The 287098-nt window shown below is 45.7% G+C and overlaps 6 protein-coding genes and 1 long non-coding RNA gene across 9 annotated transcripts; 3 read left to right on the forward strand and 4 right to left on the reverse strand.

The window, feature by feature from the left end:
• The first annotated feature begins 9498 nt into the window (after positions 1–9498).
• Positions 9499–51547, forward strand: Chst3 (carbohydrate sulfotransferase 3). Its single transcript, XM_070020520.1, has 3 exons — positions 9499–9827; positions 43725–43966; positions 45713–51547. Exons 2-3 carry the CDS (start codon positions 43809–43811, stop codon positions 47019–47021), a joined length of 1467 nt encoding a protein of 488 aa, XP_069876621.1. The 5' UTR covers positions 9499–9827; positions 43725–43808; the 3' UTR covers positions 47022–51547.
• Positions 51548–74860: 23313 nt separating this feature from the next.
• Positions 74861–102162, reverse strand: Spock2 (SPARC (osteonectin), cwcv and kazal like domains proteoglycan 2). Its single transcript, XM_070020521.1, has 11 exons — positions 101752–102162; positions 88991–88999; positions 88680–88725; positions 88332–88446; positions 85586–85700; positions 83089–83203; positions 82607–82723; positions 81113–81331; positions 80444–80506; positions 78469–78606; positions 74861–78363 (listed from the first exon to the last, which is right to left on the reverse strand). Exons 1-11 carry the CDS (start codon positions 101938–101940, stop codon positions 78218–78220), a joined length of 1272 nt encoding a protein of 423 aa, XP_069876622.1. The 5' UTR covers positions 101941–102162; the 3' UTR covers positions 74861–78217.
• An 8227-nt stretch (positions 102163–110389) lies between these two features.
• On the reverse strand, positions 110390–206127 carry Ascc1 (activating signal cointegrator 1 complex subunit 1). Of its 3 annotated transcripts, none has more exons than XM_070020522.1 (11): positions 206057–206127; positions 203385–203526; positions 202235–202334; positions 197810–197907; positions 192347–192525; positions 174629–174765; positions 161431–161550; positions 146041–146165; positions 143294–143379; positions 112595–112746; positions 110390–110942 (listed from the first exon to the last, which is right to left on the reverse strand). In XM_070020522.1, exons 2-10 carry the CDS (start codon positions 203491–203493, stop codon positions 112630–112632), a joined length of 1071 nt encoding a protein of 356 aa, XP_069876623.1. In that variant the 5' UTR covers positions 203494–203526; positions 206057–206127; the 3' UTR covers positions 110390–110942; positions 112595–112629. The 3 variants fall into 3 exon arrangements, 2 of the variants coding, with proteins under 2 accessions (XP_069876623.1, XP_069876624.1); XM_070020523.1 differs by lacking the exon at positions 206057–206127 and adding an exon at positions 205791–205883; XR_011371523.1 differs by lacking the exon at positions 110390–110942 and adding an exon at positions 143019–143112 and having other exon boundaries at positions 112674–112746.
• Positions 114469–115182, reverse strand: LOC138825679 (small ribosomal subunit protein eS27-like). The gene has a single exon (XM_070020360.1). It carries the CDS (start codon positions 114787–114789, stop codon positions 114652–114654), a length of 138 nt encoding a protein of 45 aa, XP_069876461.1. The 5' UTR covers positions 114790–115182; the 3' UTR covers positions 114469–114651.
• Anapc16 (anaphase promoting complex subunit 16) lies at positions 205895–221391 on the forward strand. The gene is made up of 4 exons (XM_070020524.1): positions 205895–205987; positions 210637–210803; positions 219008–219082; positions 220760–221391. The coding sequence occupies exons 2-4, from the start codon at positions 210662–210664 to the stop codon at positions 220873–220875; spliced, it is 333 nt and encodes a 110-aa protein (XP_069876625.1). The 5' UTR covers positions 205895–205987; positions 210637–210661; the 3' UTR covers positions 220876–221391.
• A 44060-nt stretch (positions 221392–265451) lies between these two features.
• LOC138825884 (uncharacterized) lies at positions 265452–269966 on the reverse strand. Its single transcript, XR_011371524.1, has 3 exons — positions 269354–269966; positions 268872–269167; positions 265452–267415 (listed from the first exon to the last, which is right to left on the reverse strand). It is a non-coding gene; the product is annotated as an uncharacterized lncRNA (long non-coding RNA).
• Positions 269967–270522: 556 nt separating this feature from the next.
• Positions 270523–272716, forward strand: Ddit4 (DNA damage inducible transcript 4). The gene is made up of 3 exons (XM_070020525.1): positions 270523–270666; positions 270800–271059; positions 271378–272716. Exons 2-3 carry the CDS (start codon positions 270861–270863, stop codon positions 271866–271868), a joined length of 690 nt encoding a protein of 229 aa, XP_069876626.1. The 5' UTR covers positions 270523–270666; positions 270800–270860; the 3' UTR covers positions 271869–272716.
• Positions 272717–287098: the final 14382 nt, after the last annotated feature.

Here is a 287098-nt window from a genome sequence, read left to right on the forward strand (position 1 = left end):
GGCGCAGGGGACCTGGGATATTGGGTGGTCTAATGTCCTTGTTGTCCAGATTGGGGGACTGAGGTCCAGACAGGAAGCCACTGCCCAGGTGACACAGGCATGTCAGGACAGAAAGGGTCTCCAGTAAATGTAGACTTAATCAGCATTATTCACCCCAGCCAGGGAGAGGGAGGCTTTGCAGGGAAGACCTCAAGTCCCCTAGGAGTGAGGAGCTCAGCTGTAGATCCAGCAGGTCACAGCTCAGAGCTGGACCAACCCCAGGATGCTGGAGATTTCATACCCAACCCACACTGAAGGACAGCCTTGGAGGATATGAACCTCAGGCTCTGGCTGGGCCTGATAGAGAACATCCAGTAAGCCATAGCAGTCCTATGACAAAGTACCATGTGTACTGGGACTGGGAATTAGAGCACATTGGACAGGGTCCTCCTCAACCCAGGACCCTGTACCATTGCACATGTTGTACACCTATGAAGCCACAAGTGATGACTTTCTCCCATAGGACCAAATGGGGGAGGAGGAATAACCATCATAGTCTCATATACTCCAGCGCTATCCACTTCCATCCTCTCACTGTGGGGAGAAAAAGCTGATGCTCAGAGAGGGCAAGTGATCTTCTTAAGGCCACACAGCTAGTAAATAGCAGGGCCAGGCTGGAGATGGATTCCTCAGGCATCAAGTCCAGTGGATTTGTGTTTTAATGGGCTGTGTCTCACTGGGCTCTGCTTGGCATTTCAAAAACAAGGTACCCAGGCTGGGAAGGTAGCTCAGTGGTAGAGCGCTCGCCTTGCATGCATGAGGCCCTGGGCTCGATTCCTCAGCACCACATAAGCAAAAAAGAAAAAAGCCAGAAGTGGCGCTGTGTTCCAACTTGTAGAGTGCTAGCCTTGAGCTGAAGAGCTGAGGGATAGTGCTCAGGCCCAGAGTTCAGGCCCTACAACCGGACCCAAAAAAAAAAAAGGTACCCAATCAGGAAAGTGGGAGGAGGTCTCAGCTGCCTGTATGGCTCCAACTACTGGACAAGCCAGTCCATGGGGAATGTTGGAGGGAAGGTTCTAGAACTGCCTGGAGAAACTGGGCAGATGTAGGTTTCTTCCAAATGCAGCCATCCGCACGTTTGAGATGTCAGAAGGATGCTGGAGCAGCACCAGAGCTGGAGCAGTCAGCTTGGCTCCAGGTTTGGGCTGTGGTGCCTACTTATTGACCTGTAGAAAGAGAAACTGGGGCCTAGAGGGTTAATGATCACCCAAGGCTCACACAGATCAGAGGGCGAACCAGAGCCAGGTCTGCAAAGTTCCATGTAGCTACTTTTCCCTTTGGTCTCCAGTCCTGACATGTAGCTGGCCATTTGTCAACTTAAGTAACAGGTGTCCTCTCCTTTATCTGCCTGGCCCTGCCCAGGCTCCAGCCTACATCTTTCTAGAAAGCCATCAAAGAGCCCTGAGGGCCTCCTTGTCCCTAATCCTGCCATCTCCAATCTAGGCACCTCCTGTCCCTCTGTTCCTGACACACTTTAACAGCCTCCTTTAGTGTCCTGTGCTTGGCACATGGGAGAAAGCCATCACTATTAACTTAGTAAGTGTGCAACCTGTGCAATGGTACAGGCCCTGGGGTGAGAAGAGCTCCACTCTTAGATTTTATACTCTGCTGTTGTCTTGAAGCTCTTAATCATTTGTGAGTAAGCATACTCATATTATTATTATTTTTACACAGCCTTACTAAATGATGTTGCCAGCCCCAAATGATGAATGAATAAACAAATACCTCTGTCTTCGCACCTACGGTTCCTCCTGTCCAAAGGTCTTATCCTCTCTTCAACAGAGACATCTCTTCACAGCTTATGCAGCCAGGGTCAGAGGTGCTGGTGAAGTCAGGGACTTGTGGACAGGCATGGGGGGAGGGAGGGATTGGGGGCAGCAGGGAGCACAGAACAGCACAGAACACTCAGAACTGACAAACTGGAATTTCCCATCGTTTGTTTGGGCCCTTGGGATGGACTGAAGATAAGGGGTTCTCCCAATCTAGGGAAAACTAGTTTTTTGAAGAACAAGATAAGGCAGATTTGCTTGAGCTTTAATCAGCAGCACAAAAATGAAACTGAACACTTTTCGTTCCTGGGCAGGGCAGGGAACAACAAAGTCTGTCCAGAAAGTTACAGCAATAAAACAAAGAAAGAATCCACTGGGGGAAAAGATTTTTTTTTTTTGAGTCTTAAACTTGGAGAAGATCTCCCTAGAAACAGATCATGAGTTACTTTTTGTCTAGCAACTGACAAGTTAGTCCTATATAAGGATAAAAGAAACCAACCACATGGCCTTCTGAAGTAGCAAAATGGACCAGAAAAGAACTAGGTATCATCTAGAATGTCCCGAATAAGCCAAACGTACATATGAAGACAACATAAAGGACAAGCAGAATCTCTATATTTACTTTTGTTTTTGTGCTGGTCCTGAGGCTTGAACTCAGGGCCTGAGCAAAGTTCCTGAGCTTTTGTGCTCAAGGATTGCACTCTTCCACTTGTACCACAGCTTCAGTTCCAGCTTTTTTGGGTGGTTAATTGGAAATAAGAGCCTCTTGGGTTTTCCTGCCAGGGCTGGCTTCACAATGCAATCCTTAGATCCCAGCCTCCAGAGGAGCTTGGATTACAGGAGTGAGTCACTTTTAAACAAACATAAGTCATCAAAGAGCAAAATGGTGTTTTTTCTTTTTCTTTTTTCGTCAATCATGGGCTTGAACTCTGGGCCTGGGTGCTGTCTCTCAGCTCTTCAGCTCAATGTTAGCTCTCTACCACTAGATTCACATCACCACTTCCAATTTTCTAGTGGTTTATAGAAGATAAGAGTCTCACAGACTTTCCTGCTTGGGCTGGCTTTGAACCATAATCCTCAGATCTCAGCCTCCTGAGTAGCTAGGATTACAAGTGTGAGCCACCAGGACCCAGTTAGAGCAAATTTTTTTTTTTGGGGGGTGGTCCGGTCGTGGGGTCTGAACTCTGGGCCTGGGTGCTGTCCCTCAGCTCTTCAGCTCAAGGCTAGCGCTCTACCACTTGAGCCACAGCGCCACTTCCGGCTTTTTTCTTTTTGCTTATGTGGTGCTGAGGAATAGAACCCAGGGCCTCATGCATGCAAGGCAAGCACTCTACCACTGAGCCACCTTCCCAGCCCTAGAGCAAAATATTTTTAAACCAACCTTGATAGAGAACTCAGCTTAACATTAGTATATTAAATTGACCTTTGAACTCTGTCTCTCTGTGAGTCTTAAACTACTTCAAATCTGCAAGAAGAATGGGTGGTCTACTCTAATCAGATTCCTGTCAAGACCCAGGCTTTGCTCTCTTGGTGGGGGAAGTGAAGAATACCAGCCTTTAAGCTCTGACCTACCTGTTGGGGAGGGGAGAGGTTAAGGCAAAGAAGGCCTGTGTATTCCAGACCACTGACCATGTGGTTGATTCTCTTCTCTCTGATCGCCTCCATGCTCCATCTCTGAGTTGGCACTCCAGCCATGCTTAAGTGCAGAGAAACCTCAGCATTTTCTTTTTAAGGGACTGAGTTGTCAAGTGTACATCACCCACAGTATATTCCCCATCTTTTTTTTTTTTTTTTTTTTTTTTTTTTTGTCGGTCATGGGGCTTGAACTCTGGGCCTGGGCGCTGTCCCTCAGCTCTTCAGCTCAAGTCGAGCGCTCTACCACTTGAGCTACAGCGCCACTTCCGGTTTTCTGGTGGTTTATTGGAGATAGGAGTCTCACGGTCTCTCCTGCCCGGGCTGGCTTTGAACCGCGATCCTCAGATCTCAGCCTCCTGAGTAGCTAGGATTACAGGCGTGAGCCACCAGCGCCCGGCTATATTCCCCATCTTTAAGGCAAGCCCCCCCCCACCCTTGGTTGGTTTGATTGTTCCAGTTCTGCTGCTTGAACTCAGAGCCTGGGCTCTGTCCCTTAAGTGTTTTTTGTTTGTTTGTTTGTTTTTGTTTTTTGTCAGTCCTGGGGCCTGAACTCTGGGCTTGGGCGCTGTCCCTCAGCTCTTCAGCTCAAGACTAGCACTCTACCACTTGAGCCACAGTGCCACTTCCAACTTTTTCTGCTTATGTGGTACTGAGGAATCGAACCCAGGACCTCATGCATGCAAGGCAAGCACTCTATCATTGAGCCACCTTCCCAGTCCTATTCCTTAGTTTTTAATCACTCAAGCCTAGCGATCTACCATTTGAGCCATAGCTCCACTTCTGGCTTTTTGGTAGTTAATTGGAGATTGGAGTCTCTCAGATTTTTCTTCCCAGACTGGCTTCAAACCATGATTCTCAGATCTCAGCCACATGAGTAGCTAGGATTACAAACATGAACCACCAGCACCTAACTAAGGAGGGTTTCTTTGAGTGTCCCCCTTAAAAGATGCTTTGGCTTCTGTGAATTCACTAAAATCCCCCAACTGTGAAATCTGTGCCCTTTAATCTTAGTTCTTCTCTGCAGTAGACAATTTTGCAATCACCTTGGGCTCAAAAAAAAAAAAAAAAAAAAAAAAAAAGGACCTTCAGATAGGCAATCTTTTGTGGAAGGCAAACTGCCCCCAGACAAGTAATATCTTATTATTATCTTGAAACAAACAGCCCCAAATTCAGGAGACCACCTGTTCTTGTTCTGTTCCAGGAATAAAGTGATAACAACCTCTCCAGAATTCCTTCTAGGACAAAGACTGAGCTAATGCTCAACCAGGGCCACACCTGTGACGTGGGATTATTTTAACTATGCATTCTTTAATCACCCTCTGCCCTCCACCCCCACCCCGCCAATTCGTCCTATTTAACCTGTGTATTTCTGAAGATGGTTGAAGATGTATGGAAATGCTGTCTCCCCATGGCTGCTGTATAATAAAGCTTTCTCTGCAATTCACTGTGCCTCTTTATTTGGCATATGGGGACAAATGCCAGACTTAAATTGGGATGCCTGTATATGGGGCCTGGGGTCTAAAACCTCGTTCACACAGATCTCTCTTTTATCCTCCAGGGCCAGAATGAATGCCTCTCATCTCTTGAGCTTTCCACTTCTTTCCTGGCTTGAAGGGTTTGGTCTTCCTGGGCCTAAGGTATGACCATAAACCTGTGCCCTCTTTGTCCCACTGTGCATGGACTCACCTGATGCTGCTGATTCATTTCTACACAGCCCACCATGCCTTCCACGGGCTCCTTTTTATTTATTTATTTATTTTTTTGGTCGGTTGTGCTCAAGGCGAGCGCTCTACCACTTGAGCTACAGCTCCACTTCCGGTTTTCTGGTGGTTTATTGGAGATAGGAGTCTCATGGTCTCTCCTGCCCGGGCTGGCTTTGAACCGCGATCCTCAGATCTCAGCCTCCTGAGTAGCTAGGATTACAGGCATGAGCCACCATTGCCCGGCCACGGGCTCCTTTTTTATTTTTTTATTTTATTTTATTTTATTATTTTTTTGGGGGGGGTCCGGTTGTGGGGCCTGAACTCTAGGCCTGGGTGCTGTCCCTCAGCTCTTCAGCTCAAGGCTAGCACTCTACCACTTGAGCCACAGCGCCACTTCTGGCTTTTTTCTTTTTGCTTATGTGGTGCTGAGGAATAGAACCCAGGGCCTCATGCATGCAAGGCAAGCGCTCTACCACTGAGCTACCTTCCCACGGGCTCCTTTTTAAAAAAAAAATGTTTTTAATTGTAAAAATACTGTTTAGAGGGGTTACAGTTACATGAATAAGGTACTGAGTACATTTCCTATTGGGCATTGTTACCTCCTCCTTTGTTTTTCCCCTACCGCGGACTCTTTAATATTAGCTACAATGCTTCATTTTTTTTCTCCTGTGCTATCAAGTATAACATCTGACCTCTTTTGACTCCAAGGAAGTCAAAATTTGGTCCCAGCCTAGGGGACTCATAGTGCTTGGTCTGCCTGATCTCAGGGCTTGGGCTCAAGGCTGGTATTCGACCACTTGAGCCATACCTCCACTTCTAGTTTTTTTTGCTGGAGATAAGAGTCTCATGGACTTTTCTGCCTGGGCTTTGAACTGTGTGTGATCTTCAGCTCTCAGCTTCCTGAGTAGCTAAGATTACAAACATAAGTTACTAGTGCCAGCCTTTTGTGGGGTCTTAAGGGTCATTCTAATCTAGGTGTGACTGGCCTAACTCCATTTTGTACTCCTGCTGCTTTAACTTATTTTAACTCAGAGTTAGCCCTTTCCCCCACACCTCCCAGTCAGTCACCTTGAGACTCCAGGAAAGACAGATCAATGGATTTCTTTTTTCTTTTTTTGCCAGTCCTGGGGCTTGAACTCAGGGCCTGAGCACTGTCCCTGAGCTTTTTTTGCTCAAGGCTAGCACTCTATCACTTGAGCTACAGTGCTACTTCCAGCCTTTTCTGTGTATGTGGTACTGAGGAATCAAACCCAGAGCTTCATGGATGCTATGCAAGCACTCTACCACTAAGACACATTCCTAGTCCCATTGGATAATTTTTGTGATCAAGATAAACAGGATCATGAGTTTATCACATAGTCATGCAGGCCTTTGGCCCTGTCCCCAACTTCTTTCTTATATAAACCTAAGAACATGTTAGCCTCACTGGCTCCCTTCACCTGACTTTCTGGCCTTCCTGAACCTCCTTCCTCCACCTTTGCCAGTACTGCCTGTTTAACTGTTTAACTGACATCTACAGATGGGTGGCTAAGTCTGATCCAGGTGTGACTCACTGGAAGAGGAGGAAGAAGATGAGGAGAAGGAGGAGGAGGAGAAGAAAGAAGAAGAGGAGGAAGAGGAGGAGGAGGAGGGAGAGGAGGAGGAGGGAAAGAGAAGAAGAAGAAATCAGAGACATTGTTAAAAAAACACCACAGAAGGACATAATCCAGACTGTGGACAAATCTACAGACAAAAAACGCAAATTTTCAATGTCAACCATATAAAAATTGCAAAGGAAAAAAAAGAATAGAACTAAAAATATATAGCTTTTAAAAGATTGAGGAAAAAGAAAGGAAACTTAAGAGACATCATACTGTAAACGTTTTAAACTTCATTCCTTTGTGCCAGTCCTAAAGGCTTGAACCCAGGGCCTGAGTGCTGTTCCTGGCTTTTGTGCTCAAGGCTAGCACCACTTGAGCCACAACTCTACTTCTGGCTTTCTGGTGGTTAATTGGAGATAAGAGTCTCACAAACTTTCTTGCTTAGGCTGGCTTTGAACTGTAATCCTTAGATCTCAGCTTCCTGAGTAGCTAGCGTTACAGGTGTGAGCAATTGATGCTTTTTATTTTTTTTAAAAAAATCAGCCCAGTTCCTTTTGGCTGAGCATTGTAGTAAAAGGTGAATCTGAAGACTCTCTTAGGATGAACATTTCCAATGTCCTCCTAGCTTAAACTTTTATCATCTACCTCTCATTGGCACACAAAATGCCCTTATCATAGACCCAAGGACAGACTATCCTGATGGTCCACAGCCTGAGAGTGAATGCCTTCTCATACCTCTGCTACCTATCCACCTCTAGACACCAGCTCAGCTGCCAAGCCCAGGCTAGAGTCTTCAGCTCAAAGAAGAGGGCTGTAGCATGGTGCAGTTCGAAAATTACGTCACAATCTGTGTGTCTGGCACCCCCTGGAGTTGAGCAGTCTATGAGATACCTTTCAAAACCTCACTTTACACCTCATGCTGTCTCATTAGTATTTCTCTAGATAGACATCTATCTTCTCCAAACAGAAGGTAGGGCTAAAGCTTCGCTTCTTCTCTGGGCCATAAGATCCAATATGTGCTCACCAAGGGATTCTCAGCACAGCTCTGACTCTCTACCCCCAATAGCAGCCGAGCCCCAGGAGCTACTGATGAGGCCATTCTAGCTTGTCTGTATCCCCTGCAATACATCACAAACTGCCTGTTTCCTTTCTGGGAAAGACTCCTGGCTGAGGCCAGCAGGTGCAGTTCAGTGGTGTTTTCTGACAGATCTGTGAGCTGACAGGGCAACCTTCCATTAAAGAAGAAATGGTGGAGCTAGAGGAACCACTGTGCCAAGCTGTGCTCACTGCACACTTGCTAGAAAGCTTGCAGATGGACTCCAAGGAAGAAGAATGAGGTGGTGATGCAGAGAGACTCAAGGGGTGCTTGTCCAAGCTGATGATCTGTGATCTGCCTGGCCCCTAGAACAGGCCCCAGAACTGTTAACAATGCCAGGTTTGGTTGGCTTTACCAAACCTGCATCTCCTACCTGAACACTTTGGTTGACTCTTTTCTCTTTGTAAATGTTGAAATGGCAGAGGAGCTGGGTGCCTGTAATCCTAGCTACTCAGGAGTCTGAGGGTTGAATTTAGAAGCCAGCTGATGCAGGAAAGTCTCTGAGATAATTTAATTAATCACCAAAACAGGAAAAGAAAAAAAAAAGCTAGAAATGGAGCTATGACTCATTTGGTAGAGCACTAGCCTTGAGTAAAGAAGTTCAAGGACAATGCTCAGGCTATGAGTTCAAGTCCCAGGACTGGCACCACAAAAAAAAAGTAGAGAATCCCAAATACAGATGTCTAACTTTCCCCCTTTGATGATTTTCTTACTTCCCCTTTAAAGGGAAAGAAGTCATGTCTAACCCCTATAGATGTCATTCAGTGAAATATCAGGACTAGTTTCAGTGAGACCTGAATTGGCTCAGGAAGACCAAATGGTGAAAGCCCAGGGAGAGCCCCACCAACCAGAATCAGAGACAGTCTCCCCCTAAATAGGATTCAACAGCATTCCAACAAGCAGCAGAGGTCCCGCTTTGCGATCCAACTTTGTACCATGCTGCTCATCAAACTGACCTTTGTGCCCAAGACCCGGCACTACCCAAGATTTAGCTACTGTCGCCAGGTGCAGGAGGCCACAGGGGTCCCACCTGGCATCCTCTAGAGAGGGGCACCCGCTGTCCTGGAGGGTCTGGAGATAATGCCAAGAGGCCTGGCATTCGGAGAACACTGGACTGGCTGCCAATTGAAGAAAAGGCAGGGGGGGCGGTGGCCGGTTTTGTCCAGTAAGGGGGTGCGGTGGCGGGGTGGGAGGAGATGTCCCACAAGCAGAAACCCCACGAAGATCCCGGGGAGCGGGGGATGGTGAACGACATGGGGGTGGGGTGGGGACTCAGGGGTCTCCACGCAGCCTCCTCGCCTCCCCCCCCCCCCATGCACCCAGGGGCTGGAGATCCTTCGAGGCTCGGTGGGGATCCGAGAACCCAGAGAAGTGCAACTGGGGGTGCAGTCCCCGGAACAAAGGCCCACAGAGGGGTCCCAGAGAGCGTGGCTCCCAGGGGGCGGGCCCCCTCCTCCCGCTCTGCAGCTCCTCCCCTCGTCCCCATCCTCCCCGCCAGAGGCCAAGCAGACGCGCAACTTCGCCTACGGTTCCCAAGTTGCTGGGCGCGCAAGGGTGGGATCTGGGTGGGGGGGAGGGGGAAGAGGAAAGAAAGAGGGGGAGGGGGAGGAGGAGGGAGGGGGAGAAGAACAGGAGGAGACGAGGGCTCCCCGGGCGCCTTGGCTGCGTTTCAGGAATCCGCTGCCGCTGCGGGCCTCTCTCGCCGGCTCGGCGGGATCGAAGAGGGAGCGGGCCGCCAGGACCACTCCATCGCCCGCCCGCTGCGCCGCACGGCGCCCGCCTGGCGCCGCTTTCTGCCGGGGAAGCGGACGGTGGGGCCGCGCCCCCCTCCCTCGCTCCCGCCGCTCTGCGCCGCCCGCGGGAGGGCGTCGAGCCCGGCAGCGCCCGGCCGCTTCTACCGAGATTTGCCGGGAGGAGGGTGAAGTTGCGAACGGATGCTGCCCTGGCGGGACCCCAGGAGGGAGGAGTCGCATCTGCCGGCGCTGGAGGAGCCTCGGTGGCCAGGGTAAGTGGGGCGCCGGCCGGGGTCCGGAGCCGCCTCCCGGGCCGGGCCGGGCCGGGCTGCGTGCGCCCCCCTCTGCCGCTTTCCACGTCCAGGCGCGCGCCAAACTTTTGCAAGTAGAAGGGGGCGAGCGAGGGCGGGAGAGGGAGCCCCACGCGCTCCGGTACACACGTGCAGGTATGCACACCCCTCACCGCCGCGCCAGCCACGCACCGCGCGGCCCGATGTCACCGCGTGCCACGGGTGACAAGCCACGAGCCCAACGCGCATTCCCAGCAGCTCTGGGCTTTAAAACCGGGCTGGTTTTTGTGCTGCTCAGTTAAATCCACGTCTTTGTCTGCAGTCTTCTAAAGGAAAACCCCAAAGTTCCAGGGCAGGGGACAAGCTGCCCGGACTCCGGAAAGGGGTGACAAGGATCCCCGAGCCCCGGGAGTGGGAAAGCAAGCGGGCATGCAGCGGGCTCTCCAGGTCCGGCAGGAACGGATTTGCTGTGGAAATTCGGTGTCTGGTTGTGTGCAGATCTTCCTGAGGCGAGGCCTGGAAACGGGGAGTGATTCATAAACTCCTCAAACTGACTTGCTGGGTCTCCGGGCACGCCGAGGGAGGCTCGGGGCCGGGGCTGCGCTGGACAGCTGGGTGGTGGCGGCGTGGGCTTTGGAAGGAAGCAGAGACCCTTCCCCCCAGCGGATGTGTTTCCTCGGTGGGACTTCAAAGGGGACAGAGATCCCAGCCCTCCTTGTGTATGTGTCCAAATGGGTCTAGATGGGGTGGTGGATTATTTAAGACTCATAGGGTTGGGAGAAGCCAGGGCTGTCAGGACTTCATTTCCTCGCACCTAAAGTTTTGTTTGGTTTCTGGTGTGTGGTTTCCTGAGCTTGAGGATGATCTAAGAATGTTCCTGAACCTCACTGGGTCCCCATATAATGCATACTCCGGTGGGTGTTGCTTAGTGATAGATGCTGTGCACCAACCATTGAGATGTACCCGGGTCTCACAGACAGCTCAGGCCCCTGGGCCCCAGCTGGCTTGGAGTTGGTCTTCCTGAAGAGGAATTGGTGCTGATGGACTGCTGGGGGCTCTGCACCCTGTGTTTGGGGAAGCAAGTGGCCCGAGCAAAAAGTAGCAAGCACGTTTTTCTGGTATTGGAGCCTTGAACCTTCTCTTTGCCCCACCCTCTCCTTCAGGGCATGTTCTGTTTCTGCTGGCTAGGCTGGGGATGAAGATGATGCACTGTGTAGCCAATTCATTTGACCTCTCAGAATAACCAGATCTGCAGCAGAGAGTATGAGTGGGTCCCATCAGCCCTTCCCTGACCTGGCTGTAGGAGAGTGGGTGGGAGGAAAAAACCATTGGCTGGACTGGTGGACATGTGCTGGTGCAGAGACCATGGGCGGTCTGTGTGTTTTTGTGTGTGTATGAAATGTGTTCTTTCCACTGGCTCCTACTGGCCTGGCCGGATGATGGTTCTCACAGGAGGTCTAGGAGCTGTGTTCTCTAGCACAGGCTTGTTTTCTTGGTAGAAAGCAGGTGGAGGGGCAGTCCCTTTACAAGTATTAGTGTCAGTTTCTCTGTACCAACTAGTGGGATTTCCAAAGGAGCAGAAACATTCTGTGTTCTTGGAACTGGGATTGTTGGTATTTGGGAGGGGGAGGGGGAGGGGAATAGGGGAGTTGAACAAGTGCAAAGATGTGGAGGCAGCCAGGGTGTGTCATGGGGGGAAAATGTGTCAGTCTCCACTCTTGTTCCTGACGAACTGACTAGCAGTATACAATCCACTCAAACTTTTGTTTGTGTGTGTGCCAGTCCTGGGGCTTGAACTCAGGGCAGGAGTGCTGTCTATAAGCTTTTGTGCTTTAAGACTAGCACTCTACCACTTGAGCCACAGCTCCACTTCTGGTTATTTGGTGGTTAATCGGAGATAAGAGTCTTATGAACTTTCCTGCCTGGGCTGGCTTTGAACTGTGATCCTCAGATCTCAGATTCATAAGTAGGTAGAATTACAGGAGTAAGCCACTGGAACTGGGCTCTCCCAAACTTTTTTTTTTTTTTTTTTTTTTGCTAGTCCTAGGTCTTTAACTGAGGGCCTAGGTACTGTCCCTGAGCCTCTTTGTGCTCAAGGCTAGTGCTCTACCACTTTGAGCCACAGTACCACTTCCAGTTTTCTCTTAGTTTGTTAGAGATACGAGTCTCAGGCTGGAAATGTGGCTTAGTGGTAGAGTGCTTGCCTAGCATGCATGAAGCCCTGGGTTCAGTTCCTCAGTATCACATAAACAGAAAAAGCCAGAAGTGCTAGCCTTGAGCAAAAAGGCTCAGGGAGCCAAGTGCCAGTGGCTCACACCCGTAATCCTAGCTACTGAGGAGGCTGAGATCTGAGGATCACAGTTCAAAGCAAGCCTGGGCAGAAAAGTCTGTGAGACTTTTATCTCCAATTAACCACTAGAAAACCAGAAGTGATGCTGTGGCTCAAGCGGTAGAGCACTTGCCTTGAGCGCAGGGATAGCACCCAAGCCCAGAGTTCAAGCCCCACAACCAACAACAACAACAAAAAAGCTCAGGGACAGGACCCAGGTGTTGAGGTCAAGTCCAAGGACTGGCAAAAAAAAAAAAAAAAACACAGACTGGCTTTCAACTGTGGTCCTCAGATCTATCTTAGCCTCCTGAGTAGCTAGGATTACTGGTCTGAGCCACTGGCTCAGACCCACCCAAACTTTTAAATACTGGAATTAGCAGAGAATTGGGCATTGCCTAGGACTGTGGCACCAGCAGAGAGGGTGGGTGGTCTAGGCTTGGCAATCAGTCTGATTTTCAGGTGGAACACTTGCAGTCAGTCCCTTCTGGCATCACCTTTCCATTTCTTTATAACTTCTGGGAATCAGGAACTCTCTAGACAATCTCACTGAACAATTATATCCCTGTGACGTTTACTTTTATCTCATGTTCTTTTACAGATTAGAAGTAACTTTTTAGAATCACATAGCCTATGAGAGACAAAGCCACTATTGGTACTTGGAAAGTCTGACTCCAGATCCTACTTTCTCCACCATCCAGTCTGTCTGTTAAGCTCCCTACTAGGTCTCCATGGGAACAAGGAAACAACACCTGGTGCTATTTTCTAACCAGGTGCAGGGGCCTCTGACTACATCTCTCTTTTTTCACACACTCCACCCAGCCTTGGTTATACTGTACTATGGGAATCAAAGGCCTGGTTGCTGCCAGACTTCTGGAGCATTCTGTGTGGACCTGAAATTAGGGAACAGCTGAAATTTGGGGGTGAATGCAGATAGATGTCACAAGGATTCCAGTGAGAGTTGATTTATCATCTGAAGAATAGAGACAAAGCTACCACTTATAACTTACTTTGGGCAGGGAAGATGGACTCGCCGGGCTCCAGTGGCTCACGCCTGTAATCCTAGCTACTCAGGAGGCTGAGATCTGAGGATTACATTTCGAAGCCAGCCTGGGCAGGAAAAATCTGTGACTCTTATCTCCAATAAACCGCTCAGAAAACTGGAAGTGGGGCTGGGAAGGTGGCTCAGTGGTAGAGCGCTTGCCTTGCATGCCTGAGGCCCTGGATTCGATTCCTCAGCGCCACATAAGCAAAAAGAAAAAAAAAAGCCAGAAGTGGTGCTGTGGCTCAAGTGGTAGAGCACTAGCCTTGAGCTGAAGAGCTGAGGGACAGCGCCCAGGCCCAGAGTTCAGGCCCCATGACTGGACCCAAACAAACAAACTAACAAACAACTGGAAGTGGCACTGTGGCTCAAGTGGTAGAGTGCTAGCCTTGAGCTAGCGCCTAGTCCCAGAGTTCAAGCCCCACTCACAACTGACAAAAAAAAAAAAAAATCAAAGAAGATGGATTCAGTCCTTAAGTGGATCAGGATGGATGCAGGATGCATTTTGGCACTTACCATGTAATCTGTTACCTAGGAAATCAGCCCTTACCTGTCACTTCTTGTTGTCACTTCCTTGGTGAATATAAAGAGACATATTACAGCTGCTCTCTACCCCACCGTATCTCCTACAGAGCTGGACTCCTTGGCCATATATGTTCTGGGCAGAGCCAGGGTGGCCAAGGGAGGGAACCACAGCTCACCAGGTTCCCAGTGTGCTTCTGCACACACACCTCAGAAGGCCTATCATTAATGTACTCAGGAAAGAAGGACACTCCAGAGGGGTGGTGGGTGCCCAGATCAGAAAGCTGGGAGCTTCCCCTTTAGGCTCCATGCTTTCAGTCTTGCTGGTATCTAACCTCCAAGGGCTGTGAACTGTAACCTGCTAGGGCAGGTCCTCCAGACCCATTCCAGTACACCTCATCTGCTGCAGAGCCTCTGATGTGTCTATAGTACAAGAAAACCTTGCACCCTTTAAGGGAAACAAGATGCCAGGCCCTCACAGCTACCCAGCAGGCTGACACCTGAGGATCACAGTTCAAAGCCAGTCTGGACAGATAAATCTGTGAGGCTCTTATCTCCAATTAACCAGCAAAAAGCTGGCAATGGAACTGTAGCTCAAGTAGTAGAGCACTAGTACTAGTTTTGAGCAAAAAAGCTAAGGAAAAATGACTTGGTCCTGAGTTCAAGCCCCTGTACCAACACATACACACACACACACACACACACACACACACACACACACACGCGCGCGCGCGCACGCATGCACGTGTGCACACACACTCAAGTGAGGAACTTGAATAAGTCCTCTGGGGTGAGTTCTTCAATGTTAAGCTGCAGAGATCCTAGGGTCTCAGTGGGCTCTTTTGGATAAAAGTCGGGAGATTGGGTGCAGGGAGAAGCTGCCCCACCAGAGCGAGAGGCAGAGGCTGTTCCTCTTGGGACCCCTGGCACCTGAGAGGGACTAGGCAATGTTGTCAGGTGCAGGGCAAAGCCTAGGAGGGGCTGTGAGCACCTTTGCTAAGAAGTCACATTGTGGAGAAGCTAAGGGTCATCTTGGATGATAGAGATCCAGAGACAGAGGTTTCTGGCTTCATTAAGGAGGAAAAGAAAGCAGTGCACCTCTTCATTCATTAGGCAGAAATGATACTGATCACTTCTTTCCTCCAACCATCTAAAGAGATGATAGGAGCTGCCTGTTGTGCTCTAAGCACATACATTCCACAGCTGGGTGTGGGGCAGCTCCTGGCAGGCCCAGATAGTTTGTTCCCTTCTGTCTCCATCACTTCAAATCTGGCTGCTTGCTCCTGATCCCTGGCCAGTGTGGAAGGAGGGACCAGGTCATTGGAGCCCTAGAGCCAGGTAACTTCTTGTGTGCAACTCCATCGTGTATTTCCACTCTCCCATCTCCAAACAAAGATGCCTGTGTATTGGGGGACCATTGGTTTCTCTGGGCCCTGGGAAATTTATCACTGGGGCCAGAGAGGACTCTATGAAAAGGATTTGAAGGAAATGTGGAAAATCAACAAGCCAGTTCCCAACTCAGCCTCTCCTGAATGCCACTGGTAAACACCCACCTTTTCCAGCCAGTCTGTGATGACTGTCCTATTTTATACCTGCCCCCTCCCTCCCAGGCCCCGCCCCTTTGACTCTGGGGAGATTCAAAAGTCAGAGCACATCCTCCACTGGTCTAGCTGGTGGCTTGAGTTGGGAAGACCATGTAATGTGGAGAAACAGGGCCCCAGGGCTCCTCAGCTTCATCTGTGTGAATCCTCGCTCCGGGAAGACAGTTGTTTGGTAAGTTTGACTTGGATGGTGGAGCATGGTGGGGCTTCTCTCCAGTTTATAACATCTTAAGTATTGCTTTGGAGCCCATGGACCAATGTTAATGTGGTCATGTCCCAGAAATGGGTACACCTTCCCCCCCCCCCCCCCCCCCCCCCGTGAAGAAACCCTCAGGACCTAAGTATCTTCTTTCTAGCTTCCCAGACTAACAAAACATTAAGCTTTCTTGCTTTGGGCTGGAGTCCTAGCCATATAGGCCAGGGTGGTGAGGTGTGAGGTCACACCCATGGTGTCTACCATGAACTCTAACACTGCTTGTCTTTGAAACAAATTCTATCACTTTGTAACTGCAATTTATTTGGTGGCTGAAAGTTAAGCTCATGATGAAAAAGGAAAGACGGCTCCCCAGTGGGTTCAGCATCTCAGGAATCCCACTTCACAGCCAGCGAGTGGCCCAGGGGTCATCTTGTGTGTGGCTCTGCTGGGCTGGGTCTGCAAGAGCTTGCTGCTGGAGGGCTCTGAGTCCTTTCCACATTGTCTTGCTGCTACCAGACTGCTGGAGAAAAGAATTGTGGGAGAGTTCCCTACACCTTTCCTCACTTCCCATGCTGCAAGAAGCTAAGCAACTCTCTCACATCCCACATCCCACATCCCCAGCCTCATCCTGCATCTTTGGCTTACCATCACAGGCAAAACACACACACGTGCGTGCACACACACATTACACACACACATGCACAATCATATAGTCCTCTCCACACAAATATGGAACAGTCAGACATAGATATACACTGAGACATTCACAGGCATGAACACAAGCATTTACACACACATCCAGATTCACAAATACAAGGACACATGCATGTAAAGGGCAATTGCAGAGGTTAAAGCATCGATTCAATAACCAGAATACCTACTTAGGGGCTTGTGGTCTCTGGTGAGGTGCTTAGCTCCCTAGACCTTTGCTTCCCAGCCTGTAAGAGCCATGGGGACAGTAGCTACCTATGGTAAGTGAAAATAGGAAAGGAGTTTAGAAGTACACATAGTAGTAGAGTGTGTGTGTATGTATGTGTGTGTGAGAGAGAGAGAGCATGCGTGAGAGAGAGTGCATGTGTGTGTGTGAGAGAGAGAGTGTGTGCATGCGCGTGTGAATGAGAGTGCATACACTTGCATGCCAGTTCCAGGGCCTGAATTAATGACCAGCTTTTCACTCAAGGCTGCCACTCCTCCACCTGAGCCACACATCTACTTTGAGCTTTTTTTGATAGTTTAGTGTAAATAAGAGTCTCATGGACTTTCCTGCCAGGGCTGACTTCAAACCACAATCTTCAGAGCTCAGCCTTCTGCGTAGCTAAGATTACAGGCATAAGCCTGACTTCACTACAGTTTTTGAGCTTCAGTATTCCAGAACCTGTGACGTGGCGTAGCATTCTTGATGCTGGACCCTAATTGGATAATTCTGAAGACAATCTTATCTTTCCTCAGGAAGCTCATTATTTTGAAACAATTTGGTAGCCTCCCAAGAATTACAAGAACTCCACCAGCAACAGGGTTTTCAAAGCTGGGAGAACCTTCAGAGGAGATCAGGGAGGCTTAGACCCCTTCCCATGTATCTGTTCTGCTCTGTGGACTTCTGAGGGGAGGTCTGGCTTATAAGAACCCCAGAGTATAGATGTTTACCCAGAACACCTTCAGGTCGATGGGCTTCTGTCTCTCGTGTGCCCATCCCTGTTCACACATGCCATACCAACGGTGCCTGTGCCAGCCCACTCTCTACCTGAGAGGGGTTGAGATCCCTCTTGTCCTCCTCCCCACTCCCTGTCCTCTCCCTTCTCCAGCTGCCTCACCATCTGCAGGATTCTGGAAAGTGCTAACATGTTGGAACCAAAGCATTGTTATCTGAAGAAATGGGGTTGTCCCCTGGCTATCACTGCACTGTTTCTGCAAAGAATTTCCCAAGTCTGACCACAAGAGTGGTGGGTGTGGGCGGGCAGGGTTGTGGGTGTCCTGCTATCCTCTGGGGATAGCTAGGGGCTGGTCAGGGCAACGGAAAAGCCCAAGTACCTGGCCTTCAGGGTTAAGGACAGATGCAACTGTCTGAAGAGGCCCCAGATCAGAACTTAGAACCTGTGTGTTAGAAGAAGTCTTCCTCCTCCTCCTTCTCCAAAGACAGAACAGAAACTCCTCTGGCTAACAAGGTCAGGAAGCCTGGCTTGTTTTTATTCTGAGAGATACTGCTTCTATTTTCTTTTTCTTCTCTTCTTTTTTCTTTCTTTTCTTTTGTTTTCCTTTTCTTTCTTTCTTTTTTTGTCAGTCCTGGAACTCAGGGCCTGGTTACTGTCCCTGAGCTTCTTTTGCTGAAGACATGTGGTACTGAGGAATCAAACCCAGGGCTTCATGCATGCTAGACAAGCACTCTACAACTAAGCCACATTCCCAGCCCCTTTCTTCTTTTTTTCTTATCTATCTATCTATCTATCTATCTATCTATCTATCTATCTATCTATCTATCTATCTATCTTTTTTTTTGTCGATCACAGGACTTGAATTCTGGGCCTGGGTGCTATCCCTGAACTCGTCAGCTCAAGGCAAGCACTCTACAACTTGAGCCACAGCGCCACTTCCTGTTTTCTGGTGACTTATTGCAGATAAGAGTCTCATAGACTTTCCTGCCTGGGCTGGCTTTGAACCGTGATCCTCAGATCTCAGCCTCCTGAGTAGCTAGGATTACAGGCATGAGCCACCAGCACCTGGCCTATCTTATCTTTCTTTCTCTCTTTCCTTCCTTCCTTCCTTTTTCCTTCTTTCTTTCTCTCCTTCCTTCCTTTCTCTTTCTTTCCTCTGTGTGTGTGTGTATGTGCGTGTGTGCGCACATGTGCACACACGCACCAATACTGGGACTTGAACTCAGGGCAAGGGTGCTGTCCTTTTTTTCAATCAAGGCCAACACTCTGACACTTGAGCCATACCTCTGCTTTGGGCTTTTTGCTGGTTGATTGGAGGTAAGAATCTCACAGATTTCAAGCTGGCTTCAAACCATGATCTTCAGATCTCAGCATGCTGAGTAGCTAAGATTACAGGCGTGATCTTTCCATTTATTCCTCCTTTTACACCTGGTTCAGGCATCTGGGAGGGTGCCATGGAAACCTTAAAACTGTTAGCATCTGGGCTGGGAAGGTGGCTCAGTGGTAGAGCGCTTGCCTTGCATGCCTGAGGCCCTGGGTTCGATTCCTCAGCACCACATAAGCAAAAAGAAAAAAGCCGGAAGTGGCGCTGTGGCTCAAGTGGTAGAGCGCTCGCCTTGAGCTGAAGAGCTGAGGGACAGCGCCCAGGCCCAGAGTTCAGGCCCCACTACCGGACCCAAAAAAACCCCAAAAAACAAAAAAAAACTGTTAGCATCTGCCAAGTATGCCCCTCACTTGCTTTTCCCGGGAAAATCCAGAGATGGTCACAGCCATTACTACCATTTAATGGGTGAAGCTGCCCACATCTGTGGCTAGTGAGCAGCAGAATTGGGCCTGGGCTCTCACCCCTGCCATGACACAGGTGGCACACATGTGCCTGTCTATGTCCTGCTGAGGCTTTGCCAAGAAGAGAAATGGACCAGGGACACCCACAGGTCCAGTCCTGACCCTTAGTCAATGCTGGCCTTCCCAGGTGAGTTGTCTCTCTGAGCAGGGAGGAGATAGCTCCCCTGCAGCTGCCACCCCATGGTGGGCAGAGTCACTCAAATTCCAGAAGCAGCCCTCAGTCTGTCTTCTCAAAGGTGTGGACCCTATGGGCCAGATTCCTGGGCATCCCCTGTACCAGGTACTATATGCCTGCCCAACACGGTACAGAGTTGGGCTGGGGATAACAAGGGGTCCTTTTCTGCTAGAAAGGAGATGGGCTCCGGTGACCAGCCTTAAATCCAGCTGTGATGCTGCACAGTGGTGGACATGGGGAACGCTGGCCAAAGGCACAGAGATGGGTAAGTTCAGCTCAAACACAGGGGACCAGTTGGATAGAATTGTAGCCTTTGTTGAGTTCATGAAAAAGGGAGAGTTGAAGCATGATGGAGTTTTACCTGCAGTCTCTGGAGTTGCTCTGCCTGCATAGGAAACTCTATTTCCCTTCACTGGCTGAGTTACCATGTCCAAGATGTTACACCTCTCTGTGCCTATTTTCTCCCTACTGGTACTCAACATGCAAGATCATGAAGGTGATGTGAGAATAAGATGTTTCTGTGTGTGAGTACTTGGGGCAGTGCCTAGACACTGTAACCAGAAGGGTATGCTGTTTTTAAGTTTTCATATGTACATGATTTGGAACTGGGAATAAAAGTATATATACATTTGGTGGTATTGGGGCTTGAACTCAGGACTTTGAGCTTTCTAGACAGGTACTCTACCACTTGAACATGGCTCCCTCCCTTTTTCCTTTATTTTTCAAGAAGGGCTTTTGTCTGGGGCCAGCCTTGGATAGTGATCCTCTTACCTCCCCTTCTGACATAGCTGGGATTATAGATGTGTACCACTGGCCAGTGAATTGTCAATCAGTTACAGCATAGAAATCCACTCCCTGCATATACCGTACTTTACCCATTTTGATTATGTAGATATGCATAAAGACCCTGTATATGGTGGGTGTATGCAGGTATGTACGTGAGTGCACGCATGCACACACACGTGCCCGCTTCTCCTGGGAGCTTGATCTCAGGGCCTGGGTGCTGTCCCTGAGCTTTTGTGCTCAAGGCTAGCGCTCTTCCACTTGAGAACCACCGCTCTACTTCCAGCTTTTTGGTGGTTAATTGGAGATAAGAATCTCACCAACTTTCCTGCCCCAGCTGGCTTCAAACCGTGATCCTCAGATCTTAGCCTCCTGAGTAGCTAGGATTACAGGCGTGAGCCACCCACTAATGCCCAGCACTGTATGTGCTGAAGCCTAAAAAGGCAGAATAGGCTGCCAAAGACCCCTCTGCTCTGCTAGGGGCACTCAGAGCAGACATCACGGTCAGGTCTGTCTGCACATGATGTCTGTACTTGGGTCTCCCTCACAGTGGCCAACAGAGTGGTGGCAGAGGCAACATGAGCTGTGCCTAGAATTGGGGCTACTGCCAAGAACAGGGCATGGATGCTATAGCAGTGGATTCCTGGGAAAGGAAAATGAGAGATGATACAGGAGAGATGCCAGGCTACCCTGAAGGGCAAGACTGCCTGGAGGCCGCAGCACACAGCTTGCCATTCATAGCCAGGGTGAGCCATTGAGTCATTTGGGGAAAATATGAAATAACGGAGTCTCTCTGTCTGCCACCCACCTGCCAGTCTGAACTCTGGTCTCCTGGTGACCTCAGTGCTCACTTCCTGCCTTGGGTTCCCCTCCCCAGCTGCTTCCCACCTTCCCGGCACTTCTCTCAGTGCTGCTCCTACTGCTGGAGCCAAAACAGCTGCAAGCAGTAATAGGCAGACAGGCTGCCAGAAAAGATCTCCATGTCAGGCCCAGGATTGGAATTCTGGGCCCAGATGGGGAAGCTCAGGGCCTGGTTGAGATTTTGGAGTTACTTTTTCTTTGAGAATAGTGCCTGTGTTCCTGTTGGAACTGGATAAGGTGAATCTAGTGTGCATGGGGAGGAAAGGAGGTGGACAAAGAGCTCATGCCTGTAATCCTAGCTTCCAGGAAGCTGAGAGATGAGGATCAAGGCTCAAGGTTCAGACAGAAAAGTTCATGAGATTCTTATCTCCAAGTAACTACCAAAAAGCCAGAAGTGAAGGTGTGGCTGAAGTGGTAAAAGACTAGCCTTAAGCACAAAAGCTCAGGGGCAGCCTTTGCCCCTGAGTTCAAGCCCCAGGACTGGACAAAAAAAGGGAGGGTAGGAGGAGTAAGATTGAGACATGTGCCCAGAAGTTTGCATGTCCTAGAGGAGATTCAGAAACTAGGAAAAAGGCCTTCCTCTCCTGTATTCCTGGGTCAAGTGCTCTGTTTGCATCAATCGGACACATAAATTAATCCTATTTTACAGATCTCAGTAATGAGGCCCAGAGAAGTTAATGATGTTCATGATCCCACAGCCAGAATTCAGGCCCATCACCCTCTAGATTCAGATGTCCATTATTTCCTGTCGAGTCCCAAATGAAGCCACCAGAGATATTTTCGACCTATGCCCAGTACATGGGGCATTGCAGACAGGAAGTGCCACTGTAGTTTCCATTTTGGGTGGGTCCCTGCCCAGAGCTTCCTGGAGACTGTGTAGGTGGTGGCACCAAACGCCTGGCTTTCTTGGCCATATAAACTCTGCGGATATGGCTGTGTGGGCTGACAAGTTTTTTTAAACCCCTGCTGACCCTCCTTTCTGGAAGGAGCTTGAGGACTCAGAGGGGACGTTTGTCCCTGGAATAGGTGGACCAGACCTAAAAAAAGAGTATGAGTCAAGCTGGGGCCAAATGCCAATTTCCTCGGCCCAGTCTGCAGGCACAAGATGCCAGGCTGCTGCAGCTGCTGCCACCACTCACAACTCAGCTCCTGCACCCCCAGCCAGCAGCAGGGAGGAGGGGCCCATGGTGCCCCCCCCCCAGCAGAATGGCAACTTCACACCTTCCACAGCCTCACAGAATGTGTCCAATTCACCCCAGTTTCCAGATGACACTGGAGGCTGAACTACCTCAGCTGAATAGAGGAGGAGGGACCTGAAGGTCTTTTTTCTACAGAGAGAGGGCCAGAGAGTCCTTCCTGCCTCCCTCCCTCCCTCCCTCCCTCCCTCCCTCCCTTCCTTCCTTCCTTCCTAACTTCCTCCCTCCCTCCCTCCCTCCATCCATCCCTCCCTCCCTCCCTCCCTTCCTTCCTTCCTTCCTTCCTTCCCTTCCTTCCTCCCTCCCTCCCTCCCTCCCTCCCTCTCTCCTTCCTTCCTTCCTTCCTTCCTTCCTTCCTTCCTTCCTTCCCTAACTCTCCCTCTGTCCCTCCTTCCCCCCCCCCCCCCCGCCTTCTGTCAGTACTGGGGCTTGAACTCAAGACCAGGACCCCTGCCTTAGCTTTTTCTGTTCAAAGCTGGTGTTCTTCCTCTTGAACTTCCATTTCTGGATTCTACCGGAGATAAAGTCTTAAAGACTTTCCTGACCAGGCTGGTTTTGAACTACAAATCTCATGTCTCAGCCTCCTGAGTAGCTCGGGTTATAGTCTGAGCATGGAGGGCATTTCTTTCTAGGGGAAAGTAAGGTGCCAAGACCATTCTACCTTATCTACTCTTGTATTTCTGATTCATTCTGCAGTCACTGGGTGCCTGTATTTGAGGCAAATAACATTCTGGAGTAAGAGAAAAGTTCTCATTTCTCTTGGGCCATGAGTCACCAATTTTTCCTGGAGCACTTTGGAACCTTAGGGGACCTCTCCAAGCTTCAAGGGGGCAACACACCCCCCACCCACTTCCTGCCCCCCGTGGTGTACCACCTTGGCCATGCCTTACTTCTGCAGTAGGGCCTGGAAGCAAACAGCCTGGCAGTTGATTACTCAGCATGCAGCACCTGCCCTTGCATCTAAGGAATAGATGTTTGCTCACTGAGAGGTATGCAGGTCTAGTTGAGGATTTTTCCCTTTACTTAAATTCCAAGGCCTATTCAATTGACTTTTCCTAATATAGTTCTCAAACGAACTTTGTTTGCCATCTTCTGGATAGATAGAAACTGGTACCTGCTTTAGTCTTATTCTTCATTTGATTAAGTCTTTGTTTTTTGTTGGTTTTTTTTTTTTGGGGGGGGTCCGGTCCTGGGGCCTGAACTCTGGGCCTGGGCGCTGTCCCTCAGCTCTTCAACTCAAGGCTAGCGCTCTACCACTTGAGCCACAATGCCACTTCCGGCTTTTTTTTCTTTTTGCTTATGTGGTTCTGAGGAATCGAACCCAGGGCCTCATGCATGAAAGGCAAGTGCTCTACCACTGAGCCACCTTCCCAGCTCTGATTAAGTCTTATAACAAATAACATATGCCCAATGAACAAAGTTGAAAAGGTACCCCAAAAATACACAGGGAAGCCTCTTTCCAGTACCTGGCTTAGACATTCAGAACCTTCCACATAAGCAAACAGCAATGCCAGTGTGGTATGTTAAAATGGTATGTTTTTGTCTTTAAATGGTATACTGATCATTACACCTGTTCCCATCACCATCTGCCTATGATAGGTAATGGTGGGCATTATCTTCAAAATACTGAAATTTCAAATTTTCCATCCTGCAGATAAATAATTCCATCTTTATGTTTCATTTCCTTGATTACTAATAGTTGTATATTTGATAGGTTTATTATCTACTTTTATGTTTATAGTGTTAATAAAACATTTGTATCATTGGCCTAAAAATTGTATGCTCTTAAATTGTCCAGTTTTATATATATATATATAAATTTTGGGGGGGGGTCCGGTCGTGGGGCCTGAACTCTGGGCCTGGGCGCTGTCCCTCAGCTCTTCAGCTCAAGGCTAGGGCTCTACCACTTGAGCCATAGCGCCACTTCTGGCTTTTTTCTTATGTGGTGCTGAGGAATTGAACCCAGGGCCTCAGGCATGCAAGGCAAGCGCTCTACCACTGAGCCACCTTTCCAGCCCCATCCAGTTATATTTTTATTGTATGTTTATTTTATTTTTTGCAATGTTGGAGGGGGTGGTCAAATCCAGGACCTTATTAACGCATGGTAGGCAAGCACTCCTGACCAGTCCATCGGAAGGCAACTAAAATCTTATTCTGTTGGACTTCCTGTTCTACTATTAGGGAAACTGAGACACCACCTGAAAAACAGCAGGCCTGGAAATAGCAGGGGAGAGGGGGCAGAGACCTTCAAAGTCTAGCACTACCCAGGACTGAGATTAGGATAATTGCCCATGATCATTGCTAAATGGGCCACCCAGGGCCCTCAGAAATCACCTTTGACTCCACCCACACCTCCAAGCATAGCTGTGCCTTGGAGAGCTATGCTAAGCATAGCTGTAGCTGTCCAGGCTTCTGGTCAGCTCTGTGCTCCCAGCTGCCTCTGAGCTGACGTGCAGGCCAGGGGCCCTGAGTTCCCTAAGTAAAAGTCCACAGACTAGTCTCAAGCTACTTATTGAAAAGGGAAGTCCACACAGCATCTCAAAATCAAACTCCTTCTCTCCTAGTCAGGAAAGCTGCCTCTAGCCAGCTGTCCCTACTTGATGAAGGAGAAAGGAAGCAGGGAAGTCACCCAGGTGTCTGGCTATAGATTAGAAAGTGGCCCCAGCCAGAGGGAAATTCCACACACTTCAGCTTCAACCACAAGATGGGAGCCCAAAACTGCCAAGTTTCCCCACAAGGTGCCTGGGGCTCAGCCTAACCATCAGCTCGCTTCCTCCTTGGAGTGACCACTCTGTGCCCACAGCTCCTCTAATAACAAGACTGGTACACAGAACAGCCACAGTGGTAGAGCACTAGCCTTGAGCTGAAGAGCTGAGGGACAGTGCCCAGACCCAGAGTTCAGGCCCCACGACCGTACCCAAAACAAACAAACAAACAAACAAACACAGAACAGCCACACCTTTTATCCCTGAGCTCACACACAGCCATCTTAAGTCCTGGGTGCAAGGCTTGCCTAATACCTTCCTTGACCTCACACACTAGGTTTGAACTCAGGGTCTTGCAGTCTCACTTGGCTTTCCTTGCTTGACTGGCACTCTGCCACTGAAGCCATGTCTCCAACCTTCAACTTGGCTTTTTGCTAGTTAATTGGAACTGGAGTTTCATAGGTCACCCCTCTCCCAAGCTGACTTTGAACCTTGAACCTCCAGATCTCAGCCTTCTGAGTAGCTAGGATTTCAAGCATAGGATATGGATGCCCAGGAGCAGTCCGTAGGGCTTTTCCAATATCAGTGGACAGCTGTCCTCCATTTCTGTGTCCTCTGAGAGCCCTCTGCCTAGCACAGCTTGGACCAAAATCAAGAGAATTCAAGGCATAGAATAATGTATGGGCCCTTCTGAAGGCTGCAAGCTGCCTCTCCATGTCTGACCTTGGGGCTCAGTGTCAAGGCACAAATTCTCTTCCATCCTTTTCCTCCTGGCCTCTATACGTCTTTCCTTCCTCCTTTTCACCCTTTCTTACTCAGTAATGAGTTCGAGTTACATCTAAGATGAGGTAAAATTGGTAGGAATGGTGTCACTAGAATGGTGACCCAAGTCAAGAAAGGCATAGCATAATCAGGAGGCTCTGTCCTTTGTAGTTTGGCCTTGAATCTCCAGATGGGTGACCTTGTGCATGCACTTAGCTTATCTGAACCTGTTCCTTTTTTCTTTCCTTCCTCCCTTTCTTCCTTCCTTTCTTTCTTTCTTTCTTTCTTTCTTTCTTTTTTTTTTTTGCCAGTCCTGGGGCTTGAACTCAGGGCCTGGGCTTATTTTGCTCAAGGCTAGCACTTATCACTTAAGCCACAAGGCCACTTCTGGCTTTTTCTGTGTATGCGGAATCAACAGGGCTTCATGTAGGCTAAACAAGCACTCTACCACTAAACCACATTTCCAGCCCCTCTGAATCTGTTTGTCATCCACATAATTCAGGGGAGAGCTATGAGAATGACCTGGCCAGCTTAAATGCTGATATGGAATGGTGTGTCTCACCAGGTGACAGCTGTGGGGGAGAGGGATTAGCTTTAGTCCTCTGGGAGTGGAATGTGGCCATGGGGTGGGATCAAGGTTGGACATGTGGGCTTTGGGCTCAGCCTTAAGGGCTGGGTAGAAATTGGGTAGCACTCACCCTGGGCTAATGGCTGCCTGCCCTGTTTGGGGGAACACTCTTCCTTGGTCTGCAACTCTATGCCCACATGGACCCTCAACTTTGAATGTTGTTAAAGCAGTGATTTATTGTTTCAAAGTAATGATAGTTACAAAATTCAAATACAATGGTTAGAGACAACAGATTCCCCCGAATCTCCCCTGTAGATGGAACTGGATTTTTATTTTGTTTGCCTGTTTGTGAACACCTGACTAGACACATATACACAGGGTATGTGGTGGAATAGACAGAAAGTTGCCTCATAATCCCCCTTAGCTTTTTCACGTCAGGCTGGTACTCTACCACTTGAACCACACATCCATTTCCAGCTTTGTGTTGGTTAATTGGCCATAAGAGTTTCACCAACTGGGCTGGGAAGGTGGCTCAGTGGTAGAGCGCTTGCCTTGCATGCTCGAGGCCCTGGGTTCGATTCCTCAGCACCACATAAGCAAAAAGAAAAAAGCCGGAAGTGGCGCTGTGGCTCATAGTGGTAGAGCGCTAGCCTTGAGCTGAAGAGCTGAGGGACAGCGCCCAGGCCCAGAGTTCAGGCCCCACGACCGGACCCAAAAAAAAAAAAAAAAAGAGTTTCACCAACTTTTCCACCTGAGCTGGCTTTAAGTAGCTAGGATTACAGACATGAAAGGTTTGTGCATGTGGGGAAAGTGCAGGGTTTTTTGTTTGTTTTATTTATTATGTATTCAGAGTCTTGCTGTGGAGCTGAAACTGTCCTAGAACTTGCTATATAGTTCAGGCTGGTCTCAAAGTCACCATCCTGCTGCCTCAGTTTCCCAAGTGCTGCTATTACAGGCCTGTGCAGCTGAACACACACAATTTAACTTTAGGCCAGTCTGGTAAAGAGCTGTCTATCCTGAAAGCCAGCCTTCTCTAGTATATACTATGAGGATGCATGGTGCCAGTGGGCTGTGCAGAACCATTCAGAGGCCCAATCTCAATGAGTACATTGAGCTCAAAAACACTGGTTTTGACCAGAACCATAGATACACATACAACTGAAACCAGTTTTATGAACACCACATTTATCCTTATTACACATGAGGCACTGTAATATTTTCTAGTCTACACAATGCTGTTCTATTGCCTGACCTATCGAATTGGTTGCAAAACATTTCAGCGGGGGAGGGAAAGGGTGCAGGAGGAAGTCTCTTGATCACAGTGGTTTTCAATCTTTAGTGCTCATCAGACTATAGAGCTCACCAAAGCAGCTTGTTGGGTCCCTGCCCACAGGTGGCATGAGAATGTGTGTGTTGGATCTGGGGTGGCCTGAGGATTTACATGTTTACCAAGTTCCCAGGTGAAGCTGGTGTTGCTTCCCTGGGGACCCCACTTAGGGATTGTGGTTGTTTGGTTTTATGCTGGTACTGGAGCTTGAACTCAGGGCCTGGCATACTCAACTTGGCTTTTTCACTTAAGGCTGACACTCTACCACTTCAGCCACATCTCTGTCTGGCTTTTTTTGCTAGTTAATTGGAGATAAAAGTCTCTCAGACTTTCCTACCTGACCTGACTTTGAACCACAACTCTCAGATCTCAGTCTCCCAAGTAGCTAGGATTGCAGGCATGAGCTACCAGTCTAAGCCCAGCTTAGACTCATTTTTAAGGAAGCATGCCCTCCTTGCAAAGTCCATCAAGGCATTTGCTTTGCCAAACAGATGAGAATGGGCGACAACTAGCACAAGAATGGGAGAACTCAGAGAATTTTGAGACTGCTGGCCAAGTACTGTTCTGAGACCTTTAACACCACTCTCCTAAAATCTGGCTCACAGTATTCATGCGAAGTGCTGCATGCAGAAAAGGCCTGCTAAGCAAAAGGACATTTATGCCTAGCCCTGGTTGAATTGAATTACCTGCCTCTCAAATCCCAAACCCACAGAACATAAAACCCTCCCAAGCCGCTGCAAACACTGTTCTAACGCAATGAAAGGTGCCATTTACCAAGCTACTTCACCTTGCTGTTTTTCTAAGGGGGAGAATGGAGGTCAGGCATGCCTGCCCCATGGGGAAGACAGTCTTTCTGGCTCTGGCTGGAGTCTGGTGGGGTTCACTAGCTGTAGCTCCCAGAAGCCCCTTTTCCTGCATTGCTGCCTGTGGATCTCAGAGACTGGCCTGTATCAACTGCCTCTGCTTCCCCATCCTGGGGGCTCTCAGCCCCCACCTCTAATCCTCCTTGGCCCCTCACTAGCCTGCAGCTCTCCAGAAGTCTGCTCAGCTGGGAGCAGGGAGGAGGGCGTTGATGGGCACAGAGCCCCTCTGTTCCAGTAACAATGGCCCCTTGATGAGTAGATTCTAGGCCCCTCCATTGGACTGTGAGGAGGAGAAAAGAGTTCAGCCCCCTGCAGCCGTTTCTGGTTTCTGGGTGTGAGGTTAACTTGGAGGCCTCAGCCTCTGTCAGCCCACAGAACCTCTTTCTTCCTCATTCTTGAGGTGCTGATACTGCAGCCCCCACTCCTCTCAGCCCTTCCACCCATCCCAGGGGCCAGTTCAGCTCAACTCAACAAGTGTACATTGAACAAACGCTCGGGCATGAGGTTTGCAGCTAAATAGCTATGGGAAATAATGAGAGTAACTGCTAATATGAATTCAGTGCTTCCTCCCCACCCACCCCCGGTCGTGGAGCTTGAACTCTCAGCCTGGGCGCTGTCCCTCAGCTCTTCAGCTCAAGGCTAGCACTCTACCACTTGAGCTACAGTGCCCACTTCCAGCTATTTTTGTGTATGTGGCGCTGAGGAATCGAACCCAGGGCCTCAGGCATGTGAGGCAAGCACTCTACCACTGAGCCACCTTCCCAGCCCCACAGTGCTTTTTTTTTCTTTTTTTTACACAACATCCCACACACCCCACCATGGCACGGAAAAGTTCCCATGTGTGGGCCTCTCTGTAGCATGAATCTCTAGGACACAAAGTAAATCTTAGCACTAGCTGGGATTAAATACGTACCCCTGACCTCCTAACAGACACTGTGCTAAATTTTCATTTATACCCACCAAGTAATGAAGCAAGAGCTTGTGGGAGGCTAAGATGTAGCCCCTAAAGATGTCCATATGTTTATGCCCATTTATCTCAGGGACACGTCACCTTACATGGCAGAGGGGACTTTGAAGATGCAATTTAGGATTTAGAGATGAGAGACTATTCCTGATTATCTGGGCAATCCTAAGTAGAATCACAAGTGACTATTTGTAAGATGGCGGTGAAGGCAATTTTAGTTAGTTTTCTAGGTAGCTGAGATTACAAGGATGACCCACCAGGCCTACCAACCTTAATGTCTCTTCTATATTGCTGAGTACTTCATGGTACAGGATAGCTTATTTCATTTATTGTTATTTATTTATATTTGTTTTGAGGCAGGGTCCCACTAGGTTGCCCGTGCTGGCATCCAACTCCAGGGATTGGGTGATCTTTCTTCCCCAGCTTTCTGAATAGTTGGAACTATGCACCACTATACTCAGCTAGGGAGCTGGTTTTAAGTGGATTGATCTCAAGCTCTTTGAACACTTGTATCCTGATTCAAGCAAGGACCCCATTTTCCTGGCATCCATGCCTGGACAACAGGAGATCTGGCGCCCTCTGTCAGCTTGGCCTTGCTGATGTGTTGATGTGCCAAATGCTGAGATGCCCTGGGGTAATGAGGTTGAGTGCTTCAAATAGCAGCTCTCAATCTATGCTATCTAGGTGAGCTTGGGCTTGAACTCAGGGCCTGTCACTGTGCCTGAACTTCTGCTCAAGATTATACTACCACTTGAGCCACAGAGCCCCTTCTGGCTTTTTCTGTTTATGTGGTACTGAGGAATGGAACCCAGGGCTTCATGCATGCGAGGCACTAAGCCACCTTCCCCATCCTGATGCCCCAACTATGCCCACACCAATACAGTAATCATCTTCGGAGGGAGGATCCAGGCCTCAGGGATGTTTAAGGTTCCCTGGTTAATGCTTACATGCTATCAAGATTGAAAACTGCAGATTCAGAACAGACCCTGGAACTACACAACTGCAGTGCTACTTTCCTTCCCACCTGTGGCAGGTATTAGTAATCTGAGCACCCTTTTCCCAGTGGGATCCACCAAATATAGCACTTTAGGCCTTCCAATGAATCAACCTTGGCTGGGAGTTGAAATTGACTTTCCCTCTTACAATAGAAGCTTTAAGTTGCTTGGCTAGGGGTGTGCATATGTCTAGTTGTGTATGGGCTTAAGGCCTTGCATGTTGGGTGATGTGTTCTAGGGCTAGAATAGTAGTCTTTTACCAGAAGCAGTGCCAGGGCAGTCGAGGGTTGATCAGTCTGGTTCTGTAGAAAACCAAGAATCAGCTAGTATCCTTTCCCTGAAACAGCTTGCTGGCCAGCTGGGAGAGATGCCTAATGGTGCCCATGGCATGAATAGGCCTTGGCTGGCATCTGTTCACACCAACAATAATGACTCACTAGTTTGCAGTCTTCTCTTTTCTCAGAGCCTCAAATACTTTAGCCATGATCTTGGTAACCCTGTGGGGCCAAGTAAGGCTCAGAGAAGCTCCATGCCTTGTTCAGTGTCACCAGAGAATAAGCGGAAGGTCTGGGGGATCCAGTCGAAGTCTGATTCCAAGTCCAAGATCCTCTGTCCAGTGCTGAGAGCAATTAGACTTGTGACCACCAGGACTGCCATCTCCACCCTCAGACACCATACCGCTAACTGGGTATAGATAGATCACTGTGTGACTATTGATCAGGCCCAATGACTGACAGCAGTAGACCTCTGAAGCTCCTCCCTCTTATTCCCCCACAGATCCTGGGTGGGGGATGGGATGGTAGGTAGAACTTGAGTAAGAAGAAAAAGAGGCTGGGATAGGATTCCTCTTTGTATAACAGCAGTTATACCCTATCTGGCCATCAGCTGGACTCTTACCTGGGGCTTCAGGGGAAGCTTTGGGATGCAGGCCCCTCCAAAAGGTACAGTATGTGCTCACCATTACAGATAGAAAACACTTCAAAGCAAAATTGGAAGAAAACAGGGAGCACAGAAAATTCTCCTCTCTATCCTGCAGCTTACTTGGCCATCATCTACGAGCAGGAAGGCCTCAAATCTCCGAAGGAAGATCAGTAATTAGCGTAAGCAGGAATACTAGGCTTTGGTGTTGGGAATTTTCTTTCCTACCTAGTTTCCTCAGAAATCCTGTAATGGAGGGTTTTTGTTTGTTTGTTTGTTTGTTTTGCAAGCGAGATCACAAAAGAGGGGGAAAAAAGAAAAAAACTGTACGTGTACCCTTTTGAAAGCCAGACATCTTCCGCTCCAGTTTTCAGGGCTTCCATTAGGCACCCCTACATTTATACATAAATGCACTCCTTTCTGATTAAGTGGTTGTTAATCAATAAACTTAACAAGAGCTCCAAAATTCACAAAAGAGTACAAAATTTTGCAGTAATGAACATGACCCAGACAGAAATACAAGGGTACCTCAGGGGTGTGTGCAACACAATGGACTAGGAAACAACTCTGTGCATTATTAATTTTTTTTGCTTTATAGCCACTTCCTTTTATGTTGAAAGAGGTAATAAGGAAACACACTAATATGCTGAAACAATAGAAGATGCTAAATTAGAATGGGTTCCAGTTCTCAGCCCCCCTCCCCTCCCCAGTTCACCCAACGGTTTTTGCCAACTTGTGATACCTTAAGTTTGAGCCAATATCTGTGGGTCATTCATTTTTCATACAGTTGGTGGTGAGCCACCAAGGCTCTGACCCTGGCCAATTTCACCATTGGTATCTTGAAGGGCATCTCCTATCTACCCGTACAGCCTCTTTCTTTTTAATCATTACAAAGTATTGTAATGATAAAAGAATCTACCATTGATCTAATTTTTTTTGGTGAGCCTATTTACATGTGTCAAGATTATGATCAATCTTGCAGTTATATACTGTTTCCTGTTGTGTGTCTTGTTCATTATCTGTGCAAGTACATCTACAAGATTAATACCTAGATGTGGCATTGCTAGATAAAGGGTATCTTAGTTTGTTGGGGCTGTTGGCACACACTACTATAGACTGGGAGATTTAGAAATGATAGGCACTTATTGTGCACTGTTCTGGAAGCTATAGAGTCTCAAATCAAGGTGCCAGCAGATTCAGTGGTGGGGAAGGCCATTCTCTGCGAAGGATGCCTTCATGCCACATCTTCACAAGATGGAAGGCCTGAGCAAGCTGCCCCAGGCATCCTCTACAAATAATCTTTCACGAGGGCTTCACCCTCACGACCTAGTCGCTTCTCCAGGACTTTTCATTTTCTTCAGTGCTAGGCATTAAACCCAGGGTCTCATACTTGTTATGGAAGTGCTCTGTCACTTGAGCTATGCCTCCAACCCTTCTGTTTTGAAGCTAAGACCTCACTAGCTTTGCTCAGGCTGACCTTGAATTTGTGATCCTTTTCTTCTGCCTGCCAAGTAGCAGTGACCACAGGTTTGTGCCTCCCTACCCAGATAGGGCCCTGCCTCTTAGTACCAGCACATTAAGGACTTAAAATTTTGAAGGGACACAAACTTCAGACTACAGTAAAGTATGTATGTTTAAAATTATGGAGTTTGAGACAAGCCTGAGCTATATAGTGAGACCTTGACTCAAAATGTAAAGTAGCAATAATAGTCATTGTAGTAGGAAAATCGTGATGCCAAATTGTCCTTCAAAAAAGGAAACCCTCCATCAGCTTATAGGAGAGTCTTATGTACCAGTCAGAACATGACAGGCTCTGCTGCAGAAACAATTAGACCCCAAATCTCAATGGCTTAACATAGCCAAGCCTAACATTTCTCTTGCATCACATCTGGTGTCGATTGGGTGACTCTCCCAGCAGCATCCTGTATTCAACTCCTCCCATATTGAACTCAGCAGTTGGAACATGTGCTCAGCAAGGAAGAAAGCCTCAGAAGAATGTCTGGAATCATTTTAAGGACTAGGCTTTGAAGTGGCTTACACCCATCACTTTCACCCACATCCCACTGACCAGAGCTAGTCACATGGCCTCAACTCAACCACAAAAGAGACAGGGCCATGTTAGAGGAACACAAGGGCATCTGATGAGCTCTACCACTTGGTCCCCCAGAACTTCACCAGCACTGTATCATTCTAGAATAGCTTGTTCTTTGCCAGTTGAATCCATGGGTAAATGGCCTCACGTCCAGCTCCCATCTGCATGCCTGTGCTGTCCTCAGTAATGGCTGCACACTGTTCTCTGCTGTAATACCCACAGCAGGTTATGTTCACACTCAAGGCACATCCCAGTGACCTGACCCAAATTTCCCCCCAAGCCCCAAAACCTTTTGTAGGGAAGCCCACAAATTTTATAAAAATGTTGGCTGTTATTTATGATAACATATAAAGGCACGTGAGTAATAATATAAAATTAGCTGTGTCAAGATCTTTGCCAACTGTGGTATGGAATGGATTGGTAGCAGTTTTTTCTGCCAGTTCCTAGGCTCACTGGTCTCCACCTCCTCTCCTGCTCAGAAAAGCACAAGGCAAGCAAGAGACCAAGGTGGAGAAGGGATGAAGAGAGCCTGGTGTCCATTGTTATTCTTTTTTTTTCCTTCCTCCCTTCTTTCCTTTCTTACTTTCTTTCTTTCTTTCTTTCTTTCTTTCTTTCTTTCTTTTTTGTCAGTCATGAGACTTGAACTCTGGGCCTGGGCACTGTCCTTGAGCACTTCAGCTCAAGGCTAGCACACTACCACTTGAGCCACAGCACCACTTCCTGCTGTTCTTTTCTAAAAGCAAAATGTTTGCAAACTGAAAAGCCTTAACTATCTTTAATATCAATGTGACCATGGTGTTTGTTTTTATAAAAGGACTTATTGGCTGAGGACTTGAAGGCAAGATGCCTTGTACCTTCAAGGTATGTGTGATTGGTGGGCAGTTTATGGAAGGAAATAAGAGAAGTCGGAATTGGGGCTGGCATTGTGGCACGATGTCACATGGTGGAATTCTGAAGAAAAAAAAAAGATGGTGAGGTATTTGTATTTTGTTATCTACAGAGGAGATCCGTCATGGCAGGAAGGGCAAATGGGTTTTGTTTCCCATGCCTATTCTAATGGAGAAGGCTTGTGTGGTCTGATACAGTCTCAGCTGAAAGGAGGATGGAGATTGATTAGTGATGTCTGTTCCAGGCACAGGAATGCTCAGTGGTTGAATGTGTACTTTGGATTTTTCATCTCTTTCTGGCTGAAGCATAAGAGTCAGGGTGATACATTGGTCAGGGATATCACTAAGGGGGTAAGAGAGTTAGGTTGTAGTTCAGGTTTTGTTACCATCCAGTCTAAACTTGGAGCAAGCACTTCCCCTCTCTAAGCCTGAATTTGTAAAAATGAAAATGAAGGAAAGTAGACAGGTAGAAATTCCAAGCCCTTCCCAGTCCTGACATTCTTCAGCCTTAGGCTAACAGCCTGTTTTCTCATGATGGATGGGATGGTGTATAAGACAGGTTTTTCTTGAATCGTCTAGAAAGAAACATTCCTCTCTCCAGACTTGTATATTGAAGGAAGATACAAATGAATCATCCCTGATCCCCAAACCTGAAATCTGAAATGCTCCAAAAATCTGAAGCTTTTGGAATACCACTCTAGCACAAGTAGAAAATTCCACACCATGAAAATTTGTTCCACACACAGAGTTGTTTAAAAGTATATATTGCATATTGGACTAGGAGTATAATTGAGGGAGCACTTCCTAACTTTGTTTTTAGATGTGGGTCCTATCTCTAAGATCTCTCACTATGTATATAGACAAAATATTCCAAAACACCTCTGGTCTCAAGCATTCAGCTGAGCGCCACTAGCCCTGGCACAAGGAAGCCTGGGACAGCTGAGCTGTGTTGGGTGAGGTCTGAGTCACCATTAACACCATGATTGTGTAGTGGGGAACAAACCACTGGCATTTAGTTTGTTCTCAGCTTGACAGCTCAGAGTCTGACTGAATCAGGACCTCCTACCTAGGACCCACAGGCTGCTGTTCAGAACAGTTCAGGGCCATTGCAGTGCAGTGTCAAGATGAGGGGCAGGGGCTGGGAAGTTGGTTCAGTGGTAGAGTGCTTGCCTCACAGGCATAAGGCCCTGGGTTCTATTCCTCAGCACCACATAAGCAGAAAAAAACTGGAAGTGGCACTGTGGCTCAAGTAGTAGGGCGCTAACCTTGAGCTGAAGAGTTGAGGGACATTGCCCAGGCCCAGAGTTCAGGCCCCACAACCAAAAAAAAGAAAAAAAAAAGATGAGGGGCAGGATGAGATGTCCATAGCCCAGTGCCATCCAGTAGATGACCAGGCGGGGGCTCTATGTGAGGGATATTTGCAGCTGAAGGTCAGGCCAGTTTCTATCATTTGCACTTTTTTGGTGTTTTAAGGGGAATTAACATCCTCACCCCCATCCAACACTCACCATCACTGTGCAAATCACTGTCCACTGCTTCTGTAAAAGCAGGTCTATGCAGGGCACTGGTGGCTCACATCTGTAATGAGGAAGCTGAGATCTGAGCATCCTAGTTCAAAGCCAGGCTAATGTGACTGGCAGATGATTCTTATTTCCCATGAACCAGCAAAAGGCCAGAAATAGAGGTGTGGCTCAAGTAATAGAGTGCCAGCCTTGAGTAAAAAAAGCTAAGCAAGAGTGTTAGGCTCTGGCACCAATACACACACACACACACACACACACACACATCTGGCACCAATACACACACACACACACATCTGGCACCAATACACACACACACGCGCGCGCGCGCACGCGCGCACACACACACACACACACACACACAAGAAAGCAGGACCAGGAACTCCTACTGGGGGCCACTTCCCACATGCATGGACTGCACTATAGCTACTGTTATGTCCTGTTTGCCTGTTGCCGTGTAGCATCTTAACATGAGCATTTGGGGGGGCAGTGACATTACACTGACATTCTTCTGTCAGCATCTTACCTGTGCTCAATCCTGTGCTGGCATCAACCAACCTACAAAAGCAGCCACTGACCCTTCAGGACAGCACATAAGTCTACTCATTCAGCTACTTATTGAACCCTACCATGTGTTTACCCCTATGCCAAGGACTGTGGGGGCAGAGAATAAGACCACCATTTGAGGCAAGAATCAGAGACCCTTCCATTTTAAGTGGAACATTGGTGGTTCATGCCTATAATCCTAGCTACTGGGAAGCTGAGACTGTGAGAATCAGGGTTCAAAACCAGCCTAGACAGAAAAAAAATTTGAAACCTCCTACTTCACCAAGAGCTTGACAAAATGGGACATACCTGATATCCTAGTTATGGTGAGAAGCCTCAAATAGACAGGTTGTGTGATAAAGGCATGCATGTGGGCAGGAGGGAAGATCCTATTTCAAAATAACCATTGCAAAAAAAAGAATTAGAAGCCAGGTGCTCGTGGCTCACACCTGTCATCCTAGTTACTCAGGAGGCTGAGATCTGAGGATCACAGTTCAAAGCCAGCCCGGAAGTGGTACTGTGGCTCAAGAGATAGAGCGCTCACCTTGAACTCAAGAGTGCAGAGACAGTGCCCAGGCCCAGAGTTCAAGTCCCACGACCTACAAAAAAAAGGGTTGGAGGCATGGCTCAGTGGTTGAGTGCTTGTGTAGTAAGCATAGGCCCTGAGTTACCAAGGCCCTAATACTGTAAAAAAAAAATCCTTTTTTCTGGTCCTGGAACTTGAACTCAGGACCTGGGCACTGTCCCTGAACCTCTTTGTACCCAAGCTAGCACTCTACCACTTTAAAAAAGCATTTTAAGTAGGCTTAGTTCAGTGGTATTAAATACATTCATGTTGTTGTGCAGCCATTACCACCTTCCAGAACTTTCTTTTTTTTTTTTTGTCGGTTGTGGGGCTTGAACTCTGGGCCTGGGCGCTGTCCCTCAGCTCTTCAGCTCAAGGCGAGCGCTCTACCACTTGAGCTACAGCACCACTTCCAGTTTTCTGGTGGTTTATTGGAGATAGGAGTCTCACGGTCTCTCCTGCCCGGGCTGGCTTTGAACCGAGATCCTCAGATCTCAGCCTCCTGAGTAGCTAGGATTACAGGCGTGAGCCACCAGCGCCCGGCATACCTTCCAGAACTTTCATCTTTCATCTCACAGAACTGAAACTCAGCCTTTCATCTTTCATCTAACCAAACTGAAACTTAGCCACCTGAGTAGCTGAGAGTACAGGCATGCACCACTGCTCTCAGTTATATCATCTCTTTTTTTTTTGTCTGTTAGGGGCTGCTGGGTTGGTCTTGGGGCTGAAACTCAGGGCCTGGGCACTGTCCCTGAGCTTTTTTGCTCAAGGCTAGTGCTCTACCACTTTGAGCTACAGCGCCATATCCAGTTTTCTAGTGGTTAATTGGTGATGAGTCAAATAAAGTTTGAAACCAGTTTAAAACTGGTTTAAGTGCATAGTTATCAAAAATTCAAACAACACAAAAGGGTATAAAATAAACAGAATTGTCACTTTTTTTGTGGCTCTAGGTCAGCTTTTTGAACCCCTTTGTGGTAGCCCATTACCTCTTGTGAGACAACGTTGCTTTTCATAGATTGGCTTTCCAGAGCTGAGTCCTGAATCATGACTGTGTCAACATCAAAGTTTTCCAAATATATCTTTATTGAGATTAAGTGACTACATAAATTTCACAATACTGTGGCATAGTTATCTTAGCTAAAGTCACAAATACCTGTTAATCTTCACAATCAACATCAATTCTTTTTTTTTGGGGGGGGGGTCGGGTCGTGGGGCCTGAACTCTGGGCCTGGGCACTGTCCCTCAGCTCTTCAGCTCAAGGCTACCACTCTACCACTTGAACCAAGCCCCACTTCTGGCTTTTTTTTTCTGTTTATGTGGTGCTAAGGAATGGAGTCCAGGGCCTCAAGCATGCAAGGCAAGCACTCTACCACTGAGCCACCTTCCCAGCCCTCAACATCAATTCTTATTGACAGCAGATTCCTCACTAAGCCCCCTGTTGATGAATATGAATCCTGCACATTACCTCCATGCAGCCCGTGGCTGGGCAAGGACAGGAAGCCGGGCCTCAGGTGGAGTGTGAGAGGTATAGGAAGTGCTCTCTGTTCTCTGTGGCCTGAGGGATAGCCAAGGCACATCCTGGCCAGGGCTGTCTCAGCCCTTCTGTGGCAGTCACTCTGTCCCCTTCCTGCTGGCTGTCAGCCCCACCATCCACCTGTGGCTCTGGTCTTCTTTCCTCATGGATATACGGGCATCTACTGTCACTCAGGCGGTGACGCTGGCTGCTTCTACTGTGTCTGTTTTAGCTGAGGTTAAATAAGTTAGAGATCTGTTCATTCTTGGGAGAGAAAGCTAGAACCCCAGGATGCTAGGATGCTCGGATGTTGGAGCAGCATCAGCCAGGCCTCCCTTAACTTCCTGTTCCTTTGTTCCTTCTCTTCTTCCTGTTACTCAATGGGCCACTCTCTCACATCAGCCAAGATGTCAGCAGCAGAAACAAAAGCAAAGATGTGTGTCACCTGAGTGTCAGTGGATGTCCATAGACCCATGAGGGGTGAAGTCCAGAGCAACAAATGGATTATGGGACTGAGCTACAGTCTGGTGGGGCAAAACTAGCTTGCCATGGTGCTCCCAGTGAGCCAGCCTCGGCCAGGTTACCTCTACTTCTCAATCCTATCAGAAGTGAGGGGGAGGGGCAGGGGCATGTCCTTCCCCAGCATCTCTCCGCACCCTTGGGCCTACCCTGAGCAGGCCACTGGATGGACAGGCCCTTCTCATTTGAAACAGGCCACTCACTCACTTTCTTCACTCGATTGCTTTCCTGGTCCACAATTGAGGGATTCACACCAAAAAACAAAAACACAAACCAAAAAAACCCTCCCAAGTGCTGGGGCCGTGGGTCTCCAGCCTCCATGGATGGGCTCAGAACTTTCTGGGGTGGGTATGATGTTGTCACTTCTGCCCACAGATCCTTCTCTCCCCTTTCTCTTGCCCTCCGTCCCTCTTTCTGTGCAGCCTTCCCTCCCCCGCCTGGGAAAGTCTGTGTGCACCAACCTGCAACAGCTGCGCCCTGGCCCCTCTGAGCACTCAGCCCGTGCAGAGAGGAGTGGAGTTTTGTTGCCTGATGCAATGTTTGGCAAGGCGCAGTCTCTTATCAGAGGTCCCTTCCCAGCTGCCTTGCTGGGACCCCACTTTCCCAAGGGGGAGGCAGGGCCTGGCTGCAGTCTATTTGGGGCCTCATTGGAAGGGCCTGGCTGGACCCCATCCAAGTAGAAAGCCTTCTCAACTGTGGTCCCTTGCCAAGTCATGGAGGGAGGCCTGAGCAGAAAGACCCCCTCAGGGAGAGGGAGAGGGGAGGAAGGGAAGCTGAGCCCTGCTCGGTAGAACTCCCAGTGTACCTCCTTCCTACTGCCTCTGCCTCGGGCAGTTTTCCATCCTCTCTTGGTGTGTAGCTGTGAAGCTTGAACTGCAGTCACCAGATGAATGTGTGAATTCCAGAGACTAAAGTATGTGAATTTTGCCCTTAGTATTCACTCACTGTATGCATCCACAGCAATGCTCTTTTGTTTTATTTTATTTTTGTGGGTTGTGGGGCCTGAACTCTGGGCCTGGGCACTCTCCCTCAGCGCTTCAGCTCAAGGCTAGTGCTCTACCACTTGAGCCCACAGTGCCGCTTCCAGCTTTTTCTGCTTATGTGGTACTGAGGAATCGAACCCAGGGCCTGATACATGCAAGGCAAGCACTCTACCACTGAGCCATCTTCCCAGCCCACTTTTTCTTCTTTTTTTGGGTCCGGTTGTGGGGCTTGAACTCTGGGCCTGGGCACTGTCCCTCAGCTCTTCAGCTCAAAGCTAGCGCTCTACCACTATGAGCCACAGCACCACTTCCGGCTTTTTTCTTTTTGCTTATGTGGTGCTGAGGAATTGAACCCAGGGCCTCATGCATGCAAGGCAAGCACTCTACCACTGAGCCACCTTCCCAGCCCCCAGCCCACTTTTTTTTTCTTTGCTAGTCCTGAAACTTGAACTCAGGGCCTGGGCACTTTCCCTGAGCCTCTTTGTGTTCTAGTCTAGCCCTCTACCACTGGAGCCACAGAGCCACCTCCAGCTTTTTCTAAGTAGTTGATTGGAGATAAGAGTCCCAAGAACCTTTCTGCCCAGCCTGGCTTCTAACTATGATCCTCAGATCTCAGACTCCTGAGTAGCTAGGATTACAGGTATGAGCCACTGGCACTGGCAGCAATGCTCTTAATATATGCCTACAGCATACACCAGCATGTAGGCTCACCAAGTTTACACACAATTCATTCGCCTATGGGAATGACTGTTTTATCAACCTAGAGTGATTGGATGTCTACTACAGGGCTGTACAAGTACTACAGGAACAGCATCACTTATCCATTTATTCACCATGTTTATTCATTCACTCATTCATTTACTCATCCATCCATTCATTCACTTATTCATTTGTTCACCCATTCCTTCATTCACTCACATTCCCTCATTCATTAAATAAGAACTTATAGATATGTATTCTGTGTGTGGGAAGCATTCAGGTCACTAGGAAGAGCAGGCAGTCATGCTCTCGGTACAGAAAGTTCATTTCATTGAATGAAGAGGCCAGTACGAAAGTTTCCATCCAGAAATAAAGCAGAAGGGAGAGCGAGGGAACCTGATGGGTGGGGTCAATATTAGACCCATGGTCAGGGAAGAATCTGGAGGAAGGGATACAAGCTGAGTCCTGCATGTTAGAAGCCAGTCATAGAAGTTTTAGAGATTCCTGTTGAGGGACTGGCTGCGTAGAACCCCCAGATGGAGAGTAACTGGTTGGCCCAAGCTATAATAAGTGAACAGGGCTAAGGGTGAGCAAGGGGCTGGTGTGGAGACAAAGAGGGAGAGGTAACAGGCTCCAATCCTGAGGGCCTTGCAGGGTTTGGGTTCTGCTCTGAGACATGCTCTAGGGGGTCTCATCAGTAAGAGCTGCACTATAGATACAGGCTATGCATTCCAGAAGCTTCCATATGGCTGAGGAGCTGGCTGCCAGTAAGTTGTGATCAGGTGCTTGTAGGTGATGTGTGTTGAGGTAGGAAGAGTGGAGAGAGGAAGGTAGGTGGAGATTGAATGGAAGGATGAAACTGGACCGACACAGGGCAAGGAAAGCTGTGTGAGATGGCATGGGGAGGGGTGGGGTAAGGGCTGCCACTTGCCTAGGGAACAGACTGACAGAAGAGGGACTCACACAAGATCCCAAATGGAAGGGAGCAAGTGGGTAATATGGCCTCAAGTGATGACATTACACAGCAGAGGGAGGGCCGAGCTACATGGAGAGCCATGCCAGGCAGGAGGCACTAGAAAATGAAGAGAAGACAGTGCCTTTAACCATATGAGAAGCCTGGCACCGGACGCTCAACCCTGTAATCCTAGCTACTGTGATTCTCGGCCGCTGAGAATCACAGTTTAAAGCCAGCCAATGGAAGAAAGCCTGTGAGCCTCTTATCTCTAATGAACCAGCAAAAAGGCAGAAGTGGAGCTGTGGCTGAAGTGGTAGAACACCAGCCTTCAGAGAAAAAGCTAAGGGATAGTGCCCTGGCACTGAGTTCAAGCCCCAATTCCAGCATGAGAAGGGAGAAGGGAGAAACACATGAGAGTTCTAGGTGGTGAGTGAGAACGTGTCAGAGCCTTGCTGGCCCCTAGAGGGCTGGGCTGGGCACTGCTCCCTGAATGACTGCCAGCATCTGCCAGGGCCTGGCTCACAGCAACACACTCCAGATGGCCGCTGCTGTGGAAGAACTTAGCCCTCAACACTTGCCTTCTCTTCTGCCGCTGGTGTTTTCTCCCATCATGCACCTCGCTGGCCCAGCTGGGCCAAGGGAACTGCCTCACTTGCCATTGCACCAGCAGGCATGTAGTCTGGCAGTCTTCACCACTGGCTTAGGCACCCTGCAAGTATAACCTCCACAGGCACTCGGGCAGAGGGACTGTCATATAGCTTCTGGGAGCCCTAGGGGGTGAAAGCCATCAAGTATGAGGGTCTGGGTGGGGCCTTGGTCTTTTCAAACCAGGAGAGAGAGGCAGGACTAGCTGGGCACTGGGGAAGGGGTGCAGAGGTTCAGTGCCAGATGCGACCATCCACTTCCTACAGAAGGCCTCCTGCAGGCCTATAACCCCAATCTGGCCCTGCCTCCCTCATGGCCCTGTGGAAGAACTCAGCACTGTGTCCCTTTCCCACCTCCTGGCTCTGGGGTTTGCATGCGTCCTCCTGGAACAATCAAACTTTCCTCTGCTGTGTGGCTACCTGCTCCTTGAGCACCCCAAGCAAAACAGCAGGCCGGCCAGCCTGCCTCATGCTTGGCTTCTCTTCCTTTTAGGGCAATACTGGGAAGGAGCGTAGGAAACCTGCATTGTTCTAGGGTGAGGAGACTGTATAGCAACTCAAAAATAGAAAGGCCCTCTAGAAGAGAGGGGAAGAGAAGTTTCCAGAGCTTGTCACTGAAGCAATGAACATTCAGATCTTAGCAAAATGCTAGTCAGAAGGAAAAAGGTAGCTGGGCCACTCTCCCAAACCCATTACTGCCTTGTCCCCACTCTGCTACTTAATGAGCACTTACTAAGCACGATATGAGCTCCTTCACAACAACCTCACGCAGTAGGGGGCTGACCTTTTCATACTCCATGGGAAGAAGCTGAGGTCCAGACAGGGTAACCCACTTATATAAGGATGACACAGCATGGTAGACACTCAAGGAAGAAATGGAACTCAACATTTATTTAATTTAATTAATTAATTTTTTTGTGTGCCAGTACCAGGACTTGAACTTGGGGCCTGAGTGCTGTCTCTTAGCATTTCCACTCAAGACTAACATTCTACAACTTGAGTCACAGCTCCACTTTCCAGATTTTTTGTAGTTAATTGGAGATAAGAGTCTCATGGACTTTCTTGCCGGGGCTGGCTTTAAACTGACCTCCTCAGATCTCAGAGTCCCAAGTAGCTAGGATTATAGGCATGAGCCATCAGTGCCCAACCTCCCATCAATTTTTACTGAGGCAGTTGTAGTCTTTCGTTATTTATAGATAAGTGCTTCAAGGAACATTCTTTCCCACATGCACCCAGGACCTGGTGCGTGCTAGGGGATGTAGCAGCCATGCCCCCAGCGCCATTATAATTCCACCATGACTTATAGTCAATCTCTCACCTAAATAACCTGTGTGGTACATGACTGAGATAGGGAAGAGACTAAGGGAAATGAGTGGATGAACAGGTGTATTGACATATTAAGGAGACTTCCAGGGCTGGCGGTGTTACTCAAGTAGTAGAGCACCTGCATAGTTTCAAGTTCTGAGTTCCAACCCCAGTACTAGAGAGAGACAGACAGATAGACAGACTGACTGGCCTCAAGTTTCTGGAGGCACAGTCTGTCTTGAGATCTGTGAATCTGACTACTATGAGTTGGCTTGGATCTTCAGAAGTCTAGGGGGCATCTCAGTGTTCTCTATCCACAGACAAGGGTGCCCTGACTGCCTGTCTCTCCACAGGACGAGGGTGTCTCCCACCTGAAGACCACAAGCAAGATCCTGAGTGATGCCCCTAAGCTGAGTGCCTGTGGCCCAAAGAGCCCCATGACTCCCTCTTTCCCCATGGAGAAAAGTTTCGCTTTGCCCCAGGACTGCCGGGACTTCCTGCACGGGCTGAGGATGAGGAGCAAATATGCTCTGTTTTTGGCATTTGTGGTGATAGTTTTTGTCTTCATTGAAAAGGAAAATAAAATCATATCGAGGTGAGTCTCCCTCAGGGGGAACAGATGAGACTGCAAGCTGGATGCTGGTGATGCACACCTGTAATCCTCGCTACTCTGGAGGCTGAGATGTGAGGATCATGGTTCAAAGCCAGCCTGGGAAGGAAAGTCCATGAGACTCTTACCTCCAATTAACTACCAGAAAATCAGAAGTGATGTGTGACTCAAAGTGGTAGAGTGCTAGTCTTAAGCAAAAGAGCTCAAGGACAGCACCCAGGCCCCGAGTTCAAGCCCCATGACTGACACCTCCCACCCCCCCAAAAAAGACAAGTGACTGCAGACATCTCTGTCGACTAGCAAGTACATCCCTTCAACACTTGGATACCACGTCCCTCCTGTGTCTCAAGCCAGTGTTCCTGTACACCTCTCATGTCTCCAGTAGTGAGACTCTAGCTCCAGTCTCAGGCAGTCTCAGTGGCACCTCCCTGCTAGGAAAACTTAGGCAAGAGACATCACTTTCCTGAGTCTTTGGTTCCTCTTCTGTAACATGTGACAGATGTCTGGGACCAGCCTTGTTGGAATGATTAAATGAGAAAATAATTATATAAAAATAAAACCAAAACATTTAGCCCAGAGCCTAGTCCTTAGTTGATGACTAGTATTTGCTGACTGTGACTGTGAATCATTTCATTACTTTCTGGCTTTATGACAGCTCCCATCACATATCTGGATGTCATGAATGAGGGGGAGCCCTAGGGAAGGGAAGGCCATGGAAGAGAGTCTCTGGTGAGTGAGGCTGCCAGGGGCAGCTACTCAGGTTGTGTATTGCTCAGCTTAGGGAATATCCCTCGGGCTACTCTAGGAATGTCCACACACCTTTTGAGTTGGCAACATACATCATGTAGTGAGCCTGCTAGATACAGTGTTTTGTTTTGTTTCCTCCTTTTCTGTTTCTTCTCAGGGTCTCCCACTCTGTTTCCCCCCACCCCCCTGAAAGGCTGATTCTCTTTTACTTGAGCCACATCTCCACTTCCAACTTTTTGCTGGTTAACTGAAGATTAAGAGTCTCTTAGATTTGTCTGCCCAGGTTGGCCTTTTTTTTTTTTTTTTTGTCAATCATGGGGCTTGAACTCAGGGCCTAAGTGCTGTCCCTGAGCTTTTTCACTCAAGGGTAGAGCCCTACCACTTTGAGCCACAGCTCTACTTTTAGTTTTCTGGTGAGTAACTGGAGATAAGAGTCTTATGGACTTTCCTGCCTAGGCTGGCTTTGAACTGTAATTCTCAGATCTTAGCCTCTTGACTAGCTAGGATTACAGGCATGAGCCAACAGTGCCTGGCACAGAAAGTTTTCTTACACTTGTCTTCCCAGGCACAAACCCTGCCTGAAAGCCTCAACCAAGGTTGGTAGGTTAAGGCCCCAGCTGAGGAGTAGGCCTGTTGGTATTCCATATCTGCTACAAAGGCTCATCTCACATCTGTACACTGGCAAGCCAGAAGTATCAGGGAGCATGTGTCTCTGGGTCTCCTAGTGAGCCTGAGCCTCTTGTGACCACAGAGGTGACCTGCTCCTTAATAGCTGCCCTTATGGATTACTTTTCCTCCCCTGCCTACCTCCCTACCCCATCCTTCCTGCTATCAGGGTCCCAAATCAACTGCTTGCACTCAAACGCCAGCCTCACCGTCAGCTTCCAGGGAGAACCAGCTAGGGCAGCCTCTGAGTGATCGGCCCGGAAGACTTTGCTTTGATGGTCCTCCAATCAGTACTGGTCTCTTTTTGGTCCTCCACAGGGTTGCGAACACACTGAAGCAGATCCCCCAAGCCCTGGCAGATGCCAACAGCACCGACCCAGCCCTGACCTTGGCTGAGAACGCATCCCTGCTGTCACTGAGCGAGCTGGATTCCGCCTTCGCCCAGCTGCGGAGCCGCCTGCACAACCTCAGCCTGCAGCTGGGTGTGGAGCCAGCCGAAGAGGAGGCCACAGGGGAGAAAGAAGAGGAAGAGGAGGAGGAGGAGGAGGAGGAGCGGTCCCCATCTGCCAGGGCTGGGAATCGGCGCCACGTGCTCCTCATGGCCTCCACCCGCACGGGCTCCTCATTCGTGGGCGAGTTCTTTAATCAGCAGGGCAACATTTTCTACCTCTTCGAGCCGCTGTGGCACATCGAACGCACCGTGTCCTTCGAGCCGGGCGGTGCCAGCGCGGCGGGCTCGGCGCTGGTGTACCGCGATGTGCTCAAACAGCTGTTCCTGTGCGACCTGTACGTGCTGGAGCACTTCATCAGCCCCCTGCCCGAGGACCACCTGACCCAGTTTATGTTCCGCCGGGGCTCCAGCCGGTCCCTGTGTGAGGACCCCGTGTGCACACCCTTCGTCAAGAAGGTCTTCGAGAAGTATCACTGCAAGAACCGGCGCTGCGGGCCCCTGAATGTCACGCTGGCCGCCGAGGCGTGTCGCCGCAAGGAGCACATGGCCCTCAAGGCCGTGCGCATCCGACAGCTGGAATTCCTGCAGCCTCTGGCCGAGGATCCCAGGCTGGACCTGCGCATCATCCAGCTGGTGCGTGACCCCCGGGCCGTGCTGGCCTCACGCATAGTGGCCTTTGCAGGCAAGTATGAGACCTGGAAGAAGTGGCTCACCGACGGGCAGGATGATCGGCTGCGAGAAGACGAGGTGCAACGGCTGCGGGGCAACTGTGAGAGCATCCGGCTGTCCGCCGAGCTGGGACTGCAGCAACCCGCCTGGCTGCGCGGCCGCTACATGCTGGTGCGCTACGAGGATGTGGCGCGCCGGCCTCTGCAGAAGGCGCGGGAGATGTACCGCTTCGCAGGCATCCCCCTGACCCCGCAGGTGGAGGACTGGATCCAGAAGAACACCCAGGCGGCCCGCGACAGCAGCGACGTCTATTCCACGCAGAAGAACTCCTCGGAGCAATTCGAGAAGTGGCGCTTCAGCATGCCCTTCAAGCTGGCCCAGGTGGTGCAGGCCGCCTGCAGCCCCGCCATGCGCCTCTTTGGCTACAAACTGGCCAAGGACGCCGCCTCCCTCACCAACCGCTCCATCAGCCTTCTGGAGGAGCGGGGCACCTTCTGGGTCACGTAGAGGGCCTGGGTCACCATGGACACCCCCTCCCACACACCCCCCGAATGGAAGGCCTGGCCTGCCTTTCTCACACCCAGGCTGCTGGTGAGATGCAGCTTTGGCATTGAGCAATGGGAAGCTGTGCCATGCCTGTAGTCATAGGCCCCCAGCCAGCCAGCCAGCTTCCCCAGCGCTGCTGTGGCCCTGGGACTCCTCTGAAATCAGGAGAGTGCCCAATCCCCTAGAGGAGCTACAGTTTCCTAAGCAGGCCCCAGCAAACCAAGGCCTATTGGCAATCCTCCTGCCCTCCCCCCACCTCCCCTCTGTCTCCTTCTCCCTTTCCCTCTCTCTCTCTGTCTCTCTCTCCCTCCTTTCCTCCCTTCCTCCCTCCTCCCCCATCTCTCTCCTTCCTTCCCTCTTCCTCTCTCTTTTTCTCTATCTCTCCCTCCCTCCCTCTCTCTTCTCTCCCCTCTCAGGAATACACATGAAATACACAGGAAGGAGGTCTGAAGGCTAACTGGGCCAGAGTCCAAGTATTTAACAGCCCGAAGGGGTGGAGGCCCAGACCAGACATGCAGACCTCCTGCCAGATTCAGTGTTAACCTTTTCATTTCCTCCCTGTAATATAGAGGCCCCTGCAATCTGGGAGGGTCCTTGGGGAGAGAATAGGGCAGCTCAGAGTGAGGAGGTGGCATTTGATACCCAGTGGGTAGGTGACAATGGCTGTTTTCCAACCAGCACAAAATGATTCATGTTTTAATAAATTGACAGTGCACTGGTGGCTGAGAAATATTGCCAGTGTAGAACAGAGCACACGTGTGTAGAAAGATATACAGATGTGGCTTAGTAGTAGAGCTCTTGCCTAGCATGCTCAAGACCCGGGTTTTTATCCCCAGCACCACAAAACAAAACCATATCTGTGCCAGGTGCCTGTGGCTCTTCTCTGTAATCCTAGCTACTCTGGAGGCTGAGATCTGAGGATCGCACATTGGGCAGAAAAGTCTGACTTATCTCCAATTAACCACCAAAAAGCCAGAAGTGGAGCTGTGGCTCAAGTGGTAGAACACTAGCCTTGAGTGAAAAAGCTAAGGGACAGGGCCAAGGCTCTTGAGTTCAAGCCCCAGGATCTGCATAAAACAAAACATACAACAACCAACAACAGCAACAAAAATTCATGCCCCACAGATAGAAAAGCACATTGAAAACACAAATCACAACTCCACAATCATTTCCACAGAATAGTTCCCCATGACTGTATGCCCATGAGGCTTTTCCATATCACATATCTAAAAAGAAGAGCCTTTATTTACATTTTCAGGGTTCTTCAGAGAAGCAGGGACATATTCTAAAACAGTGCCTTCCCTGGCTGGAGTTGGGATTCTCATGGCTACCTTCTTTGACCAGCTTCATCCTAGAGCTGGCAGGCAGGATATTTTGAGATGATGTGTCCAACCCTCACATATCTCCAGCCCAAAGGGAGCTGCAATCTGATAGTTCAGTACCCTACTCTGCCTCCCAGGGAGCTTGTCTGTATTTAAAAGCACATAGGGACACACCCCTCTCCTAGCAGCCTTGCCTCCTCCCTCCTGATGGACAGAGGTCAGCCACTGTGGTAACTATGGTTACTAGGATGTAGAGTTTAGGGTTCTAGAAAGTACTGCTCAACCCCGGATGGGCAGGCTGTTTTATTTAGGAGTTTGGAAATTGTTTATGGCCTGGTGATGTTCTTGTTTGGTGGCTGTGTTTTAGGTATAATGACTACAGGAACTCACCTCAGAAAAACCAGGGCTTGAGGGCCTGGAGTAAGGTGAGGGTGCTAGGGAGGCCAGCAGGGAGCCTTTCTCAAGAGGATTAGGGCCTAGTTGGCCATACCACTGGGCTTTGCTTTCTGTCCAGTGTGAAATCCATGTACAGTGACTCCCAGAGACCACCAGCATTCTTGCTGAGCAGTCCACACCAGTCCCACAGAAGAGGTTAGAACATATAGTCTGGGGAGCTAGGGACCTTGTGACCAAGCATCAAGTGAGCCCAGAGTGGAAGCCCTTTCCCACTCCCACCCCACAAGCTCAACAATAGAACTTGGTCCAGAGTTTGCTGGAAGCTGTGGCAGATGGCTGGATGGCCCTACTTTGTTTCTGTTCTCCTGGCCTCTGCTACTGTAGGCGCTGTTGGTGCTGTAGGGCTGAATTGTCATCTCAGCCATAAGCAACCATAAGCATACCTGGGAGTGCAGCCTGGGAGGGCAATGGGGCTGTGGGGGAGGGTGGTGTGTTGGCAGGAAGCTGCTGTCTAGAAAGATGAAGATGCTAACCAGCAGTCTTCCTGCTGATCTGCCTGCTTAAGCTACTGGGTCCCCAGCACTGGGACTACAGCCACTCCAGCAGGCCTCTGCTCTAAGTTTGGCATTCTGAGAACAGGTTGGGCAGGGAGCTGGTGTCCAAATGGACTCCATGTCTGGAAACTTAACTGGGGCGACAATGTTTCAGGTAGGCTTAGGAGTGCTAGCCCCTCTCAACCCCCACCTTGCCTTCTGCTCTCTTTCCCATGTGGGGTGAGGAGGGGCTGGGTTGGGGACAACCACCTTTATGCCATTCCATGGGGTGCCCCCTAGGGAGACAGCGCTTTTTCCTTCCTCCCTGCCTCTGGGGCAGTGGCCTCCATCTCTCAGCTCTCTAAGGACAATATCAAGCATGGGCCTTTGGGACTTCTCAGGACAACGTGTACACTGCAGGTTGACTTTATTTATTTATTCTGTGAGAAGAGGAGATAGAGAGTATTGTTTTCAGGGATTCAAAATTATACCTAGAATCAAGACATTTGATTCAATAATACAAGGGAACCATTCATATGCCTTCTGTTCCAGACACCAGAAGAGGACTGATCCCGAAGCAAGAAGGGGACAAGCAGCCCCAGCCCACAGCAGCCCCAGGGTTGTTCTGTGTAAGGAGGGTCCCCAGCTTCTCTCTTGTTGACCTGAAGATGCTATACAAAGTTTGCTCTGGGTCACCAGTGTGTGCTACAGGGCAGATTCAGTGAGTGACTTTGAACCATATCCGCCTGGCACTGGGCGGTACCTCAGCAGTCTGTGGGTTTGAGGAGGGACAGTATGGGAGTGATGGCTGGCTTTCCACTTTGTGGGTATGGTTAGGATCATGCGTTTGGGGTTTTCAGCATGGAGCTAGGATAAAGATGGTCCCAGTTTCTGGAACAGGGCAGCTGCTGACTGAACCCCAAAGAGTCAAGAGTGCCCACCAGTCCATCGCAATGGCATTCTTTCCTACCATCTCTACTGTCAGTCCAGCAGTGGAAGGAGCCCCAAGAGGATGTCCTAGGCTCATCCCAGAGGAGGGACCTGGCCTGGTGGTAGCAAGAAGAGAAGCATCAGGTTTGATCCCAATTCAGTCCTCTCCCATACAAGAGCTTGTTATAGTTGGCTATAGGACCTGTCCCTTAGAGGCCTTAGACTTCGGAGGAGGAGAAAGCCTAACGAGCCTGTGTCCCCAAGGCCAGTCCCCTCCCACCCCCAAAGGCTGACAATGAGGGCAGGTCTCCAAGGGGAAGAGGTATCTGTGAAAGTTAAATGGGTCTTGCTGATCAGTAAAACCAGGGGAAGAAACATGGCTTAAAATCAAGATCCCAAGCCAGTAGGTTTGTTTGTGATGATCAGGGGACATGGTCCAGCTGGATGGGAGGAAATAAGCCAGGGTTTCCTGAATGCAGCTATACTGCCTGCAGTTACTCAGAAACTTGAAGCAGAACTTCCAATGTCCCAAGAGCTCCAGGTCCTGTAACCTTGTGTCCTTTAGCACCCATTACCTTATATGTTTCCCATAATATAGGCATGGCACCATCCTCACAGCCCAGGGTGGGGAACATTTGATCTGTGAGCCATATAAGGTCCAAGAAATCATTTGGTACCTGAAAGAAAAGGCAAATATGCTTCTCTGGTGCTTCTTATTGGCTGCTGGCAGCTCTCTGCCTAAACTGATCATCTTATATGATCTTTGAGTGACATTATCAATATCCAAATGTCCTTTGGCAGGAAGAAGCTTCCCCACTTCCTTCTAGCTTGGATATGAACTAGACCCTCTGTACCATATATTCTAGACTCGTTTGGCCTTGCTCCCTCCTGCTTCCTACAGATGTTCTTTTTACCAACACCTGGTTCCTACATCATGCCTTATGGCCACAGGCACAGGACATGCCTTCCACAGTCCTACTATGTGTACCTGTCATCACAGTGTGCGTTGGGCGCTCTGCACTGCCTCTGGTGCTGCCCTGCATTCCTCCCTGCCCTTGCCCTTGCTGTCCCAGATGCCCTAACCATGGCCACAGACAATCCTCTGTCCATCTCCTAGAAATGCCAGGACCGCCCTTTCAGAGAGCTGGTGGCCCCTCAGCTCTTGGGGTCTACTTTGTGGAATAGAATGTGAAACCCATGCCTAGTGGCCTTACTTGACTTATTTAAATAAAAATGAAAATATGCAATGAGCAAATTCAGCATTTCTTTTGTATTTGTTTTCTGCAATCATTGAGCCATAAAAATTAATGGGCTGAGGGTGAAGGTAGTTTAGTGGTAGAGTGCTTGCCTAGCATGCATGAAGCCCTAGGTTCAATTCCTCAGTACCACATACACAGGAAAAGCCAGAAGTGGTACTGTGGCTCAAGTGGTAGGTGCAATGCAACAAAAGAAACTCAGGGACAGTGCCCAGGACTGGCAAAAAAAAAAAAAAACTAAGATGATAGATAGATAGATAGATAGATAGATAGATAGATAGACAGATAACAGGAAAAGGCATTGGAAGTGGTAGGAAAGATGTGACTTGCAGCAGGAAAAGCTTCCCTGCCCATTCCAGAGGGAGACAGACAGGGGAGTATGGGTAAATGTGGGGACATAGAAAAATGTTCTTTATGGTCCAGGATGGCAGAGCTGGTAGTGACTGTGCTTGGAGGAGCCAGCTACAAGAAAGAGATGTAAGGGAGACAGATACCAGGTGTCATAGAGCAGGATGCCTAATACTAGGCATCCTGGGTTCTGGGGACAAGTCCCAACTCTACCACTATCTGGTCTTGTGACTTTGGAGAAGTCTCTCTCTCTCTCTCTCTCTCTCTCTCTCTCTCTCTCTCTCTCTCTCTCTCTCTCTCTCTCTCTCTCTCTCTCTCTTCTTTCTTTCTTTTTTTGGTTGTGGGGCTTGAACTCTGGGCCTGGACACTGTCCCTGAGCTCTTCAGCTCAAGGAGAGCACGCTACTTGAGCCACAGAACCACTTCCGGTTTTCTGGTGGTTCACTGGAGATGAGTCTCACAGAGAGCTGGGAAGGTGGCTCAGTGGTAGAGTGATTGCCTTGCATGTATGAGGCCCTGGGTTCGATCCCTCAGCACCACATAAGCAGAAAAAGCTAGAAGTGGCCCTATGGCTCAAGTGGCAGAATGCTTGCCTTGAGCTAAAGAGCTGAGGGATAGCGCCCTGGCCCAAAGTTCAAGCCCCGCAACTGGGAAAAAACAAACAAACAAAAAACTCATGAGCTGCCTGAGCTGGCTTTGAACTGCGATCCTCAGATCTCAGCCTCCTGGGTAGCTAGACTTATAGGCATGAGCCACCGGTGCCCAGCTCACTTCTCTTATCTGGGCCTCACTTTGTTTTAGAATCATATAAGTAGTTGATAACCACTATCTCAAAAGGGTCTCTTAGAGATTCAAGACTCCGCTGAAAGAGTAAACATCCCTCTGTCAAACAACACCTGTGTGTGTGTGTGTGTGTGTGTGTGTGTGTGTGTGTGTGTGTGTGTGTGTGTGTGTGTGTGTGTGTGTGTGTGTGTGTGTTGATCTGCTTCTCATACTGAAATACTCAAGATTTCACTCAGCCTTCAGCAGACCCTCAGAAACCACCTATAAAGATTGCTCCAATGGTGCTATTAGCACCCTTTCAGCTAAGAAAACAATTATGATGTTCTATCAGATATAACTTTAGTGTGAATTAGGATTGTAGTCCTGTGTTAGCTTTTTGTTGTAACAAATACCAACTTGAAAAGGGTTTATCCAGGAGCCAATAATCCTAGCTATTCCAGTGGCTGAGATATGACAATTGAGCTTCAAAGCCAACCTGGGCCGGGAAATCCATGAGATTCTTATCTCCAATTAATTAGCAAAAAACTGGAACTAGAGGTGCAGCTCAAGTGGTAGAGCACCAGTTGTACATGGGAAAAGCCAAGTGAGAGCATGAGGCCCTGAGTTCAAGTCTCAGCAGCACAAAACAAAAAGATAAAGCATTTCTTTTCTTCCTTTCTTTCTTCCTTTCTTTCTTCCTTTATTCATTCCTTCCTTTCTTTCTTTCTTTCTTTCTTTCTTTCTTTCTTTCTTTCTTTCTTTCTTTCTTTCTTTCTTTCTTTCTTTCTTTCTTTCTTTCTTTCTTTCTTTCTTTCTTTCTTTCTTTCTTCTTGCCAGTCCTGGGCACTGTCCCTGAACTTCTTTTGCTCAAGAATAGCACTCTACCACTTGAGCCACAGCACCACTTCTAGCATTTTTCTGTATATGTGGTACTGAGGAATCGAACCCAGGGCTTCATGCATGCTAGGCAAGCACTCTACCACTAAGCTCCATTCCCAGTCCCGATAAAGCATTTCTTTTTTATTTTTTTTATTTTTTTTTTATTTTTTGGGTCTGGTTGTGGGGCCTGAACTCTGGGCCTAGGCGCTGTTCCTCAGCAGTTCAGCTCGAGGCTAGCACTCTACCACTTGAGCCACAGCGCCACTTCCAGCTTTTTTCTTATGTGGTGCTGAGGAATCGAACCCAGAGCCTCATGCATACAAGACAAGCGCTCTACCACTGAGCCATCTTCCCAGCCCCTGATAAAGCATTTCTTTTGGCTCAGTTTCAGAGGTTTCAGTCATGATTGGATAGAACTTTTAGTCCTTCAGTGGTAGGGAGTATGGTGGAGGGGACAGCCCATCGTCTTAGGAGTATGTGGTGACTCCAAACCATTCACTTCATGGCTAGGATATAGGGTAGAGGAAAGGGCTGTGTCCCCACCATTCCCCTTCAAGGGCATTCTCCCAGTGACCTGAAGACCTCCCGCTAAGCCCCGCCTCTTTAAGGTTCTACAAATGGGGGAATAAGCCTTCAACACATGGACCTTTGTAGACCATCTAGGTCCAAACTATATAGCACTCCCTGGAGGGAATGAGTATTTCCCAGAGGTGAAGTGGAAGAGTGCATATTGAAATACAGGAAGACACCTGCTGGAGCCTGTGAGTCTGGAGGCTCCTGGGTGGCCGCACTGTGGAGAGGCAGAGGAGAGCTGAGCCCTGGATGCAGTGGTTCCCCAAGAGAGGAAGGATGGCACAGTGAGGTACGATGCGAGGGGTGGGCTTCCCCTCCCAAAGCTCAATCGTGAATCTGCCATCTTACCACTCCCCATCTTGGAAAGTCAAACCCTCCACATTTAAATCTGTGCAGTAACATCCAGACTGAGCCTCCTGTCCCAGTTAATGTCTGTCTCTGTTTCCCCTGATCTAAGAACTGAGTCATGGTTAGGTTCCCCCCCCCTGCCCCCCGTCCTTTGTCGGTCATGGAGCTTGAACTCTGGGTTTGGGTGCTGTCCCTGCACTCTTCAGCTCAAGGCAAAGCACTCTACCACTTGAGCCACAGTGCCACTTCCAGTTTTCTGGTGGTTTACTGGAGATAAGAGTCTTACGGACTTTCCTGCCTGGGCTGGCTTTGAACAGCGATCCTCAGATCTCAGCCCCCCTGAGTAGCTAAGATTACAGGTGTTAGCCGTCAGCACCCCACTTTCCTCTCTTATACTCCAACTTACCCTACCCTGGCTGAAATCAAGGGCACCATGGGAAATGGAGTCACTTGGAACCCATAGAGGAAGCAGCTTGAGCAATCATGCCCTGGGACCTGGAAGGCCAGCCCAGGCCCAGCCTGGAGCCAGCTGCAGTAGATCCCCATGTAGTTTGAGGAGCTGAGGTCACAGCCACTCTTGGAAAGTCACTGTGCTCACTTACTAAAGGCTTTGAAACGGCTTGCCTGCCTCCCCTCCTCCTCCTCTTCCTCCTCCTCCTCCTCTCTTCCTCCTCCTCCTCTCTTCCTCCTCCCTTCCTCCTCCTCCTCCTCCTCCTCCTCCTCCTCCTCCTCCTCCTCCTCCTCCTCCTCCTCCTCCTCCTCCTCCTCCTCCTCCTCCTCCTCCAACTCCTCCTCCTCCTCCTCCTCCTCCTCCTCCTCCTCCTCCTCCTCCTCCTCCTCCTTCTTCTTCTTCTTCTTCTTCTTCTTCTTCTTCTTCTTCTTTCTTCTGCCAGTCCTCAGACTTGAACTCAGCTCCTGGGCACTGTCCCTGAGCTTCTTTGCTCAAGGCTAGCACTCTACCACTTGAGCCACAGGACCACTTCTGACTTTTTTTGTTTATGTGGTACCGAGGAATTGCTAAGCAGACACTCTACCACCAAGCCACATTCCCAGTCCCCTGACTTTCTTTTGACTTCATTAAAGATTCCTTCACAGAAAGAATCATTTTTATGGGTGAAATCCTTGTAGCAGTATTTTCAAAACTCCAGCATCCTTCAGAATAGTTTATAGCTACTGGAAGCTTGTGAATAGGAGCATTTAAGACCAAGAGCTATAATCAGCAGAGCAGAAAGCAGGTGAGGTGCAGGGGAAAAAAAGTCCAAGTGAATTTAAGGATCCCCATTCACCTTCATGCCATTCTTCCCCCCAGGTGCAGTCCAGGAGGCAAGAGGAGGCTGTGACCCACTGTAGCAACTCTGAGTTAGGTCAGGCTCACAAATCCATACTGCCACTAAACCTCCTGAAACCTGCATTCTTGGCTCATCATCTCAACATGTATTGTGGTGACTGCTACAGAGAGAGAACTCTGTGAACCAGGCAGGTGTAACTATCCAATAAGCAGGGTACTATTTTTCAGAGAAACTGGAATGGAAGACCATCCTCAATAAGCCTTCTCTAGCAGCTTCGTACCAACAACAAATAGGTCCCCTGCAGGGGTGGGGTACTTGCCACTGAGCCCTGTGCTGCCTGCTGCGGTGGGATTTGTGGGAAGAATGAATAAGCAGGAGAGGCCTGCCCAAGAAAGGCAGGAGGGGAAAAAGGAAGGGAAGGAAGAAGAATGGAAAGAAGGGAGGGAGAGAGGAAGGAAGGAAGCAAGGAAGCAAGGAAGGAAAGAAGGAGTCTTTAAAGGGTACAGTGTATTTATTCCCATGTGAAAGCATACAAGAAAGATGGCCAAGTTGCTGTGAGGAGCTCCAGTGAGGACAGCCACAGCCAATATGCACCTGACTTTGGGCACTCTCAGGGCAATCCCATGTCCAGGTATACACACAACCCTGCACACCACTAATCACAAGGCTAAATCTATCCTCCATGTATGGGCCACACTATCTGCTTTTGTTTTCAGCCATCAGCATTAGAAACCAACACTTATAAATTAATGGATTTTTTAATATAAAATCAGATTTCTGTTTCAAAATGGACATGGGACATCCTCATTTGAATCATACCAGAAGCAACACTAGGAGTAGAGGCGAGGATTTCTTTGGGACTTTAGACAAGGGAAGAGAAAAGAAGACAGGGAAGGAAGTGTGTGCTGCTAAGCCAGATGGGAAACTGAAGAATTCTCCAGAAAGAATCTGAAGTCCATGTCCTAGGATGACTCCATCCTAAGGACAAAGCAAGGGAGAATACAGTACTGCCAACACTACTCCTGGCAGACTTGGCTGAAGGTGGCTCTTAGGGAATGTAAATTCCCTAGCACTGCTCCCAGCAGAACAGCATTCCACAATTCTGGAAGTGCCATCAGACCCAGGAGCAAAGATACAAGCTGTGGAAGCTTCCAGAGCACAAGGATCGGGCAGAGGCCTGACAGTAACTGCACTGTGGTGACATGGCTGAATCAATGCCCAGCAGCTCCTATAAAAGGAGAAGGGAGGGTCCCCTCTGTGAGTCGAGGGCTATCTAACGTGAGAAAGCCACAGCTGCCACTCGGTTTGTGGAACCACTGGCTTAGAGTCCTGGTTTGGGGGGGGCCGGTGCTCACGTGTGGACTGCTTTTCTGACAATACCCACAGACTCTTAATGCTTATCTCAGGTGGAGTTGGTCCATTTGGAGCCTACCTATTCCATCTGAGTAACTTTTCCCAATACCAAAGAACTCAAGCAGCCCATTGCTGTGCCTAGATACAGATGCTTGGATTCTGTGAGGCTTGGATGCAACTCCTCACACTCTCACTTGGCTTTTTTACTCAAGGCTACACCTCCATACCTCCACTTTTGGCTTTTTGCTGGTTAGATAGAGATAAGAATCTCTCAGAGGGCTGGGAAGGTGGCTCAGTGGTAGAGCGCTTGCCTTGCATGCCTGAGGCCCTGGGTTCGATTCCCCAGCACCACATAAGCAAAAAGAAAAAAAGCCAGAAGTGGCGCTGTGGCTCAAGTGGTAGAGCGCTAGCCTTGAGCTGAAGAGCTGAGGGACAGCGCCCAGGCCCAAAGTTCAGGCCCCACGACCGGACCCCCCCCCCAAAAAAAAAGAATCTCTCAGATATATATCAGGAGAAACAGAGTTTTAGCCCTCTCTGTTGGTGTAGTGTACTACTTGTGCTCATTTGTGTGTGTGTGTGTGTGTGTGTGTGTGTGTGTGTGTGTGTGTGTGTGTGTTCATACTGGTCCTGGGCTTAATCTCAGGGACGTTGTCCCTGAGACTTTTTTTTTTTTTTTTTTGGCTAAAGACTAGTACTCTACCACTTGAGCCAGAGATCTTCTGGGTTTTCAAAGGTAGTTTATTGGAGATGAGTCTCATGGACTTTCTTGCCTGAGCTAGCTTGGAACTGTAATCCTCAGATCTCAGCGTCCTGAGTAGCTAGGATTACTGGTGTGAACCACTAATACCTGGCAATTTTCTTTTTCTTTTTCTTTTCTTTTTTTGTCAGTCCTGGGGCTTGAACTCAGGGCCTGGGTACTGTCTCTGAGTTTCTTTTTGCTCACGGCTAGTATTCTAGCCACAGTGCCACTTCTAGCTTTTTCTGTGTATGTGATACTGAGGAATTGAACCCAGGGCTTTATGCATGCTAGGCAAGCACTCTACCACTAAGCCACATTCCCAGCCCCTATTTTTTATTATGATATAATACACATGCATGAAATTACAATTTAATGATGTTTAATCCATTCACAATGTACAATCATCTGTTCTTTCTGGTTTCAGAGCTTGTTTCATTCCCTTACAGCAAGCCCTCTCTCCCCTAAGATACTAAGGTACTAAGCTAGAAGCAGCAAGAAGCTCCACAAATGTTGGTCGCAAAGACAGAGACAGGAAGGACGCGGTCCCTGGCTTCTGAAGCTCCCAGGGGGCCTCTGCCTGGTGACAGACCACCCATGTCAGATTGCTCCAGACAGACTCAAAACGACATACTTTCACACTTTCCAATAAGGAAATTCATCCACAGTGTCAATGTAACTTTTTTTTTTATCATCATCTGTACAAACAGATTCCCAAACAGGGAAGAATAAAGCTCCCTGTCAGACCCCAGACCGGTTTCTGTGGGCCCCTCCCCTTGCATGATTGACAGGCTTTGTGGTGTGGCATGAAATGCATCTTGCTAGGTCAAGTGCACTCACCAGCTCCATCCTGTCCTTGGCTTTGCAGTCATTCCCATCCCTATCTTCAGCAACAGCCCCTTAAGGCAGCTTTATCAGTCAGTCACCTTGAAGAGGCCCAGGAATGCTACACAGTGACTTTTATCTCAGACATGGATGCTGTGAAATTGCTTGTGCATCTGGGACAGTGCTGTGTGACCTCCCAGAGGGCAAATTGGGGCAAAATGGGAAAGACAGTGGACATTTTCCCTACATAGCATAGACAAGCCAGCATCTTTCCAAATGCTGCATTTGTGGTGCATGGAAGATGCAAGAGATACCTGCAGCTATCTTCCTGCTTGTAGCTCCTGGCCCTGCCCAGCTCCTTATGGTGTGACCTTGGGTCATGTGCCACAGCCTGTCTTTGCCACAGTTTCCTCATCTGCAAATGGGGGTGAGAATGGTGTCAACTTTCCAGGTTCACCGTAAGGATGAGGTACAGGCAACGTGGAATTGACCACACAGTAAAGGCTGACATTGTATACCAGCCTGGCCAGAAGTGAATTAGAGGGGTGGATGAGGGATGTTCATAGTTTTTCTCCCCAGAAGTACAAGATCAATGCATATGCATGTGCACTCCAAAAAAGCAGACATTTATAATATAGCTCCCCCCCCCACTCCAATATGCTTTCTCCAATCCTCTCCACATTGCCGGCCTTCAATGTCTCATGTCTGCAATCCTTGCTACTTAGGAAGATGAGATACAAGATCTCGGTTCTAGCCAAACAGTTCAAGAGACTCTAATCTCCAATTAATCACCAAAAAGCTGTAACTGAAGCTGTATCTCAAGTGGTAAAACACCAGCTTTGGACAAAAAAGCTAAGGGACAGCATACAAACGCTGAGTTCAAGCTCCAGTACTGGCACAAAAAATAATGTAATCATAATAATAATAAATAATGAATAACAAGTATCCAATAGATAATAAGCATAAATAATAATAACAACAAGTTCCCACTTCATAGTAGTTCAGAGCATAGTTTCCAGAGCCAGGCTATTTGGGTTCAAAGCCCAACTCCTTATTTGGTGGAGCCAAGGCCTCCCCACAAGACTTTACACACAAATTTCCTGGCACAATGCCTCACACCATAATTGATCTTTCCCCTTATTTTTATTACTCTAATTATTGTTGTGATTATTAGTTTCACATTTAAATAAGAAAGGAGAAAAACCTGCATCCTTGCCCACATCCCCTGCCCATGCAGAAAGCAGTGCCTGCAAGCCCTGTTCTGCAAGGTTGGCATTGCCCCTCCCTTCCCACAATGCTCAGCCCACACTTGCCTGAACCCCATGTACATCGTCCTCATCTCTGTCTGCAGAGGTTTGGAAGAAACAGCCCAGCAAAACAGGTCTGTTGACCCCAGAATGAGACACAAGCACAAGCAAATGCTTGATTTGAGGGGAGAGGCAGAGCAGAGGTTGTCCCAAGAACAAAATGAGGACAAAAAGGGCATTTTTTTGGAAGACCTAAGAAACTGTGAATTGCCTCCTTCTTTTCCCAGTTTGTTTCTACTCTTCCATCCTGACCACCTCATGTGTTGGGGGAACATCTGCCTCTAATGCAGGGCTGATTTTCATAAATCCAAGACATCTCCTGAAACCAGCAGAATTGGATGAAGCCAAGGACTTTCTCCCATGGCATTGCCAGTAGGAATGCAGACAGCAAAGAGCTGATGGGAAAGGGAGGAAAGCTCATCCCCAAGGGAAGACCAGGGACCATAGGGGAGATGAGAGGAGACCAGTGTAACCAAGAGTAGTGGTGGATGGCCCAAGAGGGGACGCCTTGTGATGTTGTCAGCCTCTGCATGTTTTCACTTGCTCTTAGATTCCATCCTTCCCAGGGCCCTCTCTTGACAAGTCTGTGTACACTAGAGATTTTTCTAGACATGGGAGAAGGGTAAGATTGAGGGGCATAGCCAGGCACTGGTAGCTCACACCTGTATTCCTGGCTACTCAGGAGGCTGAGATCTGAGGATCACAGTTCAAAGCCAGCTTGGGCAGGAAAGTCTCTGAGACTCATCTCCATTTAACCACCAGAAAACTGGAAGTGGTGCTGTGGCTCAAGTGGTAGAGTGCTAGCTTGAGCTGAAGAGCTGAGGGACAGCACTTAGGTACTGCATTCAAGCCTCATAACTGATGAAAAAAAAATTGAGGGATATGTTGTATCTGTTCACACACACACACACACACACACACACACACACACACACACACACACACACACACACACAGAGCAGGGTAATGGTGTACAGGCCAGTCTCCATCCTCCTGTTTGTTTGATCTAAAGAGGCTGCAGCCCCTCTGCTTGGGAACACCCAGATGGGTGTTTTGTTCTGACCATCCCAGACAAAGAAGAGGAGCTATTGCTGGCTGGAGCCCCAGGAAGGGTGGAGAGAAACCTTAGATTGCAAAGCTTAGAAAGAAGTGAATGAGAAGGAAACTGCAGTGCCTGAATTCCCACTCCACCCACTTCCCACAACTATTCTATTACTCCAAATGAGCAATCCCTCCTCCAGAATTAGAATTGGGAAGAAGGCGCCAAGCCCCCGTATGCTCCCCCCCAACCAAAAAGTTTTATGTGTGCAAGAAGGGAGGGTATGAAAGGGTGTGAATGGGGCTGAGCTGGGCTGAAGCCCCCGCCTGGCAGGAGGCCTGCACAGGTGTGGGGCTGTGGCCTCCTCTGGAGGCAGGGTGTTCGTGGGACAGAAGTGAAGTCCTGGTCTCATTTAAGTGTGTAGAATCTGTCCACAGCCCTCCTCAGTCTGGGCACTGGGCTCTGTTGGGCAGAGGTCTGTCAATGACTGAAGAAAACACTAGTCAATGTTCTTTCTCTAACTGCTTGTAAAGCAACCACCAGAAAGCCTTCCAAAACTTCCCCAATGCTTGTCTACCCTGAATGCATTCAGTTTTCCCACTGGCTATCCCACTTCCCTGTATTCCCTGTATGCTGGCCTTTATTGAAATATAAAGGCTGGTCTGGTCTGGCTGGTCAGGCGGGGAGACCCTTATCTCTGATCAACTAGCAAAAAGTTGGACTGGAGGCATAACTCAGGTGGTAAAACATCAGTCATGAGTTTATAGCCGCACGGATCACTGGATACCTAAGTTATTTGCAAAATTGTACTGTGTGTGTGTGTGTGTGTGTGTGTGTGTGTGTGTGTGTGTGTGTGTGTGTGTGTGTGTGTGAGCTTTCTGAGCTCAAGGTAAACATTCTACCACTTGAGCCACAGCTCCACTACTGGCTCTTTTTGATTGGAGACAAGAGTCTCATGTACTTTTCAGCCTGGGCTGGCTTTGACCTATGATCCTCCGATCTCAGTCTTATAAGTGGCTAGGATTACAGGCATGAGCCAGCAATAATAAAGTTGTTACCACAACAGGTAGCTCAGCTTAGCATCTCATACTCACCGTGGCAAGGTTCAAGTTCGACTTAACAATCCAATAATGAGAGGACTGGGAGGGCACCTTGTTTACAGCTAGAACACTACCTGGAGGGAGGCTGGCAGAAGGTTTTTGGCCAACTTGTCGCCTTACTCTGGAGAGAAACTGCCTTTATTATTCCCAAGAAGGTCTTCTGCTCTCTTCCCTGGAGGGAGAGCTCTCTCTCTCTCTTCCAAGGCCATTTGCTGCTATTCAAGTATCCTTGAAAAGATAACCCAAGGGAAAACTGTCACTAGATGAGAAGAGGTGCCAGCCCTGGGGGAGTGGCCTCCGGAGTGGATAGCTGTCAGTCACCTCCCACCCAGCTAGGACAAAAGCAGACTCCAAAAACCCCTTTTCCTCCCGCTAGTCTAGCCTGGGAGCCTATGGCTTCAGAGTTGTCAGCAGTGACCTTGGAGAGAGGTGAGGCTCAGAGCCGTCCATGGCCGCCTGGCCATGAAGGGACCCCACGGAACCATTTCAGAAAGGAAAATTCCTCCCAAGCTCCCCAGGGCTGCACCACAAGGGCGCCGGAAATGTGGAATGAGTTTTTGGAGATGGATAAATGCCTTTTTTCTTTTCCAGAAGAAGGGGGAGAAAATGTTCTGTATTTATTTAAATCTGAAATTTATTTATGGAGCAAAAGAGTTGGTGTCAGTGCTCAGCACCCAGCCAGGAAATGGTCTGGGCTTGGGGCTATTTTTGGTTTTGTTTTGTTATTTTGTTGTTGTTGTTTTTTCTTTTTTTTTTTTTTTTTTTTTTTTTTTGGGTCCGGTCGTGGGGCCTGAACTCTGGGCCTGGGCGCTGTCCCTCAGCTCTTCAGTTCAAGGCTAGCGCTCTACCGCTTGAGCCACAGCGCCACTTCTGGCTTTTCCCTTTTTGCTTATGTGGTGCTGAGGAATCGAACCCAGGGCCTCAGGCATGCAAGGCAAGCGCTCTACCACTGAGCCACCTTCCCAGCCCCTGTTGTTTGTTCTTTCTCAGTGGCCTGATTGGGTTTTCCAGAGTTGGAGGCTGCCTGGCTTTCAGGCTTCCTCGCCCCCACTCTGTCTCCCCTTCATCTGCAGAGAGTGGTCAAGTTGGTATTGAGTTCGAAGCACTTCTAACAAGGGAATTGCTCATGCGCATGTCTATATTTGTAGGTACATACAGCAGGAGACTGGGGTTACAAGTTTCCATAGCTGTAAAGGTGGCCATTGTCACATAGATGCTTTTGAAATTCTGTCTCTGTCCCTTCGCTTTGGCCTTTGTTTCTCCTCTGCAGCTTGTGCTAGTACCAGGCTCTGTGTTGTCTGATCCCTAGGGTTCTAACTCCCTTCTAGAGTATTCTGCTATTAGTCTGAATGAACCAGAGAGGGGCAATGGCCTATCCAGAGAGTCACAGCAAGGCCAGGACAGGTCTGAGGCCCTGTACTGGGGCCAGGCTCTGTCATGCACACACTGCTGTGGCCCAGGCCTCTTCAGAGAAGAGATGGTGGCAGATAGGCCGATGACAGGGCAGCAGCTGAGTGGCAGAGCTGTCCCCCAGGGGAAAACCATTCAAATAGGCTTCAAACAAGCTCCCCCTGCAGGCAAGGCAGGGCAATTGCAGAGTGGAGAGGCCCCACAAAAAAATGGAGGGCAGGCCTGACTGCCCACACACTTTCCTGCCCCTGAATGGCTAGACTGTGGGACAGATGCCATACCAGCTGTGCCAGGAGGCTCTGGCCAGAACAAAAGCCTTCCTAAACAATGCTGGGCACAGAGTGGAGACAAGCCTAGAGGTGTGTGTGTGTGTCACACTCCTGACGGTGATAAGCAATTGTCCCCGCCTGTCCCTTTCCCCCCAGCCAAAGTTGAAAATCACTCCTTGAGAAAGAGCAGGCTCTCCCCCCATATGACAGGTGCTGGTCATGTTGGTGTCTGCGTGGACATGGGGACTGTGGAGGGAAAGAAAGGAAGGAGAGAAAGAAAGGAAGGAAGGAAGGAAGGAAGGAAGGAAGGAAGGAAGGAAGGAAGGAAGGAAGGAAGGAAGGAAGGAAGGAGAGGAAGGAAGGAGAGGAAGGAAGGAAAGAAGGAAGGACTAGAAAGAAGGAAGAAAATGAAAGAAGGAAGGGAGAAAGGAAGGGAGGAAGGAAAAGAGAGGGAGGAAGAAAAGAAAAAGGGAGGGAGGCAAGGGAAGGGAGGAAGGAAGGAAGGAAGGAAAGAAGATGAAGGAAGGGAAGGGAAATTAAAGAAGGAAAAAATGAAGGAAGGCAGGTGGGAAGGAGGCAAGGAAGGGAGAGGAGGAAGAAAGAAGGAAGGAATTAGCTAAGCACCAGTGGCTCACGCCTGTAATCCTAGCTACTAAGGAGGCTGAGATCTGAGGATCACGGTTCAAAGCCATCTCAGGCAGGAAAGTCCATGAGACTCTTATCTCCAATTAACCCCCAGAAAACTGGAAGTGGCGCTGTAGCTCAAGTGACAGAGCACTAGCCTTGAGCTGAAGAGTCAGGAACAGCGCCCAGGCCCAGAGTTCAAGCCCCACAACCAAGGAGGAGGAGGAGGAGGAAGAGGAGGAGGAGGAGGAGGAGGAGGGGGAGGGGGGAGGAGGGGGAGGAGGGGGGGGGAGGAGGAGGAGGAGGAGGAGGAGGAGGAGGAGGAGGAGGAGGAGGAGGAGGAGGAGGAGGAGGAGGAGGAGGAGGAGAGAAGTGCTATGGAGACCCCAGTCCCAATTTAAACACAACTTCCCCGAGCATGTCCTCAGGCCATACTAGGGAGGCTGTGAGAAGCACCTGCCAGCTACTTCCCAGCCACACGGAACTGGCATCCTCTTGCTAGTCTGTCCACAGTCATTCTCCGCTGGCCATAAAGGCCCCTTTCTCTCCTGACTGTTTGTGTCTGGGCCTGTCCACCTCCATGGCAGCCTGTAGTCTCTGCCTGCCAAGCCTCAGACCACAGCTTAAGGGCTCACTTTGTGGACCAGGCATCTCCAGCCAGTGCACGGCCTTCAAAGCCAGCTGTCTCCAGCCTCCTGCTTGTCCAGGAGTCCATTGGGACCCTGCCTCTGCCACATTCCCCCGTTCCCCCCACCCCACCCCACTACTGCCCTCCCCAGCCCTGGCCCTGTCCGGTCCTGACTCCAGAAATGAACACACAGTGCCTGTTCTTGCTCTGCCCACAACATGAATCACTGCTCCTCTCTGATTGGCAGCCACAGCCCGGTCCCCACAGCTTACATCATAGGCACCATTGACATCCTGGCACTGCCTAAATGACCCTGGCCACGGTGGGGCCCCCTTCCCCACCACAGCTGGAGTCATGTCTAATGAAGTTCTTATTTTCTCTTTAACATTCTCATAATCATGGTTTTATGGGTCTTTCTAAGAGTCAGGATTACAGGTGTCTCACACCTGTAATCCTAGCTGCTCAGGATCCGAGGATCAAGGTTTGAAGCCAGCTAGGGCAGAAAAATCTGTGAGACTCTTTTTTTTTTTAATTTATTTTTTTATTATTATTTTATTTTATTTTTGTGAATACACTGTACAGAGGGGTTACAATTACGTGGGCAGGATAATGCATACATTTCTTATCAAGCATTGCAGCTTCCTTTGTTTACCCTTCACATCCCTTCCCAGCTTCCCCCCCAAATCCTCCCCTTCTCCCCCCCTCCTCGCACCAACGTTGTAAAGCTCATTTTCGACATGACAACTTGTACTTCTCATTGTTGCAACAGGTCCACCTGTATCCTTTTTTTAAAAAATTTAATTTAATTTTATTTGTGAACATACTGTACAGAGGGGTTATAATTACATGGGCAGGATAATGCGTACATTTCTTACCAAGCATTGCAGCCTCCTCCTTTGTTTACCCTTCACATCCCTTCCCAGCCTCCCCCCTCCCCCCCAATCCCAATCCTTCTCCTTTCCCCCCCTTCCCCCCTCCCCCCCCCCTCTGTGAGACTCTTATCTCCAATTTGCCACCAAAAAGCCAGAAGTGAAGTTATGACTCCAGTCGTAGAGTGCTTTCCTTGACCACAAAAGCTTAGGAAAAACACCCAGGCCCAAGGCCCCAGACCAGTACACACACACACACACACACACACACACACACACACACACACACACACACACACACACACACACACACACACACACACACACACACACACACACACACACACACACACACACACACACACACACACACACGATGTTTCTATAGCTACTGAAAGAAAAAAAATACCTTGCACTTACAAAATAGTGGATAAAAAATATGCTTCTGAGTTGTACAAGGAGAGACAGGATTTCTGGGACCCTATGGCAGGTCAGGAAGGATCACCTCTTTTTTCCCTCCACCTAGTCAGGGCTGCAATCCCCTCATTTTCAGTTTCTCATTTCCTATAGATAAATCTCTTTAGTTTCTTGGTTGGACATGTCCTTCTGTTTCCCCTGCTCCCCTTTTTCCTTTAGTTTGCACTGTTTGTCTGAAGAGTAATCATTTCCCATTGCTTTGTCTGGCTGCAAAAGCAGCAAACTTGTCATCTTGTCATCTCCCAGGCTCTTTCTTGTTCAGCGTCACCTTCATGGAGGTATGGGTGGCGTGTGCCATTGAAGTTCTCGTTGTTTTTTTTTTTTTCTTTTTTCTGTTGTTATTGATGGCTCTACGGCTTGAACTCCGGGCCTGGGCGCTTTCCCTCAGCTCTTCAGCTCAAAGCTAGCACTTTATCTCTTAAGCCTCAGCACCACTTCTGATTTTCTGGTGGTTAATTGGAGATAAGAGTCTCACGGACTTCCCTGCCTGGGCTGGCTTTGAACCTCGATCCGCAGATCTCAGCCTCCTGAATAGCTAGGATTATGGGCCTGAGCCACCAGCGTCTGGCCTTTCTATGTCGCCTTTTTATTTTTCCTTCAGTACTGGGATTTAAACTCAAAGCCTCATGCTTGCTAGACAGTCTACTTGAGCCACACTTCCAGCCTTCCTTTTTTTTTTTTTTTTAAACTAGTTATTGTTCTGATAGGGCCTCATGTTTTTGTCTGGGGCTGGCCTCATACCACAATCCTTCTACATTTGGCCTCTCTACATTTAGCTGGATGACAGGCACATATCACCATGCCTGCCTTTTGGGTTGAGATGAAGCCTTAATAACCACAGTCTTCCCAATCTCTGCCTCCTAGCCAAGATTATGGATATGAGCCATCATGTCTGGCTCTTTCTGCTGCTTTTGAACATGTTTTGTCTGCAAAGGGAGCATGTATTCATTAGGTACTCAGTAGTAGACAGGAGATATCAGACAGGAAAGGTTAAAAGAAGCAAGGGCTGGGGCTGGGAAGGTGGCTCAGTGGTAGAGCGCTTGCCTTGCATGCATGAGGCCCTGGGTTCCATTCCTCAGCACCACATAAGCAAAAAGAAAAAAGCCGGAAGTGGCGCTGTGGCTCAAGTGGTAGAGCACTAGCCTTAAGCTGAAGAGCTGAGGGACAGCGCCCAGGCCCAGAGTTCAGGCTCCACAACTGGACCCAAAAAAAAAAAAAAGAAACAAGGGCTGAGTGGTAATGCTAATCTGGCATATGCAAGGCGGCCCTGGGTTAGAAACACACACACACACACACACACACACACACGTATGTAAATTCAAAACAAAATTTGGCCATTAGTTTAATCTCACCCTACCCCCACTTAAAGCATTATAAATCCCTCACCTCGGGCTGGGAAGGTGGCTCAGTAGTAGAGTGCTTGCCTTGCATGCATGAGGCCCTGGGTTCAATTCCTCAGCACCACATAAGCAAAAAGAAAAAAGCCGAAAGTGGTGCTGTGGCTCAAGTGGTAGAGTGCTAGCCTTGAGCTGAAGAGCTGAGGGACAGTGCCCAGGCCCAGAGTTCAGGCCCCACGACCAGACCCAAAATAAATAAATAAAAATAAATAAATAAATAAATCCCTCACCTCTAACAAATGTTTGGCGCGCGCCCTCTGGTGGTCTCTAGCAGATCTGCATAAGCCTGTGTTCTTTCCTGGGCTCATAGAAGTAAAGTTATTTTCTACTACAGATCTCAAATTGTAGATCCACGGACCAAATATGATATAAATTTTCTATGTATTTCTTTTTTTTGGGGGGGGTCCAGTCGTGGGGCCTGAACTCTGGGCCTGGGCGCTGTCCCTCAGCTCTTCAGCTCAAGGCTAGCGCTTGAGCCACAGCACCACTTCCGGCTTTTTTCTTTTTTCTTATGTGGTGCTGAGGAATCGAACTCAGGGCCTCATGCATGCAAAGCAAGTGCTCTACCACTGAGCCACCTTCCCAGCCCCTTCTATGTATTTCTATACATTTTCTATACATATGTGGACAGGCTTTAAAATGTTTTTAATATGCTGCCAACAGTAAAAATCTGGATATTTGCTGAGCACTGGATGTTCATGCCTGTAATCCTAGCTACTCAGGAGGGTGAGATCTGAGGATTGCAGTTCAATGCCAGCCCAGGCAGGAAAATCCGTAAGACTCTTATCTCCAATTAACCACCAGATAACCAGAAGTGGTGTGGCTCAAGTGGTAGAGTGCTAATTAGTCTTGAGCTGAACAGCTGAGGACAGCACCCAGAATTCAAGCCTTACAACCAACAAAACAACAACAAAATCTGGATATTTCACCTGACTACCCAGGTTTCTAGATTGTTAGAAAAGTCAGATCATTTGACAGTCAGGGCTGAAGCCAGAGCTCTCCAGCCACGCTTCCGGCTGTGCCTGGAGCCCTCCGATGGTGTGCAATTTGTCTTGCATATAACCTCACACATATCAGAAGTCATATATGTCCTTCTTGGAACATTATAATTCCTTGTTTGGAAACAGGAGCTTTGCAGATGTAATTAGTTACGAATCTCAAGATAAAGTCACCCTGGGTTTAGGATGGACCCAAACTCTGATGGTGGCTCTTCTTTTCTTAGAGGTAGGACAGGGAGAGACACGGAAGACAATGCCTTATGAAAATAGTGACATATTAGAATGTACCCAAGCTAAGGGACGGCAGGGATGGCCACAGCACCAAAAGCCAGGAGAGAAGCAGATGATGGTCTCTCCCTCTATGACTCCAGAAGGGCTAACACCTGGATTTCAGACTTTCTGCTTCCAGAGCTGTGAGGAGATGGATGTTTTGCTTTGTTGGTAGTACTGGGGCTTGAATCCAGGGCTTTGTGCATGTTCAACAGGTTATCTACCCTCTTGAGCCATACAATGCAATCCTTTTTGCTCTAGTTATTTTTGAAATAGGGTCTAGTTTTTTGCCCGGTCTGGTCCAAATTACAGTCCTGTTCACATCTCCCACTAGCTGAGATAATAGCATACACTGCCATCTTCAGCTCTTTCTGTTGAGATGGGGGTCTCATGAACTTATATAATTATAATTCTCTTGTTCTCAGACTCCCAAGTAGCCAGGATTACAGATGTAAGCCACCAGCACCTGGCATATTTGTTGTTTTAACATCCACTCAGTTTGGGGTTATTATTTAAGGCGGCCATTGATCTAATATATAATCCCTAAGAATTCCCACCCTTTCTACATCCCCCAAACAGTCCTCTGTTCTGAATCCTGGGTGGACTCAGCAGGTTGAAGTTCAACTGTGAAATATCCAAATCTTTTAAAATATTTTTTGATTCCCAAATTATCCCTGAACCTGTAGAACAGGAGGCTGGCTCTTCAAGCAGAACTCCAGTCTAGATTGTGTCTTTTCAAAAAGCTTCCCCCAGCCAGGTACTTGTGCCTCTTGCCTATAATCCTAGCGACTCAGGAGGCTGAGATCTGAGGATTGTGGTTCAAAGCCAGCCCGGGCAGAAAAGATCCTGTGAGACTCTTATTTACAATAAACCACTCAAAAACCAGAGGTGGCACTGTAGCTCAAATGGTAGAGCGCTAGCCTTGAGCACAAAGAAACTCAGGCCCAGGCCCTGAGTTCAAGCCCCACAAAAAAAAAAAAAAAAAAAAAAAAAAAGCTTCCCCCAGGTCTCTTCCCCTAGGTTGCAAGGATGGGAACAAAATCCAGGCCTGAGCAATCAGCATCTCATCCACAGGGCTGCAAAAAGGACCCAGTCAGAGACCTTTCCAGTGGTTGATGGATGGACTCAATACAGTAGCACCCTCTGCTGGTAACTCTAGCTGCTGCTAGAGAGGCTCACTGGGATCAAAAGGAATGACGTAGAAAAGCAGAGGGAAGTAGAGGTAAGAGGTGGCCTGTATGGGCAAGTCCTGCATAACTGGCCTTACCATCAGATCCGTAAGGTGGACATCAAGATTTCTTCTTTCAGTTCTGAGAGCAACCCCATAGCCTCCTTTCTTTAAGAGTCAATAAATGCCTCTCCATCTAAGCCCATCTGAGCTAGGTTTCTGTCACTTGCTGTCCTGGCTGGTTATGTGCCTCTAAACCCCAGCACCTTGCCAAGCAGGAAGCCTTAGAGACAGAGAGCAGTCCCCCTCCAAGCTAGTGGACCTGCTTCTTGCTCCAGTGGTCACCCCTGTGGGCTTCCTGGTGAGCCATTGGGTGCACTTCAGGGTGAAGCTGGAAATACAAGAGAGTGAATCCAAGTCAAATGCAGATGGTACAGAGAAGAAAACAAATCAAAAACTCCTTGATGGGCTGGGAATGTGGCTAAGTGGTAGAGTTGTTGCCTAGCATGCATGAGGCCCTGGGTTCGATTCCTCAGTACCACAAAAGCCAGAAGTGGTAGAGTTCTATCCTTGAAGTGGTAGAGTTCTATCCTTGAGCGAAAGCTCAGGGACAGTGCCCAGGACCTGAATTCAAGCCCTGGGACTGGTAAAACAAACAAACAAACAAACAACAACAACAAACCTCTTTGATGGCCAAGCACTGATAATTCACACCTGTAATCAGGAGGCTGAGATATGAGGATCATGGTTTAAAGCCAGTCCAGGCAGAAAAGCCCATGAGATCCTTATGTCTGATTAACTAGCAAAAACCCAGAAGTGGATGTGTGGCTCAACTAGTAGAGCAGCAGATTTGAGTAGAAAAAGCTAGGGGACAGTGCCCAGGCCCTAAGTTCAAGCCCTAGTATCAGCACATCATCAACAGCAGCAATAAACAACTCTGTGACATGTTGGTCCCACATATTCTCCAAGAGAGACATTTGAATTAAAGCTCTTTTTGAAATATAAGGTAGGAATTCAAGAAGAAGAAAATAAGCAAATTTGCCTAAATATCAATATACTTGAGTGAATATACCAAATAGGCAAAATTACCAAGCTTTGTTTAAATGTAAAGTTTTCAGGAACTCATATGAAATGCTGAATTTTTTGTGATTGTTTACAAATCTCTAATGATAATAGCAGCTCTAGGAGAGGAGGGAATCACAGATTTGATTTTATTTTTCTGTGCCAGTCCTGGGGCTTGAATCAGAGTCTGGGTGCTGTCCCTGAACTTTTGTGCTCAGTGGTTCTAAGTCAGAACAGAAAGAGGTCTGTGCAAGGCCGGAGAGGAATGGAAACAGATTGTTCCTCTCTGCCTGAGGAAAGACATGATACTTGAGCTAGGTTTTGAAGGATATGTAGGAGTTCACCAAATAAAGAAAGGAAATGGTGAATATTTTCAAGCAAGGAATATAGCCTATGTAAAGCCTTTGAGGAACAAAATGGGAATGAGGACAAAGATGAGGTTAGTGAGGAAGCTGGGCATATATATATATATATACATATATATATATACATATATATATATATATATATATATATATATATATATATATATATATGTATTTCAGTCATAGGGATTGAAGTCAGGGCCTAGGGCCTGTCCTAAGCTCTTTTGCTCAAGGCTAGTGCTCTACCACTTGAGTCACAGTTCTACTTCTGGTTTTCTGGTGGTTAATTGGAGATAATTGTCACATGGACTTCCCTGCCTGGGCAGGCTTTGAGCTGTGATCCTTAGATCTCAGGCTTCTGATTAGCTAGGATTATAGGTGTGAGCCACCAGTGTCCAGCAGGCCTAGTGATTATTAAACCTCTGGGGAGCAGTAGATTGTTATTTTATGTAAAGGAAAATAATCACCCTGGTGTCATAGCAATCATGGCAAAGACGGACCGACTGCACTAGATAGGAAGGAGCAAGAAGACCAACTCACAGCTTCCGTTGCCTAGTGACAGGAGCGGGGCTGAGCTGAAATTCATTCACCCAGCAGTGTTTAACTGCTTTTGACCTGACTAGAGGCAGAAGCTAGCCTGGGCGCTGGAATACGCTGGATAATTTCATGATCCAACTTGATTGAGCCACAGGGTGCCCAGATTAAAAAGCTTACCACGTCTTCAATCTAGCCAGTGTGAAGAGGCAGGAGGTGAGGAGAGAACAGGCTTCTTCTCTTGAGAGCCACTTCTCAGGAGCAACAGTGATGTTCCATGCATACAGCTCCAAGAATCAAGCTCACCCCTTAGTGAAGTCATTGTCTTACCCATGAACAGGGCTGGCTGGCAACACCTGCTGCCTGAAGCTGAGCAGAGGACACAGGATGTTGGAGGGATCATGGAGACATGTGCTGAGGTGCTGGGGATTGAACATGAGACGTGCACAAGCTAGGCAAGTACTTTACAACTGAGCTATAGACTTAGCCCATAAACATGCATTTTCTTTCCTTTCCCTCCTCTGTGAAGCTCAAAATGTAAAAAAGACAGATAGAAAAAGAAAGAAAGAAAAAGGAAGGAAGAAAGGAAGGAAGGAAGGAAGACAGAGAGAGAGAAAGCAAGAAAGCAAGAAAGCAAGAAAAAAGAAAGAAAAGAGAGAGAGAGAAAGGAAGGAAGGGAAGAAGAAAGTATGATCACTGCTGTAGCACAGACTTAACACAGGGTGCAGAGATTAACATGGCCTGCACAAGGATGATCACACGTTCAGATTGATTAAGCACACCCTTCTTGGGGTCCCCAAGGGTGTGTGGAGCCCAGACTTGAGTGCTGGGCTCTGGAGGCAGGTGGCAGGGAAGACTACTATGAGGATTTGTGCATTCATTTTTAACTTGGATCTTGAATCTCTGATATGCACCCAAAATGGGTCAAGCTAGAGTCTCTGTCCCCAGAAGGATAAATACTAGAAAAAAAGCAAGGTGCTTCCGGGGGGAGGAGGGGGGATGTTGAGGTGGGAAGCTGGCTGAAGAGGGACCATGTCAGGAAGGTGCCTTGTACAGCTGGGTCCCCGCAGATGGCTTCCCAAATGGCCGCAGCTTTGTCTGTTATCACTTGGCTGGTCCCCAGCAACCTGCTGTTCGCTGCTGGCCCAAGGGACACTGGGAAATCTAACTGCTGGGACATGGTGACAATGGATGTGCTGTCCAGAAGCCAGGGCACTGCCTGACTTCGGTTCTCCTTCATCCAAACAAATGTTGATCTGCTTCATGCCAAAGCCAAATTTCTTGAGCACTGGGGGTGCTGGTACAGAGGGATCCCATGGGTGGATGGGCACCCACTGCAGACTGCAGTCTCCTTCCAGGTGGCCAGAAAACCATGTGCAGCAAGCAGGCCACACCTAGCCTGGTGAGTGACAAGATGCTGGAGGATATGGCAAAGCAGAACCCCTTTCCCCCCACGCACACACCTAACAATGGCAGGAGTTGCCAGCCTGGATGTGAGGGCCATGTCTCCCTTCTCCCAGGCTCAGTCCTGCCCTGGTCTGCACAGCCTGTTCCTTATCAATGTGACCCTCCCAACTTCTGTTTAACCCACCTGGGTCACACGCATCTGGCTGTGCCCTGGCTTCATCTGGAGATCTCTTCAGACCTGTGCCTCTGTCCCCAGACCCAGCTCCAGTGCAGCGTCTGCCGCGTGTGACACATTTCCACTTCACTTCCACTGACACCGGGAATGGCTGCTTCCTGGTCCTGCATTGAACTCTGTACTTCCAACAGCTCTTCTGCACCTGCTCTGCTGCAGAACTTATCTAGTCCCCTATGGGAACTTGCCCTGCTTCCACATCAGCTCTCTGCCTGCCTCCAGCATAACCCATGAAATTCTGCAGCCTCTTTTAACCCTTATTTAACATTAGCTATATAGATTGTGGGATTTAAAGGGATGGTGGGGGTGCCTGGGGCTTGAAATCAGGGCCTCAAGCTCCTGCTTAGCTGTTTCACTCAAGGATGGTATTCTACCACTTAAGCCACATCTTCACTCCAGCTTTTTGCTGGTTAATTTGAAATAGGGTCTCACAGCATTGCTTGTCCTGGTGAGTTTCAAATGACAGTGTTCAGATTTCAGCCTCTTGAGTAGTTAAGATTACAGGCATGAGCTACTGGTAGCCAGTTACAGCACTATTTATATCAAGAAATTGGAAACACTACAATTTTTGTTTCTTTGTTTTTGTTGGTTGTGGGGCTTGAACTCTGGGCCTGGGCGCTGTCTCTCAGCTCTTCAGCTCAAGGCAAGTGCTCTACCACTTGAGCTACAGCGCCACTTCTGGTTTTCTGAGCAGTCTATTGGAGCTAAGAGTCTCACGGTCTTTCCTGCCCAGGCTGGCTTTGAACCACGATTCTCTGATCTCAGCCTCCTGAGTAGCTAGGATTACAGGCATGAGCCATCAGCACCTGGCTAACACTATAAATTTTTATAGAAATAGGACATGATTGAATTCATTGGAGTGCATCAGTGTTGTGGAATTGTGTGTGGGGGGGCAATAATATCAAACATATTTTCAAGTTCCTGGTCCATCCTGGATGAACCTGACCCTTCCGCCCAGCCAAGCCTAGGATCTCAGATATGACACTGAAGAAGAGAAATGAGCTGTCTTTGAGGGTGTAGTCCCCAGGATTCCTTTGTAAATGTCATTTCCATGAAAACACCAAGAGAAAGAAGAATCAGAGGTTTGCCAGCAGGTAGTGTTTATAAAGTTTTTATTTTCCATTTTCTTAAAAATAACATTTGATTTCCTTTATGCAGGTGTAGAGTGTACTTGTTTCTTTAGGCTGAGTAATAGGCAGATAAAGACAAGACGAGGCAGGGTCCCCAAGGGGAAGCAGGGTGGGGGAAGTGGGGGGATGTGGGGGCATGAGAGGGTGGGGCATGGGAGGGAGGAAGGGAGGGTGGGGGGATCCAAGGGACGTTTGAGTGCCCATCAATGCACACACAGGTCTAACACTTTGTTTTTTGATTTTTTTAAACGACATCTAAAATGACTGAGAGATACAATTTCAGCACTTAAAACTACAGACAGGAATCCAAGCACTTGAACACAATTCTTAAATCTAAAGCTCAGTTACTGCGCATCACACACTTTAGGCCGTGGGAACAAAGCAGTGTGCTCTGTGTGGGCTTCCTTGGGATATGTCCAGTTTTCTTCTGTACCCCCAGCCTCTTTCATGGGACCCCCTCTAGCCCCACCATCTCCAGCCGTTTATTCTCTACAAGGGGTTCAGGGTCAGGCTTTGGAGAAACGAGGGTACTTGCGTTTGTACCAGTGGACCCCACCCATCTAACTCAGTGAAGTTGGACGTGATGGAGATCATTTATGAAAGACCCAGTGGGGAGCTTGCCCACTAAAATCAGGAGGCACTAGTGAGGAAGGATGTGCCACATGTTTGCACAGCCCCATCAGGCCAATTAGGGGGCAGTTGATGTCCCAGACCCGCTTTCCAGAGCTCCCCAGGCCACGCCCCTTCTCCATCACACCCCCCCCCCAACCCTCTGAGTGGTCTCTCTAGGTGCAATGATTTTCTCCAACCCAACCGAGCCCATCCATCTCTCCCAGCACCCATGGAGCCAAGGAGGCCTGGGGCAGCCAAGGGCAGCTCCAGGGTTTGGCAAGATGTGGGTTTGTTGTGATTTGGTTGAGTTCTTATCAACAAAGCCCCAGTTCCCCTGTCTGCCTAAGCTAGGGCACTGGGCAGGAAGGGGCAAAGATACCTGTGGAGAGGGCCTACGAGGGGCTGGGCCAGCAGCTAAGGTCAAGGACAAATCCATAGTATTGAGATAAGATAGTCTGTGACTTTGTCCCTAAGAAACCTTATGCTCATTTAGCTCATCTAACAAAAAGTAGGATGGAGGCTCCTGTCCCATTAGGAACAGCTGCTTTTGTCCACCTTAGTGGGGGTGGGGGCTCTGTCTCAGTGGGGCAAAAGCAGTACATGGGCTTCAGAGACAGGGGAAGCCTGGACCTCTGCAAATCCAGGGGGGCTAATTCAACTTGGCGGTTTGCTTTCTTCCTAAAACATATTTACAAAGTCAGAAAAACGTGCACAACCAGAATACCCAGAAACACAGAGAGCACAGCCCTCCCCCCTCAGGTGGGGAGGGCAGAATGGGAGGAGGAGGGCAGAAGTGAGAGGGGGAAGGAGTTCTCTTCCTCTGTGCCCCCCACCTATCTCAGAGAGCCTGGCCTCCTTCACAGCCCCCATGAGGACAGTTCTGGAAAGCCAGCTGGGACAGAGGAAGAGACTGACTTTGATCCTAGAAGTAGGAAGTTTCAAGTAGCTCCAGTTAGGAGAGAAACTACTGCTGGAGAGCAGAGGACCAGAGGATGTGGTGGGGGACAGAGGCGGGAACAGAGGGGAGGGGAGGTGCTCGGGGGTAAGGGGAGCTAGAAGAGCAAAACTTCGACAATCAGAACCGTGCTGCAGATGAGAAGCGCTTTATGGGGGCAAAGTGGAGTTTTGCTATTTCCCCCAAGAGTAGGTTCAGGAGACATTGATTCCAGGGTGGTCAGGGTGGGGGCTCTTTCCTAACATCCAATAGATGCTCACTCAACTCAGCAGATGCAGGAGACGCTGGGGAGAGTCAGGCTGGGGGCCTTGCCCAGGGAGCCTCACCACATGGACCCCACATGGCCACTTTCCTCCCAGCACACAGGGGGCCCTCCTTGCACTCCCAGGCATACCCATGTGCATGCGCGTGCACGCACATGCACACACACACACACACACGCACACACATGCACACACACACGCGCACACACACACACACACACATTCTCCATGCACCAAAGGGCATCAAAGGTCCAAGTCCAGGTGAGAAATTCTTCATTAAGGGAAGAGGGAGGAGAGCTGGAAAAACAACAAATATACAACCAAAGCCACAGGGCATCTTGATATCTGGGTAAGATGACCTCGTACCTGGCCAGGTTTGGGGACACAGTGAGGTGTGACCACAAGACCTACCTCTCCCCATTTTGTCCCCTCTGATGGACTCTTGACTTCTCTTGCACACTACAGGGTTTTAGGAAAGTTGTTCTCCTAGGGTAGCCCTTGGGGTGCTCAGGGACAAAGTGAGCCCCAGGAGTGGGGGATGGACTATGGCACACCTGACATTGTTTCCTTTTATAGGGTTTTGGGACTGGCCTGGGCAGGAAGGGGGGCATTTAGTTAGGGGGCAAGGTGGGTGATGGGCATGTACCTACTGCTCCTGGTCCTCAGGTTCCCCAGGGTGAACATGGGGGGGACCCCAGAAACTGTATCTGAAAAGGAGGAAAACCTTGGACAGCTTGGTAAGGTCCTCACAGAGACCCCCGTTTCTGTGAGCTTCCCCTTGGCCACCTTTGGTCTTGCTGGCTTGGTTTAGGAGTTTTGTTTTGTATTTTTTTTTTTATGGTTCTTGGGAAATCAGCACAGGGGCAGGCCTGCTGTGGCCAGTGTCCTGATTCTCACCTGACTTGGGGGGTGGGGTCACACCAAACAGGCCCAACTTTGAGAAGAGCTCCAGGAATAGGTAAATTCCTGCCTCTCCCTCAACCTTTGACCTTTACAGAAGCAGGAGGGAAAAGGACAGGCAGAGGAGGGAGGAGGCAGGACTGGTGGAGGCAGGAAGCTCCCAGGGTATTAAGAGTGGAGCTGTGGAACTATGTGTGTACATATGCGTGCATGCATGTGTTGTGTGTGTGTGTGTGTGTGTGTGTGTGTGTGTGTGTGCATATTTTAAAACCAACAACAAGTGCAAAGGAAAGAACTAGAAGGGGGTTGAGGGGGCTTTGGGTGTGTACTCTGCCAGGGGCACTGTAGATCAAGGACATGTCTGTCAGCGCATCACACACACACACACACATACACACACACACATCCATCCTAGCCATACATGCTACACATGAGCCATGCACTCACACATCCAGTTGGCCCCACTGGAGCCAAAGTCCTTCCCACTAATTTCCGGATCCATTTGCTAAGCTGCCTGCTGCCGTCTAGGTTTCTGCTGGCCTGTTTCCCTGGCCGTTGGCACCCTGGCTTGCCATGGCTTCAGGAAGGCCATCTACCAGATGTAGCCTCCATCGTCCGCCTCGCCCACCTCGCCCTCTTCCTCCTCGGCCTCCTCACCAGCCTCCTCTGTCTCCTTCTCCTCCTCATCCTCCCAGCCGACGCCACTCCCAAAGTCCCCTGAGAAACCCACGACGTCATCTGTGAAGGACAAAGCAAGGGCCGGTAAGGATCTGACTGGCCTTCTCTCCCTCGCGCCCCTTGCAGGCACAGGTCCTCAGGAGGCCTGTCCACCCCAGAACTTACCACAGTCAGGGTTTCCATGGGTGCGTGTGCCGGTCAGCTCCAGCCCCAGCTGATCCACACACCAGCAATCACCACTGCTCTGGTCACATTGCATCTTGCGGTAGTAGCCATCCTCATCACAGCTCGGGATGAAGATGCCTGAGTGGGACAGGACCCCTCCAGGTCACAGCCAGAACCCCAGAGCCTTGAGTGTGAACAGCCAGCCTGGTATTGATCAACCACAAACCCAGGGCAGGGAAGGTGGCTCAGTGGTAGAGTGCTTGCCTCGCATGCATGAGGCCCTGGGTTTGATTCCTCAGCACCACATAAGCAGAAAAAGCCGGAAGTGGCACAGTGGCTTAAGTGGTAGAGAGCTAGCTTTGAGCTGAAGAGCTGAGGGACAGCACCCAGACTCAGATTTCAGACCCCATGACTGACAGAGAGAGACAGAGAGAGACAGAGAAACCTACTGCCTTAAACAACCTGCTCAGACTGCGACCACCCACTCTCTCTCTTTCTCTCTCTCTCTCTCTGTCTCTCTTTCTCTCTCTCTCTCTTTGTTGTTTGTTTTGTTTGTTGGTTGTAGTGCTTGAACTCTGGGCTTGAGTAATGTCCCTGAGCTCAAGGCGAGTGCTCTACCATTTGAGCCACAGCACCACTCTGGTTTTCTGATGGTTAATTGGAGATAAGTCTCATGGACTTTATTGCCCGGGCTGGCTTTGAACTGCGATCTTCAGATCTCAGCCTCCTGAATAGCTAGGATTACAGGTGTGAGCCACCAGGACCTGGCTCTCCCTCTCTATTGGCCTGGCTGTTCTGGCCTTCCCTTCTCAGTCCTTGTGAATCAGATGCAGAGTGGTCTTCAGGACCCACTCACTGTTCCTCTCCTGTCTGCCCATCAGCTACCTACAGAGAGATGGGCTGGGGAGGAAGTAGTATACAGAGGTAATCAGGTTGCAGGATGGGGAACCTGAGGAGTGCTTCACATTGCCCCCCACCCCCACCCCCGAAGCCACTGGGTCTATAGCTTCTTCCCATGCTGGCTTTCAAGTTTCTGGCATTATCTACCAGCCAGATGTGAGCCACTCTCAAAAAGCTACAAGGCCGGGGCTGGGAAGGTGGCTCAGTGGTAGAGCGCTTGCCTTGCATGCTCGAGGCCCTGGGTTCGATTCCTCAGCACCACATAAGCAAAAAGAAAAAAGCCGGAAGTGGCACTGTGGCTCAAGTGGTAGAGTGCTAGCCTTGAGCTGAAGAGCTGAGGGACAGCGCCCAGGCCCAGAGTTCAGGCCCCACGACCGGACCCAAAAAAAAAAAAAAAAAAAAAAAAGCTACAAGGCCCATGTGACCTGCCTCTCAGACTTCTGTCTTCTTAACTGTCCCACTCCAGCTGCTTCTGAGAACCTCAAGCTTTTCCCTGCCCTTGACTCTGCACTTGTCTGCTTCATTCTCCTTCCTCAAGTCTCCTCTGGGACACCAGCTCCCCAGGAAACCTCTATTGACCCCTTAGGCCAACTTCCATCCACCTGCATTCTTCCTCAGCATCCATGCTCAGTCTCTGTTGATAGTTCCATTTTTTGGGTGTGCCAATTTATATTTTGAGTGTTTCCCCAGCCAGCCTGTTAGAAGACCTCTTGGGGACTATTGGTTTTGAGCTGGGGTGGGCTTGTTTTGTTTCTCTGCAGAATTTGGGGGTATTTGTTTAGAATCTGGTGAGTATCCCCCAAGGAGGGGAGCCTCATTTAGACTCACTTCTGCTGAACTGAACTGAATGGACAGCTCTCAGCTCTTTCTGCACCCCAACCTCCCTCAGCTGGATATCCATAAAGTGACTGCTTGAAACACTTACTGAGGGGCAGATTTAGAGACTCTCAAACCACAACTATTTTCCTAGTCATCCTGGACTAGGGCCTCGCCTGGGCTGCATCTTGCCTCTCTGGAGCTCAGGGATACTCAGCAAAGCCCCACGGCCTCCGCCTCTGCACAACACCCCTCTCACCTGGCTTCTTCTTGGCAGCCTCTTGGATCTGGATGCGTTCCAGCTCCACCAGGCAGGGGGGCTCTGTGGGGAGAGAGGAGCCTCTGAGGGCTGACAGACATCAAGCCTCCCGAGGCTGAGAGCCTTGGCAGGGGCTATGCAAGATAAAATACTCTGGGGCCACCCTAGGGTGGAAGTGGTCCCTCTAAGGTCCCCACTGCCCATAATGAAGTTGTGTAAGATGAAACATCCAGTGTCTAATTGGGGGAAGCCATTGTGGCTGTGGGTCTCGGGGGTATTGGATTCACAGGATAAGTCATTTGGATGCCAAAGAGGAAGTCGGAGAACATGTGGGTATCCAGTGCTAAAATCCCAAGGGAATGTAAGGCCAGAGGGAACGTTAGCCAGAGCTTACAGGCCTGTAAACAACGGCAGGCCAACCTCTAGCTCATCTGCAAACCTTGGGAAGCTCCTGGCACCTCTAGATTGGAGGGTAAAGGCTGGAGGCTCCCAGCTACCTGTGCAGGAGGACTGCCATATAGAGAGATGGAACGCTTTAGGAAGGCCTCCAAGAGTGCCTTAGCTCAGAGCCCACACAGCCCAGATCTACCTTGGAGCAGGTAAGTAAGTGCTGGCTTCCCTGGAGCCTGCAGCTGGGGGAGCCTGGCCAGAGGCCAGGGCCATACTCACTCTCCCTCCAGAAGCAGAAGCACCACTCAGCAGTGGAGACTCGGCCGTCCTTGTAGGTGTCACAGGAGTTGAAGAAGGGGCGGATGCAGACTTCGTACTTGTCCAAGTTGATGGCAGCTAGCTCCATCTGGTCCAGGAAGAGGTCAGCACTGGTGTCCAGCTTAGAGAACATCCAGCCAATGGAGTCCTTGCAGCTAGCCCCCAGACTCTTGTCCAGCCCTGGAAGATCAAGTTCAGAAACATTCTATCATCTGTCCTACCAACCTTCCTGCTCATCCTCTTTCTCAGCCCTAGCCCTCTCTCTGTTCAGGGTCAGAGTGGCCCAGAATCTAAACTTGAGGGATGAGAAATTCAAGAATGGTCCCAAACCCTTCACTCTCCTACAACACAGTTATTTTAAGTGATTAAACCACTCAAAACCTTGCTTTGAACCAGGCACTATTGTCTGGTTCATGCCAGTAATCCTAATATCAGGAGGATGAGATCTGAGGATCCAGGTTCAAAGCTAGCCCAGGCAGACAAATCTGACTCTTATCTCCAATTAGTCAGAAAAACCAAACTAGAAATCCAGGAGTGGTTCAAGTGGTAGAGAAAAAAGGCTAAAGGAGAGTACAAGGCCTCAGTTCAAGCTCCTGTCAGCAGGGGGCTGGGAAGGTGGCTCAGTGGTAGAGCGCTTGCCTTGCATGCCTGAAGCCCTGGGTTCAATTCCTCAGCACCACATAGCAAAAAGTAAAAAGCCAGAAGTGGCACTGTGGCTCAAGTGGTAGAGTGCTAGCCTTGAGCTGAAGAGCTGAGGGACAGTGCCCAGGCCCAGAGTTCAGGCCCCATGACCGGACCCCCCCCAAAAAAAAGTTCCCATCAGCACCATAAAATCAATCAATCAATCAATCAATTAATCAATCTGGTTTTCAAAGCTCATCAGAATTCTTTAGTGCTAGGATTCAAACTCAGGGCCTCATGCATGCTAGGCGAGTGCTGTGCCACTATACCACATCTGCAATGCTTTACTTGCTCTTAGCCACGTATTCGAGGACTGGCAGAGCTTCCCCATTCCAGGTTAAGAAGTTCTTTTTAGCTGGGAGCCGGTGGCTCACACCTATAATCCTAGCTACTCAGGAAGATGAGATCTAAGGAGCCCGGTTCAAAGCCAGCCCAGGCAGGAAAGTCCATGAGGCTTTTATCTCCAATAAAATACTCAGAAAAAGCTGGAAGTGGTGCTGTGGCTCAAAGCCTTGAGCATAAAGATGCTCAGGGACAGTGCTCAGGCCCTGAGTTCAAGCCCCAGGACAGGCAAAGAAAAACCAACAACAACAACAAAAACCTCTTCCTGTCAGCTCCCTATTCACTTTCTGTTGTGGCTAGTACTGACCTCTCATTCAGGAGTTAAGCATTTCTGGGGCTCACTTCACAGACTCAGAGTGTGGCAGAGAGAGAAATAGGTTGTCCCCTCTCCCCTGCTCTTCCTCCCCACAGGTAGGGCGCCCATTCTGTTACCAGTGGGGCTGGCAGCACCGCTGGCTGAGCCATTCTGCTTGGAGTTCTCATGAAGGAGCTGGAACCAATCCCGCAGCCGGTCCCCTAGGTCGGCCAGGTCCTGACCTGTGCAAGTCTCTGCAGTGGGTGGAACAGAGAAAGGGGGTTCGGGTTGAACGTAGGGTGAAGTGGCAGGGTCAGGAGGCTGCAGGGGAGGGAAGCAGGGAATCAGGTGCTTCCTCGCCCAGCCTCTCCCAGCCTCCCCCAGCTTCCTCCTCCCACTCACTTCTTAGCACTGAAAGCACAGCCAGGCTCTGGCTCTGAGTGGCAGAGATAAAAAACGGGCATGAGGCCCCACACTCCTGCTCCATGTTAACCAGGGCCCCTGAGCCCACAGGACTCCCCAAGCCTTTCCAGTTGTTGCTCCGTTGCCCTTCCCTTAGTGCAAGCCCTGAAGGAGGTGCCCAGCAGCCCTGGCAGTGTCTGTCATCCACACTGGTTACCTGGCTTGCCGTCGGTGGTGGAGCTGGCCGTCTGCTCTGTGGGGCAGGGGCAGGGGCCTTCGCACCTCACTGCCAGCTGTTTGCTGCTCAGGCATGCCTGCTGCTCCAGCTTACACTGCACAAGAAAAGGCAGGCTGGGTGATGTGGAGGGTCACCATGGATCCTGTACCTAAGACCTCCCTCAGACCTCCCACCACAGCTGGCATATCTACCTTCTCAGTGAATGGCCTGGAAGGGCCTTCCTGTCCCCTCTGCTGACCAAGGGTGCCCAGTGGTAAGGGGCAACAGGCCCAGGAAGGGGGTGGCAGGGAGCAGCTCTAACCCCACTCTGCACCAGCCTCTACCCCTCTGCCCATCTCACCCCAACTCCCCTGTTTTGGCTCTTACAGCTTATCCTACTCCTTGTCACAGTCCCTTAACCCCTGAAGGGTCATGGGCCCATCCTTCATTTCCTATAGCTACTTCCAGTGGGCTTTCCCAGCATTCTCTTGCCAACCATCCTCCTGGACTTTGTTTGCCTTTTTTTTTTTTTTTTTTTTTTTTGGTCAGTTGTAGAGCTTGAAATCCAAGGCCTGGTTGCTGCCCCTGAGCTCTTTTGCTCAAGACTAGTGCTCTGCCACTTTGAGCCACTTCCAGTTTTCTGGTAGTTAATTGGAAATAAGAGTCTCACAGGAAACAAGGATACAGGTTGACTCACTGTAACAATGAGATGTACAAGACGCTATGTTGAAAATGAACTTTACAACTTGGGGGGGGGCGAGGAGGAGTTGGGGTGGTGGGGAGAGAAGGGATGGTAGGGGAAAAACAACGGAGGGGGTATAGCAATGCTTGATAGGAAATGTACTCGTTACCTTACTCATGTAACTGTAACCCCTCTGTACAGTATCTTTTATATGTGTGTGTGTATGTATATATATATATATATATATATATATATATATATATATATATATATATATATATAGTTTCACAGGCTTTCCTGCCTGAGGTGGCTTTGAATCCTTGTATCTCGGCCTCCTCAGTAGCTAGGATTGCAGAGGTAAGCCACCAGTGCCCAGCTTCCCTTGGTCTTTCTTTTTTTTTTTTTTTTAATATTTTATTTTATTTTATTTGAGAACATACTGTACAGAGGGGCTACAATTACATGGGCAGGATAATGCATACATTTCTTACCAAGCATTGCAGCCTCCTCCTTTGTTTACCCTTCACCTCCCTTCCCAGCCTCCCCCCTCCCCCCCACCCAATCATACCCCCCTCCCCCCGCCACACCGACATTGTAAAGCTGGTTTTGACATGACATTTTGTACTTCTCATTGTTGCAACAGGTCCACCTGACCCTTGGTCTTTCTAAGTCTCTGTCCCACACGGGTTGTAGCCAGTTTCCAAGAGAGGCTGTCATTCTTTGCTGGTAAAGTGACATCCCTGATTCTATCTGCTGTTTGAGGTGACCCTACAGCCAAGTGGGTCATAGTAGAATTTTACAATGCTATCTCTTCCGTCTCCAACAGCTCTGTGAGGGAGGATTGTGTTTTTCTTGTTTCTCATACTCAGCAGAGAAGATCAGGGAGGCCCAGTGCTGGGCCCAGGGCCATGGGCCTGGGGTGGAAGCCAGACCTATTGAAAACTTTTGCCTCCTGCATGGAATGACCTTGATGGACAGCTTCCTGCCCTCACCCTGCTAGGCCGTCCTCCCCCTTCCTCCTCTATCAACTCCTCCATAGCCTTCCAGCCTCCCTTGCTAAGCACCCTCTGCCCTTGGCCTCTTGCTCCTTCCTCCTCCCCACTCCCCTGATTTCCTCAGGAGCTTCAATCCACACCACAGCTGGTGACTCATATATCTGCACCTCACCCCAAAAGGACTTCTCTTCCCCTAAACCCAACCCTTGCTGGCCCAAGAGTCAGTGTCACCAAACAACATGAATTCCCAACTTCTAGTTGCTAATAGAAGCATTCCTAACCTCACCTGTATTTCTGTGCTTTTCTAAAATCTATGAAATGCTTTGACAAAAACATTTCATTTCATCCTCACAAAACCCCTATAAAATGGGAATCTGTCCCGTCCCATCCCCCACAATCATGAGGGATTATGCCCTCTTGTCCAGAGCACCCCCTGCTGGCTGGTGAACACCATGCCTCTGTGTGGAACTTACCTGCCCTAAGCAACTAACAAGTAGAACTCCTTCCTTCCAGTGGACTCATATGTGGTATTTTCCTGAAGCCCCTGCCTCACTCTGCTCCAGTTACCACATGTCTCTACCCAGTCCATCCCCCAACCTGGACCTGCCCAAGGTCAAGGGCTCCATTAGGTCAACCCAGCCAGGGCTACAGAAATCCTTCATATGCACTGCACTGAATGTACTGATTAGACTCTTTGGTTTGTATTGTATAGGTATGATGGGGGACAGGGACTTCTTGGGAAACCACAGCTGAAGCATTCTTCTGTTGCCTCTGTCCCCAGACACATCCTCCACCCGCCCTGGGGCCAAAGGCTCCTTACCACCGAGCTGTAAGTATGGCCATCAGAGCCACAAACTGAAGCAAGCTGGGCCATGTGACAGGGCTTGCAGATGGAGTCTTTGTTTCCATGGAGTTTCAGGGTGGGCTGCTTGATCCTACAGAGGGGGATGGGAAGGATGTTGAGAAGGAAGCCAAAATGAGACAGGGATAGGTGGCCTAGTCCAATAGAAATCTGGCCAAGCAATTTATATCAGATCACCTGCCTCTACTCTGGTCCACCTTCCCAATTGTCCCTGGTCAGACTCTGCAGAGGATATAAACCCCAGCTTGGCCTTTGCCAGCAAGCCCTTCAGGGAGCAAATCCAGGTCACACTTCATGTGGAGGATCACTCCAAATCAGAGATTGTAAACCACTGGAGATAGGCCACATCTGGGCCACTGATCCATTTTGTCTGACCACTCTGGCTAAGCTACACTCCCAGACCTGTTGATTTTTTTTTTTTTTTTTTTGGTCGTGGGGCTTGAACTCTGGGCCTGGGCACTGTCCCTCAGCTCTTCAGCTCAAGGCGAGTGCTTGACCATTTGAGCCACAGCGCCACTTCTGGTTTTCTGGTGATTAATTAGAGATAAGAGTCTCATGGACTTTCCTGTCTGGGCTGGCTTTGAACTGTGATCCTCAGATCTCAGCCTCCTGAGTAGCTAGGTTTACAGGCATGAGCCACCACTGCCCAGCCTGTTGATGTTTTCTTTTTCTTTTCTTTTTTTTTTTTTTGGGGGGGGGTCCGGTCGTGGGGCCTGAACTCTGGGCCTGGGCGCTGTCCCTCAGCTCTTCAGCTCAAGGCTAGCGCTCTACCACTTGAGCCACAGTGCCACTTCTGGCTTTTTTCTTTCTTTTTTTTTTGGGGGGGGGGTCTGGTCATCGGGCCTGAACCCTGGGCCTGGGCGCTGTCCCTCAGCTCTTCAGCTCAAGGCTAGTGCTCTACCACTTGAGCCACAGCGCCACTTCCGGCTTTTTTCTCTTTGCTTATGTGGTGCTGAGGAATCGAACCCAGGGCCTCAGGCATGCAAGGCAAGCGCTCTACCACTGAGCCACCTTCCCAGCCCGCTTTTTTCTTTTTGCTTATGTGGTGCTGAGGAATCAAACCCAGGGCCTCAGGCATGCAAGGCAAGCGCTCTACCACTGAGCCACATTCCCAGCCCCTGTTGATGTTTTCTTAACTTGAGTTATTCATCAACGTTTTTAAAATGGAAAGTTCACCTAAAAACCTTGGTTCCTAGCCTTCTGTAGGAAAACAGAAGATGTGGCAGGCCTGGTTTTATATTACCACATAGCTGTAATGGGCCAGTTCCCAAGGCATCTGTCCCCATCCCACCTGACCTGTGCTCCCTAGAATGGCCCATCACCAAGTTCTCTTCATCCATGTCATTTCTTGCCAGCCCTAGGAACCTAAGATTACAATCCCAAATCTAGGATTCAAGAGAGAAGAGAGGGAAGGGGGACCTTTTGCAGAGATCTTGGAGCCAGGTACCATCTGTGTGTGTGTGTGTGTGTGTGTGTGTGTGTGTGTGTGTGTGTGTGTGTGTGTGTGTGTGTGTGTGTGTGTGTGTGTGTGTGTGTGTGTGTGTGTGTGTGTGTGTGTGTGTGTGTGTGTGTGTGTGTGTGTGTGTGTGTGTGTGTGTGTGTGTGTGTGCGCCAATACTGGGACTTGAACTCTAGCCTTAGCTTTTTTACTCAAGGCTGGTGCTCTTGAGCCACAGCTCCATTTCCAGCTTTTTGGTGGTTAAATGGGGATAAGAGTCTCATGGACTTTACTGCCTGGGCTGGCTTTGAACTGCTGTCCTTAGATCTCAGCTTTCTGAATAGCTAGGATTACAGATGTGAGCCACTAGCGTTCTGCCAGGTACCACAAAGGCCTGCTCAAATGCCCTTAACCTTTTCTTCCTTTGTGAGTCTCAGAAACTACAACCTTAATGAAGTCACTGCGTGTCAGAACTAGAAGGAATCTCAACTTATCTGGTATAACTCATCTGCCTTAGACATATAGACACAGGCATAGAAAGGAGCTATTTGGTAGTTGCTGTCTAGAAATGTGGCTTTCTTCCTTCTTTGTTATCTCTGCAATGACTCACTTTACTGAAAGCCAGCTGCCATATTGTGAGGATAGTCCAGTCTTCCTCTCCCCCTAAACCCACCCCCTTGTGCTAGACCCAGGACTTAAACACAGGGCTTGGGTGCTGTCCCTTAACTTTTTTGCTTAAGGCTAGCATTCTACTACTTGAGCTACAGCTGCACTTCCAACTTTTGGGGGGTTAATTAGAGATAAAAGCCTCATGGACTTCCTTGTCTAGGCTGTTTTTAAGCTGAAGTCCTCAGATCTCAGCCTCCTGAGTAGCTAGAATTACAGGCAAGAGCCACCAGCATTCAGCTTAAGCCTTTCTAAGGAGTTCAGCAACTAGGAACTCCTAGGCCTAGGAACTAGGAACTAGGAACTAGGAACTAGGCCTCCAATCCACAGCCATGAGAATGACCTGGACATGAACCCTCTAGCCCCAGTCAAGCCTTCAGATGATGACAGACCCTGAGCCAGAACCACCTAATAGGAAGCCCTCCTAGACTTCTGCCCCTCAGACACTGCAAGAGATAAAGTCCTCTGTTGCTTTAAGCCTCTGTATTGGATACTATATTCTGCAGCAGTAGCTGTCTGGCATGTAAAATTAGGTCAATACAGCGTTTGCTCTCTGAGCATACATACCCCTGCCAGGACTCTCCCTCCCATACTCCTCACCTGTGTTCCAGCTTCTTCCGGCTGATGCACATGGCCCGCTGGTAGCCCTGGGCAATGCACACCTTGTGGCGGCTGCACTTCACCTTCTGGCAGGGGTCCTTGGTGGTGTCCAGGGCTTTGGGAACACAAGTCAGGACACTGATCAGCTAGGAGAACTCAGGAACCCTTTCCTTCCAGGAGCCCTTGGTAACCAGAGCTCCTGCCTCTAAGTCCCATCTCCCACTCCCATGGGGCCTGGATGCTCAGGAAACACAAGCCCATGGTCAGGATATAACTGCTGGTCCCATGTCTTCTTGGTGTTAGTTTCCTCCCCCCACATGAGGGGTGGGGGGAAGAGAGACATGCTACCTTCATCTCCTTGCTGATTATCCTCCCAGCTCTTGATGTAGTCATCCTAGACACAGACAGAGGGGAACAAGGGAGAAGGGAAGGGCTGAGTCACATCCCAGAACCAAGGCTCACTGTAGAGCCCAGGACAGGAGAAGCCCAGGCTATTACTTCCATATGCAAATTGCCTCTGTCCACTTAGACCTACCAGCTTTCTGCCCCACACCTCTATCTCCTAACTCCCACATCTAGAATCCTTTCCAGTCTTTCCCCACCCCGGATGGCAGGGGAGGAGAGTGAGGCCATAGACCACAGGCCTATATAATGCTTACCTCCACCTCCTGGAGACAGGACAGCAACAGGCCACCGGAAATGAGCAAGGAGAGAAAAGCAGAGAGAGGGGACTTCAGTGTGAAGCCCACCCTTAGGCCATGAGATCCCAGGGCCTCCCTGGCCTCAGGTAGCCCTGGGTGCTGTGTGCAATGGCCTTTAATTGCTGTAGCCCTTGATCCCTCGGGACTCCAACTGGAGGCCAGTATTGCTACATCCCATCACAGAGAACAAGGTAAGGCCAGCATGGGAATGGTACGGTGGGGCCCACAGCTTTGAAGACAGCACACTCCAGCCCAGCCCAGCCCAGCCCAACACCAGGCCAGATGTGAGAGGGCTCCTACTACCTGGGAATAGTAATTCTCAAGCCAATGCCCTGGGTGTTCCCAGAAATGGGGTGCCCTCTCTCCCACCAGGGATCCTTCCTCATCAGGCCCCCTTCTGACATCTGAGTAGAGGAAGGGCCCTCTTCAAGCTGCAGGACTGATTTTTTTTTGACAAAACTTCCTTTCTTTCTACAGAAGTCAGCTGGTAGACTGAGTGAAGTAGATAGCCATGTCACCACCAATGGCTTCCCTCAAGTTCTCAGACAGAGGAATCCAAAAAGGCCCTCCAAGATCACTTGGGCCAGCCCCTTCCCCTGCCTTTCATGTAGGCAAAAAAAAGCCCAGAGATAGAAAATAACCGGGCTCAGGCCCAACTGTCACACAGCCAGGTCTCTGGTGCCCAGCAGAGACCTTCCCGTTTCCACTGAGGCAGCTGAACTATACAGGTGTGCACACAAGTAGACCTTGTGTGCACATGTGTGCATTGGTACAGGCCCAGTACATGTATGCATGCCCAGGGGGATGTAGTATATCATGAGTATGTATACATATGCACACACAACACGTGAGTACAGGGACAGTTGGGGGCAGTTCACCAACGACAGATGGTTTTTAATCCAGAAATGAAGTATGAAAACCCACTTCTGTGAGCAGCCTCCAGTTTTCACACTGGCTCAGAATTCCTGCCTCTTCCACCGGGAGAGAGGGCAATCAGAGATGGGAGGGAGAGGAGTGGGGAGGGCAAGAGAAGACAGAGCCCTCCTGGACAGGATCCCCTCTCCAGCTTGTGCTGGCTTTGTCTACCACTCACATTCTCTCAGCCTTTATCCTGGCTCTCTATCATTTGCCTCCCACATTTGGCCTCTCCCTACCCCTTGGCTCTGACCATACCTGACTTCCAGAACAGGTCCAAACAACCAAGTGTCCTGAAGAACTTGAACCCAGGAGCAAGCAAGAAGAAGGTTGCAGAGTGGCATTCTGGGAGAATCTGTACTCTCTAGCCCAAAGCTCAGGGTGAAGGCTGAACCCTCAGGATCCCTGAGCTACCTCCATATGGGGCACAATGTCCCCCATTAGTTGAGACCAAAGGAAGCCAGTCCAGACCTAGATCTTGTCTTTTCTCCAGGAGCACTTAAGGATAGAGGGGTCATATGTCTGATGATGGAAAGCAGAGGTTGGGTGAGGCCTTGTAACTGAAGTCAGGAGTAGAAGGGCTGGGGGCAAAAGTTGATGATGGCCTCTATCACACTGGGATCTCTCCATCTGCTCCATCTTTCCCTAAGAAGGGAAAGGGACGAGGTTATAAAGTAGGGGGGAGATGGAAGACAAGGATTACATAGAAAGACATTGTAGGGGGCTGGGAAGATGGCTCAGTGGTAAAGCGCTTGCCTTGCATGCGTGAAGCCCTGAGTTCGATTCCTCAGCACCACATAAGTAAGCAAAAAGAAAAAAGCCGGAAATAGCACTGTGGCTCAAGTGGTAGAGCACCGGCCTTGAGCTGAAGAGCTGAGGGACAGCGCCCAGGCCCAGAGTTCAGACCCGATGACCAGACCAAAAAAAAAAAAGACACTGTAGTTCCAAAGAAGACAGAAATGGCTGGATACTGAGACAGATGTGGATCAGCTGCTCTTGGCTACCTAGGTGTGTGGCTCATAGCCCACCTGTCCCAGAAGGAATGGGGAAGGGGAGGGCCCTGTGGCCCTCCTCCAGGCACCTTTGGCCCTAGGGTGCCTTCTGAGGGCCTTGAAGTCTGCTTACCCCCACCCTCCAGCCTGACCCAGTGGCTTCTTCCTGTAGCCTCCCCAGGACTCTGCACAAACCAGGCTCTCAAAGGTCAAGACCAAAGACTTCTGGTGGGGGAGGGAGACCGAGGGGCAGTGTGGGGGGTGGGAGGGACAGGACTTCTAAGAACCCAGAAGCCCAGGCACATCCCTAGCTCTCAGCAGGTGAAACCTCCTCCCAGCCTGAGAGAGGCAGGCTCTGTGTCTCCACCCAACTGCTGCCAGGCCCAGTAGGTGGGAACAGGGATGCTTCAAGGAGTGTCCTCTGCCATCACTGCAGCCTCCTGTGGTGACGGGATGGAGGGCACTCTCAGGACAGTGGAAGCAGCCAGACAGATGAGGAGAGGAGGCACTGGAGTTGCCCAGGATGCTGGCTTTCCTGGCCAGTGTGTGCACAGCCCCCGTCCTTTTGACTGCTCAGTGAAGCCCTTCATGAATCAAAGCTGTATGGCTGCAAGATACCAGAGTCAGATGGAGAAAATGGAGGAGAAAGATGAAAGATGGGGAGTCCTGGAAAAGCGGAGAGAGAGACCATTATGGGGAGAGCAGAGACCAGTGGTGGGGAGGGGAGGATGATGTGCCACATGAGAATGGCTCATCTGGGCTGAAGCTAGGGACGCAATTAGGGCCCTTTGAGGTCAGATGAGGCGGCACCATATATAAGCTGGAAAACTTGTCTGTTAGAAAGTAAGAACGATGCCCTTTCCTTCGGCAGTCTCTATTTATGGCACTCAAGTGGGTTTATTAACAGTTGGGAAAAATGGTCCAACAAGGACATGGGGGTCTTCTCAGAACCAGAGGCCTGGCTGCTTTTACCCTGGCTCTGCTGTGACTCAGCCTCGCCCGATAGATGGATATTTGGGAGCCCTTCACCAGAGTTCTGAACCCACAACCAGGCCAGAGGGGAAATGGGTCAGGACCCAGAGTTGTTTTTTTTTTGGGGGGGGTCCGGTCGTGGGGCCTGAACTCTGGGCCTGGGCGCTGTCCCTCAGCTCTTCAGCTCAAGGCTAGCGCTCTACCACTTGCGCCACAGCGCCACTTCTGGCTTTTTTCTTTTTGCTTATGTGGTGCTGAGGAATCGAACCCAGGGCCTTGAGCACGCAAGGCAAGCGCTCTACCACTGAGCCACCTTCCCAGCCCAAGGACCCAGAGTTCTAAGCTAACAGAGAACCACAACAAATACATGAGAAAAATCTTCTAGAGTTTATGAATGCACTGTGTTTGTATTAAATCTTTCTTCCTTTTTTTTTTTTTTTTTGTAAACAGGATCTTGCTAGATAGCCAAGGTTGGCCTTGAACTCTGGATCCTCTTCTCTTATCATCCCGAGTGCTGGGATTACAGGTATGCACGACCGCACTCAATTCTCAATGTTTTTAAAGTTAAGACCTCTAGAAGTATTTTTTAAATCAAAATTTTAAATGTTTTTTGAGAAAACTGCAGCACAGAGAGGCAAAGCAACTTCTAGAGGGTCACAAGACAGATGAAGATCTGAGCCAGGCCTTCTTGTCCTCCATCCCACCTTATATGTGTTAGGGTCTCTTTGCTTTATACAGAAACATCATCTAGCCCCCAAAGGAGAGTGGTGTAGGCAGAGTAGACTGCCTGCTCTGACCTGTCTCCTCGTGTGCACTGAGACAAGGCACTGCCCCACCCCACCCCAAGCACTTAGCTTTTTTTTAACCTCCCCATGCCATATGCTACCTGATGCCACTGAACTCCCCTGGGTGGGCTCTGACCAAGCTTCTCACAGCTTCCAAGTGGGCAGTCCTGAGTGAGCTACTGGGCCAGCGTTCAAGCCCAAGATCCATCCAAGCCTGGCCGCCTAGCCCCGCAGCCACTCTGCAGATGGTTCTGCCTGCCAGATCCTTGCAAGACTCCTTCTAGATTCTTCTCTGTCCACAATGTATCAATATCCAGCATCTCTCCCTCACCCCACCCACAACTGGTCATCCTGCAGGCTGACTGGGCCTTGGGGAAGTCTTGTCACTCTGGTGACACCCAGTGATGGCACTGCTCCTGGTTCCTTCTGCCTTATTTACATGGCCAAGTCCTTAAAGGCAGAGATACCTCGTGTGTGTGTGTGTGTGTGTGTGTGTGTGTGTGTGTGTGTGTGTGTGTGCGCGCGCCAGCACCTTGTAAATAGTAAAAGCACTGCTAACAATAGCTAATCTCTTTACAAGTGCCCTGTGGGAGGTATTGTGCTAACTACTTTCCACTTACTGGTTTGTTTCTCTTTACAGTAACCCCAAGAGAACCTTACTACTATCGTTCCTGTTTCTCAGGTCATAAAATTGATGGCTCAGAGATGTTAAGTGATTCATGAAGGGTTGCACAGCAGAACCCTTAGTCCCAGGCCAGAGACAGTTCCTCCTGCCACATCAGCTCCACTTCAGCCCCAGGTAGGTATTCTCACAGCCAAAGAGAGGAAAAACTGATGGTAAAGGAGGAAGACGGGGCCTCTTTCCTCCAGGCTCTTTCCAGAAATCTCGTTACCACCCCTGGTTGGGAGTTTGGAGCTAACCCATCTTCTGCTTTGATCTCTGCGGCTCAGCTTGGTTGCCATGGAGACAGGCCCACTGCGCCAAGCTGGGAGAGAGATGGATTGCGCAGGCCTAGTGGGCTTAGGGGCACATGCTGGGTGTTTCTGAAGCTGTTTACTTCCTGTCATTTTAATTAGCACCCAAATCATCCACCCACTTAATAGCTCAAATGAATCCAATCTCTCCCAGCTATCCCATCTACAGGGGGCAAGAATGTGGCAGGGCACAGATCAATGCCCTCACTTGGGTAAGACCACCTTGGACAGATTTGCTTCTGAAGCCGTGTTGGGAGGCTTGAGCTCTCAGCCACCCAGGATGGAGTCAGGGTGCTGGGTTCCTGCTTCACCTTGCCCTGGATATACTTAACTTTCTTGTTTATAAAATGAGGAGGGTGCCCAGGTAACACCTGAGAGAACATTCTGCAAACTAAGGAGTTCCACACTCAAAGTCACAAGCCAGGACCTCCGGATCCCGAGTTCTTGGGAAAACACGGAGAGAATGTAGGGGCAGGGGTGGCCTCAGGGTCACAGGGGCTCATATATAGATTTCTCTTCTCTCAAGGAGAACAGCCAGCCAGTGTACATCGATAGGACCCAAAGAAGTTCATATTGAGACCTTAATAAACCACAGCTTTTATAACCCTTCTATGACATTTCTTCCTTTGCTTTTAGAGCTTAAGAGGTTCTAAAAGAAAAAAAAAATGGAAGTGGGCCAAGCCTCACCCACATTCTGAGAGGCCCCATACCTGGTATTGTTTTTGCCTCATTCCTGAGGCAAGGGAGCCTGTGCTGAAGCCCAGTCCCCTGGAGAAGGCCCACGGGTAGGGGAACTTGTATTAGGAATCCTCCCACCTTTCGGAGAAGGACCTGGAATGAAGCGAGGAGGGGTAAAATGGGACCACTTGGGGCTCTTCTCAATTGAGAATGGGCACCTGTCACATTTCCATGCAGAAGGCAACCTGGAGTAGGTAGTGCCCTGTGTGGGGAGGGCTAAGGGGGGTGCTCCCCTTTCAGATGTGATGTGTGAGGCCCAGGCCAACTCAGGGACATAGGCATCTGGGAGATGCCTCCCGCCTCTTCTCCCCTCGGAGGAATTTCCTTGGAGGTAAAAATATGCTTATCATTACTCTCTGCATGCCAGAAGCTGGGCCGGCTCAGGTATGCCCTCGTCAATGTCCTCTTGACTCCAGTGCCATCTGTGCCACTGCCTGAGTTCTTGGCTCCTGCAGGGCAAGCGTCTTTGCTGTCCATACAGGACAGAGATGAGAAGGGGCCTTGGGGCCTCAGTTTTCCTTATGCAATGAGTGTGTGTGTGTGTGTGTGTGTGTGTGTGTGTGTAAGTGTGTGTGTGTGTGTGTGTGTGTGTAAGGGGGAGGTGTCAGGATTTCAATCCAAGGATCTCTGAGAGAAAATGGGCATATGTAGTAGATAAACATTAGACTATGAGAGGAGATGGGGCCCCTGATGCCTGCCTTTTGGAGCTCTTTCTTCATGGTAAAATGGGGGGAGAGGCCAAAGGCTGAGGGTTTATAAGACTCCATGATTCTGTTTCTCTAGCTCCTCTACACTGAGAACATGGTGAAGGGTGATCAGGAGCCTGAACAACTTCACACTCCTTGTGTCCACTGCCCTATGCCAAGGAACAATGGGACAGGGAAAGAGGCAAGAGTTTGCAACTCATGAAGCTCTAAGCCAGGCCTGGCATGTCCCTATACTAAGGACAGCCTTGACCCTATTTCCATGTGTCAAGAAAGAATGTAGGATGAAGCAGGATGCCCTGCCTTAGGGATGGTATTCTCCACCCAGGGCCCTGTAAGTACCCACTCCTGGATCTGATGAAGGCTGTCCTACTTTGTAAGCAGATTAAGTAGAGGGAACTCTGCCTTCTCTAGTCCCAGGAGAAAGGGGGTGGTTGCTATACCCAGACACAGATCTACAGGCACGGGGGCCTGAAGGACACTCATCCACTCCCTTATTCTACAGTGGGACCAATGGAATTCTAGATATGTCTGTCCTGCCTTTTTAGGGAACCAGAAGAAGAAAAGATTCCCTCCACCAAATAGCTCACTTAGTTCAGTACTGCATCTCCCCTATGCACACCCTTGAAATCACAGTGCTGCTCCTTGAGGAGGAGATGAGGGGCTTAGAAGATGATGGAATGGGATCCATTCTGGAAACCCTATTAAGGGCCCAGGTACCCTGTGTAGCAGATGGGAAGGTACAGCAGGCAGTTTATTGTCAGACCCAGCTCTTAGGGACTCTGATCACTCACCAGTTGAGAAATATCACACACATACACACACACACACACACACACACACAACACACACACACACACACACACACACACACACACACACACACACACACACACACACACACACACACACACACACACACACAGACTCAAGTCTACAGTGTAAGCAGTCTTGTGTCCCAAAATGAGTCTATGGCTAAGAAACCCCTCAAAGGATGATAACCTCTAACAGATGCTGGCCATGTCCTTGGGGGTCAGAGGCTGGTTCACTCAACCGTTGCAGCTGGATATGGATCTGCTCACCATGGCTAGAAACACTGGTATCTAAACTCTGCATCCAGGCCTAGATCTGAGCCCATTTTCTCATCTATACATGCAGAAACTGCATAGCAAGCTGCATGTCTATGTCACTACCTCTCAAAATCCTCCCCAGTAAGATGCATTAGGTGAGGCCCTTGGGAAGCAATGAAGTCTAGGGGAGATCTTGAGAGTAGAGAACCCTTGATGGGATCTGTGTCTTTAAAAGAAGAGGAAGAGGTTAGATCTCAAAACTAGTCCCTTTATCAACCCCAGTCTTGCTGCCTGGCCTGTGCTGGTCCAGGGGCACAGGGACTCTTATGGAACTTCCTCAAGTCAAAGAATGCTCAGGGCTCTGTGGATCATTTTCTTCAGTGTTTTTTTTTGTTTGTTTTTTGTTTTTTGTTTTTGTCAGTCGTGGGGCTTGAACTCTGGGCCTGGGCGTTGTCCCTGAGCTCTTCAGCTGAAGGCAAGAACTCTACCGCTTGAGCCACAGCACCACTTCCGGTTTTCTAGTCGTTTATTGGAGATAAGAGTCTCACAGACTTTCCTGCCTAGGCTGGCTTTGAACTGTGATCCTCAGATCTCAGCTTCCTCAGTAGCTAGGATTACAGGTGTGAGCCACCAGCGCTCTGCTCTTCAGTCTTTTCATATCAGTGAGAAACCAAGGCCCAGAAAGGCCATCTGGTTGCCCCAGGGTTATACAGTTAGTCTGTCCTCTCACTGGATGGAAGCAGAGCACTTTCTCTGGACCTTGAGGGCTCTCCCACACTTCAGATAACTCTCTATCCCCTACTGAGTTTGAGAAAACCAGAGAACACATTGTAGCCCCTCTAGACACTGAGGCACTCCTGTTTCCCTCATCCTAGACTCTCTGTATTGCTGGGTCTTCAAGTCTGTCACCAGGCTTACTCTGCTTTGGAGATGCCAATCCTCCTGGGGGGAGGAGGCTTTGAAACCTAGGTGGGAACGGAAGTCCGCTCCAAACACCAGCTCTGACCCACTTTTGGGTTCTTTTCATAGATACCCTTCCATATAAGCATCTGTGAAGCTCATCCCACATTCTCATTAGTTTAAGTGTGTGGGGTAGGGAGGAGGGAAGGGGTCTTTGAAAAGGCCCCTTGTGATTCTTACTTGTTATAGGCCTATTTGTGTTTTTAAAAAACTGAAAATCATATGGAGCCAGCAGAGGATAATAACCACTGGGGCAGTCCTCAGGATCACCCTGAAACTCTTGGCATACATGTCTCAGGGTAAACGAGTGAAGATAGTAAGGAGCTTAGCATAGAGACTGAGGCACATAGCCAGCAGCTCCAGGATCAAAGCTCCCCCTGGTGGTTTTCTGTGAAGGACCGTGCAGCTGCAATGGATAACCTCCAGCCTCAGACAAAATGCCTCCATAGTGAAGCTGAGGCTCAGAGGGCTTATGGGATGTACTCAGCATCCCATGGATGGAACCTAAACCCAGGCTGAGCTGCCCTGGCCCTGAACTCCCTGTCCTTCTTCAGAGGAGAGGAGGAGAACTGTCTTTTGGGTATTGCTAGGCTGGGCTGGGGAACAGGTTGGTGGCAGGCTGCCAAAGACACTGGGGGCTTTGGCCCCCTTCCAGTGGGGTACTGGGTCTATCTGGGGCAGCCTTGGAGAATGATAGGCCATTAGCCTCAAGGAGAGTTTCTTCTTCCTTCCCACATTCATTAAAGATAAGGCCCAGCATGCCTCTGAAAAACAAAGCTAGATTCTCATGCACTGGCTTCAAATCCCAGCTCTGGAGAGCTGGGGGGATATAGCTCAGTAGTAGTGTTTGCCTAGCACACACAAATCTCTGGGTTCTGCAAAAGCCAGCTCCCAAACAAGACAAAAGAAATCCAAGTTCTGACACTTGCTCCTTGGGTAAGCTGCTTAATTTCTCTGAGTCTCAGTTTCTTTGATCATAAAATGGGAAGACTGTAAAGGCCAGTGACTGTCTCACAGGTTGTTGAAAGGCACAAGAAAACTGCCTACAGCAGGTCTGGAAGTAGGAGGGCTTACAACCATGATCAATTCCACATGGATTACCTGTGTGCCTCGGGGTGTTGAACACTAGGTTAGACACTCACAAATATAATTACAACTTAATAGAAGTGGAGTGCAAAGGAGAGAAGACCCAAGGAAACCAGTCAGTTCTTCCTAGCCAGATTCCTTACAGCCTCCTCTGAAGATGCTGTGTAATTGGCCATCTTCTCTCAAGTGTCCTGTGTGCTTTGTTCCAGAGACAGCAGTAAAGTCCCGCCCAGTTCTGCAGGAAGTCAATTCTGAGCTAGGGACATTGGGAAGTAGGATTCAGAAAAGCCTGAGACCTCCTAGGGCAGGGTGCAGCTGGCTTCGCCTCCAAGAAGCCAGGTCTGGCCCACAACTTCCCATCCCCATCAACATGAATCTCCTCCCTGGCAACAGAGTGCTGGGCATTAGAAAAAAATCTACCAGGCACAGGATATGAGAGCCCTATGCCCACTGGAGGGGAGGATTACCTAGCTGGCAAGTCCTGCCTCACTGATAATCCTGCTCAGAAAGCAAGCTAAGCCTCATCCCTCCGAAGCCCTCTGACCATTTCCTCATGGAGCAGTACCCTAAGTCTGCTTCCTTATCTCTGTTCTTCTGATCCCTCTGAAATGATTCCCCTCATCTTCCTCATTTAGTTCCACCAATTGTTCAATGAGACCTTCTCTCACTACATTGACTGCTGCCATCCAAGTTCCCGAGAACAGTCTACCCCTTCGAATCACTTCCTTCCCATCTAGGTAAACTGGATGCCCTGCACCATCTTGTGCCTGGTTATGAGCAAGGTTCAAGTTGGACTTGGAAACCCCTTAGGAGTTCAAAAGAAATTCCCTTCTCTCCTGTGAGGGTCCAGGCTTTTCATGTCTTTAAAGGAGCTGGCCTTGAGCCAGGCGCCAATGGCTCACACCTATAATCCTAGCTATTCAGGAAGGATTGCAGTTCAAAGCCAGCCCGAGCAAAGAAAGTCCATCAGACTCTTATCTCCAATTAACCACCAGAAAATCGGAAGTGCTTCTGTGGCTCAAATGGTAGAGCCCTCACTTTGCGCTAAAGAGCTCAGGGACAGCACCCAGGCCCAGAGTTCAAGCTCTACAACCGACCAAAAAAAAAAAAGGAAGCTAGCCTGATGGAAAATGCATTATAGACCATGCTACTGCACCTAATGAGAAGGTCTTCAGTTCTTAGGGCAAGAAGCAGACTCTCCACTGGCAAAGGAAGGATGAGAAGTAACTGTACTGCAGGCAGAGTCCCTGAGTACTTTAAGCACTGCACAACTACAGGGGGCACCATTCACCTTGTGACACTGCTAGAATTATGCAATACAGTGGGTCCAAGTTCACAGCCTCCTTTATGCCTTTCTGCAGAATCTGCCAACAGAGCCCCATGGCCAGGCCCTCTTGCCTAGCCTTTGTCCCACTTCTTCCTCTGACTCTGTCCTCCTACAGTCAAGATGTCCTTTTACAGGGAATCTGCCTTTCCAGAGCCTGAAGCTCCCCTTTCCTCCACCCCTCCCCCAATTAGCACATGCTCTAAAAGCTTTCCAGGAACGCTACAAGGGCAGGTTCTGCAGAATTTCAAACCTGTTCCAACCCCCCCCCCCCATGAGCAGGGAGGAAGATGGAAGGAGCTGGCATCAACACAGAGGCAGGTGGGCAACCCTGATCTGGGGTCAAGTAGTCAGTCATTTATTCTCACCTGCGGGTTTGGCTTCTGGAAGCAAGTGGAGGAAAGAAGGTGGAAAGAATCGTATTTTAAAACCTTCACTGTTCTGATTAAGCATTTCTTTTTCCCTCTGACCTTCACTGGTCCCATTTCAGCGGATCAAACAGCCAGTGAGTCAGAGGGAGGCCTGGACCAGTGACACATGGATTTCTTCCGGAAGAGCCGGCCTGCTGCCGCCCCTCACTGCAGGCAGCAACGGGAGACTGCGCTAATCTGCAGGTGCCTCGGGAAGGCCTTGCTGGGAGCCAGGGTCCCTTGGCAGGGCCAGCTTGGGGGGGGGGGGGGAGAAGGGGAGGGGGAAAGAGAGACAAAAAAAAAAAAAGGCCCACTCTGAGGTCCAAGGCCGCTCAGCCTGGCAACCTGGCTGCATGTGTTCCCTCCTTCCTTCTGGAAATTACAACCTGCCGGTTTGACTCTAGGGAGAAACAGAGACTTTTCTCACCATAACAAAAACGATCCGAATCTGTGCCCCATCCAAAGCCTCGTGGGGCTGTATTCCAGGAGCGAGAGCGTATGTTTGAGACAAATTCCTAAGGAACTTGTGGGTGCTTGTGGTTGAAAAGCAAGTGAGGATTGTCGAGGTGAGTCTGATGAAGGAATCTGGGGAATGGGGAGTAAGGACGCGGGGTGCAAGGTGGCTACCAGGGTTCAGGGCGTAGGCTAGCGCAAGCCGGGTCGGAGGTGCTGCGTCTCCCCAGTACATCCGGCCCCGCCCCCACCTCGCGTCCTCCCCCACCGAGCCCCCTGGGAGCTCTGGGCCCGGCCTCACCCTCCCTTGCTGGCAGCTGCCACCCTCCCCTCCCCCACCCCCAAGCCCGGAGGTGGGAGCAGCCCTGCGGATCTACAGGTGCAGTAAACAGCGCTGCGGAGGCCGCCGGTCCGCAGCCGCCTCCCAGCCCCCCCCCCGCCCCCTGCAAAGTTCCGCCCAAGGTTAAACCGGGCTTCAGGCTGGCGTCTGGTAGGGACCCCCAGACCCAGCTTCTAGGACCTAGCTAGGGATTTGTCCCTCGGTGGGTGCATCCTGCCCTCGCCCTGGAACATCCCCGCTTTCTCTCCTAGGTTGGTCCCGGAAAACCAGCCTCGGTTCTTGGGTGCAGCCCTGGGCGCGGAGACCCCCAGACCCGACTCACCCGGAGATGGCCTCCGGCATTTTCACTACTGTCGCCTCCACCCACCCAAACACCCCAATAATGGGTGGACACGCCTTTCACCGGCTCCCTTTAGGATGGTTGCTAGGACCCCCACACACACCCGACTCAAAGCCCGGGTACTTACACCCCTGCTCCCCCGGCCCCTCCCAAGGGGGGGACGACGGGGCCCTAACACGAGAAGGCGCTCCCTTCCCCGCCGGCCCCACCCAGACCCGTGCCTTCGGCGGTGCCCAGGAGTGGAGCCCGAAGCATCCACCCGGCTGGGACTAGGCCCGAGGTGGCTCGCAAGACGGGGGCCGTGGCAGCCAGGACTGGGGTCCCCGCACCGCACACGGACCCCGCGCCCGCCAAGGGGCGGGGAGATCCTGGCGCGAGCGCCCCTGGCGCGCCCCCTCGCCCCGGACTCGGGGGAAGGGGGGCGCGGGACTGGGTGGGTCCCCCCAAGAGTGGGGAAGGGGGCACGAGGACCCAGGAAGGGGAGGCAGCACTGGGCAGGACTCTCGGGCGTTGTTTACTTCAGTCACAGTTACCCTGCCGGGTGGTGGGAGGCTCCGGCTGAGACCCGCAGCGGCCGCTCCCCACTCTCCACGCCCCACACCGGGGCCCTGCGCCCCCCAGGCCCGGCCCGGCCCTCCGCGCCCTGCCGACTCACATCTCGGAAGCGGTTCCAGTGCTTGATCTTGCCGCTGTACTGCGAGATGGACGACAGCCATTGCTCATCCTCCATGAAATTGCCGGGGGTCTCGCCTTCCTTGGGCCCCTTGGCATCGCCTTCGGCCAGGGCGGCTGCAGCAAGCAGCAGCAGCGGCAGCGCCAGCCGCCCGCAGCCCGGGGCGCGCATCGTGGTCCGGGTTGAGTCGGGGGTCTCGCCGCTTGCACGCTTGGAATGCCCTGGTGCCCTTCCCGCCGCCGCGGTTGGCGAAGCCAGCTGCTGTCGTCCTGCGCCCTCCTCCTGCGGTCTGACTCGGTGACTGACGGAGGGTGGGTCGCGGCTGAAATGTGACCTGGTTAGGAGATGCACTTGTCTGAAAAAGCCCAGTGCTGGACGCAGGGGGGGGGGGGGGAGGGAGGGGGAGAGATCAGAGAGGCTGCGCCAGCAGGGGCTGTGTCTGTAACTGAGGCATCGGCATCACGTTTGACATCATCATACCTGGCTTAAAAAAAAAGAGGGGGTAGATTTCAAAGCAGAACGCTGGATCAGAGCGCCCCAGCCAGCCAGCCGGCCGCAACCCAGTGCAGCCCAGCCCCGAGCTCAGGGAATTGAGGATCAAGGAAGCAGAATCCTGAGCTATCCCTGCTGCCTGTCCAAGGGTGGATAGAGATGGGACTGAGAAGAAAACGCAAAAACTCTGGTTACAAAAACAGCCAGGCTCAGGTGTCTAAAAGGGACGCTGGCCAGTTTCTTTCTCCCCGCGCCTCTCTCCCCCATCGCCTCCCCACCCCCCCACTCCCCAAGGGGCCCAGAGCCGCAACCCTGACAGCTGGCTTCCTGGGAGTTACGGCTCTACCGTAATGGGTGGCTTCCTTAAGACAAAAGCCATATAACAACTGGCTGCCTCCGAACTATTGCTCCCCAGCCCCGTATGTTCTTTTCAAGGCAAGGCCTGAGCACTGACTGAATGGCTGGTGAAACAGAGGCAGATGTCCTTCTCCCCAAGCAGCCGTTTAGGGGCTGTCACCCCTTTTGTTGGCTCTTCCTAGGACAACCCTAAAAGGCTATAATGTCTGGTCATTTCATCTGCCTTGGGGCTGCAAATCTGGAAAAGGCACATTTGCTCATGGTTTTAACTTCACATGGATTTTGATCTGATTCTGGGGAAGGGGGAAAGGTGTGTGGGGTGAGGGGGAAGGCTGGTTTTATTGAAAATGTTTGGGCTTTTGTGAAAAACAGACCCTTGTCATTGCCTGTAGAAATACATTGACATTCCAGCCGGAAAGGTTGGAAGCTAGGCACAGTCCCAGCATCAAAGCAGAAATGGGGTGAGGTTTCTATTACAAATAAATTGAAGAGGAAACAGATAACTTGACAGGAGAAAACATAATGAACTTTTGGGACCCAAGTCCTAGATTGTGTTTCTATAAAAGACTTGGCTGCTGCGATCTTAAAGAAAAAAAAATCAAAGGCAATGAAAAACATGATCTTAATCAGTAGGAAAAAAAAAAAAAAAACACAAGTGACAAGGCTCACAATTACTCTGAGTTTGGCCTGCCTGGGACCTTTGAATGCCTCAGTGGTTTGGGCTCGGGTCCCCTTGGGAAAACAGAAAACAATGGTTCTCTTCCGTGTTTTCTTGTTTCCTGTGCTTTTGGATTTGGTGGTAGCAGCAGGAGGCCCTGGCCACTGATGTCTTCATTTCAATAGGTGGAGAGCCCTTCCCACTCCTGTCTGGGTGTTTGCTGCCATAGAGACTGCAGGGAAGGTGGCAGAACCTCACTTTCCATCTTCAGTGATAATGCCACCCATCTGATAAAATGTCTGTGAAACATGAGCAAAATGACTTAAGTGCTTGGGCATAGAGGGCATTAAAAGAAATGTCAGTTCTTCCCTCAGGCTGGAAAGAGAAAAGCTATGATCTCAAAGTTCTGAAGCTTTACCAAAATCTGCCATCTTTTCATACTATCTCAATTCTAATTTTCTAGCAACGGAGAGACAGATTCTAGATCAAAGTGCTTCATTTCCATAATCTTCAAGCCCCCTGATCTTCTAGAGTTTCCAAAGCTGCCATAATGGGTTTATAAAGGCACTGAAAAGATACTCATCAATAAGACCATAGCTGTCTTCAGACCTGTGAAGCATTTTCCACAATGGCGGGCAGCTCCTCCAGAGACCAGTTCTTCTTCAGTGCCCTCAAGCTGGGTCAATATTAGCCTTGTGCAGGAAACCAATCACCACAGTCCAGGACTGTTAGCTAAGCCAAAGGTAAAGCTATTTAGAGGGGAAAGTCTACATTTCAGAAGATGGGTCTAAGAATTGTAGAAAATGGCCAATAACGGGTACTATAAAGAAGAATTTTTTTTATTATTTTTGAGAGCCTTTTTTCAAACCATGAAGAGCTCCTCCAAACAGCTGCTGAGTGTATTTGTTATGTGTATTTATGAACTTTTATTTGCATTTAATATTTAGCAATACAAAATGGAGATTAATCTTAGTTTTTAATAAGGAACCCAAATCTAACTATAACTTAAAAGATGTTTACTTGAGACCTGTACAGTAAAGGCAGATCTAGAAACAAAATTTCATGCCATTAGGTAGGAAACAATGAAATTTAAAATGTATCTACAGCTGGTTGCACTGTAGTCATAACACTTGGGAGGCTGAGGCAGGAGACAGGCTCACTTGAGCCCAGAAAGTTTGGGCAACATAGCAAGACTTCATATCAAATAAAACAAAGACACAAACAAAAAAGCAGAAGTGTCCATAAGGACTACTGTGTAGGCATGAAAAATGATGATGTTCTCTCCCTATTGGAACCATTGAGATCTATCTATTACTGATTGAGAAGAGCTTATTATTGAGGACTGTGTATCGGGGGCTGAGCAATGTAGGCCAGCGGAAGGGCAACTGTCTTAACAGGAGCAAGGCTCTAGGTATGATTGTTAGTACTGCCCCTCTCCCCAAAAAACTTGTGTTTTATTTTGTTTGTTTGTTTGTTTATTTATGTTGGTCATGGGCAACTGGGCCTGGGCACTGCCCCTTAGCTCTTCATCCCAAGGCAACTTGCTCTACCACTTAAAGCCACAGTGCCTCTTCTGGTTTTTCTGGTGGTTAACTGGAGATAAGTGTCTGGACATTCCTGCCAGGGCTGGCTGTGAACCTGTTCCTCAGATCTCAGCCTCCTGAGTAGCTAGGATTATGGGCATGGGCCAACAGCATCTGGCAATTTTATATTATTATAACAAAATACTGACATAACTTTTTTGCACTGCAGACTTTATTTTCTGAAGACTTTTTAAATTAAAAAAAGTTTGTTATTATAAAGTTGATATACAGAAGGGTTACAGTTACATAAGTCAGGTAAAGAGCACATTTCTTTTTGGACAATGTCAGTCCTTCCCTTGCTCAACGTTATTTTGTGTGTGCTCATACTGAGGTTGGAACTCAGGACCTAATGCTCTCACTTGGTTTTTCCACTAAAGGTTAGCACTCTACTGCTTGAGCCATGCCTCCATTTCCTACTTTTCTGATTAATTGGAGATAAGAGTCTCATGAAGTTTTCTACTCCAGCTGGCTTTGAACCATAATCCTCAGCTCTCCACCTCCTTACTAGCAAGAATTACAGGCATAAGCTTGGTATAACAAACTTTTTTTTTTTTTTTTTTTTTTTGGTCCAGTTGTGGGGCCTGAACTCTGGGCTTGGGCACTGTCCCTCAGCTCTTCAGCTCAAGGCTAGCACTGTACCACTTGAGTCACAGTGCCACTTCCGGCTTTTTTCTTTTTGCTTATGTGGTGCTGAGGAATTGAACCCAGGGCCTCATGCATGCAAGGCAAGCGCTCTACCACTGAGCCACCTTCCCAGCCCTGACATAAACTTTTAAAAAGGAAAAGTTTGTTTTGATTCCTGTGGAGAATCCTTGGTCACTTTGCCCTGTTGCTTTGGGCCTAGGGCTACACAGCAGATCATGGCAGGAGTAGCAGAAAAGGAGCTGGGGCTCCAACATTTCCTTTAAAGAACCCTCCCCCTACCCCCCAATGATTTAACTTCTTTCCATGAGAACACACCTCTCTTTACTACTTCCTAGTGGCACCACAGGCTGATGAGCAGATAGCAATGATAGCAATATGATAGCAATCATGTCTAATATGACTCCATTCAGAAACATAGCATAGTACAGCAGTTCTTAAACCGCCTTCATGAACCTCTCACACTAAAAAATGGAGCTCTGCAAAAAACCTTTATGTAAGGTAGGATGTACGTTGATATTTAGTGTGCATGAAAATTAAGAATTTTTAAGATATGTAAAAATGTATGTTTCTCATAATAGTTTCATAAAAAGTAACTGTATTCTCCCAAAAATTAGTAGAAAAAAAATTGGCAGTGTTTACTACCAATTTACTTTTTTTTGTAGGGCTTGAACTCAAGGCCGGGGTGCTGTCCCTGAGCTCTTTCTCAAGGCTAACTCTCTACCACTTTGAGCTCCACTTCTGGTTTATCAAAGTTTCAAGGGGACTTATTGTCCAGACTGGCTTCAGGCTGTGATCCTCAGATCTCAGCCTCTTGAGTGGCTAGGATCGCATGCCACCAGCACCCAGCCCATTTTACATGCTTACAATCTCTTCAATGTCTGGCTAAAACGAAGAAAAGCAAGTTTTCATACCAGCTTCTTCACTACAGCAAGTAGACTTACTTGTTTGCTTGGGCTGTCATAGCATATACCTCAGACTAAGTCACTGCAATAGCCGAAACGTATTTTCTCTTAGTTCTAGCAGGCCAAGTTCAAGATCAAAGTAGCAGTACATTTGGTCTCAGGTCTCAGGTCTACAGTCTCAGGCTGTAGTCCTTGGCTTGTAGATGGCTCTTCTCATGGTGTCCTCATGCAGTCCTTCCTCTGTCATTGTGTGCCCTAATTTCCTCTTCTTATAAGGACTCCACTCAGATTGGATTAGGGACTTCTCTAATGGCTTCATTTTAACTCAATCACCTCTTTAAAGTCCTCTCTCCAAATTTAGTCACATTGAGGTACTAGGGTTAGGATTCCAACTCAGGAATTTAGGAGGGTACATAATTCAGTCTATAACAGCAAGCATAAAATGGAAATAGCTCTTAAGAGCACAGTAGAGGAACTGAGGGCAAATTGAGTTCATGTCTGAAAACACATATACTTATCCTCCTAAAACACTTTAACAGAATTCTAAAACACCTAACACCGATACCAGTAACAGCAATGTCACCATATCACATTCTCATAGCTTCTGAAAGAGTAGAAAAGTCAAATACTACCTTAGTGTTTTAATTAAAATGGTTGGACCTCATGGATCCCTCCCAAAAAGGCTCTCTGGGATCCTCTTCATAAAGTTCCTTATCTAGCAACACGGGTTCTGTGAAATACCAGTAGTGACAACCTCCTGCCCCCAGGAATTCAGGGAAACAAAGTGCCTCAAATCCTTTTTTTTTTTTTTTTTTTTGGTTGGTCGTGGGGCTTGAACTCTGGGCTTGGGCACTGTCCCTGCGCTCTTCAGCTCAAGACGAGCACTCTACCGCTTGAGCCACAGCACCAAATCTTAAATGGTTTAGAAACCATTTAAAAACTTAGGGGTGCCAGGCACCGGTGGCTCATACCTATAATCCTAGCTACTCAGGAGGCTGAGATCTGAGGATCATGGTTCAAAGCGAGCCCAGGCAGAAAAGTTTGTGAAACTCTTATCTCCAATAAACCACTAGAAAACCAGAAAGTGGAGCTGTGGCTCAATCAGTAGAGTGCTTACCTTGAGCTGAAGAGCACAGAGACAGTGCCCAAGCACAGAGTTCAAGCCCCATGACCGACCAAAAAAAACCAAAACAACAACAACAACAAAAAACACCATAGGGGTATCTTGCAGACACCAACAAATGCACAGAATAGAAATGTTTATAGCTTGCTGAATTTTTACAAAGTAAACTTTTTTTTTTGGGGGGGGGTCCAGTCATGGGGCCTGAACTCTGGGCCTGGGTACTGTCCCTCAGCTCTTCAGCTCAAGGCTAGCGCTCTACCACTTGAGCCACAGCACCACTTCCAGCTTTTTTCTTTTTGCATATGTGGTGCTGAGGAATCGAACCCAGGGCCTCATGCATGCAAGGCAAGTGCTCTACCACTGAGCCACCTTCCCAGCCCACAAAGTAAACATTTTTTGAGATGGGAGTCTCTGTTTCCTGGGTAGGCCAGGTAATCCTTGGTTTAAAAGATCCTCCTGCATCAACCTCCCACATAGCTGAGAAAGCTGGGAATATGGGTATATGCCACTATGCACAGCATAAAGTGAACTTTGTTGTGGTGGTGTTAGTGATGGAACTCAGGGCCTCCCACTGCTAGGCAAGTGCTCTATCACCAAGCTATTAATACAATTTAACAATGGCCAGGTTCCTCAATCCTACCAGCTATGGGCTCTGACATCATTCTCCTGTAATATCAAGGTAAGAATTACATGAGAAGTGTTCTGTTGCCTCAATACATCTCTGGTGCCTTGAAGTTCCCTTTAGCTCCAGGTACAAGAGCATAGGGCAAAAGCAAACTGGGTCCTATTTTTTTAATCAGCAGATGCTGGATTCACTCATAATAATCATTTTAGTAGGGTATGGCTCTATACACTCCTGTAATTCTAGCACTTGGGAGGCTAAGGTAGGAAGATGGTGAGCTCAAGGCCAGGCTGGTCAACACAGTAGTTCAGGGCTACCCTAAGCTACATTGTGAGACCCTATCTCAAAATAAAACTAACATTTAGAATGGGCCTACCATGGGTAGAATTTATTTGGGGGTAACTTTCAGTACACCTACCTCCCACCCAAATCAAAATTATTTTCTACAAGAAGTTTCCTGTATAGCAATGCAAACTGTGTAGTGGTACAGTGATTTTCCTCACCTCCCCTTACAGGAAGTGAGGATGAAGGTAGCATGTCATAAGCAGGCTAGTTTAGTACAAGGAATGATTTGGGTACAGAATTGTGAAGTAGTAACATCAAGACTGATTAGAAACACAGTACAAAGCCTCTAACATTAACCCCATTTCAACTTGGTAAGAGATTTTTTTTTTTTGGTGATGGGGTATGTGTGTATGAGGGTAGGGATGGAACTCAAGGCCTCAGGCTTATAAGTGCTTACCACTGAGCTACACTTCCAGCCCCAGGACCTTTAATCTAAAAAAATTTACTTTAGATCATTATCAAAAGGTACTTCTTGGGCAGGGGGATAGACCTCTGTGGTCAAGTGCTTATCTCCTTTAAGGGAGACCCTGGATTTAGTCTCAACCACAAAAACAAAAACAAGAAAGGCATACTTCATACTGTTTTTCCCACTGGAAGTATTCATTATGCCACCTTCTGTAGCATCAGTTGAAACTGTATTCTCTTTTCTTTTCTTTTAAAAATCTATCGGTTGTGGGGCTTGAGCTCTGCACCTGAGGCACTGTCCCTGAGCTTGTACCACTTTTACCTGGAGGTCTACTTCTAATGGTTAGTTGGAGATCCGGGTCTCACGGACTTTCTTGCCCGAGCAGGCTTTGAACCCTGGTCCTCATATCTTAGCCTCCTGAGTAGCTAGGATTACAGGAGTGAGCCACTGTTACCTGGCTAAACTGTATTTTCTTCAGCATTACATTGTTCCCCTAATTTGCTTACATAGTTACAGAAAGAAAATTTGAAAGAGGATTTTTTTTTTTTTACAATTTAACTAATATCTACTAAATTTCAAAATCCTAGTAAACACAAAAATACACAAGTACAAGTCACAAAGCCTCTGCAAAACACTCATAAAAGTGGAAAAGGCAAGTTTCTTACACAATCACCTTAAATATGCTTACACTCATAGGAAATCTCTAGATTCTAAATACCAGAATTTCCAGTTCTATTAAGAATTTAGGGGCTGGGAATGTGGCTTAGTGGTAGAGTGCTTGCCTAGCATGTATGAAACCCTGGGTTTGATTCCTCAGTAACACATAAACAGAAAAGGCCAGAAGTGGCACTTTGGCTCAAGTGGTAGAGTGCTAGCCTTGAGCAAAAGAAGTTCAGGGACAGTGGCCAGGTCCTGACTGGCAAAAAAAAAAAAAAAAAAAGAATTTAGTATATTATACATAATGTTACATTTTCTTTCTGTCCCTCCCTCTCCCTCTCCTTTTCTTTTTTTCTTTTTCTTTCTCTCTCTCTCTCTTCCTTTCCTTCTTTCTTTCTTTTCCTTCCTTTTTTTGCCAGACCTAGTCCTTGAACTCAAGGCCTGGGCTCTGTCCCTGAGGCTCTCTGTGCTCAAGGTTAGCACTCTACCACTTAAGCCACAGCACTACAGCTGTTAGGAAGCACTGGGGAAAGGCAGGGCAGGATAACATGGAGCACTGAACTATATGCTCCCATCACAACTCAGTGCCATCCCATGAGCACTCTTCCCCACATACCATCTAACAACCTGAGGTGAGCTGAATCGCAAGTCAAAAGAGAACTGCAGCAGCACAAAGTGGAGGCCTTTGGGAGAAGACGGACACTGAGGTCTCCAATGAATGACACACCTGTGCAGAAGCAATGTGTGTTGTCTCTCCAAGCCCCACCCCCTACTCCTCCTTCTACATTCAAACTAGAAGTGTGTGGCAATAAAACAGGAAACATAGTTCCTTTTGAGATTCATTTATTCAGGAAAGATCTGTGTAGTCCCCCAGTCTTTGCCATGTAGCCATCCTAAGGGTTCAGGAGTAGACTTAAAGAACATACAAGAATGGAGAGAAGGGCTGGGAAGGTGGCTCAGTGGTTTGCCTTGCATGCCTGAGGTCCTGGGTTTGATTCCTCAGCACCACATAAGTGAAAAGAAAAAAGCCGGAAGTGGCGCTGTGGCTCAACTAGTAGAACACTAGCCTTGAGCTGAAGAACTGAGGGACAGCGCCCAGGCCCAGAGTTCAGGCCCCACGACCAGACCCCCTGCCCCCCCCCAAAAAAAAAAAAGAATGGAGAGAAGACTAAGAAATGAAGAAATGAGAAAAACCAAGGGGAAGACCAGGCAGAAGCATGGCACCACAGTAGAGCCCCTGGAGGACTGATGGCCGGAGGTCACAGCCATGCTGAGAGCACCCTTCTGCTCTGTCTGCCCAAGTGAGTGCTCTGGGCTGTGGACAGGCTTCAAGGGAATTCGGCACAGTCCCACTGCAGCCATCATGGCTCCTCTGCTGCTGACCTGAGAAACAGAGAGAGAAGCACTATAATACCACAACTCAGGGCATAGGAGGGTACAGGTGGGGGAGCAAAACATCAGCAAATAGTTTAAGAAGAAAATGAACAGATCAAGCAAAGTAACTGTTCTGTTATTTTTTCTTTATTTACTGTCAGTCATGGGGCTTAAACTCAAGGTCTGAATACTCCCTGAGTTCTTTTTGCTCAAGGCTAGTGTTCTACAATTTTAAGCCACAGTGCCACTTCCACTTTTCTGGTGGCTAATTGGAGACAAAAGTCTCATGGAATTTATGCTGGGGCTGGCTTTGAACTGTGACCCTCAGATCTCAGCCTCCTGAGTAGCTAGGCATGAACACCTGGCACCTGGCTTGTTAATGTTGTTAAGGATAAATTCTGTGTAGGAAAAGAACTGAAAACAGGATCTGAAAGACATGTCTGCACTACTGTGTTCATGGTAGCACAACAGTGAGAGGCAGAAGACACCTAAGTGTTCACCATGGATGAATAGATAAACCAAATGTAGTATATATACATAACAGAGTATTATTCATCTTTAAAAAGGAAGAAAATGGGGCTGGGAAAGTGGCTCAGTGGTAGGGTGCTTGCCTTGCATGCATGAGGCCCCTGGGTTTGATTCCTCAGCACCACATAAGCAGAATAAGCTAGAAGTAGCGCTGTGACTCAAGTGGTAGAGCGCTAGCCTTGAGCTGAAGAGCCCAGGGACAGCGCCTAGGCCCAGAGTTCAAGCCCCATGACAGACAAATAAGTAAACAAACAAATAAATAAAATAAAAAGGAAGGAAATCAGCCACTAATTTCCTCAATCCTGTAATCCTAGCTACTCAGGAGGCTGAGATCTGAGGATTGTGGTTCAAAGCGAACCCAGGCAAGTAAGTCCCCTAAGACTCTTATCTCCAATTAACCACTCAAAAACTGGATATGGCACTGTGGCTCAAAGTGGTATAGAGTGCTAGCCTTCAGTGAAAAGAGCTCAGGGCCAGTGCCCTGCTCCTGAGTTCAAGCCCCATGTGTGACAAAAAAAAAGGAAATCCTGTCACAAGTTGTTGTTGTGTAGGTGAGCTTTGATAACATTACACTAAGTGAAATAGGTCAGCCACAAAGAAACAACTAGTGTGCTTCCAGTTTTGCAAAACACTCAGATTATTTGCAAAACTCAGATTAGTCACATGGACACAGTACACCTGCAGTTGTCAGGGGCTGCAGGGATTGGGGATGGGGAAGTTACTGCTAAAGTGCAGAGTTTCATGTTTTACAAGATAAAAAGGTTAATGGAGATGGATAGTGGTGATAACTGATATTGTTCATGTAGGTTTTTTTTTATTGTAATGGTACTATACAGAGGTGTTCATGTGTTTAAAAACATCAAACTATGTACTTTAAAATAGGCAGTACAGCGCTAGCCTTGAGGTGAAGAGCTCAGGGACAGTGCTCAGGCCCAGAGTTCAAGCCCCATGACCGAAAAAAAAAAAAAGTTAAGACAATAAATTTTATGCTATGTGTAATAATTGAAGGGAAAAAAAAGAACAAGCCAAGGGCACCACGCATTGGACTGCAGAGTGGTGCCTCTGGATGACCCTCAGGCGCATCCAAATTTCCCACAAAACACCTGTAGGCAAGTAAACCTCTTCTTCAATACCTTATGAGGATTTCCAGCACTTCTTAAGATCTGCCTCAGGAGAAGTCAATTTGTCCACAGGAGGCGTAGTTCCCAAAGCTGTCTACTGTGAACCTCTGAGAGATGTGAATGGAATTGAGCTTTAGGGAACCAAAGTAGAAGTTCTCAAACAACTAAAATGGAAGAAATAAAAGCCCTCGATGAGTATCTACTGAAAATAATGGGTGGAAATATTAAGCAATCTTGTAAAAACACCAAATCACAGCAATTGCAACAAACCTCTCATATTTTTTTTCCCTTCTCACTATTCATTCTGAATAATGATGCCGGAGAGGAAGGATGAGGGTGGAGTGAGAAAAGAACAGCCAGTTCTTCCCTCTGATTAACTCTAAAAAGTCTCCCTGACAAAATGCAATAGAGCAAAAGGTCTGGGAAGTCAAAATCAAAATGTATCTCAAATACAATCAAGAACTGCCCAAATTCCTCTGACTTTGTTATTGACCATGACACAGTCATTAGGATCTTATTTTATTACAGTCAGGATAACACATTCCTTTACCTTGGTAAACAGTATTTAGTAGAAAGCAATTACTACCATAAATACAACAATGAAGCTCAAGACCCATGAATGATTTGGACAATCCAGTGAAGGACACAAGCACTCAGATACACAAAACAACTTGAGAAGACTTCTACTCAAGTGCAAACAAGTGTAAATGCCCTTCCCTGCACTCCTTCCCTTTATAAATGCTTTCAAGTGTGGGGCAGGAGGGAGGGAGGGAGGCCTGACCTTGTAATTAGCAGCACACTCACAAGGCAGAATCCAAAAGGACATCAGAATTTATCCCAAGAATATGAAAGCATACCACTTGGATGTCAGAGTATAGGAAGCAGGACTTTCCCTTTCTTAAGAAAATCAGGCCAAGGGCTGGGAAGGTGGCTCAGTGGTAGAGCGCTTGCCTTGCATGCCTGAGGCCCTGGGTTCAATTCCCAGCACCACATAAGCAAAAAGAAAAAAGCCAGAAGTGGTGCTGTGGCTCAAGTGGTAGAGCGCTAGCCTTGAGCTGAAGAGCTGAAGGACAGTGCCCAGGCCCAGAGTTCAGGCCCCACGACCGGACCCCCCCCAAAAAAAAAAAAAAAAAAGAAAATTAGGCCAAGTATCAGTGGCTCATGCTTATAATCTTAGCTACTCAGGAGGCTTAGCTCTGAGGATGGCAGTTTGAAGCCAGCCCAGGCATGAAAGTCTGAGATTCTTATCTCCAGTTAACCACCAGAAAACCAGAAGTGGCACTGTGGCTCAAAGTGGTGGATCACTGGTCTTGAGCAAAAGAGCTCCGGAATAGCACCCTGAACCCTAAGTTCAAGCCCCATGACTGACACCCCCTCCCCCCCAAAATCAAGAAAGCTCACTCCTCTTCCTTCTCCTTCTCCCACTTCCTCTCTCTCCACACAACTCAATAATGCTGGAGTAGAACTTAAGGGTGGGATCTTCACATACTGGCACCTGATTGTTTCTTCATTTATTTTTTATACTGTACCCATGAACTTCTGCCCATTGAGTCTTTCTTCTTCTTACAATTAATGGCCTAGAAAAATGTTTGGGGTTCATTAAAGGCTAACTTTAGGAAACCCAGTAAATATTGATTCTTCAATATGACATCAACTTGACCCCTAAGGTCTATTTGGAGGTTTTGTGTGGCACTGTCTTGTCTTTCAGAAAAGTGACTAGCTCCTACTGCATTGCTTTACACAATTTACTTCTCTTCCTGGCTTAAACAGCCTGTTCAAACCATATCCACTCTTTTCTGTAAAGAACTCAGTCTTAAGTGGTTAGCAGCTAATCCTTTTGCTGAACATTAATTTGAAGTGAAGGCCACATCAATAAGCCTGGCAGATTTATAGCTTTGCAAACTGAAGCTTCCTAGGTACAGAAAAAGACATAACCAAGATGAGATACTAAGCAGAGACAAAGCAAAGAGCAGGGGGAGCTCCTAACACTTTTTTTAAAATCCAAAATGTATTTATTGGGATAGTTTCCCACTCATCTTGGTTCGGAAGTGCTTGTAATGCTGCTTCCTTCAGAAGGAACATCCTTCTATCAGCCTCACTTTTCCTCCTGTAGGCTGGCGGAGGACAGCGGAGCAACCAACACAAAAATCTACTGTTTGTGCATGGCTAAAGACTGTGGTATAGCATCCTGGGCATTTCACATCCATGAAGCAGGAATTGGGGATCTGCACCAGGTGCTTCTTCTTGTGTTTCCTCTTCTCCTATTCAGGAGAGGGATGAAGGAGATCCTTTGTGAGAGGCACGTTCTTGGGAGGAGGTTGTCACCACCAGAAAGAGCAAGTTACTTTTTAAAAGACTGGCAGCCTATGGGTTCTCTACCTTTTCTGTTCATTCACGTTTCTAAGCAATGGAGATACCACAGTGAGAAGCTGAAAGTGTCCTATCCATGACTCCACTATGCTTTATGCGGACCCCCAGATAGAATGCTTGGCCAGGGAAAGGATCTTACTTCATTCAGGTTGAAAGGAAATTGTAACTTTGTGATAATAATTAAGTTAGCTAGCTGGATATGATTTCTGAGCAGTAACTGGAAACATTAAGAGAAGACTAAAGCCAGGCACTGGCGGCCCACACCTGTAAGCCTAGCTACTCAGGAGGCTGAAATATGAGAATTATGGTTCAAAGCCAACCTGGATAGGAAAATCTGCCTGACTCATCTTCAGTTAATCACCAAAGTGGAAGAGGACTATGACTCAAGTGGCAGAGCACTATCCTTATGCAAAAGCACTCCATAATGAGGAGCTGGAAGTATCCTGTGCTCAGGCCCTGAGTCCAAGTTCCTAGGACCGGGGGAGGGAGGGAGAGAGAGGGAGAGGGTGAAGGAGAAGGAGAAGGAGAGGGAGAGGGAGAGGGAGAGAGAGAGGGAGAGGGAGGGAGGAAGAGTGATGGAGGGAGGGAGAGAGAGAGAGAACCAAAAATAACTCTTTACTCTCCACACTAAGACCAGCACAGACAGCACTAAAGAAAGATTCCAAGGTATTATCTGGTACTCATGATGACTACATTCACCATGCCAACCTCATAGCAGATAAAGATCATAATGGGCAAAGATCCAATAAGACAATTAGTCAAAGTACCTTATAAACTGCAAACATGCTACCAGGAATTAAAATTTTCTAGTGATATTTTAAAATACCCCTGCTCTCCACAATCTTTCACTCATTTTACGTTGGTGCAGCAATTTTCTTCCTACTTTCTGATTACATCAGATCAAGTGGCTTTTCTCCTGCAGACCTCCCGAATGCAGTGCTCATCTGATCATTTTCACTGCAACCTTTCCCATCTCTGTGCCCTTGTTCTCTGAGTGCTTGTGAAGATTGTGTAGCAGAGGGTTTAGAAACTATTTTTCCATTATTTTATTGTATAGTCATTGTATTTTTAGTGTGAAGCCTTTCTGTTAGTTCTATTTCTAGTGACTTACTGGTCTAAACACTGTAGATAGGGGAGCTGTCTGCCTGCCCTAACAGTATCTTGCAGTTGGCATGTGATCATGTGGGCAAAATACTAACTGAAACTAATGCTGTAGATGTCTGTGTACATCTACATGTCTGAAAAGAGAAAAAAGATAACATATATAGACTAGATTTAAAGATCTAATGCATAAGTTACCATCAAGCAATCCCAGATAGGACTTAACTGAAATAATATCTCTAACCAAGCTGGGATTAGAAGACATATCTCAATTCTAATTAGCTGTCAAGAAAGAAAATCAGCAATGGAAATTTCATGTATTCCTCCAAGTTTCTAGGTAGTTCTCACTTGTCAAAGCCTAGATTCCTCACTCAACTCTAGTTTCTGATGTGGAGTATCACTGTGTGTTGGTTTAACACATTTTCATGCAGAGCACATGATAAGGCCCTGTCTCCCGGAGTGTGTATCTTAAGGAAAGAATGGTGGTGATATGGGTGTGTTCATCCTGTGAAAAGTCATTGAGTGCTTTATTCCATTAATGTTTGCACTTTTCCATATATATGTTCTATTTTATCTAAATCCACGCATGATAGCATGCCTAGAAATCTTGGCACGTGGGAGTCTGAAATATGACAGATTCCATATGGCAAGATTTTGTTTCAAAGGAAAAGGAAGGAAGGAAGGAAGGAAGGAAGGAAGGGAGGGAGGGAGGGAGGGAGGGAGGGAGGGAGGAAGGAAGGAAAAAGGGAAGGAGGGAAGGAGGGAAAGAGGGAAGGAGGAAGGAGGGAGGGAGGGAAGGGAAGGAAGGGAAGGAAGGGAAGGGAGGGAAGGGAGGGAAGGGAAGGAAGGAGGGAGGGACTTCAGTGTGGCTCAAGTAGTACAGTACCACAAAGTCCTATGTTTGAACTGCCAAGAAAGAAAAACAAAATAGGAAGCAAAGGGTAGGTGTGCAATGAAGAGCAGGCACTCAATAAATGCAGCAAGAAGTAAACAATGGCTGCTAAAGGCTAGGTAGCTTGGAAAGCCAGCTGGAAGAGACCAGAACTGGGCTGGGCCTCAAGATAAGTATAGTTGGGGGTGGGGAACATTGCAGGGGGAGATGGGACAGAAATACTCATGGTGATCAGAGCTATGCAGATAGTTTAGATGTTTTGTGGGATCCTGAAAAGAAACAGTAAAGAAATCACAAGAAAGGAGAAACAGATTAAGGGGAGTCCTAAAAGTCATGTTCACAAATGATTAGTTCATCCTAGCCGATGGGAAATCACTGGTAGCCTCAGAGCAGGTTGATGGAAAGCTTATTTTCGGGAGATTGGCCTAATGTAGTATACTGCACTGACTGGGGAAGGAAACAGAAAAAAAGCAAGGAGGCCATGGCAGTGGCTCTGTCCTGAGGAAGTTGGTGCATGTCTCCACTAAAATAGCAGGGGGAAGGAAGGCAGGAGCAGATATGAAACACCAGGAGTAAACCACAGAGAAGACTCAGTAACTTTCTACATGAAAAGGAGGTAGGGAAAACCAGAGTTACAGGTGTGACAGGAGGGTACCACAGGGCATTTCTGAGAGGGAAATAAAATTCAGGTCTCTTTATATACTAAGGTTATATCTCTAGCAGTGTATGTACCATGCCCATTTCCAATCTGATTTTTCTGAATGCTGAGAATATACATTAGACATGAAATACATAGCGTTGTTAGTTAGAAATATATCACCATAAAGAGCTTTATAGGCAGGCGCTGGGAAGGTGGCTTAGTGGTAGAGTGCTTGCCTTGCATGCATGCTCTGAGGCCCTTGGTTCAATTCCTCAGCACCACATAAGCAGAAAAAGCCGGAAGTGGGGCTGAGGCTCAAGTGGTAGAGCGCTGGTCTACAGCTGAAGAGCTGGGGGACGGCGCCCAGGCCCAGAGTTCAGGCCCCACAACCGACAAAGAAAAAATAAAAAAGAGCTTTATAGACTTCTGTTTTTTTTTTTTTTTAATTGAGGGAAATGAACCCTTTGTTTGTATTATAAATATATTCTCCCCTACACCCCATTTTCCCTTGTCTTTTGACTTTGTTTAGGAGGACGCTCACCATATCAATTTAAATTTGAATTTTTATGAACTCTTGTTTGCAATAATAGAATTAAAAAAAAAATTAATCTAGCCGGGCTTTGGTGGCTCATGCCTGTAATCCTAGCTAGGATCTCAGGAGGCTGAGATCTGAGGATCACAGTTCAATGCCAGCCCAGGCAGGAAAGTCCATGAGATTCTTATCTCCAATAAACCACCAGAAAACAGGAAGTGGCACTGTAGCTCAAATGGTAGAGCACTTGCCTTGAGCTGAAGAGCTGAGGGACAGTGCCCAGGCCCAGAGTTCAAGCCCCACGACTGACAAAAAAAATTTTTTTAATCTATTTTTTGCTTGGGGCTTGAACTTAGGGCCTGGGCTCTGTCCCTGAGCTTCTTTTGCTCAAGGCTAGCACTCTACCACTTGAGCCACAGCACCACTTCTAACTTCTTCTGTTTATGAAATACTGAGGAACCCAGGGCTTCATGCATGCTAGGTGAGCACTCTTCCACTGAGCCACATTTCCAGTCCTAATAGGATATTTTTTAAATGAAGTGATCTGCTGCCTGCCAATACTGTCATATATGAGATGATCAAGGTAAACCATAAAAATATATTTGTACTGATAACAGCACTAACAAAGGCTGCAGGAGGGAACACTTATGGACATTTACTGAGCCCAGGTCTGGGCACTATGCTGAGGGTGCGCCATGACTGTCAGCACCCCCCTCACAACCCCAAGAAACAGATGCCATAATGAATCTTCATTATATAGCTGAGTCTGTGGTTGGGAGGGCTGAAGCTACTTGCCCAAAAGGTACACAGCAAGTTGGTTGGGGTTCACACTGTGGCATCTGTAGGACAGAGAGAAGCAGGAAGGGCTCCTGTGTCTTCCATTACCCTCCTCCCCTAAAGCAGTTCCTCAGCCCTCACTGGAAAGGGCAATCTCACATCTGGAGGAAAAGAACATCTTTATCTGCACAAGACACCCGATATAGAGAAGGATCTGACTACCCTCAAAGTCCAGTGTTTTGGAATGCTGGGAACTTCGAGCTGAAAGTAGAGGGCCTCCAGCCATACCTTGTTTCTTCCCTTGAAGTGCAGGGGCAAACTCTGAAACTCCCTGTCCTTCCAAAAATATGCATCTTACACCTCTTCCCTAAGAATCTCATCACATCACTAGAGAAATGGTGAAAAGTCCTCTAGGCCCAAACAGACCTTTCATCTATTCTTCTGAAGGAAGCTGAGGAATTGCCAGAGAGTTGACCTTCCCTGCCCCCAGCCTGGGGAAGAGTCCCAGATATGGGTGTTCTCCAAAAGGCACCTCCAGCTCTCGAGTTTCATTTTTGTTTAGTTTCATATTTTGTTGAGTGTGCATCAATAAACTTGTATTAATTTGACTACTGTCGGTTTATTTCAGTAGTCTTTCAGAGAAGGGTGAGAGAAACTGGCTTTACTACTCTACTAAATTCTCTCTAGTTTATTCCCATAAGATTATACCCCTTAGTACTCAATTAAATTTCTTCATGAGTGTCCACCTTTCAGCAAAAAAACTCAGAATAAAAATGTAAGTTTATGTGCTTCATTGAGTCTTCATTTCTAAAGGCTCTGTGTCATGTAACACTTACCTCTGAATGCTTCTTCTCTTAGGAATCGGTCTTTTGTTCCAGAGCCTCAGCCTTGGACTGTTACCTTGTTTTAATCTCCTACAACCTACTTTTCTGACTGAGTTTCTGCCTCAATTTAGTTCTGTTCATCATTTTTTTTTTGGGGGGGGGGGGAGTCAGTTGTGGGGCTTGAACTCTGGGCCTGGGCACTGTCCCTCAGCTCTTTAGCTCAAAGCAAGTGCTCTGCCACTTAAGCCACAGCGCACTTCCAGTTTTCTGACAGTTAATTGGAGATAAGAAAGAGCCAGCTGAGAACTGATCCTCAGATCTCAGCCACCTGAGTAGCTAGGATTACAGGTGTGAACCGCTGGCACCTGGCTCAAGTTCTGTTTATCTTTGAAAACAGGATGCCTGAAAGCCACAGTCTCTCCTCAGGTGAGCAGGCAGAAATTGGTTGGATCTAATAGTGCTGCCAAGTAATGTCAACTTCTAACTTCGTTATAATTCATTTGTATGCTTAATGACACAGAACCATTACAGTTGACATCTGCCATGACTATGATAGGACAAATCTTAGGAGTAAAAATGTCTGGTATGGTGGTATGTGTAATCCTAGTAATTAGGAGGCTAAAGCCTGTCTAAGAGAAGAAGAAAGGAGAAAGAGAAAGAGAAAGAGGAAAAGAGGGATAGATCACTCAATTTCCTGGAAAAGAATAAGCTTTCCCTTTATTAGTCTGTTGACCTCAATTCCTTTTTTTTGTTCTTTGCTTTTTTGCCAGTGTTAGGGCTTGAACTCAGGGCCTGGACACTGTCCCTGAACTTCTTTTTGCTCAAGAGTAGCGCTCTACTACTTAAGCCACAGCGCCAGTTCTGGCTTATTCTGTGGATGTGGTACTGAGGAATCAAACCCAGGGCTTCATGCATGCTAGGCAAGCACTCTTACACTAAGCTACTTTCTCAGCCCCTGACCTCAGTTCTTATACCCTGTATCTATAATCTCCTGACTCACTGGGTGGAGAAAATAATTTGTAAGTTTATCTCCATTTCTCCTTTTCTTGGTCCAGAATAAAAGTCTACTTTTCTATTCAACGGGTATCATGGTTTTGGTTCCACAATTCTAAGACAGATAAAGGTCTCAATTTGGGGCCAAAACTTGGTGATACAACCTAGATGACAAGGGAAGGAGTGACATTATCCAAAAAGAAATAGACTCTTTGCTTGGCTTATATAGCTGTAGCCCCTCTATACACCAATAAAAAATAAATAAAAATAAAAAACCTAGAAAAGAGAGAAACAACATCATTCCTCTCTTGCCAAGTAATGTGGAAAGTTGAGAATCACCTTACCAGTGTGTCTGGAGAATCTGACCTTTAGCCTCTGTACTCTATTGCCCCGTGTGAGGTCAGCCCACCTTAAATTGGGTCCACTAAACACAGCAAGGAGCAGTGTTCAGATAGCTCCCAAAGACTGACAAGCACATGCTCCTTCTCTCACTGGACCTGGCTTCAAAGTTAGGTGGCTCTTTGCCAGAAGCTAGTGGCTCATGCCTATAATCCTAGCTACTCAGGAGGCTAAGATCTGAGGATCACAATTCAAAGCCAGCCCAGGTAGGTATGTCCTCTTATCTCCAATTAACCACCAGAAAACCAGAAGTGGCACTGTGGCTCAAGTGGCACTCGCCTTGAGCTGAAGAGCTCAGAGACGGCACCCAGGCCCAGAGTTCAAAAAAAAAAAAATGTTATCTTGGTCTAACTAGCTGTGAGATTTTAATTGAATATCTGTATGAACATGAGCACAAATCAACTAAATTGCCCCATTTAGTAAGGTAACTGAATGAGAGGGAAAACCTTAAACTACAAGTTAAAAAAAAAAGGAACATGGTTGTTCTTTCCAACCTAAAGTAGTACATGAAGAGTAAAATGCTCTATTGTTTAGAAAATAATAGCTCTAACCAGAAAAAAAAATTCAAAAGACTATACAAAGATATTTAAGGCAGGTTGAATTTTTCCTCTACTCTGTAGTTTTATAACAGTTCCCCTGAGGATTTTGAAACCTTAAACCATTTTCTTCTGAAAACATTTTTTTTTTCTGACATACCCTCACAAGCTCTGCTGTAATGGAAGCTGTTTTTTATTTTGTTTTTTTCATTTGTTTCTTTAAAACCTACTGTAAAGGAACATAATGAACAGCTTCACTAAGCCCACAAATATTTGGTAAGGAACTAAAAATAGGAGTTAAGATTGTCAGTATTTGTGATGTCCCTAGTCTATAACAATTACTAAATTAGTAATTGTCCAAATTGGACAATTTAAGATGAAAATATAATATCTAAAAATGATCTTTGAAAACGATAATGCACACAGCTGTTTTACTGGGAAATCAGAATATCATTAGAAAATTAAACTTTTCCTATCAGCAAATAAAGACAGAGTTGAGGACCATTGAGATGAAAGGTTAAAACTAAAGGCTTGGGCTGAGAATGTGGCTCTGAGGTAGAGTGCCTGCCTAGCATGCATGAAGCCCTGGATTCCATTTCTCAGTACTACATAAATAGAAAAAGCCGGAAGTAGTGCTGTGGCTCAGGTAGAGCGCTAGCCTTGAGCACAGAGAGGCTTAAGGGCAGTGCCCAGGCCCTGAGTTCAAGCTCCAGGACCAGCAAAAACAACAACAACAACAACAACAACAACAACAACTGCAAGATAAAATCGACCATGGGGTCTCCTGTTCCATGCTCTACAAGGGGTACTGCTCTCACCTTGTACATGATTGCTTCCTAGAGAGATCACAGGGGTAATTACTGATTTCTGGCAATGAAGTAGCATATACAGAAAGAAAACAAAGAGTAAGATTTAGGGGATACTTTGCTAATTTTTCCTAGTGTTGACTTCAGATCTTCAACACCCTTCTTCCTTGCCTGGTGACACAACCATCAAGACCAGAAAGAACACCAAATGCAAAAAGACTGCTAAAGTGAGAATGCAAATCTCATATAGGAGAGGGGAGGAATGTATAGAGAAACCTTCTTATGTCTATGACTTCAAGCTACAAAGCCAAATGAAAGGCCAATCTCTAACAGCACAATGTAAACCTAAACCTGTTAGAGATCCATGCCTCATCCTGGCTCATTTTCTTTCTTTAGTCTAAGACAAAATAGTGGTCACCCTTTTCAAAGATCGTTGATTTTTTTTTTTCTTTTTGGTCGGGGGGAGCTACTAGCACTGGGGCCTGAATTCAGGGCTTTGAGCTTCTTGCTGGACTTTTTTGCTCACAGCTGGTACTCTACCACTTGAGCCACATTTCACCTCCAGTTCCAAAGATCCCTCAAAATCTACTTCTCAGGCTGGTGGCCTCAAGAAGCTACCTTCTGTCCCAATGTAACTTCAAGAGAAAAAGAAGGAAATTTTAAAGTCCAAAATGAAGATTCAAAATATAGCTCAGTGGTGAAGTACTTGCTTACCATGTAAAGGCTCTGGGCTTAATCCTCAGCACCAAAATAAATAAATGAATAAAATAAAAAGATTAAGAAATAAAAACATGTAACTTCTTTATAATATATCAGTCACTCTTCACTCATTCCTTTTTTTTTGGGGGGGGGCGTCCGGTCGTGGGGCCTGAACTCTGGGTCTGGGTGCTGTCCCTCAGCTCTTCAGGTCAAGGCTAGCACTCTACCACTTGAGCCACAGTGCCACTTCCGGCTTTTTTTCTTTTTGCTTATGTGGTGCTGAGGAATGGAACCCAGGGCAAGCAAGGCAAGCACTCTACCACTCTACCACTGAGTCACCTTCCTTTCACTCATTCACTCACCCTTCCCCTTCACTCATTCTTTCTTAATCATTCTATATGAATTAAGTATTTGTTGCAACTGAAAAGTGCGACTAACAAGTTTGGCTAATGCAAGTATGTGAAGGAAACACTGGATCCCAGTTCTTTAGTAAAGGTGCTGTCTGTTGTTTTCACATATGCAATTAGACTTTTGAAATTCAAAGTAGGGCAAACAGGAATAGTAAATGCATGCGACTTTGAAGTTTTTCCAGTGTTTTTCTTTCATAATGTTTTACCAACTTATACTTCACACAATTATCCTGTTTACAGATAAAAGTAACAGTAATAACACTATTTTATACTTAATCATAACGCTTAACCACCTACCTCCCTACCAAGGATGGTAGGATGAATGAGGAGAGTCTGACAAACACTTTGAGCTCTTTGGGAAGGCACTCCCAGTATAAAATCTTGCTGTGATTAAATAACACCTTTCATCTAAGGATCTAAAAGTATCTTACAAAGCCCAGCTCATTAGCCCTTCAAGAAATTGCTGCGATGTGAACCAGAGCTAAGCACTATTATTCTATTATTCCCACCTAAAAGATAAGAAACAGACACAGCACTAACATTGTGCTGTGTGATAGTACCACTAGCACTGTGAAATAGATTTAACAGTTTCTGGGACCAGATCTAGAACACTGCCAGTAAAAGGCCAGGACCACAAAGCAGTATATATATATATATATATATATATATATATATATATATATATATATATATATATATATATATATCAACTGGAATAATAAATCTGTACCAAGAATGTCAAGTGCGGAAGAAGTTCCATCCTTAGGCTATACATATATAATTAAAGAAATGTTCAGTTGGTTTGGAGACTATGTTTTGAATAAGAAATGTCCTCTACAAGCTGGGCACTGGTGGCTCACACTTCTAATACTAGCTACTCAAGAGGCTGAGATCTAAAGATTGTGGTCCAAAAGCCAGTCCAGGCAGTAAAGTCCATGAAACTCTTATCTTCAGTTAACTACCAGACAACCAGAAATGGTGCTGTGGCTCAAAGTATTAGAGTACTAGCCTTGAGCAAAAGAGCTCAGGGACCAGACACCAAGTTCAAGCCTATGACTGAGAAAAAAGAAAGAAAGAAAGGGAGGGGGGGAAGTAAGGAAAGAAAGAAGGAAGGAAGGAAGGAAAGAAGAAAGGAAGGAAGGAAAAGAAAAAGAAATAAAAATGAAATGTCCTCCTGAGGCTGGGAATGTGGCTTAGTGGTACAACGCTTGCCTAGCATGGATAAGGCCCTGGGTTCAATTCCTCAGCACCACATAAACAGAAAAAGCTGGAAGTAGCACTGTGGCTCAAATGGTAGAGTGCTTGCCTTGAGCAAAAGAATCCCAGGGATAGAGCCCAGGCCTTGATTGAATTCAAGCCCAGGACTGGCAAAGAGAAAAAGAAAAATGTCCTCTATAGCCTTATGTGTTGAAGGTGTGGTCTCTCGCAGTGCTATTTTGGGAGGTTCTAGAAACTTTAGGAGATGGGCCTAATTAGAAGACTCAAGGGACATGCCCTTAAAAACTATATCTTATCTCCTCCCCATTTCCTATCCAACAGGAGGTGAAAAGCCTCCTCCATCACACACTCCTGCCATGACAATGCTCTGCACAGCAACCATGGATTGAACCCTGTGAAACTGTAAGCTAACTGTAAGAAGTAGAGATACTTCTTTTAAGTTGTTTATGTCAGATATTGTTAGAAAAATAACAAACATTAAAGTAAAAATGAAAAATAAAATGATATAAAACACTATAACCATAGCCCTTGTAAGATCCTAATTTAAAACAAAAAATTTCATAAGCATTCTACAATAAAAAGGTTCTAGGTGGGCTGGGAAGGTGGCTCAGTGGTAGAGTGCTTGCCTTGCATGCATGAGGCCTTGGGTTTGATTCCTCAGCACCACATAAGCAGAAAAAGCCAGAAGTGGTGCTGTGGCTCCAGTGGTAGAGCGCTAGCCTTGAGCTGAAGACCTGAGGGACAGTGCCCAGGCCCAGAGTTCAGGCCCCAGACCGGCAAAAAAAAAAAAAAAAAAAAAAAAAAAGGTTCTAGGTATAGGATTAATAAGACTTTGGTAGTAAACAGAAACACTAGACTAAAAATATAATAGATTTTGGGCTGGGAAGGTGGCTCAGTGGTAGAGTGCTTGCCTCGCATGCATGAGGCCCTGGGTTCCATTCCTCAGCACCACATAAGCAGAAAAAAGGTGGCACTGTGGCTCAAGTGGTAGAGCGCTAGCCTTGAGCTAAAGAGCTGAGGGACAGCGCCCAGGCCCAGAGTTCAGCCCCCATGACTGACAAAAAACAAAAAAAGAAAAAGAAAAAAGAAAAAAAAATGCAGTAACAAGAGGGCTGGGAAGATGGCTCAGTGGTAGAGTGCTTGCCTTGCATGCCTGAGGCCCTGGGTTCGATTCATTAGCACCACATAAGCAAAAAGAAAAAAAGCCGGAAGTGGCGCTGTGGCTCAAGTGGTAGAGCACTAGCCTTGAGCTGAAGAGCTGAGGGACAGCGCCCAGGCCCAGAGTTCAAGCCCTACGACCGGACCAAAAAAAAAAAAAAAAAAAAAATATATATATATATATATATATAACAACAAAAAAGTTCTTCCTATGCCATGTAATTAATCTCAGGATTAAGATTCACATACTTCAGGAGACTGAAGTTCAAGGCTACCCTGGGCATAAAAATTTTCAAGATTCCATCTACAGCAATAGTTGGATACAGTACATCTGTCATCCTCAGCAACACAAGGAGGGAAGCACCAGTAGGAAGATCATAGCTGAGGCTGGCCTAGATATAAAGGAAAACCCTACCTCAAAAATAACCAACACAGAAAGGGGCCAGAGCTATGGATTAAGAGGCAGCGTACCTGCCTACTAAGTACAACACTCAATCCCCAGTAACACACACATACACACAAGAAAAGAAGAATTAAGGTCATAAGTAAGTTTTCTTCTTTTTCCCCACAAATAAGTTTTACCTCAAAGTTCTTTTTGTTAAATTTCCTCAAACCTAGTGACCAAGTTTCTGCCAGTGTACCAGCCTTTCAAATCCTCAATCCTTCCCTCTGTATGTATCCTTCTTCTGGCTACAGAAAGACTTCTTCTGAGGAGAGCAAGTGACAAGGTGATGAAGACATAGCACATCTAGAGATAAAAACTAAGTTGTGCTCAGATGAATTCCTTCTATCATCACAAAAGACCATAATTGAGCCTATTTACCTTAAGGTAAGCAGTGTTCCCACACATGTACACATAGATACAATACCCCTTCACACAGAAACAAAAAATAGAAATTTCTATGGGCTGGAGATGTCACCCAGCGGTAAGAGCACTTGCCTACATGTGCAAGGCTTAATCCCCATCACTACAAAAATAAAAACGAAAAGGAAAGAAAGGAAAAAATAGTTTCTTGGAAAGAGAGGAGAAAATATTTTCTCAGGAAAAATTAGACTTAATGTTCTCCTATCAATGATTACATCGCTATTTCCTCCTCAATTCCTCCATTTTTAATCAGGCACAGCATCTTTACAAAAATGTTCTCTATTTACAGCAAGATAAAGTTGTAAGAAGTAATTCTGAGCTCGAGGCTAGCTTTCCATTGCTGATACAAAATACCTGAAGGAATCAAATTAAAAGAATACAAGTGTTGCTTTGGCTTATAGTTTAGAGAATTCAGTCTATGGTCATCTGACTATTGCTTTGGGTCTGGCAACATAGCACACTATAGTGGTAGTATATGGTTTACTATATGGTAGCCAGGAAAGTACAGAGAGGCAAGAGGAATCAGGACCCAATATCCTCCCTTTATGGGCATGCTCCAAATGACCCAACTTCTTGAAAATAGGTCCCACCTACTAAAGGTTCCACCACCTCTCAACATCACTACAGGCTAGAGATTGAGCCTTTAACAAATGGGCCTCTGGGGCATCCTAAACCCAAGCTAGAACAAGCTTTGATTATTACTGTTACTCAATGACTACAACCTCTCATACATGACTCCAGAATCCAAGAAGCAGATGTTAAAAGAATAAGATTTATTAGGAACTCTTAACAGCTCCTAGTCTCCACAGTTATGATCTGGTCATATGAACTGTATGACTTTAATTTAAAGACCAATATAGGAACCGCTCTTTCAGAATTAAAGACAACATGCTTGAAGGGAGTTATCATCTTGGTATCATCTACAAATTCAGCCCCAACTCTGTCCCAGATGTCACTTGTAATCTGAAACCTCTACCAATAGTGATCAGTGGTATGACAGTCAATAATAATAGCTAATAATGTACGTGAATAGAATGTGTGGGGTACCTCAGATCTAAAGAGCAAGGCCAGACTGTGAAGGAGTAGTGCCTATCATTGTTGCTAGCTCTATAGGAAGCAGCAAAAGGCTGTGTATCATGGAGCAGGTGCAATACTTCAAGTCTTCAGCATATGACTCCTTCATGAGCAACCATTAAAACAGTTCCAAAGTGCCATGTGTCCCCAGAGCAGAGCCCTGTCCCCCCCTACCGAGATGACACTTCTTGTGCAGAAGAGAAACAGGCACTTCCTCAGGTCATTCTACCTGTCTTGGCTACAGTGACCACAAAGAATGTTACCACCTGACCTATGGAGGCAACACACAAGCTGGGAAATGAAGGTTTTAAAACCTCCTTCAAATAATCACTCAGGGTTGCACTTTTGGAGGTTTGGCCTGAGCTTCACTGCTGATGTAAGGATTATCAAGTTTAAGACTCTGCTGGAAAGGCCAAATGACCTATTAGAGAGTGAATTAAAACTGCTATATACAAACAGGATGCCAAACAGTTCTGCTGAGCACCTCAATATTCAGAATGCCATGGGACTTTCCCTCTCTGCAGAACCTCTCCATTTTGAAAAGCAGCAAGAAAACATGAAGTAGGGGGAGAAAGCAGAGAAGACAGGAGGCCATGTGGACGGGGCTGGAGAACCTAGCTTGTATGTGACCTTAGTCCAGGATGCACACAGGAGCCCCATTCCACAGCAGCCAGTGAACTGGCGTAAGAGACGGGCCACTGGGAGTTCTGTCTGCTGCAAAATTTCTTACCCAGAAATCCCTGCCTCAGGCCTGGATCTGACAGCCTCTTCAAGACAAAACTGCCCAGATAGCTACTGGCTACCAACCATTCCTCGACTCCTAAGACTGAGACTGCCAGAATGGGTGGCCCTTTCAGAGCTGGCCTTAATGAGGTTCTTGCAGACAGTTTCCCTGAGAACTCATGCTAACTAAAATTTGCTACCACACTAATTTTCTATTTCCTGTCTGCTTACTTTCCCTCCGAAATTATTCATAATGGTCCCTCAAACAAATGCAACAAAAGGTATGTGGTTTGATCTTCACAAAACATGATAGAAAAGAAGTGCAAGTCAGCAGAAGTGAATTGGGGGTGGGGAGCATGCAGAAGACAACAGCAGAGGTGACTTATTGACTAGGGTTTGAGAAGCTGCAGTATCCAGGCTAATTGTCGTAGCAAGACTACATGGAAGACAAATCAGCCAACGACAAATGCTGGAGGGGATGTGGAGAAAGAGGAACCCTATTACACTTCTGGTGGGAATGTACACTTATACAACCACTTCGGAAAGCAGTCTGGAGGGTCCTTAGAAAGCTAAAGATTGACCTCCCTTACGACCCAGTCATACCACTTCTAGGCATCTACCTTGAACAACAGGAACCAATATACAAGGACACGTGCACCTCCACTGTTCACAATAGCTAGGATATGGAAACAACCCAGATACCCCACCACAGATGAATGGATCCAAAAATTGTGGTATCTATACACAATGGAATATTATGCAGCCATTAGAAATGACAAAATAATGGCATTTGTAGGGAAATGGATAGAGCTAGAAGGAATCATGTTGAGCGAGGTAAGCCAAGAGCAGAGACAAACGGTACATGGTCTCCCTGATAAGTGGATGCTAAATCCAAAATGTTAGGTGATACGACAAAACTAACAGGACTTAAGAAACAAAGAACTCCCACTCATCTGGTCGAACCACTACTAAATAGCCCCATGCTGCTGATCACATGTATGGTGTATAACATGTGTACACTGTTATATGTTACAGACTGTGATAGACAATTTGCTCCAGGAAAGTTAGAATGAACTTGTGACTTTAAATGAGCATCATTATTCCACAATACTGTGAAATTCGGGAAATTATGTAATCACTTAATCACAATAAAAAAAAAAAGAACCTCGGGGAAGGGAGGGAGGGAGGGGATGGTAGGGGGAAAACAATGGAGGGGGTAACAATGCTCAAGAGGAAGTGTACTCATTACCTTGCTCATGTAACTGTAACCCTCTGTATAGTATCTTTACAATTAAAAAAAAAAAAAGACTACATGGAAGAAAAGCGGGTCATCAGGCCCAGCCCACCTCTGCTCCAACTTTTCCAACATGAGGAAAGCATCCAGTAGTTAAAGATCAAAGCAGATTGCCCTAGAAAACAACAGCAAAGGAGAGTGTGCGCACACTTAGGAGTAACAGCTACCCAGATAATGGCTTCTTCCAAGATGGGAGACAGACTGCCATGAGCTATCAACTAAGGTATTTTCAAGTCATCATTTCATTAGACCAGAAGACATAAAATAACTTCATCTTCTGTCAGAACTATAGAAAACATGCCTTTGGCAGCACCCACAGCTTTATAGTCTGTGACACTGTTTCTACGGTCCAGCTCAGACAGCCTCTTTCCCCTATGGACTGATATGGTCAGATGTCAGGTAAGGCTTGGGAAGGAAAAAGAGTTATCAGACAACCATGCCTAGAAGTTGATGCCAAGAATCTGGCATATATTTTACCCTACAACGGGAATTGGAGTTCTGGTTGATTTATATCTTGACTGTTTTCTCTCTCTCTTTTTTTTTTTTGCCAGTCCTGGGACTTGATCTTAGGGCCTGGGCACTGTCCTTGAGCTTCTTTTGCTCAAGGCTACCACTCTTGCCACTTGAGCCACAGCACCACTTCCAGCTTTTTCTGTTTATGTGGTAGGAATAGAACACAGGGCAAGTACTATACCACTAAGCTACATTCCTAGCCCATCTCACTGGCTTTTAACTTGTAATAATAATGCTCATAGTTCTAAACTGTTTCACAGTGGGGATATGGGAAAGATGGGGTCACTTCTTAAGGCATGGCTTCATGGCATTATGGACCTCATTACACCTGACTTTCTCCAACACCCTGGAATAACACTGAAACTGTCCTGTCCAACATGCTGTCACCCAGTTTTGTCTTTCAACAGCACGCTGCTTTAAAGAGAATGAGTGTCCTGTCACCATCTCTGGATCCAGATTTGCATCCTGTTATTGGTTTGTTCATACATCTGGAATCTATACTACAATGAAATGTTATTCTGTCTTAAAAGCAATGAAATCTGTTCTATGCCACAGCACAGAAGGATCCCTGAAAACATGCTGAGTGAAATAAGCCATACAAGGGCAAATACATGATTCTACCTCATGCAATTTCTAGAGTAACCAAACTTATAGAGACAGGAAGTTGAACAGTAGTTACCAGGTCCTGAGAGAGAAGAAAGTAGATGATTGTTGTTTTTAATGGGTAGTCTCCACTTGGGGGTCATAAGACTTTCTGGATGAATTGTGGTGATGGGTAGTGTAAATGTACTTAATGCCATTAAATATACTTACAAATGATTAAAATGGTAAATCTTACACGTATTTTACAACAACTAAAAAAAATAGGCAAGGTAGTACATGTCTATAAACCTAACACTTAGGAGATCGAGGCAGAAAAACCATGACTTTGAGGCTAGACTGGACTACATAGAGAGATCTTATCTCAAAAAAAACCCAACAACAACAACAAAACAAAAACCCACCACCACTATAATGAACCCAAAATGAACCATAAACAAATTCATTTCATGGTGAACTACACCCAAAATACTATTGAGACCCCTAGAAATTAAGGCTAAAGAGTATTTCATACAATAAGAACAAGTATTTATCCAAATAGTTCATACTAGTAAAATCACAGAGAACTGAAAAAGTATTCTTCTTCTCCTCTCAATGGCACCAAGAAGCACCTAAAGCACAGTGTTTTATGGTTAAAGAAGTTACTCAATAAACATTAGACGTATTTGTATTTCACTTGGATAAAAACTAAAAAATGATTTTAGGAAGTCATGTTAAGCTGTGTGTGTGTGTGTGTGTGTGTGTGTGTGTGTGTGTGTGTGTGTGTGTGTGTGTGTGTGTGTGTGTGTGTGTGTGTGTGTGTGTGTGTGTGTGTGTGTGTGTGTGTGTGTGTGTGTGTGTGTGTGTGTGTGTGTGTGTGTGTGTGTGTGTGTGTGTGTTTTCTTCTCATACTCCCATGGCCTATTTCTTGTTAGGGTATTGGCTGCACCCTGCAGAACATCCTCATCCCATTGGAAAGGAGACAACATGGAAGTGCTCCATGGAGTGCCACTGCAGGGAGAAATGGTCAGTGCACTGGCCCGCACTGATACCTCAGAAGGAGAAAGCAAGGAAATGCATCTTTCCATAATGGATGCTGGATCTGCCAAATCAGCCAGCAGCTTGGGTTTGGTTTCATTTTAACAATGGTTTCGCCTCTCTGACAGCTGAAGCTTTGGGCGCCCTCATTAGTGTCTTAAGACTTCACTTTCCAGGCAAAGTAATACTGAAAATAAATTCAGAGGAAAAGTTGTGCTAAAATACTGCTTGGATTTGAATCTTCCTCCTCTAACCCTGAAATAGCCTTAAGAAAGCAGCTATGGAATCAAGTGGACCATTTCAATATACTGAAAGTCAGGGGCCTTTCTTGGAGTCTTTAAAACACAGCATGCTTCTGCAGCTGTACTCTAGCAAGCCACTGACAGGGCACTGCAACTGCAGACTCCCTTTTGTGTTCTTTCACAGTCATCAAAGGAGAGGGGACACACTTCATCCCTAACATCACAAAGTAAGAGCACCAGATCTGACAAGGTTTCTCATCACCATCTCCTTCCCTAATTTCACATTTATGCTAATTACTTCAAAGTTTGATATTGTATTAATGAAACTGCAAAAGAAATTGTTCATGCTTCAAATTAACTAATGCATACCAAAGAACCCTTTCTTTTTCATTTTTGTACTGTTTCTAATTAATGTTCACTGTTGTTAATTTATCACTATTTTTATTAGTCTACATTAGTTGTATATAGGGAAGGAGTTCACTGGGACATTTCCACACATATATACAATATGGGATTTTGTGTGTGTGTGTGCCTGTCCTAGGGCTTGAACGCAGAACTTGGGTGCTGTCCCCGAACTTTTTGCTCAAGGCTAGCATTCTACCACTTGAGCCACAACTCCACTTCTGGCTTTTTAGTAGTTCATTGGAGATAAGAGTCTCAGGGAGAGTTGGGAAGGTGGCTCAGTGGTAGAGCGTTTGCCTTGCATGCATGAGGCCCTGGGTTCGATTCCTCAGCACCACATAAGCAGAAAAAGCCGCAGGTGGCACTGTGGCTCAAGTGGTAGAGCGCTAGCCTTGAGCTGAAGAGCTGAGGGACAGCGCCCAGGCCCAGAGTTCAGGCCCCATGACCAGACCCAAAAAAAAAAAAAAAAAGAGTCTCAGGGAGCTGGGTGTCCGTGGCTCATGCCTGTAATCCTAGCTACTCAGAAGGCTGAGATCTGAGGATCGTGGTTCAAAGCCAGCCTGGGCAGGAAAGTCCGTGACACTCTTATCTCCAATAAACCACCAAAAAACGGGAAGTGGCGCTGTGGCTCAAGTGGTAGAGCGCTAGCTCAAGGCCCCATGACATGACCGACAAGAGTCTCAGGGACTTTCCTGCCTGAGCTGGCTTTGTACCATGACCCTCAGATCTCAGCCTCCTGAGCTAAGGATTTTTTTAAAGTATAGTCACAGCAGCATGAGTAGTGAAAATGATACATGGCTGCTGGAACTCAAGAGACTGTTGCTTTATCCTACATCCAGGCAGGGTTGTTCATTCTCCTAATAGTGTCATGCAATGTTCAGAGATAGGCATTCAAGGACTTTCAAATAATTCTGAGTTTTGAGAAAAAATACAAAGAGCAATGTGACTAAGAAGAATTTTTAACAACAGCAAATAATACAGCTGAATATTGAACTGGACAACAAAAATATATCATCAAAAAACAACGTTTCCCTTCTGCAAGAATGGAAATGCCACTCAATGCCACTCCTCTTTTGCCATCAGTATCTTTTTGAAAAAATTATGAGACTTTTGGCTTCTAATCTAGCATGAAGGAGCTTCTCTGTGAAATACAGTGTAGCAAAAGACTAAGAAAACAGGTCAGGCATAGTGGCACATACCCATTATCCCAGCACTGCAGAATCAGAAGGGTGAGTTCAAGACCGGCTTGGGATATTAAGCAAGATCCTGTCTCAAGAGAAAGAGAGAGATGGTAGAGAAAGAGAGACAGGCAGACAGACAGAGAAGAGATGGAATGAGAGAGAGAGAGAAAAGAGAATGGTGAGAGGAGAAAGGAAAGAAAAAAAGAACCCACAGACTAGTAGAAATATTGCAAAAGACATGTGATGAAGAACTGTCCAATAAATACAAATAACTCAGAATTGAATAAGAAAGCAAAGGATAGTAGTGCATGCCTAGAATCTCAGCCCTGGGAATCAGACGGGTGGGTTGTAAATGAGACCAGCGTGAGCTACATAGTGAGTTCCAGGACAGCCTAAGCTAAAGAGCAAGGCTCTGTCTCAAAAAGCAAAATAACAACAACAACCAAAAAACCCCACCAAAACAGCTAGATAAAAAAAATGAACAACCAATTACAATGTAGCCAAATGACGTGAACACAGAACTCACTAAAGAAGATACACAGATGAGAAATATCTATCTGAAAAAATGTGCAACATTATATGTCATTAGAGAGTTTTCTATCATTTACAAACAATGTTCCTACTAGAATGGCCAAAACCCCAAACACTGGCAACCCTAAATGGTGCCAGTGATGTAGGACCACAGGAATACTCCATCACTGCTCATAGAAATGCAAAATGCTACCACCACTGTGTGTGTGTGTGCGACACGCACACGTGCTCTCGCATGCAAATAGCGATAACTAGGGCTTGAACTCAGGGCCTGGGTGCTAACCCTGAGCTTCCTTGCTCAAGGCTAGTGCTCTGCCACTTGAGCCATAGCTCCACTCTGGCTTTGTGGAAGTTATTTGGAGAGAAGAGTCTCTTGGACCTCCTTGCCTGGGCTGGCTTTGAACCATGATCCTCAGATCTCAGACTCCTGAGTAGCTAAGATTACAGGCATGAGCCATTGGTGTCTAGCCTGCTACCACCACTTTGGAAGACAGTTTGGTGGTTTAAAAAGTTGTGTAGGGCTGGGAAGGTGGCTCAGTGGTTAAAGCGCTTGCCTTGCATGCCTGAGGCCCTGGGTTCGATTCCTCAGCACCACATAAGCAAAAAGAAAAAAGCCGGAAGTGGCACTGTGGCTCAAGTGGTAGAGCACTAGCTTTGAGCTGAAGAGCTGAGGGACAGTGCCCAAGCCCAGAGTTCAGGCCCCATGACTGGACATAAAAAAAAAAAAAAAACAACAAATAAAAGTTGTGTAAAAATACAGTAATTGGGGCTGGAAAGATGGCTCAGTGGTAGAGCGCTTGCCTTGCATGCCTGAGGCCCTGGGTTCGATTGCTCAGCACCACATAAGAAAAAAGCCGGAAGTGGCGCTGTGGCTCAAGTGGTAGAGCGCTAGCCTTGAGCTGAAGAGCTGAGGGACAGCACCCAGGCCCAGAGTTCAGGCCCCATGAACGGACCCCCCCAAAAAAAATACAGTAATAGGAGCTCAAGTAGCAGAGAGCCTGCTTGGCAAATATGAGGCCCCAAATTCAAACCCCAGTACTGAAAATCAACAAAGAAACAAAGAAAATAAAACTGCTCTTAACATATGACTCAGTTTTGCAACTCTTTGGTTAGAGTCAGTGCACCTGCATGGACACATCATTAGTACCCAAAGTGCACTGGAGTTCAGTCTTGTACATGCTATGGATTTGAAGATGAGTATATCATACAGAGTAATTGCACTGTGCTTCCTGCTCATCTATTCCTCCCCACCTCTATCCTGGCCAGTTGCTGATCTTATCATCCCCAAAATTTTACCTTTTCCAGAATGTGTTTTAAAAAATTTATGTAAACACAGAAACAGGTTCCTACCCTTTATACCTTTATTCACAACTGCCCAAACTTGGAATCAACCAAGGTATCTTTCAGCAAGTGAGTGGATAAACTGGAACATCCTGACAATGGAATATTATTCAGTACTGCAAGACAGGAGTTTGGAAGCCATACAAAGGCCTGAAGAAAGCATCCAGTCTAAAAGGCTGTATACAGGGCTGGGAAGGTGGCTCAGTGGTAGAGTGCTTGCTTTGTATGCCTGAGGCCCTGGGTTCAATTCCTCAGCACCACATAAGCAAAAAGAAAAAAATAATAATAAAAGGCTGTATACAGCATGACTGAAAGCACATGACATTCTGGAAAACGTAAAATTTTGGGGATGATAAGATCAGCAACTGGCAGGGATAGAGGTGGGGAGGAATAGATGAGCAGGAAGCACAGTGCAATTACTCCGTATGATATACTCATCTTCAAATCCATAGCATGTACAAGACTGAACTCCAGTGCACTTTGGGTACTAATGATGTGTCCATGCAGGTGCACTGACTCTAACAGATGTACCCTGTGGAGCCAGATTTTGGGGCAGGGGGTATATATGTGTTATGCATGTGTAGAACAGAGTTTATGGGGACATAGTACTTTTTGTTCAATTTTTCTGTGAACCTAAAACTGTTCTAAAATTTGTTTTCTGATTTCTTTCTTATTCTTTTTTTTTGCGGGGGGAGCCCAGGTCAGCCTTGAATTTGAAATCTTTCTATCTCTGCTTCCTAAATGCTGGGATTATAGGCATGTGCCACCACACTTGGCTTATTTATTTTTGGCAGTACTGGGGTTTGAACTCAGGGCTTTGTGCTTATTAGGCAAGTGTTCACTACTTGAGCCACATCTCTAACTCTTTTTGCATCTCTTACTTTTTCAGATAGAGTCTCATGTTTCTGCCTGGGACAGGCCTCAGACCATGATCCTGTTCCTAGGCTGGGATCACATGTAGCTAGGATTACAGACTTGGGCAAGTTGTTAGTTGAAATGGGGTCTCACTAACTTTTTGCCTTTGCTTACCTTGAACCATAATCCTACCACACTCCACCTTCGAAACAGCTGAGGCTATAGGCGTGAGTTACTTTTTTTTTCTGCCTGAACTCGGCATAGGCACTGTCCCTGAACTTCTTTTGCTCAAGGCCTTTTTACCTCCAATGTCAATGCCCCTTGCCAGCGGAAAGCTGTGTCCTCTTCCATATCAAAGGGCTGGAGATATTAGATCCACCTGGGAAGGACCCTGTGCAAGTCCCTGTCTGTACGGTCCAATGCTGCCCCCCCCCCAACTAGATTCATCTTGGCATAATCAAGTACCACCAGCCTAACCATCCTTCTCACTCCTGAGTATACCAGACCCAACAAGCCAACTTGGAGCCATCCAAGCCCTTGCTTCACAGAAATGCCAGGCACTAAGTTCATCAAGGGCAGAAACAAAATCCTCAGCCATCCTATCCACCACAAACAACCTCTAACCCATTTCTTCTTAGGGTGGATTTAAGAACAGCAGCTCTGCTAGACTGGCCCCTGTCTCATCATATATGGTAACTTAAAATATCAATATGGAGGATCCTCCTCCTCAGAGTCCTTGCAGGACCACATGCATTATAACATCTGGTTTTGCCTGTCCCAAATGATTAATACATCTAATTTTTGTCAGAGACAGGAACTGGAGATGGGACTTGTGCTTGGGTCCTGCTTGCTTCCGGTGTGCAAACCTACGGCAGATATAAATACCGTCTATATTGGGTCCTATAATTGGGGAAAGCCTTCACATGAGAGACCAGATGCCCTGATGTTAGATGCCACCTATGTTATAATGCTGGAAAATAACACCTGTGCCCAGGTTCAAATTGTACCCAAAACTGCATATCGCTGAAGAGGGGCAGCTTTACTTGTGCCAACTATGAAAGTATTTTATATGCAGAGGGCCATGACTCCTTGCCTAATGGATGGTTTTCTACCTGTGAATGTTACACTTTTAACGATATCCCTGCCTCATAACTCTCCCTGCTGCCTAAGCCATCTAGCTGTTGTGCTGCCCCACAAGGAGCTCTTCCAGCCTCAACAAGGTCAGACAACTAGAAGTTTGGTGCTGGATGAAAGTTGTATTGATAAACTACACCTCCTGTCTGAAGCAGAATATAATGCCCTTACTTTCTCCTTGATTGGGATACCAGGGTTGGCAGTGGGAGTATATAAAGGGGTCATGCGTTTGACATGCATAGTGGCCAAAAATATTAATTACACCTCCTCTGCCATTGCACTGCTAAATTAAGAACAGCAGGAACATAGGCAGGCTCTCCTTGACAACTGTGCTGCTATCCATTACCTACTCTTACTCTACCACCAAGGGTGCGAGGAGGTAAGAAACATGTGCTGTTTTAACTTAGCCGATAACAGCAATGTCATTAAGGAACAAATCAGGCATCTCAAGGAACTTGAAAAAAAAATCTAACAGAATAAAGGGGGATAGGATCTATTCGGGTGGCTTACTCCCTGGCTCATGCCTATCTTGGGTCTCTTAAATGCAATTTTCTGCCTCATTTTGATTGTGCCTTGCTTGCTCAAGTGCATGCAGAACATCCTCATGGGGAAGATGAGACTTGTCACCAATCAATCTGCCAATCAAATGCTCCTGGGAGGGTACCTGATTGAGTGTCCCCCCAACCCTGACTACTTCGCCCCCACTCAGCAGGAAGCAGCTTCAGAAGAAGCGACCTTTGCCCATAATCCTGACCTGGTACCCCCCCTCCCCCATTCAATTATAAAACCAAAGAGTTGGGAATATTAGTGAAATTAACTCCTTTCCCATGGCTTAGCATGCTCCTTCTCCTCTCCACAGTGTAGCATGCTCCCTTCCTAGGCAACACTAAGCCCATTTAGTAAAGGCAGTAAATAATCAACCTCCAACACACTCTACCTTGGGATGGCACTCCTCTGGGGCAGCTACCACATATAAGGCAACAAGAACCCCTTAAAGTGATCTTCAGGTCTGGGCAGCTGCAGGGCCCCTTATCTATTTGGATAGCAACCATAAATCCTAGTCCACCATGATGAAGCCCCTGGCCCACACGTCCACATCAGGGTCTCCACCTCCTAGCCCCTTCTAGTCCCTCCTAGATCTCCTAGGTTATATAGGTTACCTTGGACAATAGCCGGTACTTCTCACTTTTCCCTTGTGAGAAGGGGTCTTGTCAGCCCCTTTACCAGCAATAAACCTTTACTTTGTTCTCTGTACCTGGATGTCTGCATGGTTCTTTGGCAAAGTCTAATAATCTATCACTGTTCATTCCCTATCTGTGGGGAAGAGGAGGGTACTGGGGCTTGAACTCAGGATTTTTGGCTCCTTCTTAGCTTTTTCACTCAAAACTGGCACTCTATTACTTGAGCCAGATCTCCATTTCCAGCTTTTTGCTGTTTAGTTGAAGGGAAGAGTATCTCAAATTGTCTGCCTGAGAGCTGGATTCGAACTTTAATCCTCAGATTACCATTTTCTGAGCAGCCAGGATTAGAAGCATGAGCCATCAGCCCCTGGCTGTCTTTCTAAATTTAAAGATTCTCAAAGGAAATATTTGATGTCTTATACCTGCAGTACTTTCCACCTGCTCTTAAACATGGCTCCACCTTTATTTGTGCTGTCTTACCTGGTCTGGAGAGTGCATGGTGAGCCTCCTCTTTGCTCTGCACTGAGAAGTTATGCTGCTGAGCAGGTACTGCTGTGTCCTGGTTCAATTAGCTGAATGCAGACCTGGGAAAACTGACTCTGCTGCTTAAAGCCACTTTACAAGTCCCCAAGCCCACTGCCATTCCTTCTCTCTCTCTAAGAGCTGGCAAGTAAAGGCCATCATACTTCCAGCGAGTGAGGGAGCAGTTACTGTCCACAGTATGTCCACAAGTCTACCCAATTTCTTCAACTACAAGTTCATCACTGCCTATGGTTTTACAAATAGCATCTTTGTTTTTATTCCCTGAAATGGAAACTCTTAAGGGGCCATCATCCTATTTGGCCTAGGATATCTGCATTAATTCCTCCTCCTCTTGAAGTGTCAATCTGCCATAAAAAAATAATTGAGGGGCTGAGAGGTGGTACAGCGCTTGCCTCACATGCATGAGGCCCTATGTGAGATTCCTCAGTACCACATAAACAAAAAAGCCAGAAGTGGTACTGTGGCTCAAGTGATAAGAGTGTTACCCTTGAGCTGAAGAGCTGAGGGACAGCTACCAGGCCCAGAGTTCAAGCCCTGTGACCAACAACAACAACAAAAAAATTGAGTATGTTTGCTCTTCTGCTTTGAGTAACACAAGAGGATGATTGTCAGTTCTTCTTTCAAAGTCCTTCCCAGGGAAAGAAAATTCTCATTTTAACTAGGAATAACCAGACACTATTCCATTATAGCTGTGGCAACTCTCAAAAGAACTGTATAGAAGAAAAATGAGGCTTCTACCTCAAAAAGTCATTAGAGAGGTGTTTTGTTGTTGTTATTTTTCTTATTAAGGCACCTGGAACACATCAAATTACTCCTCATGGAGTAGAACAGCAACTAGCAGTTACTCGTTACATTCTTGCAGCCATGAGCAATGGCTTTCTTTCTTGTTTTGTTTCCCTTGAATAGGTGATGAAGCAGGTTTTTTCCAAGGCTGCCTCCCACTACCAGCACTCCCAATCTTCAGCCCACACTGCTGTTAACGTGCTGTACACACATGCTCGGGCTCCTGAACAACCAGTGCCTTAACCTTTCTGTTTACTGCAAATCAGTTCCTAGCTTTTTAGAGAAGTTGATTTTATTCTTTATAATAACAACCTCATTTTTTATAATAACAACCTATACATACATCATATATATACATCACAAACACACACATATATTTATTCAGATACATACATATGTAACTGCTTTTCTAAAGCCTTCTTTTTATTTCAAGGGTTTCAGAGGTCATGGTTGTCATGTTCTAGGTGCTAATTTGTAGTAATCCCACAAGGTGGTCTTCTATAGTCACTTTCCAAATATAGCTCTTAACCTTGTGTGCTGGGGCAGGGATAAACTGCTACAACCTGAAGTTTATCTTTATTCTTTTAAAATCACTTAATTCCCTTGACCAAACATAGGTGAAAGATGGCATTTTTGTAACTGATAATTAAGATGGAAAATATGAGAGACTACACTGAAGGACACTTTGTCTTGCCATTCAAAGGTACCTCTCTTCTACAACTGGCCCCCTATCTTACACTGTAATTGCCATTTACTGCCTGTAGCCCTCAAAGACATGGGATGCTGAAGGCTGGAGACTGTGCCATCTGACTGTCTCCTCTGAAGGGGGTACACGGTCTGAAAGATGCTGTGCAGCAATAAGCATTGCTGTTAGTGTATTATATCAGATATAAAAGTCTGGTTTGTATTTGCTTCTGTTTTGTATTGAGGATCAAATCCAGGGCCTGGTTCATTCTAACCATGTGCTCTACCACCAAGTCACACCCATTTCTTCATCAGTTTTAGACTAACTGCTACATCCTCACCATTTATAAAACAAGTTTTAGTCAGGCATTATGCCAGTTCAGACAAATGTCCCCAGCCTCAGACAGTCAATGATCACTACCCAACACTTGGTTAGCTGACGGAGACAGTATCAACAATGCTAAATCTTCTTTTGTACTTCTTTACCTGGCAGTCACTTTAACCAAAATAGATCTTGTGTTAGAGATTACAGTAGGCAGTTACACTAAATGATATCCAATAACTCGCTGGGGCCAGTTCTAAACTGAGTTTAGGCGTGAATTAGGAAGGGTGTTACTGGTAAAGCAGTGCTGGTCAACACTAGAGGGCGCCACATTCATTCCATGGGTGGGGGGTTAGGAAATTTAAAGGGAAAAAAACAAACAAAAAAAAAAAAACACCTTCCCCCCAACCCTTTTTCTGGCATTGGAAATAGAATCTAGGGCCTTGAACATGCTAAGCAAGCATTCACTGTAAAGCTACATCCCCAACACAAGAAAAAAAAAATCTTAAAAAAAAAAAAAAAAAGCTAGAATGAGAAAAACACCCTTAAGTGTGGGTCCAAACTATAGACAGAGAGAGCTACCCCACAACCAACGCTCTTCATACCTCACTTCAACAGACATGCTATTGGGCTTGTATTTTCATTCCATGTGAAAAGCTAGCTTTAATCTATTTTTAAATATTTCTTTCCCTTTCAAACTATTTTCTATCTTAACCAAATTAACAACAAAAGGCAAAGTAATAACTGATATTATCAGAAAATTCCCAAACAAAGTAGACAGAGGAGAAAAGTTAGTATCACACAGAAGCTGTGGCCTAGGATAAACAGGGAAGTCAACTATAATTGAATTCATTAGCAGCTGCCACTGACACCCAAAGTGAATTCACAGACAAGAAGATACTAACCAGATATGGTAGTTTAACCTGCAACCCCAGCTACTTGGGAGATGGAAGCAGGAGGATTCCAAACTCAAAGCTAGCTTGAACAGCTTATCAAGGTCCCAGGTGAAATAAATGAATGAATAAAAGACAGGAAAGGAATGGGAGGGAGAAAGAGGGAGAACACTGAAAAAGAGAGATTACACTAATTCAAGAGGAGAATCAAAACAGCTTAGCACAAACTTGGCAAGATGAGTGCTGAATGCTAAGTCACAGGCCTGAGGGCTCTGTAGAAGAACTCAGCTGCTCAAGAGTGACATCACCAATTAGAGACCATGGCGGTCATGTGAAACATGTGCAAGAGAATTACAAAAGTAGGAGATAAGGGAATGGAACATGGGTAGAGAAGGGAAAAGAACAAGCATTTCTGAAGCTAAAGCTTATTCTGATATTATATGAACATTCTTTTCTCCACCTCTGAAAAATACCCACGGCCTTAAAAACTTTTGTCTGAGCCATCACAAAAACAAGTGAAGAATCCAAACCCTGTCCTTTGGTATCATATGTTCCTCCTTGCCCAGGGGAACAATGGCCCATTAACCTGACAGAGAGGCATAAATCATGGCTCTTACAGAATATAGTGTGTAGGAGGGAGATAAATTCAAAACTAAAGAGTCCCTTGTATTTAAATTTCACAGATTAATGCAACATAGAAAAAGCAAGGCATCAAGTCAGAAGTGGACTAACCACTTTTCTAGGACAAGGACTGCTCCTGAGTTAAAAATAGAATATAAAGCAACCTTGAAGAATGACTTTGTGGGTGAGAAGAAAAATCTGCTGGAACAAGACATAATTCATTTTCACTTTTTAAAAAAATGCAAACTCAAACCTTCAGAGGGAGAACAGAGTAAAACTCACCAGGCTAAAATCAAGTTATTCCTAGGGTCCAAGTGGCTGGCATATGTCATTGCTTCTTAAATCACCAATTTCAGGTACTCTAGAAATGCCAAGTCTAACAGAGTCAAGAGTATTCTTTTAAGAACATTAAAACATTTAATGGCCCTTTCAATCAATGATTCCCCTGAAAAGCATGAGAAAAATATATCCTATCATTAAAGGTAGAACCTGTTTTCCTCCCTTATTTGGGTCCCATGCCATAGGATTTCCTTCCAACTGCTCTGCTTCATACTGACCTTTAAAATGTTTCGACCATCAAATGATTCTCTTTCCTTGAAAATGTATTTGCCATCTGGTGTGTAGAGATTGTACCTGCCTTCAGCTGTAAATATTCCAAACACAATATTAGAGGAGGAGCCTGTTATTTATCTATATTCTCCTAGGGTTCTATAGATACACAGATTCTGCTAATCACATTTTCATGAACTACCCAGAAAGTGGCACAATGAAGAAAAGACAGCAAGCTGTGAAGCCAGAGCTCTGGCTTCTGGCCAGCAGCCACCAACTCACTCACTGTATACTTATTCCTTCAACATTCTCCAAGTACTCGTTGCAGGTTCTAACCATGTAACTAGCTGTGTGTATGCGTGTGCGTGTGTGCATGCACACGCCTGTGCGTGCACATGCCATCTTGGGTGCTGTCGCTGAGCATTCTACCCCTTGAGCCTCAGCTCCACTTCTGGCTTTTGGTTAATTGTAGATAAGAGTCTCACAGACTTTCCTACCTGGCTGGCTTCAAACTGCGATCCTCACATCCTGAGTAGCAATGATTACAGATGTGAGTCACCAGCAGTGCTCAGTCCCCACCTACATTCTTAGGTGAATTACTTCTCTTCTGTGGATCTGTTTTCCCTTTACAAAATCAGACATTAAGACTAAGTGATCTCCAAGGATTCCATAGGGCAGGGGGTGTGCATTAAGTAGTAAAGTGCCTGCTTAGCAGACTCAAGGCCAAAATTCAAGGACCCAGTACCATCAAAAATTAAAATTAGGGCTGGGAAGGTGGCTCAGTGGTAGAGTGCTTGCCTTGAATGCCTGAGGCCCTGTGTTCAATTCCTCAGCTCCATATAAAAAGAAAAGGACAGAAGTGGCACTACGGCTCAAGAGCTGAGGGACAGTGCCCAGACCCAGAGTTCAAGCCCCACAACTGACCAAAAATGAATAAATAAAAATTAAAATTAAAATTAAATGAGTAAATAAAAATGAATAAATAAATTTAGATTTAAATTAAATAAAGCAAAGAAAAAAAGGTTGTTTGCCATCTATGAATCAAAGATAAGCTATACACAATTTTAAATATATACAAAAAATACCTAGAAGTTTCTATACTAATTAGTCAAAATTGCTGGCACCAGGCTTTGAATACATTTAAGAACTATCCCCACCCCTAAAATTTTAAAGCTCTTTTACTGCAATCAAAGGTATTCTTACAGACATTCAAAGGAATGCAGAGAATCAATGACCTTGACCTAATCAAAGCTGTGCTCTAGCTTTGTAAGTTATTTAGCTTGCACATCCCCTAAAGATGTTCTTAAAGGACAGTGAGAAGAATGTCAAAGGAAACAGAAACAAAAAGAAACATAACACATCATTTCATGTCCTTTTTAAGTAAAACACAATTCACAAGGAGGGGGTAACAATGCTCAATAGGAAATGGACTCATTACTTTGCTCATGTAACTCTTAACCCCTCCGTATAGTATCTTTACAATAAAAAAAAAATAAAAAAAAAACAATTCAGAGAGAGCAGATAATTCAAAATATCCTCAAGAATCATTTAACTTTCATAGCATTTTCTGAAATACCAATTTTTTTTCTCACTACTGACTTACCTTCAAAAATATTCCTATTTTGGCAAGGCACCAGTGGCTCACGCCTGTAATCCTAGCTGAGTTAATCAGGAGGCTGAGATCTGAGGATCACAGTTCAAAGCCAGCCTAGGCAGTAAAGTCCATGAGACTCTTATCTCTAGAAAACTGGAAGTGACGCTGTGGCTCAAGTGGTAGAGCACTAGCCTTGAGCTGAAGAGCTGAGGGACAATACCCAGGCCCAGAGTTCAAGCCCTATGACCAACAAAAAAAAAAATCCTATTTGAGTATGTTCTTTAATTATATATGTCTGTAGTACCAAGTTAACACTGACCTTTAGCTAGTTTTACATATGGGTAACCATGGAACTATTTCTCTAGTGAGAAATATTCTCTTAGTCAAAGATCCCAATCACAGGCTAGGTGTGGCTGCTAACATCTAAAATTCCAACTACTTCTAAGATAGAAATAGGGAAGACTGCAGTTTGAGGGTAGACTGGGCAATAATCTAGAGGGATTTCTCCTCAACAAAGAAGCCAGGCATAGTGGCATATATTTATATACCCAGCTACATGGGATGCGCAGTTAGAAGTATTACAGTCCAGGCTAGCCATATATACTGATGGAAGCCAGTACCTTACACATACTAGGCAAGCGCTCTATCTTATGTGTGACAGAAATAAAAGACCTGAAAGCCACGGCCCATGCTAGCTAGTCTCAATCCACTTACTACTAAGTTTGTCAAAATAAGCTAATGGATCTAAAGGCTGCTGTATCAAAGATTCTTTGGCAGCCTTTTTTTTTTTTTTTTGGCATGCAGGTATTGAGGCTTATTATAATCAGAAACCCTACACTTTTGTTCAGCTTTTTCAGTCATGGCTAACATTCTACCACTTGAGCCACTGCCTCCAGTTCCAGCTTTCTGCGCGCGCGTGCGTGGGTGCGTGCGTGCGTGCGTGTGTGTGTGTGTGTGTGTGTGTGTGTGTGTGTGTGTGTATGTGTGTGTGTGTATAAGTCTCTCAGATTTGTTTGTCTAGACTGGCTTTGAATGGCAATTTTCAGATCTCAGCCTCCTGCATGAGCCACCAGCCCTTGGCTAGGCATTCTATTTAAGCCTCTATTTAAGACTCTGAGGCCTTGCTGCTTAAAACCACCCTGAAGCTCTATGAGAACTTACCATTGGGGTCTTTCCTGAATAGTGTATTCATGACTGTTGCATGCAGTTTCACACTGGTCCAGTCTTTCACTATTAGTCCCGATGCCTGGAAGCGTTCTAGCACTCGATCAACTAACTCTTGCAGCCTGCAGAGATTAAAGAATTCAATACAGAAATCTTAGTAAACTTCTCTACCCTGACTATTGATTCTACATGAATATGGAGTGCCTGCTCTGTGACAGTCACTGTAAAAAGCCTCATCAGCATAGGAAGAGGATGCAGCCCTACCATCACAGAGGTCAGACGACTGAAGGTCACTGTCTGGTCAAGAAGACAGGCTTAGCCCAGTACCACTGGCTCACCCCTTTAATCCTAGCTACTCAGGAGACTCAGATTAGAATTTCAGTTTGAAGCCAGCCAGAGCTAGCTACAAAATGAAAAAAAGAAAAGGCTAGAGCTTTGGCTCAAATGGTAGAGTGCTAGCCTTGAGCAAAAAAGCTAGGACAGCACTCAGACCCTGAGTTCAAGCCCCAGGACCAGCGTGTGCACGCGTGCATGCACGGGCGTGCGCGCATGCACGCATGCACACACACACACACACACACACACACACACACACACACACACAGGTGTGGAAACAAATCATCTCAGTACAGTACATTATGGGGAATGTTCAACTCTACATGTGAGGCCCAGTTTTCCACAGTAGGTCTAAATGTGACCTTCAAGGATCATCCAAAAAACAGGAAAGGCACTTCAAATGAAGAAGTAGCACGTGCAAAGATGCTATGGCATGCAAGACCATGGTGTAAGGTCTGTTCCTGGATAGCAAGCAGACTCTGCCCTCTTTGCAGCGAAGTCTCCACCCACTACCTGCGTTACCTAGGCAACTGGCACACCTGGAAGAGGTCACATCTGCATCCGCTGAGATTACATCTGGATTCGATGTGGCCACACCTTTCCCCGACTCTTCCCTAGACAAGGCCTAGCTTAGTGCCAGAAGCTCTTTCTCAGCTGTGTGGAGTGCCAACCTGGCCTGGTGCCAGCCAGAACACTAAATAAATCTACCCCTTACCTGAATACCACATGCGTGGTATTATTCTTACTCGGCGGCCTCTTCTTTAAAAACCTAATACAGGGCATTTATGGAAAACTGCCCATGTTTTACTATTGCTCTAACAGTGAGAGAAGAGGGATAATGGAGATAAGCAGTGGTCAGACAGTGAGGAGCCACTGTGAAACTTTTAACAGGAATTTTGTAACCCAAAGTCCATTTCTGAAAGCTGACCCTGTGGTAAGGATGGTCAGTGTTTCCTAAGTGGAATGTAGAAGGCAAGAGAGCAGCAACATGGGGATCAGGTTGGTGACTGCTAAGAAATAAGAAACAAGAGAAATAACAAATAAAACACCAGGACAAATCATTTGGTCCTCATAAGTTATTATTCCTAGTCTGCCAATGAGAAAACTAAGGCACAGAGAAGTTAGAAACTTAGCCAAGGTCATATAACTACTAAAACATAGACTGGGGCTGTAGTCAGTGGTAGAGTGACTGTTCTAGGTTCAATCCTCAGCAACACACACAAATATATAATACACACAAAGAAAATTCCCTGGATAGAGGCACAGCTCAAGTGGTAGAGCACTTGCCCAGAAAGCACCAGGCCATGGATTCAATCTCTAGTACTGATGAGGAATGGGAAGAAATTTCCTTAGGGGTTGGAGGTGAAGCTCAGTGGCAAAGTATGTGCTTAGCATGTTCAAGGCCCTAGGCTCAATCCTAACACCAAAAATATTTTTCTTCTTGGCAGTATGAGGGTTTCAATTTGGGGCTTCATGCTTACTAGGCAAGAGCTCTATCATTTAAAACATCACCAACCAAAAAAAGTAAATAAAAATAAAAAACATAAAACATATGCTCACCCTTTTCGCTTCTGTTATTTTTCAGGTAAGGTCTTGCTTTTTTGCCTAGGCAGTCCTGGACTAACATCTCCCTGTTTAAACTTCCCACATAGCTGGGAAGACAGATGTGTACCACCATGCTAAGCCTTTTATTAACTTAGACAAGTTCACTTAAACTTTTTTCCCAGGCTGTCTCCAAATCTCAATCCTTCTGATTTCAGCTTCCCAAGCAACTAGTATTACAAGCATGAGCTACCATACCTAGTTCCAACATTTTTTAAAATTTTCAAATAAAATTTAAAACATAGTCTAGTTGCTATCTGGCTTCAGAGTCTATACTATTAAGGACAGCACTGTAAATGAAGTGACAAAGGTCTAAATTACAGCAAGGACAATACAGGTGAGACAAGAAAATGGATTCAAAAGAGCTTTGTGAGTGACTACAGGTGCCCATTCAGACATAGCATTAGGAGAAGTTGAGAATGGCTCCCAATTGTTGCTAAGAGTGACAAACTGGGCCATTACCGAGGTGGGAAGGTGTAGAGAATCAACTGCTCTTTGCTTTGTGCTATTCGGGGGAAAAGAGTTAATGCTGATGATTCTGCCATCTATTGCATGGGATACAAAATTGGTCATGTCCAGGAGGAGACAGAAATACAAGCCAAGAGCTCAAGAAAAAAATCTATACAAAGATAGAGGTATGGGGTCATAAGTATTAAAAGTGTGATTAAAAACATGGGAGGGGCTAGGCACCGGTTGTTCACACCTTTAATCCTACCTACTCAGGAGGCTGAGATCTGAGGATCATGGTTCAAAGCCAGCCCAGGCAGGAAAGTCCATGAGATTCTTAGCTCCAATTAATGACCAAAAAACTGGAAGTGGCACTGTGGTTCAAGTGGTAGAGCACTAGCCTTGAGCCAAAGCACTCAGGAACAGAGTCCAGGCTCAGAGTTAAAGTCCTACAACCAATTTAAAAACAAACAAACAAACAAACAAAAAGCAGCAGCAGCTTAGGATGCTCAGGCTCTGAATTCAAGCCCCAGGACTGGCAAAAACAAAAACAAAAACAAAACATGGGGGAACTGGGTGCCAAGGGCGCAAGCCTGTAATCCTAGCTACTTGGGAGGCTGAGATCTGAAGATCATAATTCTAAGCCAACCCAGGAAGAAAACTCTAAGAGACTTTATCTCCAATCAATCAACAAAAAGCCAGATAGAGGTGTGGCTAAAGTGCTAGAGTACCAACCATAAGCAAAAAAGTTGAATGCAAAGCATTCCATCCCTTTCACTCCCCCAACAACACAAACAAACAACAGCAACAACAACAACAACAAAAAAAAACTGTGGGAGAGAGGCAGTCCTGGGAAAGAGGATTCAGAATAAGACAAGAGTTCTAAGCAGAGCCTCTAAGATGTTTACCTAAGTAAGGCATTGAGGAGAAACCAACAGAGACAATGATGAGGATGAGAAAGTAGGAAAAGGAAAACTTCAGGGAGAATCACAACAGGGAATAACTAGTAACACTAGGAAAGAGTGAGAAAACACCTTATTTCCCATAATTGGAAACCTATGTATGTGAAAGCAGGGTTGTTGGTACACTGGAGACAAAAGTCTTGTGACAAAGGCCAAGGGAGGAACCAGGATGGGGGAGGGGGAGGTGATAGATGCATTTTACTCTTTTAAGAAACAAAGGAAAAGAGTGGGGAAAAAGCAACTAAGTAGATACTGAGCTAAGGGATGGTTGGTTTTGTTTCTATTGAAAATACTAATTACAATAAACAATTATCCAATAGAGAGCTGTAACTTGAAACCCAAAGGAGACAGGAAGAGATGGTGTTCTCAGAGGTAACAAGGATACACAGGTAAACAAAACAAGAACCCGCCCTCACCAGTACACTCCAGGGAAAGGAGACAGCAAACACAGGTGCACATATTTCCTCAGGATGGTTCTAAGTACTAGGTAGAAAAGGAAATGAGAAAAGGGGAGCGTAATTAGGCAGAGCCAGGAATGCACTACTTAAATAGGACGATCAGAGGGGGTCTCCTTGATAAACTGACATCAGAGCAGAGATCTGAGGGAAAAGCATTCTAAAGAGAGAATAGCACATGCAGACATTGGGGCAGGCATATGTAAGACATGATTGAGGAAGGACAACAAAACCACTGCTAGAAGTGAAACAAGATTGAAGTAGGAAGGACCAAATCACACAAAACTGGCATTTACTGTGAAATGAAGCAAGCAGTCCTTGGAAGATGTCATCATGTTGCCATGCAGAAGACAGTGGTAGAGGCAGGATGGTATCAGGAAGGCAGGAGGCCACACGTACCAGGAAACTAGGGGCAACAGTGGGATGTGGGGGATGACAGAATTACGAATACACTGGAGTCAAGAGGCCAAGGTGATTCTAAAAGAACATATGACAAGAGAACAAACACATTCAAGGATTCATGAGAAATTCTGTAGAGCAGGAAGCCCAGTGATGAGATGGAAAGGCAGGCTAAAAATGAGAGGTGAAGGTTGTTGGGGGTCAGGCAGGGTGACAAGTGGTCTTGGAGGTCACAGAAACAATGAGGCAGAACACACAAGAAAAAATTAAGGTATGAGAACCAGTTGAGAGATGTTTCCAAACAAAGTAAAATAAATAAATGTCTAAGGCCTTGGGGTCAATCCCTAACATAGCAAAGGATAAAAAAGAAGGGAAGGAAACAGAAGAGAGGTGGTCTTTTCTTAGCTATCTTAACTTCTTTTCTGGTTATTATAATCAACATTTCCACTCACTACCTGACTTATGAAATGATAACTCTCTGTATCACACCTTAATATAACAATAAAATTATATTAAAAATCAATAAACATGCCCATTAGAGAAAATATGGTTAAGCCCCACAACTGACAAAAATTAAACTTAAATTAAATACACACACACACACACACACACACACACACACACACACACACACACACACACACACACACACACACACACACACACACACACACACAGAGCCAGGCATTGGTGGCTCCCACCTGCAATCCTAGATACTAAGAAGGTTAAGATCTTAGGATCACAGTTCAAAGCCAGACCTGGCAGGAAATCCACAAGATTCTTTTGTTGGTGGTGGTGGTGGTGGTGGTCATGGGGCCTGAACTCTGTGCCTGGGCGCTGTCCCTCAGCTCTTCAGCTCAAGGCTAGCGCTCTACCACTTGAGCCACAGCACTACTTCTGACTTTTTCTGCTTATGTGGTACTGAGGAATCGAACCCAGAGCCTCATGCTTACAAGGCAAGCACTCTACCACTGAGCCACCTTCCCAGCCCTCCATGAGACTCTTATCTCCAGGTAACCACCAGAAAACCAGAAGTGGCACTTGTAAGGTTAATTTAATAGGTAGGATTAATTAGGTAGCTGATAAAGAGAATGCTATGCAGTATTCGGGCAGGAAGAGAAGTTTATTGTTTTATGGAACTGCTCCCCTAGCCATGCATGGCATGGTGAAGACCACATGGCGGAAAAAGGGTGGGCCAAGGCCTGGCCAGGTTCAAGTAGAGAAGGAGCAAGAATAAGGTGTGGAAAGGTAAGGGAAAATGTGGCCACACTGGCTGCAATGTGACCTCAGTGCCTGGGTTCCTGCCCCAGTAGGATGAGAGGCAAGACTGACCTGGGATATAACATTGGAGGAGGGGGAGGTGACTGCCTATATGTGCCAGTTACCTAGGTGACACAGGTGCTGGGAGGAGACTCAGCCAAGAGGAGGGAAGAGTCTGCCTCACCTTCCCAGGGCAGACCTTACAGCCCTGTGGCTCAAAGCAATAGAGTGCTAGCCTTGAGCAAAAGAACTCAGAGACAGTGCATAGGCCCCAAATTCAATACCACGACTGTCAAGAAAAAGAAAAGAGGGTCTGAGAAAGTAGCTCAGTGGTAGAATGCTTGCCTTGCATGCATGAGGTCCTGGAGTTCAATTCCTCAGCACCACATAAGCAGAAGAAGCCGGAAGTGGCGCTGTGGCTCAAAGAGCTAAGGGACAGCGCCCAGGCCCAGAGTTCAACACACACACACACACACACACACACACACACACACACACACACACACACACACACACACACACACACACACACACACACACACACACACACACACGCACGCGCACACACACACACACACACACGAAAAAGAAAAGGAAAAGGAAAAAGAAAAAGAAAAAGAAGAAAACATGGAAAGTGTAGCAAAATCTAAAAAGGATAACAACCTCATCAAGTATTTCTGTGGATGATGAGATTATGAAAACAGCAAGTAAGACATACTAGGTTTCAAGTTTCTAAACAAATAACACCACTACAAAATAATATCTATTTTTTATTTTTATTATTATTTTTTTTGTCAGTTGTGGGTCTTGAACTCTGGACTTGGGCGCTGTCCCTGTGCTCTTCAAGCTCAAGGAGAGCATTCTACCGCCTGAGCCACAGCGCCACTTCCAGTTTTCTGAGTGATTTATACACGCTCTGATGAAGTCTGTATAGTGTGACTCACCACAGGTTGGTTTACATTAATTTTTTTTAAAGGGATGTCAGCCGGGCATTGGTAGCTCACACCTATAATCCTAGTTACTTGGGAGGCTGAGATCTGAGGATCTTGGTTCAAAGTAAGCCTGGACAGGAAAGTCCTTGAGACTCTTATCTCCAGTAAACTACTCAGAAAAAAGCCGGAGCGTTAGCCTTGAGCAAAAGAAGCTCAGGGACAGCGCGTAGGCCTCAAGTTCAAGCCCCAGGACAGGAAAAACGTTAAATTAAAAAAAAGGGGGGGAGATGTCATATGGAAACCTATTTCACCAGAGTTAAAAAATAAATAAAAAGGGTACTGTTTTGTCTTCTGTAAAAAAAAAAAAAGAATCTCATGGACTTTCCTGCCCAGGCTGGTTTTGAATTGTGATCCTCCTATCTCAGCCTCCTGAGTAGTTAGTATTACAGTCATGAGCCACCAGCACCCGACTAATGATAAAAATTTTGACAGAACACCACAGTGTAACTTAAATCTGAAAACAGCCACACACTCTAAAACCTACCTAAATTAAAAACACAACAGAATGATGCCTAATTCTCCATTGTTAGAGAAAAGTAAATTCCATGCGGGAAGAGGGAACAGGAAATATGAGAACCAAGAAACTAAAGAGTAACTGAAAGACACCCATTTCCAATCTTGTCTTTTCTTTGTCTTTCAGAGAACTGGGACTTCTGCCAATTTATTGACTCAGATTTTTGAAGGAACTAAAGTCCTTCAAAAGGTCCTAGTCTAATCTTCTGTTTTTACACAGAAGGAACTGACAGGTCGTGTTGCTCAAAGTCAGTGACAGAAGCACCCGGATCCAAGTCTTGGAATCTGATTTGCCATTATTACCTCCATGAAGAAAGGCTCTGCACCATTCATGGCTTCATCACTGCACCCAAGTTAATTGCCTGATTGACAAAGTAGACTTGCTCAATAAACTGATGCTGCCTGCATGTGTATGAGAGCGCTATTAAGAGAACATTAGTGGGGGGAGGGGAGCAGGTATGGCACAGGTGGTAGAGCACCTGCCAATGAACAAAAGTGTCAGAAACCAAGTTAGAGTCCTGGTCTCAAATAAAAAATACAAAAAAGGTATTTGGGCTTAATCATTAAGTTTCAATTTCTTTTTCTTTTTCTTGGGTCCCGTCGTGGGCCTGAACTCTGGGCCTGGGCACTGTCCCTCAGCTCTTTAGCTCAAGGCTAGCCCTCTACCACTTAAGCCACAGTGCCACTTTTGGCTTTTTTTTCCCTCCTTATGTGGTGCTGAGGAATCGAACCCAGGGCCTCATGCATGCAAGGCAAGTGCTCTACCACTGAACCACCTTCCCAGCCCAATGTCACCTTATTTCTAACAGTATGTTCTTTCTATTCTTATTTGATTGAATGAGTCATAAAGTTACCTATGCCTTCACTTCTTCCCAAGAACTAAAAGTAATATCGGGTTACTATAAAAAAAAAAAGCATTATTATTAAGTAGCTCCATCAGCACTTAGGAGTTGTAAACAGAAAGTGAATATTAATGCATCAGATCTAAGCTCTGAGTTTATAGCTATCAGAGATACATACTACCCTAGCTAGCTATACAATGCTAGCAGCACTCTACCACTGAAAGCACAGCTCCTTCTGGAGTTTTTTGGGTTTTGTTTTGCTGGTTAATTGGAGTTAAGAGTCTCACAGATTTCCCTCACTGGGTTGGCTTCAAATTGCAATCCTTAGATGTCAGTATCCTGAGAATCTAGGATTAAAAGTATAAGCTACTAGCACCCAGCAGATTAATTCTTAAATAAAAGTTCCTTAAGGCAAAGTCTATTTTCTCCATGTTTGTATCCATTTTGGTACCCAATAGTGCCTGGCATTTTGTAAACACTAAAGCATTTATTTGTATATATTCATCCTTTACCAAGCAACGACTTAGCCCCTTTACTGATCTCTTATTAAATTGTAAAGTGGTTTTATGAAGCTTCTATTAGTAGACTGTTAGGTTACCTGCAAATAATGAAAATGTTGTCATCAATTGTGTCTGTTTTATAGCTTAGGTATTTGCCATAACTATCAGAACCATGTATTTAATACTATAGGTAATTATAGACAGACACTTATTTCTGGTTATAATAGAAATACAGTATATTATCATTCAATATGATTTTCAATTGTTATTCTAAAATAGGTTACCATATTAAGTAGTATCATGTTATTTTTACTTTGTTTTTTTATTAAAAATGAGCTGAATTTTATGAAATACTTTTTAGACATGTATTTAAATATCACTTTTAAATTGACCTTTTGATAGGAATATTATTAGATTTCCTAGTTTCAATTCATCTTTGCATTCCTGACATGATGGACCAGTTATTTTACTCCTACTCTATACTTTTATAAAATTGCTAAATCAAGCATTTTTTACTATTTTTTGCATCCAATTATTGATTCTCATTGCTACTGCTCTAATTTAGGCCTTCTTTTCTTCTCCTTTAGACTACTGGAATGGCTTTTAAATATTCTATCTTGTTCCTGACTCTTCCTTTCCATCACATCTGTAGTATATACTTGTTTTAAATTTATATGGGGGGAGTGTAGTTGAGGAGGTAGGAGAGAAGGGATGGTAGGGGAAAAACAAAGGAGGAGGCAACAATGCTTGATAGGAAATGTACTCATTACCTTGCTCATGTAACTGTAACCCCTCTGTACAGTATTTTCACAATTAAAAAACTTGTTTAAAAATTTTATATAGAACTATTGGGGAGAAACTAGGTTCTTAAAATACCGGTTATTGGCAGGGCAGTGGTGGCTCACGCCTGTAATCCTACTACACAGGAGGCTGAGATCTGAGGATCACATTTCAAAGCCAGCCAGGAGGGAATGTCCTGAGACTCCTATCTCTAATTAACCACCAGAAAATCAGAAGGTGCTGTGGCTCAAGTGGCAGAGAATTAGCCTTGAGCTGAAGAGCTCAGAGATAGCGCCCAGGCCCAGAGTTCAAGCCCCATGACTGACAAAAAAAAACAAAAAACAAAACCTCTGGGAATTGCTGGACACATACAGTTTATTTCTATTTTCCTGCATAAAGGTCTTGCACATGTTTTATCATATATATTCCTAATTCAGTGTTTGTTGCAACAGTGAATAGATGGTATTTTTTTTTTTGGGGGGGGGGGTCTGGTCATGGGACCTGAACTCTGGGACTGGGCGCTCAAGGCTAGTGTTCTACCACTTGAGCCACTGCACCACTTTCGGCTTTTTTCCTTTTTCTTATGTGGTGCTGAGGAATCGAACCCAGGGCCTCAGGCATGCAAGGCAAGTGCTCTACCGCTGAGCCACCTTCCCAGCTGGTATCTTTTTTTTAAATGATGGTCTCTGTTGGTGAATATCAGAGTGTAGGAAAACAACTGCATTCAATATACTGATCTTTATACCAACCACCTTACAAAACTCTGATTTTTTTCTTTTCTTTTCTTTTTTTTGCCAGTCGTGGGGCCTGAACTCTGGGCCTGGGCGCTATCCCTCAGCTCTTCAGCTCAAGGCTAGCGCTCTTCCACTTGAGCCACAGTGCCACTTCTGGCTTTTTTTGCTTATGTGGTGCTGAGGAATCGAACCCAGGGCCTCGTGCATGCAAGGCAAGACCTTCCCAGCCCAAAACTCTGATTTTTTTCTATTGAGTTGATAACTGTAACAACTGTGTTTCATCTCTGGTCAGAATATGTGAGAATCAGTAAGATACCAACTTATTCAACTTATTAACTTTACTTTTTCTTATCTAGTATACAATCATATGTAATCATTTTGTTCAAGTTTTCCATGCACTTGAAAAGAATATGAATTCTCCAGTGCTAGTATATAATTTCATAGATAACTATTAGATCAAGCTTGAATCTTTTTATTTCCTAGTGCTGGAGAATGAACCCATGGTTTTTAACATGCTAGGCAAGAACTTTACAATTGATCTTGTTAATTATTATTCTGTATCTTTAATAATTTTATATCTGCTTGATCTAGCATTAGTTGAGAGATATACTGAAATCCTATGACGGTAGATTTCTTAATTTTTCCTTAATAAAAAAATAATTATACAAATTTTTACTTAATTACTTTGAGTTGATTCTATTAGAATCAACTATTCTACTAGAATGGTTACATCTTCTTGGCAAACTGGGCCATTTATTATTGTATGTTACCATTTCTTTGGATAATAATATATTTTCATATTTGATATTAATGCCATTATAACAATTTCTTTTGGTATTTGTCTAATATGTCTTTTGTATTATTCTATTTTTGGGGGGTGGGTACGGTCATGGGGCCTGAACTCTGGGCTTGGGCGCTATCCCTCAGCTCTTCAGCTCAAGACTAGTGTTCTACCACTTGAGCCACAGCACCACTTCCGGCTTTTTTCTTTTTGCTTATGTGGTGCTGAGGAATCGAACTCAGGGCCTCATGCATGCAAGGCAAGCGCTCTACCATGAGCCACCTTCCCAGCCCCCTCTTTTGTATTATTCTAAACATGTCTCCTACAAAAAGCACATAAATTAAAATCTGGATTACATCAAATCATATATCTTCCTTAACAGGCAAGATCATCCATTAACATAATTTAATTATCATAATCTGGACCTCTCCCCACTATGTACTCCTTAGCTGGTAGATGAAAAATTCTGTAGATGTCCATTAAGTCCATTTGATCTACTCTGAAGTCCACTGTTGAATTTTCTGTTTGAATATTCTAGTGATGAAAGTGGAGTGTTGAAATCAGCCACTATTACTGTATCTAAAATTATTTGTCTCTTTCTGTACAGTAGTATTTGTCTTATGAAATCAGGTACACTAATGTTTGATGGATACACATTTATAATTATATCTTCTTGATGGAGTGTTCTCTTTATTAATACATACTTTCTTTTTATCTCTTCTAATTTTGAAATCTACTTAATCAGATATCAGTATAGCTATTCCTACCTGCTTTCTACTTCCTTTTCTTGGTACATCATTTCATTTCTATTCTTTCATTTTTGGTCTCTCTGTTGTTTTTTTCTTTTGTGTGTGTGTGTGTGTGTGTGTGTGTGTGTGTGTGTGTCTATTCTTTCAATTTTGGTCTCTCTGTTGTTTTTGCAAGTGTATTTCTTTCGTGTGTGTGTGTGTGTGTGTGTGTGTGTGTGTGTGTGTGTGTGTGTGTGTGTGTGTGTGTGTGTGTGTGTGTGTGTGTGTGTGTGTGTGTGTGTGTGTGTGTGTGTGTGTGTGTGTGTGTGTGTGTGTGTGTGTGTGTGTGTGTGTGTGTGTCCTGGGACTTGAACCGAGGGCACTGTCCCTGAGCTCTTTCATTCAAGGCTAGTGCTCTACCACTTGAGCCACAGCTCCACTTCTGGCTTTTTGGCGATTACCTGTAGATAAGACTTTACTGTCTAGTCTGACTTCAAACCACATCCTCAGATATCAGCCTCCTGAGTAGCTAGGATTACAGATGTGAGCCACTGGTGCCCAGCTGAAGTGTATTTCTTATCGACAATAAACAGTTTATACTACTTTTAATCTAATCAGCCAGTCTATATCTTTTTACTATAGAGTTAAGACACCTATAGATTATTATTGAGAAGCATCTGCTGATTCCTGTGATTTTGTTGTTTTATTTCATGGATGAATCAAGTACTATTTATTTTTCTTCCCTCCCCCCTCATCTTAGGAATTTGCTGGTTTCTTACTGAGTTAATTCTTTCCAGCCAGGGCAGAAAAGTCCAAGAGACTCCTTAACCAGAAAAGCTGGACATGGTGCTACACCCAGCTACTCAGGAAACATAAATAGGATTGCAGTATAGGCTGGCCCAAGCATAAATCTAAGACCTATCACAAAAATAACCAAAGTAAAAAGGACTAAAGGCATGCCTCCAGTGGTAGAGCACCTGCATAGTAAGCTTAAGACCCTGAGTCCAAACTCCTAGTTGCATCAAAAAGGAGGAGGAGGAGGAGGAAATCAAATGAGGTATGGTACATGAAAACAGGTTAATTGTGAGAAAAAGAAAAAGTTGGTGAGTTAGCCTCATGTTCTTAATAAGATGTAAGAAATTCATTCTGCTAAGGGGCTAGGTAGAGACTTGTGTGGGTAACAGGCAAGACAGTACAGCATGGTGTTCAGCAAGTAGATCTTAACCATAAACTGGAAGAGTAAGTAAAAGGTTCTCAAGACAAATTCCTCACCTGAGTAAGCTTTAGCACACCCAAGTATGCTAAGTACAGCTCCATTATCTAAGCTCTGCTTCCAAAGGAAAAATATTATCTAAGTGGTTCCATCCTTTTAAGGGTCAAGCACTTCATAGTCAATCAAAGAATCTTTTCATCTATAATATGTGGAATCACATAAACAAGTTGAGTGTGTGTATTTTTATTACAACATGCTCTTTCCACCTTGTCTCTTGCACTGGCCTCCTCTTCACATACAAAGAAACATACAAGATTGAATGAACCTTAAAATAACAGGCCATGTCTTACTTTTGTATCAATTGATAAAGCCTTGCAAAATACCTAGCACAAAAGAGACTTTCAAATAAGTTGTTGTTTTGGTATGTTTTGGTTTTTATTGCCAATTCTGGGGCTTGAATTTGGGACCTGGGTGCTGTCCCTGAGCTTTTTTTTGTTCAATAATGTTTTACCACTTGAGCCACAGCTCTACTTCTGGTCTTTTTTTTAATTAACTGGAAATAAAGAACCTCATGCACTTTCCTGCTCAGGCTGGCATTGAACTGCAATCCTCAAGTTCTCAGCTTCCTGGGTAGCTAGGATTACAGGCATGAGCCACCAGTACCCAGATTCATTAACAGTTTTTTTTTTAATGGAATTAAACAAAAGGTGAGTAAGTTCTCAGAAAACTGTAGGTTTGAGGGGGAAAATTGGCAAATATTCTTCAAATGACTTTACTTCAAATGGCTCTACTTGTGAAGGGGAAATGATAATAGGAAATAGGCTGAGATTAGAAGGTTCAAAGGCCATCCCAGACAGAAAAGTTCACTAGACATATTTGTGACCAGAGCTGAGACTGGTGGTACACACCTGTCATCTTAGCTATGATGGGAAGACTTATAGGTGAATCACAGCCCAGGTGCATGCTCAAGCAGAAAATAAGAACATAACTCAAGCTGGGCGCCCGTGGCTCACGCCTGTAATCCTAGCTACTCTAGGAGGTGGAGATCTGAGGATCATGGTTCAAAGCCAGTGTGGGCAGGAAAGCCCGTGAAACTCTAATCTCCAATAAACCACCAGAAAACCGGAAGTGGCGCTGTGGCTTAAGTGGTAGAGCGCTCGCCTTGAGCGGTCCTGTGGTCCGGTCGTGTGGCCTGAACTCTGGGCCTGGGCGCTATCCCTCAGCTCTTCAGCTCAAGGCTAGTGCTCTACCACTTGAGCCACAGCGCCACTTCCAGGTTTTTTCTTTTTGCTTATGTGGTGCTGAGGAATCGAACCCAGGGCCTCATGAATGCAAGGCAAGCTCTGTACCACTGAGCCACCTTCCCAGCCCCTGCTTTTTTTTTTAATACTTTTTTATTGTAAAAATACTGTTTTTTACAGTTATATGAGCAAGGTAATGAGTACATTTCCTATCAAGCATTGTTACCGCTTAAACTCAGAGTTTTGACTCAAGTGATAGAGTGCTATCCTTGAGCAAAAAAAGCACAAGGACAGAGCCCTGGTTCTGAATTCAAGACCTAGGACTGGCACACATACACACATAAAAAAGCAATAAATTTTGGGGCCTGTGGGGATTCTCTATAGAGAATTTCTGATTTGGTGTGAGCCCTATTCTATCCTGCCTTAAGTGAAAAGATTACACAAAAACAAATTTCTAATTTAGGGTGAGTATGTCTATACACCAAAGGCCTCAAGTCAACTAATAAATGGTGCTACCACTGAAAATACCTCTAGATTCCTCAGAAATAGCCTAGATATCAGCCTGAGAATGTCAGAAAGTATTTAGGTATGAAGTAAACAAAAATTAAAAATCATAAACACTTTCACGATGTTTTTATGTTAGTATGTGCCAAGGACTGTTCTATATATTTTATGTAGATTAACTTAATAATGCATAATTCCATCTTCATTTATCCTAGAATTCACTACATTTTCATCATATCATACCTTTAACTCTCATCCTAAAAAGGTCATTTTTTTCCTGCCTCTTATAATCCTGAAAAATACTGCTATTGATACCCACTATTCAAATAACTTAGTTTTTCAGACTAAGACTGATGATTTTTCCTACAATAAATTCTTTCAAGATATTATCTTACTTAGCTGGATGTTGGTAGCTCAGGACTGAAATCCCACCCACTCAGAAGGCTGGTATCTAAGGGTCAAAGTCACTCCATGCAGGAAAAAAACAATCTATGAGATTTTATCTCTAATAAAACAGCAAAAATATTCTGGAGTGGAGGTATGATTCAAGAGGTAAAATGCCAGCCTTGACAGAAAAAAAGTCAATAAGAGTGCAGGAGCAGGGCCTGAGTGTAAGCCCCAGCTCTGGCACAAACTTAAGTAAAGGTATTAATTTACTTAACTTCAAAAATAAAACAATAGAAGAATCAAGCATGGTGATATGTGCCTATAATACCAATGCTTGAGGGGCTAAGGTAGGAGGATCAAGAACAACATACTTGAAAATAGACAAACTCAGCCGGGCGCTGGTGGCTCATGCCTGTAATCCTAGCTACTCAGGAGGCTGAGATCTGAGGATCGCGGTTCAAAGCTAGCCCGGGCAGGAGAGACCGTGAGACTCCTATCTCCAATAAACCACCAGAAAACCGGAAGTGGCGCTGTAGCTCAAGTGGTAGAGCGCTCGCCTTGAGCTGAAGAGCTGAGGGACAGCTCCTAGGCCCAGAGTTCAAGCCCCACGACCGACAAAAAAAAAAAAAAAAAGAAAATAGACAAACTCAACGTCCATGGATGCTTTTAGGGACCTCTCAATTGAAACAAGCAAATATTCTAGAAATATACCTGTTGGAGCCATCTTTCATGTGAACTTTGGCATAAAGAACATCCACCATACCAGGATCGTCATTCATGTATTCTATCCCAGCCATTTCTACTTCCAAAGGTTTGCCCCCAGAAAGGTCACTGAAAAAGAAAAAATGTTGAATTTTTAGAACTGATTAAGCAAAGAAGACTATTATATTATTAAGCTTTGTTAATACAAATTATACTAGAACAAAGTGATGTTTCTTACTCATAATATTATCTAACTGTCCTAATTTTAAATTAATAAATGTTCAATACAGGTAACTGTAAAACACAACAAAGGTTTTCATTTTTTCATTTTCCCAATATTCATGTACCAGCTCCTCTAAAAGAAAAGATAGAAATGACAGCCCTGGCAAAGACATTCACTGTGTTGGTCCTCCTCTCAAGGGCTCACCTCTCCTCATTATTTCTACAACTCATCACAATCATAGATGGGGAAACGAATAATAAATCTTCAGGCACAATCTCACAATATTTATGACAAGTCTTCAAGAACAAAAAAACACTTTCCACAAGCAATTCCAGTTCTAGGAACCTATCCTAAGGAAACAGTTATGAATTCAGTTACATAGTTGAACTACAACCCTTTATAAAAGAATTCCAATGAACAAAGAATGTAGCTTCATGGCAGAAGGCTTGCCTAATATACCTTGGCTTGATTCCAAACACTGCAACAAAACAAAACTCTACCAAAACAAGAATCCTACTACAAAAATGCAGAAGAAATAACAATATAAGAACATCTCCAGGGGCTGGGAAGGTGGCTCAGTGGTAGAGTGTTTGCCGTGCATGTCTGAGGTCCTGAGTTCAATTCCTCAGCACCACATAAGCAAAAAGAAAAAAGCCAGCTGTGGCTCAAGTGGTAGAGCGTTAGCAGTGAGCTGAAGAGCTGAGGGACAGCGCCCAGGCCCAGAGTTCAGGCCCCAGGACCAGACCAAAACAAACAAACAAAAAAAGAACATCTCCATTTGCTACCTCTGATAATATAATGGATCAAGATAACGATCTGAGGGCTGGGAAGGTGGCTCAGTGGTAGAGCGCTTGCCTTGCATGCATGAGGCCATGGGTTCGATTCCTCAGCACCACATAAACAAAAAGAAAAAAGATAACCATCTGAGGCTACAGGCTAGAAAAAGTATAGAGACTCCTAAATAGAGATGTCCTGGGAAACAATGAATCATGGTGACATATCTAAACCCACTGATCAAACTTAACATTACACATAAACAGATAGAAGTAGGCAATATATGCCTCTTGATATAGTAATTCCTCCCTGCATAGCACTCTGGAGGCTGAGGCATGAGGATCATGAGTTCAAGGCCAGTGTGGGCTACATAGTGAGACACTGTCTCCTACTCAGAAAGTTTCATCATGGAACCACTTGGGACAGGAAGATTAGCAACATTACTTGGAAGTCCAATAACAGGGAATAACTAGATATGAACAATAAAGCTTTCTGGCTACAGATATGAATATGTGTGCAAGGACAGGGTCAAAAAATTCATATTCTCTGTGTGTATGCATACATTGAAAGTCCCTGGAAGGATACACAGAAATTAGTAATATTCCAAGCCTCCAGAGAAAAGAGCAGGTGGTGGTGGTAGAACAAAGTGATGAGGGAAGTCTCTATTTTGTATCTTTTAAATGTTAAAGAAGCTAAACACACAAAAATGAATACACTGATTGTATTCATAGGATATCAAAGAACAAGGGGCTGGGAAGGTGACTCAGTGGTAGAGCGCTTGCCTTGCATGCCTGAGGCCCTGGGTTCGATTCCTCAGCACCACATAAACAAAAAGAAAAAAGCCGGAAGTGGCGTTGTGGCTCAAGTGGTAGAATGCTAGCCTTGAGCTGAAGAGCTGAGGGATAGCGCCCAGGCCCAGAGTTCAGGCCCCACGACCGGATCCAAAAAAAAAAAAAGAACAAGCAAAACTAATCTATGATAAGAGAAATCAAAGCAGTAGCTATTTCCGGAAGTAATTTACTGGAAAAGGGCATGGGGTGATGGTACTGTCCCACATCCTGATGTGGGTGCAGTTATATGGTGCACACATTGACCAAAACTTTCTTGTACTTAAGATCTGTGGGTTTTACAGTAAGTGACACCAACTCAACAGAAAAGACACACAGAGACACATAGGCATGTAGAAATATGAGCTTATATCCCCAAATTATTGCTAATTTTAAGTAGTAAGATTAGATTACAGGTGATTTTTATCTAAAATGCTTAGCTTTATAAAAATTAAAGGATAAGGAGCGGGGAGGATTGGGTGGGGGGGCGGGGGGAGGATGGGAAGGAATGGGAAGGGGAAACAAAGGAGGAGGCTACAATGCTTGATAAGAAATGTACTCATTATCTTGCCCATGTAATTGCAACCCCTCTGTACAGTATTTTCACAATAAAAATAATAATAAATATATATATATAATTAAAGGGTATTAATTTTATATGACCACCATTTTGTCTTCTTCCCAGATCCCTTAAAACAAATATATCTTTTAACCAGAAAAGGCCTTGTTATGAAAAGCTAAAATCCAGCTAAAAATCAGCTCAAAACATACTGCCCTCCTTAAGCATCTTGAGCCTTGACCCCATCTTATCCATTCCTGTAATCTAAATTACACCTGGCATAAAGCCTTATGTAAACTGAGTGCTCAATAGACCTCTGCTAAACGCCAAATGGATGTTCTATCATAAAGTGGGAAGCTGTTCCAGGTGACTCTGAGAAGAATGTAGTCATAGAAAAAAAAGGGGTGGAGGGTTTATTAGATGGGTGTGTGGTGGCATGTACCTGTAACCCCAGATACTAAGGAGGTTTAGGCTGGAAGATACAAGTTTGAGACACAATAGCAAGTCCCATTTTGAAAAAGAAGAGAAAAAACTGTGGTACTAAAAGATAAAAGAATTTTATAATTTATCAAGAATCACTTTTAAAATCATCAAAACTAGCTTCATTTAATTGCAAACTCAGACTATAGGAATATTCTTACTTTAGGGGACAAAGTAGTGTGGTACTATGATTTGAACTCAGGCTTTGTGCTTGCTAGGCAGGCATGCTACCACTTGAGCCATACTCCCAACCCTTTTGCTTATTTTTAGGGTCAAGTCTTACATATGCACCAGGCTGGCCTATACTGTTATGCTTCCAACATAAACTGATGATAGATATACACCATCACGCCCAACTTGTTATTAGATCAAATGGGGTCTTGTAAGCTTTTTTGCTTGGGGTGGCCCTGAACCATGATCCTTCTAATTTCAATTACAGAGCAACTAATTATAGGTGGAAGTCACTATGCCCTGGCCAGGCACTGGTGGCTCATTGTAATCCTAGCACCTAAGGAGGCTGAGATCCGAGAATTGCAGTTCAAAGCGAGCCTGGGAAGGAAAGTCCGTAAGATTCTTATCTCCAGTCAACCACCAGAAAACTAGAAGTGGAGATGTGGATCAAAGTGATAGAGGGCTAGCCTTGCTCAAAAGAGCTCAGGGATAGCACCCAAGCCCCAAGTTCAAGCCCCACAAATGACCAGGAAAAAAAATAATAATTCTAATTTGTAGCAAGTGCTGATGTCTTATGCCTGTAATACAGAAGGCTGAGATCAGAGGATTGCCATTTGAAGCCAACTCCAGGCAGAAAAATCCATTAGACTTTTATCTCCAATTAACCATTAAAAAAAAAGCCAGAAGTAGAGGTGTGGCTCAAGTGGTAGAGCACTAGCTTTAAGCATAAATGCTTAGGGACAGCACCCAGTTCAAGTCCTTGTACTACACACAAACACACACACACACACACACACACACACACACACACACGAAATTTGATTGAAGAATCCCTTAAAATGTCACAGTCATATTTATTATCTCACAGAAAATTTTCCCAGTAACAAAGTAAACAACTATATTAGCCAGGTGCTGGTGGCTCACGCCTGTAATCATAGCTACTGAGGAGGCTGAGATCTGAGAATCCAGGTTCAAAGCCAGTCTGGGCAGGAAAGACCATGAGACTCTTATCTCCAATAAACCACTAGAAAATCAGAAGTGGCTCTGTGGCTCAAGTGGTAGAGTGCTCACCTTGAGCTGAAGAGCACAGGGACAGCACTCACGCCCAGAGTTCAAGCCCCACAACTGACCCCCCCCAAAAAAGTAAATAACTATATTAAGCAAATACCCAATTAAGAAAAATTATGACCCTGATCGTAAGTCTCCCAGTAGCCACTTCTAAGATGTGGACATTTCAAAACACAAGCTAAGCTTGTACATGACTAGTACTTGGCCAAGAATTCTAATTTGGGCCAAGTGCTGATGGCTCATGCCTGTAATTTAGGAGGCTGAGATAGGATTGCAATTTAAGTCAAGTACTAGAGTCAAGAACATCATAAAGGAGCCTGCCATTCAATTTTACCAAAGCACGTTCTGGAATACTTGTTTGAAAAACCAGTTTCATACTAAATGCATGCACACACGCATACACGCGCACACACACACACATGCGCGTGCACATACACACATACACACACAGTTTGGGTTTTTTCTTTAGTTCGTTGTGTATATACGGTTTTTTGTTTTGTTTTGTTGCCTGTTACGGGGTTTGAACTCAGGGCCGGGCACTGTCTCTGAGCTTCTTTAGCTCGAGGCTAGTGTTCTACCACTTACTTGAGCCACAGTGCTACTTCAGGCTTTTTTCTGTTTATGTGGCACTGAGGAATGGAACCCGGAGCTTCATGCTAGGCAAGCACTCTACCACTAAGCGCATTCCTAGCCCTGTGTGTATGTTTTTAAGACACAAGGTCTTGCTTTGTTGCCCAGGCTGGCCAGACTCCAAAGGCTAAACCAATCTTTCTGCCTCAGTCTCCCAAAAAAGTTGGGACTACACACACACACCATGGCTCCCAGCTTCCCGTATATTTTTTAAATGCTAACCAAAAGTACCACCATATCATTGCCCTATATAACATTTCATGTTATCAATTCTTAGGGTTCAATACAAAAAAGAATCATGTTTAAATATAATTTCATTGTTGTTATTGTTGTTATTAAGGTGTTATACAGAGGGGTTACTATTCCATAAGTCAGGGTAAAATGTTTTACATTTTCTATAAAATTCCTGCTAAATTATTGTTCAGCATCATTCTGGTGTTCGTTTTTTGAGAAAGGCTCTCACAACGTAGCCCAGGTTGATCTGGAACTCACAATCCTCCTACTTTTCTGCATTCCAAATGCTGGGATTACAGGTATATGTCACCACATCTGGCTTTTATTCTGTCTCAAGGAGGGGAGGGAGGGCTGGGAAGGTGGCTCAGTGGTAGAGCGCTTGCCTTGCATGCATGAGGCCCTGGGTTCGATTCCTCAGCACCACATAAGCAAAAAGAAAAAAAGCCAGAAGTGGCACTGTGGCTCAAGTGGTAAAGCGCTAGCCTTGAGCTGAAGAGCTGAGGGACAGCGCCCAGGCCCAGAGTTCAGGCCACCCCCCCCCCAAAAAAAAAGGAGGGGAGGGAGGGTTTTGGCAGTACTGGGGTTTGAACTCAGGGCCCTGTACTTACTAGGCTGATGAAATAGCACTGAGCCATATCTCCAGCCCTCAATTCTTGGTTCTTTATGATTGACAAGTTTTTCATAGATCAACAGACAGAAAATGTTTCTCTCCTAAAACTATAATTTTCCTTTTTTCTTTTTTTTTTTTTTTTTTTTTTTTTTGCAGTCCTGGGGCTTGAAGGCAGGGCCTGGGCACTGTCCCTGAGCCTCATTTGCTCAAGGCTAGCACTCTACCACTTGAGCCACAGTGCCACTTCTGGCTTTTTTCTTTATGTGGTATTGAGGACTCAAACTCAGCTTCATGCACACTAGACAAGCACTCTACCACTATGCCACATTCCTAGCCCTCATACTTTTTTTTAAATTGAATAAGAACCATAATAACTAGACACTATGTACAAAATGAACTATACTTAGGGGTAGGGATGAGAGGGAAAAACGAAGAGAGCAAAGGAATGGGTGGCATGATCCATTAAGAACTGTACTTATGCCAGGCACCGGTGGCTCACGCCTGTAATCCTAGCTAATCAGGAGGCTGAGATCTGAGGATCACGGTTCAAAGACAGCCAGGGCAGGAAAGTCCGTGAGACTATTATGCCAATAAACCACCAGAAAACCGGAAGTGGCACTGTGGCTCAAGTGGTAGAGCACTAGCCTTGAGCTGAAGAGCATAGGGACAGCATCCAGGCCCAGAGTTCAAGCCCCACGACCAACCAAAAAAAAACAACAAAAAAAAAGAACTGTACTTATTACCTAACATATAATAACGGTAACTACTCTGTACATCACTTCTCAATAACAAGAAAATATATTTAAAAAGAAATAATAAACAAAGAATACATTGTTAATGTTCTAAAATAATCTTAAGGCTAGATATAATACATTTAGAACATTGTTATTTCTGTACATATTGTCTGCTACTGATTTTTTTTTTTTGAGTCCAGTCGTAGGCCTGAACTCTGGGCCTGGGCGCTGTCCCTCAGCTCTTCACCTCAGGGTTAGCGCTCTACCACTTGAGCCATAGCGCCACTTCCGGCTTTTTTTTTTCTGCTTATGTGGTGCTGAGGAATTGAACCCAGGCCCCCATGCATGCAAGGCAAGCACTCTACCACTGAGCCACCTTCCCAGACCCCTCTGCTACTAATTTTGAGGTGCTCAAAGGAATTAGTCTGTTGTAAAACAACAAGTCTACTCCAAATTGTTTAGGGAGAATTATATTTATATGTTGAAATAATAAGTGAAAAAATAATTTAATAATAAAAAATACTAAATGCACAATTATTATGTTAATTTTCAGGTAAACTTTTTTCTTTGTTATATCTTTATGGTTTATGATCTGTGTGTCTGTATGTGTCTGTGTGTATGATGGAGCTTGAACCCAGGGCCTTGTCTAAGCAAGTGCTCTACCTCAGAGATGCCTCCTGAACCCCTTGCCTTTAATGTTTCTTTTGACTATATCTTCACTACAAACTACCCTAAACCACCAGAAAGCAATGAGGTACCAAGAACAAAAATAAGTGGAAATAAGAACCAAAGCCTCATTTATGAGTAGAAACTGAAACTCTTGTACCCTATATCTAACATTTATCATGAAGATTAAAGAGAAGAGAAATCCTGCCTACCAAATACCTAGGATGGTCTAACTACTACTCTTTCCAAAATCAGGAATTAACATTTATTCATGGGGTTAGGAGCATGTTCAAATGGCAGACACCTGTCTAGCTAGCCATGAGTATTTAAAAAAAATTAATTGTACATGAGTATTCTTCTTCTCTTTCTTGTCCCTTTTTTAAGCTTCCCTGTTTTGACCAAAGGCCTGCTGGGGACACAGAGGCACAAGCAGATGACTGGGGGCAAGGGAAGGCTGCCTATCTGTCACGCATGCATGCTCAGAGCTGCTGCACTGTTTCTGTCCTACATCTCACAGAGAAAAGTCACAAGGGACACTTCTAGAGCTTAAGCATTTACTAAACACTGAATTATTCATTCAAAATCTATACAGCTACATGAGCCTTTAGCTGAAAAATTGAGATGAAAATTGTTTCTGGTTAGATAGCATTCTCTAAACTTAAAAACTTCCCCCCAATTTAAAACATGTTCTACTATCTATTTCCTTAAAATATCCACATGGCTGCCCAACTTCAATCAAATTCCAGTATAAACCATATTTGCTTCAATACACCAATTCTAAATGCTATGAAATGTCTATCAAATTCAACACACTACTAATCTTTATTTTTAATGTTTCCCTTTCACATCTTAGTTTGGGGTCTTTACATGATAAAAAGTTTAGATTATAGGGCTGGGATGTAGCTCAGTGGCAAAGCGCTTGCCTAGCAAGTGCCAACGTCCTGGGTTCAGTCCCCAGTACCAAAAAAAAAAAAAAAAGTTTAGATTATAAAAGTCATTGTGGGGTGATACTCTTCCTAAATAAATCAGTGCAAAGGCTGAGATCAACAAAGCATACACACAATCAATAGTTATGTGATACAATTTATTCAACAGGGTGTTAAGCAAAGTATTTTTTAAAGGAGACTTTCCAACCAAGGAAACCTCTAACCAATCCAAACCACCAATTCTGATTCTCACCCTCAAAAATAAGTTAATTTTAGCCAGGCACTGGTGGCTCATGCCTGTAATCCTAGCTACTCAGGAGGCTGAGATCTGAGGATCGTGGTTCAAAGCCAGCCCAGGCAGGAAAGACCATGAGACTGCTATCTCCAATAAACCACCAGAAAACCAGAAGTGGCACTGTAGCTCAAGTGGTAGAGTGCTCGCCTTGAGCTGAAGAACTGAGGGACAGTGCCCAGGCCCCACAACTGACAAAAAAAAAAAAAGTTAATTTTGTACTATGCACTTTTTGAAAAAAGGGCATGAAGCAGAGAGGCAAGAGAAGAGGGCTGAGGAGACTTGCTTTATTTTTCTTGCTAGTTTCAAATCTTTCCAGCTTTTTTAAAAGAGCATCTTCAAACAAAATTTTGCATGTATTGCAAATTTTTAGCAGGTCAACTTTGTCCTATTTCAAAGCTTTGCTGAATCTGAAAAAACTACAGTTACTGCTTTCATCCTGTCATGTCAAAAATTGTTAGGAACTATTAGGACTGCTCTTTATTCCCTAGTCATACCAATGCTGACATGCTTAAAGGCCCAAGCTTGGTATTTAGTCCCAAAGGCACTAAGAGACACAAAAAGGAGGAGCTCAACTAAATCCCCATACAGCTTGGGACACAGCTTTTGGAGATTAAAAACATGTGAACTGCTTTTCATGAGGTTAGGTGAACAAATACTTCTCTAAGCAAGTACTTTATCTACCTTTAATTTTTTTCTTAGTAGGATTATCCCAGTGGCAGCCAGGAAAATACAGCTACTTTCAGTCTAATTTAGAAAAAGTGAACTAAGAACACTTAAAATATCAGAACCATAACTAAGTAAAATTGACTTGCTTTGTCAAATAAAGCATAAAGTTTTATTTTATATAAGGACACTGTTAATATCTAATACTGAACACCAAATTATTTTGAATTTTAGGTAAGGTTGAGACAGAAACAGACATGCCCATCACTGAGCAAGAAAAGTGTTCTTTGTCATCAGAAAGGACAGGCAGACTACAAAGTCAATCAGGTTATGATTTGTCCAAGAAAATATCTTGTCTTTGAAGGCATTCATGGAAAAAGATAAGCCCAAAACATAAGCCTATATTATATAAGTTCATATATATAATTTAACTGGAGAAAAGTTTAGATCCTCGTACAAGTCTGTGGGACTCTTATCTCCAATTAGTTAAAAAAAATAAAACTCCTGAAAGCAGAAGTCTGGCTCAAGTGGTAAAATGCCAGGCTTGATTTAAAAAAATGAGGGAGAGCACCCAGGCCCAAGTTCAAGCCCCAGTAACCACTCTACCCCCACCCCACCACACACACACACACACACACACACACACACACACACACACACACACACACACACACACACACACACACACACACACACACACACACACACACACACACACACACACACACACTAATTAAGTGAGTCAGCTTCAATTTTCTCTTCATTAATCTTAAGTCAAAGGAGATGGAAAAAGATGGGTTTTTTGAAGTAAAGCTGTGATACCATATATATGTATATGTATAAATTTTTGCAATAAAAGAGTAGTCACTCTTTCCCAGAGCTTTCCTAGAGCCAAAACAAATTGCTGACTCAAAAGTACCTGTATTTTATTTGTGTAGAGGGTGTTTTGTTTTGTTCTTGAGACAAGGTATGGCAGCTCCCAAGGTTGTGATTAGAAGTATGTAACACCACATTTAGTTTAAATTATCTGCACTTTTTACAAAAAGAAAAAGATCTGGGTGCTAGTTAGCCTAACTACTCAAGAGGCTAAGATCTAGGAAGCAAGGTTCAAAGCCACCATGGGCACAAAAGGCCTTAAAACTCTTAACTCCAATTAACCAGTAAAATGCAAAACTAGAGGAATGGCTCGAGTGGTACAGTACAAGCTGCAATAATAGGGTTAAGAAAGAGTGCAAGGCCCTGAGTCCAAACTCCCATATTGGCATGAATAGAGAAAAGAAAAGAAAAAAGAAAAGGAAAAAGGAAAAGAAATGGTGCTGGAACAAAAACAGATACAAAACCCAAGGGAACAGAAGACACAGGATAAATTCATAGTTATAGCTATCTGATTTTTGACAAAAGAACCCCAAAATATAACTTGAAAATAGCTTCTTCAACAAATAGGAAAACTGACTATCTACACGCAGAAGACTGAGACTAGATCCCTTCTCTTGTCCTGTACTAACATCAATTCAAAGTAGATCAAGGATACTAATGTAAGACCTAAAACTTGGAAACTACTACAGGAAAGAGTAGGGAAAACGTTGAAATATATTGGAACAAGCAGTAACTTCTTGTATAAAACCCCAATAGATCAGGGAATAAGAGCAAGGATTGACAAAAGGGATTTCATTAAACTAAAAACTTTTCCACAGTAAAAGAATTATCAGGGGGAGGGAAAGTAAGAGAAAAATGAGGGAAGGAGTAACAAGTTTGACAAGAAATGAACTTACTACCTTACTTTTGTAGCTGTAAGCCCTCTGTACATCACCTTGACAATTAAAAAAAAATGTATCACTGCACTGGAGAGACAGGCTACAAAATGGGAAATTCTCTGCCAGCTATACATCTGACAAGGAAGTAGTAACTTGAATCTGCAGGGAGATCAAAAAGAATCAACAACCAAATGGGCAAATGAACTGGAAAATTTTTATTTTCAAAGCTGAGGAATGAACTCAGGGCACTTGCCAGGCAAGTGTTTTTTAACTGAGCCAAACTCCCTAATAACCGACAATTTTTGAAGTACATATGGCCAATAAACAAATGAAAAATTGCTCAATATCCTTGGCCATATAAAGTAATGCAAATTAAACACAATTCAGATTTTCTCTCACTCCAGTTAGAAGGCCATCATTAAAAACACAATAACAGGGGCTAGGAAGGTAGTTCAGTGGTAGAGTGATTGTTTTGTATGCATGAGGCCCTGGGTTTGATTCCTCAGCACCACATAAGCAGAAAACACCAGAAGTGGTACTGTGGCTCAAGTGGTAGAGCACTAGCCTTGAGCTGAAGAGCTGAGGGACAGCGCTCAGGCCCACAATTCAGGCCCCATGAATGGTTAAAAAAAAAAATCACAATAACAAATGCTGGGGAGGATGTGGGGGAAAAGAAACCTTATATGCTATTGTTAGGAATTCAACTACAATGGAAATCAGTATAAAAGGTTCCTCAAAAAACTAAAAACAGAACTACTCTATGATCCAATGATTCCCCTTTTGTGAATATATCCAAAGGATATATCAGGGCAACTGTACACCTATACTCATTGTAGCTCTATTCACAAGATATATCAGGGCAACTGTACACCTATACTCATTGTAGCTCTATTCACAAAAGCCAATGCACAGAAGCAGGTTAGATGCCCTACAACTGATGAATGGATCAGGAAAATGTGGTATATTACACAATGAAGTATTATTTAGCCATAAAGAATGAAATTATGGCATTTGCAAGGAAATAGATGGGACTAGAAATCATGATGTCTATACAAAGTCTCCTTGTACAACTAACTGATGTTAATAAAAAGAAGGCTGGGTACAGTGATACATACCTATAATTCCAGCTATACTAAAGTCCTAGGGCAAGAGGACTGCTTGAGACCAGGAGTTAGAGGCAACCTTGGCAACACAGAAAAAAGGAAAAAAAAAAAAAAAAAAGGAGGAAAAAGCCAATATAGTGGCACATATCTGTAAACTCAGTTATTCAGGAGGCTAAAACAGGAAGATTTTCCGCTTTTAGTCCAGGGCAATAGAGTAAGACCCTATCTCAGGGTCTCAGACCTGTAAATCCAGGACTCAGAAGATGGAGTCAGGAGGATCTTGAATTTGAGACCAGTCTGGGCTTCACAAAGGAAGGGAAGGAAAGAGAGAGAAAGGGAGAGAGGAAAGATAAGAAGGGAAGAAGGGAGGGAAGCAGGGAGAAAAGGAAGGAGGAAGGGGTTTCCAAAACATTCCTAGGGAATGATACTATATTGTTTGAGCTACTGTGATAGGTAAAATAGCCCTCCAAAGACATCCATATCCTCCTCTCTGGAATTTGTAAATATACTATTTTGTATATCTTGCAGATGTAGTTAAGGTCAAGGTTGACATGGGAAGATTAGCCTGATTATATGTATAGGCTCAATCAAATCAAAATACAGAGTCCCTAAAAGTCAACAACTTGTTCCAAGGAGAGAGAAAACAACAGAAGAGACAGAGATGCAACATTGCTGGATTGAGGATGGAAGAAAGGGGCTATTAGCCAAAGGAAGTGGGAAAACCTCTAAAAGCTGGGATTTTCCATGTAAAGAAATGGATTTTACCTAGAGTCTCCAGAAAGGATTACAACCCTGCCCACACTTTTGACTTTAGTCCAGTAAGCCCAAACACGTAAGTGTGTGTGTGTGTGTGTGTGTGTGTGTGTGTGTGTGTGTGTGTGTGTGTGTGTGTGTGTGTGTGTGTGTGTGTGTGTGTGTGTGTGTGTGTGTGTGTGTGTGTGTGTGTGTGTGTGTGTGTGTGTGTGTGTGTGTGTGTGTGTGTGTGTGTGTGTGTGTGGTTGGTTGTGGGGGTGAACTCTGGGCCTGGGTGCTGTCCTTCAGCTCTTAGGCTCAAGGCTAGCGCCCTACCACTTGAGCCACAGTGCTACTTCTGGCTTTTTTCTGCTTATGTGGTGCTGAGGAATCGAATCCAGGGCCTCATGCGTGCGAGGTAAGCACTCTACCACTGAGCCAACATCCCAGCCCAAATGTCTGTTATTTTAAGCCACTAAATTAGGAGTAATTTTTTTTTGGAGATGTTCTGTTTAAGAACAAAATTTGCTTATTGAACTAGTACAATTTAAGGTTAAGAGTTCATAAAACTATATAAATGTATGCTTCCAATAGATTTGCAACCTTTCAGACAACAGTCCAATGTTAAGTGCTATAAATAAGTACATCAACAAACCTTATTCCCTGCCATCTAGCTCCCTAGTTCAAAACCAAGTCTATGGTACAAAAGGAAGCTACTGTGGATTGGTCCTTCTCCCCTACTCCTGCAGATTACTCACTTAATAAAGTCTTCTTTACAGCGCTGTAGCATTTCACATGTCTGCTGGATCTCATGTTCACTCAAAAGCACCAACATCCCAATAGTTAGGTGAAGCTTTTTGGGGTTCTGGAAAATGGAACTGTCAACCCCACGATCCTGTTATCAAAAGGAAGGAAACAAGAAACTCAGCCCACACAAAAGTAAATGGAAAGAACTGAAGTGAGACCCCAGAAATAAGCCTGTATATACATGACCAACTGATTTTTAACAAATGAAGCTGGAACATGTGAATATCCACATCAAAAGAATGAAAGTTGACCCCTAATATATATAAACGTTAACTCAGGCTGGGTTTGATGGCACACACAATTATAATTCTAGCACTTGGCAAAGTTAAGGCAGAAAAATGGAGAGTTCCAAACTAGACAGGGCTACACTGCAAAACCGTGCATCAAAAACAAAAAACAATTGACCTAGATATAAAAACTAAACCTCAAAACTCTTAGAAGAAAAATAGTATTAAATCTTCATAACCTTGGATTTGGCAATGGATTTTTTTTTTTTGCGCCAGTCATGGGGCTTGAACTCGGGGCCTAAGCACTGTCCCTGAGCTTTTGCTCAAGGCTAGCACTCTACTGCTTGAGCCACAGCGCCATTTCTGGCCTTTTCTGTTTATGTGGTACTGAGGAATTGAACGCAGGACTTCATGCATACTAAATAAGCACTCTACCATTAAGCCACATTCCCAGCCCAGCAATGGATTTTTTGATATGACATCAAAAGCACAGACAACCAAAGAGAGATAAATTGGACTTAAATTTAATGCATTAACAGACACTGTCAAGAAATTGAAATATTTGAGGCTGGGAAGGTGGCTCAGTGGTAGAGCACTTGCCTTGCATGCATGAGGCGCTGGGTTCATTCCTCAGCACCACATAAGCAAAAAGAAAAAAGCCGCAAGTGGTGCTGTGGCTCAAGTGGTAGAGTACTAGCCTTGAGCTGAAGAGCTGAGGGACAGCGCCCAGGCCCAGAGTTCAGGCCCTACGACCGGACCCAAAAAAAAAAAAAAAAAAAAAAAAGAAAAGAAAGTGAAATATTTGCATATATAAAGGTAGTTTCTACATTTTAAAGGTAGGTTAAATCTCAAATTTCATTAATCTCATTTTATAAATGAAAACTTTTAGAAAGGAAAAATTAAAACTTTCCTATAACAAGAGCAGAGTAGAAATCCTATCTTTGAATTGCAGGTTTCATAATCAGATCTCTGGAATAATAAAACTACCCAATAGCAGAAAATGCAATCAAATACAGTCTGTACCTTTCTTGGTTTGCCTAAGGGCAAACTATCTAAACTTTGCCTTAACAACAGTAGTTCATAAATTGTCAGTTTTCTAGGTATTAATGGAGCTTTAGCTAATTTTATACCTGGTAACAAGTGTACCTGATTGCACGTTGACCCAGATTGCTTTATTTAATGAGAGTGATTTTGAGAAATAGTTTTAAAAGTGTGAAGGGAAGGGCTGGGAAGGTAACTTAGTGGTAGAGTGCTTGCCTAGCATGCATGAAGCCCTGGGTTCAATTCCTTAGCACTACATAAACAGAAAAGGCCAGAAGTGGCGCTGTGGCTTAAGTGGTAGAGTGCTAGCCTTGAGCAAAAGTAGTTCTGGGACAGCACCCAGACCCTGAGTTCAAGCCCAGGACTGGCAAAGAGGGGGGGGGGGGGGAGTATGAAGGCTTATGAGCTATGCTGTTCTAACCTATGGCACAATCTGTCTTATGACAAAAGGCACACAAGACCCCCAAATGATTCCAATATGCACAACCCTTCCAAACTGTAGGTGTGAATTGTTCCCTTGTTAAGAGCCCTTATTCTGTTCCAGTCATTTCCTATGCACCTTATAGATGCCTTCTGAAGGAAGTACTAATAGCATCCACATTTTACAGGTGAGAAAACAGGCGCTGACAAATTAAAGCATCTTCCCAACGGAACATTGGGAAGACACACTTCAAACTTTGGCAGACTGAAAAAAAAAGGACAAGACTATTGGTTACCTGTAAGAAATATAACTCACTAGCAAAGACAGGTTTAAAGAGAAAGAATGAAAAAAATCCCAAGTAAATGAAACCCAAAGAAAAGAACACACTCCTACCTGACAAAACAGACTTCAAATCAAAATTAGTCCGAAAAGACAAAAAAGGTAACTTCATATTGATAAAACATACATACCAACTCAGTGAGTGCACCCAGTTTCATAAAATAAACACTACTAGACATGAAATAGAGGTAGATAGATCTCAACATTTACAAATGTCAATTTTAATACCCTACTCTCACTAACAGAGAGGTTATCCAAACAACAAAAGAACTTAAGAATGACAATACAGATCAACTGGCATCTACAGAATATTTCATCCAACAGCCACAGAATATATGTTCTTCTCAGAAGCCCACAAAACTTTCTCCAAAATAGATTATATTTGGGGAAAGAAAGCAACACGTAATATATGAAAACAGAATTAACTTTTTATATTTTATAAGACTACAATGAAATAAAATTAAAGTCAACAGCAAAAAAGTATGTAAAAAATATAGACACATGGAAGCTGAATAATATATAGCTGTATTTCTGAAGTGAAGCAACTCAATCATTTGTATGATCTTTCTAACGTTTTCTTGATTTACAAGTATTTTGTTTGTTTGGTTGGTTGGTTTTTTTGGGGGTCCGGTCGTGGGGTCTGAACTCTGGGCCTGGGCACTGTCCCTTAGCTCTTCAGCTCAAGGCTAGCACTCTACCACTTGAGCCACATCACCACTTCCGGCTTTTTTCTTTTTGCTTATGTGGTGCTGAGGAATCGAACCCAGGGTCTCAGGCATGCACGGCAAGCGCTCTACCACTGAGCCACCTTCCCAGCCCAAGTATTTTGTTTTTGTAAACAAAGTAGATTTTTACATCTATATTCATAAAGCAAGTTCTTTTTTTGGGGGGGGGGGTACGGTCATGGGACAGCCTGGGCGCTGTCCCTCAGCTCTTCAGCTCAAGGCTAGCACTCTACCACTTGAGCCACAGTGCCACTTCCGGCTTTTTTTCTTTTTGCTTATGTGGTGCTGAGGAATTGAACCCAGGGCCTCATGCATGCAAGGCAAGCGCTCTACCACTGAGCCACCTTCCCAGCCCAGCAAGTTCTTTGTTTGATGAGTCCTTATTTGGTTGATATCAGGGTAATATTCTCCAGAATAAATTGGTATTATAAGCTACTGAGTTTGTGATACTTTGTTCAGCATCAATAGGGAATGAATACAGGAAATCATTTTAAATTTATGGAAAGATGGTGACTCATAGTACATTAGTACCCTCTACTTAAATGCATGTCTTGTTAATATTTAATTCTATGTAGTTTTTTATTTATTCTTTTTTTCTTTCTTTTTAAACTAGTCTAGTTTTTAAACACAGTAACTACAGAGTTCTCAATAAATTGAATATTAATAGTTTTACCTAATTTATTGTAAACATTATAATGTTGTCAATCAATTCAATAATGGCTGTGGTTTCAGTTTCCTCACTTTAGTATATGATCAGGCCTGGGTCAGGTTTTGTGTTGAGTTATTATGTCTGAAGATCAAACAAGCAGAGATTATATTTTCTAGGCAAAACTGATATCTTGCTGTTATATATATTATATGTATATATATATATATATATATATATATATATAAATGATGGATTCATCATTTGATACATTATTCTGAAGTGATGCAAAGTGAGGTCTGGTTGGAGGCAATAGGTCACTGGGGCCTGCATTTGAGGAGTACACTGTCCCTTGCCCTTCTGTCTTTCCCTTTTCTGTGCCTCTCAGCTGTCGTGAGGCTTGCTCTACCATGATGCTCTGCCTCACCTCAGCCTACAGCAATGGACCAAGTGGCCATGACTGAAATTGTAAAAATTATGGGCTAAATCTTTCCTCCCTTGTTTCTGTGAGGTATTTTGAAACAGGGACAGAAAAGCTGAAATACACCTTATCTCACCCTTCAGGAACCACTTCAGTCAACTTGAGTTCACTTGCTCAGAAAATACTGAGACAAGGAAACAAAATGCATAGGATACAGCAGAACACAACACACAGCAGATGTAATACCTAAAGGTCACACAATCTGAAGTCTTAAGAGGAATTTGGGGAACAAGTTCAAATAGTCTTTAACTCTACTGGAACTTTACAAGTAACCTTACTAGACCATCTCTTAATGAACAGGAAAATATCCTAAATGTTCCACTGCTTAGCAATGCCATTATCTAAACTTAATGTGGAATCAAATAATTTTTATGGCATCAGTCTCTAGAGCCACCATTTCTCTCTGTTCAGGATATATCATAATCCTACCACAAGCTTGTTCATTGAAAAAGATCAACATCAAATTCTTTGCTCAGGGGTTTACCTACATTGGGCCCCAATCCAGGTTTGCCATTACTTGGAGCTGGAACTATTTTGCTCCATTAGCTTGGCCACCCAGGCTGGCGCCTGAACTTCTAATGGTATTGACCTTCCACCCAGCAGGGAGAGTGAAGGGTGAAGTAACAGTAATTTCCTGAGGCAGTTTTATCTAGATAGAAATAAACATGCTTCTCTCTGGCTAAGTTACAACTTCTCCCAGCCTCAGTTTCTTTATGTGTTAAATAAGGTCTCACCGAAGGAGAAAAAAGCATACAGAAGCTACTTCCAAGTTCAAAATTCAAAGGTCAATGCCCTGAATATGCAGACCCAGTATAAGACCAGACCCAGTACAAGAACTGAGTCTTCTCTAGTTAACTAAGTTCGGGACTTGGCACTAATGATCACCACATAGCACTACAGTCTCTTTTTACCAATTTCATTTTTGGGGGGCGGGGGGGAGGGGTCTGGTCATGGGGCCAGAACTCTGGGCCTGGGCGCTGTCCCTCAGCTCTTCACCCAAGGCTAGCACTCTACCACTTGGGCCACAGCGCCACTTCCGGCTTTCTTTTTCTTTTTGCTTATATGGTGCTGAGGAATCGAACCCAGGGCCTCATGCATGCAAGGCAAGTACACTATCACTGAGCCACCTTCCCAGACCACCAATTTCATTTTTAATCCAGCATTGCAGGATTCCCTGAAGCAGAACTGCTGGCAATGGAGCTCTAAAAACACCAAACACAGAGGGTAGGGGAACATGTAAAACTGCAATCCCAGCTACTCAAGAGGCAAAGACTGGGAGGATCAAAGATCAAAGTTCACAATCAATTTTGGCAAGAAAAAAGAGCTCCATCTCAACCAAGAAGTTGGGCATAGAAGATCATGCCTCTGGGCTGGGAAGATGGCTCAGTGGTAGAGCGCTTGCCTTGCATGCATGAGGCCCTGGGTTCGATTCCTCAGCACCACATAAGAAAAAAGCTGGAAGTGGCGCTGTGGCTCAAGTGGTAGAGCGCTAGCCTTGAGCTGAAGAGCTGAGGGACAGCACCCAGGCCCAGAGTTCAGGCCTCACGACCGGTCCATAAATAAATAAATAAATAAATAAATAAATAAATAAATAAATAAATAAATAAATAAATAAATAAATAAATAAATAAATGAATGAATGAATGAAAAAGAAAAGAAAAAAAGTCAAGCTTGGAGGAAAGGTCCATAGAGAGTAGGATAGATTACTCCCATAAGCATTCTGACTACTTCCTTAAAGCTCCTTTCCACACAGATAGGACCTAATATAAGTGCATCTGACAGAGCTGTCAGCAAGTGAAAGAGAAGCCTCTCTTCAGACTTGGAGTGTAAGGTCACGCTTCATTACATGACCATTCAGGAAAGAACTCCATGGAATCTGATCTAAATGTGTAGCACCTAGAGTCTAAATAATTTATAGCACTCTGCTTGACAATATATGCTGATTACCAGACACAAAATACTCAACCTCATCTTTTAGGAGCTACAGTTTCAAATTCTAACTCTTCCTCTTTTCATCAGGCTGTTGTCAAACAAGTCAATTCACTTTCCTCTCTGTAAAATAAGAGAGATGGTCTAGTTTACCTTTAATCGAAGGTCCTACAAATTATTTTATGTGATCCATGAAACCTATAAGGTAAGTATGTCCTAACAAAAAACAGGTTTGGGGCTGGGAAGGTGGCTCAGTGGTAGAATGCTTGCCTTGCATGCATGGGGCCCCCAGTTCGATCCCTCAGCACCACATAAGCAGAAAAAGCCAGAAGTGGGGCTGAGGCTCAAGTGGTAGAGCACTAATCTACAGCTGAAGAGCTGAGGGACAATGCTCAGGCTCAGAGTTCAGGCCCTACGACCAACAAAAAAAAAAAAAAAAACAAGCTGGGTGCCGGTGGCTTTACACAGGAGGCTGAGATCTGAGGATCGTGGTTCAAAGCCAATCTGGGCAGGAAAGTCCATGAGACTCTGATCTCCAATAAACCACTAGTAAACCGGAAGTGGCACTGTAGCTCAAGGGGTAGAATGCTCGCCTTGAGCTGAAGAGCACAGGGATAGTGCCCAAGCCGAGTTCAAGCCCCACGACCGACAAAAAACAAAACAAAACAAAACAAACAAACAAACAAAAAAACAGATTTGTGTGAAAGACTGGGCAGTTCACTTCCACTGAATCACTTCTGAGAAAGTGATATAAACCTCACTAACATATACAAAAGTTATTCAAATAAGCAAAGTGGTGAAAAAGCATCTGGCTTTGCCAACAGACAAGCCCAGGTTCAAGTTCTAATTCTGGTATCTATCAGCAGCCTGACCTGGAGCAAGTGGCTGTCTTGTTACTGCTCAGAGAGCAACCCGCATCATCTATAAAACAGATAATACCCATCAGGGTTCTGTGATGAGGATCAAACTCTGGCACGCCTCCTTCTCTTCTTGCAATTTACATGACTATGCAACACTAAACAGATACTGTCTGTATCTGCTCTCCCTTTTAAAGCTGTACTGGAAGCTAAATTAGGCTCTGCTGAGTCATTTCCATTATTCTTTAAGGTTGTTCAGAAAAGCTGACTTTCATTCGAGTCTCTGTGTTATTAATGAAATACCTTTTTCTCTGGCTTAAAAATTCTATCTATTTGGACATGATGACAAAAAAAAAAGTAAAAGAGGATTTTTAACAAAAAGGACAAATATTCAAGCATCAGTTTTTATAATGACCAGAGAAAAGAACTTTCTCATGAATTGTTTAAAGGTTTATCCATTCAAGAGAAGTGGAAAGCATCTCCTTCCCTAAAAGAAGCACCACTTACTTTCTGTGAATCTACTCTTCTCAAAGCTACTTTGAGAAGCTTGAACACATGAGCAAGCAGTGAAGCTACCAACCTACATTTACTCTCCTAAAATAGACTCTGAGGGGGGAGCTGGGGGGGGGGGTATAGCTGAGGAGGTGGGAAGGAAGGGATGGTAGGGGAAAAACAAAGGAGGAGGCAACAATGCTGGATAAGAAATGTACTCATTACCTTGCTCATGTAACTATAACCCCTCTGTATAGTATTTTCACAATAAAAAACTTAATTAAAAAAAAACAGACACCAATTACTATAATTTTGTGAAGGATACAACCAAGATAGATCCTCAGTTGGTTTTGTTTTTTTTTTTCAGTGTTGAGAATTGAACCCATGACTAGGCAGGCAGCCCACCACTAAACTACATCCCCAGATCCTCAGCTACCACCTGATGTAATTCTTTCCCCTCCATGCTATAATCCATAGACTTCTTACACATCCTGTTTGCTTTAACAATACTTAGAACCACGTCTACCACTTACGATACATTAGCTATATACCATATTCTTCCCTAAACACTTTAAATTTAACTCTCTCTTCCTAGAAATACCCACTTTACAGGAAGCTTCTGAAATCTCTGAAATATATCCCCTCCTGAATTGCCACAGACCCTTAATGCTTTCAATAGACAGTAACAATACTTTTGATACCCAACTCTACTATCCCTTGTCCTAATTCATAATGTATCCTCCAAACCACCTTCACCATTATTTCTCTACAATACTATATTCCATCACCTTAGTCGCTGCTTAAAATCTTTACGAGTTCCTTACAATCTATAGGAAATGTTCAAATATACAGCTTTTCAAAACCTAGAAGCCATTTAACCTTACTACTCTTTTAAGTCCTACTTCCTGCCTGTCCACCCACTTTCCAGTCTGACGAACCTTCTCACCTCCCTTGAACACCTCACAAGTGCCAGGTCCTCTGCCCACAATCACCATCACCCTCAATTGGACTGGCACAAATTTCTCCCCTTCTTTCAAGACTGGGTGGTTTCATCTCCTTTAGTGAGATATCACTAGAACCTCTCCTCCGGTGCCCACTGCACTGCCCTCATCTTCTAGCACTTACCTCACTGCATTCTATTTCTGGGAGAAGTCTGTTTTCCTCACTAAGGGAAGAGACCACTGTTAGTATATATACATAGCCCATGACTATGTATAATACATGTATACTACTACATCTACTGCGTATATGGTAGGTATTTAACAAACTATATGAATATAAGAAATCATCTACCAACTCTATCTATATGAAAACACCAACTACTATCTGTATCCAAGTAGTAAAACTACATGATGAATCTTGTAAACATCTCTTATTATTTTCCTATCAACATCACAATTCAGGGATCTACAATTTTTCCTATACCCAGACAATTATACTATATTGATTCTAAATTAGATCACAAAATAACTACAAACACTCTAATGGCCCTTTATAAAGAATTCTAAATTATATGTTAAGTTAAAACAAACTAAACCCCAGGAATCAACAATCCAATTAATAAATGGACAAAGGAGCTATGTACTTTTCTGAAGAAGTAAATACGGCCAATAAACACATGAAGAAATGCTTAACATCCCTGGCCATAGGAAATGCAAATCAAAACAACATTAAGATTCCATCATCAAGGTTATCATCAAGAATACAAATAAATAACAAATACTGGTGAGGATACAGGGAAAAAGGAACCCTAATTCACCACCAATGGGAATATAAATTAGTGCAACCACTATGGAAATTTGTATGGAGATTCCTCAAAAAAACTAAACATAAAAATAGTCTATGATCAGCATTTATCTGAAAGACTGCATAATATGATATAATAAAGGCACCTACACTGCAGCACAGTTCACAACAGCCAAGTTACAGATGCCCCACAACAGATGAATGGATCAAAAGATAGATAGATACACACACACACACATACACACACACACACACACACACACACACACACACACACACACACACACACACACAAAATGGGAATTTTATGCAGCTATCAGGAAGAACAAATCACGTCATTTGCAGGAAAATAAAAACATGTGGAAAAATAATAAGTGAAATAAGCCAGGTCCAGAAGGATACAAGTTGCATTTTTTTTTATTGTGAGAATACCATACAGAGGAGGGAAGTTGCATACTTTCTTTCCTACAACCTTTCAGGTAAACACACACAAGGGCATATGTTTAATATACTGTCAAATTAACTGAAGTATAGTATATGGAGTAAAATTCTATACAAGTAAACAAAAAAATGAGTTTAACAAAATGACTATCAGTCAGTTTGACTGAATGGGAAAGGGGGCTAATAGGAAGGAGGGTAGATGAATGAAAAAAGGAACAGGGGACAGATATAGTCATAATACTCCATACACATATGAAAAAAAGGAAGTGAGAAATATATGACAGGAAAAAGGTAGAATGATGAAAGGAGTGACTCTGATCAAGAAGCCCTGACACATAAATGGACATTAAATTGTGAAGTAAACGTGATAATGGCTATAATACAGGATCAACTGGACATGTTAAAATGTAACCCACTTGCACAACTATTTAAAGATAAATAAATGACATGCTAAAATTTTTACATATAATTTTCTTCTTCAGTGACTAATCCTCTCTAGAAAAAAAACTAATGCTAACTGGGAAAGTGGTAAGAACCCAGATCTATTAGCCATCTCTGCCTGTGTCAGCCTTCACACCACAATATGAGCAGAACTGTGTTGTCTATGGAGCTATAACCTATTCAGATTCTCTAGGCAGCCCAAGAAATTCCCTGTTGCTTCTGACAGATCTATAAGCCTTCAGAATGCCTCACTTCAGTTTTGAATTACCATTTTTTCATTACTAATGTGCCTTCTCTGCTGGACCCTGCTGTGAGATAAAGTGGAATTATAGCAGCAATACCAGTATAGAATGATTGAGAGATATACAGAGTAGTAATATACTTCTTGAACTCCAGACAGCAAGGCATCTTTGAATCTTAATGTGAGAGAGAAAAGTGGGGAAAAAAATAAGGAGCAGTTGATCTGTAGATCACATAGATGAGAAATGCCTTACTACATCTGTGAGCAGCTAAATCCCACATTAAACACCCAGGCTTAGGGAGCTCAAGCACAGGGATGATGGTGATATCTGTAGTCAAACAGCATTTCTTCCATAACTGATGAGTACAAAGGAAGGTAATGTCAGGAAATGCTTTTCTTTTTTTTTTTTTTTTTTTTTTTTTTTTTTTGTCGGTCGTGGGGCTTGAACTCTGGGCCTGGACGCTGTCCCTCAGCTCTTCAGCTCAAGGCGAGCGCTCTACCACTTGAGCTACAGTGCCACTTCCGGTTTTCTGGTGGTTTATTGGAGATAGGAGTCTCACAGTCTCTCCTGCCCGGGCTGGCTTTGAACCGCGATCCTCAGATCTCAGCCTCCTGAGTAGCTAGGATTACAGGCGTGAGCCACCGGCGCCCGGCCAGGAAATGCTTTTCTAAAAGGTCAATTCAGTTTCTTTGAGGGGGGTGGGGGTCAAGGGTGAGGTCAAGGATAAGCCTGCTACTAAAACAGAGGAAAAAGAGGTCAGCTGTTTTAAAGAAAGAAAGGAGACATTCAAGAAAGGGTGATGGAAGACAGAATGAGATCCAGGTACAGCAAAGCTATCTTATTGTAACAAAAATGTGACCTTCACAACAGCGTTTCGGTTTTGTTTTTTGTGGTACTAATCTTACACAGAAAAATTAATGTGACTAATCCTATACAGTGTCTCATTTATATAATTCTATATAATGCCTCTACCATTTGAACCCCCAGCCCTTTACAACAGTTTTTAATGATAAACATTAATAGCTGTACTAGGCAAAATTCTCAGAATGACCTCCAATCACCCTTTACCCTGGTATAATTCAACTTCTCTGATTATAAGATGCTTATGCCATCTTCATATATAATTTAAGTGCATTTTGAAATTATTTATCCTCCACCTTTCTTTTTCCCTCTCCTCTCTTCTCATCCTCTGAATAATCCCATAGTTAGAATCATGTTCTATGTAACATATATGTGTGTATATATGTGTATATAATTATGCACATGTCCATGAATCCATATGTATTTTAGGTCTAGTTTTCCCATTTGAGCAAGAATATGTATTTGGCTTTTTGAGCTTGTCTTGTCTTGTTCAACGTAATGATCTCCAAATTACATCAACTTTCCTGCAAATGACATGATTTCATTTTTCTTTATGATGATGTAATACTCTTTGGTATATTTATACCATATCTTCTTATCCATTCATTAGCTGTCAGATATGACAGATGTTGATAACATGCAGGCATCTTTCTTAATGATTTAAACTCCTTTGGACATATGCTTGAGTGGTATAGTGAGATCATACAGTATATTTCTATTCTTGTGTGTGTGTGACAGTCCTGGGAGCTTCAACTCATTGCTTGGGTGCTGTCCCTGAGCATTTTTGCTCAAGGCTAGCACTCTACCACTTGAGCCACACCTCTACTTCTGGCATTTTTGGTGATTAACTGGAGATAAAGAGTCTCTCAGACTTTCCTCTCTGGGCCAGTTTCGAACTGCAATCCTCAGATCTCAGCCTCCTGAGTAGCTTGAATTACAGATGTGAGCCATTGTGCCCAGTTTTAGCTTTGTTGTTGTTGTTATTGTTGTTGTTTTGTTGGTCAGTCATGGGGCTTGAATTCAGGGCCTGGACGCTGTCTCTGAGCTTTTTTGCATAAGGCTAACGCTCTACTACTTTGAGACACAGGATCATTTTCGGTTTTCTAATGGTCAATTGGAGATAACAGTCTCATGGACTTTGCTGACCAGGCTAGCTTCGAACTACGATCCTCATATCTCAGTCTTCTGAGTAGCTAGCATTATAGGCATGAGCCACTGGCACCCATCACTGGGCCCAGCTTGGTAGGTCTATTTTTCAGGTTTTTGAGGAGCCTCCATACTGGTTGTACTAGTTCACATTCCTACCATCAATATATAAGAGTTCCCTCTCTGATTATGAATTGAAGCTATAAATGTGACATCTGCCCTCTAATCACATTAGTTGCTGCAGCTGACCTTAAAAGAAACTAAGACCACTGAGCTCTTTTAACAGGTGGGTCAAGTCGAAGACAAAGCATAAGAAGATTCTGATGGAAGTCAGGGCTACATACATGAAGGAAATGGTGACTCCATACCTACAGCCAAAATAAGAACATAAATTCTGCCAACAACCTGAATGAACTTGAAAGTGATTCTTTTTTTTCTTTTTTCTTTTTTTTTTGCCAGTCGTGGGGCCTGAACTCTGGGCCTGGGCTCAAGGCTAACGCTCTACCACTTGAGCCACAACACCACTTCCAGCTTTTTCTGCTTATGTAGTACCGAGGAATCGAACCCAGGGCCTCATGCATGGAAGGCAAGCACTCTACCACTGAGCTACCTTCCCAGCCCTTGCAAGTGATTCTTTACCAAAGCCTCCAAGTTTATCTACTACCAGGCTGCCTGTCTGTCACTTTCAATTAAGCTTTGTAAGACCTCAGGTTCAGTCCACTAGTTCTAATGACCTACAGAATTACAGAACTAGAACACAACTGTGAGAAGATAAATGAAGCTGCAAGAAATGTGGTAATTTATTATACAGCATCAGAATACTCATAGGATAAGACACAAGAGAAAATTATAAACTCATATTCCAACAGAACCTTTCATCCCAGAATTCCCAAAAGCACTAATATATTTAATATAAGCTATAAAAGAGGATTAAATCAAAAAACAAAACTTAATTTTAATTTTTAGAGGAGTTTCACCTTTTAATGGCACCTAACCTGTAAGACAACTTTTTTAACAATTGAGAAATATGATATGCTTTGAATTGGAATATCCAAGCAAAAGTGGACAGCTCCACTACACTTGTAAATGATCAAATTACCTAATTCCAATCAAAGTTGATCCTGTGTGAAAATACCTGCTGAAAAACTAGTGTAGTTGGGGGCTGGGAAGGTGGCTCAGTGGTAGAGCACTTGCCTTGCATGTATAAGGCCCTGGGTTCGATTCCTCAGCTCCACATAAGAAAAAAGAAAAAAGCCGGAAGTGGCTCTGTGGCTCAAGTGGTAGAGTACTAGCCTTGAGCTGAAGAGCTGAGGTACAGCGCCCAGGCCCAGAGTTCAGGCCCCACGACCAGACCCAAAAAAAAAAAAACAAAAAAAACTAGTGTAGTTGGTGGTTCACACATATAATCCCAACTACTCAAGAGTTGGGAGATTGCGAGGATACATTCAAGGCCAGTCCAGGAAAAGTTAGCAAGATCTCATTTTCAACAAACAAGCCATGAGTGATGGTTCATACTTATCTTAGCTACTCAGAAGGCTTACGTAAAATAAGCTCTGTTCTTAATAGTTCATGGTAGCACACATATGTATTCCCAGCTATACAGGAGGCTGAGGCAGGATTGCTTGAACCCAGAAGTTAAAGACCAGCCTGGGCAACCAACATAGTAAGCTCCTGTCTCACAGAAAAAAGAAAAAGGATATCTGTGATTTTCCTGTGGTTTAGGTAAAGGAATGCTAAGACCATCTCTATTCTAGAGTGATGAAATTCATCAGAGATGTCAAATGAGTTTTAGAGGAACCAAACAGGAGTGAATAGTCTGTGAAGAAACAACTGCTACCTCCTTGAACAGGAATGTGGTATGTTCTTCAAAGCTTCTAAAAGGAAATCACCTAAATTGCAGTTATAAGTGCAGAGTACTACTGCAAAGTGCCGGCAGGTTTTTATAGCCTGCCACTCTAACATCAGAATAAAACTCACTAAAAATTTCTTCCCTATAATATAGATAATGGTCCCTTTCTTATTTCCTCTTTTATACTAGGTTTATTTCCTGCTGATATCAGGCCTGATTTAAAAGCAGGAAGGAGGCTATGTCAGTGTGCAGTCTCCCTGAAAGCAGGAAGTACTTGACTGATTAAGGCCAGTATGACATTCATAGTGGACAGTTTCATTCTGACTGAATTAAAAGAACCTTTCCAATATTTGCTCCATTAGCATATGCCAGCAGCCAAAAAACAAGGAAATGAAAAAGTACATTCCTCATACACCAAGAGAAAAAGGATTCACACTCACCTCACACTGATAAGTAGCAATTAGACTTGAGCAATGGAAATACACGAAAAAAATCTAAACTGGAATATATCCCACTCCAGTTTGAGGGGGAAGACATTAAGCAATAGATAAATGTAAACATAGCGTGTTTACATGTGGAGTGTTTTGTTCATACTGAGCAACCTATTGATCCCTTGGGCTGAAACAATCAGCTATACAGAAACACACACACACACACACACACACACACACACACACACACACACACACACACACACACACACACACACACACACACACACACACACACACACACACACACACACACACACACACACACACACACACACACACACACACACACACCATCATCCTGTCTAGTTATAGAAAAGAAAGAAGGGGTTTCTAGGATCCAGGATCCTGTTCAAGCTGGTTGGGAGTGACCAAAAGTCACCTTTGGATCAGTAACATGTCTTATTCATGTATTTATTTATTTATTTATTGTCAGTCATGGGGCTTTAACTCTGGGCTTGGGCACTGTCCTAGCGCTCTTCAGCTCAACTTGAACCACAGCACCATTTCCGGTTTTCTAGTGGTTTATTGGAAATAAGAGTCTCATGGACTCACTGGCTTTGAACCATGATCCTTAGATCTCAACCTCCTGATTAGCTAGGATTACAGGCGGGAGCCACGGGGACCTGGCTTAACATGTCATTTTAACCTAGTTGTAACTTCAGACTTCCCCCAGCTCCAAATGGGTTTTCTTAGGTACTGACTGGTGATGATCACTTTCACAGAACCATTTTTGCTATATAAAAAGGGAGGTGTCAATCATAGCAGAGGATGTGCCAAAAAGGAAGAGAAGATGGAAAAGATTCAAATAAAGTTCCTGTTTTCCAATGTAGGAGCTGGGTCATTCATATATATGCCAACTTTTCTTATTTCACAGTGTGTGCACATACTGAATATTTGACATATATGTCAATAAGAAAAGTTGGCATATATACACATAGTATCACAAGAAAATTTGCCATGGTAGTCTATCTCAGAGGTGGTACTATAATAATTTCTTATTCATCTTTTCTGTGTTTTCTATATTTTATATAATAAACACATTAATTTCATTAATTTTTAGTCAATAAATCTTTTCTTAAATCAATTATATCTAAGGGGCTGGGAATGTGGCTTAAATTCTTGCCTTACATGCATGAAGCCCTGGATTCAATTCCTCAGTACCACATAAACAGAAAAAGCCAGAAGTGGTACTATGGCTCAAGTGGTAGAGTGCTAGCCTTGAGCAAAAGCAGCTCAGGGACAGTGCCCAGGCCCTGAGTTCAAGTCCCAGGACTGGCAAAATATATAAATATATATGTAATATATATATCATATATATGTATATATATATATATACATATATATAAAAGAAGCTGGGCATATAGGTTCACATTTGTAATTCAAGCTACTCAGATGGCTGAGATCTGGAGGATCAGGATTTGATGCTAGCCCAGGCAGAGAAATTCATTAGACTGCATCTCAAAAAAAAACTAGCAAACAGCCAAGCTGGAGACATGGCTTAAGTGGTTCTAGAACATCAGGCTAGCAAGAAAGCCAGGCAAGTATGATGTCCTGAGCTAAAATCCCAGAAATGATAAAAAAAAAATAAATAATAATAATAAAAGGTTTATTTTTCCTGGTCCTTGGACTTGAAGTCAGGGCCTGAGCACTATCCCTGAGCTTTTTCTTTTCTTTTTTTTTTTTTTGGGGGGGGGGTCCGGTCATGGGGCCTGAACTCTGGGCCTGGGCACTGTCCCTCAGCTCTTCAGCTCAAGGCTAGTGCTCTACCACTTGAGCCACAGCGCCACTTCCAGCTTTTTTCTTTTTGCTTATGTGGTGCTGAGGAATCGAACCCCCCTGGGCCCTCAGGCATGCAAGGCAAGCACTCTACCACTGAGCCACCTTCCCAGCCCATGAGCTTTTTCTTTCAAGGCTGGTACTATATCACTTGACCCACAGCTATAGTTCTAGCTTTTTTTTTTTTGAAGTTAATTGGAGATAAGAATCTCATGGATGGGGCTGGGAAGGTGGCTCAGTGGTAGAGTGCGTGCCTTGCATGCATGAGGCCCTGGGTTCAATTCCTCAGCACCACATAAGCACAAATGTTTAAAAAAGCCGGAAGTGGCGCTGTGGCTCAAGTGGTAGAGCGCTAGCCTTGAGCTGAAGAGTGAGGGACAGCATCCATGCCCAGAGTTCAGGCCCCGCGACCGGACCCAAAAAAAAAAAAAAAAAAAAGAATCTCATCGACTTTCCTGCCCATGATGGCATCCAACCATGATCCTTAGATCTCAGCCTCCTGACTAGCTAGTTAGGATTACAGGCATGAACCACCAAAGACAAACTTCAAAAAGAATTTTAAGACATATTTTCTTTTTTTTTTTTTTTGGGGGGGGGTCCAGTCATAGGGCCTGAACTCTGGGCCTAGGCGCTGTCCCTCAGCTCTTCAGCTCAAGGCTAGCACTCTACCACTTGAGCCACAGCGCCACTTCTGGCTTTTTTACTTTTTGCTTATGTGGTGCTGGGGAATCGAACCCAGGGCCTCAGGCATGCAAGGCAAGCACTCTACCACTGAGCCACCTTCCCAGCCCAAGACATATTTTCTTATCTAACATATTTGAAACTATCCTAACCACAGCACCTTACTATTTAAAAGTATGGTAATTCTATATGAAAATTTATCTGTCACAATATTAATCCCACGTGAGCATGGCTTCCTAGGAGCAGATCTTTAGGTAATGATATCTTATTAACATGCTATCCCTAAAAGGTACACAACAGTATATATAGATATAGATATAGATATCGATATATAGATATATAGATGGGTCTTACATGTTGAATTTGTTATTGTTGGTTGCAGGGCTAGAACTCAAGGACTGGCCACTGTCCTTGAGCTTTTTAGCTCAAAGCTAGTGTTCTACCACTTTGAGCCACAGAGCCACTTCCAATTTTCCGGGGGGGAGGGGGGGGGGGAGGAGAAGGAGGGAGGGGGGTGGTAATTGGAGATAACAATCTCATGGACCTTCCTACTCAGGCTGGCAGATCTCAGCCAACCGAGTAGCTAGGAATACAGACATGAGCCACCAGCACCCAGCAATGTCTTAAAATGTTTAAGATACAAAATATTATATACATATACATATATATATACATTTATGGGTAGGTATGTCAATATTTTTCTTGTACAATATTATAAGAAACCATTAGAAATAGCTAACTTTTATGGTAGAAGAGATTTTCTTACTGTTTAAGTTATGAACCATTTTTACATGATTTTATGTTGGACTTTTATTTTTTGGATTTGTTGCTTACCATGGAGCACTTCTCCAGTACTTCCTCCTGAAACTTCAGAAATCCTTCCTGAACCTCAACTTCATTGAGGAAAAAGGAAAGAAAGTGAGTGAAGGGCTGCTTTCTTCTAAAAGTGTGCAAAAGAACATCAATCCGAGTTCGGGCTGAAACCACACCATTCCGATGCTGGCCAGTGATCACTGCAAGCAAAGGAAAACAGGTTAACACATTCTAGGACTCCAGATGCTTTCAAAGGCAAATGCTTCATGATGTTTTCACCTCAAAGAAGCTACGAAGGTTCTAAGTGTGTACAAATCTGAATAGGGGTTGATACTGAGAAGAAAACTGCTAATTAATTCAGTCTATACAGAATGAAGATTAAAAATAGAGTATCTTTAAGACCAACTAATAGCCAAATGAGTTCAAAATCTACAAAGCAGAGGAGGAGGGAAGAGGAGAGGATTCAAAGATCAACTGGGAGTCAGGCACTGGTGGCTCACATTTGTAATCCTAGCTACTCAGGAAGCTGAGGTCTGAAAATCACAGTTTGAAGCCAACCCAGGCAGGAAAAGTCTGTGAGACTACCATCTCCACTTAATCACCAGAAAGTCACCGGAAGTGACAGAGCACTAGCCTTGAGTAAAAAAAGTTCAAGGACAGCACCTGGGCCCTGAGTTAAGGCCTCACAACCAACAAAAGCAACAAAAAAGATCAACTCAGACCAAAAAAAGAAGAAGAAGAAGAAGAGGAGGAGGAGGAGGAGGAGAGAGGAGGAGGAGGAAAGTAAGCTATATCTATCTCTGTCTGAAATTAAAAATAGGGTAAGGATAAGAAACTAAAGGGAACTGGGAAGGTGGCTCAGTAGTAGAGTGCTTGCCTTGCATGCATGAGACCCTGGGTTCGATTCCTCAGCACCACATAAGCAGAAAAAGCTGCAAGTGGCACTGTGTCTCAAGTGGTAGGGTGCTAGTCTTGAGCTGAAGAGCTGAGGGACAGCGCCCAGGCCCAAGAGTTCAGGCCCCATGACTGACCCAAAAAAAAAGAAAAGAAAAAGAAACTAAAGGGAAAAAGGCTTAAATTCCTGTTTGTTTCATTTCTGTCAAAGGCTACTACAAAAACTTAAATTTTTCCTTAAAAAGGGCATTTATTTTAAAGAGCAAGATAATAAGATGCTTTTATTTTTCGAGGGCATAAGGGTATATACCTGAAATATCACACTCAGAAAGCTGATGCAAGAGCAGACTGGGCTACACAGTGAGATCCTGTCTCAAAAGTAAGATAAAAATAAAGTCAGGCACCAGTGACTCAAGCTTGTAATACCAGTTACTTGGGAGGCAGAGATTGGGAGGATCAAGTTAAAGGCCAAAACATGGGTAAAATTTCCAAGACAAGTTGGGCGCCGGTGGCTCACGCCTGTAATCCTGGCTACCCAGGAAGCTGAGATCTGAGGATCACGGTTCAAAGCCAGCCTGGGCAGAAAAGTCCGTGAGACTCTTATCTCCAATAAACCACTAGAAAACACGAAGTGACACTGTGGCTCAAGTGGTAGAGCACTCGCCTTGAGCTGAAGAGTGCAGGAACAGTGCCCAAGCTCAGAGTTCAAGCCCCACGACCGACCAAAAAAAAAAAAAATGTCCAAGACATTTCATCAAACTAGTGACTAGGCACTAGTGACTAGACTAGGCCTATACCTGGCATCCCAGCTACATAGGAGAATAAACAGGAGGATCCAAGCCCAGGTCAGCCCTTGGCATAAAGGAAGATTCTACCTCAAATATAACCAGAGCAAAAAAAGGCTAAAGATATGGCTTAAGCAGTAATGTGTCTGCCTACCAAGTGCAAAGCTGTAAGTCCAAATCCTAGTGCTGCCAAAAAAAAAAAAATTAAAATTAAATATAATACAAGATGCATTCATTTTTGTAACACAGAAAACTGAAATGAGTAGGTAAAAGGTGTTCAGAGACCAACTGGTCTCTGAAAAGTCAAAGTCTCAGGAAAAGTCAAAATTGATCAATGACTAAAGAGCAAATACAATAAGAATACCTAAGGGAAAGTTTTTATGTGGCATTTGTCTAAGAACTATAATAGGAAACCTACAAAAGTATTTATGTTGATTTTTTTTTTTTATTGGTAGTAGTGGTAGTGGTGCTGGGTAAGGAATCCAGAGATTTGTGTATGCTAAAGCTGGTTCTCTACCATTGTGCTACATCCCCTTGTTAAATATTTTAAAAACTAGTTCTTTGTCTGCAGGACAAATCAAAACCTACCAGATTACTTTCTAATTTCTCTCCATTTTGGAGAGGCAAAATCAAATGAAGAAATAACAGCATAATACCTAATCCTACTGCTATCTTGATTTCACATTACAATTCAATTTATTGGCTAGGACCTATATATTTGATTTTTTTCATTTACATTATTTCCCTAGAAGACCTAGAAGTTATTTTATCCTCTTAGTTTTCAAATAAATCAATCCCACTAAATTCCTACTTTTTAGTAATTGGGCATACTAGTTTTACACATTGCAACATTTCTGCTAAATCAAAATAGAATCTTTGTAACCTTCCTACCCTTTTCTGGATAAGCTCTGGAATGACTCAAGTACCTTAAAATAACTAAGGTCAGGCCCATCAGCTGCACCAGACATTAATGAAAGTAAACTAAGCAACTCAAGGGCAGCAATGGGAGGGAGGGAATGAGAGAGAAAGAGGGAACACCTTACACTAAGCAAAAGGAAATAAATGTACATATCACCTGATTTGGAAGAAATAGTTGTACTATCAAAGTTCATATAGTTCATAAGCTTTATAGACCATGATAGTGACAATTCACCTAATGAAGGTTAAAATGTGTTTGTGACTTTAGTTAAGTATCACTATCCCACAATACGTGAAATTTATGTAATCACTTAATCTCATAAGAAATCTTTTAAAAAATAACTAAGGTCTCCAAGTTTATAGCATGGTATAATTCACCTTTCTGCAATAAAAATTACATGTATTACGACAGACTTAAAAAATAAGGAAATAGCCAGGTGCCGGTGGCTCATGCCTGTAATCCTTGCTACTTAGGAAGCTGAGATCTGAGGATCATAGTTCAAAGCCAGCTCAGGCAGGAAAGCCCACTCAGAAAACTGGCAATGCAGCTCAAGTTGTAGAGCTCTAGCCTTGAGCTGAAGAGCTCAAGCTCTGATAGCGCCCAAGCCCAGAGCTCAAGCCCCCACAACCGACAAAAAAATGTGGAAATAGTATATGTTAATAGACTAGTTAGTAAAAGTTAATCTATCATTATAACATAAACTTCCCTTATTTATCTTATATATAATTTCTGCAAACTCTAAAAACATGTGTAGTTTTATAATCAGAAAAACAGCTAGATACAGAAACTATAATATAATTATAATCATTTCAAAATTTGTAATTTGAACTTTTTAATTTGATTTTTTTTGTGTGTGTGTGTGTCTGGTCATGGGGCCTGAACTCTGGGCATGGGCGCTGTCCCTCAGCTCTTCAGCTCAAGGCTAGCGCTCTACCACTTGAGCCACAGTGACACTTCCGGATTTTTTCCTTTTGCTTATGTGGTGCTGAGGAATTGAACCCAGGGCCTCATGCATGCAAGGCAAGCACTCTACCACTGAGCCACCTTCCCAGCCCTGTAATTTGAACTTTTTAAAAGCTTAAAGAAAAAAGTTTCTGTACTTAAAATTCTTTTTTTTCAAAATGCTATTTTATTCATATATTACAAAAGCAAAACTTCATTTACAATATGATACCAGATATAGTTATTTCAACATCAAGCTGCTTTCTGGATCCCTAAATGACATAGTGTATTTTACAACCGTAATGCAAGAGTTATGCATTGAATACAAAATACGTTCTTTACATCAAAGTACACATTAATGAAAAGAGTTCTAGAAAGCATACGCCCAAGACTAATGATAAAGTCTTTAGCAGGGAATTTAGCTTTTAATAACATTTTTAATAACCCATTCATTTGACAAATACTTTTACAGAATGTAAAGTTTATATTTTAGTAGTAATTCCCTTTGTCAAACAATTCTGCAGATGAACAGTAGACACTTATTTCTAAAACGAAATAGCAAGCTGGGCATAAGCAGCTCACGCCTGTAATCCTAGGTGCTACTCAGGAGGCTGAGATCTGAGGATTGTGGTTCAAAGCCAGACTAGATAGGACAGTATGTAAGACTCTTACAATTAATCACAGAAAAAGCTGGAAGTGGCACTGTGGCTCAAAGGGTAGAACGCTAACCTTGAGCAAAAGGAGCCCAGGGACAGTGCCCAGGCCCAGAGTTCAAGCCCTAAAACCAGCAAAAATAAATAAATAGGTAAGTAAATAAATAAAAATGAAATAGCATTGGAATTACCCAATGGAATTTTTCAAAGTGAAGTCTAGCCTTCAGTTGAATTTCAGGAAGTTGTAATTACATTACTACATTAGTAAAATCTGAAATAAAATTGTTCCCTGTTAATCTCTTAAAAGTTTCTTTAAAAATATTAGTGGAGATACATTATTTACCAAGTTTTTAAAAATCTAAATTTAACCAGGCGCCGGTGGCTCACACCTGTAATCCTAGCTACTCAGGAGGCTGAGATCTAAGGATCGTGGTTCAAAGCCAGCCCAGGTAGGAAAGTCCTTGAGACTCTTATCTCCAATAAACCACTAGAAAACAGGAAGTGGCGCTGTGGCTCAAGCGGTAGAGTGCTGGCCTTGAGCTGAAGAGCGCAGGAACAGCGACCAAGCCCAGAGTTCAAGCCCCACGACCGACCAAAAAAAAAATCTAAACTTATGCTCAATGAACAAAAATAAATTTCACTTCAGAACATTGCCTGTTAGCAGTAAAGTACTATAAATAGTGCATGTTAAACTTGCTTGACTCATTTCTATTAAATATTTGAGGAAAAATAAAATGAGAGGAATATATTCAATCGGTAAAGAAAACTGCACTCACAAATCTAATGAGCCAAGTGCTTATTTCAGCAGGAACCTTTATATAATGTTGTTTAGAAGTTCTGATACTAGAATTTTCTGATATTACCAAGAGCCCAGGTATAGCTCTGTCACTATGGTGTCCAATATGGGCACCTATAGCTAATTAAAGTTGAAAATCTGGCTCCTTTGTCACACTAACTAATCATGTGTCAAGTGCTCACAGTCACATGTGCTGGTGACACCTACTCTGGACTGTCAGGTACCGAAAACTTGCCTTTAAGCTATCCAAGCATACAAGAAATCTAATATACACTAAAATATAGAAGTCCTATTCCATCAGTGATGGTGAAGCTCAAAACCAGGACCAGGTCCTAAAGCCAAACCAGGTTGCCTACATCCTTTCTCATCTGGAAAATTAATTTGGTGGATCAAGACAGGAAAAAAGCTACATAATACCAGAGAACAAAGTCACTTAATGCTTCATCTGGGTTATTAACATGCAAAAGTAAATGTAAATTATAGATTGTGTCCCACCTATTTCTCCTTCTTGTCCAGGCTTAGGAATGCTAATAGATGTTTTAGTCTCCACTTCTATTTTCTTCTTAGTGTCTCCTCTTTTTCCAACTATATGCCTATAATGTGGAAAAAAATTAACAGAAGATTAAGTCAAAATGTTTCAAAATAAGGAATTCCACCATGTTTTAAAAAAAATTTTTTTTGTCGGTCATGGGGCTTCAACTCTGGGCCTGGGCATTGTCCCTGAGCAATTCAGTTCAAGGCTAACACTCTACCATTTGTGCCACAGCACCACTACCGTTTTCTAGTGGTTAACTGGAGATAAGAGTCTCATGGACTTTTCTGCCCAAGCTGGCTTTGAACCATGACCCTCAGATCTCAGCCTCTTGAGTAGCTGGGTGCCAATAGCACCCAGCCCAAAATCTTTTTTTATCTCTAATATTGGAGTTTAGCCTCAGGCTCTTCTGCTTTTACTGAGATTTTTTTTTAATTTTTTTTTATTTTATTTTATTTGTGAACATACTGTACAGAGGGGTTACAATTACATGGGCAGGATAATGCGTACTTTCTTACAAAGCATTGCAGCCTCCTCTTTTTGTTTACCCTTCACGTCCCTTCCCAGCCTCCCCCCTCCCCCCCAATCCCAATCCTTCTCCTTCCCCCCCATTCCCCCCCCACCAACGTTGTAAAGCTCGTTTTTTTTTTTTTGTTTGTTTGTTTGTTTTTTGCTCATGGTTGATGCTCAACTACTTGAGCCATACCTCCACTGGTTAATTGGAGTTATCTCAGTTTTGTCTGTTCGGGCTGGCTTTGAACCTCAACCTTTATATCTCAGCCTCCTGAGTAGCTAAGATTATAAGCATGAGCCACTAGTGCCTGACTCATTTAAATCCCTTGTGCTTCAATAAAGCTCAGTGCTTTTGGAGAAAGTCACAAATCATCTAGCTGTACTATACTCACTAGCAAAGTAATGCCCTATAGCTAATTCAGTGTGTAGGTAGGATAACCGTTCCTAACACCTGTTTACTTCTCAAAATAAGATTCAAAGTCTGGGTCTACAGAGCAGCAAAAAGAAATCTGACACAGTTTCAGCACCCAATGGGTCTATAATTTGAGGACAACAAATTAACGTATCCATTTTGAAAAACAAACTATATTATGAATTCATCCTAAAAGAACTGCCCTTAGTTAATAAGAGAAAACAGCAGCTGGGCGCCGGTGGCTCACTCCTGTAATCCTAGCTACTCAGGAGGCTGAGATCTGAGGATCATGGTTCAAAGCCAGCCCAGGCAGGAAACTCCATGAGACTCTTATCTCCAATAAAACCACCAGAAAACCAGAAGTGGCGCTGTGACTCAAGCGGTAGAGCGCTCACCTTGAACTGAAGTGTCCAGGGACAGCACCCACACCCAGAGTTTAAGCCCCACGACAAAAAAAAAAAAAAAGAGAGAGAGAGAGAAAATAGCTTATCAAAGAGCAGGACTCACCATTCAGAACGGATTCAAAAGCACAGGAAGTAGCCAGGCCTGTAATGTTAACACTTGGAAGGCAGAGATCAAAGGATCACAGTTTAAGGCCATCTGGCAAAAATTTATGAGACTTCATTTCACAATGGTTCATGCCCATTATCCGAGTTAAGAGGGAAAAACAATGGCTGAGTACAGTGATGCATGCATGTCAGGGAATCTTAGGAAGTACAAATAGGAAACTGCAGTCCAGACTGGCTCATGCATAAAACAATACCCTATCTTGAAAATAATTATGCTAGAGCAAGCTGCTAAATAATAATAAGAGTGCCTGCCCAGCAAGCATGAGGGACTGAGTTCAATTCTCAGTACTTATACACACACACACACACACACACACACACCACATACATATACACACATACACACACACAGAGGGAAAGGGAGGGGGAAAACAGGAAAGGGGAGGGGGAGGAGAGAAAAAGAGAGGGAAAAGGGAAGGTGAAAGGGGGGACAAAGAAGGAAAGAGAGCACCAACAAACATGTGACCCTCAGGCTGAATTCAGCACAAGAGATTTCACCTTTTTCAAGCTCTACAAAATGCTAAAGATCTGATGACTCATGGCAAGAATAGGGAATCGCCTCTCAAGTATCCAGGATGTGAGTTTATCATAATCACTCACTACCTTCCATCTACTTCAATCACTTATTGACTCATTTACATTACTTGCCTGAGCCTTATAGCATAACTAATTCTAGCAATCCAAGGTTATCTTTTGAACCCACAGTAATTAGATCTGTTACAGTGAGTAAAACTACTGAATCCCAGGAGAGAAGTTTTAGCACCTATAAAAAACTAAGAGACTATCACAAGACTGAAAGAACTCTGTATTATCTTTTTTTTTAGTTGTTTTTTTTTTTTTTTTTTTGTTTTTTTTTTTGTCCAGTCGTGGAGCCTGAACTCTGGGCCTGGGCGCTGTCCCTCAGCTCTTCAGCTCAAGGCTAGCACTCTACCACTTGAGCCACAGCGCCACTTCCGGCTTTTTTTCTTTTTGCTTATGTGGTGCTGAGGAATCGAACCCAGGGCCTCATGCATACAAGGCAAGCGCTCTACCACTGAGCCACCTTCCCAGCCCAGAACTCTGTATTATCAACATTATTTTAACTTCTATCATTTTAACTACATATCCAATAAAGGTGAATAAATCTAATATTGTTCTTTTTATCAGGAATGCCAAGAATTAAACCTGAAGCTTCACACTTACTAAGCATGCATTCTACCACTGAGCTACACTCTAGTCCTTGTTCATTTGTTTTTACACAGAATAACCAAGACTAATTATTTCCATTAAGATCTACTATAGTAAATATTTAAATATATCCATCTATATGTGTATACACACACATATGCCAAGCGAGTAATACAATTCAGCAATAGAGTGCTTGCTTAGTATATGTAAAACCGAGTTAACTGCCACTACTACAAAAAAAAAATTAGAAGACAATTGGACCTCTAGAAGTACCCTGCAGTTTTCCTTTGTTTGGACTAGATACTATACTAACTCTGCCAGTTCTTATCAGTTTGAAGTACTTTCAGTCAAGCATCTGTGTGTTGGCATGTGGCTAGTGAACCAGCCTTCCAAGTGTTAGGATTACAGAAACAGTAGTTGATTCAAAGTGTTATTATTTGTCTAGGCTTCAATACGTTAGAAAAGGAAATGGTTAAAATCAAAGATCCTTTAGAGTTGAACAAACCATGCACAAATCTTTTAATCACTCTAGGCCAAGGAAGGGAGCAAGGTACCTTTCAGATAAATATTATCAACTAATATTAGTATTTAGCAAAGCCAGTGTCTAACATGCAAGTCCTCTGGTGTATAATGAGTGTTTAGTATATATGCCCTTCAGAATTGGACCAGAAGTGGTCCAATTCAACAGGGCCCTAAATTCAATCCCTAGTAATGCCAAGAAACAAAAAACAAAACAATAAAAAGAATACATAGAATTCACCAGGCAAAGTGGTTCAAGCCTGCAATCTCAGCTACACAGGTAGGACTGCAGTCTGAAGCCAGCCCCAGTAGAGCTTGAGACCTATTTAAAAAACAACTAGCTGGGCACTAGTGGCTCACACCTGTAATCCTAACTACTCAAGAGGCTGAGATCTGAGGATTATAGCTCAAAGCCAGCCTGACAGGAAACTCCAGGAGACTCTTATCTCCAATTAATCACATAAAAGCCAGAAGTGGCACTGTGGCTCAAGCAGTACAGTGCTAGCCTTGGGCAAAAGGAGCCCAGGGACAGTGTCTCGGCCCAGAGTTCAAGCCCCAGGACTGGCAAAAAAATAAAAATAAAAATAAAAAAATTCTACCCTTAATGCAAAGAACTGAGTGGGAAGAAAACAAGATCAATGTGGAGAGACTAGTAAGTGAGCTACTTTAAAAAATCCACAGGCCTGGCGTCGGTGGCTCACACCTATAATCCTAGCTACTCAGGAGGCTGAGATCTGAGGATAGCAGTTCAAAGCCAGCCCGGGCAGGAAAGTCCATGACACTCTTATCTCCAATAAACCACCAGAAAACCAGAAGTGGTGCAGTGGCTCAAGTGGTAGAGAGCTAGCCTTGAGCTGAAGAGCTGAGGGACAATGCCCAGGCCCAGAGTTCAAGCCCAACGACCAAAAAAAAAAAAAAAAGAAACAAAGAAAGAAAAAAGAAAGAAAGAAAAGAAATCCATAGAAAAGGGTAGCAGTGACAGTTTGACAGAGATAAGTGGGTAGAGTCAAAGGATATTTAAGAGGCAAAAATCAACAGGATGTAGCAATATACATGAAATGATGAACATAGTGTATAATCAGTCCTTTGACATTTAGGACATAGAACAGTAAACTATTAGTAATTAAGCATCACAGTCAGTGTGGAGTCAGCTTCCTGCTGAGTTTTCTGGAAATGCAGTCTTGTGAAGCTGCCAGAACCTCACTCACTTGTAGAGCAAGCTGGGGGCACTCACAGTAGACCGGAATCCTTGAGGGGTCTGCTCTACCTCGTACGCGTCACAGGGCTCATCAGAATACTGCAGGGAGTCTGCACAAAAACAGTAACATCTCAGAAATGCTCCTGCTCCCTGGAAAACAGCCTGCTCCCAGCTGTGACTATCTATCAAGGCTTTAACAAAAGTAAAGCATACAGGAAAAAAAAAAAAAAAACAGCCCAACACTTTACAGATCACTGCACTAAGATTCCTCCTTTCTTAAAAGAAATATCAAAAATAAATAGTTACTACTGGAAGTAGAAGTGAGGCCCAAATGGTAGAGCACCAGCCTTGACCAAAAAAAAAGCTAAGAGAATATTTAGCGCAAAAAAAAAAAACAGAAAAAAAAATATTTACTACTTTAAATCTTTCAGTCTTGACCCTTGGAAAGCAGCATATACGTACCAGTATTAGACTGTTTACTCTTAGCACAACACACAGTTTTGTTTTGTTTTGAATTAGCTAAGCCCTGGTGATTCATCCTTGTAACCCTAGCTACTCAGGAGGCTGACGCCTGGAAGATCACAGTTCAAACTCAGCTAGACAGAAAAGTCTGTGAAACCAGGTTCCAAGATGGCTCACGCCTATAATCCTAGCTACTCAGAAGGCTGAGATCTGAGGATCATGGTTCGAAGCCAGTCCAGGCTAAAAAGTCCCTGTGAGACTCTTATCTCCAATTAACCACCAGAAAACTGGATTGGCACTGTGGCTCAAAGTGGTAGAGCACTAGCTTTGAGCAGAGTTCTGGGACAGTGCCCAGACCCTGAATTCAAGCCCAACAACTGACAGAAAAAAGAAGGGGAATGTAAAGGGAAAGAAAGGAAAAATCTGTGAAACTCCACCTCCAATTAACAAAAAAAAAAAGCCAGACTGGAGGCATAGCCCAAGTGGTGGAATTCTAGCCATGAGCAAGGAACCATGAGGTCCCAAGTTCAAGCTTGGGTACCAGCCCCTCCAAGGAAAAAGAAAAATTCAGGCTAGGCATGGTAATGTATATCTGAAATCCCAGCTACTCAAGTGGCAGTGCTAGGAGCTCTACCACTCGAGTGATACCTCCAGAGATCATTTTTATTTCTAATCTGACCTAAAAACAACTAAGTTACCTTGATAAAAATCATCATCTTCTTCATGTTGGTAAGTCTTTTCTTGGATAGGATTCTTTCTGTAATTCCGCCCATCAATTGTTATAATCTGTGGGCGCAGAACTTCCATGACACTTTCTCCAAATAATATTCTAGTGAAATCCTGAAAAATAAAGCAGCATCTTGCCATTTTAAATGAAAACTCCTATTTCAGTTATAGGAATCATTTTGTAGGATTGGAAAGGGCTGGACATCAGTTCACAGCACATCCTAAGCAACAGTCCTACTTTCCTTTGAACTTTCCAGTTTGCAAGCTGAAGTAAACCAGTTGTTCCAGTTTCCCCTATCTATTATATTCCTGGTTCACTTTAGATAGCAAAATAATCTGTGAATTGCTATTATTGTGAACTATTTATTACTGTCCCCCATTTTATTACTTTATCATCCTCCATTTTTTTATTACTTTAACCTAAAAGGAGAACACATTTGATGTTCAGCTATTTGCAAGTATCTCACCCTTTCTATCCAGTATGATAATACAATGAGGGACATTTAATAACTCCCACAAGAAGGCAAGAGATACTAAAGCTGCTAGAAATACTACCTAAACATCAGATTCACTTGCCTGTCAAAACACAGATAAAATATGATTTAACCAGGTTTTCAGATCAGTACCTTGCTCAGGAGAGAAACTCATTTCTGATTATTGATGTTTTGAATTATCTGTAAGTAGTTGTACAAAGGGGTTTTAAATTCAACAAAACAGTTTGTAAAACAGTTTGTAAGTACAATGTATATTGATCAACAACCCCTGGCATCATTCTGCCCCATCCCAAGCTCATCCATACCCTCAAATTACATGAATGAGCCCAATTTCTAAAAGCTCCTGCCTAAGGAACACCAAGCCAAGCTCCCAGTCACCATTTAATCAATGAATAATTTAGGGAATAAAGATTCCTTGTGAAACAGCTAGGGTTAAGTTCAACCCATGTTCAGGTTCCTTGTGAAACAGACCACGGACAGTCATGAAACCCAAAATATTTCAACAGTTACCAAGAAAGAAAACACCTCAATCTTTACTAAAAGAAGTAAGTTCAGTTTTAAAAAAGAAGTTTTTTAACAGTAGTTTGCTCAAAGAAGCAAGAGGTTTTGTGTTTTGAGAAATAACACAAAAATTAAGTCGGGGGAGGGGGAGAAGGGAGGTGCAGCTCACACCTGTAATCCTAGCCACTCAGAAGGCTGATGTCTGAGGATTGCAGTTGGAAGCCAGCCCAGGCAGGAAAGTCAGAGACTCTCAGCTCCAACTAATCATACAAAAAGCCGGAAGTGGCTGTGGTTCATGTAGTAGAGTGCTAGCCTTGAACAAAAGGAACCCAGGAACCTGGGGACAATGTCCAGGCCCAGAGTTCAAGTGCCAGGACCAGCAAAAAATAAAAATAAATAAAAAATAAATTTGCCTTCCTGGGCACAGGGTGGGAGGGAATGATTTACATCTGTAATCCTACCTACTCAGGAGGCTGAGATCTGAGAAGATTGTGGTTCAAAGCCTGCCTGGGCACAAAAGTCCAGAAAAGTCTTTCTCTACAATTAACCAACAAAAAGCCAGAAGGGAGAAGTGCCAGTCTTGTGCAAAAAAAGCTAAAGGAGGGCTGGGAATATGGCTCAGTAGTAGATCTAGTGCTTGCATAGGTTTGATTCCTCAGTACCATATAGACAGAAAACGCTGAAAGTGGCACCGAGGCTCAAGTGGTAGAATGTAGAATGCTAGCCTTGAGCTGAACAGCTAAGGGACAGTGCCCAGGCCCAGAATTCAAGCCCCATGGCCAGCAAAAAAAAAAAAAAAAAAGCTAAAGGACAATGTGCAAGCCCAGAGTTCACACCAAAGTACCAACATTTAAAAAAAAAAAGAAAGGGCTGGGAAGGTGGCTCAGTGGTAGAGCGCTTGCCTTGCATGCATGAGGCCCTGGGTTCGATTCCTCAGCACCACATAAGCAGAAAAAGCTGGAAGTGGCGCTGTGGCTCAAGTAGTAGAGCACTAGCCTTGAGCTGAACAGCAGAGGGACAGTGCCCAGGCCCAGAGTTCAGGCCCTTGACAGGTAAAAAATAAAAAAGAAAGAAAGAGAAAAGTCTTAAGAGGAAGTGAAGCTATAACTAACAGTAGTCTAATGACCTCACACTCTGGATCCCTATTTCTTTAACATCTACTGGGGAGGAGAGGAGGGGTTCTGGAAAAGTTGACTTTAACATTAAGTCGGGGCCCTTGACCCTGGAGCTGTGAGACACTGAAATCAGACAACTCGGAACCTTCCCTTCCCGTCAGCCCCAGGCTGTGAGACTGCTTAGAAGTGAGGAAGGGAATCATTTAAACTTGGTTCATACAGGCTTGGAAAAGAAGAAGAAAAAAAAAAAGGTACCCTTCCTTCCTACCGAGGGAATGAGGAAACCAACGCTAGGCCGCAGACCGGAAGCACCCTCCGGAAGCTGGCTCCCGCCCAGCGCCTCTCCTCCCGGCCCCGCCCACCACGTCTCGGGGACGCGCGCGTCGCTTTCCTTGTCGTGGCGACCGCCACCGCTCACGCTGGTTCTGGGGGCGGGGCTGTAAGAATAGGAGTAAAGCCGCTGAGGTAAGTGGCAAAGGGATTCTAAGGCCCTTGGGAGCTTGGTGACAAGGGAGTTTACCCCCTAGGTCCTACCTTCAGGGCCTGGGAAAAGCGGAACTGAGACACCGGAGACAGCCGTGGCGTAAGCGTGAAAGGAAATTTCCTGAGCGCGCGGCTTGGAATGCGCATGCGGACCGAGGGTTGGCGCCTGCGCGGTGGAGCGGCCGTCCGACGACCGTTCTTTAGTATTACGCTGGGTGGGAAGCATGGTTTGGGGGCTTGTTTGGCCATCGCAGGTATTCCCAACTAATAAGCAGAACAGAACTAATAGTTCCCCAGCTATCTAAGATGGAACACGGCTTGTTGGTGGAATTCAACGTTTGTAATAAATAATGTCTCTGTACTGGGATAGGAACTAACGTTAGAGTCTCTGGGCTTTAGCGTTGTGTGTTTGTCGACTCTGGGGTTTGAACTCAAGGCCTGGGTGCTGTTCCTGAGTTTTTTTTTTAAAGCTAGCTCCATTTCCGACTCTTTGCTGGTTAATTGGAGATAATGTTTCCTGAGTTTTCCTGCCCAGATTGGCTTCGGACCTGGATCTTCAAATCTCAGCCTCCTGAGTAGACAGGATTACAGGCTGAGCCCCCACAACCCCCCCCCAAGTACTTTTTCTTTTTGCCGGTCGTGGAGCCTGAACTCTGGGCCTGGGCGCTGTCCCTCAGTTCTTCTGCTCAAGACTAGTGCTCTACTACTTGAGCCACAGCGCCACTTCCAGCTTTTTCTGCTTATGTGGTGCTGAGGAATTGAACCCAGGGCCTCATGCATGCGAGGCAAGCATTCTACTACTGAGCCACTTTCCCAGCCCAGCAACGACTTAAAAAAAAAACAAACATTTTTATTATTACTATAAGTAGTTGTACAAAGAAGTTCCCATTCTACCAAACAGTATACAAAGTGTCTGACAACATTGGCAACCATCGTTTCTAACCCATCCCTTCTCTCGCTTTTTTTAAAAATTGAGATTAGGTGATTACATGAATTTCACATATTTCACAGTATTGTGGAATAGTGATACTTAAAATCACAAACAAATTTTAACCTTCACAAGGCAAATTGTCATTATCATGGTCTATAAAGTTTGTGAATTCTATGAGCTTTGACAATACAAATTATTTCTTCCACATTGAGTGGTGTTTACATTTCTTTCCTTTGGCTTAGTGTAGCCAGCAAATACTTTTTGATGAGACCCTTTTTATGAAAACAGGAACAACACCAAGGGGAAAAAAAGAAAGAAAATAGTCATATATCTTCCAGAAAGAACAAACTATAGACTAATTTACATGACATCATCCCTGTTCTATACAAAGTAAAAGTCAAGCCATACTGTGTTTCCTGTGAGAATTTATTTTTGCCAGTACAAGTGTTTGAACTCGGGGCCTTAAACAGACCCAGCTGGCCCTTTGCCACCTCAGCCACTATTCCAGCCTAGTTTTTTACTGGTTATTTTGTTTGTTTTTGTTGGCCATGGAGCTTGAACTCTGGGCCTAGGCACTGTCCCTCAGCTCTTGAGCTCAAGGTGAGCACTCTACCACTTGAGCTACAGCACCACTTCCGGTTTTCTGGTGGTTTATTGGAGATAAGCATTTCACGACTTCATTGCCCGGGCTGGCTTTGAACCGTGATCCTCAGATCTCTGCCTCCTGAATAGCTAGGCGTGAGCCACCAGTGCCCGGCTTACTGGTTATTTTGGAAGTGGAGGCTTACAGACTTTTCTGCCCAGGCTGGCTTTTAACAATGGTCCTCTGGATCTGTCTCCTCATTCACCTCCAGCAGGCTCCCTGTAAGGAGTTCTACAGCAGACAGTCTCAGTTTCTTCAGTAAGATGAAATCCCAGGATAATGTCCTTTCCAAGATTTTACTGAGTATGATAGTAAATAGAATTGTGCAAAGTGAGGGGGAAAAAGAAAATGTAATGGGCCATACTTCATGATGCCAAACATCTCTGTCCCCTGCATAATCCTTGCTGAACTGTTAGCCCCTTGTTCTGTTATTTTTTGGGGGGGTCCGGTCGTGAGGGCTGAACTCTGGGCCTGGGCGCTGTCCCTCAGCTCTTCAGCTCAAGGCTAGCGCTCTACCACTTGAGCCATAGTGCCACTTCCGGATTTTTTTTTTCTTTTTGCTTATGTGGTACTGGGGAATCGAACCCAGGGCCTCATGCATGCAAGGCAAGCGCTCTACCACTGAGCCACCTTCCCAGCCCTTGTTCTGTTATTTTTAAATCATAGATTTATCTAGGAAAGCTGTGATACAGAGGGTTGTAGTAGACCTGAAGGATAGACAGTTTTTTCCCCCTTTGGAAAGTCAGAGGATTCTTTTTTTTGGGGGGGGGGTCCGGTCATGGGGCCTGGACTCTGGGCCTGGGCGCTGTCCCTCAGCTCTTCAGCTCAAGGCTAGCGCTCTACCACTTGAGCCACAGCGCCACTTCCGGCTTTTTCTTTTTGCTTATGTGGTGCTGAGGAATCGAATCCAGGGCCTCAGGAATGCAAGGCAAGCGCTCTACCAATGAGCCACCTTCCCAGCCCCATATTTTTCTATTTTTAAAAAACTTTTAAATTTCAACATTTTGAAAGTGCTTTGAGAATCAACCCAGGATCTCAGGCATAAACCATACCCCAGTCCTCAACTGAATAACTGGCAAAAAAGAGTTAATGAAAAATAGTCAACTAGGGCTGGGAAGGAGTCTCAGTGGGAGAGTGCTTGCCTTGCATGCCTGAGGCCCTGGGTTTGATTCCTCAGCACCACATAAGCAAAAAGAAAAAAAGCTGGAAGTGGCACTGTGGCTCAAGTGGTAGAGCGCCAGCCTTGAGCTGAAGAGCTCAGGGACAGCGCCCAGGCCCAGAGTTCAGGCCCCACAACCGGACCCAAAAAAAAGAAAGAAAGAAAGAAAGAAAAATAGTCAACCAAAATCCTGACTATTATAGAGAAAAATTCATTCTTAAAATCCTTAAGGTTTTTTTTTCTTCATTGAGCTGAAAGAAATTAAACATAAATTAGCCAGTTAGCCCTTAGTCTTTTTTTTTTTTTTTTTCATATTGGCTATTCCCCTGCCACAGCCTCTGAGTAACTGGTACTGCAGTCCCCAGATACACATCATCATATCACCACACCCAGCTAGAATAGTTTTTTAATTGAAATACCAGAACTGCACTAGTGTAATAAACACCAGCCAACCACATGTGACTATATTGAAATTTTAATTAAGTAAAATTGAAGATACAGCTCTTCAATTATAGCCACAAGATGAGTTGAGTGACTGCCATATATTAGTACAGAAACAGAACATTAGAACATTTCCATCATGGTAAAAAAAATTCTAGCCAGATGCTGGTGGCTCACACCTGTAATCCTAGCTACTCAGGAGGCTGAGATCTGAGGATCACGGTTCAAAGCCAGCCTGGGCAGGAAAGTCTGTGAGACTCTTATCTCCAATAAACCACTAGAAAACCAGAAGTGGCGCTGTGGCTCAAGCAGTAGAGCACTTGCCTTGAGCTGAAATGCTGAGGGATAGCGCCCAAGCCCAGAGTTCAAGCCCCACGACAGACAAAAAAAACTATTAGAAAGCATGGTGGAGACTTCTTTTTAAAAGTATACCCTTTAGATTCTAGCTAAAATGACATGAGTTTCTGTGAGAGTGCTCTCATTTTGAACATTTATAATAAGTCACATGAAATCATGAAATTAAATACATATTTCCTCAATCCAAATTTCATTTGGATTTTTTTTTTTTTTTGGTCAGTCGTGGGACTTGAACTCTGGGCCTGGGCACTGTCCCTCAGCTCTTCAGCTTAAGGCTAGTGCTCTACCACTGGAGCCACAGCACCACTTCAGTTTTGAGTGATTTATGGGAGATAAGAGTCTCACAGACTTTCCTGCCCTGGCTGGCTTTAAACCGTGATGTTCAGATCTCAGCCTCCTGAGCAGTTAGGATTACAGGTGTGAGTCACTGGCGTCCAGCTTCATTTGGATTTTTTGATATGACAAAGGACTAAGTATATAGCTACTGTATTTTAAAAGACCATGATTTCCAATACTATGTCCTATTTTGTTCCATCCTGGGATGCCACCAAGTGAAATTTTGAGGTATTGCATTTAGATGAAAAGGTTAAAATTTTGATGAAAGTGCCAATATGTATTTCCTAACTGGTTTCCCTTCCTTGGGAACAGAACACTGTGTTATTCTGGAATCTTAGTTGGAAAATTTTATAAGTGAATTTCTTGGTGTGGTCTAGTCAGAATGTATCCAAGACAAACTGTCCTATGGCATTTGATTGTTTTATCTTCATAATTTATTTCTTCAGTCACATTTCTGCCTTGGTCTTGCCATGTCACTCCTCTATAACTCATAAATCACCCACAGTCAATCCCAGATAACATGAAGTTTGCTAATGGTAGGAAGTAGTGTTCTAAACAGACAGACTATTCTTGAACATGTCTGTACTTCAAAACCTGAGTGATATTTTGGCCTGAGGCATCAAGAAAAGATTGTTGAGTAGGGAAAATTAGAAAGGGGGAAGCTAGTTCTTTTCAAGACTGTATACTGGCCCTGTTGGCAGCTAGAATGTAATGTCAATCTCAGTTCCACAAACTTGCCAATTGCTGTTTTTCTTTCTCTGTAGTGAAGTGAGAATTCTACTAGAGGAAATGGCTGCCTCTTCATCCTCCTCCTCAGCTGGTGGGGTCAGTGGAAATTCTGTCACTGGATCTGGTTTCAGTGTCTCAGACCTTGCCCCGCCACGGAAAGCCCTTTTCACCTACCCCAAAGGAGCTGGAGAGATGTTAGAAGGTGATCTCATGCTGCTTTTTTGCTGAATAATTTGATTCAGACCTGCAATGAATATTAATTGCAAAGAAGCGACTAAGTGTATTAGAGTTGGATTTGCCCTGATTTCAGTTCCACATTACATCTCATGTCCCTGTCTCAAAGTAAAACTTTGGAAAAAACCAGTCTTGCTCTAGAATCAAAATTTTGAAGTTGAAAAAGACTGAATCATTCAGAGTTCTTTACCTCCACAAAGGTTAAGTGATCATGTTAAAAGACAGAATCAGTCCTGAGCCAAGAATTCTCTTGATCTCCAGCTTAGTTTGCTTTATTATAGCTCTGTCTACCTCCCTATGGTTAGCTGGTTTGGTGTATTTTCTTTCTGTGTGTGAGTAATCTACAGATAGATTAACACTACTTGGATTAAGAGGAAATAAAAACTAATGCACTACTATGTGACAGTGACTATCCTGTGGAACTACAGGATAATGTTGTGTGGTCTTACTAATACTAGAGACAGATTTGCATTTAGTCATGCACTGTCTTACTCAGCACACATTTGCACATTTATAGACTGGCTGGTCAAAATGAAGGTACAGGCAGTAATCATGGAACATCATCGGTGACAGGAATTTGTCATATTTATGGCACTTTGCGAATTTTTTTTTTTTTTTTTAAGATGAGGGGGTGGGATTCTCACTATTAACCCATGGCTGGCCTTGAATTCGTAATCTTTCTGCGTCAGTCTCCTAAGTACTAGAATTATACTACTGGCTTAGTACTAATCATTCTTCTTAGGAAGTGTAATAATAATCACCTGGGCAGCCTATTAACATCTACATTTCTGGGCCCGCCATAGGGATACCAGGTTGGTCAAACATAAGAATCTCCATTTTTGACCAGCATGTAGATAGTATTTTCCCCATATTCTGAAAAATGTTGGCAAACTACTAAGAATTCAAAATTTACTTAAAGCAAGCATTTTTATATTTTATATACTTTATATTGATCATTTTTCTTTTAAATCTTCTACATGTTCATGTATTTACTTTAAAACTAGTCTAGAGGACTGGGAAGGTGGCTCAGTGGTAGAGTGCTTGCCTCGTATGCATGAGACCCTGGGTTCAATTCTTCAGCACCACATAAGCAGAAAAATCCGGAAGTGGCACTGTGACTCAAGTGGTAGAGTGCTAGCCTTGAGCTAAAGAGCTGAGGGACAGTGCCCAGGCCCAGAGTTCAGGCCCCACAACCGGCAAAAGTACAAAACAAAACAAAAAAACTAATCTAGAAATGTCTCTGAGAAACGTACAGCATAATTTGGGGTTAGCTTTTTTGGCAGAGTTTTAGATTAAACACTGACTTGACTTTTTTGGGTCTTGTTTTTGGGGTGTTACAGGTTGAACCCAGGGACCTCACATATGCTAGACAAGCACTTTTTACCAACCCTATGCCCAGCAAGCTGGGGGAAAATCAGTTGAGACAGGAAAACACAGGCATCTAGGACTGTCCACCTCTGTCCGGGTAGTTAGCATATGTATATAGTTAACACATGAGAGATATGTCCTTCTGCCATTGCATTTTATTCCTTTATGTCAAATAAATAGTCAAGTTAGTATTGGGCCTTCTTTTTTCTTTTTTTTTTTTTTTTTGTTGTTGTTTTTTCTTTGTTTTGTTTTATAGATCATGGGACTTGAACTCTGCCCCCTGGGTGCTGTCCTTGAGCTCTTCAGTTCAAGGCTAGTACTCTACTACTTGAGCCACAGCGCCACTTCCAGTATTGGGCCCTCTTTATCATATTTAGCACTAAAACTTTTGGTTAAATGCAACAGAGATGAGGGGTATTAAGGAAGTTTCCCACAAAACAAATCAAAACTTGAAGGTACTATGAGTTTGGGTTTTGTTTTGTTTTTTGTCAGTCATGGGCTTGAACTCAGGGCCTGGGCACTGTCTCTGAGGTCTTTTTACTCAAGACTAGCACTCTACCACTTTGTTTTTTTTTTGTTTTTGTTTTTGTTTTGTCGGTCGTGGGGCTTGAACTCTGGGCCTGGGCGCTGTCCCTCAGCTCTTCAGTTTAAGGCGAGCGCTCTACCACTTGAGCTACAGCGCCACTTCCGGTTTTCTGGTTTATTGGAGATAGGAGTCTCAGGTCTCTCCTGCCCGGCTGGCTTTGATCCTCAGATCTCAGCCTCCTGAGTAGCTAGGATTACAGGTGTGAGCCACCAGTGCCCGGCCACTCTACCACTTTGAACCACAGTGCCAATTCAGTTTTTGAGCAGTTAATTGGAAAGTGTCACTGGGACTTTCTGCCCCAGCTGGCTTCAAACTACAGTCCTTAAATCTAAGCCTCCTGAGTGGCTAGTATTACAGGCATGAGCAACCCATGCCGGCTGCTTAATGAGTTTTGTAACAGCAGAAGAGAAATCAACGCTTAACAACAGTGCTCTGAAATTAAAGTCATTTAAATTCTATTTTCAAGAGGAATTTTATTACAGGAGATGCCTCCATAGTCTAAAGTCTATCAGCTTTCTTTGACGATGTACCAGATTATGTGGAAGCATTGAAGAAGAAAGCTTTGAGATAAGTCTGAATATTGATGTTCTAACAAGCTATCGATCTATCCATTTTCATTGCTTCATGGAAGAATGTCTTTCATCCCATCATAGGATAAATTTATTACGTTTAAATGCATGTTGTACAATTGTGATTCTGCTTCTTAGCTTTGAATTTGATCAGTAATCTTAAAGCTTCTTACATTTTAAAACTGACTATAAAAATAACAGTGATAGTGGTGTTAAGGCTTAAAGTGGTCGAGCTCTAGCCTTTAGTGAAAAAGCTCAGGAACAGCACCCACGCAATGAGTTCATATTCCACAACCAACAAAAATAGTGAGGCCAACACTATTAAATATTACTTAATACCAAAAAAATATTAAATTGGGGGCTGGGAAGGTGGCTCAGTGGTAGAGTGCTTGCCTAGCATGCATGAAGCCCTGGGTTCAATTCCTCAGTACCACATAAACAGAAAAGGCTGGAAGTGGCTTAGGTAGTAGAGTGCTAGCCTTGAGCAAAAGCAGCTCAGGGACAGTGTCCAACACTGAATTCAAGCCCTAGGACTGGCAAAAAAAAGCTGAAAATTTAAGTACAGTCATCCCTCTGTTTCTGCAGGGCATTCATTCCACTGTACACCACACCACTTCCCATCTTCCCACTCCACATACTTCCACCACCATGAATATTAAAATAAGCAAGTGTTTAAGGTTCATACAAAAATAGTGTCCCATGTAATAATCCTAAATGTGAATAAGGATGTTAGATTTGGAAGCTTTTCTACTGTGTTTGTAGGTGTTGCTCTCATACAATTAATCAGACCTGCATGCACCAAACCATATTTCTACAAAAGCTTAATAGACTAGGGAACCAGAAGAGTAGGGTTGCCTCTTGAGTAAAGAGCAAAGCAATTACAAGTCAAGATTGGATGCTGTTTATAATCTTAACAGGTTGAACTTGATGTTTCAGCCTCCTAAATCTAGAATAGTAAATCCAAATAACCTGTAGTTAACCTTGTAAATTAGCTTTTTGGAGCACCTGCTTCTGATAACAGCCTGCCCATTGTAGCAGCACACAGCAGGTTTTGGTATTCGCCTGCCCTTCACTACAATTGTCCTTACCCAGTTATTAGCAAGCAATTAGAAGCTGCCTTCCAGCCCAGAAGTGGCTGTGTTTTAGTGACATTGTAGGCCACTGAAGTATAAATTAACCTAGCATTGTCTTAATTTCCTGCTGTGAGGTAATATTCTTATAAATGAATTTGTTAGCATTATACTTAGTTGGTGATGGTGTTAGATTTGAGCAGTTTACTACTAATGGGCTGGGAAGGTGGCTCAGTGGTAGAGCGCTTGCCTTGCATGCATGAGGCCCTGGGTTCGATTCCTCAGCACCACATAAGCAAAAAGAAAAAAGCCGGAAGTGGCGCTGTAGCTCAAGTGGTAGAGCGCTAGCCTTGAGCTGAAGAGCTGAAGGACAGTGCCAAGGCCCAGAGTTCAGGCCCCACAACTGGACCCCCCCCCCAAAAAAAAAAGAGGGAAACTGATGTATTGCTACTTGGTGTGTTAAAAAGAATTTGATTACAATTTCCAAATAGAGGACAGACTGCCACAAGCAAACTCCTTCCTGAAGAAATTCCAGACTTCAGATTGATACAGATATAATATCTAATAGGATGTGGTTAAGAAACAATGGACTTTGTAGCTGATACAGAGGTGCAAATTAGCAAAAGTGTGCTCATAGGCCTATCTTGTGGCAGAGTGACACTTGGACACCTTTTTGAATGATCACCTTACATCTTTTTTGTTTTGAAGCTAATTACCCAGGAAAATATGCAGAAGTGATAACGAGAAACATTTTTTCCTGATAGTGTCCATGATTAAATGTAAGTAGGAAGCATTATTTCCAAGAGCTTCCATGTTTACTTAACCCTTAGAACTCCTAATTCCTACTGCCTTGTGTTAAGATCCTAAAGTCCAGGATCTAACCACAGAGGAGGTAAGCTATATTTTTCTATGCTTTCTTTCTAAAAGAAAATTTGAAACCAGGCGCCAATGACTCACGCCTGTAATCCTAGCTACTCAGGAGGCTGAGATTTGAGGATTGCGGTTCAAAGCCAGCCTGGGCAGGAAAATCCATGAAACTCATCTCCAGTAAACCACCAGAAAACCAGAAGTGGTGCTGTAGCTCAAGTGGTAGAGTGCTTGCCTTGAACTGAAGAGCTAAGGGACAGCACTCAGGCCCAGAGTTCAAGCCCCACGACCAACAAAAAAAAAGAAAGAAAAAAATAAAATTCGAGTTATTTGAGTTCATTGGGAGGCATGAGAATGATGAAAGGGGTGATATCAATCAAAATGCATTGTACTGATGAGCTGATTTGTTGGATAGTAACCCCTTTGTACACCACTTAAGAATAATAAAAATTAGTTTTGTTATTTTGTTTATTTTTGTCAGTCATGAGGCTTGAATTCCAGGCGGGGATGCTGCCCCTGAGCTCTATTGCTCAAGGCAAGCACTTTACCACTTTGACCCACAGTGCCACTTCTGGTTTCTTGGTGGTGGTTAATTGAAGATAAGAGTTTCACTGACTTTTTTTTTTTTGGTCAATCGTGGGGCTTGAACTCTGGGCCTGGGTGGTGTCCCTCAGACCTTCAGCTCAAGGCTACTGCTCTACCACTTAAGCCACAGCACTACTTCCATCTTTTTCAGTTTATGTGGTACTGAGGAATCGAACCCAGGGCCTCTTGCATGCAAGGCAAGCATTCTACCACTGAGCCACTTTCCCAGCCCCTCACTGACTCTTTTTATATGCCCAGCTTTGAACAGCAATCCTCAGATCTCAACCTCCTGTGTAGCTAGGATTACAGGCATGAGCCACCAGCACCCAGCATAAAAATGTAATTTTTTTTAAATGTAATTTTAAAAGTATTTATTGAGGAATGGTAATGTGTCTTAGTGGGCGAGTGCTTGCCTAGCATGCATGAAGCCCTGGGTTCCATTGCTTAGAACCATGTAAACAGAAAAAGCCGGAAGTGACTCTGTGCCTCAAGTGGTACAGTGCTAGCACATTGAGCAAAAGAAGCTCTGGGACAGTGTCCAGGCCCTAAGTTCTACCCCAGGACTGGGGGGAAAAAAAGAAGTGTTTATGGAGTTAAAATCTTTAAGTGAATGCTGGCATATCATTTACATAGAAGAGCTATAACTGCATGACCGGTATCAAATGGTCACAACAGTCCCACTTTCCTTATTTGAATTCATAGTTGTATGCTGTCAGTTGCTCTTTCTTATCTAAAATTAAAACTCTGTGAGGTCATTAGCTTCTCTAGATCTTTATACTGGACCGTCATGCTAAGGGTGTAGCTCATTGGTAGATTGCATGTTTAGTGTTTACAAGGTCCTGGGTTCAATCCCTAGTGCCACAAAGGATGGACAGGAGAGTGGGAGGAAGCAGGAGTCTTGACTTTACAAATTATAACACTGTGAAAAATTTAATCCTAGAAATTCTTTTTTCATTTGTTTTTTATGGCAGCTATTTAATGAACTCTGTGTGTGTGTGTACACACACATTCTGGTACTGGAGCTTAAACTTGGGGTCTTGAACTTAAGACCAGTACTCTTGCTTTTCCCACTCAGGGCTGGCACCTACTACTTGAGCCATCCTCCACTTCTGGGTTTTTGTTGGTCAGTTGGCGATATGAGTCTCATGGATGTTTCTGCCTGGGCTTGCTTCAAACCTCAATCCTTATTAGATCTTAGACTCCTGAGTATCTGGGATTACAAATTTGCATACATTAGGGGTTTTTATTGTTATAAAAATGATATACAGAGGGGTTACAGTTACTCAGGTCAGATAAAGAGTACATGTTTTTGGATAATGTCACCACTCCTTTCCTCCTCTCTCCCAGTTTTTCCCTCCATTTCCCACCCACAAGTTATATAGTTCATTTTCAAAATAGTATCTAGTGAGTACCACTGCTACATTTGCATACATTAGGTTTACAGAGAGACTTCCATTGTGACATTTCCATATTCCATGTAAACAATATATCCCAGTCAGCTTTTCCCCATTTTGTCATGTTCCCCATCCCCCCTTCTTAAAATAATTTAAACAAGTTTCACTGTTCTATTATAATTCATGGAGTTAATGACTACATTGACCACACTCATCCCTGTTTACCTGATCCTTAGCCCTTCTCACTCCCACTGGTGCCCACCTTCCCCATCTCAATCTGTTTTACTTTCTTGTTATTCTTTTTTTTTTCTTTTGTTGGTTGTGGGCCTGAACTCTGGGCCTAGGTACTGTCCCTCAGCTCTTCAGCTCAAGGTTAGCCCTCTACCACTTGAACCACAGCGCCACTTCCAGCTTTTTTTGCTTATGTGGTGCTGAAGAATCGAACCCACGACCTCATGCATGCAAGGCAAGCACTCTACCACTGAGCCACCTTCCCAGCCCTCTTGTCATTCATTGTTCTTAGTGTGTATTCATTTCACCAAGTGGTTTTGCTTTTGTATTTCAGACACATATATTTGGTTCAGAATACCCTTCTCGTGCTTTCCTTCCCTTTTCTTGGGGAAGGAGGGCACCAACTTGAAAATATGTTGGAAGAAGCCCTCTTGGTTGTATACTCAGGTCTTTTGGATACAATATCTAAGATTTTCTTATTGGTTACTATGAATTATGAAAGATTTGCCCTGTGTGAAATTCAGCATGAGGCCAGTATGTGTTAGTCCAATTTTCCTGTCATTTAATACCTGGCCAACACATTATCCCAAGATGGATGGTTGAATGTTGTCACCTAGTAGTGCTGGCGTGACCTACTATCTTGATAAAGACCACTGTGTTCTCTTTCCATTTGTTTTGAATTGTTGCAATAAGCAAATGGTTACTGACCCAAATGGTTTCTGTTATCGTTTAAAAAATAAAAATTTCCTCCATGATTTATATATCTTTGGGAATATGTTTCTCCGTATCAGCCTTTGCCTGAGAGGAATAACATGAACTAGCTTAGGTTTCACAATCCTACTGTTGTGGTGACCAAGTTAGCCACCTCCTTGTTGGCAGTTCTTGGCACCAGCTCAGTTCTAGGTTCTGAACTTGCACCATACTCTTATCATCCAAATTGCAGTGTTTTAGTTCAGCTGAAAAATCAAGGTTACAATTTGCGTTTATAGAAAGAAATTTCCCAGCAGTGTTTTTGTGATGGTCATGATGATGATGTAATTTGATATATTGAAAATCAACAACTGTGTTTCCCTCAGCTTTGTTTTTAGAATGAAACTGCTTTGGAGTTTTGGTGTACCTTTGTGCTATGATAGCATAGGTGCCAAGTGGCTGAATGTGTCAGCTGCCAGTGTTTCCCTGATGTTCGGAAGAAGAGAACATTAAGAAACTGTCAGACTGGGAGGGGGAAGTGTTGACTAGGACATCAGACTGAGGTTTCTTGTTTTTGTTTTTTTAAACACTATTTTTAAGGTCTTAAAGAAGTAGAGGGGCTATTTTAATATTCTAGGTATAGAAAAAGTAGCTTTTAGAACAGCAGTATTCCTTCTTAATGAAACACACCCTCCTTGTTAATACTACAAACAACTTAGACCTCAAATGTAAAAGCAGGAAAAAGAATGGACAGGTTTACTTGGTTTATCAGAAGATATAATACTGAAACCTTTTCCTCTTTTGTTTTGAAGATGGCTCTGAGAGATTCCTCTGTGAGTCTGTATTCAGTTATCAAGTGGCTTCCACGCTTAAACAGGTGAAACATGGTAAGCACAAAGTGTGGTCTACTGGATTGTGAAAATAAATTTATGGGGGGCAAGGCAGATTCTAAAAGGTCTATGAACTGTGACAAAAAAAAAAACCAAACTCAGCAAAGCTATTTAAGTAGACTTCCTAAATTACAGGACATTCTGAGGGCTTAATCCAGACAGAACATCCACACTGAGATTTGAAGTGGAAGTCAGAAGGAAGGGCTGGTTCTCTAAGGGGGCCAGTGCTTCCTGCCCTTCATGTGTTGATTTTTCCTTTCTAAAACCTCCTTTTACTATTGTACTCCATGGGTTACTCTGTTCTTCTTCACCATTCACATACTCTGTCTGGACTCCTAAGCCCTGATGGAACATTTTCCACTCCATCTGTCTCATCCCTTTCTGACCCATGGAAAGCACTACATAGGATACAAAACTCCCCTGGAACATTTTCCACTCCATCTGTCTCATCCCTTTCTGACCCATGGAAAGCACTACATAGGATACAAAACTCCCCTGTGTAGCATAGAAAGTATGGAGTTTTTTCTTTTTTATTTATTTTGTCGGTTGTGGGGCTTGAACTCTGGGCCTGAACGCTGTCCCTCAGCTCTTCAGTTCAAGGCTGTCGCTCTACCACTTGAGCCACAGCGCCACTTCCAGAGTTTTTCTTTTTTAAAAACTGTAGCACAGGGCCGGGCTCTGGTGGCTCAGGACTGTAATCCTAGCTACTCAGGAGCCTGAGATCTGAGGATCAATGTTCAAAACCAGCCTGAGCAAAAAAGTCCGTGAGACTCTTATCTCCAATAAACCACCGGAAAACCAGAAGTGGGTCTATGGTTCAAATGGTAGAGCACTAACCTTGAGCTGAAGAGCTGAGGGACAGCACCCAGACTCTTAAAAAAAAAAAAAAAAAGAACTGTAGCACAGCCAGATATTGGTGACTCATACCTGTTGTAATCTTAGCCACTCAGGAGGCTGAGATCTTGAGGGTCACAGTTCAAAGCTAGCTGAGGCTGAAAAGCTCATGAGACTTATCTCCAATTAACTACCAAAAAGGCTAGAAATGGAATTATGATTCAAGTGGCAGCTAGCCTTGAGCAGGAAAAGCTCAAGGACAGCACCCAGGCCCCGAGTTCAAGACCCAAGACTGGCATAAAGACAAAAAAAAAAAAGGTACAGCCATGTACCAGCCAGCTCCAATCTGTGATCCTGGCTACTCAAGGAGGATCAAGATTAGAAACCAGCCTGAACAGAAAAATCCACAAGATTCCATCTCTATCCAGCAAAATGCTGGACTGTAGGTGTAGCTCAAGCAATAGAGTACCAGCTGAGCAAACTCAAGGGGCCTGAATTAAAACCCCAATATGGCAAAAATAATAAACTACAAAGAAGACAGAAGCTGATGTAACTTAGTGATAGTATACTTTCCTAGAATATGCAAGGCCCTGGGTTCAGTCCCTTGCACTGAAAAAAAAAATAATAATAATAATAATAACATAAAATACAAAAGCAAGCAGTAAAGGTAAATGGAAATGATTGAAGTCTTCTGGCCAACACAGTAAAACCTTATTACTAGACTACTGAGGGGGCACAGCTACTGGGAAGCATTTTTAAGCCAGTAATCAAGTTGGTGATGGATGACAGTCTCATGAAAAATACATTGTTGTATCATATTACTTCCTTGACTCTTTACAGATCAGCAAGTTGCTCGGATGGAAAAACTCGCTGGTTTGGTAGAAGAGCTAGAGGCTGATGAATGGCGGTTTAAGCCTATTGAGCAGCTGCTGGGGTTCACACCCTCGTCAGGGTGATGTTGCCTAGATGGCTACCTCTGGGCACAGCCAATACAGAGCCAATAAGGAACCTACAGCTTCCAGAGCCACCCAGAGATCAACAACTGCATCGCCAAACTGCTGATTCCCATCCTATTTGGTTTTCTATAGGCAACAAATACTTAAATATGTGATCTTGCATTAAACAGCCTGTTACAGAGAACAAAGAGTTGTGAGTTTAAGAGATATTTGTAAAATTGTCACAAACCAAATAGGACACATGCCAGAACTGGCTGACTGAATGACATGTGTCTTGTTATTCATAGAGTACCTAGAAACCTTCACCACTCACGTCCAATATCAGGATACTTCTTTTCAAACATGAATTCAACTTAGGACCTGTCTAAATGAGGAATTTTTAAATGTTCAACTTTTTTTTTTTTGCTGTTTTAAGACATCTAATTCTATAGATTCTTAATTTTTTCTAATTTCTTCTGGGCATTTTGCTTTTTGAATGTTGGAGCACTTGTAAAAATAAAGAAGTGAGCAAAACCATTTCAGTCACAGAAATCCTCTGTCCAAGCCACATGTGGTGGTACAAGCCTATATTCTCAGCACTTGGAAAACTGAGGCAAGAGAGTGGCAAGTTTTAGGCCAACCTAGAACATATAGTGAGACTGTATCTCACAAAACAAACAGAAACCAGGTGCTGGTGCTCATATCTGTAATCTTAGCTACTCAGGAGGCTGAGATCTGAGAATCCAGGTTCAAAGCCATCTTGGGCAGGAAAGTCAATGAGATTCTGATTAACCTCAAAAAAAGCTAGGAGTAGAGGTGTGGCTCCCAAGTGGTAGAGCCCTAGCCTCAAGCAAAAGAAACTCAGGGACTATGCTGAGACCCTGAGTTCAAGCCCCAGGATCACAAAAAAAAAAAAAAAGAGAAGGAAACATCATGTGGACTCAAGCAATTCTGTAGCAAGTCCTTTTAAAGTGCTCTAAATTGGTGTCTTCATCCTGAAAAGTCTTAGGGATTTGGGATAAAGAGATCAAATCATTTTCTACAAGAATCGAAAAACATTCTCTTATGCCGTTAGTAGATTTGCTTTACTTGAATTTATCTCATTGATAAGTGAGTAGATTTTTATGTCAGAATAGAGGAAAACCTGGAAGAGGTGTTCATTATTCTTCCTCATGGCACAAGTGTATGTGTAGCATCCACCCTGCACAATTAGAATCCTTTATTGTATGCAGTTTTTACCTTACCAGCATTTGCCTTTCTCTTCATTAATGATATATCTGATCTGCTTAGAGATGCTTAATTATAAATAAGTATAATCCCAATTGGCCTTAATCTCAGGAGTCCAAAATGTTTTAACACATATTACCTAACAGGGAAGTGGTGACCTCGTTTGGTCAGTAAAATCAGCCCCATAAAGACCTGCTCCTAGTCACAGCCTAGGCAGAAAAGAAGCCTGGAACTCAGATCACACTGCTTGATAATTCAGCCCACTATTCTTGCCTCTAAAATCAGAGCTCAAGAAATACTAGCCCCTTGGACTGGGAAGGTGTCTCAGTGGTAGAGTGCTTGCCTTGCATGCATGAGGCCCTGGGTTCGATTCCTCAGTACCACATTAGCAGAAAAAGGCAGAAGTGGTGCTATGGCTCAAGTGCTAGAGCGCTAGCCTTGAAGAGAGCTACAGAACAGCACCCAGGCCCAGAGTTCAGGCCCCACAACCGACGGGGGGGGGGGGGGGGGGGGGCGGGAGGTACTATCCCATGAAACAGTTTTTTCATATTAATACTGCTCAGCCAAGACAAACAGGATTCAGGTATGAAAGTGATTGTTTCCTAACATACTGTCTATCATCAGTCGTCTTGATGATTACCAAATGAAAAATAATACTTGGGCTGTAATATTTAAATTAGGTTTGTTGACAACTTGGCAGCAATTCATTTGTGTAAATGCAGCAGCAGCAACACGAGATCACTTCATCTTTACCCTGTGTCTGAACTTCCCACAGAATTAAAGCAGTCTTAAACTGAAATGCCTTTTTTTCCCCTCCTTTGTCAGTCCTGGGGCTTAAACTCAAGGAGAGCCTGGACACTATCCCTGAGCTTTTATGCTCAAGACTAGCACTCTATCACTTCAAGCCACAGCTTCATTTTGGCTTTTAGTAGTTAATTGGAGCTAAGAGTCTCATGGATTTTCTTGCCCAAGGTGGCTTTGAACTGTGATCTTCAGATCTCAGCCTCCAGAGTAGCTAGGATTACAGGCATGAACCACTGGTGCCTGACCTGAAATGCTTCCAATGTGAACTTTTCTACTCACATTGACCCTTCAACTGCTTCTTAAGTTCTGCTAAGAAGACCCTTGTTAATTTTTTTGTTTGTTTTTATTTTTTGCCAGTCCTGGGGCTTAAACTCGGGGCCTGGGCATAGTCCCTGAGCTCTTCAGCTCAAGGTAAGTGCTCTACCACTTCTACCTCTTGAGCCACAGCTCCACTTCCAGTTTTCTGGTGGTTAATTGTAGATCAGAGTCTCACAAGACTCCTGCCCAGGCTGGCTTTGAACCATGATCCTCAGATCTCAGGCTCCTGAGTAGCTAGGATTATAGGTGTGAGCCACAGCGCCACTTCCAGCTTTTTGTTTACAAGGTACTGAGGACCCAAACCCAGAGCTTCATGCATGCTAGGCAAGCACTCTACCACTAAGCCACATTCCCAGCCCAACCCTTGTTAATTTTTTTAGGATTGCCCCCTCCTTCTCTACACCTTTCTCTTGGCCATATGTCTCATCCACAATTCCTGTCACCCTCCTGTGGGCTTGAAGATGTCTCCTCTGGCTCATCTATCATCTCCTGTGTACATGATAAGTGCCAGTCACTCAGAGTTGTATTACAATCATTTTCAGTGACATTGTAAGCTATGTACTACCCCTCACATAGAAGAGGAATTTGGAGCTCTGAGCAAGGCTACCCAGCTCAAATTGGCCCGTTCTAGACTTGGACTCAAAGTCTACCGACTCCAAAGCGGTGAGTATTAGAAGCGCCATACCATATCCCACTGAACCTAACCCAGAGCCCTGTACAAAGAAAAATCTGAAAACCTTTTATTCAGATAAATGAAGTAACTACTTTAAGAAAGGCCTTGTCACTATCCTCCATGCCCTGTTCCTCCCAAGGTATGGTGAGAAGGCTTCCAATATGATGAAAAGATGCTTTACCCAGCAGTAGTCAGCAGGAACTGACTATACATCAGTTTCTACATACTGCCTTACACTACTGAGATATAAATGCTAAACTTAATAGGTGACTTTCCTTTTGTGAAGTCAAAAGTTCCCATTTTTGGCTGGGAATGTGGCTTAGTGGTAAAGTGCTTGCCTAGCAAGCATGAAGCCCTGGGTTGGATTCCTCAGTAATACATAAACAGAAAATGCTGGAAATGGTGCTGTGGCACAAGTGGTAGAGTGCTAGCCTTGAGCTGAAAAGCTGAAGGACAGCGCCCAGGCCCAGAGTGCAGGCCCCACAACGGGGCGGGGGAGGGGGGGTGGAGAAGGTCCCATTTTTAACTTTGTATTTAATTTTATCCAATATCAACACTGTAGTTCAGAATTTGGTGGGGGAGATTTTTTATTCAATAATGGGATCTCGCCATGTTTTTGCCCAGACTGGCTTTAAACTCCTGGGCTCTCCATCAGAAAGAATGACATTGCCCCATTTGTTAGGAAATGGAAAAACTTGGAAAAAATTATATTAAGTGAAGTAAGCCAGGCCCAAAGAAACATAGGTCCCATGGTTTCCCTTATTTGCAATATCTAGTATATGCATGAGTCAAGTGGAAAAGGTCAGATAATGTGATGTCAGGAAAATGAACCCTTAGATATGTATTTTAATGTTTTTTTTCTTTCATGCATGTGTTTCTAACGCATTTATAAGATTATCTCTTTGTTGCTTTGTATGTCCCTCCCCCACAGTATAACCCCTGCTTTCACTATATTTGATGTCAGTATAACTTGAGGAGGAGATGGGGAAAAACCAGTCGTTTAAGGATACAGGTGGACCTGTTGCAACAATGAGAAGTACAAGTTGTCATGTCCAAAACGAGCTTTACAACGTTGGTGTGGGGGGGGGGGGAAAGGGGGGGGAAGGAGAAGGATTGGGATTGGGGGGAGGGGGGAGGCTGGGAAGGGACGTGAAGGGTAAACAAAAGGAGGAGGCTGCAATGCTTGGTAAGAAATGTACGCATTATCCTGCCCATGTAATTGTAACCCCTCTGTACAGTATGTTCACAAATAAAATAAAAATAAAAAATAAAAAATAATAAACTCCCGGGCTCATCCTACTTTAGCTTCCCAAGTAGCCAGACAACAGATACCCACCATTTATCAGGCTAGAAGTCTGAGCTTCCCTGATAGACTTTAGATTGTATCTTTAGTGTCATTTCCTACCTGACCCTCACCTGAACTAACTGGTCTAGAGCTCTACATGACTTTCCTGACCCAAGAAGCTCTCCTGCTCACTTACTTACAGCCTATGGTTTTCTCCACATGACTGGGAACTTGAATTATCTTCCTATTCATGGTACCACAAACTAAAGTGGTATAAATTTTAGGCCTTAAGGCTGAGGACCTAAACCAGGTGTGGCAGATAACCCAGCACTCAAAGGGTTTAAGAGAATTGCCAGTTTGAGGCTAAAAGCTACAAAACAAGACTATCTTTAAAAAAGAAAGAAAGAGGGGCTGGGAAGGTGGCTCAGTGGTAGAGCACTTGCCTTACATGCATGAGGCCCTGGGTTCGATTCCTCAGCACCACATAAGAAAAAAGCCCAAAGTAGCACTGTGACTCAAGTGGTAGAGCGCTAGCCTTGAGCTGAAGAGCTCAGGGACAGCGCCCAGGCCCAGAGTTCAGACCCCACGACCGGACCCAAAAAAAAAAAAGAAAAAAAAAACAAGACTTTTACCTCATAAAGGAAAGGAGCTTGGTCTAGCAGCCCAAAGAGACAAAACCTGCCCAAGGGTAAGGACCTTTCACACAAACTGACATACCACACCCAAGAAAATACCACAATGCTTCTCCCTGTCCTTTTGCCAAAGTGCTCAAACTTACCAGCCTCCTTGTAATTGCCTAAAGTCACAATCAAGATAAAAACCTTTCATTCCTTAAGTGACAAAAGTCTCAAGTGACATACTTTGGAGAGTTAAATCTTTGGTTGTGGGCAGAGCTTTTCCTGTTTTCCCAAGGCTGAATTTGAAAGCTAGATGCTTTACCCCTAGCCTGTACATAAATTGATTTGCATATGGTCAAAGAACCTTTGAGCTGAGACCATTCTCCTTTCTACAAGCTGGTTGCAAAATTCTTTAAGTCTTGGTTAAGGAAGGGATGTATGAATTTGCATGTACTCCTTTTTTATTTTTAGTCAGTCGTGGGTCCTGAACTCTGGGCCTGGGCACTGTCCCTCAGATCTTCAGCTCAAGGCTAGTGCTCTACCACTTGAGCCACAGCACCCATTTCCGGCTTTTTCTGTGTATGTGGTGCTGAGGAATTGAACCCAGGGCCTCATGCATGCAAGGCAGGCACTCTATCACTGAGCCACCTTTCCAGCCCCTGCATTCGCTCTATTTTAGAAACTACCAGCTGTTTTTCCAGTGCAAAGTCCATAGTGAACTACTGCCTGAGGGAGTTAAGAAACTATCAGACAGAGGCAAGGCTATTACCCAGAACTCCACCCAGAGCTGCTATAATGCTGCTACACAGAGGGAAGCTGTGGAACAAACGGAAACTGTTTGGAAGCAGCCGTGTCTCATGTGATTCTGTCCATGTGAGGATCCCAGGCAGAAGATGCTGGTGGCTGCTTGTCCTGCACATGGCCTACTGGTAGTGCCATGTGTCAGTGTCCACAGCTGGGCTCCACCTCTCAAATACTTCAATGTCTCCAGTCTGTCCAGTTTCCTTAAGAGTTGCTTTCCACATCAGTCTGCGTTATTATAATAATGTAAGCTGTTCAGAGCAGGTAAACAGGACAATTTGTTACCTTTAAAAGAAAGGGGAAGTTCCTCCTCTTCCTTCAGCAGACACAGAACCCACCCTTACGTGTCTGGCATCTGCTAGAGGCTGAGGACATATGCTGGAAAAAAGGACGTGGTCACTAACTGCAAGGAGTTTAAATATTAAGAGAGTCCAGGGGCTGGGAAGGTGGCTCAGTGGTAGAGTGCTTGCCTTGCATGCATGAGGCCCTGGGTTCGATTCCTCAGCACCACATAAGCAGAAAAAGCTGGAAGTGGTGCTGTGGCTCAAATGGTAGAGCACTAGCCTTGAGCTGAAGAGCTGAGGGATAGTGCCCAGGCCCAGAGTTCAGGCACCATGACTGGCAAAAAAAAAAAAAAAAAAGAGAGAGAGAGAGTCCAGCGGGGAGCTGGGTGCCAGTGGTTCCCGCCTGTAAGCCTAGCTACTCAGGAGGCTGAGATCTGAGGATCATGGTCAAAACATAGCCCAGGCAGGAAAGTACACGAGACTGATCTCTAATTAACCCAGAAAACCAGAAGTGGTTCTGTGGCTCAAGTGGTAGAGCACTTGCCTTGAACTAAGACAAGCCCCATGACTGACAATACACACACACACACACACACACACACACACACACACACGTAGGGAGGGATGGAGGGAAAGACAGAGAGACCCCAAAAAGGCTATCTCAAATATAGGAAAACTGAGGTGCCCTAAGACCCATGGCTGAGATAATACAGCTGGAGAGGACTTTTTAGAAGGACTATGGTAGCCAGGGGCTGGTGGTTTATTCCAGTAATCCCAGCTACTCAGGAGGCTGAGATCTGAGGATCATGATTCAAAACCAGCCCAGGCAGGATATAAGACTCTTTATCTCTAGTTAACCACCAGAAAACTGGAAGTAGAGCTGTAGCTCAAAGTGGTAGAATGCTAGCCTTGAGCAAAAGAAGCTCAGAGATAGTGCCCAGGCCCTGAGTTCAAGCCCCAGGACTGGCAAAAGAAAAATAAAAAGGCCAAATCTAGAAGACCTTCAAGAGAATTGAGGGGAAGAAGAGGAAAAAATGAGGGACAAGGGAGGGCACACCATAGAAGAGGCCAAAGAGAAGAGGCCATTGGAGAGTGAGAGCCCCGAGGAAGTGGGTGGAAGTAGGCTGGTAACCTGGCTGGAGGGAGGGATGATAAGAAAAGTGCTGATGTGGGCACTTGTGTGTAGGTGAGGTAACAGGAAGTTGAAGGAGTTCCCATGATGATGGCTGCCATTTTCCCTATAAAGGAAACAAGCTGGTCTCCTGCCTGTGGTAAGAGGCTAGAGGAAGTGAGGACAATGGGGTCAGGAATAGTGCCAGGGCCAGAATTGCCAAGCACATTTAGGGCCCTGTGGTAGCACATTTAGAGCCCATGAACTAAGGCAGCACAGTGGTGGGGAAGTACACCAGCAGCTCCCAGAAGCCTGGCTGGCAGTAGCAATGGAAAAAATAAGTAGCTGGTGGTTATGGTTTTGCATAGTAAGGGCAAGGACGTAAGCAAATTGTTGGTATCGGGTAGAGATGAAGGGAATGAAAACAAGGAGAGTTTTCCAGAGAAAAACAAACTGAGAATTTATGTGGCACTGGCAATATAGATAGAAACAAATGAAAAGATAGGGCAGGGATTAGAGCTGTGGCTGAGTGGTAGAGCCCTAGGTACCATCTTCAGAACCACCAAAAACATATACATAGGACATAGCCAGACCTAGCTGTGCTTCATAAACTGAATAAAAACAGATACTCTGTTCTTATTCCTGGCGTGCAGTAAGCCTGTAGGGTAGAATATGACTCAATGTAGGCAAATTTGGAAGACAGTTGTAGCAAAGGAAGAAGCAAACAAGAAAACAAGCATAAGGACACACTGGGCCAAGACTGTTTCCAGAAGGAGTGATGCTCTAAGCAAGAGGTCTTCACCTGATCCTTGGTACCAAGTTTGTTTATATATATATACTGGTGCCTGTTACCCCAGCTACTTGGAAAGCTGAGATTTTGAGGGTCCTGGTTCAAAGCCAGCCCAAGCAGGAAAGTCCATGAGACTCTTACCTCCAATTAAACACCAGAAAATCAAAGTGACACTGTGGTACGAGTGCTAATCTTGAGCGAAAACACTCAGGGACAACACCCAGGCCCTGAGTTCAAGCTCTATAACCAAAAAAAAAGTTTTAGGACACATGGATGTAGAAACCAAAAAAAGGTTACTAATTAATAAAGCAAAGACATGCTGGGTGCCAGTGGCTCACTCCTATAATCCTAGCTACTCACGAAGATGAGATCTGAGGATCGTGGTTCAAAGCCAGCCTGGGCTCGAAAGTCCATGAACCTTTCTTTTATCCCCAGTTAACTACCAGAAAACCAGAAGTGGCACTGTGGCTCAAGTGGTAGAGCTAGCCTTGACCTAAAGAGCTTAGGACAGCGCCCAGGCCCAGAGTTCAAGCCCCATAACTGATACACACACAAAAAAGCAGAAGGATAGTATACAACCCAGACATTGATAACAGTTACAATAAGTGTCCTAACATCATAGGTCTTTATGGTGAAAAAGCAGGTTGAGAGTTTGGCTCAATTCACCTTAGAATGAGTGTTCTTTACCCCCAACCCCAACCCCTTGAACTCACACCTGGTATATTTAGTCATTCTTGCTATTACACTGTTGTATCAAGTAGGCCCAGAGATTTTTAAGTTGATCTACTTATAACATTTGTGCCATTGTAACACAGATATGTAAACATCCCCTTAAACAAGGATGGGTTCTGCCACAGGCTCCCTTCAAGAAAGGTGTCCATCCTGAAGTAAATACTTCACTTTTGTGTCCAGAGCTATCATTTTTCCAAGTGGTTCCTCACCTGCTAGAAGTATAACATTATTTAGTTCCTAGCAAGGAATTAATTAATGTGAAATTAATTCACCCAAGGAATTAGTTCACATTATTTGGGCTAAGGGCTAAGCTCAGAAGGAAAGAATGAAGGAGGCTCAGTCTAAGTAACTTCTCACAGCCATCCAGGTGCCTCGCCAGGTGATGGGGGCTATCCACTCCACCCCGCTTCAAAGGCCTAGAGGTGAGACAAGCCATCCTTTGAATTGCAGATAAACCCTGTTGTTTAGACCCTAAGAGGATGTAGGGAGATCCCATCTCCCAGGTGATGGGCTTACCTGAATCCCTAAAGGCAGGGGCAAGGGCTTGGACAATAGGTCACTGGTCATGCCAGTCGTAGCTATCAAGCTCCCTGTGACCCTGCCCCCTAACCTAAGCCTATTTAGGTCCAGACCAACTCAGCCGCCTTGACTCCATGTCATGTGTCTTCCTGTTTGAGTCCTATCTCCTAGCTCTTCTCCAGCCACCATGGCGTCCCACTTCAGCTTGCCATTCGAGCTGATATGGAATTATTTTTCTGCATTTTCTTTCCCCTCAAGCTGTCATGGCTCAGTTTTCTGACAGTGTTAAGTATATTCACGGGGCTGCAGATCTTTGGGACAGGAGCCCATCTGCAGGCCACCAGTGCTCTGATAAAGACTCCAGATTCGACCTCTCAAAATGTGGCTTCTCTGTTCTCACTATATAACAAGAATTTCCCACTTCTTCCCCCCCCCTCTTTTTTTTACTAAAAAGTTACAGCTTATGAGATAAGGCACAAACCAATTAGTGTTGTTATGTTTTTAAAAAGAGGTAGTCGAGTAAGAACAGCACCACAAACGTGGTATTCAGGTAAGGGTAGGTTTATTTAGTAGACCTGCTGGGACCAGGCAAGATTGGCACTCCACGAGGCTGGCAAAAGAGGGCGTCTAGCCCTGGGTTAGGCCTTCTATAGAGTAGGGGCGGGGAAAGGTTTGTCCAGGTAAAGGGAAGTGGGACCAGGTAAGAGGTGGGACCAGGTGGGAGAAAGGTGTGGCCACATCAGATTCAGATGTGACCTCTTCCAGGTAGCGAAGGTACGGGGTGGGGTCAGCTCGCCATCCAGGAATGGACCTTACAAGTGTCTGTGTGCTTTAAATCAAGCTGTTCATTTTTTTATTTAATTTTACTGTCAAGGTGATGTCAAACTGTTTATTAATACAATGTTCATCTCTGAATTCGTTTGCTGTTTGCTGTGCCTCATTTTTTCCAGCTCAATTCCTGCCTCAAGTCTACAACCCTGGTCTATCCAGCAGCTGTGGAAGCCAAATAGGGCTGAGAGGTGGGAATATAAAGGGCATGATAAGGAAAAATTTCCTAGCCAAGGTGACCCTGGGATACAGAGTGAATGATATGTTAGACCAGCCAAGCAGAGAGAGGAGACCAGACCAGTGTTCTGAGCATGGAGAACAACGTGTGCAGTCCAAGTCACATTTGTGGAACTCCAAGTGACTTGGTGTGGCTGGAACACAGGCATAGATGGAAGTGGTAAGATGTCTCAGGAGAAGGAAGCAAGAAGCAAGAAGCACATTGCTCTGAAGCACCATGCTCCATTTTCAATCAAAAGAGTGAGTCTCTGAAACAGCCAGGGAACACCTACCTAAAAAAGAAGGTGGAATCCTGACTCTACAATAAATACCTTGGAAGGCAGGATTCTCTCTCTGGCTGCAGAGTTGGAGCCACAGGCATCATATATGTGATCTGTGCAGACCACTAGGCGGGGAACGGTGTGCTTGCCCTGACTGGAAACTAAGCATCCACAGCTTTGTAGTTATTTATTTGTTTTTAGGGAAAGGCACATGTCCCAAGCTCAGAGCAAATTACTTAAGGAACCTCCCTGCTGGCTCTGAGCCAAAGTGCAGGATAACAAACAGCCTAGCATGATCACATTTGAAGTGTACAGACATTGTGGAGAGATGTTTTTCCCCCAAAATGGTTTATCTTTCTTCCTTCCCAAGCCCCTGAACACCTGACTCCACCCCCAAGCTCTTCTCTCCCTTCTTCTCAGAAATCTCCTAGCACATGTTGGGGAAAGAAACCACAAGACATGGACATCTCATTTGTTTATCAAATCCAAAGGTTATACTCAAGTCTCCCATACATACCCACTGAACTCTCTGCAGAGGCTCTAAAACAGACCATCTGGAACATTCTACAAAAGCAGTACAATTTAGCTCTCAAAATAAACTTCGGCCTTTCCCACCCCAGACCAGTATCATTGCCCAGAGGAGATTCAAGGGCCTGTGAATTTGCTTCAATGTTTAAACGCCAGAGAATAAATCTTGAAAAGGTTTCCTGATAATAAAAGGAAACTCTCACCCTCCCAGCCAGCCAAGAACTGCAGCAGGGACTGAGTGCTGTGGCTTCCAGGGACCATGAACCCAGAGCCAGAAATAGTTTAAGAAATTGTCTCCAGGCCTTATCTCCACATGGAGGACTCTTCCAGGGAGATAGAACATTAGTTGGAAGGAAGGATTGAGGACCATGGAAGAAGACCATGCCTTGCTCAGGCCCCAGACCCCTGCAGGAGCCAGGGGTCACCCTGCCAGTCTCTGGATTTTGGTACCCTAGTCAGGAACATCAAGGCTTAGCCCTAGGGATCTGCAGCTTTATGTGTCCCACCCCCCTCCCTTCCAAAAGCAGAGGAATTTCTTGCCCAAGGACAGAGAAACAATCTCCCATTGTTAATGTTGGCAGTCTCTTTTTCTAGACCTGCTGGCTCTGTGGCCAAAATGAGCTTTCCTTATGAAGAGCTGGAAGGGGCCAACTGGATACTTTTGAATTGAAAAGCTGCCAAAGGAGGGCAGTGGCAGGGAAGAGATGGACAAGTCTTCCAAAAGGATCAAAAGGGACTAGGTTCAAAACCCACATGCTCATGTTGGTACATAGCGTCCCAGGTTAGGTACAAGTAGTACCTAAGTGCCAGCTAAAGAACATTCACCAAGGTTAGCACACAGTGACAAGGAACCACATGTGGGGCATTGTGCCAAGCACTTCCCACACATGGTGTCATTGCTCGCTAGGATAACAGGCTGTGTGGGACAGAAGGGAGCCACCAAGGCACGGCATGGATGGACAGGAAGATTCCTATAACCTTCTTAGGCTTAAAGGGACCTTAGTGACAATATTAGTTTCCTAGGCTACCATAACAGAGCAGCTCAGACTCAATGGTTTAACCAATAGAAACTTCTTTTTTTTTTTGTCGGTCATGGGGCTTGAACTCTGGGCCTGGGCACTGTCCCTCAGCTCTTCAGCTCAAGTGAGCCCTCTACCACTTAGCTACAGCACCACTTCCGGTTTTCTGGTGGTTTATTGGAGATAAAGAGTTTCATGGACTTTCCTGCCTGGGCTGGCTTTGCACTTTGATCCTCAGATCTCAGCCTCCTAAGTAGCTAGGATTACAGGTGTGAGCCACAGGTGCCCAGCCAGAAACTTCTTATCACACAGTCGTGGGGGCTGGAAGTCCACACTGTGGGTGTGGGAAGGGTTGTTCCTCCTCAGGGCCATGCAGTAAGGATGCATTCCAGGCCCCTTTCCTTGCTCATAGATGGCTGTCTTTTCCCCGAGTTTCTTTCCCATAGTCCCCAACCAGTCTTGTGGGATTAGGACCCACCTCATTTAAACTAGATTGCCTCAGTTAAGACTTATCTCCCAGTTGGGCACCTGTGACTCATACCTATAATCCTAACTCCTCAGGAGGCTGAGATCTGAGGATCTGTATTCAAGGCTAGTACAGGCACACAAATCTGTGGGACTCATCTCCAATTAGCCAGCTAAAACCTGCAAGTGGAGGTATAGATCAAGTGGTACAGCACCATCCTTGAGCAAAAATGTCCAACAGGAGCACAAGGCCCTGATTTCAAGCCCCAGGACTGGCACAAATAGAAAAGAAGCGAACCCCATATTCTGAAGTATTAGATTAGAACTTCAATACATGAATGTAGAAACCCCATGATTCAACTCCTAACAGAGATGTCCCACCCTGTTCTCATTAAATGAAGGTACTGAATGAAGCATTGAGTGGAAGAGTGACTAGCATAGGACACACAGCCAGTTTGAAAAAGTCAACTTTTTTGAGGCCTCTAGCCTTGAACAGACCTCTGCCTTCCATCCCTGAGCTCAGACACGTCTAGGAAGCCCCGAGTTAACTGTCTATAGGCCTGGAGTGAGGACACACACAGACTCTCTTACCAACCACCAGTTGGGGAAGGTCTGAAATACTGCCATTTAAGGAGCCCTGTGAGTGGCCAGCCCTTGTTAGGGAGCCAGAAATACTATTTGCCAGAACTTGGTTGGGATTCTGGTGGGCTCTCCTGCTGTTCATTTGGAGGCCCCCTTTGTCTCAGGCTGACCAGAAGACAGTAAGTGTCCATTCTGTAATCTGTTGTGAAAGGTCACTAGGAAAGCTCTTACACAAAGTGACATAGCCTTGCTCTTGTAGCTTCAAAACCAAAGAGGCAAAAATTGAGATTGAATATAGCAAGAAAGTGTAGGGAGACACCAAATCACAGAAAGGGTTGACAGGCTGCAGAGGAGAGAGTGAAAAGTTCCCCTTGTACTTCCCCTGTACCCAGCCTGCTGCTTTTGCAGAGGTTGGCTTTTTTTTTTTTTTTCTAATTTCATTCAATAAAAATAGCTTGGTGGGATGACATATTATAGCATTCGTGGAAATAAAAACTAGGAACCACATCATAGAATGTTCTGCAAACTTGGCAAAGGCTCCCACAGCCGCTCCAAGTTCTTCTGATTTATGCAGCAACAGTGGCCACCCTTGCCGGGTCCCAGGTGAGGTCTGGCCTTCAGGGAGGAAGGGAGGAGGAGGTTCAGAGCCATCAGCTGTTTTCCATGGCCAGGGCTAGAAACACAGCTTTGTCCCAGCCTGCCTTCTGAACTGTAAAAAGTTTCCATCACAAAGGACTGATTCAGGAAACCAGGGTTACAGGCAAATGGGTCTTATTTGAAAATGGTAAAACTGGGCAAGGTCTGGGGCTTCCTGCCCTGATTGCTCTCCTGGGGTCTGGGACCAGCCCAGAGGGGGTGGGGTGGGGCAGCTTTGCAGGTTACAGGATGTGAAAGTGGGGACTGAGGTTAGGAAAAAAGAATAAAAGGCTGAGACCAGAACACGCCCAGCAGAGGCCATGTGCAGTTCTCTTCTTCAGCGTTTCCTGTGGGTACACTGAGAACATTGTGTTCTGGCTGTGAACTTATCCTGCCGGGCCGGCTCCACACTTAGCTCCTGGGTCCTAGTGCTGGGCCTGGCCAGCTTCAGCCTATCCTCCCTCACACCTGTGTGAAGACATTTCTACTCCATCCTGATTACAAAGTGAGGTTTCCAGCAGCTAGGCTTTGAACACTTGAGACACCGATACACTGCCACATGGGATGTCTTCATGTCTCTCATAGCAAAGCATCCTTGGGATGTCCAGACTGGGTTCAGGCAACTACCAGTGTTAGTACTTATTAGAGGATTATGGATGCAGATCCCGTGTCACTTTAGGGGTGACTGATTTTGAGGCATTATTTCACATTTTTGAAATGAGTGTAAGCTTTTACCTTCCAAAGTTTCTCCCCAGGGAAGTTTGATAAAGCTTCTTTCTTTCCTTCCTTCTTTCCTTTTTTCTTTTCTTCTTTCTTTCCTTTTTCTTTTTCTCTTTTTCTTTCTTCCTTCTTATTTCTTTTTTTTTTTTTTGTCGGCCATGGGGCTTGAACTCTGGGCCTAGGTGCTGTCCCTCAGCTCTTCAGCTCAAGGCGAGCGCTCTACCACTTGAGCTACAGCGCCACTTCCTGTTTTCTGGTGGTTTATTGGAGATAGGAGTCTCATGGTCTCTCCTGCCCGGGCTGGCTTTGAACCGTGATCCTCAGATCTCAGCCTCCTGAGTAGCTAGGATTACAGGCGTGAGCCACCAGCGCCCGGCGTTCCTTCTTATTTCTTCCTTCTTGTCTTACCTTCTTTCCTTCTTTCTTACCTTCCTTTTTTTTGTGATGATGGTGCTAGAGATGGAATCCAGGACCCAGCCCATGCCAAGCACTCACTCTACCACTAGTAACTACACTCCCAGCCTCAGTAAGTTCTTCCTTTAAAAAAAATGTTATTATAAAGGTGATGTACAGGAGGGTTACAGTTACATAACTCAGGTAAGGAGAACATTTCTTTTGGACAATGTCACCCCTTCCCTTGCTCCCTCCCAGTTCTTCTTTTCTTCCTTCCTTCTTTTTCTCCCTTTCTCCCCTCTCTCTTTTCCTCCCTCCCTCCCTCTCTCTCTCTCTTTCTTTCTCTCTCTCTCTCTTACTTTGCCAGTCCTAGGGCTTGAATTCAGGATCTGGATGTTGTCCCTGAGCTTTTGTGCTCAAGGTTCAAGGTTAGTGCGCTACTACCTGAGCCACAGCTAAATTTCCAGCTTTTTGGGTAGCTAATTGGAGATAAGAGTCTCACAGCCTTTCTTGCCCAGGCTAGTTATTTTGAAATATGCAATTAGTTACTGTCAACCATAGTTACCTTGCTGTGCTAGAGAACATTAGAATTTATTCCTGTTACCCAACTGCTCCCTGTACCCCTTGGGCCATGTTCTATCCCCCCATCCACCCCCAGCCAAACACACATACATTGTTATTGTCCCTTTGGGTCTCAGCTTAAGGACTTTTTCCTTAAGTAGATGCTCCTGGGCTGCACACTCCAGGCTTTCCTAGAACTGTGACCCTGAGGATTGCTTGTTGAATGTCTTCCTTTGTGCTGGCCCGTGTGCTTCAGGAGGACAGAGACCATGGCTGCCTTCCCTGTGCTGGTGTACCTGTTTGAGACAGTCTTATCCATTTTCTCAGCAGTGCCCCAGGCCAAACAGGTGCCCAGTGTATAGTTATTGACTGACTGTGAGTGGAGGAGAGCCCTTCCAGTGGCTGACATTTCTTTCTTTTTTTTTTTTTTGGGGGGGGGGTCCGGTCATGGGGCCTGAACTCTGGGCCTGGGCATTGTCCCTGAGCTCTTCAGCTCAAGGCTAGCACTCTACCACTTGAGCCATAGCACCACTTCCTGCTTTTTTTTTTCTGCTTATGTGGTGCTGAGGAATAGAACCCAGAGCCTCATGCATGCAAGGCAAGTGCTTTACCACTGAGCCACCTTCCCTGACATTTCTTGACTATGGATCAAGGATCTGGCATATACAAGATAAAGGGTGTAGTGGAAAAGATATGAAGATGACTTGGAAGAACAAGTTTATAGTTTGTCGGTTGTGGGGCTTAAACTTGGGGCATGGGCGCAGTCCCTGAGCTCTTTTTGCCCAAGGCTAGCACTCTACCTCTTTGAAACTCAGCACCATTTCCAGTTTTCTGGTGGTTAACAGGAGATAAGAGTCTCATGGACCTTCCTACCTAGGCTGGCTTTGAACCATGATCCTCAGATCTCAGCCTCCTGAGTACCTAGGATTACAGGTGTGAGCCATCAGCAACAAGCTACAGTTTCTTTTCCTACAGGTACTAGTGCTGGAACTCAGGGCCCTGCACTCTCAGTTTGCTTGCTCATGACTATTGTTACAACATTTAAACCATGCCTCCAGTCTGGCATTTTGCTGGTTCATTGGAAGTAGAGTGTCTCTACAGAGAAGTAGACTTTTCTGCTAAGACTAGCTTTGAATAATAATTGTTCAGGTCTCAGCATATCTAGGATTATAGACATGAGCCATTGGTAGTACCTGGCTAGAAGGTTACAATTATAATAGAGGAGTCTAATCCAGAACACATGTTGAAAACTGTAAGAATCCTAAACAGGGGCTGGGAAGGTGGCTCAGCAATAGAGTGCGTACCTCGCATGCATGAGGCCCTAGGTGCCATTCCTCAGTACCACATAAACAGAAAAAGCCAGACGGGGCACTGTGGTTCAAGTGATAGAGCGCTAGCCTTGAGCTGAATAGCTCAGGGACAGCGCCCAGGCCCAGAGATCAGGCCCCACGACCAACCAAAAAAAAAAATCCTAAACAGAGAGCCTGTGCAAGGGTTTGGATATAATTTGAGTGTGTTTCCAAAAGTTTGTGTATCAAGACCTTGGTCACTGGTGTGAAGAGGTGCTAGATAGACCTTTAAAAGGTAAGGCTGACAGGGAGGCAACTAGGTCATGGGGCTTTACCCCATAATGAGATCAGTGTTCTCCTAAGAGCAAGGGTGTTGGTGTTAAGTAGAGGCTACTATCCTTTGTGCTTGCCTCCTTCTGCGCAAGGCTTGTTTCTTCTTCTCTGCTATGTAATAAGATAGCCAGGGAGCTTTTTACCAAATGCCATACCATTTGGACCTTTCAGCCACAAGTTTTGAACCAATACAGTTTCTTACGTTTATAAAGTACCCAGCCTCAAATATTTTGCCATAACAACACAAAATGGACTAACCTAGTCCCATCTACTCCTAAGTACCTTCTCCCTGTCTGCTGACCCAGCAATTCTTGGCTACTTAAGCTGGGGCCTCCTTATGCCTCTGAGTTCCAGAACTGTACACAGCACATAGGGCCTAATGGCTGCTGCACAGAGGCTCAGAGTGGCCGTCTGAGGATGTTCATGAAGAGGCCAGACCTTCCCACCCACCCCCACCCCCCAGGCTCTGGATCAGGGTCTGTGTTATTTTAGAGGATCCATTAAGAAAGCACTTATTGCCCCCTGAGTAAAAAAAGCTCAGAGATGGTACCCAGGCCCTGAGTTGAAGCCCCAGGACCAGCACCAAAAAATAAAATAAAGTAAGTAAAATAAAAGAAAGTACTTATTAGCTGGGTGCCAGAGGCTCACCCCTATAACCTTAGCCTATTCATGAGGCTGAGATCTGATGAAGCCAGACCAGACAGGAAGATCTGTAAAATCCTTATCTCCAACTAACCAGCAAAAAGCCAGAAGTGCATCAGTGGCTCAAGTGGTGGAGTGCCAGCCTTGAGCTAAAAAAGCTAAGGTATAGAAAGCTAGCACTGAGTTTAAGACTCAACAAAAGGGGGGGAGGACCTAGCAGAGAGAGTTTAGAATGTTTCTCAACATAAAGAAATTTTATATATATATATATATATATATATATATATATATATATATATATATGAAGTGATAAATGCACCACTACCCCAAATCCAGTCATCACCTGCTGTAGTACATGTACTAAGAATATAAATGTCGATGCTTATTATGTGTCAGTAAAAACGTTAAAACAAAACAATTCAGTGATGGAGGCATGGGCTCAAATGGTAGAATGCTAGCCCAGCAAATATGGAGCCCAGAGTTCAAATCACAGCAGTGAAGAAAAACAAAAACAAAAAACCCTTAGCAAACTCAGACAGCACATCAACTGAATACACTTCAGTTTAAGCAAACTACATCTCAATAAAATTGTTTAGAACCTGTTTCAAAAAGAAAAACAGAATGAGTGGGATGAAAGAGGGGCACTAGATCCCCCAGGCAGAGCTAGCAGTGCTTTTGAAGAGCTGAGCTGAGGCGGCTCCTTAAAAGAACTAGGGGAAGTCTCCCCTCTGCTGAACTGGGCCCCAGGAAGGCCTACCCTCCCTCCAGGCTACTCTCAGCATTGTTAAGGCCAGTGAGAAAGGAATCCACTACTCAGTGCCCTTCCCAAGCTCGTCTGGGAAACAGGAAAATCTCTAAATGACAGCTAGGACACTTGGAGGCAGGAAGGCAGGGAGGTGGCTGGGAAGGACAGCAGCTGGTCTAGGCAGTGTAACTCCAGACTAAGATGAGGGCCAAATCACTTCCCACCTCTCCTCCAGACCTTTATTTAATAGATACCTGCTTGTTCAACTAAAGAATGGCTTCAGTTTCTATTTATTAAAGGATTTCTTGGGCTGGGAAGGTGGCTCAGTGGTAGAGTGCTAGCCTTGCATGCATGAGGCCCCCAAGTTCAATTCCTCAGCACCACATAAGCAGAAAAAGCCAGAAGTAGCACTGTGGCTCAAGTGGTAGAATGGTAGCCTTGAGCTGAAGAGCTGAGGGACAGCGCCCAGGCCCAAAGTGCAGGCCCCACAACCCCCAAAAAAAAAAAAAGATTCTTCCAAAACTAAGATTCTGGGCTGGGAAGGTGGCTCAGTGGTAGAGCGCTTGCCTTGCATGCAGGAGGCCCTGGGTTCGATTCCTCAGCACCACATAAGCAAAAAGAAAAAAGCTGGAAGTGGCACTGTGGCTCAAGTGGTAAAGCGCTAGCCTTGAGCTGAGGGACAGCGCCCAGGCCCAGAGTTCAGGCCCCACAACTGGACCAAAAACAAAAAAAACAAAAAAAACAAAACTAAGATTCTGGGTCTCAAACCAATAGTCATTCTCTGAACACCAAACTCCTTGAAAAGGGTAAGGATGGTACCCAGCACACCCTTGGCAAAAGTCTGTTAAATGACTGCCTGAACACTTGCCATGGAGTCACTGAAAAAGCTTAGGTCAAAGCTAGGCATTGGTGGCTCATGCCCATAATCCTAGCTTCTCATGAAGCTGAGATCTGAGGACTGTGGTTCAAAGCCAGCCTGGGCATGAATGTCCATGAGACTCTTATCTCCAGTAAACCACCAGAAAGCCAGAGTGGAGCTGTAGCTCAAGTGGTAGAGCACAAGCCTAGAGCACTAAAGCTCAGAGAAAGTGACTAGGTCCTGAGTTCAAGCCCTAAGACACACACACACACACACACACACACACACACACACACACACACACACACACACAAGCTTAGGTCAAACCTTGGTTCTCACAAGAAGTCATTCTCACCCACCCATTTCCTAGGTAGATGCCAGGTTAGTGGTAACAATGAACCTAGATCTTGATTTTAGTGCTCCATTTCAGAGGAAGAAGATCAGGAATGGTGGTATGGAGATGAGAAGTATTATAAGAACAAGGACTAAGATGTTCATAGTCTGAAAACTAACACACTAACACATATTTCCATATAGCACTCTCTGTCTTTGAAACACCAAACCTGTCAGATGTCTGGAACCCAGGAGGACTGGCTATCAATGCTCACTGAGCCACCATACCCTCTGCCTGCCCTGATTCAGGCAGCTACAGTAAGGGCAAGAGTTCCCAGCTGGCCACACCCTCAAATGCATTTTCCCTCTCCTGTGGGTTTCCAGGCTAGCCCACAGAAGCCTGATTCATCCACAACCGCACTGAAACATAGAATTAATTCTGGCTCTACCCTGGGTGAGCTTGGCTGCACTACCACGGACAGTATTATTTTGATGGGAAACTATGTTCTGAGCTCCAAACAACCACATTATAAGTGGGACACAGGCACACCCAGGTCTAAATCCTAGTTTTAACACTTCTTAACCAGGTGGTCATAGACCAGATACCAGGCTCTACAGCCTCAGTTTCTTGCCTTGTTAAAAAACAACAACAAAAACAAACCAACAAAAAGAGAGCTGGACACCAGTGGTTCACACCTATAATCCTCACTACTCTGGAGGCTGAGATCTGAGGATCGCAGTTCAAAACCAGCCCAGGCAGGAAAGTCCGTGAGACTCTAATCTCCAATAAACCATCAGAAAACAGGAAGTGGTGCTGTGGCTAAAGAGATATAGCACTAGCCTTGAGCTGAAGAGCTGAGGGACAGTGCCCAGAGTTCAAGCCCCAGGACCGACCAAGAAAAGAGTATCTCCTGAACTATAGAAGGTTCTGGTGCACACTATATAGACACTTGTAGAAATGCCTGGCTGCTGATGGGGGTAGACAGACCTTGGAGAGAAGACTCCAAGCACAGATCTGCTTGCTGCTGGTCCTTCTCCAGCTTTGCGTAGGACAGTGTTACTACCACTGTTTATGAGATAAATCACACAACTTTCCTCTATCTTTGACCTTCTGCAGGCTCTTACTGGTTTATCTGAGCCAAAAAATAAAAAGAACAAATCCTTCTCCTGCCCCTGTTCAGGCTATACCCACCCCCTTCCCAACCCCCCCCCTCCCCACTCCAACCCCTACCCCCCCACCCATGATTATTATTGTTCTGGCTTCCTCTGCTCAGGTCCAAGCCTCCAGAAAGGGCCAGAAGTCCTAGCCATTCACCCTAAGCCTGGATGTTAGCCTCTCCACCATTAGGCAGCCATCAGCAAGGGGGAGAGGGCTCACCCTGCCAGCTGAAGGCTGGCCTCCTCAGGAGGGCTGTGCTCTGGCCCCTCCTCCATCTGTTTGTTTCTCTAGCCATCGAGAGAGAACGCTTTGTACCTTAAGACATGCTGACAGCTAGGGAATCCGTGGGGTCCTAAAGGTTGACCTGCTTCAGTTTCTTGCCTGGCTTCCTCAAATGTCAAGAGTCTGTTGGTCTTCAAACACCTCGAATGAGCCTCCTCTACCTTCCCCCTCAGAGCCACATTCCCCACAGCCCTGCACTCTCCCTGTGTCCCCTCTCTGTATAGTACTTCTAATTGGGCTACTGCTGTAGCCACCACCACATCTGGGAAAATGTGTGCCAACATAGGGATGTAGTTCAGTAGTGGAATCTCTTAAGAGTAGTATAGGCTCACGGTAAAAATCCAGCAGGGTAGAGGCATAGAAAAAAAAGTAAAAGCTTTGTCTTTCCCTCCCTTGGAGATAACTGAACATGTACATAGTCTCCTGTAGCCCAGCTGACTGCTTGGCATGTTTAAAAATGTGTGTCTAGGGCTGGGAAGGTGGCTCAGTGGTAGAGCACTTGCCTTGCAATGCATGAGGCCCTGGGTTCGATTCCTCAGCACCACATAAGCAAAAAAAGCCGGAAGTGGCCCTGTGACTCAAGTGGTAGTGTGCTTGCCTTGAGCTAAAGAGCTGAGGGACAGTGCCAAGGTCCAGAGTTCAGGCCCCACAACCGGCAAAAAAAAAAAAAAAAAAAAATGTGTGTCTAAGCCAGGCATGCGTGGTTCACACAACCCTAGCTACTGAGAAGGCTGAGCTCTGAGGATCATAGTTCAAAACGAGCCCAGGCAGAAAAGTCCATGAATTCTTATCCCCTATTTACCACCCAAAAGCAAGTGGAGATGTTGCTTAAGTGGTAGAGCATAATCCCTGAGCCAAAAAGCCAAGGGAGTGCATGAGGCTGGAGTTCGTGTCCCAGTACTATTATGAAAAAGAAAGAAAAATATGTGTGTCTACAGGAGAGTGTTCTCTTTATCTAGCTATCTATCTATCATCTATCTCTATTTCAGAATCGGATTTTTATAGGATACAAACTGTTCTGCAATTTATTTTCACCTACGAGTGTATCTTGGACATCTTTGCTATAATATCCCTAACCCCTTTACTGTGGTGCTGAGCAAACCTAGGGCCATGAATATGTTAAGTAAATGCTCTACCAATGAGCTACATCTACCCAGCCACCTCCACCTTTTTTTCTTTGGTCTGACGTGGGGCTTGAACTCTGGGCTTGGATGCTATCCCTGTGCTCCTCAGCTCAAGGCGAGCGCTCTACCACTTAAGCCACAGCACCACTTCCAGTTTTCCAGTGGTTTATTGGAAATAAGAGTCTCACGGACTTTCCTGCCTGGGCTGGCTTTGAACTGCCATCCTCAGATCTCAGCCTCCTGAGTAGCTAGGATTACAGGCGTGAGCCACTGGTACCCGGCTCCTCCCACTTCTTAACAACCACTCACCTTTCCATTATTTAGATGAACTGCACTTAACTGTGCTACCGGAGACACTTAGGAGATTTTACTTTTGTAAAATATCTTTATTTTTGTGCCTGTGCTGGGGCTTGAACTCAAGGGCCTGGACACTATCCCTGAGCTTTTGTGCTCAAGGCTGGCATTCTACCACTTTGAGCCACAGCTCCACTTCCAGGTTTTTGGTGGTTAATTGGCGATGGACTTCACTGCCCCTGGCTGGCTTTGAACCATGATCTTCAGATCTCAGCTGTTACTACAGGGTGAACCATGCAGCATCTGACACAAGTTACATTTTTGCAACTGCTATCTAGTTGGGTTTCAAACTTCAACTATGCCATCCATACCAAGCAAAATTCCAATACTCATTCTCAGGAGAAGCATCTTCCCAGATCCCAGAGTCACTGGGTTTCTATCTCCCTAGTACCTTAAGCTCCTCAAGAGAGGGTGTGGCCTGGGAGCTCCTGGCCAGGTCCCCTCCAGGCCTGTCAACTCAGCAGTTTTTAAACCAGTCTCAGCTGCCCTAGAAAAAATGTTCTCAAGCCACTTAGATAACTTTTTTTTTTTCAGCATATTTATTTGGAAACCCTGTGGGCTGAGCACTGGGAGACTCAGAATGAAAGATACTGATCCTGGCCTCCTGGAGTTTACAGTTTGGTGGGAAAGGCAGGCTTTAGACCCTCACTTGAATGAATGCATTTGCAATTACAAATAGGACAAGTACTTTGAAAGGAAACCACAGAAGAGAACAGATGGGAGCAACCAGAGAAGGCTTCTCTGCAGAGGTGATAAGGCTGCACTAGGAGATGCCAGCAGACCGTGGGATCTGCACGCTGGACACTTCTCCTTTATTCTCCACCAGTATGCATGGAGGGAATTCCCCCTTTTCATTTTTAACTTTCTGTGTCAGTAACAAATGCTATGAGAATGTAGAGGAAGCAGAGTTCCTCACTGCCTGGGAGAGATTCAGATTTCTTGCTGATCCCAGGTTGACCTTGACTTATGAGTAACCCATAGCTACATCCAATTCTCAGTCAAATACTGGGGATATATTGTATGTATCTAACCCTGGATCTGGGGTGTTGAGGGGGGAGTTCTGGTGATGGTAGTGGTGAGGTGTTTAAAGACATAAAATAGGTGAATTCAGGCCGGGTGCTGATGGCTGAGATATGAAGATTGAGGTTCAAAGCCAGTCCAGCCAGAAAAGTCCAATTAACCACCAGAAAACCAGAAATGGAGGTATGGCTCAAAGTGGTAGAGTACCCACCATGAACAAAAGAGCTCAGGGACAGCACCCAGGCCTACAACCAACAATAAATAAATAAATGAAAAAGCGAATTCAGGCTGGGAATGCAGCTCATTGATAGAGTACTTGAGGGTATTTGAGGCCCCGTGTTCTGTTCCCAATGCCACACAACTTAATTAATTAAATATGTAGACTCTGAAGGAGTCAACAAGCTATGGGAGCTGAGTGATAGTGGCTCACAACTGTAATCCTAGCTACTGAGGAGGCTGAGATCTGAGAATTGAGGTTGGAAGCTAACCTGGGCAGGAAAATCGGTGAGATTCTTATCTCCAAGTACTACAAAAGGAAAGAAGGCAAACAGGCAGGCAGGCAGGCAGGCAGGCAGGCTGGCTAGCATGTCTCAAGTAGGAGAGCAACAACCTAAAGCAAAGAAACTAAGCACTCCCCCCCCCAGTTCAAGGACTCCCTGCTGATACCCAAATCCACAAATTGTCTCAGTCCTTTACATAAAATAGCACAATATTTGCATACAACTCGTGCCTCTATATTATTTACAATACAATGCAATACTATGTAAATAGCTGTTATTTGGTATTGTTTAGGGAAAAAAATAACAAAAAATAACTTCCATATCTGTTCAGTACTGATACAATTTTTCTTTTTCAACTACTTTCAGCTTGAAGTTGGTTGCAACCACAGATACAGAAGGTTGACTGTACTTGGTGTGAAGAGGGAAGCGAAATGGAAGAAAACTGAGACCACAGAGGAATGGCATCCCAGGGCACAGCAAACCTGGGAAAAGTCAGTTGCATCCAAATTGAAAGAAAAATTCAAGAAAAGCAGGTTAATGTGTGAGGCATGTCTCCCCCCACCCCAACCCCAGGCAGGGGGAGGGGGGAGCCACCCAGTCCATGGGGCAGGGGGAATGAGAGAAAATAGAAATCTGCTGTTACCTCTGCCAAGTCTGCATCTGCCAAAAACTGTTTAGTGTGATTAAAAAATATTGTAAATTATATATTGATATTTGTTTATCTTCTCTTTATGATCTACCTTGTGTGGCTGTATATATTTTGCACATCTACATACATATTACAGTGCAAAGCTGTACACAAAGCAATGCATACTGTACTTTATGGAAAATTTAAGAGCGTTTCAGAGGTAATTAGAACCATATGTGATTTCCCCCTTCTGGGCTGTAGGAGAGAGATGAATCTGGAGATAGACAAGGGCTTGCCCTGGAGGCTTACCAGGCTGTGGTAAGAAGCTAGACCTGCTCTGAAGGCATGGGGAGCTATTAAAAGGTTTGGAGAGGGAGGCCCTGGTGAGGCTGAACAAAGGTAAAATAAACAAAGTTGCAGGCCCTCCTTATTTCTGCTTTAAAAAAAAAAAAGAGGAGCTGCTATAATCAAATAAATTGCAAACCAGTTTTGCCCAGAACTTAATCTCTGCCTCTCACTTGCTCATTTATAAAGAAAAGCCACCCTGTTGGCAAGGAAGGAGAGAAGCCTAGAACTTTAGGCTTAGCCTCTGCACAATTCAGCAACACTGTTGTCAAATCTGAGTCTCATTCTGTACCGCTAAGGCTGGCCAGCTCTGGGAACTGGAGCATCAGGGTTGGGGTCCTGCTTGGGGATGGTTCTTCAGGACTATGGGTGAGAGAATGAGGCGGAGGCTTCACACCTCATTGTGCAGGCCTTCGCAAACACTAGGGCTGCACCAAGTCCTGAAGAAAAGCTCCCATATTAACCGTGTGTGACAATAAAAAGATAAAGAGGCAAATGGGTATGTAGGTCAGCTCAAAAATAGCCACCCACCCACTTAGCCTGGGTAACCATCTGTGCCAGGTAGGGACAAAGGGTTGGCTTGCTTCCCCTCCCAAGCTGCTCTGTCTTGCTCTTTTCAAGGTTGCCTTGTTAAAAAATATAAGTCACTGCCTGCACTCGCTGGAACAGCGGGGAGGGCCTGGGGCTTTTGGACTGCAGCCCTACAGGAATAGGCCCAGCTCCTAGCCTGTACCCCATCCACCAAGTAAAGCCTAGGGTCAGAGGGCAAAGAGGCTTGGCCTCTCAGACGGGTGAGTCAGGGTTTAGGGTGGCGACCCACAGGCTTTCTCCCTCCACTCCTCGTGGGTTTTGCTCTCACCCAAGAGGCCTCCTCCATCCCAACAGAAACGGCTTTGTTAGCTCGACCCGACCCCATCGTCACAGCCTCAGGGCTGTGAGGGCCTCCTGGCCTCTCCTCGTCCCTTCCCCCCCTTCCCGGGCCCACTCCAGAAACCCGCCGGGCCGTTGCCCTGCCCCCACCCAGCAGCCGCCCCCGAAGTGCTGAGCTCAGCATCTCTGCTGTGCCGGATGGGTGGGGGGAACTTTCCTCCCCGACGGTGGGCGGGGCTTACAGCTCCGCCCTCCCCGTCCCACTCTTCATTCTTCCCTCCCCCCCGCATGCGCTCAACCCTCACGTTCTCCCAGTCACGTCCTCCCTTCCCCTAGGAGGGGGTAGGTGGGGAAGGACCCCCTCTAACTTCACCTTTCCAAGTCTCCTGCTCAGCATCTGCCACCTCGGCTGCGGCCCACTCGAGAGTGCGCCTCGGTGAGGGCGGGGGTGGGAGGTGAGAGGCCAGGGGTCTTCCCAACCCCCAAACCAGCTGGTCCTGCATTGGCTGGTGCAGACTGCGGGGAAGTAGGGTAAATGCCTGTGTGCACCCGATGTCAGAGCAGAACCTAGGAGGTTTTGTGTTTCTTTGTGGTTTTGCCTTTTTTTTTTTTCCCCTAAAATACAAAATTCAGCAGCCGTCCGTCTCCTGAAGACAAAGTCTGTCGCTTGGTGGGTTACAGATGGGACAGCAGGAGCCAAGAAGGACCTCTCATCTCACCCACAGGCCTGCCTAGGGGCATCTGCATCCTCAGGGGGAGGACTCACAGGGGAGGGGAGGTGGTGACAGAATCACTGTCACTTGCAAGAGTGTTTAGCTAAAGGGAAACTTGTTGTCAATCTGCCTTGCCAGTTCAGTCAGCCTACCCCGTGGGGCCCTGCAGAATTCTGCAGTTCTGGAAGAGGCTGATCAGATAATACCGAGGCCAAACCCAGGGAAAGTTTCCTGGCTGGACACTTCCATAGGATTTCAGGTGTTAACTCTACCTCTTCTACACCCCACACTGGACACATTCCACCCCCATTTTTGCAGACTGAACAACCTTTTCTGGCTCGCAACCAACTATTGCTGGCCTAGGATTTAGGGCCTGGGCCTTCTTGGAGTCACTGTTCTGGCCTGCTGAATAGCCGTGTGAGCTCAGACAAGTCACAGCACCTATCCTAACTTCCATTTTCTCACTTGTTAAGTGAAACTGATGAACCTTGATGTCCCTACATGTGCTACAAAATATTCCTTGCTTTTTATTGGCAGGGAGGAAAAATTCTGAACTGATATAGATGTGTTTTTTAAATCATACGGGTGAAAGATACTTGTGAGGATGTAACAAGTTTCCAGGTGAAGGGTTGATAGCCAAAAGATTCCAAAGAAAGATTCAGAATGAATACATACCCTAGGTGATTTATTTTTTACCTAGGCCTGGATTTCCTTAGCCCTTGGCTACTGAGGCCACAGGAGAATTAAAAAAGGAAGGAAAGAAGGAAGGGAGGGAGAGAAGGGAAAGAAAGAGATGGAAAGAGAGAGAAAGAAAAAGAAAGGAAGGGAAGGAGGGAACAAAGGAAGGAAGGAAGGAAGGAAGGAAGGAAGGAAGGAAGGAAACTTCTGATCAAAATCACTTCTGTAATCCTAGCTAATCTGGAGGCTGAGATCTAGTGATCAAGATTCAAAGCCAGGGGCTGGGAAGGTGGCTCAGTGGTAGAGCGCTTGCCTTGCATGCCTGAGGCCCTGGGTTCGATTCCTCAGCACCACATAAGCAAAAAGAAAAAAGCCGGAAGTAGCACTGTGGCGCTGTGGCTCAAGTGGTAGAGCGCTAGCCTTGAGCTGAAGAGCTGAGGGACAGCGCCCAGGCCCAGAGTTCAGGCCCCACGACCGGATCCCCCCCCCCCAAAAAAAAAAAAAGATTCAAAGCCAGCCTGACCAGGAAAGTTCATGACACTCTTATCTCCAATTAACTACCACCAGAAAACTAGAAGTGAAGCTATGGCTCAAGTGGTGTAGCCTGGAGCAAAAAAGCCAAGCCACAATAATGCAGGCCCTGAGTTCAAGCCTCAATACCAGCACTAGAAAAGAAAAGCATTTCCAAGTGAGGTTAGAAGCATGGCAGGGGGATAAGGGGCGGGGAGGGGCAGTCACTTGCTAGGAAAAAGCTACACTTCCTAAAGCCCCTTGCCCTGAAGCTCAGTTCCTTGTTGGTAGAGTAGGGATATGGAAGCTCTGCCCAGGCCTGCCCACTAAGTAATCCAAAGACAGTAAGATACATTGTACTAGCAAGAGTCCTGCCAGTGAGAAGGTTAACTTCTGTGGTGAAGTGTGGAGCACATGGCCAGCCAAGATGGCTCTGGGAGAGGGTTGAGTGGGCAGACCCCAATTGATCTTCTGATCAGTACCTAACCAGCCCGTGAAGGCTCAGGTGAATGATAGGGTGTGACCTTGACAGTGATTGGTTCCTCTTCCTCCCTTACCATACCACCCACCCTCTTTGTCTTTAAAAAAGGGGCTGCTCTCTGTTAAAAAACGAGTTTTTCTACCTGCTGGATTTGGCTCCCCGCTGTGTCTGATTGTCTCCTGGGCTGAGGGAGGCTAGGGAAGGGCGAGCGCCGCACTTACCTTTCCTCGGACCCCGTCCGTCTTTTGTGGGACGGACGAAGACCCAACATCTGGCGCCCAACGTGGGGCACGAAAGGAAAAGATACCGGCCGAGGCTAAGCGGTCTCTCGGGGTAAGTGAAACCCTAAATATGGGTAATGCTATATCACAGAAGGAGGAGGAACAGGCAACATCAGGCCTAGAAGGGGTACAGGAGGATGTGGGAAGTGAGAAGGAAAAGGAAAGGGTCAAATCCAATCGAGAACGCACTGAGACGTGCACAGTAGAAGTCAAAACCAGGGTAAAAATTACCCCCTCTGACCCAGCTGATATTACCCCCTCTGACACAGCTGATACTGACGGTCCTAGGCCCCCTCCCTATTCTCCTGATTGGAGGGGAGGTACGGCGCCCTACGAGACCTGCGAGAGGGACTTGCAAGACCCAGACCCCTACCAGCCTTCTATGGAGGGGCCGAGGGCCGGGGAAGTAACCTCCTCGGAGACCTCCTCTGGAAAGGAAGGGCCACCCAAGAGCCCTGGAAAGGAAGGGCCACCCAAGAGCCCAGACTCTCGGCCACAGGATTCGCTTCCCCAAGCGTATCCGGTCATTGTGGCATCTGGGGCTAACAGGCCCCTGGAATGGTATCCATGGGAAGCTAAGGATCTTAAAGAGCTCCGCCAGGCGGTGGCGGAGGATGGCCCAAACTCTACCTGGGCCCAGACCCTATTACAAGACATTGCCTATCACCCTTGTGTCCCTAAGGACTGGATGGATGTGGCCAAAGCCATTCTTACTAGTTCTCAGTTTATTAAATGGTGTGCTTTCTTTAAGGAGGAATGCAGAGTGTGGGCAGAGAGTAACCAGGAGGCTCAACCAATGATACCTATTACTAAGCTGCTGGTCTGGGAAGGGATGAATGCAGACCACCGCATAGCCTGCGCGGGATTGAGAGAGAGTTCCCTGAGCAGATGGGTGGTGGCCTCACAGGATGTGGGAATGCAACATCACCAGTCCCAATCACTAGCTTTAGCTTTACAGGCTCAGGCGTTTATAATGACTGAGGCTATTACTCAGGCGCTGGCAGCCCAGGGCCAAGAAACCCCAAGACTATCGGGAAGAGGGACTTGTTTTAAATGCAGGCAGGAGGGGCACTTTAAGAGGGACTGTTTACAACAATCCCCTGCCAACCGGCCTGAGGGCAAACCGCCCCCTACATCCTGCCCCAGGGGCATGGAGGGATACAAGTTTGATTTAGAGGGGAAGTCTTTAAACTTGGGGAGGGGCATCCTCCAGCCCCGTTAACTCAAGGAGGAACTCCCTCTGCTGTGAGGCCCAGGCAGCCTCATGGCAGGGCAGCCCAGGTCCATTGGACCATCCCCCTGGTGGACGGACTCCGCCCTAAAATGAGTACACCGGGGCAGACCGAACCATACTCAGGGAGGAGGAAGTGCCCTTGGACTGGAAGCTTGCATCTGGGCCCCCGATATTGGGGGTAGGGGGCAACTCCCAGACCAAAGAAACGGTTGCCCTTATGACATGGACTAGCCCAGATGGAGAACAGGGAAAGATACGCCCTTTAGTGGCAAAGAACCTCACTGCCAATTTACTAGGGCAAGATATGCTAAGACAAATGGATGCCGTGGTCACTACAGACCATCGAGCATCCTATGATGATATCCTGGATGGGGAAGAAGCACAAAGGCTTAAACAGGATGGAGAGGGGGTTAAGGAAGGGGATTTTTTTAACTTTCATAATTACAGAGAAGAACATAGGGGGCCCGCTCGGGTGCACCCCCAATCCTAAAGGCCACTGCCCCCCAGGTACCTCCCATTAGGTGGAAGCCGGGAAGCCCAATCTGGGTGGAGCAGTGGCCATTGACTAAACCTAAACTTGAAGCCCTCCACCTTCTGGTGGAGGAGCAGATAAGCCTCGGGCATATCCGCCCTTCTCTAAGTCCTTGGAACACACCCGTATTTGTTATTCAAAAAGCCTCCGGGGCTTGGCGGATGCTCCAAGATCTACGGAAGGTAAATGAAAGGATGGAGCTAGTAGGAACGCCCCTAAGAGGCATGCCCTGGACTCCTGCTATACCTTCAGAATATACCTTGGTTGTGATTGATATTAAAGATTGTTTTTTTTCTATCCCTCTGCATCCAGATGACTGCGAGAAGTTTGCTTTCTCTATACCTTCTCTTAATTTTTCCCAGCCTGATCGGAGGTTTGAATGGACAGTGCTGCCACAGGGTATGGCCAATAGCCCAGCCTTCTGCCAACAATACTTGGCCACACTGTTAGAGCCTGTGCTGGGTTCAGATACCTCCCTTGCCTATGCCTACATGGACGATATAATTCTGGGGCACCGAGACCCAAGCTGCCTGGAGGGCCTTCTGGCCCAGGTTCTGGACATATTAAAAAAGGGGGGTTTTACCATAGCCCTTAATAAAATTCAAAAGGTGGCTCCTTTTAAGGTGCTCGGGACCCACCTTACCTTGACTCAGGCCAGCCCCCTTAAGCCTTTGCTGGATATTCCAGCCTCTCTGACCTTAACCCAACTTCAGAGTCTTTTAGGGGAAATCAACTGGCTGTTGCCATGGGTTTCTGTCCCTACAATTACAATATAAGGAAATACTGGCCATAATTATGGCCCTTCAGGACATTCAAAAACCCTTTAATTTGTATTCTGATAGCCTATAAAACAAAAAAGGGGGAGTTAGCCCCCATATACAGTTACAGATAGCTTTGATTTTAAATTTTTCAAAAGGGGCAATTGAATCCAGATTTCAGAAGCACTGGGGACAACTAAACCCTAAGCCCCAAGTGAAAGTCAGGTGGAAGGACCCCCTGACACAACAATGGAGAGGACCTGACCCCCTAGTTACTATGGGCAGGGGATTTGGATGCGTTTTCCCCATAGGGGAGTCCACTCCCATTTGGATCCCTGCCAGGAACCTTAAGTTTTTACCCATTTCCTCTATACAGGAGGATGCCCAAGAATAAGCTAAAGACAAAAGCCAGAAAGACAATTATTAACCATCCCCAAGGGCAACCAGCCCTTGAGAAGCTCTATTGTGTTCTCTAACAATTGCAGATGGTGATACTCCAGCTGTCCTGACACTCCAGCTGTTGGCTGTCCTGACTCTCCCGATCCTGTGAACGGCCCTATGGAATCTGCATCAACCTCAGCGAGTGACCTGGGCAGTGATCAACGCTGGCAATGCAGAAATCGTCAGGAGCACCACAAGAGAAGCTGTCCCTTCGACCTGGTTGCCTGACCTTCATTTTGATCACCACCCTATGGACTATTTAATATTTTTTTAGGAGTTAATTATTTTAATGTTACCTGCTTTAATTGTTCTTTTACTAATTGCTTGTATAGTGGCATTGAATCCATACTTATTGTTAAACAACCACCTTTTGTTATGCTTCCAGCTTAGATTTTGTCCAACCCCACAGGCAAATAGCTGGATTAGAACAATCCCCACCTCTGGACTCTGAAGTGGCAAAGACTGCTATCCCATCCTTCACTAAGGTTAAAGGACTAGTAGTGACATTTCCTGGCCTGGGAATGCTTTTGCTGATGGTTTTTCTATGCCTTCCTTGGGTTATACGTGCACTGCAAAACTCTTATGAGCTTAGCCAGCCAGTTATCAAGCTCCAAATGAATGAATTTCCACCCCCCCCGAGAGGAATCGCAGCCAGAGACGGGTAAGAGGGGGTGTCAGTCTGACCAACCTAAGACAGGGCCTTCAGCTTCGCTCTGAAGAAGTTCCCGATGACGGGTAAGGCAGACAAGGCGATCCACCCAACCTAAGACAGGCGGGTTCGCTTCTTTAAGCAAAGATGGGGGGAGATGATGTTGGGAGCAATTGGGAGCTGACAGTAAAGCTCAAAGGTCATCTTGACTACTGTGCTAGCTTAAAGGCACGTACAAGGAACTGGCTTACTTAAGACACCAGGTGCCCAGGAATTAATTGAACTGCTTCGGACATTTCTAACTGTGGTGGGACTGATGTTTATTACTGTGCTAGGTGGGTCTGTCATTAAAAAAAAAAAAAAGGGGGAATCTGTGGAGCACATGGCCAGCCAAGATGGCTCTGGGAGAGGGTTGAGTGGGCAGACCCCAATTGATCTTCTGATCAGTACCTAACCAGCCCGTGAAGGCTCAGGTGAATGATAGGGTGTGACCTTGACAGTGATTGGTTCCTCTTCCTCCCTTACCATACCACCCACCCTCTTTGTCTTTAAAAAAGGGGCTGCTCTCTGTTAAAAAACGAGTTTTTCTACCTGCTGGATTTGGCTCCCCGCTGTGTCTGATTGTCTCCTGGGCTGAGGGAGGCTAGGGAAGGGCGAGCGCCGCACTTACCTTTCCTCGGACCCCGTCCGTCTTTTGTGGGACGGACGAAGACCCAACAGTGAAGCCCTTCATTGAGACAGCTTCACCCCACCCCCTTGGGAGACCTAGAGATTGAACAGGCCTTGTAGGTCTTTTTTCTCTGGGAGGAGAGGAATTTGAGAGCAGAGAAGAAAGTAAACTGTCCGCTTTACTGTCTAAGCAGGTGGTGAGCCGGATTCCATTCCAGCTGCCTTTACAGTGACACCTCCTGATTATTCTGTCAGCCAGCTCCCACTTCCTCTGTGTATTTTGTATTTGACAATTAGAACCCTTAGAAGAAAAAAAAAACAAAACAGAAAAATGGCTGAACTTCTGCCTTTAGCTAGCCTCCTTCAGACTGTGAACCTCCTCTAAGGCCAGGCCTAGGGATTTTTTTTCTCCTTTTTTTCTTTCTATGCTTGGGATTTTTAGAAAAGGAGGTCTGTAAAACTTGTCATGTCTTTTTTATTTGCTATGATCCCTCTGAAAGTTGCCATTGTCTTTGGGATTCTCTAGTTCTGAGACTTTGTTTTGTTTTTGTTTTTGCCAGTTCTGGGGCTTGAACTCAGGGCCTGGGCACTGTCCCTGAGCTCCTTTTGCTCAAGACTAGCATTCTACCTCTTGAGCTACAGCACCGCATCTGGCTTTTTCTGTTTATGTGGTACTGAGGAATAGAACCCTGAGCTTCACACATGCTAGGCAAGCACTCTACCACTAAGCCACATTCCCATCCCCTTTATTTTTATTTATTTATTTATTTATTTTTGGGTCTGGTCATGGGGCCTGAACTCTGGGCCTGGGCGCTGTCCCTGAGCTCTTCAGCTCAAGGCTAGTGCTCTACCACTTGAGCCACAGCACCACTTCCGGCTTTTTTTCTTTTTTTGCTTATGTGGTGCTGAAGAATCGAACCCAGGGCCTCATGCATGCAAGGCAAGCACTCTACCACTGAGCCACCTTCCCAGCCCTCCCATCCCCTTTAGTTCTAAGGTTTTAAAACTGGGTTATGAAAAATCTCAACACTCTACAGAATCCCAGGATAAATAAGGTGTATCTATTAGATGTTTTCTTTCTAGTTTAGTAATTCAGTAATTTAAGTAGTAAACAATTTAAGAGTTTGTTAGTAGAATTAGCACAGATAAAATATATGACAGATTGCAAAATTACATTATTTGTACTAACATTACTGGGCTTCAAAGACATGTTCTACTTCTTAAGGACTGTGTGGGCACCACAGCCCAGAAGTACAGTCATCTTTAGCAGCCAGAGAGCCTTGAACTCAGGGCAGCGGACTCCTGTCCTCTTACCCTGTAGGGCCATTTCCCTGGAGGGAGTGGGGAGGGGATGGGGAATCTTTTAGCCTAGGCTTCATACTAAGTAGAGAAGGAACTGCCTAGCATTCCTCCCTACTCCCATTGTTTTCTTTCCTACTAAAGTTCAGACTCAGGATGGGAGGACAGTCTATTCCTTGCAGAGCATGCTGGGTAGGGAGAAAAGAGATAGTACCCCAGAGTTCTACATTTGCCTGGGTCCCTAACCAGGGCATCTCCTGGAGGACTACAGGGAGAATAGAGTTTGCTCTCTGTGTCTTTACTATTGCTGAGATTAGCAAGGACTGGCAAGATATTAAATCTGCCCTACCAACTCTCAAGATCTGTTTGCCTGCCTGGGTTTATCAAGCAACCCTTTGTGGGGTTTCTGTTGCCTCTGTCCTGTCCCCAAAGGAAATGACTTCTTGTGAAACCCAGGACCCTAACAGAATTGGCCATCTGTGAGCTCACTATTGTCATGTGTGGGCCTTGTCTCTGCAGCTGTATGCCCTTACCCACCCCGTACATACCCTGCCCCCACAGGGAGGCTTTGATGGGCTAGAGAGCCAGCATCCATCCCAAGTTCTGTTCCTTTTTTTCCCCCCTCTAAGAGGTCAGCAGCTGTCCCTATTATGATGAACACAAACTATCCCAGAAAATTTGTGCTAAAGTAACCCACTAGATCCACCCAATTTAAATGGGATTTGAGATGAGAAACTGTTTCAGAAGCTTGCCAAAAGATTCTTTTGTGTATGTGTGTGTGTGTGTCACATGTGGACACACACATATGTGCACATGTGCTGGGGATTGGGCCCTATGCATGGTAAACATACTGTGCTATTGAGCTACACCCACACCCTTGGTTGACAGGAGGATTACTAAACTGTCTCAGTGCACCGGTGTTCTAGGACCCTGGTGTCCTGGTCTGTAGACTGGCACAGTCTTTGTTCCTCTGGGGCATTGTTAGAAAGACTTTAAAAGCATCTTTGTAAAGGCAGCAATATGTTGTATTGTTAGTATTCCATTAAAAAAAAAAAGCAGCTTCATTTGAAAAAAGACTCCCACTGAGTCTTTAACTCTCCCTCCAGTGGAACAATCAAATCCCACTTGAAGCTCCCCCCCCACCCCAACCCATCATCAGCTTTTCAGTTGCTCAGTAAGCCAGGTGCATTTACAAGCTTGTTATTTTGACCAAGCTGTTTGTTGTTGTTTTAAGCAAAAGAGCCAGGAAAGTCCTGGGAACACTTTTGCCCATTGGTTTCTTATCTCTGCCTGCCGCCAACACTCCACCCTCTCCCCTGCCACTCTGAAGCACTGGCTCTTCAGGCCACCTACCCTGCCCATAAGAGAACTTTCCAAAGGGCTATGGAGGCACTATAGTCACAGGCAGTGCAGGCAAGCAGGCTGGACTTCAGGGGTTCCCATCTTAAACTCTGGGGTTCCCGGAATCAATCACCCACCCCCAAGATCTGGTTTAACTTCTCAAACCCGATTGAGGTGAACTTGCCAGACCGAGGCCCTGGGAATGAGTACACAGGATAAGAACCACCGCCTGCATAGGGAGGGGCAGGTGGCAGGGTGCTCCCTGACTTTAAATTACAGGCTGCAGTGGGTCCCACGGGAACACTGCAGCCCCAGAAGAGGCAGGGTTTCTGTATGGTCAGGGATCTGCCCAAAGGGACTGCATGAAATGTGAGGGCTTGATCACCCACTTGCCCAGTATATGACACTAGCCTGCTCCTGCTCAGAGGTCAGCCAGTCTCCCCTCCAGGTAGCCTCTGTGTAGGGCCTGTGTTGCACAATATTGAGCCACCTCCCCAGCATTATGTTGGTTAACTTTTTAAAAAGATTTGAAGGGCTGAGGATGTAGTTCAGTGACAGAGTGCTTGCCTAGCATGTGCAAGGCCCTGGGTTTTATCCTCAGTAGCTGCAAAACAATAATGACAGTGGTGACGATTTAAGTCATTTTCAGCAATTTAAAAGGAAGATGTTGCTTTGAAAGATGATGTACAAAAAAAAAAAAAAAGATGATGTACAAAGCAGACCTCTGTACCACATCACCTCTCTCCAGCTTCTTGGGGTACTGTATTCAGCTTCAAGAACTAGGGAGCCTTGCTCCCAGCCCTTACCTGAGGTGGAGGGAAAATGTTCAGATACGCCCAAGGCTCTCATCACACAAGATAGAAGCCTGTAAAACTTAGGAGGCTAAGAGCTGAGGATCATAGTTCAAAGCTAGTTTAGGCAGAAAAATCCCCAAGACTCTTATTTCCAATTAACCAGCAAAAAGCAGAGGTGGTAATGTGGCTTAAGTGATAGAATGCCAGCCTAGTACCTGCACAATTTAAAAAAAAAAAGGCAAGCTGGGTGCTGGTGGCTCATGCTTCTAACTCTGGCTACTCAGGAGGCTGAGATGGGAGAATCACAGTTCAAAGGCAGCCTGGGTAGAAAAGTCCTTGTTCCCTACCACCACACCTGTGAGACTCTTACCTCTAACTAACCACTCAAAAACCAGAAGTGGAGCTGTGGCTCAAAGTGGTAGAACACTAGCCTTGAGCAAAAGAGCTCAGGGATAGTGCCCAGACTCTGAGTTCAAGCCCCACAACCAAAAGAAAGAAAGAAGGAAGGAAGGAAGGAAGGAAGGAAGGAAGGAAGGAAGGAAGGAAGGAAGGAAGGAAGGAAAGAAAAAGAAAAAGGCAGACTGGAGGGGCTCTGAAAGGCCATACCATAGGCCCAGCTAGATCCTGGAATCCAGATGTAGATATATGAAATTCTAGAAAAGTCACCTATGTTTCACATAGCCAAACATTTGGCCATCCAGTAATTGATTCATGCACGGTGAATTCAGTGACTTTCTTCCATGTGCCTGGCACAGTGCTGGCACAGTGGCTATTCAACCTCAATATGAACAGAATACTATCACCAAGCAGGGCAGTGGAAGTGGAATCTTCCTTCCTTTCTTCCTTTCCCTCTCTCTGCTCTTCCCCCCGCCTCTCATTCTCCCTCTTTTTTTCTTTGGTGCCAGTAGTGGGGTCTGAACTCAGGGCATTGTACTCTCATTTTACTTTTCTACATAAGGCTGGAATTCTACCACTTGAACAATACCTCTACTCCTGGCTTTTTGCTGGTTAATTGGGAATAAGAGTCTCTCAAATTTGTCTGCCTTGGCTGACTTTGAACTATGGCCCTGAGAGTTTAGCCTCTTGAGAAGCTAAGATTACAAGCATGAAACATCAGCACCTGGATGGAAAGTACTAATAATAAGAGATTTGCACATGGTGTGAGGAGGGCACCTAAGGGGTGAAAGGTTGGGCTAAGAATGCTGGTGGAAGCATGTCCAGGCAAGCCTGGCCTTCAGCCAGCCTTGGCTGGAGGCAGTTTTAGGGGCAGGAGAGGACACTAAAGAGAAGATTATAGGTTTTCAGGGGACTCTGACCAGGAGATGGAGCTGCCCCCCTCCCAAGGAAGACTCTTTTGTCAGGGCCAGTGTCAAATCCAGGAAGGCATTCTACTTTCTACAGCACAAGATGGGCCAGAACCTTCCCACCAGCTCCCCAGAGAGGCTGTTAAGACATTCTCCTTCTAGGGGAAGTAGGGTAAAGGAGAGTGATTGAAGTATTGAGATCCATCAGGATACATTGTATCATATGTAGAAATTGGCACTGTGAAAATTTCTAGTATAAGGAAGGGCCAAAGGGAGCTAGAAAGGAATGGAAAGGAAGGAAGAAAGGAAAAAAAAGAGAGAGAAAGAAAAGAGCCAGGCACCAGTGACTCATGTCTGCAATCTGCATTACTTAGGAGGCTGAGGTAGACAGATGTTCAAAGCCAGCCTGTAAAGGAAAGCCTATGACTCTTACCTCCAATGAGAGAGAGAGAGAGAGAGAGAGAGAGAGAGAGAGAGAGAGAGAGAGAGAGAGAGAGAGAGAGAGAGAGAGAGAGAGAGAGAGAGAGAGATCCTTCTAAATCCAAAGATTCTCCTGGCAGATAATGATATAGGTGGTCTTATCTTCTATCTCAGGGAGGTATCACACCGAGGAAACTAATGACCACACACACACACACCTCAGCCTAACAGGAGGTAATTTATCCTGGGATTTACCTTCTCCTAATCTGGGAAACCATGCTAGGGCTAAGGCTGCATTTCTTTCTTCATAACTTAAAAACAAACAAACAAACAAGAGACAACATTAACGAATTTTTTTGAAAAGAAACAAAATTACCCTGTGCAGATGAGTAGTCCTTTCCCCTTTTAGAGAAGCTGCTTTATTAAGGAGAGACTGTGAATGAAAAAATTGGTTGGCTCTTAGCCATGCTGGTGTTTGATGGGTTATGAGTGATAAACTGACCTGCCAAGCTGGCACTAGGCTCCTTTGCTTTATGAATAACTAATTCTCTTAGGTCCTATTCAATGTTTTTCTGAATTTTTTTTTTCTGTCAGAAAAAAAGAAGAAAAAGGACTTGGATATGTATCTCAGAGGTATGGCAGAACCAAACCTCATACATCCCTGAAGCATAGGTTAATTCCCAATACAGGATGTGTGTGTGTGTGTGTGTGTGTGTGTGTGTGTGTGTGTGTGTGTGTGCCGGGAACCAAGTGCTGTTTGCTAAGAAAGTACAGCTACTACTTTCGATAAGAGCCGTTAAGCCTTTGGGGCCTACAGATATGCTGTTTGACAACATTGCTTGCGGCCTTCTGGAGATTCCCCACCTATGACCTTTTTTGGGGGGGGGCTCGGGGGAGGGTCCGGTTGTGGGGCTTGAACTCTGGGCCTGGGCACTGTCCCTCAGCTCTTCAGCTCAAGGCTAGCGCTCTACCACTTGAGCCACTTCTGGCTTTTTTCTTTTTGTTTTTGTGGTACTGAGAAATCGAACCCAGGGCCTCATGCATGCAAGGCAAGCACTCTACCACTGAGTCACCTTCCCAGCACCCCCACCTAGGACCTTTTGCAAGATATATTTTGCCATTTTGGTAGCTAGCAACCCTATGGATCTGCTGATGTTCATTACTCTGCTCAGCGTGCTATATATACTGCTGTGTAAAAAATAAAGTTAGAGACCTTGATCAGAACTCTGTCTTGGTCTCCTTTCTCATGTCTGGTTTGTCTCTCATTCAGGTCAGTTCCTCTTCAAGCCCTTGTTGACCAACCCTGCAGGCCGGGGCAGGTGGTGCCCAATGTGGGGCTCGAAGCATGGATCTGTCACCTGATTGAGCAGCTGCTCTCTTCTTCTTGGATCGCCACCCAGCCAGTGAGTGAAGATTCGCATTGTGATCACCGCAGAAACGCCCGACTGCGATACAGATCCGTAAGGTAAGGGAAGCGACGAAATTCTGGGATAAACACTTAGTAAGCATGAACTTTTTGTTCAAGGCCTAAAGGCCTCACTCAAGGCATGAGGAACACGGGTTAAGAAAACAGATTAACTCAATTTTTTATGCTCCTGGAGGATATTTGCCCTTGGTTTCCTCAGGAAACCAAGAAGGTGGGGTGGTATTGGAGACTGTCTTAAGGATTATTATGAAACTTTTGGCCCCTAAAAGATTCCTGTTCAGGCCTTTTCATATTAGAACCTCATAAATGAGATCCTCCAAGTTCACCACCAACACAAAGATGTGTCTAGAGTGGTTAAGGAAGGTGAAGAATTTTTAAAACATAAATTTAAGGGGAGTCAGGCCTCCCTTGCCCAAAAACCTCTCTCCTGTCCCCCCTCAGTCGCGTCTCATTGTCCCTCGTCCCTCAGTTTCCTGACGCTAACAGCAACTCACAATTACAAAAACCAGAATCTATATACCTGGTTCTTTCTAACTTCAGATCCCAAAGGCCCAATGATGATGTCCTTCCCCCGGAGGACAAGGCCACTTTGGAAGAGGAGGCTGCTAGATACCACATCTCAGATTGGCCCCCTCTAAACCCTTTGGGCACATGACCTCCTCCCTATAAAATAGCCCCTCCCTTCTGTGCCCCTGCCTTGGCCTCTTCAATAGACCTTGAGGAGGTCACCAGACAAGCCACAGTTAAGCTTTCCTGGGAAGCCCAGTCCTTAAGGGCCCTACTTCAGGCCAAGAAAGAAAAGGGCCAACTATTACAACAACTATATAAATTGGACCTAGATTAGAAACCCCAACATACAAAAATTAACGACAAAAAAGGAAAAGATCCTTCATGTTTTTCCAGTCACTCGGTCTCAAAGTAGATCCACTTTGGAAAATCTAGAAGGAGAATCTGATGATCAAGAGACTGAGGCAGAGGACAGGGAGGAAGAGCCGGAGGGAGGGCCCAAGTCTGATGATTCAAATGGGGAGGAGGAAGGAGGAGAGCATCTGGTTATTAGAGCTCAAAAATACCATCGCCTTAAATTTAGACATATTAAAGAATTTTAAAAAATGCTGTTTCCCTGTACGGCCCTACCGCTCCTTTTACCATTTCTCTTTTGGAATCATTGAACGAGGACTGGCTTACAGTAAATGACTGGGCCATGCTAACCAAGGCTACTTGAACACGAGGCGATTTTCTTTTATGGAAGGCTGATTATGGCAAAAGATGCCAGGATATAGCTTGCTGTAACACATCTGTTGGTGGTCACTCTAAGTCCTGGACCATAGAAAAATTGATGGGCAACAAGCCATTTGATACTAATGAAAAACAGGCTAAATTTCCCCCAGGATTGCTTGTTCAGATTCAACACGATGCCTTTAAGGACTGGAAAAGCCTCCCTTCTCAAGGGTCTGCTGTTACCTCCTTGGCCAAAGTTCGACAGGGACCCCATGAATCTTACAGTGAGTTCACTGGATGCCTTACAGAGGCTGCCGAGCACCTTATGGGAAAGGAAGAAACAGATAATGAGCTTATCAAACATCTTGCTTTTGAAAATGCCAATTCTGCTTGCCAAGCGGCTTTATGTCCCCACAGCCATGGCTAAACCATTACTGACTTTATCAGATTTTGCTCTGATGTTGACCCCGCCTCGCCTAACATTGGCCTGGCCATAGGTGCTGCCCTTAAGGATTTTACTCAGAGCCCAAAACCTAAAACCTGCTTTAATTGTAAACAGCCTGACCATTTTTCAAAGGACTGTACGGCCCCCAAGGCTGAAAAACCACCCCCTCCATCCTTATGCCCAAGGTGCAAATGGGGCAAACATTGGGCCCCTGAATGTCGCTCCAAAACCGATATCCAAGGCAATCCCCTACCACCCAACAGGGAAACTTTGTCCGGGTCTACCCCAGGACCCCAAAAACCAAACAGGACAGAACTCTGGGGCTGTCAGGTTTGTCCCCCAAGTGATCCCTCACGCACCATCAGCGCCCTTGTACGGGCAACCACAGGAAGTGCAGGATTGGACCTCTATGTCTCCTCCCACACAATACTGACCCCCCGAATTAGGAAATCAGATTCTTTCCACAGGAGTGTTTGGCCCACCACCCCCAAATACCTTTGGTCTCATTCTGGGACGTGGTAGTGCTGTTTTTCAGGGCCTTAGTATTTCTCCTGGGGTTATTGACAATGACTATGAGGGAGAGATTAAGTTACTGGCTACTGCTTCTCAGGGGCCAGTCACAGTTTTTCCTGGACAAAGAATTGCTCAATTAATATTGCTTCCTCTTGATAAGACAAACCCTAGCATTACACCAAAAAAAGGATCCAGAGGCTTTGGGTCTTCAGACCCTTACTGGGTCCAGATTACTCAGGACCGGCCTCTCCTCAAGCTAAAATTGGATGGAAAATTATTTGAAGGCCTTATGGATATGGGTGCTGATGCTACAATTATTTCTAAAAATGACTGGCCCCTGTCCTGGCCCCTTACCCCTTCCATGACTCACCTTAAAGGCATTGGACAAACCTCTAACCCATTACAGAGCTCCAAAATTTTAACCTGGGAAGATGAAGAAAAAAATAAGGGCACCGTTCAGCCTTATGTGATTGAGACCCTCCCAGTTAACTTGTGCGGATGTGATATTTTATCCCAAATGAAGCTTATAATGTGTAGTCCAAATGAATTGGTTACTCAACAGATGCTTAACCAGGGCTTTTGCCCTGGACAAGGCCTAGTAAAACGTTCTCAAGGCCTAAAAAACCCATTTAGGTGGAGGTAAAAAACCAATTGTTTTGGTGTGGGCTATAAAAATTTATCCTAGGGGCCGTTGACATGCCTGTACTCCATGCAGACAAAATATCCTGGAAAAGGACTGAGCCTGTATGGGTTGATCAATGGCCCTTGTCCTCTGAAAAACTGGCTGCGGCTACTAAGTTGGTATAGGAACAGCTTGCCGCAGGCCACACTGAACCCACCACCTCTCCGTGGAACACTCCCATTTTTGTAATTAAAAAGAAATCAGGAAAATGGAGATTACTTCAGGATTTTAGAGAAGTAAATAAGGCCATGGTGCCCATGGGAGCCCTTCAACCCGGCCTTCCCACACCCGTGGCCATTCCCACAGGGTACCATAAGATTGTTATTGATTTAAAGGATTGCTTTTTTGCTGTTCCTTTACAACCGGAGCACCGTGAACATTTTGTATTTAGTTTACCGGTAACTAATTTTAAAGGCCCTATGCCAAGATTTCAGTGGAAGGTTTTATCCCAGGGCATGGCAAATAGTCCCACATTGTGCCAAAAGTTTGTAGCCCAGGTGGTGGATCCATTTAGGCAACAATGGCCCACCATATATTTAATTCACTATATGGATAATTTACTTTTAGCGGGCCCTGACCCTGATCAGCTTCTCTACTGCTCCCAAAGACTTTCTAAAGCCCTTACTGATGCTGGCCTTCAATTGAGCCAGATAAGATCCAGCTGGCTCCATATACGTTTCTGGGCTTTGAGCTTTTTTATAAAAGGATTTTTTCACAAAAAATTCAACTTAGAACAGCCCATTTACAAACCTTAGATGATTTTCAGAGGCTTCTTGGAGACATTAACTGGCTCCGGCCATACCTTAAACTAAGCACTGGCGAACTTAAACCTTTATTTGATATCCTTAAAGGGGACCCAAATCCAACCTCCAGCCGATCATTAACCCCCTCCCCCCCAGGCCCAAGAAGCGTTGAGATTGGTAAAAACTGCCATTACAAATCAACAAATTACTTTTATTTCCTATAATAAACCCCTTCAGTACATTATATGTGCCACCAGCTTTACACCCACTGGAGTTTTTTGGCAAGAGGGACCTTTGTTTTGGGTACATTTGCCCGCCTCTCCTCCTAAGGTCCTTACACCATACACCTTTTGAGTAACAGAATTAATCAAAATGGGAAGAGAACATAGTAAAAAAATGTTTGGCAAAGATCCTGATAAAATAATACTGCACTACTCTCCCACTCAAGTGGTTAATACAAAATGATGATGATTGGGCTGTGTCTTGCATTTCCTTTCAAGGAACCTTTGACAATCATTACCCTGCTAATAGACTTCTCCAGTTTTTAAGATATCAGTCCTTTGTTTTCCCTATACAAACTTCCCCTCAACCCTTATCCCATGCTTCCCTGGCTTTTACAGATGGTTCCTCCAATGGGATAGCAGCTTTTACCATTGATTCTCAGACTGTTTCCCTTCAATCCCCTTACCTTTCCGCACAATTGGTTGAGCTTTTTGCAGTTTTACAAGTGTTTATTAAACTATCTACTGTTCCTTTTAACCTGTATACTGATAGTTTTTATATTACTCATTCCATCCCCTTACTTGAAACCGTTCCTTATATTAAACCAACCACTGTTTTCTTTGATTCAGTAGTATATTTTAGCCATTGCCCCTTTTTTATTGGACACATTCGTGCTCATTCAGGCCTCCCTGGACCTTTAACAAAAGGCAATAATGTAACGGACCAAGCAACTCAGCTTGCTTTTCTGGTGGAACACGATCCTGTATCTCAGGCAAAAGAGGCCCACTCTTTACACCACCTTAATGCTCAAACCCTGTGCCTTCTTTATAATATTACCAGAGAACAGGCGAGGCAAATTGTAAAACAATGTCATAATTGTGTCACCTTTTTGCCCATTCCCCATTTAGGTGTTAACCCTAGGGGTTTGGTGCCCAACGAAATTTGGCAAATGGATGTTACCCACGTTCCATCATTTGGCAGTCTTAAATATCTTCATGTTACCATTGACACCGTTAGTGGCTTTATTTTTGCCAGCCTTCACACCGGGGAAGCCTCTAAAAATGTTATTGCCACGTACTTGCCTGCTTAACTGTTATGGGAAAACCCAAAGTTATTAAGACCGATAATGGCCCTGGATATACTGGAAATAACTTTCAACAATTTTGCCACCAGTTACAAATTAAACATATTACTGGGATCCCTTATAACCCTCAAGGTCAGGGCATTGTTGAACGGGCTCACCAAACTTTAAAAAATACACTTCAGGGGCCGGGAAGGTGGCTCAGTGGTAGAGCACTTGCCTTGCATGCTCGAGGCCCTGGGTTCGATTCCTCAGCACCACATAAGCAAAAAAGAAAAAAGCCGGAAGTGTCACTGTGGCTCAAGTGGTAGAGTGCTAGCCTTGAGCTGAAGAGCTGAGGGACAGCGCCCAGGCCCAGAGTTCAGCCCCACGACCGGACCCTCCCCCAAAAAATAAATAAATAAAATAAAAAATACACTTCAAAAATTAAAACGGGGAACCTTTACCCTATAAAAGGAGCTCCAAGAAACATCCTTCATCATGCCTTGTTTTTATTAATTTTCTAACCTTGGACATTAATAGAAAATCTACAGCTGATCAGCTCTGGCATCCATAAACAAGTCAAAATTATGCTACTGTTTTTTGGAAAGATCCCCTAACCCATCAATGGAAAGGTCCTGACCCCATACTAATTTGGGGCCGCGGGTCTACCTGTATATTTGACAACAAAGAGGGCGCAGCTCAATGGCTTCCAGAACACCTTGTTAAACCAATTGATAACAAGACTAACCTTAACCCTCCACCTTCCAGGGAAAGACAGAACCCTGAGAATCCGCCCTTGTTTAAACGTTTCAGATGCTGTTGCCACCTACTGATGCTGGTTCCAGATGCCATTATTGAAGCTGACTCCGGTCAATGAGAATTTCAAGTTTTTTCAATAGGGTTTGACCCCCCCACAACTGTTGAATAAGACCCGCTTTAAAAATAGCCAAGTAGGATTATACTTTGATGCCTGCAAACCCACTGTTCCATATATTTGAGGAACTTGTGGCAGCTGGGAGCAGAGTTACGCCACAAATCATAAAAATATTTGCTGGAAGCATCCGGCCAGTCAAGCCGGCGATTGTGATAATGTTAATGAAGGATATTGCCCCTATTGGTCCTGCCCCCATGAACATTCCGGGTCCCTCAGCTCCAATGAGTTGTTGCATCCTACGGGCAAAAAATGTTTTACAGGTGGCTGTAACCTGGTCAAGTATACAATTACTGACCCATTGGATCCCAAGTGGATGTCAGGACTAACAGCAGGAATACGGGTGGATGGCCGAGGGCGAGACCCTTATGGGTTCGTACAAATTAAAAAGGTTTGGATACCCAAACCTACTGCCTCCCCCCACTGAAATTCTTATTCAACAGGTTGTTAATTCCTCCCAAGTTTTTTCCTCTATTGTTGCCCAATTGGATCCGGTGCCTTCTTGGACCTTCTCCTTAATATTAGAAATCCTTAAGAGGTCCTTTGTGTTGCTTAATACCACCCACCCGGAATTTTCACAAGGCTGCTGGCTGTGTATGTGTCCCTCCTATGAGATACCTTTAGATACGGCTGAGTATTTGGCACCCCCGGCTCCCAATGCTGATTTGTTAGAAGTTATCACCTCTTGCAATGCCTCCCCATATATGTATTCTCCCCAGGTTCTGCTGGAGGTCCTACCAGAAAATTCCACATGCATTAACTATATTACCTTTAATCAAACCAAATATTTTTTAGATTGCCAAAGATTTTTTTAACACTTCTGGCCTACAAAAGGAAGAGACATATTGTCCCCCCACAAATACCTTCTTTTTATGCCAAGATGGCTTATATCCCTTTTTTTTAGAGGAAATAGGACTAAAGCCTGTATAATTGTTTTTTTGTTCCCCCATACTGATATTCTTCCCAGGTCAGAACCGTTTCGCATTTATTTGACTGAGTTTGCATGTGCCAAAAGAATGTCCGCATTTATTCCCTTTATGGTAGGCTTGGGAGTCACCGCTGGCGTGGCTCCAGGTGCTGCTGGCATTGCCACTTCCGTTTCTCTTCATAACTCCTTACAAAACCAATTGGTTAACGACATTCAAGAGGTAACTCGAATTATCTTGACCGTTCAAGAACAGCTAAACTCCCTTGCGCAAGTTGTGCTTCAAAATAGGCGAGCCTCGACCTTCTTATTGCCAGGCAGGGTGGTCTCTGTGTTTTCTTATAGGAAGAATGTTGCTTTTATGCTAACCAGAGTGGCGTGGTTCGGGATCAAATTAGACAACTGCAAGAAAACTTAGAAAAAAGAAGACGGCAAAGTGACTCACCCACTGGATGGTGGGGGGGCCAACAGCATACTCCCCTATGTTCTTCCTCTGCTTGGACCCCTTAGTGCTATCCTGCTAATTGTTATTGTGGGACCATGTATTTTTAACAGGATAATTAGTTTCGTAAGACAGCAAATTGACTCCCTGGCATCCAAACCCCTGCAAATTCATTACCACAGGCTAGATTTGGCTGATCAGGAATGGGGTGACTTTCGTGGAGCCACTGCCTCTTGCTATACAGGCAAGTCAAACCGCAGAGCTTAGGCCTCCTTGGCTGCCGAAACCCGAATAGGCTAGACACACATGCCGTGGGCACCAATGGAAGGGTGGAACCTAGCGGTATCCGTCCACCAGGGCGACCAGACCAAAAACTTGCTGTTCGGGCTCGCAGAAGCAAACCCATCTGCATAGAGGTTGGATCCGTCTGTATTCCTCTCCCCTCAAAAAGGATCATTCTAGGGGGATGGGTCTCTACTTCCTTCCACTAGTTAAGGCCCTTGTACTACCAGGCCTCTACAAGACTCTGGTCAAGACTTTGTCACCCATTCCCTGTAAATAAATTGGCCCCATTTAATAAAATAAAAAGGGAGGAGATGCGGGGAACCAAGTGCTGTTTGCTAAGAAAGTACAGTTACTACTTTCGATAAGAGCCATTAATCCTTGGGGCCTACCGATATCCTGTTTGACAACATTGCTTGGCGCCTTCTGGAGATTCCCCACCTATGACCTTTTGCAAGATATATTTTGCCGTTTTGGTGGCTAGCAACCCTATGGATCTGCTGACGTTAATTACCCTGCTCAGCGTGCTATATATACTGCTATGTAAAAAATAAAGTTTGAGACCTTGATCAGAACTCTGTCTTGGTCTCCTTCCTCGTGTCTGGTTTGTCTCTCATTCAGGTCAGTGCCTCTTAGAGCCCTTGTTGACCAACCCTGAGGGCCAGGGTGTGTGTGTGTGTGTGTGTGTGTGTGTGTGTGTGTGTGTGTGTGTGTGTGTGTGTGTGTGTGTGTGTGTGTGTGTGTGTGTGTGTGTGTGTACATGCACACTGGTACTTGATCTTGAACTCAGGATCTGGGCATTATCTGAGCTTTTTTGCTCAAGGCTAGAGCTCTATGTCTTGAACCATAACTCTATTTCCAGCTTTTTGATGTTTAATGGACTTTTCTGCCAGGGCTGGTTTCAAACCCCAATCCTCAGATCTCAGTCTCTTAACTAGCTAGGATTACAGACATGAGCCACCAGTGGCCCAGAATACTTTTTTTTTGGTGGTGGTGGTGGTGGTGGTACTAGAATTTGAACTCAGGACCTTGCACCACTTGCTAAAGTAGGCGCTGCCACTTGAGCCACTCTGCCTTTTTTTTTTTTTTTTTAAAGAAGAAAACTACTCAGTCTCCAACTGGTTCAGGGCAGCAGGAAAACTCACCCTCATAGACCTCTTTTTTCTTTCCACCCATTAGGATGATTCCAAGAGGATGTCATCTGCTTCAGCCTCCAAGCACATCATCCGACTGTCTCAATATTTGGTGTCTTTGAAGCTCCCAGCAAGTGGCAGAAGTTAGGGGAGGGAAGAGAAGGCCAGACTCAGACCTTGAAAGCCACAGCCTCCAACAGGCTATTCAATTCAGCGCAGCTATCCTTAAAATGTCCCCTAATCTGAGTCCCCTGGGGTGTTGGTTGTTTGTTGATCATAAATGTGTTCCCATAAATGGTTCTCCCAACCTGTAAGATAAGAGTAGAAGGCAAAGGTTGAGTGTTGCTTTGCCTGGATGGTCTGTGAGTTGAGCTTTCTATTAAAAAATAATAACTGGAATGTATATGTTGGGATGAGGGAGGAAGTTTAAGAGGAGATGGCAGTGGCCTGACTTCTCTGGCAACTGTCATGTATCACCGCACATTGAGGCTCACCAGTCTGATCTGGTTTGACTCCCGGGTCAGTGTCTGATGTAAGTTTGATTCCCTCTTCCATCAGGGTCCGTGCGTCCCACGTAGATAAACCCTTTAAGGTGGAGTCCGTGCGAAGCTCCAGACAAGCACTATCAGCCCCGGAGCATCGCTGCCAGGCTTGGGTTTCCTGGGGCCCCGCCTGTATGATGAAACCCGGGATAGCCATTGCACGCACGGGCTTTTCTGGAGACCTAGGTCCTAGGTTAGCACGAACTCTGGGTCCTTCTTTCTCTTTCTCTTGTTTTTTTCTCTTTCTTTTACATAAAGCACAGCGTAGGGACTCTAGGACCCGGAGGGAGCCCCGGCCTCACAGACCGACGCGGGCTGGGGGGCTGGGCCTGGCTGCGGTCTGTCCCCGGTCAGCGTGTCGGTCTGCTGGGTCCTGGTTCTCACGGGCCTGTGAGCACGGCTCTGACCCCCTACCCAAATCCTCCCCTTTTAAGGGACAGCTGGAGACTGAGAGAGGGAGGGGGGTTCCCCATGAGACCCCCCCCCCGTGTAGACGGACTGGCAGGTGGGACCATGGGGCTCGGGGGCCTCGGAGCCTGCGGTTGCCCAGTCTTTGGACCCCACCCCCATATCCCCAGGCAGGCCGGGAGAGCGTGGGGTTCGTGCACGAGGGCCGGCCAGGTTAACGTCCGCCTCCCGTGCCGCGGCCCCACAGGCGTCCGACTCGATCGCCCACTTGTGCCCCGGGCACCCAGGCGCTGGGGGTCCCTGTTTTCCCAGCCTGCCACCCCTCAAGTTCCCTCAGTATCTTCTCTGGGCTCAAGTCACGGGCGGTATCCTCACCCCCACCCTACCCCAGCAACGCGACCCTATAATAAACAAGTCTTTCCTTGATCCTCCCCTGCCGCGAGAGCCCTCAGGGACCTTGGCAGCTGCAGCCGCCGCGGATCCCTTCCAGAGAGGGGGCGTGGCCGTGGCTCGGGGTTCGGCCGGGAGCGTTCCAGGGCTCAGTGGGGGTGGGGCCAGTCTGCTGTCACCGGGCAGGAGAGAACGCTGCGAACGTGCGCCGAAAGCTCATTGGCCGCGGTGGGCCACACTCCCGTGTTTAGATTGGTCTGCTGAGCTGAGAAGGCGTGGCCTCGCCGCGCTCGTCCTTATAGGATGCTGGCCGCTGCTGCTAGGGATCGCAGCAGCGCTTGGGGGAGGTGCGGCCTGGTAGGAGCGACAGGTCCGGGCAGCGCTCGGTGGTTGGCACCGGTTCGCGCACCCATTCGAGCAGCAGGACGCACTTGTCCCAGCAGTTCTCTCTGACCGAGCTGTAGCTGGTGAGTGTCCATTTCTGTGTGTGTGTGCTCATCTCAGCCTGGGCTGAACGGGGTCCTAGCGCTCGCAGTCCTGTCTCAACACCCTCCTCCCTCGACTGACGCTTAAGTCGGTGTCTCTCGTCGTGTCTTTCAGCGGCCTCTGCGCTCCCTCATCCTTGAGCTCATCAGCCAACGTCCTGGCGTCCGACCTCGCCATGCCTAGCCTTTGGGACCGCTTCTCTTCGTCATCCTCCTCTTCTTCAGTCTCGTCCCGAACTCCCACCCCAAATCGGCAGCCGCGCTCGCCCTGGGGGTCGACGGCCCGAGGTGAGGGGCTTGACCGGTGCGCGAGCCTGGAGAGCTCGGACTGCGAGTCTCTGGACAGTAGTAACAGTGGCTTCGGGCTGGAGGAAGGTAAGCAGTGGGCGGGTACCCGACCCGATTCGGAGGGCTTCGAGCTGGCGGGGGGCTGGGGGACGCTGACAACACGGTGAAAGGGGTCAAAGCCGTCGCCTTGGCTTCTGAAGCTCAGCCAGACCCAAATTGCCTGGGGCTTGGGGAGCGGGGGAGGAGGGGTCGGAGAGGGGGGAGGGTACGAGTGTGAGGTGAAAACTGAGGCACGGAGTGGGTGGGGAAGGAGCGCTGCTTCCTTATTAAAACAGCTCCTCCCCCGCCTTGCACGGGTTCGGTGGTGGCTGTTGTAATAACTCTGCTGTGTGCTCTGCCTTCCAGACTCCGTATACCTAGACGGGGTGTCGCTGCCCGACTTCGAGCTGCTCAGCGACCCCGAGGATGAACACCTGTGCGCCAGCCTGATGCAGCTGCTTCAGGAGAGCCTGTCCCAGGCACGCCTGGGCTCTCGGCGCCCCGCGCGCCTGCTGATGCCCAGTCAGCTGGTGAGCCAGGTGGGCAAGGAACTCCTGCGCCTGGCGTACAGCGAGCCGTGCGGCCTGCGGGGGGCGCTGCTGGACGTCTGCGTGGAGCAGGGCAAGAGCTGCCACAATGTGGGCCAACTGGCCCTCGACCCTAGCCTGGTGCCCACCTTCCAGCTGACCCTCGTGCTGCGCCTGGACTCTCGCCTCTGGCCCAAGATCCAGGGGCTGTTCTCTGCCAATTCTCCCTTCGTCCCCGGTTTCAGCCAGTCCCTGACGCTGAGCACCGGCTTCCGAGTCATCAAGAAGAAGCTGTACAGCTCCGAGCAGCTACTCATTGAAGAGTGTTGAACTTCCGCCTGAGGGGGCCGCACTCGTCCCCATGGCATAGAGAAGGGAACTTTTGGGGGGGATGGAGACCAGCAGTCCAGGACTGAGGGACTGATGCCTGTGTTAGCAAACTGACAACAGCCGCCTGAGGGGCCGAGGTTGAGATAGGGAACAGTGTTTGTGAAGAAGCTGGCGCTGAGTTGGGTCGCAGGTGGCTCCCTATTTGGGGCACATGCCCTTAGTACTGTAGCATGAAACAAAGGCTTTGGAGCCCCCCGGGCTTCTGGCTGGATGTGTATGTAGCATGTACCTTATTATTTTTGTTATTACTGATAGTTAACAGCAGTGGTTAGAGCGGGGAGGCAGCTGGGCTGCACTGGCCTCTGCAAGGGGTGTGTGCCCCTGGTAGCCACCAGGAGGCGGGGAGGGTTGCGGAGGTGGCTTGTATATCTCGTGGTCTGAAGGGACCAAGTGTGTTTGTTGGTTGTTTTGTATCTTTTGTTTGGGGGACGGGAGCTTCACTACTGACCTGTTGTAGGCAGCGATCTTACAGACGCATGAATGTAAGAGTTAGGAAGGGGTGGGTGTTGGGATCACTTCAGATCTTTGACACTTGAAGAAAATAAACATAACACCTAGGAGCTGCGTCCAACCCATCCTCCCCTGCCATGGAGTGGGAGAGGAGCTGTGAGGGGATGGGGCTGCGTGGGGCTGGGGGGCTGGAACCCCTTCCCCACAGGAGTGCCACCTGGGTCTTCCATCTAGAACTGTTTACATGAAAATATTCACTGTTCATGAATACACTTGATGTTCAAGTATTAAGTCCTATGCAATATTTTTTACTTTTCTAATAAACATGTTTGTTAAAATGGTTGGGTCTCATCTATGCCGTGAGGTGAAAAGGAGGAGCAGGGTGAGTGCTGGTAGAGAAGGTAGGGTTTTCACCAGGCTCTGAGGTCCCACCTGTGTGTGTTCCTTAGACCTTTCCAGGACTGCCTGCCAGCCTAGTAACAGGTAGACTGTGCCATCTGTGCCAGTTACTCTGGCTCCCTTGCCTCCCTTGGAGCTACCAGGGGAATGTGCTGGAAAGCACCCCAAGGTGAGCAATGAGTCAGACCTCCCTCAGAGCCAGAGTCTCAGTAGGCCTAGATTAGAAGGCACAAGTTCCTGAACCTAGGAACTAGGCCTTTCTGGATTAGAAGAGCCTTTTTTTGGTACTGATACTAGGGCTTCGAACTCAGGGCACTGTCCCTTGGCTTTTTCACTCAAGGTTAACTTTCTACCACTAAAGCTGTTTGCTGGTCCATTGGAGATGAGAATCTGCCTGGGCTGGCTTTGAACAGTGATCCTCAGATCTCAGTCTCCTGAGTAGCTAGGATTAGAGGCCTGAGCTACCAGCACCTGGCTGAGACTCTTGCTGTGAAAAAAAATCTGCAGTCTGGTCTATGTCACGGGACTCATAATTTCAAGCTGTGACATAAACAAGCTGAGAGGAAGAGTTTGAAAAAGGTTCGGCTCAACCATCTCACCAGACCCACTTAAGCACAGAGGGGCAAGACATGGCCTCCAAGCTGAGGTGTGGCCCAGACAAGAGGAGAAACCCCAACACAGGAGGGCTATCCGAGGTGACCCTGACTCCCCAAGACTTCCTTATCACAAAAGTTAGGGTTGGAGAAGCTAGGTTTCCTTATCAAAAAAAAAAAAGCTGGAGTTGGGCCAGAAGACTGGGATTGGCTCAGAAGGCCAAGGTCCTTCCCACTTCCCACTCTCCACTTCTCCCTCCACTCCTGGCATCTAGAGAATTGTTACTTCTTTTGTTTCCCTCCCTGATTCCAAACAGACACTTTGTCCAAGACTGTAAAACAGTAGTTTTTCCATTTTGATTATATAGACAGATTACTTGGGGCCCTGGTTAAAACAGTTCTCGGGGCACTGGTAGCTCACACCAGTAATCCTAGCCACTCAAGGGGCTAAAAAGCCAGATGTGTGAGTGGGAACAAGTGGGAAAAGATGATTGAGAGCACAAAGCCCTGAGTTCAAATCCTTGTATGGGGGCAGGGGAGCCCAAAACAAAACAAAACAAAAAAAACCCCACCACAACAACAAAAGAGATTTTTCTGATAAGTGGAGAGCAATGTCTTAGAAATCTGCATCTCCATCCCAGATTTCATGCATGGCCCTGAGATGGGAGATGGCTTAGAAGACCCACATCTCTACTCAGGAGGCTGACAATTAAGGATTAAGGTTTGAAGCCAGCCTGGGGAGAAAAGTCTATGAGACTCTTATCTCCAATCAAAAATGTAAAAATCCAATAGGGGAGTTGAACTCAAGTGGTAGATCACCCAGCCTTAAGCAGTAAAATATAAGGGACAGTACCTAGGTTGAATTTAAGTCCCAGTGTACCACACAAGTGTGTGTATGCACACGCATGCACACACACTCACACACACACACACACACACATCTTTGGTAGAATTGTATAGCTATCCCCCAAAATAAATCAACTGGGGTTGGGTTTAGAAGTAGATTTGCAAAGGAGTAGTGCTGACAGAAGGTGCTCAGAGTGTAGTTTCTAGAAAGCTCTTGCACCTGTCTTTTAGCACATTCTCCTAAGGGCCACCTTGAGAGTAGATGGGGAAGGAGTTTGCAGGCTCTGGCCCTTGAATGACATCTTCTTGACCTTGTTTGTGCTCAACCCCAAGGGGCTTGGGACTGCAAGAGGCAGTGTCTGGGGCTGCTTTCTCAGGGGCTGAGGCCTGTGCCAGTGCTTGTGACTCTGTGTTTCTGGTCCCAAAACAGGCTCAAAGAAAACAATGGTCTATCTCCAGAGAGACAGAGTTTGGAGGCCTGAGCTTGGTGGCTCTGTGGCCTCTTTCCAAGCCCTGGGGATCTGAGTGCATGTCATACCTTTTGGAGTGAGGGAGACTGAGGCCTGAGTGAGGCTTGGGTCCCCAGAAGGCTCAGCTGAGAATGATTCCCCTCTTTTGAAACCACACTGGCTTTTCTCTTCCTCACCAGGCCCAAACATCTCCCCAAATAGGACAAAAGGAGGTCCAAGCGGGAGCCCTTATAATAAAGGGATAGACTCCTGCTGAGGTTTAAGCCAGTTAGGCCTTACATCTCATTGGATGTGGCAGAGAGCTTTGCCCTGATTATTGGGCTCCTAAGGAAAGATAGAGCAAGTTCTTTTGTTGCTATGCCTGAAAGCTAATAAAGCTTATATATACACACAAAATCCAACTTAGGAAAATGTTTTTGGTAATTATTGCATTTAGCCTGCAAAATTAGTGTTGGATTTCCTTTCATTGTATAGTATTCCCTCATTTTCATTCCTATTTCCTACCTCATCAGGTCACTGCTCTAGAACTTGTAATTGTTCCCTATTTCTAGATTTCTTTGTCTGCCTTTCAAAATCCTTGGTATTGGCTCCTACCCTCCCTACACCATTTGCTTTATTTTGGAACAAGGCACTATTTGTAGCCTCAGGCTCTGCACTTAGTGCCCTCCACCAGGGATGTGGTTGCTATTTTGCTTGCAAACCCTGACCTTCCTTTAAGGCCAAAGTAAATTGTAGCCCTCTTTCATGGTTCTCCTCTGCCTCTCCCCAGCCCCAATCTTTCACAATGATAGTGTTGGTCTCTGACTTCTCTGAAGGGTACCCTTCAGTTCCCTTCAGGCCTGACATAGAGTGGTTAACTAAAGTACTGACTGGCTGAGCCTTCAAGCATCCTCTCAGCCTAGGCTCTGAGAACACAAGCTGGACACTGGTGGCTCATGCCTGTAATCCTAGCTGAGATCTGAGGATCACAGTTCAAAACCAAACTGGGCAGAAAAAAAATGTCATACTTTTAGCTCCAATTAATCACTAAAAAGCTAAATGTGAAGCTATGTCTCAAGTGGTATAGTGCCAGGTCTGAGCAAAAAAGCGAAGGGACAGTGTCCAGGCCTTGAGTTAATGCCCTAGGACTGAGCACATGCATGCGCATGTGTATGTGTTCGTGCGCACGCGCGCGCGCACGCACACACACACACACCTGCCAGCTGTATCATCCCAGGCTAAAGAGAGAAGAAAGGATAGAAACACTTAATTGTTTGCCATTATGTCTAATTTAGGGGACTACTCAAGAGGTCTGGGTATGGAGGTAGTAGTCTCAATGGCTTAAGGCCACATGCATTAGAATTGGTGAAACCAGAGTTTAAATCCTAGTTCAGACATCTCTCAGCAGATGACCTGGAGCAATTCACTTTACCTCTGGAGACTTCTGTTTCCTCTGTGACATGACATGATATGACAATCATAGTGGGAAGTGATAAGAAAATCTAACTGGGGTCCACCCTGGGTAGCAATTGCCAGGGGCTGGTAGGGCCTGGGCTGTGATGGAGCTGGTGCTGACAAGTGCCCTGTAATTGGGACTCCTTGGAGTGCCCTTTCCTCTAGTCTTCTTTTTTTCCTCTGATATGTTTTCAAAAGTCATTATCTTACCAGACACTGGTGGCTCATTCCTGTAATCCTAACTACTCAGGAGGCTGAGATCTTAGGATTGAGGTTCAAAACTAGTCCAACCAGAAAAATCTGTAAGACTCCTATCTCCATTTAACCAGCAAAAAGCTAGAAGTGGAGGTATGGTTCAATGATAGAGCTCCAGCCTTGACTTAAGGGGTAAATCTAGGCCCTGAATTCAATCAAGCCCAAGGACTGGTGTGTGTGTGTGTGTGCGCGCGCGCATGCGTGCGCGCGCATGCACAAGCATACGCCCCCCCCCCAAGTTCTGGGGTTGTAGCTCGGTGGTAGAGTGCTTGTCAACATGTGCAAGGCCCTGGGTTTGATCCCTTGCTGTGGTATGTTGGGGAAGAGAAAAAAAAACAGCTACTCAGGATGCTGAGACAGAAAGACCATTTAAATACCGAAGGCCACCCTGGGCAACACAAGGAGACCTTATTTCAAAACAACCACATGAAGTGTATGCTATGGGCACAATCTAGCATGACTATAAAGTACACATTCAATCCTGGGCAAAAGGCAGTAGGCTTGGAACTATCTTGGGGAAATAATTCATAGTTGTGGAATGCTTAGCTGCTTGGATCTTATCATCCAAATACCTATGAAGTAGGTATTTTATTATATTCTTCCCATTTTACAGATGAGGAACCCGGGAGTGAGAAGACCTGTATGATTTCCCTGCTGCCCTTTCTTTCATTGTCTTTGAGCCTACTGGATGGGCCTGGATGACATCTATGAGAAATTCTTTTGTGTATGTGTGTGTGTGTATTTGTGTGTGTGCACACGTGTATGTGTACGTGTATGTGTAAATATGAGCACCAGTACTGGGACCAGGACTCAGGACCAGTGTACTCTTAGCTTTTCCTGCTCAAGGCTGTTGCTTTTACTACTCCAGCCACACATCTACTCCACCTTTTTTTTTTTTTTTTTTGGTATTGGGGTTGAACTCTGGGCCTGGGTGCTGTCCCTCAGCTCTTCAGCTCAAGGCTAGTGCTCTACCACTTGAGCCACAACTCCACTTCTGGTTTTCTGGTAGTTTATTGGAGATGAGTCTCATGGACTTTCCTGCCCAGGCTGGCTTTGACCCATGATCCTAGATCTCAGCCTCGGGAGTAGCTAGGATAACAGGCATAGTCCACTGGTGCCCAGGGACATCTATGAAAGAGTCTCTGAGCAAGGCTGTCATGGCAGCTACCAGAGGCTGCTCTTTTTCCTCAGCCCCAGCCCATCCCCCTCTCTGGGTACAAGGCTGGGAGGTTGGGGGTGAGGAAGAATAGAGCCACCTTGCAGGTCACTGGGCAAATAAATGCTTGGCTGCTTTCTGGGGCCAGTCCAAGTCTGGAGGAAAAACATTAAGGAGAAATTTCCATGGCCCTTCCCCCAGCAAGGGATTTTCCACTCTGCCGGGGCAGACACGCCTCTGTGTCCCCAGAGTGGGACTTTGGCAAGCCAGAGGTCTTGTTGAATGGCTCAGCTAAGAGCTGGGAGGAGTGGGAGACCTAGTTTAGGCCCTGCCCCCCAAAAAGGGTAAGTTTGTAGAGCAAGGCATGACTGACCTACAAAGACCAAGGGAGAGCAGCGAAGGCTGGGTTCCAGGATGATGTAGAAGGAGCTATTCAGTCTCGAAGAATCCCTCTCACAGGGACACTTCCTAGAATAGAGCTGCAGAAGCTAGGGCGAAGTGTGCAGGAGTGCCGCGTGGGCAGATACCAGTGTAGCTGGGTGGGAGGGGATCATGAGGACGAGCTTCACAAAGGTTGCCATGAACACTAGGGCATAGTGGTGGCCAGGACAGAGTTGCATGCAAGAAACAGAAAAGATGGTGAAGTGGACTGTGGACTACAGAGGACAGTCTCCCCCCCCCCCATTCCAGGGACTCCCCAGGAGCCCTGCAAAAGCAGCCACCCTCCAAGCATCTCCAGCCTTCCACCTGACTTAGCCTTTGTCTCTGCTCAATGGCAGTCTCCCTCCTCGGGGGTGGGAATGAGCGAGACTCTCCCCCATGAGTCTCCTCCACTAAATGCCCAGGGTCCCACTCGAATCAGGCTTGGTAAATAGTGTGGACATTCGCTGAATTGCACTTTGGAGTAACGCGGTAAAAGGAAGCCTATAATATGTCTTTTTCTGAGCACTTCTTACATGCTAGACAGTAGGCCAAGCGTTTTTCAAGCATTACTTAATTTCTTCCTCTAAACGATTAGCACCACATAATGATTAGGGGAGGAGCTACCTATTATACAGGTGAGGAAAGAAATCCAGAGAGGCAGATTAGGTTGCTCATAGACACACAGAGACAGGAATTCCATTTTTGTTGTTGTTGTATACTGGGGCTTGAACTCAGGACCGAAGGGCTCTCCCTTAGTGTTTTCACTCATGGTTAGTGCTCTATCATGTGAGCTTTACCTCCATTTCTGATATTTGGATGGTTAATAGCTAGCTTTGAAACATGACCCTCAGTTTTCAGCCTCCTGAGTACCTAGGATTATAGGTGTAAGCCATCAGTGCAGAGCAGAATTCAAATCTGTATGTTTAACCTTTGTCCAGTACTGTCCAATAAAAATATGTGAGTCATGTAAGCAATATTAAAACGACATTAAAATATAGTCCGGTAAATGTAATTTTCAGAATATATTTTTCCAGGCCAGGCACTGGTGGCTCAGACCCGTAATTTTAGCAACTCAGGAGGCTGGTATCTGAGGATTGAGGTTCAAACCCAGGCTGGGAAGGAAAGTCCTTGAGACTCTTACCTCCAACTAACCACCAAAAACCTGGAAATGGAGCTGTGACTCAAGTTTTGACTGAAAAAGCTATGGGAAAGTGCCTCAGTCCCTGAGTTCAAGCTCCAGAACTGAACAACAAACCAACAAACAAATAAGAGAGTAGAGCAGGGAGTACTGAGGCCTTTGGAACAGATGTGTCAAAGCTGTTAATCAGAGTGGTTGGGGTGGGGAGTGGGGGCTGGGAAGGTGGCTCAGTGGTAGAGTGCTTGCCTTGCATGCATGAGGCCCTGGATGCGATTCCTCAGCACCACATAAGCAGAAAAAGCTGGAAGTGGTGCTGTGGCTCAAGTAGTAGACCACTAGCCTCGAGCTGAAGAGCTGAGGGACAGTGCCTAGGCCCAGAGTTCAGGCCCCCTCGACTGGCAAAAAAAAAGCAAAAAGAAAGAAAAAGAAAAAAAAAAGAAAAAACAAGAAAAAGAAAAGAAAAAAAAGAATGATCTGGGGTTCCCTCAAGGCTCTCCATGTTCTCTGTATAATGTGGAGCTGATCAATCAGGGGAGTTAGCATGACAAGGTGACAACAAATCGGATGACAACCTGCTCACATAGGCCCAGGTGCCTTGGCATGAGATCAGAATGGCCAAGAGCCACCTTCCAGAAATAGGGAAGGTGATTCAAACTGAATGAAGAGCAGGTGAGGTCATCCTGTCCCTGGAGTTACTCATAGTGACACTGGCATACACCTGGCAAGAGTGATGGCTAAGCTGGGCTCCAGGAAAGTAGGTGGGGCTGGAAACCTCTCAATACAAGGAAACTGTTGGGGCTGAAACTCCAGGCAGGCAGGCAGAGCATGGCCCAAGAGCGGTGGGGGCTGAAAGCCTACTTAGTCTGGGTGCATTTGAGGGGGTGCCTTGTGGAGTCAGCATCCCACTGGAGGCAGGAGAGCTAAGATCAATGACCCTAGCCTTCCCCACAGAAGCTCCTCCACCTCCAGCCACGTGCAGTGTTGCCAAGGCCATCCTGATAACCCATCCTGTCCTCTACCTATCCTCTACCTCCCCAAGTGTGGATCCTGTTACTTTGTCCTGCCAGCCTCTCCTCCCTGTCTGTCACTCCCTGCTGGACTTAGTGCTCCTAAGTGCCCGTTGATTGTTGTGTCTTCCAGAGCAGCTCAACTTTGAAGACACAGTGAATGCTTACTGGGTAATTTGCAGGTGAGTCCCAGCTGCTCAGGAGGCTGAGGTAGGAGGATCACTTGAGTCTAGGAGTTTGAGGCCAGTCTGGGCAACATAGCAAGACCCCCATCTCTAGATAATAGTAATAATTGTTTATTTTTGTTTTATTTTGTCAGTTGTGGGGTTTGAACTCTGGGCCTGGGCACTGTCCCTCAGCTCTTCAGTTCAAGGCTAACACTCTATCATTTGAGCCACAGCGCCACTTCTGGCTTTTTCTGTTTATATGGTGCTGAGGAATCAAACCCAGGGCCTCATGCATGAGAGTCACTGAGCCACCTTATAATAATAATAATAATAATAATAAAGATAATAATAGGTGTATTCCCATTGTATTTGTGTGTGTGTGTGTGTGTGAGAGAGAGAGAGAGAGAGAGAGAGAGAGAGAGAGAGAGAGAGAGAGAGAGAGAGAGAGAGAGAGAGAGAGAGAGAGAGAGAGGGTGAGCCCCCTGGGAGGGACACTGGTTCTGATCATTAAGTACTACCCACTAAGTACTACCAGATCATTAAGTACTACCCACTAAGTACTACCAGTAAGTGCTCAGGTGGATGAGTGAATGGAGGGGAAAAAGAAGAAGGTAGGAGCAGGGAACAAAGGACGAGAAAAGAAGGGACAGGCTTGTAATAGAAGCTCTCAGCTTCCAACCTTACCAGTTTTCCCCTCTGTCCTCAGGATCCTCTCACTGAACAGCCAGACAGAATAATTCATTTGAGATGGGAGACCTGGGGCTCAGCTCCCCACTAAGCTGAGCCCCTTCAACCTTCTCCTCTATAACATGAGTATGGTCATACTTGGCTGAATTGTAGGGAGTTTAAAAATGACTAGGACAGCTGGGAGCTCGTACCTGTAATCCTAGATACTCAAAAGGCTGAGATCTAAGGATCATGATTTGAAGCCAGCCCAAGCAGGAAAGCCAGTGAGACTTTTATCTCCCAATTAATTAGCAAAAAGCTAGGCAAGAGCCACCAGCACCCAGCTTGCTTTTTTTTTAGTTTTTGTTTTTGTATGTTTATACTAGGGTTGAACCATGGGCTTTGGGCTTTCTAGACAAGGACATTGTCACTTGATCCACAACCTCAGCTCTCTCAACAGTTGTAAGAATTAAATGAAATAATACACACATGATTGTATGTGCATTTTTCTGGACATTTCTTTCAGCACTATGGAGGGGAAAAAAAAATTAATGAGTACAGAAGACCCAGTAGGCACTCAGTAAATGGTGTTCCTGATAACAAAGCTTGGCCTCAAGGGGGATTCTGTAATCTATTTCACACTGAAGTGTGACTAATGATAAAAATCTACTATGCTAGCTGGACTTGGTGGCTGGTTTGTAATCTCAGTGTCTCAGTACCGAACAAGGCTGAGACAGGCGGATGGTGAGTTTCAAGCCAGCCTGGGCTACATAGGAAGACCTAAGAAAATCAATTTTAATCCCATGTAATGATGGATTTTTTATTTATTTTTTAAATAAAGAAAGGTCTTTCCTATGGCCCTTCAAAAAGTACACTCAAAAGGCCAGGCTTGGTGGTACATGCCTGTAATTCCAGCTATCCAGAAGATATAGTAGGAAGATGTAAGTCTGAAGTTAGCCCTAAGCATAAGCATGAGACCCTATCTGAAAAGTAACTAAAGCAAAAAGACTGGAGGTGTGGGTAAATGGTAGAATCAAGTATGAGGCTCTAAGTTCAAACCTCAGTCACACACACACACAGAGTTGCTGTTTACTGCACAAATACTTCTGGTCCCAGAGAGAGGGACCACACACTGGGAAAAGGAGAACAGAATCACAGTCCCCAAGGACACTCCCCTCTGCTTAGAGAAACAGGAAGTAACTGGCCCCCAGGATTGTGCAGAGCTAGCCAAAGTTCAGTCTTCTGTGGCACAGCTGGCAGCCACTAGGCTCAGCTTTCAGCAGGCTTGAAGACCCTCCAGAGAATAGGTGGAGCCAGGCAAGAGGTGGGAGGGCTCCGGATGTGGTGAGGACTGGCAAACTCTCCCAGGGTGTGAGGCTCCTGTCCAAATCTTGGCTTCCCTGCTAGGCGCTTAGCATCAGGCTGGCTCCTATATGAAAAGGGGCAGAAGAATCCAGATGTGGGACTTAGAGTCACACTTCCCAAGCTCTGCCCAGGCTCCACCTTTAGAAATGAGTCTTTCTGACGTAGATCTTGGGTCTCCACAGCAAGCCACCCTTGCGGCTGACCGTTTCCTGAGCCAGTCAGTTCCCTTCTTAGCACAAAGCAGTTTGAGTCATCATGATTTCTGTCATTTGCATCAGACACAGTCTGAAATTCACGTAGCAAACTTTCTTAACCTCTCTGAACTTCACTTTCCTCATCTGCAAAATGGAAGTGATAAAGATGGTATGTTTTTCAAGATCAAGGAAGGGTTGGTTCTTTCAGAAGATTAAGAAGGCTGACCAGGTCTAGCCATTAACATTACAGGTTGATGGAAAGGCTCTGAAGTTACCAGCTCTTCAGTGCTCCATTCCTATTTGCTAATGACTACTGGGCCATCAGGTCTCTAGCCAGAAGTCTCTCCCAGTAGCTTTATGGATTCTCAGAAATTTCTGGAGTGGAGGCATTCCCTACAGGAAACTAGACACTCTAATCCTGGAAGGTGTCATGATTAGTTGTTTTTTGTTTATTTCTGTTTTGCCATCAGGTTCCCAAACAAATGGGGACTAGGCAAATGCTCTACCTTTGAGCTATGTTCCCAGCCTTCAAGACTAGTTTTCAGAATTGTCACAATTTATTTATTTATTTATTTGTTTGTTTGTTTGTTTGTTTATTTTTGGGTCTGGTCGTGGGTCTTGAACTCTGGGCCTGGACACTGTCCTTCAGCTCTTCAGCTCAAGGCTAGCGCTCTACCACTTGAGCCACAGCGCCACTTCCGACTTTTTTCTTTTTGCTTATGTGGTTCTGAGGAATCGAACCCAGGGCCTACAGGCATACAAGGCAAGCACTCTACCACTGAGCCACCTTCCCAGCCCAATTGTCACAATTTAATCAAACCCATTTTATTGTTTAAATGATGATGGTGATGATGTGTCAGTATGGGGGCTTAAACTCAAGGACTGGGTGCTAAAAATAAATAAATAAATAAAAATTAAAAAAAAAGGACTGGGTGCTGTCCCTTGGGTTTTTTTTTTTGTTTGTTTGTTTGTTTTGCTTTTGTTTTGTTGTAGGTTTTTTTCCCCTCAAACCTTATGCTCCACACGAGCTGCAGCTCTACTTCCAGCTTTTTGGTGGTTAATTGGAAGAGTCTCACAGACTTTCCTGCCTAGGCTGGCTTCAAACTGTGATCCTCAGATCTCAGCCTCCTAAATAGCTAGGATTACAGGTGTGAGTCTTTGTTCCCTGCCAAATCCATTTTACAGATGAGGAATGTAAGCCTCAGAGATTAGGTCCAGTCTAATGCCAAGTCCAGAAGCCCATTCTTGTAGCCCCTTTTCAAGGAACATAGTGAGTGCTGTCTTGGGGACTTCCCACCCCCAACAGGAGAGGGGTCAGTTCTTAAATGGGGCCTGAGAACGTGAATGGGAAAGAAGTCTCTTCACCACCTTCCCTTCTCCACCCAGGCAGCTTGCTCGCTCCTTCCTTCCTTCCTTCCTTCCTTCCTTCCTTCCTTCCTTCTTTCCTTCCTTCTTTCCTTGCTTCCTTCCTCTCTTCCTTCCCTCTTTCTTGAACTGACAAAGGGAATTTTGCCCAGAAAGTTCCCTGCCCCGTTCTAATCTCTTGTAGTCAAGGCCCTGTTACCAGTTCCTGGCGGTTAACCCCTCAAGGAGACCCTGACGCAGTTTTGCTAAAGAAAACCGTGCAAGTCCTAGCACTTGGCACAGTCCTGCCTTCCAGACAGGCCAGGAAGCTGGGGGCGGGGCGGGGAAGCACCCACCTACTTCCCCCAGATGGCCACCACCCACCCTTGCCTGTGAGTAGAGCTTTCCTTTGGGCTTTCTCATTTGGCCACCATGGGCCTCATCATCCTCACATCTCTATAATAAACAGGATGGGCATAGCACCCACCTATTCAGGGTGGAGTAGAGAGAATTATAGAGAGCAAATTCCTACTGTGTTAGGCACAGGAGCCTCATAAAGTAACAGGGGTGCAACCCTCCCCTTAAGAGCACAGATAGGGAAAGGCACGGATGCAGAGACCCTGCCCAAAGCCCAGCCTCCTTCCACCTCTTGCAGCTAAGCCATCTCTTGCCCATGGGACTCCCTTCACCCCTTGCTTCTCCCTGTCCCCACTTTCTTCTTTGTCCTCAGAAACTTCCTAGCAAAGGCTTCACTGAACCAGCCAGGAAGACCTTTCTCTTCCTCCTTCATCCACCTTTCCCCTTCTCCCCTCTCCCTTCTCCCTCTTCCTCTTCTTCTTCTTCCTCTTCCTCCCCCTCCCCCCACCTCATCCTCCCAGTCCACTCAAGAAATGTCCCTGAAATGCTGCATCCTTCTGACTGGGACGCAGCTCCATCCCAGCCATCCTGGACATGAGGAGGGCATCCTTGCCTGTGGGCCTTCCTGTCCCACCAAGAGGGGGAAGGTCACCTGCTAATCCTTCAAACTGGATCCCAATCAATTTGTCTTTCCTTTGGTCCCTTCTGATGACAGAAGAAGGATCTCAACTTCAGTGTCCAATGAGGAAGCTGGGGGTGGAGGGGCTGCTGTTGGTTGCCATGGCAACAGAGCTACTGCATCTCCTTTCCCCCTTCCCCATCTCCTTCCCAGGACTGGACACACTGCACACTGTAGTCTCTGTCTCTACCTCAGGATAGGCTGGGAGTCAGAATTCAGGAAACAAGTTAGGACTCAAATCATGACAAAGACCCAAGACTTAGAGAGGGCCTGCCTAGAGAAGGGGGTGTCACTGAGAATGGGGTCTCAGTTTAGGCAATTGAGTGATCCTGTACTGACGTACCCCTCCTTTGCCGCACACTGAGGCTTGAACCCAGGGCCTCCTATTTGGTAGATAAGCATTCTACAACAGCAGAGACCCCTCCCCTCCCTTCCCCCAGATTTTTGTTTTGGAGTAAGAACCTCACTAATTTTTTCTGGGCTGGCCTGAAACTCAAAATCCTCCTGCCACTGCCTCCACAGTAGCTGGTATTACAGGCACATGTCATCAGTGTTAATAACACCTAGCAGGTAGTTGCTTACCAAGCCAAGACCCACTCAGGGCAGGGTGGAGACTAAGATGAACAGCCAAGAGTTTGAATTGTGGGTCTTACACTGTCCTCAGTAGTTCTAGACAGGAAGAATGAACCAGGGGTCACTGAGGCCACTGCCTAAGGGAGCTTCACTTGGTCTTAGGTCACGTCCGGTGTTGTCCAGTTGTTGGGTATTCATTAACCTCGTACTCTTCCCAGGACAGAGGAAGGTAATCAAGTTCATTGTTCAGATGAGGAAACTGATGGCTGTCTGGGGAAATAGCTTGCCTTTGGGCCCTGGGGCCTGGCATGGAGCCCATACAGGCTCTTGGGACCTTTAATTTCATGGCATGGTAGTTTGTCCACAGAAGCCACAATTCTTAAATTTTCCATCCTTACTAGAGGTGCAGGATTACCAAAGCTGCTGAACGCCATGTTTAGTGTGGCAGGACCATGCACCTGACTCTTTCTGGGATCCAAGAATACAGCTTTTTTGTCTTGTTTTGTTTTGTTTGTCAGGCATAGGGCTTGAATTTAGGGCCTAGGTGCTGACCTTGAGCTCTTTCAATCAAGGCTAGTACTCTACCACTTTGAGCCACAGCACCACTTCCTGTTTTCTGATGGTTAATTGGAGATGAGTTTCACGGACTTTCCTGTCTGGGCTGGCTTTGAACTGTGATCCTCAGATCTTAGCTTTCTGAGGACTTTAGCGAGGACTGCAGCTGTGAACCAACAGTGCTTTCTTCTTTTTAGCTAATGGAAGTGCTTGGTTCTGGGATCCTGAGGATGCCCAGGATGAAGTGACTAGTTCCTCCAGCCCCCACTGACTCTAGGGCCTAGCTCTGTCACAGTGGGACTGGTCATGAAAGGCAAGACCAGAGCAGCTGATAGTGGCTCACACCCATAATCCTGTAGGAGACTGAAATCTGAGGATCATGGTTCAAAGTTAATCCAGGCAGGAAGTCCATGAGATTTTTATCTCTAATAGTACCCCCCTCCCCCCGCCCCAAAAAAAGCTGAAAGTGGAGTTGTGACTCACGATACAGTGCTTGCCTTGAGCATAAAAGCTCAGAGAGAGTTCCCAGGACCTGAGTTCAAGCCCCAGGACAAGCCCAGAAACAAACAAAACAAAAACAAATAAGCAAAAAGGGCAGGACTCTGTGCTCCTGGAGGACAGACCCTCCTATACTCACTCTATCTTCCTGTTCCCAGTGAGGGGCCAGGCACACAGGGCTCTCAGAAGGCCTTTGACTCTGCCAGAGCCTCTTTGCCCAATCCCACCTTCAGTAGTGTAAGAGATCTGTTTGAGAAGTTGAAAGTTCATGGTTACTGGCTGACTGAGTTCCAGAGCCAGACCAACAGGCCACCCCTAGATGACCTTGCAGGGTGATCTGAGGTAAAATGTTAGAATCATTCATTTGCCTCTGGACTAGGAGAGCTGTGGGCAGAGGAGGCTGAGCCTTGGTGATCCTGAATAGGACCAGGAAGTCCAGCCCTGCCAGTCTACTAACCTTGCTGGAGATGCCAACTGCCTAGTTTCAGGAGGTGAAAGACCCCAGAGAAAGCTGTAGCTGCAGACAGAACTCCTCTGCTCGGCCACCCCACATGCCTGCTTCACACTGTCCTGCTGGTCCCATTCCCCCAATTCAGTGACT

This window comes from Dipodomys merriami, unplaced genomic scaffold (assembly GCF_024711535.1).
Source record: "Dipodomys merriami isolate MVZ:Mamm:240054 unplaced genomic scaffold, mDipMer1.0.p SCAF_14, whole genome shotgun sequence".
In the NCBI taxonomy this organism is placed as follows: Eukaryota; Metazoa; Chordata; class Mammalia; order Rodentia; family Heteromyidae; genus Dipodomys; species Dipodomys merriami.

Bases quoted from the DNA above. Each gene is read 5' to 3' on its own strand.
- Anapc16 (XM_070020524.1), top strand. From the start codon at position 210,662: ATGGCTGCCTCTTCATCCTCCTCCTCAGCTGGTGGGGTCAGTGGAAAT. The intron at 210,804-219,007 runs GTGATCTCATGC...TTTGTTTTGAAG, and splicing joins AGCTGGAGAGATGTTAGAAG to ATGGCTCTGAGAGATTCCTC. The intron at 219,083-220,759 runs GTAAGCACAAAG...GACTCTTTACAG, and splicing joins GCTTAAACAGGTGAAACATG to ATCAGCAAGTTGCTCGGATG.
- LOC138825679 (XM_070020360.1), bottom strand. From the start codon at position 114,789: ATGGATGTGAAATGCCCAGGATGCTATACCACAGTCTTTAGCCATGCA.
- Chst3 (XM_070020520.1), top strand. From the start codon at position 43,809: ATGACTCCCTCTTTCCCCATGGAGAAAAGTTTCGCTTTGCCCCAGGAC. The intron at 43,967-45,712 runs GTGAGTCTCCCT...GGTCCTCCACAG, and splicing joins GAAAATAAAATCATATCGAG to GGTTGCGAACACACTGAAGC.
- Ddit4 (XM_070020525.1), top strand. From the start codon at position 270,861: ATGCCTAGCCTTTGGGACCGCTTCTCTTCGTCATCCTCCTCTTCTTCA. The intron at 271,060-271,377 runs GTAAGCAGTGGG...TCTGCCTTCCAG, and splicing joins TGGCTTCGGGCTGGAGGAAG to ACTCCGTATACCTAGACGGG.
- Ascc1 (XM_070020522.1), bottom strand. From the start codon at position 203,493: ATGGAAGTTCTGCGCCCACAGATTATAACAATTGATGGGCGGAATTAC. The intron at 202,335-203,384 runs GTAACTTAGTTG...GTTTTTGTGCAG, and splicing joins AGATGATGATTTTTATCAAG to ACTCCCTGCAGTATTCTGAT. The intron at 161,551-174,628 runs GTGAGTAATCTG...TTTCTTTTTCAG, and splicing joins TGTAAAGAAGACTTTATTAA to TGACCTTTCTGGGGGCAAAC.
- Spock2 (XM_070020521.1), bottom strand. From the start codon at position 101,940: ATGCGCGCCCCGGGCTGCGGGCGGCTGGCGCTGCCGCTGCTGCTGCTT. The intron at 88,447-88,679 runs GTAGCATGTCTC...GTGTTCCCAAAG, and splicing joins TAATCAGCAAGGAGATGAAG to CCCTGGACACCACCAAGGAC. The intron at 80,507-81,112 runs GTGAGTATGGCC...CTCTCCCCACAG, and splicing joins CTTCTGCTTCTGGAGGGAGA to AGCCCCCCTGCCTGGTGGAG.